The sequence below is a fragment of the Schistocerca americana genome, chromosome 4 (genome assembly GCF_021461395.2).
Source record: "Schistocerca americana isolate TAMUIC-IGC-003095 chromosome 4, iqSchAmer2.1, whole genome shotgun sequence".
NCBI classification, from domain to species: Eukaryota; Metazoa; Arthropoda; class Insecta; order Orthoptera; family Acrididae; genus Schistocerca; species Schistocerca americana.
Window position 1 is genome coordinate 827,828,114 of NC_060122.1, and position 276,597 is coordinate 828,104,710.

The following is a 276,597-nucleotide window of genomic DNA, read 5'->3' on the forward strand; positions in this document are numbered from 1 at the left end:
AGATGTTCCCATTTCCACCGAGTAGTCAAAACATGGTCCTCTCACATTAGCTCAGCACACCCTGTTTCTGCACGGGACGCAGAAGGTGGAAAAAACGCTCGGTGACTTCGGCTCGTTTCCGCCAGGAACAGTTCAAGACGTGGAGAAACTGTCTATGACCACGGTGGAGTTTTGTTGTATTGGGCCCCTAGCAGATAGGTTCAAAAAAGCTGACTCATTTCGAGGTATGAGAGTGCCAAGAATATGTTTCACAGTGGCTGTAATCTTCAAAAGACTTCTCCATAGGATCCGACGTAAGTGTGTGGTTGAATGGAGAGACACCATTCCTAATCGCATACAGCATTGCTACCAAAAATCATAACACTATAGATCTGAAAAGCCAGTGTACTGGTCATAGGATTTTCTACGTTTGATAGTCGATATGGTCATCCTCCAGTACAGGCAACAACATTTTACACATTGGACCAATACACATATATTTCATGGGATCACCACATATGGTTGATGCCAACACACAGTTGGTATTTGTTTCCCAATATACTGAAAGAGAGAAATGCAGTAAAATCTAATAGAGTTCTCTAACAGGGGATGTTAGTGGAGTTTTTATAGTTTGTAGTTTTATTCAGTTGTGTGTTACAAAAATAGCAAGGAGAGAGACACTGTGCTGTCAATGAAGACTCGGACACCGTTACTCTGTCGTATTTCTAGTGTAATAATCATAGGAATACGATAAAGGAAATTAGGTCTTTACAGGAGGTATATTTATAGTCATTGCTTCGATATCGACTAACTGGAGGTGTTAAGCTTCTGAACTTCTTTGTGCAATACATTTTTGCTCTGCATGGCTGTGAATTTCCTCCTGTACATTAGCATGCTCTTCTCTTTGTGGTATCTCTCTACCATTCAGCCGTCTAACTAATGGAACAGTGCTGTCAGAACGTGATGGGTTTCGAGAGAATTAGTGGGGCCTGTAACTAGGCTGGGAGGCATTTCTCACTCGTCGAAATCAGGTGGATTCAAATGCTGCATATCGAAGACTGGAAGATTCGTGAGAATACGGCAGGTAAGCGATATTGTGACGATTGGGGGATTTAAGAGGTGAGCTCTACACCGTTTCTTCTAAATATTGTGGGCAAACATATTACAACTTGTCATATACATCTCACGAAGTGACTGCAATTCGAAAATTAGGGGCTAATACAAAGGCGAGACAACCAGCAGCAGAAGTTCTGCCTTTTGTTTCTTGCTAAATAAGAGACTACATTCTTCCGTGAGTTTTGTGTATAAATGGATGGACTGATATCTTAATAGGTAGACTACATTTACATCTACGTGCTTACTTCACAAGCCATTGTACAGTGTGTGGCGAAGGGTACCCTGTAACACTTGTAGTAATTCCGTTTCCTATTCCACTCGCAAATAGAGCAAGGGAAAAAGACTACCTATATGTATCCCTAAGAGCGCTAATTTCCCATACCTTATCTTTGTGGTTATTATGCAAAATGTACGTTGGCAGCAATAGAATCCTTCTGTGGTCAGCTTCAAATGCCAGTTCTCATTAGTGTTCCTCGAAAAGAACATTGCCTTACCTCCAGGAATTCCCATTTAAGTTCTGGAATCATCTGTCCACTAATTTGGTGGGAGGCAATAGGAACGCTTCTATAGGACTGTTTTCTGACGAAACTCTAGATCTGCAGATTCGTACACGTTTGGGATGTAGCAGTCTGTGTACTGGTATTTTGTCATTGCTCACTGTGTCAGCGATTCTGGGACATTTCGAAAACACGTCTCAGAACGTTTCGGTTTACAGGTGGAATGAGGGGAAGCATATTGTTCAACATCCCGGTATTCACCCCAGCGGCATTTAAGTACCCAGTCCATTTGGGAAGGATAGAACTACTTTTGGGAGTGTGGAATCATTAATAGCTACCTGGCATGACTAGACAACTGAGACACAGCACGCAAATAGAGACAGATGTCTTTAGCTATTTGAGGACGGTTACCACACCTTTTGGAATCAGAGGAAGTGTTTGCCTAGCCTGTGGGGAGCCTCCACAGACATCACGAAAACATCTGTAATGGTTACCTGGTGAATGTAATCTGACTGTAGGGAAAAAATTGCTCACCATACAAAGGGGCTCTCATGATCAAATTAATTAATTAGCCTATCAGTTTGATATCAATGATGTGCTGCTGGCGGGTGGATGCGAGAGTGAAAGTATCACGGATATGATTCGAGAGATGGGGCATCAATCAGTCGTTTTAACAAAACCTAAACAGGGTGATATGATCATCATGACAAAATCAGCTGTTTTTGCGGTTGTGACCTTCAGTCCAGAGACTGGTTTGATGCAGCTCTCCTTGCTACTCTACCTGTACAAGCTTCTTCATCTCCTGTTAACTATTAGAACCTACATCCTCCTGAATCTGCTTAGAGTATTCGTCCCTTGGTCTCTCTCTCTCTACGATTTTTACTCTCCACGCTGCCCTCCAGTACTAAATCTGTGATCACTTGATGCCTCAGAACATGTCCTACTAATTGATCCCTTCTTCTAGTCAAGCTGTGCCACAAATCCCTCTTCTCCCGAGTTCTGTTTAGTAGCTCCTCATTAGTTAAGTGATCTACCCATCTAATCTTAATTTCGAAAGCGTCTATTCTCTTCTTGTCTAAAATATATAAAATCTGTTATATTATCTAATTTATAAAGTGATTTGTAATATAAACCTGATATTTACAATTTGTCTGTGTTGTTGTCTTGAGAGACTTCGAATGTGGCGAAGCATTTGGTTACTTTGAGAAAGAGTTCGAAAGTGAGGAGCCACCCTGTGGCAGAGGTGGAATATGTTCTCAGCACTCCATCATGAGCCAAAAATGAGTTTAAAATTCTAGTCCTGTATAATTCGTACAAACAGGAGGTATCTATATTTCACGTGAGAAATTCTAGGGGTATCGAGAAAACAGCACTCCTATTTTGGTTGGATTTTTTAAACTGAGGAGTCTATTTCTGAGATGGAACTACTGTATATATCCCAGCCACTGGAGCAATTTTCCGGTGCTTGACCAAGAGCGAAAATACCAACGCCATATCTAGCAGTTATTGATAAAACTGCCTAGTGCTTTATTGTTTAAATAAACAATACACTGCACTGTGTACAAAATAATGAAGACTTACATCCATCCTGTCTGGCAGCCCAGTACTGACTGAGTCCAGTTCCTGCCAATTTCCAGATGGGGGATTGGGGAAAGGAGGGGAGTGGAGGGGAGGGGAGGGGAGGAGAGTGGACATGAGGGGACAGGTGGGAAAGGAAGGGGTGGAAGAGGATAGGAGAGGAGAGAAGCTGGGTGAGAGGAGGTGAGAGGAGAGGAGGGGAGTGGAGCAGATGGTGGGTTTTGGAGGGGAAGGCCAATAGCGTCATCTGGTGGTGGTGTTGTGAACTAGGTCAGTTGGTCTCCATACCTCAAGGTGATCATACAGAACTTGATATTCCTGCCAATAAATTTGAATTTCCCGCCATTTTTTCGTGGGTGACTATCTTGGATTATATCTTGGGAGGGGAGGTGGCCTGGAGTTCCCTGGTGTCTTATGGGGTGTGGTAATTAATTGATCAATTGATTAATTTGCATTATTAATTTGATATCAAAAGTGGACCAGACCTTTGTCCCGCTACTGTGATTGTTAATGTTATTTACTGAACTGGTTGAAGAGGCTGTACCAGGTCCTTCTAGCGACTTAACGTCTATTCTTGTGTTACTTCTGTGATGCATTAATCCATTACATGTTCATTTGTTTCATAGACTATAAGCTGGCTGCTCTGGGAGAAGGAGGCGGTGCTTGTCTCAGCACTCAGCAACCAATGCGCTACAAACTGACCGTGAGCTTCTGCTCCCAGCATCCTGCGGTCGGAGGCCAAGTAGAAGTGTGCGACAGTATCAATGACCCGGTATACATACATAAAGTTTTGACAGAACTCTGAAATCGAAATACAGTGCTTTGACCTCTGAAGTGCCGCAGGATCACGCTGTGACTTACATACTGGTAAAGAAAAAACAAACAGAACGAACTGCTATCTCTCCTTGTAGTTTTAATTCAATTCATCGTGAAAGATAAACTTTTTTCAAAATTGCTTTCGGAACTCACCTCATATGATGGGTCCTATTGGAGGACAGAACGATGCTCTACGAGATGGTTCTTTGAAAAGAAAATTTGCAGGTAACTCAGAAACTATCAGTATAATCCTCTTGTGTATCTTATGGATACAAGGTAGATACGAGAGGTCTTTTTCCAATAAGTTTCCAATCAAAGCACATGCACTTCTAAAAAGTGGTCGCATTTCATGCTGTTGAGACAGAAACTAATGTTTTAACCGGAAAGCCATTCATCACGAGTTTCATGGGTACCTTTGTCCCGAACTTTTCCGTATGACCGAAATACGTGTAAAAGTATTAATGCCGGCATTGAACTTTTATTTTCAAATACATCTGTGTGTAAAATTTATGTTGTAAGTACCGATACCGTATATTAACACGTATATACTGAATTCTTGAATTTCATATTCATTTCGCTCTTGTCTGTTAATGGCTGTCTCAGCTCCTGTCCTTCGCTCAAAAGTTCTCTCTCTCAAGTAACTGATGACTGATTCCATTCATGCACATTTTCAGTTTTTTTTAAATTTTCGAAGCAATGATGTATTCTGTGTCGTCAAGGTTCTGAAAAAATGGCTTTTTTCCTTTCACTTATGAAGGTATTATGTATGTAGAGCACATAAAATTCTGTGTGTTGTGTTATTCTTTGATTTTCAACTAGTTTAGTATTCCACGCATCTTGTACCAGGGCATCTGATTTACCTATGTATGCGAATATTAATGTAATATGTGAAAATAAATCTTTAACTGTGTAAAGTTAACCACATATTTCGGTGACGCAGACGTGATACAACGTCAGCACAACAGTGCCAGCTCCGTTGCGTCGTATCCCATCGCATCACAAGGGCTCGTTTCTTCCGTGCCAGCCGCGTTTATTTTCACGCTCAAAATGACAGACATGTAGAACCAGCTGCAATCAGCGGGATGAGCAGAATCGCGGTCAAACCCCCACCGTTCTGGCAGCATAAGCCTATATTATGGTTCGCGCAACTGGAAAGCCAGTTCGTGTTAGCACAGATATCGTCAGATGAAACCGAATACAGCTATGTCGACGTAGCGCTAAATGAAGATCTGTCTGAGGAAGTGCATGCCATACTCTCTGCGCCGCTGAACACCGAACGCTTCGCGTCTATCAAAAACGCTTTAGTGACACGCCTATCCCAATCAGGGGCAAAGCGATTGGAAAGGCTCCTACAAACGGGAGAACTCGGCTATCGTACCGCATCGCAGGTTCTACGTCGTATGCGGAAGCTGGCGAGTAATACAGGGTGATTCAAAAAGAATACCACAACTTTAAAAATGTGTATGTAATGAAAGAAACATAATATAACCTTCTGTTATACATCATTACAAAGAGTATTTAAAAAGGTTTTTTTTTCACTCAAAAACAAGTTCAGAGATGTTCAATATGGCCCCCTCCAGACACTCGAGCCATATCAACCCGATACTCCAACTCGTTCCACACTCTCTGTAGCATATCAGGCGTAACAGTTTGGATAGCTGCTGTTATTTCTCGTTTCAAATCATCAATGGTGGCTGGGAGAGGTGGCCGAAACACCATATCCTTAACATACCCCCATAAGAAAAAATCGGAGGGGGTAAGATCAGGGCTTCTTGGAGGCCAGTGATGAAGTGCTCTGTCACGGGCTGCCTGGCGGCCGATCCATCGCCTCGGGTAGTTGATGTTCAGGTAGTTACGGACATATAAGTGCCAATGTGGTGGCGCTCCATCCTGCTGAAATATGAATTGTTGTGCTTCTTGTTCGAGCTGAGGGAACAGCCAATTCTCTAACATCTCCAGATACTGTAGTCCAGTTACAGTAGCACCTTCGAAGAAAAAGGGACCAAAAACTTTATTGGCTGAAATGGCACAGAAAACGTTCACCTTAGGCGAGTCACGTTCATACTGAGTTGTTTCCCGCGGATTCTCAGTGCCCCATATACAGACATTGTGACAGTTGACTTTCCCATTAGTGTGGAAAGTTGCTTCATCACTAAACACAATCTTTGAAACGAAAGATTCATCTGTTTCCATTTGAGCAAGGATAAAATCACAGAAATCGATTCTTTTAATCTTATCAGCTGCAGACAGTGCTTGAACCAATTTCAGACGATAAGGTTTAATAACTAACCTTTTTCTTAGGACTCTCCATACAGTTGATTGTGGAATTTGCAACTCTCTGCTAGCTCTGCGAGTCGATTTTCCTGGGCTGCGAACAAATGCTTGCTGGATGCGTGCTACATTTTCATCACTCGTTCTCGGACGTCTAGAACTTTTCCCTTTGCACAAACTGTAAACTGTTTATACCAACGTTTAATACACCACCTATCAGGAGGTTTAACACCATACTTCGTTCGAAATGCACGCTGAACAACTGTCGTCGATTCACTTCTGCCGTACTCAATAACACAAAAAGCTTTCTGTTGAGCGGTCGCCATCTTAGCATCAACTGACGCTGACGCCTAGTCAACAGCGCCTCAAGCGAACAAATGTACAACTAAATGAAACTTTATAGCTCCCTTAATTCGCCGACAGATAGTGCTTAGCTCTGCCTTTTGTCGTTGCAGAGTTTTAAATTCCTAAAGTTGTGGTATTCTTTTTGAATCACCCTGTACAGTCAGTAATGACGTACTACAGAACATCTGGCTGTCACACCTACCTTCGTATACACACAAAATTTTGACGGTTTGCGACGGTGATTTGAACGCGCTAGCACAGGCAGCAGACAGATTAGTGGAAATGTATCCGTCTGCGAGTGTGTCGACAGTTTCACAACAAGATAGGGTGTCCACAGTGAATCTTTCATCCCTGCAGTCGTAGTTAGCTGAACTTACGGCAAGCTGAAAATCAGAAGGGAGACAGAGAGGGGATGTATACATGTGAGAGATAAACCCCTTCCCTCGAAAATTTCTCTACTTCATACCTCCTCTGTGTTACCACGGATGACGTGTCACTGATCTCATTTGCACTAAGACTGAAGTACATGAGAGGTAGGTGCCTATATGCTTCCACAGCCCTGACTGGAATGTATAAGTTCTAATTGTAAGTAGGCTGTTTATGTTTTCTTATTGGCAACGTTACGTAGCGCTCTGCATGAAAATCACTGGCTGTGCTGTGTGCAGTCTGTGGCTAGTTTGCATTGTTGTCTGCCATTGTAGTGTTGGGCAGCTGGATGCGAACAGCGCGTAGCGTTGTGCAGTTGGAGGTGAGCCGCCAGCAGTGGTGGATGTGGGGAGAGAAATGGCGGAGTTTTGAAATTTGTAAGACTGGATATCATGAACTGCTATATATATTATGACTTTTGATGACTATTAAGGTAAATACATTGTTTGTTCTCTATTAAAATCTTTCATTTGCTAACTAAGCCTATCAGTAGTTAGTGCCTTCCGTAGTTTGAATCTTTTATTTAGCTGGCAGTAGTGGCGCTCGCTGTATTGCAGTAGGTCGAGTAACCAAGATTTTTGTGAGGTAAGTAATTTGTGAAACGTATAGGTTAATGTTAGTCAGGGCCATTCTTTTGTAGGGATTTTTGAAAGTCAGATTGCGTTGCGCTAAAAATATTGTATGTCAGTTTAAGCACAGTCATGTACAATTTTTCTACGGGGACGTTTCATAATTAATGTTCATCAGCCTGCAGTCTTCTGCAGTTGTCCCCTGCGCAGAAAACAACACGTAGGTTGTGAGTCCATTACCTTGAGGCTGTAAGAAACTCTTAGCGAGGAACTGATATTTTGGAAAGATTTAAATCTTCAATTAGTCTGCTTATACGGGATGCCACTCACTTTTTACTAGTGGAATACGAGAAACTTCAGTTATATCCCACATTATGAATCACAAATAAACTCAAGTCTTCACACTTTTCAGAAACACAAAACACTAAACTGTGTATCTACGTAATTACTATCAAATTGTTCTCAATTACACGTTCACATAACCATAAATAGCTAATAAAGTCTTAACTGACACCAACCACGGCAGACAATATGTCTGTCCTCCTAGAACGCCGTACCAGCCGTTATCTTGCAGCCGAAACACATCGCCCGCCATTCAAGTTAGGCACGACCCGAGATCATCGAAGTGAACCGTCTCCCTTTTCTTTTAGCAGCTGCTTGTTACTCTGATGTTTATTAATACTTGTGGAATAATGGAATGACAGCACGTTGTTGAGAGATGCTTTAATATCGAATCCAAGTAAAAAGGCTGTTTACCTTTTCTGATACACGAAAGAGCCAAAGAAAGTGGTACACTTGCCTAATATCGTGCAGGGCTCCTGCGAGCACGCAGCAGTGCCACAACACGACGTGGCATGGACTCGACTAATGTCTGAAGTAGTGCTGGAGGGAATTGACTCGATGAATCCTGCAGGGCTGTCCACAAATCCGTAAGAGTACGAGGGGGTGGAGATGTCTTCTGAACAGCACGTTGCAAGGCGTCCTAGATATGCTCAACAATGTTCATGTCTAGGGAGTTTGGTGGCCACCGGAAGTGTTTGAACTCAGACGAGTGTTCCAGGAACCACTCTGTAGCGATTCTGGACGTGTGGCGTGTCGCATTGTGCTGCTGGAATTGCCCAAGTCCGTCGGAATGCCGATGGACATAAAAGGATGCAGGTGATGAGCAGGATGCTTACGTTCGTGTCACCTGTCAGAGTCGTATCTAAACGTATCAGGGGTCCCGTATAACTCCAACTTCACACGCCTCACACCATTACAGAGCCTCCACCAGCTTGAACATTCCCCTGCTGACATGCCAGATCCATAGATTCATGAGGTTATCTCCATACCTGTACACATCCAACCGCTCGATACAATTTGAAACGAGACTCGTCCCACCACACAACATGTTTCCAGTCATCAACAGTCCACTGTCGGTGTTGATGGGCCCAGGCGAGGCGTAAAGCTTTGTGTCATGCAGTCATCAAGCGTACACGAGTGGCCCCATACCGATGATGTTTCAAATGGTTCAAATGGCTCTAAGCACTATCGGACTTAACATCAGAGGTCATCAGTCCCCGCCGGCCGTGGTGGCCGAGCGGTTCTAGGCGCTACAGTCTGGAACCGCGCGACCGCTACGGTCGCAGGTTCGAATCCTGCCCCGGGCATGGATCTGTGTGATGTCCTTAGGTTAGTTAGGTTTAAGTATTTCTAAGTTCTAGGGGACTGATGACCTCAGAAGTTAAGTCCCATAGTGCTCAGAGCCATTCATCAGTCCCCTAGACTTAGAACTACTTAAACCTAACTAACCTAAGGACATCACACACATCCATGCCCGAGGCAGGATTCGAGCCTGCGACCGTAGCAGCAGCGCCGTTCCAAACTGAAGCGCCTAGGACCGCTCGGTCACAGCGGCCGTCGATGATGTTTCGTTGAATGGTTCGCACGCTGATACTTGTTGATGGCTCAGCATTGAAATCTGCAGCAATTTGCCGAAGGGCTACACTTCTGTCACGTTGAACGATTCTCTTCAGTCGTCGTTGGTCCCGTGCTTGAGGGATTTTTTTTTCTCCGGCCGCAGCGATGTCGGAGATTTGATGTTTTACCGGATTCCTGATATTCACGGTACACTCGTGAAATGGTCGTACTGGAAAATCTTCACTTCATCGCTACCTCGCAGATGCCGTGTCCCGTCGCTCGTGAGCCGACTATAAAACCATGTTCAAACTCACTTGATAACCTGCCATTGTAGCAGCAGTAACCGATCCAACAACTGCGCCAGATATTTGTTTTATATAGGCGTTGCCGACCGCAGCGCTGTAATATGCCTTTTTACATATCTCTGTATTTGAACATGCATGCCTTTACCAGTTTCTTTGCCGCTTCAGTGTAATTACAGCACAATGTTAGCTAAGATCCAGAGCATGTTACGTTTTCCGTGCGGTCACCTAAGAAGCGCATCTTCTGAGTTTTACCAATATTCCCTTTGCTTAAATATTAAATTACATTCAAAACCATATTGTTCTCTGCCTGTCTCTTTTTGCGTCTTTCCTGCCACAGTTCACATCACTGCAAGTTAGTTGGATGACTTGCCTGGCCACTGCTGTCCAAGTTAAAAGCGACGGTAAAGCTGAGTCGACGTAACGCGCAGCATTAAACGTATCCTTATTAACGTACTTGACTGTACTCGAGACGGCTTGGCTTCCGCTCCAAGTGAAACGAAATCCAAAGGGGTTCCCGCAAACGCGGAAGAATACATAGTGTAATGTTTACATTAGGTTCATTCTTACGACGAACGCAGTATAGTAATTGCTCTCAGTTTACGTCGCAGATTCAAATGGCAGTTCCATATGTGTCGCAGCCTACTCTGGGAGCTGATTTCTTATCTTTTTACGCCCATGTCTCCGATCTACGACATCAGCGGCTGATGGATTCCAGTACTAATCTAGATAGCCGAGGAAAGGAATGCTGTGTCACTCAGAAGACAGTCTGCACGATTTCAGGGGATACTCCATACGTAAACCTGTTACGAAAGTTCCCCGAGATCACAAAACAATCGCTTACCACAGAACACCGTATCCTTACCACACCAGGCCCACCAGTCTACGCACGTTCTCGGCGTCTAACGCCGGAAAAATCGAAATCGTGAAGCAGGAATTCTGTAGCATGCTGACACAAGGCATCTTTCGAACTTCTACATCTACATCTACATCTACATTTATACTCCGCAAGCCACCCAACGGTGTGTGGCGGAGGGCACTTTACGTGCCACTGTCATTACCTCCCTTCCCTGTTCCAGTCGCGTATGGTTCGCGGGAAGAACGACTGTCTGAAAGCCTCCGTGCGCGCTCTAATCTCTCTAATTTTACATTCGTGATCTCCTCGGGAGGTATAAGTAGGGGGAAGCAATATATTCGATACCTCATCCAGAAACGCACCCTCTCGAAACCTGGCGTGCAATCTACACCGCGATGCAGAGCGCCTCTCTTGCAGAGTCTGCCACTTGAGTTTATTAAACATCTCCGTAACGCTATCACGGTTACCAAATAACCCGCCGCCGCTCTTCTTTGGATCTTCTCTATCTCCCCTGTCAAACCGATCTGGCACGGATCCCACACTGATGAGCAATACTCAAGTATAGGTCGAACGAGTGTTTTGTAAGCCAGCTCCTTTGTTGATGGACTGCATTTTCTAAGCACTCTCTCAATGAATCTCAACCTGGTACCCGCCTTGCCAACAATTAATTTTATATGATCATTCCACTTCAAATCGTTCCGCACGCATACTCCCAGATATTTTACAGAAGTAACTGCTACCAGTGTTTGTTCCGCTATCATATAATCATACAATAAAGGATCCTTCTTTCTATGTATTCGCAATACATTACATTTGTCTATGTTAAGGGATAGTTGCCACTCCCTGCACCAAGTGCCTATCCGCTGCAGATCTTCCTGCATTTCGCTACAATTTTCTAATGCTGCAACTTCTCTGTATACTACAGCATCATCCGCGAAAAGCCGCATGGAACTTCCGACACTATCTACTAGGGCATTTATATATATTGTGAAAAGCAATGGTCCCATAACACTCCCCTGTGGCACGCCAGAGGTTACTTTAACGTCTGTAGACGTCTCTCCATTTCATAAATTCACTGTAGCTCCATTCATTGACATATGGTCACGACACACTACAGATACGTAGAAAAACTCATAAAGTTTTGTTCGGCTGAAGCCGCACTTCAGGTTTCTGCTGCCAGAGCGCTCGAGAGTGCAGTGAGACAAAATGGCGACAGGAGCCGAGAAAGCGTATGTCGTGCTTGAAATGCACATCAGTCAGTCATAACGATGCACCGACACTTCAGGACGAAGTTCAACAAAGGTCCACCAACTTCTAGTAGCAGTTGGGCAGCCCTGTTATACTTGGTGCGAAAGAACAATAAGGGATGGCGCCCTTGTGGCGATTGCAGTCAACTCAACGCAAGGACCACTCCTGACCGGTATCCGGTGCCACACACACACATCGCCTTCAACACACACGGTAAGACAATATTCTCTACTACTGACTTAGTGCGAACATACTATCAGATTCATATTGCGCCAGAAGACACACACAAGATGGCTGTTAACAGCGCCCTTCGGTCTCTTTGAGTTCGTAAGGATGCATTTCGGACTGTATAACGTGGCGCAGACATTTCAGCGCTTTACAGACCAAATGGCAAGAGATCTGGATTTCTGTTATGCCTACATAGACGACATTTTAGTGATGTCTACGTCAGAAGCAAAACATCTAAAACATATAAATAAGATATTTGATCGTTTACGTATGCGAGGTCTGATTATTAACCATGCAAAGTGTACCTTTGGGGCAACAGAGGTTCAGTTTCTGGTATATACAGGGCTATTACAAATGATTGAAGTGATTTCATAAATTCACTGTAGCTCCATTCATTGACATATGGTCACGACACACTACAGATACGTGGAAAAACTCATAAAGTTTTGTTCGGCTGAAGCCGCACTTCAGGTTTCTGCCGCCAGAGCGCTCGAGAGCGCAGTGAGACAAAATGGCGACAGGAGCCGAGAAAGCGAATGTCGTGCTTGAAATGCACTCACATCAGTCAGTCATAACAATGCAACGACACTTCATGACGAAGTTCAACAAAGGTCCACCAACTGCTAACTCCATTCGGCGATGGTATGCGCAGTTTAAAGCTTCTGGATGCCTCTGTAAGGGGAAATCAACGGGTCGGCCTGCAGTGAGCGAAGAAACGGTTGAACGCGTGCGGGCAAGTTTCACGCGTAGCCCGCGGAAGTCGACGAATAAAGCAAGCAGGGAGCTAAACGTACCACAGCCGACGGTTTGGAAAATCTTACGGAAAAGGCTAAAGCAGAAGCCTTACCGTTTACAATTGCTACAAGTCCTGACACCCGATGCCAAAGTCAAACGCTTTGAATTTTCGGCGCGGTTGCAACAGCTCATGGAAGAGGATGTGTTCCGTGCGAAACTTGTTTTCAGTGATGAAGCAACATTTTTTCTTAATGGTGAAGTGAACAGACACAATGTGCGAATCTGGGCGGTAGAGAATCCTCACGCATTCGTGCAGCAAATTCGCAATTCACCAAAAGTTAACGTGTTTTGTGCAATCTCACAGTTTAAAGTTTTCTTCTGCGAAAAAAAAAAAACGTTACAGGACACGTGTATCTGGACATGCTGGAAAATTGGCTCATGCTACAACTGGAGACCGACAGCGCCGACTTCGTCTTTCAACAGGATGGTGCTCCACCGCACTTCCATCATGATGTTCAGCATTTCTTAAACAGGAGATTGGAAAACCGATGGATCGGTCGTGGTGGAGATCATGATCAGCAATTCATGACATGGCCTCCACGCTCTCCCGACTTAACCCCATGTGATTTCTTTCTGTGGGGTTATGTGAAAGATTCAGTGTTTAAACCGATGGATCGGTCGTGGTGGAGATCATGATCAGCAATTCATGTCATGGCCTCCACGCTCTCCCGACTTAACCTCATGCGATTTCTTTCTGTGGGGTTATGTGAAAGATTCAGTGTTTAAACCTCCTCTACCAAGAAACGTGCCAGAACTGCGAGCTCGCATCAACGATGCTTTCGAACTCATTGATGGGGACATGCTGCGCCGAGTGTGGGAGGAACTTGATTATCGGCTTGATGTCTGCCGAATCACTAAAGGGGCGCATATCGAACATTTGTGAATGCCTAAAAAAACCTTTTGAGTTTTTGTATGTGTGTGCAAAGCATTGTGAAAATATCTCAAATAATAAAGTTATTGTAGAGCTGTGAAATCGCTTCAGTCATTTGTAATAACCCTGTACAATCGGCGCCCATTGCATCCGACCTCCTAAAGATAAAGTGGAAGCCGTAGTCAAGTATTCCTATACTGTTACAATTAGGGAGCTACGTCGTTTTCTTGGCATTAGTCATGTCTATCATCGACTTATACATAATCGTGCACTAATAACAGCCGAGTTGAATGAAATTCTGAAAGGTATACCCAAGTCAAATAATAATGTGCAATGGACAGACGAAACGGATACTGCATTCCAAGCAATAACAGAGGCGACAGGATTAGATCATCCAGTATTCACACGCTCCACTTGCGCTCATGGCAGATGGTTGGTTGGATTTGGAGGAGGGGACCAAACAGCGAGGTCATCTGTCCCATCGGATTAGGGAAGGATCGGGAACGAAGTCGGCCGTGCTCTTTCAGAGGAATCATCCCGGCATTTGGCTGAAGCGATTTAGGGAAATCAAGGAAAACCTAAATCTGGATGGCCGGACGCCGGTTTGAACCGTCGTCTTGCCGAATGCGACTCCAGCGTGCATGGTAGATACATCAGTAACAAGTGGAACATAGTTGGCAGGTACTACCATTCTTCAGTTGCAAGCTGTCATCGTCACAGCAACGCTGGGCAACTTACGATCGAGAACTGTGCGCTGCATATGCCGCGATTAGGAAGTTCCGGCTCTCGTTAGAAGGCCAACGCTTTACCATGTACACGGACCATAAACCACTGACATATGCATCCGATATGAAACCAGAGAAAGCATCACCGAGATGACATCGACATTTGGACTATATTAGCCAGTTTACCATCCACGTACTCTACGTGCTAGGACAGTCAAATGTGCCAGCAGACGCTCTCTCATGCATTGAAGCTGTAACCACTGCAACTGATTACTAGGTCCTGGCTGAATCCCAGCTGCATGATGATGACCTGAGCACGTTATTGGGTAACCCAGCGGGACTGAAGTTACAACTCATGACTGAACCAGAAACGAATGGAGTGCTGTACAGTGACGTGTCTGGCACAAAAGTACGACCGTTCATAACTCACCAATTTTGATCACAAGCAACTGCGTCAGTGCACAATCTGGCTCATCCCCGGGTCCGGAGCACAGCGAAATTAGACAGACAGAGTTTTTTTCTGGCCAGGAATGGATGCAGACTGTAAGGCATTTGTCAGAAACTGCACTGACAAGGGGAGGCCGCCAATTGTGAAATTCAGATTCGATTCATACTGCGCATAATAAAAGCTCATGGCCAGAGGTGTAATGTGGCAAAGCACCAAGATGCACTTCTCAGCCGTTGTCGAGAAAATCGACAGTTAAAAGAAACCGTTGCGATGAAATACTCCCTACGATTAATAATTTTCTACAGCGTTGTGGTGCAGCGGTAAGCGCTCGGGTTCGTAATCCGAAGGTCGCCGGTACGAGTCTCGCGCCATGCAAACTTTTTTTTAGTATTTGTTTTTTGTAATTCATATATATATATATATATATATATATATATATATATATATATATATATATATATATAATTCCAGGCAATCAGTTGCAACAATTATGCATATAATAAGTTGTCGAAAGTTGTTTATCGTGGAAAAACTGGCGACTTCGAACGTCATTATGTTTTCCGCAAACAAAGTTGTATTTCACAAAAGTTATTAATTGTCTTCATAATGTTAACCACGTATAGTTAACGGAAGACGTAGAAACGATATTCCGAAACGAATACGTATAGCGTAAATCAAACGTTCGAATTAGAATAGAAACCCCACGAACACAAATTTGCTGTGGCAGGTATGAAATACACTCCTGGAAATTGAAATAAGAACACCGTGAATTCATTGTCCCAGGAAGGGGAAACTTTATTGACACATTCCTGGGGTCAGATACATCACATGATCACACTGACAGAACCACAGGCACATAGACACAGGCAACAGAGCATGCACAATGTCGGCACTAGTACAGTGTATATCCACCTTTCGCAGCAATGCAGGCTGCTATTCTCCCATGGAGACGATCGTAGAGATGCTGGATGTAGTCCTGTGGAACGGCTTGCCATGCCATTTCCACCTGGCGCCTCAGTTGGACCAGCGTTCGTGCTGGACGTGCAGACCGCGTGAGACGACGCTTCATCCAGTCCCAAACATGCTCAATGGGGGACAGATCCGGAGATCTTGCTGGCCAGGGTAGTTGACTTACACCTTCTAGAGCACGTTGGGTGGCACGGGATACATGCGGACGTGCATTGGCCTGTTGGAACAGCAAGTTCCCTTGCCGGTCTAGGAATGGTAGAACGATGGGTTCGATGACGGTTTGGATGTACCGTGCACTATTCAGTGTCCCCTCGACGATCACCAGTGGTGTACGGCCAGTGTAGGAGATCGCTCCCCACACCATGATGCCGGGTGTTGGCCCTGTGTGCCTCAGTCGTATGCAGTCCTGATTGTGGCGCTCACCTGCACGGCGCCAAACACGCATACGACCATCATTGGCACCAAGGCAGAAGCGACTCTCATCGCTGAAGACGACACGTCTCCATTCGTCCCTCCATTCACGCCTGTCGCGACACCACTGGAGGCGGGCTGCACGATGTTGGGGCGTGAGCGGAAGACGGCCTAACGGTGTGCGGGACCGTAGCCCAGCTTCATGGAGACTGTTGCTCCTGGGGTATCGGCGAGGACCATTCGCAACCGTGTCCCTAATTTGCTGGGAAGTGGCGGTGCGGTCCCCTACGGCACTGCGTAGGATCCTACGGTCTTGGCGTGCATCCGTGCGTCGCTGCGGTCCGGTCCCAGGTCGACGGGCACGTGCACCTTCCGCCGACCACTGGCGACAACATCGATGTACTGTGGAGACCTCACGCCCCACGTGTTGAGCAATTCGGCGGTACGTCCACCCGGCCTCCCGCATGCCCACTATACGCCCTCGCTCAAAGTCCGTCAACTGCACATACGGTTCACGTCCACGCTGTCGCGGCATGCTACCAGTGTTAAAGACTGCGATGGAGCTCCGTATGCCACGGCAAACTGGCTGACACTGACGGCGGCGGTGCACAAATGCTGCGCAGCTAGCGCCATTCGACGGCCAACACCGCGGTTCCTGGTGTGTCCGCTGTGCCGTGCGTGTGATCATTGCTTGTACAGCCCTCTCGCAGTGTCTGGAGCAAGTATGGTGGGTCTGACACACCGGTGTCAATGTGTTCTTTTTTCCATTTCCAGGAGTGTATACACTCCGTTACTCGCTCGTTACACTTGAAGGACAGATGCTGAATGGGCCGAAACGAGCCGCCGCATAACAGCGTAGTTGCCTGCTAACTTCGAAAGAAGGTAGATGCGGTCCCTAGCGCAACTTATAACATCGTCGAAAATCAGTGCGGACAGGAGAGCTTTGGTACACCCTGTTAAACAAACGGAAAAATGGAGGCGGTACAATTGGAGAGCGATCCGCCTTCACCAACATGCATAAGCAAATCATATATATATATATATATATATATATATATATATATATATATATATATATATATATATACGAATTACAAAAAAGTAATAATAAAAAAAAAGTTGCATGGCGCGTGATTCGATCCGGCGACCTTCAGATTACGAATCCGAGCGCTTACCGCTGCGCCAGGACGCTCTGGAAAATTATTAATCGTAGAGTATTTCACCGCAACGGTTTCTTTTAACTGTCGATTTTCTCGACAACGGCTGAGAAGTGCATCTTGGTGCTTTGCCACATTACTCCTCTGGCCATGAGCTTTTATTATGCGCAGTATGAATCGAATCTGAACTTCACAATTGGCGGCCTCCCCTTGTGAGTGCTAGAAAAAATAAGATCACTCGGCATGTCAAGGTACCATTAGGCACATTTCTGCCTACAAGTCAACGCTTTGACCATCTTCATACAGATACTGTGGGCCCCCTTCCAGTATCAGAAGGCTACAGCTACTGCCTCATGGTCGTAGACTGATTTTCAAGATGGCCTGAAGCTTTCCCCTATGAAAGACATTACAGCCGAGACGGTAGCACAAACGTTTTTCCGTAGACAGATCGCCCGGTCTAGTGTACCGGTACACACTACAGTAGATCACGGACGCCAGTTTGAGGTGTACCTGTTCAAAGCATTGGTCATTTTGTTGGGCACTAACCGCATCTGGCAGCGAATGGAATAGTGTAATGCCCGCATCACCAACTGAATTCACCCCTTTGGTGTCACGCTACATAAAATTGGATGAAGACCTTACCCACTACCCATTGATCTCATTGGTCTCTGTACATCATTTAAGAGCGACCTGAAAGCTACAGCAGCTGAATTAGTGTACAGGCAAATACTACCAGGGGAGATGATGCATAACGTGATGGATGACACAGCTGATGCGTCAGAGTTTGTCATCTGACAACTCCAGCCAGTGGCTCCTAGAGAGCGAGGTGGACGACACCTGTTCATATTTAAAAACGTCTCCAGCTGCAACCACGTATTTGTACATAATGACACAGTGCGCAAGCTACTGCAGCCACCGTACAAAGGGCCATACAAAGTGCTTGGTAGAAGGAACAACGCTTTGAAGAAAGACATCAGATGTGTGCCTAATGGCTCTAAGCACTATGGGAGTCAACATCTGCGGTCGTCAGTCCCCTAGACTTAGAACTACTTAAACCTAACTAACCTAAGGACATCACACAAATCTATGCCCGAGGCAGGATTCGAACCTGCGACCGTAGCAGCAGCGCGGTTCTGGACTGAAGCGCCTAGAATCGCTCGGTCACAGCGGACGGCCTTGTGTGCCTACCACAACACCCATTGAAAGACACAAACCTGCCTTCTACGGTATACAAGATGCACCGAAGACGGCTGGCCCCGCAAATGTCAAAGATAATGAGGCAGAACCTGAAATTACACATGTCCAACAGGATGCCGAACCGAGCGAGGTGGCGCAGTGGTTACACACTGGACTCGCATTCGGAAGGACGACGGTTCAATCCCGCGTCCGGCCATCCTGCTTTAGGTTTTCCGTGATTTCCCTAAATCACTCCAGGCAAATGCCGGGATGGTTCCTCTGAAAGGGCACGGCCGAATTCCTTCCCCATCCTTCCCTAATCCGATGATACCGATGACCACGCTGTCTGGTCTCCTTCCCCAAACCAACCAACCAACCAACCAGGATGCCGACAAGACACAACAACCAATGGGCGCTGTAACAAGGAAAGTGGCGCCGAGTGAGGTTCCCTCACGAAAACTGATGCCACCAAATTCAATAATAAAATACCTGGTTTCCAGAAAACAGTGACGACGCGTGCTGGACGTCATGTCCGATTTAACCTCAGATACCGTTGGCACTGGGTGTGAAGAGTCATGTAGAGCACCGCACCACGACGACAAGCACAGTGGCAGTGTGCATAAACATTCCGTGACATGTACAATACTATGTGTTGTGTTATTCTTTGATTTTCAACTAGATTAGTATTCCATGCTTCATGTAGTAGCGAATCTGGTTTACATATAAATCTACATCTACACCTACATAGACACTCCGCAAGCTGCCGTAAGATGCGTGGTGAAGGGTACCCTGTACCACTACTTGCCATTTCCCCTCCTGCTCCATTCGAAAATAGAGCGAGGGAAAAAGAGCGTCTGTACCCCTCCGCATGTTTCCTAATTTCTGGTAGCTTATCTTCGTGGTCCGTGCGCACGATGTACGTTGGCGGGAGTAAAATAGTTCGGCAGTCGGTTTCAAATGCCGGTTCTCTAAATCATGAGGCACAGATACTGTGTATAGAAATGCCAACAAGTAGTAGCAGTTCCGGAAAAGTAGTTCAAAATAGAACCTTTTCTGAAGATAACAATAGAATTTTTAATCTCTTACTGGCGAAGGAAAACTGGGAAAGCATCGCCACTCAGAACAATGTTGATAGCATGTACATGAGTTTTCAGAGCATCTTTCTTCACTATTTTAATGTAGCATTTCCAAAAGTAGTAAAAACAGTAAAACTTAACAATAATAGCCGGCCGGAGTGGCCGAGCGGTTAAAGGCGCTACAGTCTGGAACCGCTACGGTCGCCGGTTCGAATCCTGCCTCGGGCATGGATGTGTGTGATGTCCTTAGGTTAGTTAGGTTTAAGTAGTTCTAAGTTCTAGGGGACTTATGACCACAGCAGTTGAGTCCCATAGTGCTCAGAGCCCATTTAACAATAATAAGCAATGGGTAACGAAAGGCATAAAAATTTCCAATGAGAGAAACAGATTTCTGCAGTACTGTTGTAAGAAATATAGAGTAGCCCAAAGAATTCGCAGATTATTCAAAAGTCTACGAAAGAATCTATGGTAGAGTAGTCATAGAGACAAAAATTATGCGGAATGGCGATTTGATAAGAAACTCATGTAACGAAATGAGATCCACGTGGAGAGTTATAGAGAAAGAAACTTGTAGTTCAGTGTTAAAGAGAAAGAATGTATCATTAACACTAAAAGGCTCAAAAGTCATAGACCTAAATTAAGTTGTGGAAAAATTCAATGAATACTTCACCTCGTAGTACAGCATTAGCCGAGCAGTCTAAGGCACTGCAGTCGTGGACTGTGAGGCTGATCCCAGTGGAGGTTCGAGTCCTCCCTCATGCATGGATGTGTGTGTATTCGTCCTTAGGATAATTTAGTTTAAGTAGTGTGTAAGCTTAGGGACTGATACCCGTAGCAGTTAAGTCACATAAGATTTCACACACATTTTTAACTTCACTTCACTAGCTGAAGACGTCATTCAAGTACACTGTCAAAGACCAGTCCCAAGTTTCACCAAAAAATCAGTGATCTCGACTGCTTCTATGTATGAGTGTGATACAAACCCCAATGAAATTATAAGTAAAATTAAATCATTAAGCAATAAAATTCAAGTGGTCTTGATGAAGTACCTGATTTCATAGTAAAAGCATGTGCTCACCACATAGCAAACCCCTTGGCAAAAATTTTCAACCTCTCTTTAAAAACTGGTGTATTTCCAGATATTTTTAAAATAGTAAAAGTTTCACCACTACTAAAAAAAGGTTCTTTTGAAAAATATCGAACTGCCGACCTGTGTCACAGTTAAGTTCCTTCTCAAAAATTCTAGAAAAACTCTTCTGTGACAGACTTTTAAGTTTCATAAATAAGTATGCGCCTCTTACAGTACAACAACATGGTTTTAGAAAGTCTAAATCTACGCAGACAGCAATTTTCGAATTCTTAGACTGCATTTTAAAATCCCTTGATCAACATAAATTAGCTGCAGATATTTTTCTAGATCTATCAAAAGCCTTAGACGTCCTGGACCATAACATTCTGCTCGAAAAATTAGAAAGACGAGGAGTAAGAAGTGTAGCACATAGCTGGTTGTGTTCATACCTAAAAAATCGCAGGCAGAAAGTATCACTTCAGTATGAAATCAACAAAATGAATAAAACAAGAACCAACTCCTTTCTTTCTATGGAATTACCAATAAAATATGGTGTACCACAGGGCACAATCTTAGGTCCCCTACTCTTCTTGATTTATGTGGACGACTTAGTTGAATATATGAGCCCACAAAAACTATCCTGTTTGCCGATGACACCAGCGTATTGCTCACTGGATCCAGTCCAGAAACTTTGCAGTCCACAGCAGAAAGTTCTATGAAAAGACTTTCTGAATGGTTCACAAAAAACAAACTCATTATAAATACTGAAAAAACTGTGTGTGTCGATTTTCATTTTATTCCTCTAATTAATCAAATGTCTATTCAAGACCAATTAAAAAATGATCCCCTAGAAAATGTAAGTGTCACAAAACTCTTGGGTCTATGGGTTCAGCAAGACTTGTGTAGAAAACTATCATCTGTGTGCTATGGCCTAAGAATTTTAAAGGCTACAACAAGCAAAACAACAGCACTGCAGGTGTACAATGCACAGTTCCACTCACTAATCCGATATGGGATCATTTTCTGGGGATACTCAACTCACAGTGTAAAGGTTTTTAGAATGCAAAAAAAGAGCTTTAAGAATAATTTGTGGCCTTAAAAAGATGGAGTCCTGTAAATCCCATTATACTGAGCTTGGTGTTCTTAATGTTCCAAGTTTATTCGTTTATGAAACTATCTTGTTCACTAGGGACTACCTCCCGAGAACAGGGAAACTGCTACAGAACAAAAATATACACAACTGCAGTACCAGAGGGGAATCAAATACACATCAAAAATATCCCAGAACAACCACCTATCAGAGGAGCATAATTAACATTGGAGTAATACCACACAATAAGATACCAAGGAAATAAAAAATACTACTCATCCAATATTTAAAGCTAAACTAAAGGCATATCTAATAAAGCACCATTCTGTTCTGTTAGAGAATTTCTGAATAAGTAACAAAATTAATTGTAATAGGTACCTAATTTTAATTTGCCTACTATTTTGCTAATACTATGTATTATTGTAACTTATCTTTGACCTGTCCAATATCAATTGTACAATTTGTGCTATATGACAAAACTGGACCAATAAAAAATCAGTCACTGAGTCAATCAAAATAATGCACGTAAAAGGCTCTCAAAACACACATGCTAAACATCAACTGTCTAAATCAGGCATTGCACAGCGTGCAGACCTGTTCACAAGATAATGCAACAGACACAAAAACAACTCGTAAATTGTCAAACAATAATGCATGTGTAACGCTATTCAGACATGATCACAATGCTTAAACACCCGAAAATAATGTAGCGCACAAACACGCGGTGCACGTAAAAAACTCAATGAATCAGCAAACTTTTCCAACACGCACATGCACTTTGCAGGGCTAGCCAGACGCAAGCCAACGCAGGAGCGAGAGCCATTGCTATCGCGCCGCTGCCGACGGCAGGTGGAGGTCGCCTCTATTTTCGGTTATACGGATAGAGTTCTTCAAATGTTACACTGACGTCACATGTCTATGTAAATAAGTGCCAAGTCACCCTCTGGACTGCGTGCACGTGTTCACTGTTGCTGGCGCGATCCCTCTCTCTATCTGTGGTCCAGCGAAGACCTAATTGCTGACTGACTCACCCTCACAGACGCTGCAGAAATCCGTTCCATTGCTTCCCAGAATAGCACAGGTTGCATTGTTCCTAGCAGACGTACACGCATTTACCAGTCAAGCATGGCTCACACGTCGCTGCGAAATGGTCGCGTTAGTACACACCATCGCAAGTGCACCTAAAAGGGTCTCAATGTTATACTGATGTCACATGGCTATGGAAAATAAGAGCCAAGTCGACCTCTCCGAAACTGTACGCAGTCCCAGAAATAGTTAACGGTCGCTTTTGTAGGAGCTTTTGTGATGTCTCAGCTTGTCTGCATGGAAATTCTTGCAATAACAGAAAATGTTTCCGAAAATAGCGCATAATAACGCCAAATGCATTCCTCTTGATGGTCCTAAAGTTGCACCCCCTCCATTACGTGCCACCCTTCCTGGAAATCGTTAAGTCCTACTTTCAACAAACATCTCTGAAACACAAATGTTCTCATCGCTATGTAGAGGCTCCTGTGTCCCGACACAAAGGATATCTTGTGAATGAATGGAGCATTATGATTAGCTTTTATTAAATATCCCCACTGAATTACTGATGCTTCCGGTGTGGGAGCACTGTCCACCTTTTATTGTTCTTTCTGCAGATGAGACTTTCAGTGGCAAAAAATTATTTTGTACAGATCATCATATTGCATTGACAATTAAAAACCCACAAAGTAGCCTACATATCGTCAAATATGGAAAGACTCATACTCAATTAAGTGCTCTGCTGCTGTGGGTGGGAACTTGAATATTAGAGTGTGAAACCGATCTCCAACTTGGCAATATATCACCATGTACCATGTCGATGTATTAAACATACAATTCGTATCTTGCACCATATAAAATCGCCTCTTTTACATCATTAGTATAGCTATCGACTGCCAGACACTTGTACATATACCGCGAAGACAGACAGCATAAGCATATGCACTGTAGGTATACCCCTCACTGCACTAGGTATTTCCATTGAGATTGGGCAGTCATCCACCCCAGATGCATGACCAAAGCCCCCTCAGTGGACCGAAGTCACTCTCAGAACTGTTCTACAAATTTGGGGTTGGCTCCCCTCGGCACAAACGCGTTACTGTTTCCGGTTCCGACCTGCTTGCTTCCTTGCTTTTCTACACTCATCTCCAGACTCTTGGATTACAAGAACATACGTGGATTGCCAGAATATCATACCATTTTCGCAATACTTCTCGATATCAAGCACATAGCAATATCGCTTGCATAGCAATACCACTTGTGCAACATAATTCCGAAAATATAGTCTGGAAATTATTTGTCTAGCAACCTGACACCTTAGTGAGATGGAGCGTGCTGTAAACCACTGAGTAACTAAGAACTTACCATATCTGTGAGGGCCTTTGCATCAAAATTCGAAAAAAAATAGAGGAAACTGATATTTCCAATCATGAATACCAATGTCGGTGATGTAACAGATCCCAAATCATCCCTACAATTTACAAAGACATCTAAGGTGTTTCTCATGTCTAGAGAACCATGAAACTTGTCTTCCACCTGTCTTTCACCTGCTAGATGCACACACCACAATCGATGGTTCCTCAACTAAATAAACGTGCGAAATGTGCAGAAGCAGTCAACCAAGGGAGGGAATAATGGTCCAACACAAACACACATCCATATTGAATCTTCTAAAATTTCCACGCAATCGCGAAAGTTGTCCAACACATACTAAGTATTAGTTCGCCATTCAGCCGTCCAGAGGACGCCATGGTTAAGTCAGCTATATTCCTGCACTCCAACAGATCTCTTCATTCGGACAGCTCCTGCCATTAGCTGGAAACATGAATAATTCCCACCACAGGTCAATGGTGCTGCACGCCAAGCATGCATAGGCAGAATCATCATCCTAGGAAGCCGGCCACATATATATATATTTTATCACTCGCATCCCATGCAAGTGGGCCTGGGTTCGAGTGCCGGCTGTTGGAGAATTTTCTCTGCTCAGGGACTGGTTGTTGTGTTGTCCTCATCATCATTTCATCCTCATCACTGATGCGCATCTCATCCAATGTGGTGTCAACTGAAATAAGACTTGCACTTGGCGGCCGAACTTACCCGGATGGAGCCTCCCGGTAAACAATGCCATACGCTCATTTCATTTTTTTTTCATTTTTATCAGTTTACTTACAATTAAATATTATGACCATGCTCTCAACTGGATGACATTCGACAACGAGTGAAGTATCGGAAATACACCCTGCTGACGGCTGTGGATCAGGAAATAGAAATATCTGTACCATTCTTATGACTTGACAGACTTTCCCCCTCGCTATCACAGTATTCCACGTCAAATCCGCACCTTCCTTACGATTGGACATAGTAATGTCCTTTGCACATGTCAGAACACACACACACACACACACACACACACACACACACACACACACACATACACACACACCCACACACTTTTATAAGCCTGTTGCTCAAGGCGAACCTATCACCCACCCACTGATTGCTGGCGATACAAAATAATACTGAGAGAAAATCAGCGATGGGTGCACATGTCTCATACGTTTTTCTTGCGAGTGCTGTCATTGTGTCTTAGACAAAGGTGTAATCGGCTTACAAACCACCAGATGTTAAAAAAACACGATCGCTACAACTATTGCGTGTTACTGTCACAAGCGGTCTTGGTTCTACAGGTGTACACAAGTATCCATGTTAAAACTATACTGGCTTTGTAAATCGAGGTATGGCATTACCTCCAAATGATGTGGTTTTTCCAGACAAATACCATGACACTGAATATAGACGGTGATCATGGGAGTGTATATTATCAGACCAGCAGTGTGGTTACACATCGCAGAATTTTGAAAGTGATTCAGCTAAGGAGCATGGTATGAAACCGGTATTTGCAACTCCCTCATGCTGCCACTAGATATTTCTCCAGTATTTCTAACACATTCTGTCTTGATGCCATGTTAGAAGTTTTGTGATATATCTGCCATTTTCTAGGTTATTGAAGGTTGTGGTGGTTTGTTGCATTGTCCTGCTGGAATTTGAACTTCCCGACATTTTCTGCGGGGGTGGGGAGGGGGAGGAGATTAGATTAGTGGAAGTAGCCCAATTGATCTATTTTCGCGCCAAAATTTGAACTTCCCATCATGACATCATTGCGACATTGCCATATCTATGCCGCCATCTTGGATCTTCCATCATGAATAAATTTGGCAACAATGGAGAGTGAGGTGGCGCCGCCCTTCTTCTACTACTGCCAGGATCCTTTAAATGACAACAATGTATATAATTTTTACTCTTATAGCAATGTAATGCCCAATCATGTGTAGTATAATATTATGTAATACTTTTTCAAGATTTACCTTTGGAATTTCAACCTTTTTCTAGCTGAATTTGTACTATTTCAGACTTAATTGAATAACTTGAACATAGTGAAATTTTTGATTAAATGAGGTGTACCTTTAGATACACATCTAAATAATGCACGTGCAGATAACTGGCAGGAATTCACTGACAGTCTTTCATAATAAAGTTTCAATAAATGAGATGTCCTTTACATGCCTATCTAAATAGTGCTCGTGCAGGTAACTGGCAGGAATTCGCTGAGGTCTTTGCGGAAAAAGTTGAAATACGGCGATTTTCAACTAGCCATAGAGCCTAATGGTTCGCAGGAGCAAAAAACATAATAGTGGAATTTATATGAAATACCTTGTTCTTTCATTTCAAATGGAGAGGTTATTAACGAAAAGATTTTTAATTTTTTTCAATGTTGTGACACGAAATTTTGTTGGCAAATTTGAGTTTCGGAATCAGAATCTCAAATACATATGGTATACAACAGAAGAAATGAAAACTACCGCAAAAAGTTTCCAGTAGAAACATAATTTTACTAGAATAATCTGATATTTTAGTAAATAAATACGATTATTTAATTTAAAATATATGTTCCACACATATAGAAATAGTAGTGCTGTTACATCCTTTTTCTTTCATTACGGGTTAATGAGAAAATAAACCAGCTGAAACTGACAGGAGCAGAAAATGGAAAAGAAATCCACGTAAATGCCTCGTAATGGGGAAATGCATTTACAGCTAAAAGCAATTGCAATGTTGCAGAAAAATCTTATTGATCTTCCAGTCATAAGTACAGGAATAACTGTACTTGTAATGTGGCTGCTAAGATGTAAAGGATTCACATACGAGGTGTGTTCAAAAAGAAACCGAACTTTTGACACAGCGCGCCAACCAGCAGAGAGAGCACACTGCGGCTACTGAGCGCCCCTAGCGGCAGGTTTAAACAACGAACTGCCATTTGACTCGCATCGCTCGGACAATAAGCAGGGGAACCACAGCCGCTGAAGTAAGCGCATGTACAGCCTACTCGTCGGATTAGCGCAATGAAGCAGCCTGAAGAACAATGTATGTGTGAAATTCTGCCGCAAACTTGGCAAAATTTTCACAGAAACATTTCAGATGCTTAGCCAAGCACACAAGGAGTGCGTACTACGGGTGGTTTAAACGTTTTCAACAGGGCAGAATATCGGACTGTGACGATTCCAAGTCTGGACGTCCTTCCATATCAACAGATGATGGCCTTGCGGATAGCTTTTATGCTGTGATTCACGGAAATCGTCGTTTAACTGTTCGGGAAGAAAATGGGGAGGGGGCATCAGCGTTGGATCATGCCATCAAATTTTGAGCGGAAAACATTAGATGCAACATTAGAGCAAAATTCGTACGGCGTTTGTTAACTGAAGATCAGAAACAGACCCGTGTTGAAATGTGCGGGAACTGCTTGCCGCTGTTAGTGACAATGAAAACTTTCTTAAGAACATCATAACAGGCGATGAGACGTGGGTGTACGTCAGTGACACGAAGATGCAGTCGTCCCAGTGGATGGGCAAAGAGTCACGTCGTCCGAGAAAAGCACGAATGAGTCGGTTAAATTTCAAAATAATGTTGGTTGTGTTTTCTGACAACAAAGGCATTATCCATCATGAATTTGTACCACGTGGACAGATTGCAAACAAGGAAGTCTACCAGGGAATCCTAGAGCGCATGAGGGTTGCTGTGCGCAGGGAGAGGCCTTAGTTGTGGGAAAACCAGAGTTGGATGTTTCATCATGACAGTGCGCCAGCCCACGCATCACTCCCTGTCTCCAGCTATCTAGCAAAACAACGCATTCCCGTTGTGCCCCATTCACCCAGCAGACTTTTTCCTGTTTCCCAAACTGAAAAACACGTTGAAAGGGCGTCGTTTCCAAACCATAGAGGAATACAGGACAATGCGACGAGAAACCTGCACGCCGTCCCACAAAATGTGTTCCAGGAGGCGTTCCAAAACTGGAAGAAAGGACGGGGACGATGTATTGCCAGTAGAGAGGACTATTTTGAAGGAGACAGTGCTTAAAATGTTGTACAATAGGCAATAAATCTGATACAGCAAAAGTTCAATTTCTTTTTTAACACAACTCGTATCATTTTGCACTTTGAAAAATATGAATGCACAAAATAGTTTCCTGGCACTTTCTGTTCAGAGGAAGGAAATAGCGTGCCATAGGCAGGGTGTCCAGTGAACCTTGAAAACCAGGAAAACGTCAGGAATTTTCAGAATCGAAAAAAACTTTAAATTTTATTTAAAAACCTTGATATTTTTAATTTTTTGGTACCGTACCCATATTGCTATACTATCAGTATAAACCGTCTGTGATATTTCATATGGTATTCGAATATTCAAAGGGGAATCTACATGTTATACACATAATACCCGTTAGTGATCCAGTGTTTACACGATTCGAAACTGTTTTATATTCATCGAGCTGTCGCATGAGACACAGATCCGAGGAAACTGATTAGTGCTACCCTGTGAGAGGTGGGGAGAGGGGGTAGAATTCATTGCTTCTAAGTCTGGCATTAAGAACAGATCTACTGGTATGGCAGAAATACCCGGAAGTAATAAGTTTTGTAAAATCATTTTATAGAGATGTTTATACTCAGCTTAGTACAGTATCTGAGATTACGTTAAATCTGTCGTAACACTTAATATGTCCACTTTTAGATTACTGAAAATGTACGCTGTCGAAAACAAGATGTCATAGTCACGAAGAGCAGCGACTTTTACCGATATGTTTTGAACAGATCAACGGAACTAAACGACGGCGACGAAATTTTATGAACGAAGAAGTTAAAGCTGGCCGTCGGTTTTACCGCGGGATAATCCGGATTCTTGTGTCAATAAATCTGTAGCTTGTGAACGTTTGCTTGGCAATTTCGTCCAGCGGAGCGGCAATAACCTTCAGAATAATGAAAGTAAATCAAGGCTGTTGTAACACAGTTATTCAAACAGGAGGAGACGAATGACATTTAAAGATTTGTAATTGTGACTCATTTTGGAGCATTTATACAATTATTGGTATTAAGTAATTATTCACTCTTTTTTTTAACGTACTCTCCTGTTGGCGTTTTCTTCCGTTCGCAACACTGCGAGACGTTTATAATAATTACTCTCGCTTCACCGTGTTTTGATGGCATCTTAGATATACACTCCTGGAAATGGAAAAAAGAACACATTGACACCGGTGTGTCAGACCCACCATACTTGCTCCGGACACTGCGAGAGGGCTGTACAAGCAATGATCACACGCACGGCACAGCGGACACACCAGGAACCGCGGTGTTGGCCGTCGAATGGCGCTAGCTGCGCAGCATTTGTGCACCGCCGCCGTCAGTGTCAGCCAGTTTGCCGTGGCATACGGAGCTCCATCGCAGTCTTTAACACTGGTAGCATGCCGCGACAGCGTGGACGTGAACCGTATGTGCAGTTGACGGACTTTGAGCGAGGGCGTATAGTGGGCATGCGGGAGGCCGGGTGGACGTACCGCCGAATTGCTCAACACGTGGGGCGTGAGGTCTCCACAGTACATCGATGTTGTCGCCAGTGGTCGGCGGAAGGTGCACGTGCCCGTCGACCTGGGACCGGACCGCAGCGACGCACGGATGCACGCCAAGACCGTAGGATCCTACGCAGTGCCATAGGGGACCGCACCGCCACTTCCCAGCAAATTAGGGACACTGTTGCTCCTGGGGTATCGGCGAGGACCATTCGCAACCGTCTCCATGAAGCTGGGCTACGGTCCCGCACACCGTTAGGCCGTCTTCCGCTCACGCCCCAACATCGTGCAGCCCGCCTCCAGTGGTGTCGCGACAGGCGTGAATGGAGGGACGAATGGAGACGTGTCGTCTTCAGCGATGAGAGTCGCTTCTGCCTTGGTGCCAATGATGGTCGTATGCGTGTTTGGCGCCGTGCAGGTGAGCGCCACAATCAGGACTGCATACGACCGAGGCACACAGGGCCAACACCCGGCATCATGGTGTGGGGAGCGATCTCCTACACTGGCCGTACACCCCTGGTGATCGTCGAGGGGACGCTGAATAGTGCACGGTACATCCAAACCGTCACCGAACCCATCGTTCTACCATTCCTAGACCGGCAAGGGAACTTGCTGTTCCAACAGGACAATGCACGTCCGCATGTATCCCGTGCCACCCAACGTGCTCTAGAAGATGTAAGTCAACTATCCTGGCCAGCAAGATCTCCGGATCTGTCCCCCATTGAGCATGTTTGGGACTGGATGAAGCGTCGTCTCACGCGGTCTGCACGTCCAGCACGAACGCTGGTCCAACTGAGGCGCCAGGTGGAAATGGCATGGCAAGCCGTTCCACAGGACTACATCCAGTATCTCTACGATCGTCTCCATGGGAGAATAGCAGCCTGCATTGCTGCGAAAGGTGGATATACACTGTACTAGTGCCGACATTGTGCATGCTCTGTTGCCTGTGTCTATGTGCCTGTGGTTCTGTCAGTGTGATCATGTGATGTATCTGACCCCAGGAATGTGTCAATAAAGTTTCCCCTTCCTGGGACAATGAATTCACGGTGTTCTTATTTCAATTTCCAGGAGTGTAGATGGGCCAAAAGCAGCTTCTCTGTTCATCACTTTTCCGCTCATGCATCCGCACGGATCTAGTTGAAACAAGTGACTGATCACTGCATAATGGCTACTTACTACAATCCCACACACTGTTGGATCGCGTTGCTGGGCGGTAGTTCCAAGCAGCACGAGGTACAGAGGCTACAAAATAAAATAAACACATTCCTTCAAAAGCGTTCGTGTATTCTGTAGTACTTTTATGTTTTAGTAGTTGAATAAAGGTAGAAAATCCCTTAAGACACAAATAAAGAAAATCTCCGCAGACTATGAAAAAACAGAACGCACACTTGGCAATCACAGTTGGTAACACTGTATAACCAGCAATAATTGGAATAAGAGAACGAACGGGACGACATTAGAGAGCGACTTTGGACAGGTTCGCACCAGCAATTTATTTAAAATAAAGCACTGGAGTTTCACTGTAAATTTGTAAAAAATCGCTTTAACTAGGTGCATTCATGCAACGTTCCGAGCCTTCAACAACAAAATTTCGACACAGTCAATCGTACATCATTCCAAGGTATTTTTCGAATAACTTTTACACAACATTTTTGAAATCATCTATTTTTTAGTATCGGTATGTCTAAGTTCGTAAATGAAATATCACAAATTAATTTAGTATTAAATATAAAACCTGTGAAAATACATTGTTTAAAGAGGAATATTATATTATAAAACATAAGCAACTCATCTTTCGTTATTTACTCGTTCTTCTGGAGAGGAACAATATTCTTTAGAGGTTTAGTTTAGGGATGAACCAGTAACATCCCCCCCCCCCCCTCCCCTGCCCAAGGTTCCAAAGGCGCAACAAAGTAAAACGTCATGCTTGAAGCGAAAACGGCAAACATTCGCTAAGCTATAAATTGCTTCCCCCTCATTATTTTATGGAGCTATCAGCGAGAAAAGTTTTTAAACAAATTGTAAAGTTCGTTGGAAGTCGCTATGTGCTCTTATTCTCAAACTACTGGATGAACATTGAGTAATTTGCTCGCTCCGAGTCGCAATGTCAACGTGTGTGACAGTTCTTAAACATAATACTTCACCTAATGCGTTAAACCTTAAACGTAATATTACTTCTAGCGCGCTGTGGGTTCCGATGTCAACGTGTGTGACAGTTCTTAACCATAATACTTCACCTACTGCGTTACATCTTAAACGTAAGATTACTTATTTAGATATTCGACAGCATTTTAAATTTCTAAATTCGGTCAATAATTCTATGAGATACTCCGTCTTCAGGCTACGAGTGGCCTGCCGGGACCATCCGATCGCCGTGTCATCCTCGGTTTAGGATGCGGATAGGAGGGGCGTGGGGTCAGCACACCGCTCTCCCGGTCGGTAATATGGTATTCTATTCGGTCGAGTAGCTCCTCAATTGGCATCACGAGGCTGAGTGCACCCCGAAAAATGGCAACAGCGCATGGCGGCCTGGATGGTCACCCATCCAAGTGCCGACCACGCCCGACAGTGCTTAACTTCGATGATCTGACGGGAACCGGTGTATCCACTGCGGCAAGGCCGTATGAAATACAGGAAATAAAATTTTTGTTACCTCTAGATGCTGTTAGGCAGCCGGGTTTGACCGTTGGCTGTCCAGTAAATATAAGGTTGGCTGTACGAGCCGAAAGCGGTTTCGAATATCATACGGGTTGAGGCTTGAGAATCACATTTTCCGCGTTATGCACGCAAGATTCTTCACAGTAGTAGATGTGAAAAAAATGCTGCGTTCTTAAAATTAACGACGAAAAAGGTTAGATCCAGACTAGGGAAGAAAGTGGGAACGGATCCTGTTGCACAGTGTTTTTTCTTTAGAAGGGAGGTGGGAATTTCATCCCAATTTTGGGAAATATTGTAAGCAATTTTAATTTATATATAAATGTGTATTTTTTACTAGCTAATATTGATTGAGCCAGTATAAAACAAACCGATATGTTCAAAGCCACAGAATGACCCAGGGAATCAGTCTACAGTGCAGTCATATTTACTATCAAATGACGTTATACTAAATGAAATTTTTTGGTAGTTGCGCACCATCAGGAGTCATTCGTCATTTCGGAGCTCAGCAGACTGTCTAGCATTATGTCCTTCATTATTTCCTGACATTCAAGTCGCAAAGAAAATGCAATTGCAAAAATCAAAACTTTGTTACAGCATTGTACACGGATTGGCACAATATATGAGGCGTAGAACAGTTTGGATTCCGCAGAAATGTTGGAACACGTGAGGCAATACTGACCCTACGACTTATCTTAGAAAATAGATTAAGGAAAGGCAAACCTACATTTCTAGCATTTGCAGACTTAGAGAAAGCTTCTGACAATGTTCACTGGAATACTCTCTTTCAAATTCTAAAGTTGGTAGGACATGTTCTGAGGCATCAAGGAATCACAAATTTAGCACTGGAGGGCAGCGTGGAGGGTAAAAATCGTAGAGGGAGACCAAGAGATGAATACACTAAGCAGATTCAGAAGGATGTAGGTTGCAGTAAGTACTGGGAGATGAAGAAGCTTGCACAGGATAGAGTAGCATGGAGAGCTGCATCAAACCAGCCTCAGGACTGAAGACGACAACAACAACATGAGGCGTAAACTTGCTGACCTCACTGATAAATGTGAAATGATCGTACATCTACATCTACATTTATACTCCGCAAGCCACCCAACGGTGTGTGGCGGAGTGCACTGTCATTACCTCCCTTTCCTGTTCCAGCCGCGTATGGTTCGCAGGAAAAACGACTGCCGGAAAGTCTCCGCGCTCGAATCTCTCTAATTTTACATTCGTGATCTCCTCGGGAGGTATAAGTAGGGAGAAGCAATATATTCAATACCTCATCCAGAAACGCACCCTCTCGAAACCTGCACAGCAAGCTACACCGCGATGCAGAGCGCCTCTCTTACAGAGTCTGCCACTTGAGTTTGCTAAATATCTCCGTAACACCAAATAACCCTATGACGAAACGCGCCGCTCTTCTTTGGATCTTCTCTATCTCCTCTGTCAACCCGACCTGGTACGGTTCCCACACTGACGAGCAATATTCAAGTATAGATCGAACGAGTGTTTTCTAAGCCACCTCCTTTGTTGATGGACTACATTTTGTAAAGACTCTCCCAATGAATCTCAACCTGGTACCCGCCTTACCAACAATTAATTTTATATTACCATTCCACTTCAAATCGTTCTGTACGCATACTCCCAGATATTTTACAGAAGTAACTGCTACCAGTGTTTGTTCCGCTATCATATAATCATACAATAAAGGATCCTTCTTTCTATGTATTCGCAATACATTACATTTGTCTATGTTAAGGGTCAGTTGCCACTCCACTGCAGATCTTCCTGCATTTCGCTGCAATTTTCTAATGGTGCAACTTCTTTGTATACTACAGCATCATCCGCGAAAAGCCACATGGAACATCCGACACTATCTACTAGGTCATTTATATATATTGTGAAAAGCAATGGTCCCATAACACTCCCCTGTGGAACGCCAGAGGTTACTTTAACGTCTGCAGACGTCTCTCCGTTGATAACAACATGCTGTGTTCTGTTTGCTAAAAACTCTTCAATACAGCCACACAGCTGGTCTGATATTCCGTAGGCTCTTACTTTGTTTATCAGGCGACAGTGCGGAACTGTATCGAACGCCTTCCGGAAGTCAAGAAAAATAGCATCTACCTGGGAGCCTGTATCTAATATTTTCTGGTTCTCATGAACAAATAAAGCAAGTTGGGTCTCACATGATCGCTGTTTCCGGAATCCATGTTGATTGCTACAGAGTAGATTCTGGGTTTCCAGAAACGACATGATACGCTAGCAAAAAACATGTTCTGAACTTCTACAACAGATCAGCGTCAGAGATATAGGTCTATAGTTTTGCGCATCTGCTCTACGACCCTTCTTGAAGACTGAGACTACCTGTGCTCTTTTCTAATCATTTGGAACCTTCCGTTCCTCTAGAGACTTGTGGTACACGGCTGTCAGAAGGGGGCAAGTTCTTTCGTGTACTCTGTGTAGAATCGAATTGGTATCCTGTCAGGTCCAGTGGACTTTCCTCTGTTGAGTGACTTCAGTTGCTTTTCTATTCCTTGGACACTTATTTCGATGTCAGCCATTTTTTCGTTTGTGCGAGGATTTAGAGAAGGAACTGCAGTGCGGTCTTCCTCTGTGAAACAGTTTTGGAAAAAGGCCTTTAGTATTTCAGCTTTACGCCTGTCATCCTATGTTTCAATGCCATCATCATCCTGGAGTGTCTGTATATGATGTTTCGAGCCACTTACTGATTTAACGTAAGACCAGAACTTCCTAGGATTTTCTGTCAAGTCGGTACATAGCATTTTACTTTCGAATTCACTGAACGCTTCACGCATAGCCCTCCTTACGCTAACTTTGACATCATTTAGCTTTTGTTTGTCTGAGAGGTTTTGGCTGCGTTCCAACTTGCAGTGAAGCTCTCTTTGCTTTCGCAGTAGTTTCCTAACTTTGTTGTTGTACCACGGTGGGTTTTTCCCGTCCCTCACAGTTTTACTCGGCACGTATGTGTCAAAAACGCATTTTACGATTGCCTTGAACTTTTTCCATAAGCACTCAACATTGTCAGTGTCGGAACAGAAATTTTCGTTTTGATCTGTTAGTTAGTCCGAAATCTGCCTTCTATTACTCTTTCTAAGCAGATAAACCTTCCTCCCTTTTTTTATATTCCTAATTACTTCGATATTCAGGGATGCTGCAACGGCCTTATGATCACTGATTCCCTGTTCTGCAGTTACAAGTCGAAAAGTTCGGGTCTGTTTGTTATCAGTAGGTCCAATATGTTATCTCCACGAGTCGGTTCTCTGTTTAATTGCTCGAGGTAATTTTCGGATAGTGCACTCAGTATAATGTCACTCGATGCTCTGTCCCTACCACCCGTCCTAAACATCTGAGTGTCCCAGTCTATATCTGGTAAATTGAAATCTCCACCCAAGACTATAACATGCTGAGGAAATTTATATGAAATGTGTTCCAGATTTTCTCTCAGTTGTTCTGCCACTAATGCTGCTGAGTCGGGAGGTCAGTAAAAGGAGCCAATTATTAACATAGCTCAGTTGTTGAGTGTAACCTCCACCCATAATAATCACAAGAACTATCCACTTCTACTTCACTACAGGATAAACTACTACTAACAGCGACAAACACGCCACCACCGGTTGCATGCAATCTATCCTTTCTAAACACCATCTGTGTCTTTGTAAAAATTTCGGCAGAATTTATCTCTGGCTTCAGCCAGCTTTCCGTACCTATAACGATTTCAGCTTCGGTGCTTTCTATCAGCGCTTGAAGTTCCGGTACTTTACCAATGCAGCTTCGACAGTTTACAATTACAATACCGATTGCTGCTTGGTCCCCGCATGTCCTGACTTTGCCCCACACCCTTTGAGGCTGTTGCCCTTTCTGTACTTGCCCAAGGCCATCTAACCTAAAAAACCGCCCAGTCCACGCCACACAACCCCTGGTACCCGTGTAGCCGCCTGCTGTGTGTAGTGGACTCCTGACCTATCCAGCAAAACCCGAAACCCCACCACCCTATGGCGCAAGTTGAGGAATCTGCAGCCCACACGGTCGCAGAACCATCTCGGCCTCTGATTCAGACCCTCCACTCGGCTCTGTACTGAAGGTCTGCAGTCAGTCCTGTCGACAATGCTGCAGATGGTGAGCTCTGCTTTCATCCCGCTAGCGAGACTGGTAGTCTTCACCAAGTCAGATAGCCGCCAGAAGCCAGAGAGGATTTCCTCTGAACCATAGCGACACACATCATTGGTGCTGACATGAGAGACCACTTGCAGATGGGTGCACCCTGTACCCTTCATGGCATCCGGAAGGACCCTTCCCACATCTGGAATGACTCCCCCTGGTATGCACACGGAGTGCACATCGGTTTTCTTCCCCTCTCTTGCTGCCATATCCCTAAGGGGCCCCTTTACGCACCTGACGTTGGAGCTCCCAACTACCAGTAAGCCCACCCTCTGCGACTGCCCGGATCTTGCAGATTGAGAGGCAACCTCTGGAACAGAACAAGCAGCCATGTCCGGCTGAAGATCAGTATCTGCCGGAGATGGAGCCTGAAATCGGTTCGTCAGACAAACTGGAGAGGCCTTCTGTTCAGCCCTCCAGAATGTCTTTCGCCCCCTGCCACACCTCAAGACGACCTCCCACTCTACCACGTGTGTGGGGTCAGCCTCAATGCGGGCAGTATCCCAGGCAGCCACAGCCGTAGTCCGATCGGGGGATGCGTGGGACGAGCTGGCTGTCCCCGACAAATCCCCATCCGGACCCCCACAGTGATGCCCATTGGCAACAGCCTCAAGCTGCGTGACCGAAGCCAACACTGCCTGAAGCTGGGAGCGAAGGGATGCCAACTCAGCCTGCATTCGAACACAGCTGTCGCAGTCCCTATCCATGCTAAAAACTGTTGTGCAAAGAACATCTGAACTAATCTACAGAGAGTACAAACAATTCGATCGTACTGGTATTTGATGAAAGTAATAATACTGTTACTCAAAAAATCCAGATGGATGTATATGTACGCTTTTGGGACCACAATAAATCATTAATAATATGTTATTTTGATTATGTTTTTCTGAAACGTACAACGGCAAATGATTTGCTTGAAGGTGTGAAAAGATCGTTGGGTTTGGAAAACCAAAAAAAGGAAAAGGAAGTTATCAATGGATGGACCAAATGCAAATTTAAACCTTTTGTATAACTTTAACAAGTAACTAAAAGGATCCTTCGATTATCTACAACTGCTACAAATTGGTACCTGGAGTTTGCACGTATTTTGTGGAGCTTTCACAACACATATATCCAAAACTAATTGGGAAATTGTGTCATTTTTGAGAGCGCTTTATTGTTTATTTCATAATTCACCTGCACAATGGTCACAATACACTGAGGTAACCGGATCTTCATCTCTTTCTAAGTCATTTTGTGGAACAAAGCGGGTCGAAATCGCCAATGCAGCACAAAAAAGCTGTGGAAACTCTTGAAGATATTCGTACTTTTACGTTACTGACATAAAGTAACTGAGAACTATTCCTCAGCTGTTAAATTTTAGAGTTGTTTCTGAACCTGCCAAGCACAAATTGCTAGCTCAAAATCCGAAATTCTTCTGTTCAACAGCATTTTTGTAATCATTTTCAGTCGATTTTTAGAGTGATGTCCCGATGGCTCCAGTATCTTATGGACGTTTTGATGCAGCGAGTTGTGAAACTAGACGTCTCAATAAACAAAAATTCATGTTTAATGAAAATCGAATTAAAGGAAGTAAAAGCTCTTATTACGTCAAGACAGTTCAATCTGGATTTTACTACAAGAAGTGCGCTGACAAATATTAGAAATGTACCTGAAGAGGAAATGTTGTTGCAACGGAAAATATGCGAACATGCATTACTGGTATACTAAAGGAGTTGCGAGGAAGCTCACTGCTCAAATACAACTTAACACATGCGATTTCCTTCTTGAATCCAGAAATCCCATTAAAGCAGGAAGTAGCTCAAAAAAGATGGGCAGATTGTCTTGAAATTTTGGTATCAAAGGGAAGAAAGGGGTCAAAGGCAGACCGCGTCAAATTTGAATTTGTGGAGATCTAAAGAGAAAAAAGAATTGAAGATAAGATGAAATGTTACAAGAGAAGAGAAAACAATCTCGATGAATTCTGGTTTAATGTTATCGTAAAGACATGCTCAAAATTCCGAGATTTTGTGCAAATTATTTTAATAATCTCACGTGGAAATGATTCGTGTGACCGAGGCCTTTCTGTAAACTCCGAAATTATAGTTGAAAATCAAACGGAAAAAAGCCTTATTACTCAAATACATATATGATGCAGTCCAGGACGCAAATGAAGTTAACAATTTCAACATCGACAAAAGTCTTACATACTGTTTTCGCACTGCACATTCTTTGTACGAAGACGATATGAAACATATGGCCAAGGAAGGTGAACGAGAAAAGAAGGAACAATTGTTGAACAAACGAAAGCAAGTTGAAATCAAGGAATTAGAAACAAAATGAGCACGTACGTATGTTATTGTGAAGCCTCAAACATTTCGGCAGAGATAGAAAATGTCGGCAGAGATCGAAAATTTAAAGAAATGATTTAGTCGTTTTTATTACCGATATATTTCTGCGGTTTGTTCCCTTTATCGGCAAGTTACAATGTATATATATTTTTGTAAAAACAGAAGGCAATACGGAAGCGTACGATCCCACCCGTCTGCTTTGACCCATGACGTCACAAATATGGCTGAAACAAAAACAAACACACACACACTTTCCACAAGAAGCCTAATGACATTAACGGGACAAGCGCGGGAAATGGGGTGTTTTGGGTGGCTGGCAAACTAAATATAAACAAATTTAGACGCCTTGCGTAGCTACAACGTGTAAGTGAAGACAGCCATGCATGAATACCCACCCACCTCCCCAGGGGTCGTAACCCCTGCGACCCGTAGAAGATAAAGATGCTTCAGTAGCTGATTAGTGTTTTTTGTCTTTTTAAAAAAAAATCTCACGGGATAGAACGAACAGATCAGAAAGATAAATATAATAAACTAAAACAGAAATTCGAGGAAACAGATAATTAAAATAAGTAATAAGTGTTTTTAAATTAAAAAAAAAATCTCACGAGATAGAACGAACAGATCAGAAAAGTAAATAAAATAAGATAAAACGGAACTGGAGACAGCCACACTCAAACCAAACTCCGCGCCGTCATGACGTCACACACGACAACACCCTTAGGTCACGGGTCAAAGCCGACGCGTTGGATCGGACGCTTCTGTCGACCCAAACAGAATTTGTAATTTTTTATTGTCTGTAAATCAATATTTTAATTTGTATCTGCGATTTATACTACTAAAGAAGTAACCTGAAATTAATTATGCATATTCAAATAGTTATTTTTATAGAAAACCCTGAGGAACTACTGAATAAACTTAAACATAATGTAATTGTTCTTGGTGATTTTAATGTTAACTTTAAGAATGATTGAAGTAAACAACAGCAACTGTGCGATCTGTTTTTGTGCCATAATATGATGGCAACTGTAAATGAAGTTACCAGATGCGGAAATACGTCTGAAACTATAATAGATCAAGTATTTATAAACAAGGACAAGTGTGAATATAACACTGAAGTAATTGACACTGGTTTCTCGGATCACAAGGATATCAAATTGAGTTTAAATATCACATCTTACAAGGACCCTGTTATCAATAACAATTACAGAGAAAGGAGATTTATAAATGATGACAGCATAAGAATTTTTAATTACATTCTAGAAAATAACAACTGGGGTAGTGAATCAAGTGGTGATGTCAACACAAAGTTTGACTCATTCCTTGAAAGCTACAAACACTGCTTCGATGTTGCTTTTCCTATAAAAGGAGTCAAAACTAAACATAAAAACCATAACATGGGTTACAGAGGGGATTAGAAAGTCATCAGACACTCTCAGAAAGTTAAATAAATCAGCCAGGAAGAATGTAGCACTGAAAGCACATGTGAAATGTTATAGAAGCCTGTACAAGAAAGTAATAATTGCGGCTAAGAAGCTTGATAATGATTCATATATTGAGGAAGGTAACAACAAAATGAAGTCAACTTGGGAGGAAATAAATAAAAATATAGGTAGACACAAAAGAAAAGATAACAGCTTTGTCATTAATAGCGGGGGTAAAACTGTTAAGGACCCACTTCAGATTGCCAACATGTTTAACAAACATTTCACAAATATAGCCATAAATTTAATTAAAACTAAGTGCAGTTCCAATAGCAAGGTAAAAATCTCCATGAATGACATGACAATGTTCCTTTATCCAGTAACTGAATCAGAGGTTCTAAATGCTATAAACAAGTTAAAAAATCAAATGTCATGTGGGTGTGATGAGATTCCTGACAAAGTCATTAAGCAAAGTGTAAGAAACATTTCAATGAAATTATAAATGAATCTTTTAAGACAGGGGTGTTTCCATCAAAACTTAAAATGTCAACTATAAAGCCACTTTGCAGGAACGGTGATAAATATGATGTTACTAACTTCAGGCCTTTATCAATGTTGCCAGGTTTCTCAAAACTAATAGAAAGGATAATGTGTCATAGACTATACAAATTTCTTATTAAGAATAGAATATTGGTTAATGTGCAAAATGGTTTCCGTAAAAATAAATCAACTGAAACAGCTATCTTCAATTTTTTGCAACTTGTTCTAAATTCCATAAATAGAAAGGAATTAAACTGTGGATTGTTTTTAGACTTATCAAAGGCCTTTGATGTCACTGACCATAAGTTACTGATCAGGAAGTTATATGCCTATGGGATACGTGGAGTTGCCCACAAATGGTTTGAATTATATCTGTCGGACAGGTATCAGAAGGTGGAGATAAGCCATGCAGATAGGACATATTCATCAAGATTTGAGAGAGTTTTGTACAGAGTACACCAGGGATCTGTATTAGGACCATTACTATTTTTAATATTTATCAATGACCTACCAAGTGAACTATCTGAAGCAGAGGCAGTACTGTTTGCTGACGATACAAGTTTGTTTGTTAAAGCAAATAGTGATACTGACTTACAGGATAAAGTCACATTAGCAACAGACGAAGCAGACAGATGGTTTAATGAAAACAGACTCATTGTGAATGCCAAAAAAACAACGTGGATCAACTTCAGACATATTACAAATAAAATAAAAACTAACCTTACAGTAGAACTGGGTAAGTGTAAGATTGAACAAGCATCATACAACAAATTCTTGGGAGTACGGTTTGATGAACACTTAAGACGGGAAAAGCACATAATATCATTGAACAAAAAATTAAGTCAAACATGTTATATACTTAGAATGCTTAAAAGGTCATGTAATATTAAAACAGTGTTATATGTTTATTTCTCATTCATGCACAGTTTATGAAGATAAGGTGTACAGTTTTGGGGGAACAACAGTCTAACAAAACATTCATTTAGACTACAAAAGAAGGCAGTCGGAATAATAAAAGGTATAGGATATAGAGACTCTTGTAGACATGCTTTCAAAGAATTAAAAATCATGACACTAGCATCCTTATACATATATGAAAGCATATGTTTCTTAAAAGAACACGAGGAATTATCTACATTAAATAGAGAATTTCACAACTACGAAACAAGGAATAGGAATAATTTCCACAGAGAAATTCATAAAACAGCTATGTATCACAAAAGTGTACTATACCAACCCAAAATCCTCTACAGTGCTCTCCTCAAAGAACTAAAAATAATACCAAAACTGCACATATTTAAAAGAGAATTAAAAAACATATTATTGAGCAATAGTTTTTATAGTATTGAAGAGTTTATGAATCAGTGACAATAAAAGCGCAATTAATATTTCCCTGACATAATAAATATATGTACTTGCTCACATTTAAATACTTGCTGTTTCTATGAAAGTGTGAAACAGTGTTAATGTAAGAATGGAAATAATCTTTGTTGTGAGAATCGCTAGCTCTTTTTTTTTTTGTGTGTTGTTATCCTACTTGTATATTTTTATGTTAATGTTCTTATAGTTCTATTAAAATTGTAATGTCTAAGTGACAAGTAAATTCAATTATAAATTTTCATGTACATGTATTTTAAATTGTAATGTTTATTGACAAGTCCTATGTCATTTTGATGATGTACCACAAGGACGCTAATAAATTGAATTGAATTGAATTATGAATATAAAGTTTTGCAGAAATGATGTTTTAGTCTCACTTTAATAAAAAAGCAACATGGAATAATATTTGCCTCGAAAAACCTGGAAAAAATCTTGAATTTGAAAATGATCAATTGCAGGACACCTTGCATAGGGTATCAAACAGATCTACTAAAACAATTCAGGAAAAAAGCTAAATGCAACTGCACATACCTCCAAAATGCATTCAAAAGATGGTTGCAAGTATTTCTTTTTGCAAAGTGCTATAAATCAGTAGTGCTTGGTAGTACAGTTCTCAGTACTTCGACTGGTGTAGTAGCAAAATTTGGTGGAAGGGGGCCATCACATTTTTAAAAGGAAATTGACACGTCTACTGAAAAAGAACGTACACTTTGATCCCCACATACAGAAAGTCATTACTGTAGATACCAGCATACTTCTGAGGAGGAAAGAAAATGCCTTTGTTTCAAATTAAACATAAAAATTAGGTATGTGTTATCTGTATTTAGGGTTTTACAAAGGAACAGAATCACAGCCCATCATTGTCCTACAGACAATATTTTAATGAAGATTTTAACCTGCATTCCCCTTTTTCTAAGGAACCTGTCAATGAGAGATTTAAAATTGCAACCAGATTGTAAATGTAGGACAAAGGGTAATACTGGAAAATTTATCACAACTTGCAACTTTGGAATGACAAAGCAATGAGAGAGAGCCTCAGATGTGCATAAAATAAGCTTCTTCAGAAATACTTCTCAATTTATATTTGGAAAAAGACATTAACTTGCCCTGACATTTTAGTACATTTGGCCTGCTATTACAGACAATTACATGTGTACAAGCTTGGAATTCATGACCTTTGGAGTGAAGAAGCTATAACCTTTCCTCAGGAAGAACAGATGAAACTGGAATTCAGTACTAAACTTAGAAACTGAATAACAGCATGAAGGATATTGGAACATATTTAGATACATGTTATGGACAAAACAGTAATTTCGAAATCCTATGGTAGCATGTTATCTTGTTAACAAAGAGGCAAGGAGTTGCACACTATAAATTACCCTATGATGTGAATTGAAAAGTGTGCTTCAAACATGATATTTATTTGCCTGAACACTGAAAGGGACCAACTTAGTAAGCAAAGAACAAATGACTGTGTCAGTTGTCCACCTGCTTAGCTGGGTGGTAATGTGCTCGCCTCCCGTGCAAGCAGGCCTGGGTTCGATTCCCGGCTGGATTGGAGATTTTCTCCACTTGGGGACTGGGTGTTGTGTCGTCCTCATCAATATTTCATACTCACCTTCAGCACGCAAGTCGCCCAATGTTGACTCGCACTTAGTGGCCGAACTTCCCCGGATGCGGTCTCCTGGCCAACAGTGCCATACACTCATCTCCATTGTCAGTTGCTGACTGGGATTGGCCATTCACAGAAAGCAGTCTGCTGATGTGCAGCAAGCAAAATGGCTGCATAGTCATTGTTTTTATAGAAAAACCTGTTCAGTGGTAATTTAATCAAAATACTCGGTAAATGACACTGAAGACTGGAAAAGTGTGAGTTTATGGTGTTATATTCTGAAAGGGGCAGAAAATCACAGATAGAAGACCAAAGGATCTCAAGAAATTCCCTCCTTGCATAACCCCCCCTCCATTTGCCCATATCTTTTACCTAAATCTAGCATCGGAGGATTGAGTTAATGAAGCAGATGAGATATAGGTTGTCGAGGGTGAGTAAATCAAACGTTTCAGTGCTGGTGACACAGGATATGTTACAGTTTTGTGAATGTTTGGGTATTTGTTATTTTAAGGTATTTGCTTCAAAACACGTCACAAGAGAATATATGTAATCATAGTCCTGTTTTTCTCAAAATCACGGCTGCTCTAAAATAACAAAACATTTTCTGCCACAGCAGCCACTAGAAGAGAAATTTCATAATAACTGTAATTTTCTACTGTTAATGATACTCTAACAGCATAATAAAATACTTTCACGTGTACTATCTGTATTTTTTTCAACAAACAAATATAAGGTCAAGGGCATTTTTTCATCAGCCAAAATATGTGCATGGCTTGGAAAAATCTCTAGTATCAAAATATAGTGAACGAGCATTGCTGTTCATAAAGAAGTACAAAGTGACAGGCAAATTTATTTCAGAGGCTTGTTTCCACTGTCAGTTGTGCAATGCCATGGTCACACTGCTAAGCTTTTTTTCCCAGTTGCATTCAGTCAACATCTAGCAGATTTGAACAATGACTAGGTTCACTTCTTTGAAGTAACTTTTTTTTATTATTTTTAAAACATGTAATATGACTTCCACTCTTGAGGTGTATATTTAAATTAATATTTTTCTCAATTTCCATATCCATGTACTGAACCAATGTTGTTGCCACTGCTTTTACCAGTAACATAATCAAAGGTATGAGTATCTCCTTCATCAAATTCTTGTGCGCATAGACTCCCTTTCAACCCAAGTCTTACAATTGGCATTACACTGCTTGAACAGGACAATGTGGCCCATGTAGCACAGATCAGTCTGGCAACAAGCATCAAATCATTATTTTGAGCTCTGAAATGGCACGTACTGTTGTTTTTGTGGCAAGAAGGATTAAGTGCACAGGAAATTGTCCAATGAATCGGCATACACCGTGCCAATGTCAGAACATTTAAACAGTGTAGTGAGACACAAAACACTGAAGACCTGTGTGAAATTGGTTGCTTGTAGGCACCACCACCACCACCACCACCACTTGACAATTACTACCCACAAATTACGGCTTGCAAATGCCCCGAGGTGAGGAGGCAGCTGGGAGGGCCGTGTTAAGCTATACGATAAGCAACTGTCTCCACACTGTCAATTTGGTCTTTAGGCACTTATTACAAACAACAATATAAACCTTCTAGCATTGTGGTGCATGAACGACATCTAGAACAGAACCTGAATCAATGGCATCATGTTCTCTTCACTGGTAAGTGTAGAATTGGTCTGGTGCTCAGTTATCATTTAAGTGTACAGGTGTACCAGGACATGTTCCTCTGACCTACTGTCTGGCCCCATAATCAACAATTTGGCACAAGAATACTTAGCGCTCCTTGTGAATACCTTCCTCCAGCAGACATGGATCAACTAAATGGAATGTCCTGAAGTTTCTGCAAGCACAGCCCAGATGGAGCATACTTGGGATCAGTTGAAACTTGCAGTGTGTAATCGCAGGAACTCATTTGAACAATCTTTAACCACCAAGCAGGGACTGCTGTTGAACAATGGGACAAGCTCGAGTGACAATTTCTCAATCACATTGTGGAGAGCGTGCTGGGGAGCATCCAACGTTACATCACATGGGGCTGAGCAGCATGGAAATCGATTATTCGGGTACACATTTTGACCCCACTGGGGTGTAGAGAGGAAGTAGTGTGTGTGTGTGTGTGTGTGTGTGTGTGTGTGTGTGTGTGAGTGTAAAATACCTGAAGCTGTTTCAACCAGACTTGGTACACTTGTGGCTTCATAACAAGAGAAAACTGCACCAAGCAACCATGAAAATATAAACTGCATGGCGCTAGCTAATTCTTATGAATTCCATTGTGCCAATAATTGATATCACAAGAAAACTGGAACTTGGATCTGGTTTTACTTTTACAAAGGTTTTAATCCATAAAAGAAAGTAGAAGAAATGTATTGCCAACTAATGTATAACTGTTACATGTGAAATAATGAGACAATATAATAAAAACATGATTCAGCACTCAGATCATAGCAGTTCAGTACGCTACTCCAGTTAGTACTGTAGGTGTCAGTGATTGAAATTTGTCCTTATGTTTTGTTCAAAAGTGATGTTTATATAATTCATGGAAAATTGTGCAAACAAAGTGAACCACAGAAAGAAAGTCAATAAGCACTTGGAGGTGTACCGATTGAGTGAAGCAAACATCAAAGAGGATATTTTCAGTAACCCACAGATTCGAGAGTTTTCCAGAGACAAGCAAACTGCTGAAATATTGCATGACAAGTGAGAAGGCTGCCTGGGAAAACTTTAGAAATTTGTTTCAGTTTCTTAAAAATTAAGAGAGTACAAAAAACAAGGAGTCTACTGATGAACTGTGCTATGTTATGAAAAGCTCGGCTGTTTTATACCCCTAAAATACAAATATACTTCCTTCATGCGCACATTGACTTCTTCCCTGAAAACTGTGGAACAGTTTCCCTCAAACCTGGTGAGTGATTTCATAAGTACGTTGCTGTCAAGGAAAATCTTCCTTGAAGAACCTTTTACAGACAAGGAAATCAAACTAGCAGCTTTCAAAGCACAAAAGGAAAATCACTGGGTTCAGACAGGCTTACCATTTTACCAAGATTTTTGGTGCATAATCAGAGCATCACTATTGGAATTGGCAAATTACATTTGACTGATTACTCAATGAACTGAAAGAGCGAATTTAATTATAATACCCAAAAACAAAAATGTTGGATGGGGTAAATGAGGCCTATCGCACTCCTCAATGCTGACTTCAAAACAACAATTAGAGTGGTCAAACTAAAGATGGAATCTGTTTTGGGCGAAAGTCTTGGGATGTATCGGTGTTGCACCATACCTGATACTACTCACTGACTTTGAAAAATCTTCCAATTACATCAACCACTAGTCCCTACTACAGACAATCGAGAAAATGGGTTACGGAGATTGTTTGATGAACTTCAGAAGAAAGCTTATCACGAATGCTCCAATATCTTACTCAGTGGACACTTGAGAACCCATGTTTCTGCTGGTCAATCAGTGAGGCACGGATGTCTACTGTCAATGGGGATCTTTGAACCATTATGGGTTAACACAGCATCACAGGTACAAGGTATAATACTCCATAGCATCAAAATGTATTGCGCAATATACACAGATAACATCTGTGTAACTGTCTCATTACCTGAAGACCTCACAATGTTGGCACATATTCTCCAAGACTTCACAACAGCAACAGGTGCCAAACTTGATCAAAACATATGTTTGACATCAGACCAGCCATCAACATTACTGACAGCATGGACCAGTGCAAAGCAGGCACATCACTTGAATCACTTGGCCTCTACCTAAATGCATTTCCAGCTTGGATGATAATCTATTATTGGAAACAAATGCTAAATAAAATAAGGGCCATTTTGAAAATTCATTGGCACAGGGAACTAGACTTGCTCCAAAAACTGAAGACAGTAGACATATCAATAGCACCTAACTGTGGTATATCAACAGCAACTAAACTGTAGTACATGGCACAGATGTTGCATACCCCAAACCCACTGGCCAACACCACACAACAAGCCTTTTGCTGCTAGTCACACGACATTTACGTTTATTTATCAATAGGCAATGTGTTTAAAATAAAAAGTTACACACACACACACTATCATCTGCATAAGGAGGCCTCAGTCTCGTTAGCTTGAGAAATAAGGACAGAACACCTTTAATCAATCACACAAAGAAAAAAGTAAGAAACCAAAATCCAAGTTTAATCATAAATGTAGTACTCAAACATAAGCCAGAAAGTATCTTGCCACTGATAATCATAGCTGAAATTAACATTATCTATCAGCACAGCAGGCAATACCGGTATTACCATGAGTTTAGCTACATAAATGGCAAAGTGGACAAACCAAATTTATTTACCAACATAGACATCTAAAAATAAAACAGCTCACTATAATGAAACTGAAGAAAAATATCATCAATCAAAATTGATCATGCAGAGAAATGTACACACTGTTCACATCATATTGGTCATGAAATCTAAAAGGTACATCACAATCAATGACAAATTCCTGACCACTGCTGAACTCCACAAAACCCACCTTAGACTAAGCATTTAGCATGTGGATACATTGGTCCACAAATTTATTTACAGACATGCAGGTGATATTTGGAATAATACATTACTGGGCAGCAACATGTGGAGACTATTTATAACATATTGAAAACGAACACTGAAAATCTTGACTTATGTTAAATATGCAGAAAGTTTCGGCAACATGCTAAAACAATGACCACATCATATATACAAGAAGAAGAAGTAGAAGACAAAAACAACCATCAGCTGCTGCTGTACCTTTAGCCTATGAAAGAAATGCCAATTCCTGTGGAAGGAAAAAAACCTAAATTTTTTGTATATTGTGCCAAATAACAGACATCTTTTGTATGTTACTTGGTGTGAATATGTCTGTAGTATGTAGAAAAATTACACAGTTACTAACAATAAATTATTTTTGACAAAAAAGGAGAAAACGAACCGCTGCACTATTGCTGAATATGCTCTGGATGCTACTTGTAAGCAACAAGGCAAGTGAAAATTCACAGTTTATAGTTTGATCAAAAATTCTTAAAAAATGTCAGGTCAGAGTGTTGACAGTGGTAAAAGTGGTTATAGTACTCAAGAGGTGCTTCCTGTCATTTTGTTTATTTATTATAAATTAAGGGATTGTATGTGCATATTGGATAATGTCTATAAGAAACTGTAAGAAAAAATGGAAATATCTTCATTTCTTGGTTTAATTTACCAATTTTATTAGATAGTGTTCACTGAATTTTATTAGTGCAAATGTTTGGCACTGAGTGAGTGATTGTTACAATTATTAACAATATTCCCATATATTAAACATTTCTGGGGTATGTTGCTACTCAAGTAAATACATATATTGACGGTATGAAACAGGACGTGTACAGTAAAACGTCATTTTTACCTTTCCATATTTTATGTTTACCCACTTTTTACATAAATTTTTGTCAGCTACAACTCAAGTCCTATTCTCTCAATACAATACTTCCTCATCATTGATGATTCAGTGAAACATCATTTCCCATACTTTTTCTTTGAAATTACTGCAAGCTTCAAAATTGATTTTCATACAGATTTCTGCAGAAAATTCATCGTGTTCCTCCTCAAAATCAGTCTTGGAGCAAAACAGAAAATGTATACATGTAACGTTATTTATCATGTAATGTAGCATTAGTGTGGTAGGCAAGATTTTCATTGTGGCATGATGGCTCATGGTTGCCTGTGTAATGGATTCACAGTGTCTGGAAATCACTGTCTTAATGATAATCACGATCTGATAATGACTAGTAGCAACCTCCCTCATGTTCATTGCATTGTATTACAACAGCTTTAATATAATTTCATAGTAACTTTCACAAATAAACACCGCTTTTGAAGAAGGCCGTCTCTATAATGCACTTTCACAAATTATTGTTACTTCCGTGTGAAATATGCTAGTATGTACTAGGCGCACAGGCTTAGGTTGGTACAGTCTGATGCCAGACAAACATTCCTCCTCAGTATGTTCCATAACATGACAATATCCACCCCCCCTCCTCACCCAGGATGTCCCTGTACAGTGCAACCTCGTCTGTAACAAGCTGCAGATTTTGTGTCTATTGTTATCTGTTTATGAAGACTGGTAACTTTAATTACTTCAGATTTTTTAATTAGACCAAACTCAAATTTTTTTAATTTAATATTTTGAACAATATAAAGGTAATTACAGTAAGTGTAATTTATTCATTTTCACTTGTGCCTCTTATTCTTCCCTGTAATTTACACTTTTGGGTTCAGGCCACTGAAGAGTGCAATAAGGGGGCTTTACAGTATTTCTGAAGCTAAAGCTAGGTGTTTCTTTTAATCCATTATAGAAATTTCTGTCACAGCTGTGTGTACTTTATACTGATGACCAGCAACATAATATTTCAAATGCAACCGTTCATTTTCAAACCAGACCTGTATGCTTATCAAAGCAAAATTATCCCGAAATACTTGCATGACGTCTGCACAACACACAGCAACACAACAGATATAGTGTGTTATTATTACATGTATCTCACATTCAAACAGATAAAACTGCACTGCACTAGTGCAGTTTCATGCACCGCTGAATGTGCCACTCTTGTAATAAGAACACTCCATATCTGTTATCCCAATAAAATGTTGGAACTACATAAATTTCTTATGATGGCTATTTTTCTCATCATATTATGTCTAAATAAATGTGTAAATGTTGAACACAAGTAATCTACAGATTTTCAATGTAAATTTGTTGCACAGTCCAAACTGACACACTGTGTGAGTGTCTATAAATGGCAAAATCCTTTCCTGTCACTGACATCAGCATCAGCCATCTGGCTAGTAGTCAGCTTGTAGTCCACAAATAGTTCTGTATGTGGGGTGTGGGGAGGGGGGTAAGACATCTCTAGCACTCCGATTTGGGTACTGGAAAGTGATGTAAGCATTACTCTGGAATACCGGCATTTTCAGTCAAATTTAGTACACATATGACTATCTGGAAGGAGGGGAGGAGTGGGGGAAGCTGTTGTGGTAAGACACTCCTATATGCCCTTAGGAGCAGGGTGAAGTTGTAGCATGTAAAAATGAAATATATTAGTGTTGAACACACAGTTGTTTGGGTTGCTTAGGTTTCGGTGAGCGTCTTGCTGATGTTAATCCCTTGGACTGTAGGTGATGGTGGAAAAGGCGATATGTAAAGTATAAATGTGGAAAACCTGGAGAAATTTCAACAAATTTAGCGGACCCATGGCTTCATATCTAGGAAGAAATACTGCAGAGGCCAGACACCTGCAGAACTGGGAATGGGGTTGGGGCTGGGAAAGAAGTGACACATAAAAATAATGAAAAGTGACCAATGCTAGTGCTGTCTCAATTGTTTTCAATATTGTTAGACCAATTCATGATCACTTCATCCATAACTGCATGGAAATCAATAGAAATCTGCATTGCATAGCTCATCCCTGTGAGCAGGATTTTGGGTGAAAACGTAGTGTCACATTCAAATACTCAAAAGTAACTGACATTAATGTCAAATCACAATTTTCAGGTTTTCAGGGCAGCTTGGTGACAGTTATGATGACACCACATCTGTATAATATTGAGATAGATAGTAACAGGACAATGCTAAGTAGTCAGCTAGTACATTAGGACATTTCATTTTCTCTCTTTCGTTCTTTTGTCTGGTACTTTACTCCCATCCTTCTTTGGTTTCATGCTTATGAATTTGAGAGCAACAATGTGAAGCGTGATAGCAAAAACTAATATTATTATGCAAGAATTTCTGCTTCCTCTGAGAAACACAGCAGGCAAAAATGTATACTAATATCTTTTTCGCTATATTTATGTTGTGCATTCTTGAGTAGCACATGAACTGAATAGTCTGGAACATATTTATGAACCATAGAGATATAGAAATCTATTAGAACAGCTCTAGATTCTATTGTCATTTTTTCGAGTTCCAGTTTACCTTATATTTTTGCTGTGTAGGTGATTTACCATTAATTTTATTAACATTTTGCCTCTTATCAATGTCGTGACAAATTATGGCAAACACAGGTAACAGATGTTTGCATCTAATTATGATGCACAATTTGACACACAGCAACCCAGATTAACGGAATATCAAGCTTCAGAAATGAACATACCTGTTTTGGGCATTAAAAAGAGAAGACTTGGTGCTATGAGATTAGTTACTTAAAGTAGAATATTCAATTCAGACAAGCTTTGAGTATTCTGAATGTGGGATAACTTTCCAATAGAAAGCTGAATTGTTGAAAGATATTACGGAAAACTGGGCTGCTACTGATACAGTCCAGTTTGTACTGGTGTGCGGATAATTCAGTTATACACAAAAGTGCAAGTTCTTAATGTGAGTGAACTACATTTTTGAATTGGGCACAGATCATGTTTCACTCGCTTAAGATCATCCACTGATATTGGAGTACTACATTACAGAATCATTCTCTGTGTCAGTCTATGCAACTGAATATGCAATAAGAAACAAATCAAGCAGTCAGCCTTCTTGCTATGCCATCGGGACACACTTCATCCATAACTGCATGAAAATCAATAGGAATCTGCATTGCATAGCTCATTTTTGCACACCATGACAGTTTTACCTTTAGCACTTAACAGAGAGAGAGAGAGAGAGAGAGAGAGAGAGAGAGAGAGAGAGAGAGAGAGAGAGAAACTGTCTTTTCATTCAAAAGCACAAATCCCCTTGGATACACTCACAGACAAAGCAGTGAAAATTCAATAAAATGAGCAAGTGTGCATCATAGTCAGTTCAGCAGCTGACATATATGTATGAACCTTAAATTACATCAATTGATTCTCTTTAAACATACACAAATCCAACCAAAAAACACAAAAATGACCAAGTTACATGCTACAGATTAAGGAATGCTAGGTTTCTTACCAAAAAGTATTTATTTTCATTTTTACTTTAAGGTCATTAGTATTATGCAATTTATGCATAACCTTTATTAGGTAATTCAAATATCCTGGAGCTAAGCTGTATCAGAATCCTTAAATTTTTATTTCTAGCCTCACTATATCTTCTATACATATTTATTGTATAACTATTGTAAAGCAAATCTCAATAATGAAAGGGGGCTGAAAGGAAACTGAACAGAGTTACAATCATATTTTGGAATAGTGCAGAGGGTTATTATGTATTTCACTGGTTAAGTTCAACATCAGTAGCTCCAGAAATATTGATCTGGGCACAAATTTTCTTTACGCAACTGCTATATGAGCTGCATCAAACAGTATATAATGGAGACTGTCTGGTACAGACAATTACATGCATGATTTTGGTAAAAATGCTCTCCGATATTCATGCTTAATAAGCAATTTGCTGTGACAAATTAATAGTGCAGTACTTTAGATAAGAAAACCAGCTGTGTGCTGCATTTATATTTTATCACAGTGATATCTTCCAATATACCAAAAGAAATTTTACATACTACCTGATCCAATAGTTCTAATAATGCTACTCATCTTATGAAGTGAAAACTTTTCATCAAGTTTTGACACATTTTAATAAAAAAAGAAGCATATAACATATATTCCACATTATTCTAAAGAAGTCTGGCATCTGTTTACAACATTAAACCTAATAGATAATAAATATTGTATTTATAATGATATATGATGCATTACAAATCCGAGTTGTTCCACCATCATTATGCTGATATTACTTGGGTATACTCTTAACCAAGTATTAATGTAACAAAGATAACACTTTTGGGTAGTAACTGCACAAAATAAATTACAGAACAAAACCAAACGGCAGTTGTGCATAATGTCTTTACAAGTTATTCAGGATGGTTGCACAGAAGTGTGATGATAATATTACTAAAACAAACACTCCCAATTGTATGACAGCTTTATTAACCAGTGAGATGTCAAAACAAAAAGACAAAATTACTCTGAACTGTTATCTGTCCTCCCAAACAATAAAGTTTAAGCACATTTTTTATAGGGCTTAATTGATTTAATTACAGCAAATACAAATAAAATGTGGCAATAAAGACTACTACTGCAGCAGCACATGCCCATATTAATCGAAAAAAGTCTATAAAATCTGATGCACGGTGCTCACCTAAATAGATTTCATGAGATTGTTACAGAAAATCATTTGTTAGACCTGTTAATAGTTACACATCTGCATTTAACAGAGAGCAAAGTTTAATCCCTCACATGAATAATTAACAGTCTATGAGTGTGCCAGAACTGTAAAGCACTCTGTGCAATAAATCACAGAAGAGATTACAAAATAATAAAGGTAGGGGGGGAAAAAAAGGAAATAAAATGGATAGGACTTCTCTCTTTGCCTGAACAAAGACTATGTCTTAAAAAAAAAAAAAAAGATATTTTACATTTGTATTTATGGAAAACAAGATCAGTTCATTCTCAACAGTCTACCATGCACATCCACATCTTGCAGATTCAAGTACACACACACAGTGCACACACAAGCTATTTTACAACAGTCTGCAAAAGCTGGTCAGACTGACATGCCCGAGGTGTTTATTACCAAGTATATTAACATATATATCAAGGTTTAGTTACGACTTACTTATATAGTCATATACATATATATAACAATATACAACAGAACCCTACCCCAAATGTAAGAATGTCACAATAATTCAAATCTTTAATACAAAGATCTGAGACTGCTGAATATATATTTGCTTTTAAAATTTAGCAAAAACTGTGACAGACTAACGAGTGACCACGGTCACAGTCAACAAATAGATATCCTGACTCCCACGAAGAACAAGAGGATGTCTCTTTATGTCAGACTCACCAACTTTCACACAGTTTGTACACAGATGGCAAAATATAATTACAAATAAATGAAGGATCCAATGAATTAACAGTGGAATTTAATTCTAAGCAGCTGGACTAGATACAGGACCAATAGCCATTTGTTAACGAGGTGGCGGGGGTTCGGCAGAACGATTCCTAGTGCCTGCACTAGCTTCTGTGGCTCCTGTGCTACTGCCAGTTCCCGGTCGAACAGGCTTCCTACGAGAAGGAGCAGGGGAAGAGGCGCCGCCTCGAGCACCTGGTACGGGAAGAGCTGCAGCCACTGAAAGGAGAGGGGATGGGGCAACTTCCCTGACTGTGCCAGTGCCTGTCACAACCCGTACTGTTGGGACCACTTGCACTCGCTGCGGAGGTGGCGGCACCGACTGTCGAGTCAGCACTGGAGCAGGGCCTCTAGCAACAGTTGGTGCAGCACGCCTTACTGTTCCTGGGACAGGCTGCGGTTGTTGCTGGGCCTGTGGGAGAAGATGCTGATGCTGCTTAACAACTTGCTGCTGTAGTAGGTGCTCTCGATGGCGCACTGTGTGGGGCATACAGGTATAGACCTGTGCAGCTGCCACAGGTGCAGGCTGATGACCCTGTCCAATGGGCTGCTGAGGTGCAGTTATCCCTTGGGAGTCCGTGCTTCTCCCCTCTCCTTCCGAGAAATTTTTTGTATTATCTAATGGGGCACCAGCTGATGTTTTCAAAGTTACACACTCTTCCTCAGCAGCAGCTTTTTCTTCACTTTCTTTCCGTACTCCTATCACTTCGGCACCTTTTCCCGTCAAGGACAGCTTCGACGCTTCTTCGACAATTGATGATAAAACAACTTCCTGCACAAAGAGGCTACGATTTGCCCTTTCTCGTTCCAAAACTTGGAGCTCCGCATCTGTCAGATGTGGATTGAAGCATCTGTAATCAAGAAATATTCTATGTATTTCTAATATCCAATATTATCACATAGCTTTAAAAAAATATCTATAGTTATTGAAACATGCGTTAAAACAAGATTCTGCATTTTCTAAATTTGACAGCAGAAGACAAATAAAACAAAGTACATTTAAAGCAAGAGTTATGTTTCTTTGATGCATGTAACTCACCAATAACAGTAACAATGGGGGGGGGGGGGGGGGAAGAGACATTTAATGTCCCTCACTCCCATCCAAAACAGATGTTAAATTTTCTCAGAGAGGGTTCAGAGTTGGTTAGAGACAGCCTTTATCTGTAGCTGAACTGTAGTTCTGAATGGCATTTCTCCACTGTCTATACACTTTTTTTCGTGAATGCCGATAAATGGGGGAGTCGTTTATAGGATTAAGTGAGTTTTCTTTGCTAAGAATAAAGAAGTAGCGGCATTGTCATGATTGATCCACTGGCAGTAATGGGTTGAGGGATTGGTGATCTGCTGGTCAAATGTTACAGCATCACGGATCACTCCTTGTCCTGCCTTGTAGGCAGCAGTCGGCCAGTTACAACAGACCCAAAGCCCTTTCCTTGACTGATGCTTATGTTTTCTTCACTAAGACCATACAAGGAGAGAAGCAGTATAGAGGGAGCATGCTTGACCTCGTTCACACAGTCCAGTAACTATAACTGTCCTTTTGCTTCATACAAAACAGCTCAAAAAGAAGCAGTAGCACACGGAGATAATGAAAGCTTAAATGTTTCATGTAACAAATTGAAAGTGGTGGTTGTTGTTGTTGTGGTCTTCAGTCCTGAGACTGGTTTGATGCAGCTCTCCATGCTACTCTATACTGTGCAAGCTTCTTCATCTCCCAGTACCTACTGCAGCCTACATCCTTCTGAATCTGCTTAGTGTATTCATCTCTTGGTCTCCCTCTACTATTTTTACCTTCCACACTGCCTTCCAGTACTAAATTGGTGATCACTTGATGCCTCAGAACATGTCCTACCAACCGATCCCTTCTTCTGGTCAAGTCGTGCCACAAACTCCTCTTCTCCCCACTTCTATTCAATGCCTCCTCATTAGTTATGTGATCTACCCATCTAATCTTCAGCATTCTTCTGTAGCACCACATTTCGAAACTGAAGGTTATCTTACTGAAATGTTATATAATAGTATTTATCGTTACTCATTACATGTCAGTTCTCAAAAATATGTCGGTCACTTGCAGGCTACTACATTGTTACTGCACACAGTATTGTTTGATTGCTAACAATGACATCAGCCAAAGGCCAAAATACTTGCCACATCAATATTTTCTTATCTTTAATAATTTAACTAGGATGCTGAGTATTCAAGAAAATGTTTTCTACTTTCCACACAAATCCATGTTAGAATGTAAAAGAAGCGAAAGTGACCACTGAATATGTCTACAGTAATCATATAGAACATATGGCTGTTAATAAAAGTGGAGGGGGGGGGGGGACTATTGTTAAAAATTATTGTTTATTGTGAATACAACAATAAACATGAAAACCCCTACAATTTACTTTGCTTTCTATCCATTACCTTTCTTATCTTGCATATTGAGCTTAGGTTAACTAACACACTGAAGCCGATCGACGTACTAGATACGTTCACTATGTTTTAACCATAAAATCAGGCAGATATATGTCATACATTCTTCACTTCTGACTTATTTATTTGTGATTTAAATGTGTGTTTTACATTTGTATGCGGCGAGAATAACTGTTTGGCTTGTTGTAAGTGCATTGTTGATGGCTAGTGCATGCCAGTCTCTCGTGAATGGTACCAGTGTTACGAGAACTGCGCAAGCGCGTTCGGAATATTGTTGAAGGTTGTTTTGTTCTATGTCAGCTGCCATGTTGTGCTATTGCGTGCATCCTTCCCATGTGTAAAAACAGAAATAGTGAATATGGCTAACAGGCATCGCTTGTCAAACTTAGAGATTGAAGAACTCAAACAATCGCTCAGAACTTTATGATCTTTCAAATGACATTAGTGATTTTTCAGAAGACGATGATGACTCACGTGGGCTGGAGAGCGAAACCTGTGCTGCTGATAGAAACAATGGTAGTAGGTATGAAGAAGCTAATGCACAAGTTTCTATTAGTCAGGTTTGTCATTCAGTTCAACAGCCTGCCCTTCATAATGAATGGTGTCATTTTGATGCATTCCCTGAATTACCTCTGTTTGAAGAAACGAGTGGAATTCAGGTTCCTGTCGATACATTATCGTCAGAACTAGACTGTTTGTTGCAATTTTTTGATCAGGGCATGTATCTAAAAGTAAAGTCAGAGACAAATATATATGCTACTGATACTGTTTCTAAACTTCGCCGTCAGAACAGAATCAAACCAAAATCTTTATGGAAGAAATGGAGAGCAGTCAGGATACATGAAGTACATCAAGTTTTTGCAATCGCTTTGCATGAGTGTGTTGTAAAGAAACCTAAACTTAGGTATTATGGTTCTGAAGACCCTGTGCTTGCTTCATCATTTGCTTCTCAGCTAATGTCATGAGATTTTTTGCCAGATTCAAGATGCTGTATGTGAACAACAATGTGCTATGGATACCTCAACGAGAACCAGGCCATGACCCTCTGTATAAAGTAAGATCTGTTTGGGACTTTTTCACAGAAAAATGCAGAAAAGTCTTTTATCCATCACCAAATTGGTCTGTGGATGAAGCAATACATCCTTTTTGAAGAAGAATTGGATTGTGTGTTTATATGAAAGACAAACCAGAGAAATATGGGATAAAACAGTATGTCGTAAAAGATGCTCGAACAGGTTACATTGCAATGCTGAAGTTTATACTGGAGGAAAAGGAATGTTGACAATTCTGTCAAATTACTGTTGCTGAGGCTGTGTTCCTTTTACCTGAGAAAAGGACACGGGGAATACATGGACAATTTTATACAAGTCCAGCAGTCCTTGAAGAACTATGGGAAATAAATACATTGGGAGTTGGTATTGTGATGAAGAACAGGATAGGTTTGCCTAGAGACCTAATGAATCAAAAACCAAAGAAACGAGAAATGACATTTCATTGCAAAGGACACCTTTTCTGCTTGAGATGGAAAGACAAACTTGATGTACACATGTTGTCAACACAGCATAAGGTGACTGCTTCGCATGTCCATGTAAAATCCAGGAGTGGATATGTTGAGGTAGTAAAGCCGGATGTTGTACTAGACAACAACTTGCGTAAAACATGTTGACAGAGGAGACCAGCTGATGAGTTACCATCCCTTTCAGAGAAAGATGGTGAAATGGTGGGAAAAGATTTTCTTCAATATTTTTACGAGGGCAATTGCGAATGCCAACTTTATTCCCAATACCAAAATATCAAAAAAGTATGCATTAGCAGATTTTATCTGTAAATTAGGAAAGCAATTAGTACAAAAATGAGGAGTGAAACTAAATAAAAACATACATTCAGCATCTGGAGTTGCAAGTGCAAACAGACTCACAGCACGTCATTTTCCTGAGAAACTGCCACCAACACAAAAGAAAACAAATCCAGCTAGAAGATGTAATGTCTGTTGGGCACAAGGGAATATTGCAGGAAAGGCAGTGAGCAAAGAGACCAGATACTACTGTAGGCCACGTAACATAGGCTTTTGTGTTACCGAGTGTTTTGAAAGATTTCATACCCGAGTGAGGTTCTCTAAATTGTAAAAATGAGAGAGGGGGAAAAAACACATTTCACAATAGAACACTTTACCTGTAAACAAAGCATTTAGTATTTCCTGCTGACAAGTGATTTTAAATCAACAGGCTACCATTCCCTACGACTTACAAAAATTTTGCCCACTTCAGAGAAAAATAAAAATGCTGAAAAACAGTATCTTTAGAGTAATATCTACAAATCCTTGTATAATTTATTTGTGCTAAATGTAGACATATTCACAAAAAGGAAGGATGGGAGGTTAAGCTGATATACTGCCTAAAGAGATAAGTGGATTAGTAAATTTACTAAAAAATTGTAAATTGTAGCAAATTTCCTCAGGATCTGGGTATTAACTGGATAGCTGGCCCATTAGACTCTAATGTGTTAGCAGAACACATTCAACAAAGCAAGCCACTTACTGTGGAACATTCATCTCCAGATTTTGAAAAAACGCACGAAAACATGCACACAGCCTGCCCCCATGAGGAACACCCTTCTCCTGATTGTAATTGTTTTACTAGATTCACCCAACTTCATATCTCAAGTAGAGATGTAAAATAACCAGCAAACCCACAGAGGGACAATTCCCGATGCAGCACAGAGAATAGCAAATTAGTATCTTTGGCAAAATGAAAGTTCCAATTACCCCTTGTTCTGTGGTCACTGGAAAATGTGGAGATTACTTGCACAAAATGTTCTATCAACTTTTGTGTTGAGTCTTTCCAGTGGGTTCAGGAACTTTCAGAACACATTGCACCTCCAACCAATTGCCTCCCAAACAACTGTGGCCTTACTGAAAAAGTTTATAATATTTAGAAACTTATACCCAAACTGATCTTGCACTCCTTAGCAATGTATATTTCAAACTTTTGCTGAGCTGCATACTTGTTCGTGATTTCTGAAAGCCATAACAGTCTAAATAGTCGTGTCCCACAGTTAGTACTCTGTATCCATGTACTCAGTTTATTACCATCTACCACCTATGTAAACCACCAGATTCTTCTCTTTTAGGAAGCATGCACCCTTTCCACCATTTTATGATTCAATAAGAGGACTACTATTACAGAGAGTTTACAAGCTTTTTGTGTTCCATTTAGTTCTTCCTGATATTTTTGTATATTTTATAGTTTCGTGTGTGTGTGTGTGTGTGTGTGTGTGTGTGTGTGTGTGTGTGTGTGTGTGTGTGTGTGTGAGAGAGAGAGAGAGAGAGAGAGAGAGAGAGAGAGAGAGAGAGAGAGGGGGGGGCGAAGAGGAAGAGGAGAGATTTTCATTACAACCATTCTGTTCCAACTTAGAACAGAATACACCCTATAACAATTATTAGCTGAAACTGCATCACGGGAACATGCCTTCTGAACACCTATTCATTTTTGCTGATACCTACCAGCAGTATATGCATCCCATGAAGTGTTTCCAAGTTGAATCTTCTCAGCAGTCAGTCATACACTGCACTGGCATGCACCTCACGTAAGTCATTTTGTTTTTATATATGCACAGGCTTATAACACCTTCATGATCTGGCACTTAAGCAACTTCACTCCAAAACGTACAATTTTCCACTGTCATGCCCAATAGTGGCGTTATGTCCTGACTTTATGATAGTGCTGACAAGCAGCCCGCTTAGCAAAAATTGTAATCCAGCCATGGCAGGACTGTTCAGCCAAGTTACATGATGTGCTACCCATTTGTGACTAGCCATGAGGAGGGAGCTGCAGCCAATCTGAAGAAATGAGTTATTTGAAAATGTTGCAGTTGGTATCAATTTGATTGTAAGCATATTTACAATACTGTTTGGTAATTGTTTCTCTCAAGATACTGCTGCAGAATTAATAAGTTATTACCATCAGTCAATGTCTGGCATCACAGTGGAAGAGTGATTTTAACTACACTGAAAATCTAATATAAAGAATGTAAAAAAGTGCTAAACACTGATACTACAGCAAGACAAACCAACTATTAGGACTGGCCCCGCTGACTAGGAAAGCTAAAATAAAGTTATATAATACAGTCATCAGACCACTTCTGATCTATGGGGCAGAAACATGGAGCCTAACAAAAACAGAACGCCACCATTTACAAGTGTTTGAGAATAAAGTTTACAGAAAAATCTTTGGTCCATATTATGACAATGAATCACAATGCTGGAAGAGAAGACAACATAGAAATCCACGAGATATCACAACAACCAACGATAGTAAACATAATAAATGCTAGAAGACTGCAATGGACTGGACATCTGATGAGAATGAAATAAGACCAAATTGTGTTAAGAATATTCATGGAGAAGCCATATGGCAAAAGACCAAGGGGGAGACACAGGAGTACTTGGCACAATGAAATTGACTGCATATGTAAACGATTGGGGATAAATAACTGCGAAGAGGCAGCACAGGACAGGAGAAGCTAGATGAATTATGTGAGATTGGCATGGGAGCTTCAAGTCCCTTAGCAGCCTACTGCTACTGCTACTGCTACTGCTACTACTACTACTACTACTACTACTAATGATCAATATCCTTTCCGTGGCCAAGTAAAAAAGAATCAATTTCTGGCACAAGCAGAGGAAAAGCCAATTAGTAAAATTAATCAACAATGTGAACTTGTTTGCAAATGAAATTCACTACCAGGTCACTCCTGAAAGGCATTCCAGTTCTATAAGAATTAATGTCTTCTACGAGAAGCCTGATTAGCTCTTCTCTTGTCACGTTATTGTCAACTCAAAATATGCTGTAGCTGAAATTCTAATTCAGTTTTGAAAAGATAAAATGATTCTGGAAAAGGAAGGACATATAAGATGAAAACAATAGCAAGATGATGTGGGCTACGAGATAAAACACATTAACATAGCATAACAGGACAGGATCACGCAACCAGGTAGTACTGAGAGACAAATGCATGCATCTTCATTACCTCAGCAATATTTCACATTTTGTAATTTCATACTGATTGCCCTAGAATCACTGCTCACATTTTTACTACAGTAAGTATTCAACAAAGTATTTTTTTATGATATTATGTTTGGCTGTTGCATTATTTTTATATTACTACTGAACAAGACCATTTCAGAAAATCTGGAAAACTGAGATCAGGGTGTTGTGACAAATTACTATTTCAATTATGTATGAATATATGCATTACTATTGCATTATTACGTGTGTGTGTGTGTGTGTGTGTGTGTGTGTGTGTGTGTGTGGGCACGCGCGTCACACATCAGATTAGCAAACTTGAAAGAAATGGCAAATGTACTAGTGCAATCTTGAGCGCGCGCACCGCACATCAGATTAGCAAACTTGAAATAAATGGCAAATGCACTAGTGCAATCTTGTCTAAAAGAAAATTATAAAGCTTCCATATGGTCTGAACCAAAAGGTCACACTATTATAACATTTTTCGTCACATTAATCCTGTCTATAATGGTGCTGCTGTGTTCCAAGATTTGGCCAATTTATTTTATTTAACTTTGCAACCAGATGCTATTCCTGTTACTGCTGTCACCAGTTACTTGAGGGAGGGAAGTCACGTGCACCAACTGTCTGTGAATCACGTAAATTTTGCTCCGCAAATTTTAACTATTTGTTTATCATGATTTCTGAGATGTTAATTGGGGACAAGCCTAAAAGAGCATGGGAAACCAACTATAATCCACAGTTGGCCAGTACACCAGCCACGATTGTTAATCTGACTTGCAGATTCAATCCAGGTGTGGTTTACCTTCCTGTCTCAATTGCCACCACGCAACATGTCACATATATGAAAAAGCCTATCCAATAGATCATACTACTGAAGTTATCTAGAAAGCTAGATTCCCTAGAACTGTAAATAGAAAGAAAACATTGTTTATTGGAAAATATTTATTGGATCACTGTAGCAAACACGAGCTGCTACTCAACATTCACCAAAAAAATTAATTCAGTTATCATCCCATGGGAATAAATTTCTATATTCTTGTGTCACATAAATCTGCTGTCCAGTGTTGAAAACTGCGTGTAGCAGCCAATTACACATTTTCACCGGCAGTACGAATGCCAACTAAAGAGCGATTTCTTCCATCAGAAACAGACCATGGGACATGAGCAGGCTCTGTACTACATGACAGACAGCAAATCCTCAGCTAATTTTTGCAGAAAATCTGCTGCATAATGAGCCATATATGGATCAGAATTATCACAAATCATTGTATAATTTTTTTTAAACTTTCCTACTTTTGTTGCCCAAAATACTCGGAGCAACTATTTTTCAGTTGCTGCAACTGTGGCACTAAAGAGTGATTAAGTAGATGTCAACATGTGCAGTTTGTGGCACTTCCCTGCAACTCTCTCACATGGACACTTGCTGTTTGCAGTGTACAATTTGTCTGTATGGAAAATTTCATTTCTGGATAATGCTCATTTATCTGTCTCCAAGCAGTGCAGGCTATGAACATGGCACATAAACCTAGGGCACAGGTGGGCAGGGGTAAGGGGGACAAACAACTGACAAGCAAGCGGTACGACAGATGAGTCGTGCAGACATCACATGCAGGGGTGCCAATGTGGCTTGTGCATGCACAGAATGCATGCAGCAGGGCACCTGGCATGTAGCCTCTCTAGTTATGCCTGCCTAAGGGTGAGCTGAGGGATCCCCTTGCCCTTTGTGCAAGTGTTGGTATTGTCTAATTTAGGTTTTAGGGTGACAAACCACTAGGAGATTTCCCATGCAGCAATATTGTATGACAGAAATACAACAATATTTCCTTATTCCATACAGCCAGATCTCACAAATTAAAATTTGGACTATAGACTAATCAATGTAACTCATAAATATGATAGTTTCATCTTGACTAGGTCCTTTCACATAAAGTTTTCCAGATAAGTTTTAACTGCAACTTTAGATACCTTAAAAGAAATTCACTGCTTAACACCTTTCTCCAGTTCTCTCTCCACCAAATAACAACAGAAAGTCATTATAACAATGAACATCAGCATTACACTCCACAACAAAACAAGAAACTAAATAGTTCAGTCTAGTAAAGTACTGCTAACACGCTTTTAAAACAGAATTAATATACCTAGAAAGCAGGAACTGAGAACTGTTATGAGAATTCTGAGCTTTTGACTCTGATGGCGCAGCAGGATTTCCAGTTGCCGTGGTTCCAGCTGACCCTGAACCCGAAGATCCCGCTCCACCAGTATTTGCTGATGAAGCCGTTTGTGTTTGCCTCCGAGGTAACCGCTCCAGTTGTTGTCGTGCAGCCTGAAACAAGTACACTGAGCCACTGAATATGTTCTTTGAACAAATGGTAATTAATCAAATATCTGTTTTCATTCCTCCACAGAGTGGATAGCACATAAATTATATAAATTATCAAGGAATAATTTTCCTCCCACAGTCCATACATCAATCCAAAAATCTGGCAAAGCAATTTCAAAGGAACAGGTAGTCACCTAAGACCTTATATCCAGGAAACTTAGATACTTGGCTTGAATTTTAGTATCAACTAGAAGTGTTCCATTACGAAGTTGTTTGACACTTTTTAGGGGTCCAGCAACACCCTCCAGTGCCTTGTAGATACAGAAATGGGAGACTTTCTCAAAGGTTTCCTTTGTTCTCTTGATTACAATGAAAGTTTTATGGCACACTAGTGCCCTGTTACTAGAATTCTGAGAGTTCTTCTCGGGAGGATTAACCAACTGAGCTCTCTTTGATGAGTGGATGTGGCTACTACCTGATTGTACACCCGTCCCGCCAGGAGTAGTAGTTTGAAGAGACCGTTCCACAGGAATACCACAGGACACCAGGGAATCAAACGTCAACCCAGGAGGCAGAGCCCTGCATGCCTGAGTAATCCTTATACAACTGGAGGGTGGCAGGTGCCCCAGAGGTTGCCTGCTAGAGACTGTTTTACCTCAACAGCTATTCACCTCATCAGCATATTACACATTTTGAGGTTGAGGATTTTTTTTTTGAGGTGTGTGCCTTCCTCGTGTGACGCCAAGGCCCCCGTCCGGCGTTCTCCAAAACACACAACATTCCACTGCTGCCCTGCACAGGAACCTGGGGTCGCCAAGACTGTACCCAGCAAACGAATGCTAAGCCCCTCGGGGTGGAGGTTTACAATACCTGCTATTATGACATTTGTCAAGACAAAAACATTAGATCTCCATTACCAACAAGCTGCATCCCAGATCCTACGCTTTGCTTTTGCCTTATTAAATAAATTCTTCCATGCCCTGCTGTCAGTACTCTTCAAATATGCAAGTGGCAAAAAATTAATCCAGCTAGCTGCAACGGAAATGTATACATTATCGACTGTATTATGAAAACTTCAAAGACCAAATCATATAACTTTCTAACACCCCAAAAAATAACAGAAAAGCAGTGTGCGCACACACACACACACACACACACACACACACACACACACACACACACACACACACGCACACGCACGCTCTCTCTCTCTCTCTCTCCCCCCCCCCCCCCCCCCCCCCCACACACACACACACACAAAATTAAAAAATCAATTATTTCCAGTAGAGTCATGTGTAATTATGAGATGTCCACATACCCTCACCTGCTGCCTCTCCAACTGCAGCTGCATCTGCAGCTGCTGGAGCTGTGAAGGTGTGGAACCAGGCCAGCTGCTGAACGGCGCACTCCAGACAGCTGGGACAGGAGTTCTGCTATTGGGTCGACACTTTCTCGGCTTGAAGGTGAAAGTGAAGATAATCCACCAGATGAGCTGCAAAAACAGGCATAAAAATCAATACTGATTGGTTAGAAACAGGTGGTCAATTCTGTGATTTAAAAAAGAATGAATGCTATGTTACACTATGCCAGACTAGCACTTCCCCACAAAATATTAGCTTTACACTGAAATATTTCTAACAATGTTTTGTCCCTCATTGTCTGAAAGGCTCATAGCATTTAAGCTGAAGATGGACACATGGAACAATATGTTGATCAAGTACATATGGATTGAAGTAAAAACATGCTGGAATTCACACTACTCAATAATTTTTGAGGCAACATGATGAAATACCAGTTGAAAATATTTGGTGCAGCTTTTTAAGAGTGCGGAAAAAATTTATTTATTGGATGTTTTAATTTTTATCCTGTTGCATGGGACCATGTGCACCAAAACTAGTTGGCAATGGAACAAATCCCTACATAATTCTGATAAAAAAATTAAAAATTAAGAAAACCAAATAATTAAAAAACACAAGGAAAAAGTTTAGATTATATAGAGAATAAAAGGACTTGCTCACAAGGAAGCCTTTCAGTTTAATTTGTAATTCTGAGGTTTATCATTTAAATTATTAGGTTCTTTTGCAGTTTTTCGGTATAGCGGCTAAGGAAGTATTAGCCAAATGCATCCAATAGTTTTACAAATTCCCTCATCTAGAAGTAATTAGATGGTACAGGGACAAACATTCGCTTGCATTGTGTTTTTGAAATACATTACAGTCAGTTGTGATAACCCTTTTCTAGGTTCAAAGTAGTCTTTATAAATGTTCAGTTACCCAAAAACATGACCTTAAGGCATAACAGAGTGAAAATATGCAAGCAAGCACAGTTTCACATTTATATAAATGACAGCAAGGCTTTTTCTATAATAGTAGCACTTAGTTTCTGCAGAAAATTATGAATGCACAACTTTCACTAATTTTTTTCATACACATCTGCCTTCCTAAGAATTTAAAATGTACAACTACACTGACCATTTGCTCCCCTTGTGATACTACCATCTGGTTTGTATGAGAGTCAGGAATTACATGCACTAGTTTTTGTTGTAATTAGGTGGCAATATATTCCCCTTAAGGCCCAAGCTGACATAAACCATTGCCCTACTTGCTAAGTCATTTAAATCATATTTCAGATCTTTCACAACAACTTTTTTCATCTACAAAAAAGAAATTTTTATATGTTAGTGGCAGGTCATGGATATACCATATTAGCCATACGTAAGCCATACATTTCCCCCCAAAATCCGCGCATGTAAATTTAGGGTGCTGTTTATCTGCATCACAGGAAACTCAACTGAAGCGATCCTTCTTAGTTCAAAATTTGCTACAGTTTGGAAATCAATTGTTGTATGTTAGGTTACAATGTCACCAGCTTCAACTGTTGAAGTTTCATTTAGTTGGTTGATTGGGGTTGAAGGGACCAAACAGCAAGGTCATCAGTCCCTTGTTTCAAATGTGGTCCATTCAGACAGATTGACATCTCAGAAAAGTCAAAACGATGAAAAGTAAAAGGCTAAAAAACGTAAAAGTGAAGTTGTTTTGTCAATGGTGAAAAGAAAATGAGGGAAGTCAGCAAGTGAGCAGCCCTAAGGCTATGCTACAGGCGGGAAATATCCCACCTCTGATGCAGTGCAGGCAAGACCATGCCCAGATTTTGGGGGGAAATGTATGGCTTACGTATGGCTAATATGGTATATCAGTGACCTGCCACTTTCATATAAAAATTTCTTTTTTGCAGATGAAAAAAGTAATTGTGAAAGATCTGAAATATAATTTAAATGACTTAGCAAGTAGGGCAGTGGTTCAACCACTAGATTGTGAAAGTGTGTATTGTAAAAGGAGACTAACCAAATGTGAAAAGTGATAAAAACAGAGTAAAAGGGAAAGAAAAGAGGTTCTTGGCCAGGAAGGGGAGACAGGAATCTCCAAACACAGCTTACAGTGGGAGACACCCCCAACCCTCACTGCCCTGCCCCTACTCCAGAGTGAGATGAAAAACCTTAAAACTGAGAGAAAAACAAACTTTCACAGAGGAAACTGAGAACCAGTTCAACTACCTGGGAATAGTCTGCCAATATTAAAGGTAAAGTGCAGGGAAGTCTGTACTTAGTACGCAGAGCCAAAAGAAGGGGGCATTCCACCAAAATGTGTGCTACTGACTGGAAGGCTCCACACCCCAAATTGGGGGTGGCTCATTAGGCAAAAGAAAACCATGGGCCAGCCTGGTATGACTGACGCGGAGACAACACGGGGTGGTTGAGTCCTTTTGGGAGAGGCGGAAGGAAGAATGCCATGCGACATGCGTCACCTTCATTGCACGAAGTCTATTAGACAAGGAGGTAGCCTCCCAATTGTTGGCCCAGGATTGTGCGAAGTGGGATTTGATGTGAAGCCGTAAATCAGCTACAGGAGGGTTTATAGAGAAGGCCAAACGATCACCAAGCTCATTACCTGGGATAGCCACATGGCCAGGGACCCAAAGGAAGTCAACGGAAAAAACAGCTTGGTGAAAATCAGTGAAACTGTCATGGATGGCCGAGACCAAGGGATGGTGGGAAAAACACCGGTAAATAGCCCGAAGGCCACTCATTGAGTCCATACATAGCAAAACGCTGTTGAGTTGGGACCGTGTAATAAAGGTAAGGGCCCTGGGAAATTGCCGTCAATTCTGCAGTAAACACCCCACATGTAGTTGGCAGGAGATGATTTTCTGTGCCAACAGAGGACGTGAAGGCATATCCCACACGATTGGCAGATTTAGACTTCAGTGTAAAAAAACAACAGCATCCCAAAACTCCCATAAAATTCGGCAGGGGGGGAAAAAAAAAAAGGCACACCATCGGGGAAACGGAATCTTTCGGACCTCAGCACAGATCCATCCGAATCCGGGGCAGAGGAACTAACCAAGGGAGGGGGGGGGGGGGGTTGGGACGGAACATGGGAGAAAGGACAAAGAAGGAAGGTAAAAATCACGGCAAAGAGACGCAAGGCGGAGTCCAACCGGTAAACCCGCCCTCGGGCGACGTCCTTGGTCTGAGAACAGGAGGGATGAGTGGGAGAGGAACAGACAGTGATTGCATAAGAAACCAGAAGCTAGGACCGCCAAACAGAAAGGAGGGGGGGATCCCAGCTTCAACCAGGGGACTATCAACAGGGCTAGTAGGGAAGGCAGTGTTGACCGGATACCACGATGGTGGACCGGATCCAGGAGGCGCAGTGTGGAAGGAGCAGCCAAACCATACTTGACAACCATAGTCCAAGCGAGACAGCACTAAAGCCCAATAAAGGCAGAGGAGCGTGGACTGGTTGGCACCCCAAGAGGTGTGGGCAAGGAAGGGAAGGACACTGAGTTTACAGAAACAACCTACCTCCAGAAGTCTGATATGAGGCAGGCAAGTGAGCTTGTTGTCGAAAAGAAGACCCAGGAAACAAAACTGTGGGACCACAGGCAACCGTTGTGCATCGAGATAGAGCTCCGGATCGGGGTGGACCATAGTACGGCGACAGAAGTGGACCACTCGTGATTTTAAAGGAGAGAATTGAAACCCGTATGAGAGGGTCCATGCAGAGGCATGCCGTATAGCTCCCTGGAGCTGCCACTCTGCAGAGGCCATCGAAGAGGAACCAACCCAAATGCAGAAATCATCCGCATACAGAGCAGGGGTGACCAAAGGACCGACGGATGCGACAAGTCCATCTACAGCAATGAGGAAAAGAAGTACACTCAATACGGAACCTGTAGGATGCCATTCTCCAGGGTCCATGGAGAACTAAAAACAGTACCAACCCGAACCCTGAACGACCGATGGAACAGGAACTGGCAGATAAAAATTGGGAGTGGGCCCCGAAGACCCCACTCATGAAGTGTAAGTAAGATGTGATGGCGCCAAGCCGTGTCATAGGCCTTGTGAGGGTTGAAAAATACTGCAACCAAATGGCGGTGCTGGGAAAAAGCCTGCCGAACTGCGGATTCCAAGCGAAGTAAATGATCAAGCAAAGTAAATGATCAAGCAAAGTAAATGATCAAGCAAAGTAAATGATCAAGCAAAGTAAATGATCAAGCAAAGTAAATGATCAAGCAAAGTAAATGATCAAGCAAAGTAAATGATCAAGCAAAGTAAATGATCAAGCAAAGTAAATGATCAAGCAAAGTAAATGATCAAGCAAAGTAAATGATCAAGCAAAGTAAATGATCAAGCAAAGTAAATGATCAAGCAAAGTAAATGATCAAGCAAAGTAAATGATCAAGCAAAGTAAATGATCAAGCAAAGTAAATGATCAAGCAAAGTAAATGATCAAGCAAAGTAAATGATCAAGCAAAGTAAATGATCAAGCAAAGTAAATGATCAAGCAAAGTAAATGATCAAGCAAAGTAAATGATCAAGCAAAGTAAATGATCAAGCAAAGTAAATGATCAAGCAAAGTAAATGATCAAGCAAAGTAAATGATCAAGCAAAGTAAATGATCAAGCAAAGTAAATGATCAAGCAAAGTAAATGATCAAGCAAAGTAAATGATCAAGCAAAGTAAATGATCAAGCAAAGTAAATGATCAAGCAAAGTAAATGATCAAGCAAAGTAAATGATCAAGCAAAGTAAATGATCAAGCAAAGTAAATGATCAAGCAAAGTAAATGATCAAGCAAAGTAAATGATCAAGCAAAGTAAATGATCAAGCAAAGTAAATGATCAAGCAAAGTAAATGATCAAGCAAAGTAAATGATCAAGCAAAGTAAATGATCAAGCAAAGTAAATGATCAAGCAAAGTAAATGATCAAGCAAAGTAAATGATCAAGCAAAGTAAATGATCAAGCAAAGTAAATGATCAAGCAAAGTAAATGATCAAGCAAAGTAAATGATCAAGCAAAGTAAATGATCAAGCAAAGTAAATGATCAAGCAAAGTAAATGATCAAGCAAAGTAAATGATCAAGCAAAGTAAATGATCAAGCAAAGTAAATGATCAAGCAAAGTAAATGATCAAGCAAAGTAAATGATCAAGCAAAGTAAATGATCAAGCAAAGTAAATGATCAAGCAAAGTAAATGATCAAGCAAAGTAAATGATCAAGCAAAGTAAATGATCAAGCAAAGTAAATGATCAAGCAAAGTAAATGATCAAGCAAAGTAAATGATCAAGCAAAGTAAATGATCAAGCAAAGTAAATGATCAAGCAAAGTAAATGATCAAGCAAAGTAAATGATCAAGCAAAGTAAATGATCAAGCAAAGTAAATGATCAAGCAAAGTAAATGATCAAGCAAAGTAAATGATCAAGCAAAGTAAATGATCAAGCAAAGTAAATGATCAAGCAAAGTAAATGATCAAGCAAAGTAAATGATCAAGCAAAGTAAATGATCAAGCAAAGTAAATGATCAAGCAAAGTAAATGATCAAGCAAAGTAAATGATCAAGCAAAGTAAATGATCAAGCAAAGTAAATGATCAAGCAAAGTAAATGATCAAGCAAAGTAAATGATCAAGCAAAGTAAATGATCAAGCAAAGTAAATGATCAAGCAAAGTAAATGATCAAGCAAAGTAAATGATCAAGCAAAGTAAATGATCAAGCAAAGTAAATGATCAAGCAAAGTAAATGATCAAGCAAAGTAAATGATCAAGCAAAGTAAATGATCAAGCAAAGTAAATGATCAAGCAAAGTAAATGATCAAGCAAAGTAAATGATCAAGCAAAGTAAATGATCAAGCAAAGTAAATGATCAAGCAAAGTAAATGATCAAGCAAAGTAAATGATCAAGCAAAGTAAATGATCAAGCAAAGTAAATGATCAAGCAAAGTAAATGATCAAGCAAAGTAAATGATCAAGCAAAGTAAATGATCAAGCAAAGTAAATGATCAAGCAAAGTAAATGATCAAGCAAAGTAAATGATCAAGCAAAGTAAATGATCAAGCAAAGTAAATGATCAAGCAAAGTAAATGATCAAGCAAAGTAAATGATCAAGCAAAGTAAATGATCAAGCAAAGTAAATGATCAAGCAAAGTAAATGATCAAGCAAAGTAAATGATCAAGCAAAGTAAATGATCAAGCAAAGTAAATGATCAAGCAAAGTAAATGATCAAGCAAAGTAAATGATCAAGCAAAGTAAATGATCAAGCAAAGTAAATGATCAAGCAAAGTAAATGATCAAGCAAAGTAAATGATCAAGCAAAGTAAATGATCAAGCAAAGTAAATGATCAAGCAAAGTAAATGATCAAGCAAAGTAAATGATCAAGCAAAGTAAATGATCAAGCAAAGTAAATGATCAAGCAAAGTAAATCATCAAGCAAAGTAAATCATCAAGCAAAGTAAATCATCAAGCAAAGTAAATGATCAAGCAAAGTAAATGATCAAGCAAAGTAAATGATCAAGCAAAGTAAATGATCAAGCAAAGTAAATGATCAAGCAAAGTAAATGATCAAGCAAAGTAAATGATCAAGCAAAGTAAATGATCAAGCAAAGTAAATGATCAAGCAAAGTAAATGATCAAGCAAAGTAAATGATCAAGCAAAGTAAATGATCAAGCAAAGTAAATGATCAAGCAAAGTAAATGATCAAGCAAAGTAAATGATCAAGCAAAGTAAATGATCAAGCAAAGTAAATGATCAAGCAAAGTAAATGATCAAGCAAAGTAAATGATCAAGCAAAGTAAATGATCAAGCAAAGTAAATGATCAAGCAAAGTAAATGATCAAGCAAAGTAAATGATCAAGCAAAGTAAATGATCAAGCAAAGTAAATGATCAAGCAAAGTAAATGATCAAGCAAAGTAAATGATCAAGCAAAGTAAATGATCAAGCAAAGTAAATGATCAAGCAAAGTAAATGATCAAGCAAAGTAAATGATCAAGCAAAGTAAATGATCAAGCAAAGTAAATGATCAAGCAAAGTAAATGATCAAGCAAAGTAAATGATCAAGCAAAGTAAATGATCAAGCAAAGTAAATGATCAAGCAAAGTAAATGATCAAGCAAAGTAAATGATCAAGCAAAGTAAATGATCAAGCAAAGTAAATGATCAAGCAAAGTAAATGATCAAGCAAAGTAAATGATCAAGCAAAGTAAATGATCAAGCAAAGTAAATGATCAAGCAAAGTAAATGATCAAGCAAAGTAAATGATCAAGCAAAGTAAATGATCAAGCAAAGTAAATGATCAAGCAAAGTAAATGATCAAGCAAAGTAAATGATCAAGCAAAGTAAATGATCAAGCAAAGTAAATGATCAAGCAAAGTAAATGATCAAGCAAAGTAAATGATCAAGCAAAGTAAATGATCAAGCAAAGTAAATGATCAAGCAAAGTAAATGATCAAGCAAAGTAAATGATCAAGCAAAGTAAATGATCAAGCAAAGTAAATGATCAAGCAAAGTAAATGATCAAGCAAAGTAAATGATCAAGCAAAGTAAATGATCAAGCAAAGTAAATGATCAAGCAAAGTAAATGATCAAGCAAAGTAAATGATCAAGCAAAGTAAATGATCAAGCAAAGTAAATGATCAAGCAAAGTAAATGATCAAGCAAAGTAAATGATCAAGCAAAGTAAATGATCAAGCAAAGTAAATGATCAAGCAAAGTAAATGATCAAGCAAAGTAAATGATCAAGCAAAGTAAATGATCAAGCAAAGTAAATGATCAAGCAAAGTAAATGATCAAGCAAAGTAAATGATCAAGCAAAGTAAATGATCAAGCAAAGTAAATGATCAAGCAAAGTAAATGATCAATCGCAGACGGTCCCTCTCGGAAGCCACATTGGTAAGTGGACAATAGATCCCGAGATTCGAGGACCCAATTGAGCCGACAGGCTACCATCCGTTCAACTAACTTTCAAACAACATTTGTCAGACTGATTGGCCGATAGCTTTCGACAAACAGGGGGTTCAGGGGGTTCTTACCAGGCTTAAGGATGGGAACCACAATGCTATCCCTCCATTGAGAAGGGAAGTTGCCCTGGAGCCAAATTCGGTTAAACACCCGGAGAAGATGTCATTGTGGAGCACTGAGATGTTGAAGCAATTGGTTATGAATGGAGTCTGTGCCGGGGACCTTATCATGAGAAGAAGAAAGTGTGGAAAGAAGTTCCCATTCAGTAAAAGGTTCGTTGTAAGATTCTGACTGACAAGGGGTAAAACATAAGGCGGAAGCTTTGGTTCGCTATTTCTGGTGAAGGAAAGCAGCCGGATAGGAAGTTGATGCTGTTGCAAAATGGGTCGCACGATGTTCCACGAGAATCAATGGGTCTGTGCTAAGGCCATCCGGGAGGGCAAGGCCCGGGAGGGTAGAGTGCCGATGGCAACCTTGGATAGAGCGAAGTGTGGTCCGTACCCGTGACATGGGGACAGTAGAACCGAGGGAAGAAACAAAGAGTTCCCAACATACTCGTTTGCTCCGTTTGATTATGTAACGGGCTTTGCATGAAGGCGTTTGCAGGTAATAAGATTGACAGCGGATGGGTGCCTCTTAAGGTGTTGCACAGCTCGATGGCCATCACGGATGGCAGCAGCAATGGCCGGGCTCCAGCATGGGACTTGTCGGCGGCGAAATGGTCTGGATGAGCTTGGGATAGCAAGGCTAGCGGCGCGAACAATCGCATCAGACATGTAACGGAGGACGTCATCAATACAACCCGACATAGGGAGAAAGAACGACCTGTGCGGTGTATAGAGGTCAATCGGCGTGTTGGAAAGACCAACGAGGTAACTTGTCCATCGGGGAGAGGGAAATGAGCGAGAGAATCAACGGGAAGCGGTCACTATCGCATAGGTCATCGTGTAGCGACCAGTGGAATGAAAGGAAGGAAGGGGGGGGGGAGGGAGGGAGAAGAAAGAAAGATCAATGGCAGAAAAGGTACCATGACTGGCACTGAAATGAGTAGGGGAGACATCATTAAGAATGCAGAAGTCGTGGTCTTCAAGAAACTGGTCTATGAGAAGATCCCGACTAGATGGAAATGAACTGCCCCACAAGGGATCATGAGCATCAAAATCCCCGAGACGGAGGAGGAAGTTACTGAAGAAGGGCAGTTACGGCAGCAGGTGTAAGAGTCCTGTCAGGAGGGAGATAAAGATTGCAAACCGTGACCTCAGAGTCCAGGTGGACCCTAACAGCAACTGCTTCCAATGCAGTTTGAAGAGGAATCCATGTGCTAGCAACGTCCGTACAGACCAACGCACAAATGCCACCAGAGGCCTGCAGGGGTCCGACCCGGTTTCGGCAGGAAGCATGGAACCCAAGGAGGGTCGGTGAGATCATCAGTAAAATGAGATTCCTGTAGAATCACACAAGCTGCAGAGTAAAACAAAATAAGGGATTTCAACTCTGGAAGATGACAGTAATATCCATTACAATTCCATTGGATAACCACAGAATGACGATTCAAATGGGTGGTGAACAGGCTAAAGCCAGTCATGCTGCCAGGTCACCATCTGTTGCCGACAAGAAGGGGGCCAACATCCATGAACAACAGGTCAGAGTCAGGTTGCGAAGGTGGGGACGGGACCTTTGGCGACACCAGGGGCTCCTTGTCCTGGGACTTATGTTTCTTGTTCTTTTCTGTTTGAGATTGAGGAGGGCTGTGTGGCAAAAATGAGCCAACTACAGCAAGATCTGGAACAGAAAGAGATCGGGCGACCTGGGGGCCCACAGACAGTGGTTCTCGTGGTGGTCGTATGGCACAAGACCTTTGGCCTGGAAGGTGCTGGGAAGAGGGATCCCGAGAGGGATGCCCTTGACCGGCAGACACCGAAGAAGTGGGACTTTTTCTCCAGCTGGGGAGGGGGGGAGCGGCACCCGGAGGGGAAGGTGTGGGAGCCGCAGGAGGGGGGGGGGGGGCAGGGGAGGGGTTTGGGACTGGGGTAAGGAAGGGGTGAAGATGTAACTAAAGCATAGCTAGATGTCATGGACACAGGATGAAGACGTGCATACTTCTTACGAGCCTCAGTGTAGGTTAGACAATCAAGGGACTTATACTCCTGTCTTATTTTCCTTCCTATAAACTGGGCAATCCGGTGAACGTGGAGAATGATTCCCATGAAAATTAACACACAGAGGAGGGCAAAGACAGGAACTCCCCTCATGGAGTCGATGTCCACAGTCACCACAAAGAGGGGCCTGCGAATGGCGGGAAGACATGTGGCCACAACGCAAGCACTTAAAACATGTCAATGTGGTAGGATGTACTGCTTCACGTCACATCGATAAACCATAATCTTGACCTTCTCAGGGAAGGTATCCCCTTCAAAGGCCAGGATAAAGGCACCAGTATCAATGCGATTGTCCTTTGGACCCTTCTGAACACGCTGAATGAAGTGAACATCCCGCCGTCCGAGATTGTCCCCAAGTTCCTCACCAGTTTGAAGGATGAGGTTCCTGTGAAAAATTGCATCTTGTACCATATTCAAAGACTGGTGGAGGGGGGCGGGGGGGGGGGGGGGGTAACGGAAACAGGAATTGTGCCAAGATGGTTACAGGCATGAAGGGCCGCAGACTGGGCAGCTGAAGCAGTTTTGATCAATAACGAACCCGACCACATCTTGCTCAGAGAGTCCACTTTGCCAAACTTGTCTTCAATGTGTTCCACAAAAAACAAGAGTTTGTTATTGGTGAAAGTATCTCCATCAGTCCTGGTGCAAACCAGATAGTGGGGGAAAGGTTTCACCCCTAGTCGACGAGCCTGACCCTCCTCCCAGGGGTAGCCATGGAAGGGAAGACCAAAGGGGCAGAAGAAGAAGCACTAAAAGAATCATTTCCAGGCAGAGAGATGGTCGTAGAAGAACGACCAGAGTTCTGGATCCATATGCATTTCATTTGCATAGCATCTGCCCTGATACCACCCGCTCCAGTCAGGGACTCTCCCAAGGGTGCCACCCAGCCACAGCAAGGGCCGTCTGGCACGGCAGCCATTGGCAGGAATTCCGATGCTCCAGGAGGACAAGCAACCACTCCATGAGGAGGTCACAGCTCAGGTATCAGAAGAGTGATCCCCGTGTTTTCAGTGGGCTTAACCAAAAGAGTACATAGCGACCCCACCACACGGGTTGGCTACCGTGCTGGCTCTGTACCCTAGCATCAGATAATGACGTGAAAGAAAAGGTGGAATGTACTAGGAGGGCGCACGTCGGAGATACTAGGTAAGGTGCTCTTCCCCAAATGGCTCACACTGTTGTTTTTGTAGTCGTCAGTCCTGAGACTGGTTTGATGCAGCTCTCCATGCTACTCTATCCTGTGCAAGCTTCTTCATCTCCCTGTACCTACTGCAACCTACATCCTTCTGAATCTGCTTAGTGTATTCATCTCTTGGTCTCCCTCTACGATTTTTACCCTCCACGCTGCCCTCCAATGCTAAATTTGTTATCCCTTGATGCCTCAGAACATGTCCTACCAACCGGTCCCTTCTTCTAGTCACGTTGTGCCACGAACTCCTCTTCTCCCCAATTCCGTTCAATACCTCCTCGTTAGTTATGTCATCTACCCATCAAATCTTCAGCATTCTTCTGTAGCACCACATTTCGAAAGCTTCTATTCTCTTCTTGTCCAAACTATTTATCATACATGTTTCACTTCCATACATGGCTACACTCCATACAAATACTTTCAGAAACGACCTCCTGACACAAATCTATGCTCGATGTTAACAAATTTCTCTTCTTCAGAAACGCTGTCCTTGCCATTGCCAGTCTACATTTTATATCCTCTCTACTTCAACCGTCATTAGTTATTTTTCTCCCCAAATAGCAAAATTCCTTTACCATTTTAAGTGTCTCATTTCCTAATCTAATTCCCTCAGCATCACCCGACTTAATTCGACTACATTCACACTACGGAACAGAAATTTGGCAATGGAGGTCAAACCCCAGAGAAGAGAGGGACCAGACAATGTCAAAAGGATGAGGTAATTACGCAACAAAACCAAATTGTAAAGCCAACATAACCAGGAGGATAGCGGGGCCAACATAAACAAGGACACCAAGAGAGGGAGAGGAGAGGGTAAAGGGGAAGGAGCAAGGACAGGAAAGGAGGGGAAGGGTAAGGAAATGCAGCCCAGGAAAGAAGGAAGGCTGCAATAGCTCGGGGCCCCGTGCTCACCAAGCATGTACTCACAAAAGGACCATGAGCCCCCTGGGGGTGGGGAGTTTCATTTAGGTTAGGTAGTGACTATTACTGCGCTCACAGTTCCCTTATTTTACAGTACAGGGCAGGGCAGGCACAGCTTTCCTCTAAGGAGTAAATCTGAATCTTCGGCAATGAGTAGTGAACTGAAAGAAAACCATAATCTAACAACTTTGGAATTTGACACAGTTACAATTCAAATTTTAAACTTGCTTTTATTTGCTATCCAAAGAAGAAATCTAACAGAGAAGCTTGCAAAATGTAGCGTTTCGATGAATCTAATTTGTGGCATTGCAGAGCACTGGAGAACAACCTGCAAACTGTTGTCTGATTAAGAAAATACTTCAGAGCTCTTTAACTTGAAACTGGGGTCTTTTCCAAAGTACCATATGAAAGTAAAGATGGGGTTCCTACCTCTCAACAAATAATCTATTTAAAAGCCTTGGAAATTGTGAGTACGGTACACCACAGACAAAATTCTGTGGCAGTATTTGTTAGTGCCACATGTTTATGTGTACAAGTGGCTTTTCTACCTGACACTATACTTCACTACCACATAGATTGCAAGGTAATTTTATAGAGAAACTCAAATCTTACCCTATATACTAGATAGCCCCCCCCCCCCCCACTCTTTTCCTTTCCATGTTATTGTGAATAGTTAAAATCTGCTCAGGGAAAAATTTCTGCAAGAGGAAAATGGTTTGTTGCCAAGAATGATGCTGCATGACAACATAAATAATTTTGATCTGCCTATGCATTTTGAAATCACAAACCCAGTGTGCTACTCAGTATGAGAACAGTGTCAGTGCTAGATGCCTGTACAGGTCCTCTCCCACCAAAAGTTAAGTTGCTGCTTTGAAGACAGACCAAGTTGTTATACCTGGAGGCATGACTTTGAAAGTGAGATGGTTGATATAATAATACAAAAAAAACACTTAATCACTGCCTCTGAAAACAATATTGTGACTGGATTTTACAAGAGTATCATCCACATACTCCATCTCACAATGTACTCTGGGAGGAGATTGATGAAAATACTGACAGCGATAAAACAAATACTGGTAGTGAATTTAAGAGTGACAACAGTGAAAACTGTGATTAAGAAGCTGAGTAACAAAAAATAAAATGTCATTAAGAGTGGATATCGTGAATAGCTGTAAATTAATAATGTGACAAATTTTTTTCTGCCCGCCCCACTCCCCCCCATTATTAATAGTGTGGCTTATATTTGAACACTGTACCTAGAACAGAACTGTAGAACATCCCTTCCCTCCTCTCACTTTACACTAATCCTCTCTGACTCAAATACATTTCCTGTTTGTTCACAATGGTGATTTGCTCTTACTACTATAAATATTGATAGTTTGGTAATGCGGTATTTCTTTCACAATATTTTAGGCAAATGCTATTTTAATCATATCCTATCAAAACATTCAAGATCATTCCAAAACACAAACACTGCAAAATTCAGGAGGAGGTCACGTAGTATATACCTGAAGTGCATGTTCGATCTTCTAGCTCTAGGTCCTCCAACGCCACGTGATGAGTGTGGTATCCTCCGTACTCCATGCCTTGATCCTGTCGGTTCATCGTAAATGAAGTTAAGGAAAAATTCCTGTAATTGCTAAAATTATAAGTAACTGTGGACTTGAGTGGCACTGTTGAACGATGCAAATCTGTTAAAACACTGCTGCAAAGATCTAAATAAAAAAAAAAAATAAGACAAAGCAATTTCAATTAAAACTACTGGCAATATCATTTTGAACTTCCATATTATATCTCGCAATATGTCCACAGTACACATTAACACATTGTTAACACTGACTTCACTAAATCTTTATTTTGTTTACTCATTCAATATAGTGAAGTTGTAACTTGGGCAGGGGGGGGAAAAAAAAAAGACAAGGAAAAAACTCAAATGCGAATGTCACACTTCTGTTACTTAAATGCATGAGAAAGTGCACCCTTATGCTCCTACTTTTCTTAAAGCTAACATTACAGATTCAATCACTACAACATGGGGTAGTTACTTTACACATTTGATGTTGCAAAAAATTTATGATTAATGGTTTACAGACTTAATGTAAGGAAGATAAGGACCAGCTAACTGCTGAACAACTGGGGTACGACTAATAGTAAAAACGAAGTGAGACTAGGCACTGCTTGAAACACAATTTGATTGCATGTCACATATATGGATCAATGATGACTTGGTAGATTTTTTTAAAGGAAGGATACATCACCTTGAATGTCACAATAACTTAGATTCAGTGATGTACGCGGTACAGCGTATTGTGTGCGAGACAAATTTGTTGGTCCTACAATACTATTTTAAAAATATAACTCTTCCTTCAAATACCACCTTTGGCCAAAAAAGTGCTTCACAAGGTGAGACCTTCAACTGACAATCAGAATGATTTTATGCTATATATTCTGTCGTCTCCTTTAAGGGTGTCAAAATCACAACTCAGACCTAAGTATTGAAAAATGTACTGAGGCCTTTGAAATGTATTTGTATCATTGCCTCCAATGTATACCCTGGATACTGACATAATCAAATGCCATGGATCTTCACATGATGAAAAAGCAAAAAGAACTGCTACATATTATAAAACAAAAAAAGGCAATTCTTGAGGCATGTGCAAAGATACCGCAAAAACACTCTACACCTTTTTGGAAATTTTCATTACTTGTGTATGTCAAAATGTTCAAAACAAATTTCTCACAGTGTTAACAAGAATAGATTGCAACAATGATAAGATGCTACTTGGAGAAGATGGTGAGCCTAGTGGGAAACTAATACTTTGGAAATCAGTTATAGTGACAAGCCAACACATGGCTGAAATCAGTTGCTAATATGAAACACACATGAACAGAAGATGCGAGGCAATTACTCTCTGTGGCAGGAAATTTCAACTCCAAACAAAAAAAAATAAATACTTGAGCTGACAAAAATAAATACTTGAGCTGACAAAAATAAATACTTGAGCTGACAAAAATAAATACTTGAGCTGAGCAAATTATATGTATGCAACCCACTTTCATGTTCAAGTTGTCTTTATTGCTCTAATGATCAGTGCTTTTCTCATCACCGGAATGATCTAACAGCAACTGACACATGTCTCCAAAACTGTGCACTGGAGACCACTTCATCACATACCATGTGCTGACCCTAAAACTCTTAAAAAGATAGCAATGCAGTAGACTTGATCATAACAAATAGAAAAAGTTACATAATTTATGTTTACACTGCATTCCTACAACAAAAGTACAAGATGACAATTATAGAACTATACGAAATAAAATTGTCATAACTTCTGAACATTTCACATTAGGACGTTCAAGCTGCATGGCTGGGTGGGCACGTGAAAATGTCACAGTACAGCGTGCCTGAGGATATAGTGCCTGTGAAGACCTACTATGGGAGCAGTAACAGCCTGACTGTGGCTCAAAGGAAGTTTGCGAATGAGTTCAAGTTGAAGACAACCTGTCCAAGTGTGCTAACAATCAAGAACATGATTCACAAGTTTGAGATAACGGATAGTGTTCATGATGACAGAGTTGGCAATGTCAGTCACCCAAAAAGGGTGAACATGCTTGAAAACATTGAGAAGACATGTGCTGTGTTTCAAACCAGCCCCAGGAAATCAATCACTCGAGCTCCACAACAGGTGGGAATCAACTGTGAGGCACTGTGACAAATTGTTTTTGAAGACCTACATCTCTTCCCATACAAAATTCAAACCCATCAATCACTAAGCCCCAGGACCATGGAGCAGCAGTTGTGTTCCGCCAATACTACTGTCCACAGAATTGGCAAAGAGGACTTTGACATGAATATGGTTTGGTTTAGTGAGGAAGCCCACTTTCATTTTGATGGGTTCCTCAATCAACAAAATTGGCGCATACGGGGGACTGAGAATCAGCATGCCACAATCGAGTAGTCTCTTCACCCTCAATGAGTGACTTTGTGGCGTGCAATGTCCAGTCATGGAACAACCGGTGCGATATCCCTTGATGGTGCAGTGACTACCAAACAGTACGTGAAGGTTTTGGTAGACGATTTCATTCCCATTATCTGAAGTGACCCTGATTTTGACAAGATGTGGTTCACGCAAGACGGAGCTTGACCCATCAAAGCGGGAGACTGTTTGATGTCCTGGAGGACACTTTGGGATCTTCACCAAAGATGGCAGGCATATTGAATATGTCATAACCTAAATCCAAATAACTGTAGTGACATTTACATGTTGACTAAAATGTGTGCATGCCATAGTTTGTAACTAATTTATGTTTTTTTTTTTTTTTTTCCACACAGTTCAGTAATTGTCACCCTGTATAAAAATCATGAAAAATTGGTCGTCTGCAGACCTTTCAATCATTTTCTCAAATTCTATTTCCTAAAATTCAAAGGAATTTATTTTTTGCGGATGCCAGAAATGATGACTTCCTTGATACAAGACCAGTTTGAGACCCAAGCAACAAAAGCCGCAAGCAGGTTGGGAGCACTAGGCTGAGAGGGACATCAGAGGTGCTTCAGTGGTAAGACTTCTATACGGTATGGATTGCAATTAGTAGCAGCCACTTGGGTCACACTGAAAGGAGCACCAGGGATGTCCAATTACTGGTGAAAGTTTATGAGGGACAGGGGCGGAGGGGGGCAAACGGTAAGCTGCTTGTGTGGAAAAATGTTTTCAAACCGGCCCTGCCTGATGACAATGGAAACAAATTGTTCATATCAAAGCAAGCTCAGATTTAATTATGCCATTACTAGAAGTGATGCTACTTACAACAGATTCTTAATGTGAGAAGAACTTGTATTACCATCCACCAAAATGGGAATCTGTTGGTCTGTACATGGTTTTTAGACAACTGGAAGTTAGTGCAAAACACACACACACACACACACACACACACACACACACACACACACACACACACACGTGCCCCTACATTGTGCCACCTGGACAGGCACTGCCACAACTGCATTTCGGTGGGTAGGGTAGGTTAGGGGAGGGTAGGGTGAGAGCTTGGTGTCGATAGCTAGTGGCTCAGGGAGAGGCACCAGGTTTGCTGGCTACGAATGCAGGAGGGAAGGATGGTGTCACAGATGTACAGGTACTGGAGGCAGTGGAGTGCAGCACAGGAGACGATGTGGAGACATGGACTGAGAGAGGGTGACAGGACACAGGAGGGGAAAACTGTTGGGAAGTGTGGGCACAGTAGGATAGAGGAGATTGTTAAGGTAGAGTACAAATACACAAAGAATTTATTCTGGAATATAGCAAGTTTTATTACTTTTTTTGTGTGTGTGTCAATGAATCAATGCTTCTGCTATGCAGAGAGTGGTCTCCTTTACTCCTAAATTATTTACACTAGTGTATGTCTTGCAGTCTTCAAATTAATTGTGTGCTGAATCCTTGACTGACTGCAGAAAACCAAGACACAAATGGCACATACTGTTACACGTACTGCACCATCATTAAGTTAAAAGAGTATCACTTAGTATCTACTGAACAGTCACTATAAAATAATTGTTGCTCGAAAGTGAGTAGAGTAAACTCTCAATTACCACTTTGTGGATTATCTGCAGCCTCGAGTGATTGCCAGTGAACAATAATGTCACGTTACAACACCAGTGCATTAAACAATGTGCTGCTCAAACCCCTCAAGTGCTCGACTATATTTTTATGATGGCTGCTGTAGTCATTTGGTTTCTGTTAGTGCCAAACAATGTCTGAAAAACGAAAACGTGTTGTGCTGACAATTTAGAACTATGATCCATGATATTCAGAAAAACAAAGACAAAGTAATTGAGTTTGTTGGCATTTCTCACTCATCTCAAGCTTTGTCAAAGCATAAGGCTGCAAAAAATATTTGCATATGCAGAACTGGATAAATCCACGTTGGAATGGTTTCAGTAGAAAAGAGCAGACGGCACACAAGTATCTGGCCCAATATGCACCAAACAGGCACAGTTTTTCTTCAAAACCTTGGTGATTGAAAGATTTTAATGCATTTTCCAGCTGACTAATAACATTTAAACAGCGTCAGTCACAGTACCCAGGAGACCGCCATCCGAGAACAAAAGTGGAGATAATAAGGTTGCTTCTGAATTTTGTAATGATTTTCAGGGCACTATTGCACGACAAAAATTTAAAGCTGGAGCAAAAATATACAATCCAGATAAACCGATAAAACCAGACTGTTTTGGAAGAGTCTACCAACAAAGACTTTAGCTTTAGTGACAGTGTAGTGCGCCTGGTTATAAATCAAATAAGGGAAGGATAACTGTGCGGTTGTACAGAATCACAAAGTTAAGATTGATATAATAGATAAAGATAAAAAAACCACACTGTTTCAAAGGATAAGAAATTCACAATTCCATTATTTTCACCAAAAGGGGCTTGGATGGACTTCACAATATTTCAAACATGGTTCCAAAACTGCTTAGTGCCACAGGTGCAAGAACATTTAGCATTCAAGGGTCTACCAGCAAGGGTTTTAATGTTACTGCATTGCATTCAAATGAACTTTTTCTGAAAACGGATGATGGGATGATATTTGTAAAATCCTTACCTCTTACTGTGAAACCTTAATTCAGCCAATTGATCAGGACATCATTGCTGTCATGAAGAAAATTTATAGAGTAAATCTTCTATAGAAACTTATTGATGAAGGCAGTCATCTTCAAACATTTTGGAAACAATTGACTGTGCTAAACGGAATTTATGAGGTGTCTAAGGCCTCAACCTTAACCAAGTCATAGAAAAGCATTAATCCTAAAATTGATGAAATCAGTGATTACAATGACTGCTCATTAGCAGTATTAGCTGCTGTTTTGAAAAGTAGTCCACTGTATGAAGCGGTTGACAAAGAAAATGTTTCTGAAAGGTCTGATGTGGACCGCACAGAGCAAGGTCACGGGATGTTCAGTGAAAGTGCTATTGTTCAGCAAGTACAGTAGAAATCTGAGGAGGTGAATGCAATGAAGACGGTAACATTCCTCTAATTCCAAAAATAGCAATCGGGCATGCATCGCCACTGCAATGGGCCAAAGACTACCTGGAACAGCAAGATGATGCTCCGCTTTCTGACAATTTGGGGTTGTGTAAAAGAAATTTTTAGTTTGATATGTGAAAGACAAGCTTCCTCACTGAGACAGAAATCAATTCAGAATTATGTTGTTTCAAAGTAGTGTAGTGTAACGTGAAACTGGCTTGGACACTATTTTTGTAAGTAACTTATTCTCGCACACTATACAATGAATAAAGTAGAATGTATTGTAAAAATCATTTAAGTGATTTTAATTATGACACTGTAATTTTTGTTTTTGAACTGATTATCCATTGTTTTCATGTCCCCAATTACCACAGATAATGGAGAGTACACTGTAATCCACATTATAGAGGAGGCCATTCAAAACATTCATGCAGAAATTCCTTCCAAAATCTGCAGATACTCATAATGACATCACAGTACATCTTACCAGTTTTGTGCTTTTTCAGTAAGCTGCTCCCTCTACAAGACAAATCATGACCACAACACGAGCAAACTATGATAAATAAAAGAAAAAGACTTGTGCAGAAAAATTACACTACTCAAGTACAAAAAGTTCAACACACTTTCAATGGTCAATAAAAATGTTAACTCCAAAATTTAAAAGACAAATGTTGGAATATTTCTTTGAAAAATCTTTCCACTCACTCGGATTTTTAAAGTAAGAAATTGAGTGAAGGCTGTTCATTTTATTACAAGAATGTCATATAAGCACACACTAAACCAGGTGTGAGCAAATAGTGGTCCGTGGGCCACATGCACAACACTGCAGGTTTTTGTGCAGCCCATCATCACTGTCAGAGAAATCTTCATTGAACTGACATTTCCTTCCTGTGGATGACCGAAGGTCTTCACTAGGACAGCCACTTGAATATGCATGCGAATTGTAGATACTATTCACGCAAACCACACTGACACTTTGTGCAGCAGCTAGTGGGAGTAATCGTAGAGGCATTTCCGATTTACACTCTCTCCCATCAGCCACAGCACCGAGTTTCGAAGCGTATCAACATTATTTGCACATACAGCACAATGTGCGGCTTTATTCCACCGATCTGGTCTATTTCCATATTATCTGTGGAAATTTAAGTATATAAATGATAGTGAAACCATGAAACTGAAAAAAATGTACAATTGGTGGTGAATGTCCAGTGTATAATGAAGAATTGACCCTTTCTGAGACACAAAGTTAACTAGTGAATGCAAACATTTTAATACATGCAGTCCTCCCATAACCCCAGCTACCACAAAGTGGCCCCTGAGCTACAACAATTACCCACCCCAGCATAATGTGTAGCTTACATGCTGATAGTTACACAAACCAGAATTGCACTTGAAACTGTTTTCAGATCTATGCCACTGGCTGACTACTGATTTTTTTAAAAAAAATTTGAAAGAGTTTTCTTAACAACATTGATATATCAATACCATAAGAATCTCCTTGGCAGCTTGTTACTTTTATTCACTTCCCACTCCTCCAATCTACCAAAATCATTCTTGTTCTTGCGAATTAAAATCCTGTTTGGTACACAAACAAAAGACATGCATCCTTGAAGCAGCCATTCTGAGCAGCAGTAATGTTTTAACGTCAATATGTCTACTGATTTCCATGTATCACATGCTTCCAGTAGAGTAAGTGAAGCAAAGATTATATAAAAAAATTATTTCATTAAAAGGGGAGCCCAATGAAACATGCATCAGACTAAGAGCTGACAAACACTAATAGGCAATAGCAATCTACATTCACAAACACGAACTTAAGTACATGTAACAAGAGACAATATGCCCAACACAAGCTACAGAATCTCAGGCAAAACAGCTGTCAGAAACTAATGAAAACAAGAGAGAGAGATGCGCGCAATCGCATGCGCACATGTGCCTGCGCAACTCCTGAAAAACAAGAACGTAAGGATAATTATACTTCTGACATCCAAATATTGTTTTTTGCACAATTTCATCACTACAGGAGCTGTCATTTTTAATTCAAACTATATTGCTCAACAACTTTTGTGAATTCTTCTTTAAACAATGAACAAATGTTTGATGATATAACAATACAAGTTAGGACAGATTGCTACCCTCCACAAAGAGGTGGTGTTGAGCAGCAGACAGCATATAAAAATTCTGGTGGATATTATAAAGCTATTGGACTAAGGCCTTCATCGGTTGCAATACGCGCACACACAATTTCCGGGCACTGTGAGTGGTCATATGTGCATGGGGGGGGGGGGGGGGGGGGGTGTTTACATGTGCATCTGATGGAGGATGACTTAGTACAACAGTTTAATGATATCCAACTTATATGTACCAGTCTGCCATTTAACACCACCTCTATGTGGCAAACTCTCCTTTTGTTTACAGGCAATCAACAAAATCATTCATATAAATATATTTTATAAAAGAACGAACTAGATACAAACCTGATGTGGCATGAACAATCAAAACAAACCGCAACCAAATATTTATTTTGAATCAATGACAAAAATATGTATGTCCGATATCTTAACAGAAATTTCAAGTAAGAAGCAATACAGCAAAAGACAACATTACATTCACACATGCCAGCAATGCGAACTAATAAATAAAATACTGCACTCTGCGACAGTCAACCGTCATTCCACAGCACTTACATCTTTCCTCAGAAAGATGATACATATATTAGCTTCTTGTTCTTGTCCCATGAAGAGTATACAGATGTAAGCTAGAATTTTCAGATCAATAACAAAGTAATAAGTTATCTTTAAGAATAAGCCGTGAAGTACTGGTAAAAACACACATATATTAACTTCTTACTTCATCCTCCCACTATTTCAATAGTATGGTGGTTGTGAGATGGTATGGCTGGAGAAAAATATGGAAGAACATGGTGTGAAAATAACTGTGGAAAGTAATTTGCTATGCATTGACAGAAAGCATAACAGATATTTCAGGCGAAAATGGGACCCTAAAACCTGCAATTCACTCTTACAACAAACAGAAATACAACAATGCAAAAAGAGAAACATGCTCAAATATGACAAAGGCGTTTATGTGCGAATAACGATGACAAATGTTAAGGCTGCCACAAAGGCACAAACCAACAGACCAAATGGTTCTGCACTGAGCGAAACCTTGCCTTGTGTGGAGAAATTCACACGGACCGGTGTGGCTCAGCTGGCCTGGCTGCTACAAAATCGGTCATGCCAAGCCACCGAATCGACGTTTGGCTTTTTGTGTGTGGATGAACTCACCTTACAGTTCATCCAAGTTTCCCCATCTACAATACGGTTTGACTCAGCACAGAGTCATTTAGCAAATTCAGTTACCCGTGTGTGGTGGACTAGAGTAGTGATGTCCAGTGGAAATGTAAATTTTAATTTTATTTTGATAATTTCATTCTTAGGCCATTGATACTTCCATAGGAGATTTCTCGAATGAAGAGACTGACATAATTTATTCATTTTTTGTTTCTGTTCCTAGTGTAATGAACGAATCATGGAAGTTTACAAAAAACATCTGAGTATGAATATTCGTTTAAGCCTTTTAACTTAGGTAGGGGTGTACAGTGCGAGCCACTTCGGTCAGTGCATTAAGAGGTCACACACACTGGGAAATACCTGATTTCATGCTCACTGACTGTAAACTGGAGGTAAAAACAGATTCAGTCACATGTCACCTGTAAGCAAACAGACCCTAACACCTTACATAGAAGCCCTCAATTGCGAAGCAAGACAGAGTTCAAATATTAAGAGTTTTCCAGTGATAGCAACTTCAGATGAACAAGCCTACAACAGATAATTTGTCTAAATGTATCTACATTTCTGAATGTCACTCTCACTGTAACAAGTACTTGAGCATAAGGGTTCAATTAGAACAGTAGACTCTGGCACTTTCATAGCTGATGGCTAGTATTACCACATCTTACTGCATCTTTAAGTTATAGGCTGGGGTGGCCATTCGTTCTAGTTAGCCTCATCTACGTTTCTGAAAACCAGAGTCTGCACTCTTCTGCACATCCATTGCTAACATGGGAAGAAGCATTAAAAAGCAGACCTGTAAGTCAACCCTACGTGTCATTTCCCCTATCACCACCATGTCTACCTCCAAAGCCTAACATCCAAGTCTTTCTGCACTGTCTTTCACCTTGACCCCGTCACCATGTCGCTCCTATACACAGTACACTTGCGTTCCAACAAATGGATGACCAAAAAACCTGCTTCACTTCTGATCTGAGCACGAGCTCTGAAGTTCGTTGTACCCCACACTGGATTATGGCATTACTGAGGGTGTAATTTTATTTTTTGCTACCTCTTATTTGTGCTAAGGTGCACAGTCAATTGTGGATGACAAATATATGTTGTGGCTATCCATTTCATTAATTTACTTTCACCTTTAAGGTATTTCTGGGCCTTGGTTGTGTTACATTTATCATGCTTCTGTATGCTATTAATTATTGTATTTTGTCATGGAAGGAGCAGCTATGTAACTGACAATCATTCACATGAAATGTTTTAAAACTGTCTTGATTTAAAAAGTGTCCTTTTTTAAGACACGACATAAAAATGAATTCTTAAAAAATAGGCTAGTTTTGCCTCACAGTAGCAACAAACTGGATAGGTGTAAGCAAACAGGTGTCTACAAGATCATATGTTCAGTTTTTCTCAAGTTGTACATAGAGAGAAGAGGTAAATCACTTGATATACACCACCAACACATGGCAGCTCTGCAATTTAACACACAACAAATCTCAATCAACAAATATGCCTGTGGTTAAGCCAAGTCTCCACGTTATCCTTCCTTCCAGAAGTGCTAGCCCTGCAAGTTTCGTAGGAGAACTCCTGCGAAGTCTGGAAGGTAGGAGACGAGGTATGGCAGAAGTTTAGCTGTGAGGAAAGGTCACGAGTCATGTTCGGGTAGCTTAGTCGGTAGAGCACTTGCCCGTGAAAGCCGAAGGTCCTGAGTCTGAGTCTTGATCCAGCACACAGTTTTAATATGCCAGGCAGTTTTAATATTTGACAGCAAACACAACTTGCTACACATTACTAAACAGCTAACATCCAATGTGCCGCCACAAAACAGCTTATTTTTACAGAACCCAGATATACAACTAAGAGATTCTACAACCACAGACATGGATACTGAAAAAACATCAGGAAATGCAACAGACTACTTTCTATATTTAGCAATGATGCCTCTTCAAACAACAACCTCTTGGGAATAAATGACAAAAATAATTGTGAAAAGTGTGGGTAAAATCAGAACCAAATTTTAACTTTTCTCTGCAGAATTGTTAACTGTCCAGTCAGACAAAAAATTAACAATTTCTTTCATTTTGATCACTGCCTGGTATATAAAAAACTGTGACTGGAGAAGGTATTTAACTGTTGTTATATGTTTATTTAAAGTAACAGTCACTGCTGTCTAACCAAGATGTCCATCTATTAATAACAGCAGCATGTACGATGTTATGGGTTCTATTCTACTTATATTGTTTTCAGAATGTTGACCCATTCATGATCATCAGGCAAACACAGTAACCATTCCTCATAGTATAAAAGGTATACATCCTAAGAGCGCAGTTCTGTGTCTGCCATTCGACCTATACTTCTATCAACAGGTAAAAATCATAATTAAGAAAATTCAATGTGCTTCTCAACTGTTACAGTGCCAGGGTGTATAAGACCCGGGACAACCAGGAGATCCGGGAAAAACCCAGGAATTTTTTCATTCAGTGGAAAACCGGAAAAACCCGGGAATTTTTTAGAATTCCGGGAATTTTTCATTGTTTTAGTTTTCTGTTAAATTTTTATAATTTTAACTGGTAAGAACCGATACTCTAACAAAGGATATTACTGTATCCCGCTATTGCAGAATAATACTTCAACAATAAAACATAAATGAGAAAAAAAAAAAAGAAAATAACTTAAATTGCAAAGGAAATGCACCATATACAACAACGACACACAGTGCTCATGCAAAACATCTGCCAACAGCAAAATGTCTCAAAGGCTTTAGAAAGACTATGCAATGCTTCATAACAACAAATTGCCTCTGATGAGTGTGAAGTCACACATTAGATTCGTTTTAGCAGTTACGAGAGGGCTCGTGCGCATGCGCAGTTGAGTCACGTTTGAGTAGTAGATTCTCCCGCTTCTGACTACAGAAATGTGGCTTTGGCTGTGGAAGCAGTCTCAACAAGCAACTAGATGCTACCGGGAAAAGGGGGCACCAAATTCATATACTTGAGAAAAAAGAAACTTCTTTCACAAAGCACCTAGCATCCAGTGCATGTTGGTCTATCGATTATTCATATGATTTTAAAATGCATCCCTGTTGGCTTTTGAACATTTCTGAACACATTTTAAGTTAATTTCAGACTGAATCATAAGCTGATTTTTGAATGCGTGCATAGTGTACGTGATGTGTCTGTCAGGAGAATCTTCGTCGCATCTAGAAATAAACTTTCCGCAGACAAAAGGGGACAGAGCCATACGAGCTGAGCGGAGTAAAGCCAAACGGATGAACGTCAACCGCTGTCTGATTATGTGGTTGACTGGGTTTGCAAATGATCAGCGTTGTTATAATTACTAGCGAAATCCATAGACTCAGACTACCAGAATGGAAATAAACGACTAACAGCAATAACAGGTGAGAAAGATTATGTATTATCTTCTCGGTGTATCCAAGAAAATGAAATTTTGACAGAAAATTTTTGGCCAGATCGCTACACTAGTAAGGACCAATTGTACAGTCCCTGGCTAGCAGCTCTTCAGTTCTATTCTGGAAGTAACGCGGAAAACGTGTTGTATGAACATGTAACAATGCCTAACAAGAGAATAATCACGAGGTAACTAAACCTGTGATTCCGACAAGGTTCGTTAAGTTAATTGGCGAACAAAGTTTGACAACGGCAGGAATAGCTACAGAATTGGTGATGACAAGATTGTTTGTTAGAACGAGGAAGGAGAAGAATTGGGGACGTCACACAAATTATAGAAGAATAAGATGATTCCAAATTTATATACAAAATTCGTAATACTACTATTCGATCTCATGCTTGAGAAACTGGTGCGTATGAATGAAATGTGAAAATATTTCCTAACATAAAGCTTTTTGCTTGTAGCAGGCCTAATAGGCATTTGATATTGGTACTTTGTGAATTATATCCTGGTGTGTTATAAAAATGACAATTTGTGCCAAAACAGTCTCGTTTATTTCGTGTGTGTTACAAAATTGCTGCAATATTAGAAAGGCCTATTTTGTTTTATCTAGCAGATAGTGACAAAATAGACATAATCAGATAGAGAAACCACACCAGTCTTGGGTATTATTTGTATTAACAGCTTTTTCAGTATTAGATAACGACATTTTGATTTTTCATGTAGCAAAACGTTTGATGAACTTTAATCAGGTAATAGATTCTTTCGCAGAAAGGAAAGCACACCATGTAAAGCAGTAGCAAGTTTAGAGAGAAAAAAATGCTAGGAGCTAAGGATTGAAGAAATGTGTATTTTCTTGCTTGTCTCTTGTCTTTTTTGGTTTTATGTATCCTATATTTAATTATATGTCACACGAAACAGCAAGTTATTAGCTAATAGGCAATAAAGAGGGCAAATTTTCTGAAGAGTTCTTGTTCTCCCGATTACAAATAATCCCATCCGCTATTAATTGAGAGATTTTTTTTTTTTTTTAAGAGGGGCAAGCTGTCAAACCGGCCAAGTGGGAGCAGGAGAGGCACCACAGGACATTCCAATTTCCACTGCCCTGAATATAGTTTGATGGCGTCCATTACAAAATACACACATTTCAATTCCACAGAGCGAAATACAGTGACATGCGATAGAAGAATGCTGTACAAAGAGGCGTGGCACTGCACTTTGGCACACACAAGACCAAATAACATGTCTTACATTTCCTCGAACACACGTTTTCAGAAAGATGTGGGCTACAAGATGAACATATTTTTGAAAATTTGATTTTTTTTTAAATATCGACCCGGTTAGCAAATATCGTAGATCTGGGGCTGATGTGCAGAGCAGTCTGAGTTACAGTGGGTAGTCTCCAAGTGACCCGTGTTTACATTTAGTGATTTTGCTGTTTATCCTTCGTTTACTCTAACGTCAAATGAAAACAAAACGGATATCTGTGGCCGGGAGCTACCAAGTGAATTAAAATACATTCACCTAACTACGGAAGGCTAACACATGTTTTTAGTTTCAGATTTTATTTTATTTCCACCTTTCTGACAGTCAAACGTTAATCGCCTTGCAGAACAATGAAGTTATTTGTGTATGTCTGCTAAAGAAATTTGACTTTTATTAACTTTTTCCACAGAGGCAGTCAATGTATTTGAAACAAAATGTATAAGTCCACAGTACTGGCTAGTTTCAAATGTTTGCTGCATTTCAATTGCACATTTTCATTTTCTAGCACGTATGGCATTATGCCATAATAAAGAACCAAACATGATATAATACAGTACTGATGCTCCAAGAAAATTTACATCCTGAAAACCACACTGAAAAGCTTAATATCAGGTCGAGGTCCGCTTAATTGAGAATCTGGACATACGAATGCGCACTTTAAATGTGTACGTTTCAGTATGGTTCACGAAATCTGATGCTCTTGGAGTATCCTCTGATGTCTTGTTTCTTTTATGACAAAATGTATGATCTTTCAATGTTTTACATGTACATACATACAGGATTCCTACGTCACGGTAGCTGTGCAAGTGCGGTGTCGCCTGTTATCTGCGCTCTCTGGCAACTGCTGAAACGAACCGATTTCTAATAGATCACGGGAAAATATTGTGAATGGGGGTTTGAAAAGCGTTACTTTCGAAGTAAATATCCTTTTACGTAAGTTGAACTATGTGCGAGAATGTACCATGAATTTCTTAAATCACAGAGCGTTTGACTCTAATAGCCCGCATCTCGTGGTCGTGCGGTAGCGTTCTCGCTTCCCACGCCCGGGTTCCCGGGTTCGATTCCCGGCGGGGTCAGGGATTTTCTCTGCCTCGTGATGGCTGGGTGTTGTGTGCTGTCCTTAGGTTAGTTAGGTTTAAGTAGTTCTAAGTTCTAGGGGACTTATGACCACAGCAGTTGAGTCCCATAGTGCTCAGAGCCATTTGAACCATTTGACTCTAATTAAAAAATCAACTCTTTCATGACAAGCCATTTAGAAGAATTTCGAACCTTGAGGATCAGACATTTATGTCATTATTAAAAATTTTACTGGCATATTTGTGTGATATATCTTAAAGTGTAACACGTGCAAAAAGTTCAACATTATATGCGAAAGCTTAGCTTCTCTTGCAGCTTATTTACCTTAGAGACCAAGCTTTGCTTTTCTTGTATCAACACTATGTATATTAATTTAAACTATTAACTTTCCCTTTTTGAGTGTTCGTGCTACTTAACAGTGATGTTGCAGTTGGCTGACTACATCACGTGTCCTCGTTCTGAATATCCGCTGCCATCGGCTGGCGAGATCATGTGACATGAGCTATGACTGGGTTACAAAAGTGCATCGCAATCTCGATTTCAATGATTCTGAAAGTAAAATGTGGCATTTGATGGAATTCCAATGTATACTTTCGTAATACGAAAATATGCAGAGTACATGTTGCTGCACATCAAAGATATTCCCAAAATGTGTCTTTTCCCTGAGTTTCGTTTTCTAAAGTGCCGGGAAATTCTGCGCCCGTGTGTAAAAACCATAACCATTCAAAGGACTGATAAGTTTTGCAGTTCCGAGGGAAAATATACTGTCACTGAACAGAGAAAAAGTGTGTTTTCTCCCGGGAGAAAGTGTATTTTTAACTGGGAAATCCGGAAAAAATCCAGGATTTTTTTTTTCCTTGCCCGCGTACACACCCAGAGTGCACAATTTCTAAACACAGGTTGCAATTGAAATCCCATCATTTGTTCTCTGGATTTTGAGCTCACTTGACTTATCTAATATAATAAAGTATGCATGGCATGGATAAGAATTAATAGGTGAAAAACGAATATTTCAGAATGTTAATGAACTAAGTATGCCTTAAATTTATTGAAAACTAAATGCCACTACAATAATGTGTCCATACAATGGCTATCATATAAGAATAAATTATATAAGAATTCTTTTCTGTGACAACGAAACCTTAAAAATTGTGCATCATATCACAATAAATAAATTTTGTGCAACTACAGCACACTGAATATGAAATCAACTACATTTTAATTTTGTCATCTAATTTGTAATCAAGATACTCCTAATACAGCAGTTGTCACCTGATACCAAAGGTGAATGTAAAGCAAGAATAAAGGTAAAGAGAGAATGATGGTAAATGTATTTTGTCTGCTCTCCAAAGATTATATCTCTTGAATGAAGGCCTACCAGGATGAGATATCTTCCATCTTAAAGTAAATCACCAAGCACTCCGTTCTTCAATAGAACATGCAAGCTGCCCTTGTCAGCTGTCTTCTGTCTGGAAGTTATCTTTCCTGCCACGTCTTTATCGGTTTCCTGTATTTAAATGCAAACAGCAGCAGCAGCTAAATTAATGAATTCCTCTTTGTTGATAGCCATGGCCGTTTAACGAAAATGCTTCACATTTTACGAGCGCAGACCACTGAGAAATGGTGGTTGAGATTGCCATGACCTGATGAGGCTCATTCATGTAAGTGTAACTCTAGAGAGAGAGAGAGAGAGAGAGAGAGAGAGAGAGAGAGAGAGAGAGAGTAAATAAAAAAAAACAAGAAAATATCAATACATAGAGGAACAGAATTAAGTTGTGCTAAACAGAACTGTACTATCCTCTCCAGAAAGTTTAAGAATATAAGTCCCTCACTCAAGAACTTTATGATGGGAAGATGGTCAAGGGGCTCACAGGGTTGGATGTGGGGGCAAATGTAAATGTCATGTGACTAGGGCCTCCCTTCAGGTAGACCGTTCGCTGGGTGAAAGTCTTTCGATTTGAAACCACTTTGGCGACTTGCGTGTCGATGGGGATGAAATGATCATGATTAGGACAACATAACACCCAGTCCCTCAGTGGAGAAAATCTCTGACCCAGCCGGGAATCGAATCCAGGCCCTTAGGACTGATATTCTGTCGTGCTGACCACTCAGCTACCAGGGGTGGAGAAATGGGAAGATGTGAATGACTTTCTTCTTTTTCCTGGCTTTTATCCCATTTCTTCACAGGTTTGGCTGGTTATTTAATGGATTTGGTAATTAGAGAGATTAGAGCCCACACACAGGCATACCGACAATCTTTCTTTCCACGAACAATACGAGACTGGAATAGAAGGGAGAACCAATAGAGGTACTCAAAGTACCCTCCACCACACACCGTCAGTTGGCTTCCGGGGTATGGATGTAGATGTAGATGTAGATATTAGTTGTACAGCATGGCTGGATGCCCTTCGTGTCACTATGTGTCATCACCTCCTAGCGGATGGAAATTGTGTACCCCTAAATAGGCTGTGGCCAGTGTTATCCCACGTGAAAGTGTGCGAACATTTCCTAAATGTTTTCAAATCATATAACTGAGGTGGGACATTGGTACCAGCCTGGAATTCACCTAGGCAGATGTGGGAAACTACAAAAATGGACAAAATTATAGTGATACACAGTGTAACTGCCACACACATATGATGGCTTATAAAAAAAATTATGTACATAAAGCTTCCCAGAAAGGATATGCCCACTGACTGACTTGACCCTGTAAACCTGCCTTTACTGCATACCCTCTTATCAACTAAAGTAGCCAGGCATGACTTGCAACTCGCCCTCAGTTTCTAACAAAGGAGTGGTTTTGAATTTGAGTCCTGGTCTGGTACACAGTTCCAAAGTTACATACATTCCACTTCACAGTGAAAGATCAATTCTGAAAGCAAGTAATTCCATATTAACATAAATAACAGTTTCTTATTTTGGAAGGACGCATGCAGAAAATCCACCCCTCCTTCTCCCACTGCCCTACTACAATATGTGATATACATTTTACACCTGACTTCCTCTTATCAGTACCTTTATTTCTGAACTTTAAAACTTTAAATTACATAGACTATGTAGTATCAGAGATTTACGGAAGGAAATAATTAAGATGATGTTTATTACTGACACTGTAAAAATCCATTTAATACAATTATACTAAAACAATCTGTTTTACTTCAAATTCTTCATGCAATCTAGAAATATCCACAGATTAGCAAGGGTCTTCTTTGAAACTTTTAGCACTGTTATCTACTGGGAAAATAAAAAGACGTGTAATTCCTTTTACATACACTAGCCTTTAAAACAGTAAAATAGGTACACTGATTCACAACATTACACAAACACTTGAAAGGTTGGTAAATAATGTTGACTTTTACAGCTGTAACAGGTGATCAAACTTTCATTTAGCTATATAAAGAAACTAACTCACCTGCCATTTACAGGCAGAAATCAAATATACTTGCCAAGATACAAACATTGACTATAGTGCCAGCAAACTCTAAGCTTTTAATTCCAGTTTTGGGAACCTTTTAATTCCAGTTTTGGGAACTCTGAGGACAAAATGCTATGGAGAGAAGCAGAATGTTTAAAACATCAGTAAATGCAACTAGAAAAACATTTAAAATATATGTAAAGATGCAAATATAAGGAACTAATAAAATTTAGTATAAATAATTTAATGCAATAGACTGTGTACCTGCACTGCATCTTTAGCTTTAAATCCAAGGGCTTTTAGTAATTTAAACTATCCATAATTGACTTCAAGTACTACTGGAATCTTCATTTTCACTTTATGTGAGCATAGAGAAAGAACATTTTCCTCAGAAGAAGAAACAATAAATGAACATGTAGACTGATTTTGAGCTAAAGGATTTCTGAGAGAGATAGGAAGGGAAGAAAGGATATAAAATCAAAAATAACTGAAGTAATTTTAAGGCCCACAGATGTAAGAAATAACTTGTACATGAAGAAAGTTGTACACTGTAAAATAATATACTTTTTGTTTGTTTTGTCATACAAGCCACAGTTTATGGCAAAAACATAACAAGAATGGAGACATGATCATTGAGTTAAATGATTAATAAATAACAAAATGGAGAAAAACTGAACATTGAGAGACGCGGCAGAAATGGAAATTGACTAAAGAAACTTGTTTTATTGTAATCTGTCCAATTCATATTAATTCACAAATAATTGTGGAATTAATAACATGACAGAAGCAAGACCCTACTGATATCTAACAAAACTAATGCAAGAAGTTACATTATGTAATGTAAGGAAGCTAGACAGCATATACTACTTCTCATTAGAGTATAGAAATAACAGTAAATACCTCAAAGAACACAGTCTTGAGGTTTCTGGCAATCTTAGCAAACAGTAACTCAAAACTTGAATATAAAACACTAACTATAATGTAAGGTAATTGGATGGATAAGAAAGTCTACTTACCAAGCAGCATCAGAACACACACATAAAAGATTATAATTACACTACTGGCCATTAAAATTGCTACACCAAGAAGAAATGCAGATGATAAACAGGTATTCATTGGAAAAATATATTATACTAGAACTGACATGTGATTACATTTTCACACAATTTGGGTGTATAGATCCTGAGAAATCAGTACCCAGAACAACCATCTCTGGCTGTAATAACGGCCTTGATACACCTGGGCATTGAGTCAAACAGAGCTTAGATAGTGTGTACAGGTACAGCTGCCAGTGCAGCTTCAACACGATACCACAGTTCATCAAGAGTAGTGACTCGCGTATTGTGACGAGCCAGTTGCTCGGCCACCATTGACCAGACGTTTTCAGTTGGTGAGAGATCTGGAGAATGTGCTGGCCAGTGCAGCAGTCGAACATTTTGTGTATCCAGAAAGGCCCATACAGGACCTGCAACATGCAGTCGTGCATTATCCTGCTGAAATGTAGGGTTTCGCAGGGATCGAATGAAGGGTAGAGCCACATGTCGTAACACATCTGAAATGTAACATCCACTGTTCAAAGTGCCGTCAATGCGAACAAGAGGTGACCGAGACGTGTAACCAATGGCACCCCATACCATCACGCCGGGTGATACGCCAGTATGGCGATGACGAATACACGCTTCCAATGTGCATTCACCGCGACGCCGCCAAACACGGACGCAAGCATCATGATGCTGTAAACAGAACCTGGATTCATCCGAAGAAATGACATTTTGCCATTTGTGCACCCAGGTTCGTCATTGAGTACACCATTGCAGGCACTCCTGTCTGTGATGCAGCGTCAAGGATAACCACAGCTCTCCGAGCTGAGAGTCCATGCTGCTGCAAACGTCGTCGAACTGTTCGTGCAGATGGTTGTTGTCTTGCAAACGTCACCATCTGTTGACTCAGGGATTGAGACATGGCTGCAGGATCCGTTACAGCCATGCGGGTAAGTTGCCTGTCATCTTGACTGCTAGTGATACGAGGCCATTGGGATCAAGGACGGCGTTGCGTATTACCCTCCTGAACCCACCGAGTCCATATTCTGCTAATAGTGATTGAATCTCGACCAACGCGAGCAGCAATGTAGCGATACGATAAACCGCAATCGCGATAGGCTACAATCCGACCTTTATCAAAGTCGGAAATGTGATGGTACTCATTTCTCCTCCTTACATGAGGCATCACAACAACGTTTCACCAGGCAACGCCGGTCAACTGCTGTTTGTGTATGAGAAATCGCTTGGAAACTTTCCTCATGCCAGCACGTTGTAGGTGTCGCCACCGGTGCCAACCTTGTGTGATTGCTCTGAAAAGCTAATCATTTGCATATCACAGCATCTTCTTCCTGTCGGTTAAATTTTGCGTCTGTAGCACGTCATCTTCATGGTGTAGCAATTTTAATGGCCAGTAGTGTAGGTAAGTTTTCGGATCTAGTGGCTTCTTCTTCAGGCAGATGGGTTGAAGGAAGAGGGGTAAAAGAAAAGGACTAGAAAGGACTAGGCTAGGAAAAGGGGTAGATTGTACAGTAAGTCTCCTCTGACCCACAGTTCTGGGTGACTTCCCTGAAATCTATCCCTTTCCCTAGCCCTCTTCAGTCCTTTTCCTTCACCCTCCTTCCCTTCCCTTCAACCCTTCTGCCTGAAGGAGGAGCCACTGGCTCCGAACGCTTACCTAAATACAATCTTTCGTGTGTTTTCTGCCACCTCTTGGTGGGTAGATTTTTTATCTATCCAATTATCTTATTTTGTCAAAAATTGATAGTTTTCATTTTTATATTAATTGTAATGTCCTATTGACAATCACATATGTCTATTGCGGGCATAAGCAAAATGAAACTGGGTCTTTCCTCGTGTTTGACCTAAAGTTATCCACATACTCAATTTTCAATGTATTTGGGGACACTAACAATGTCTTTCAAACTTCGGTGGAATAAGTCACACCAGTTATGGGACACTGGAAGCCTAAGCACCAACTTTCTCAATTTTGAAAGGTCATTTGTAATTTACAGTCAACTCTCTCAAATATTTTGTTGCAGACAGATAGGTTTTCTGCATGTATGAGATCATATAAAAAGAAATTAGACAGTTCACATTACTAAGGGACTATTTGTTCTGGACACAAGATTATGTCCTTACAGAAACATCATTTAGACTATGGTTATGGACAGTTTTTAACACTGTGACTACAGGTACTTGTGATGTGTCAACACAGTTTCATATATAGTACCAGGTACCTGTCTCTCTTATGGTATCTTGCCAGTGACTGTCAATTAATTGGGTGACTGTGCTTGTAGAGCTGCCATATAGTGCACCATGGTAAGCACTCCAACAGTAAGGAGAGGCTCAAGGTGTCACTTCACACATGAAAACTAAGAGGTAGGAACCCAGTAGTAGATTTGCAGCCACAGTGTTCCATATGGAGGCTGCCTGTAACAGCAGCTAAAATAATGATTCATTGTGCATCATGATGTGGTCTTACAGCCAGAAGAATTTCACTAAACACAACACTTGTAACTTATACAGTTCATTTTTTATAATATATCTGGATTCATAAGCTGACTTTCTTACCAAAGTCACATTCTGTTCCCAGTTGAACAGCTAACTCTGAATCTTTCTGTGTGACAGGACTTTCCCTGCATGGACTAAATGTGAAATTATTAACGTAGCAAACCACTATTATTGCTAGCCCTAATAGAAATCACTTCAAACAAAATATTGAAATTAAGCACTTTTCATAAAATGAGAAAGCTTCATAATGAAAACTATAGTAAATTTGGTGGTAGTCTCAAGTGGAAAATTAACGGTTACAGAAAGTTGAAACAATTGTTCCCCTTTAATATGAAACATTCAGTGACAGAAAGAGTGGAAATCAGAATCTGATAAACAATTGTTGAACACTTCTACAGATAATGGCTGTTTAAAGACAGACACACATGCATATAACTACTGCTTTTAGAGTCATATAGGGAATGTTCTTATAGAATGAAATGAGACCTCTTATGTTTGTCAATCTCTCACACAGGAGTATGATACACAAGCATACCAGCAGATTGTGTTACATTTAGACCACCTACAGCTTCTTGCTGGAAACTTCACATCTGGCACAAAAATATGCCACATAGTTCTCACAATCAGTGTGAAGAGTGGGTCCATGAACATATTCCCAATCTAAGAGTACTTGTCTGGCCATCAAACAACCACAGTTTTGTCCTTTAAAGCAAGTTAGCATTCAGTAAGGCATATCTGTGCATCTTGGATGTGTTTCAACAAATTTTCAATGGTTGTTGAATGGTCTGGCTCCCCCACACTAAGTCTCAGAGTACATTACATAACAACAGATGGCCACTACAACTGAGACAAAAGAATGTACTACTAGGTGCGTGTGTAATCAAATAAAACTTGTGCCTGTCACTGGAGACATATTATTGGTCATCTGTAAATCACCAGTATGTAACTGTTTTCATATGAACTACATAACAAGCACCTTCTTTGAAAGACTTATTGATCACTGAGCTAACTGAAAAAGAATACTGCCAGAGGGTGTGACCATCTGACTAACTGGCATGACTGCAGTCAAAATAAGTGAAAGGCAAGTATTCACCCTACAGTAAAGGTACATAGAACACAGATCACGCCGAAAAAGGGAATATTCATGCTTACAATCTATTGTCAAAGCAAATGGTGTCCTCAAATAGCTCTCGTATGCACCTTTATTCTTTCTTCTGCCAAACTATGTTTTTCTACATCACTTCTTATGTTAAGTTTACCTGGGTATCATTAATCCTCACAGTTACACACTAAACACAACAAACAAACTTTCTCCTGTATCTCCTTCTTTCACACAATTTTTGAATAAAGCAGAAATTGGAAAATAACTGCTGGTTTTGACAAGTGATGTAATGAAAATGTGCCAGATAATGAACATGGTGACTGCAACATCATTTCTTGGCTGTATTTTGAAACACAAATAAAACAGTTTTGATTGCAAGAAGTTATTGCATCAAGCAAAGAAATATTTCAAGTTATGACTAAAATGCTCAATCACAGAGTGCTGAGAGAAACATTTATCAGAAAGAATACAAATCAAGTACCAGTACTGTAAAAGGCACCTCTACAGCAATAATGGATGCTGCAAAAATGGTACATACTTTTGTTAAGAGAATACTGTAAATACTTGAAGCTATTATCACAACTTAGTCTCTAGCTATACAGCTCAAAAAGAGACTGATACAGTGTCATATATATCTTGAGCAAATCAATATGGTTATTGCAAGGAGACCTTCAACTACACACTGGAAATAAAACAAGTATTGTGAAGGTGCAGTGGACACCACAATACACAGAATGAATTTTTTGTAAAAAAAAAATTTTTTTGTACAGAAAAAATACCTGTAGATCTACTAACTGTCATTCCTGTTGAAACCAAACAAAATTTTTTCCTCTTACACAGCTGAAATTAAGTACGTAATTTGTTTTAAAGTCAACAAAAGTGCGGCAACAAACAGTGACAATAATTCAGTTCAAAATGCACACCAAGTGATACCATGCAGCCATTACTATTAGACCACTGGCCAAAGCTGATGCCTAGTATTACAAATGCCTCTTGACCCCAATTTTCTTATTTCTTATTTCTCTTTGCCTTTTTTTCCTTTTTACATATTATTCAAGCAGTTTATTTCTAAACACACCACGACACTGCATTTCTTACACGCTTGCACTTTTCACTTGATCATGTGACAGTGCGCACACCATATATATCTGGTGACAAACTTACAGCTGATATAGTGGATCCGTTACAAATGTAACGTTACATATGTTCCATGTCTTTGCTACTGACAGACAAAGAGATTTATTCAACTGGAATAATTTCACATTTGTTCAAACAATCGCTCTTCCTATTAGTATCCAATCTCTCATTGCATTTGCATAGCACATAATTATTTGCTCTTATTTCTCTATTTATGAACCATCTTGGTATGATATTAAATTATGTTTGTAATGCAGCCTTTAGAAGATAACAACAAAGGAAGACCTACATAACTCACCTCAAAATAAGCAAGAAATTTTTATATATCTTTTTTTTTTTAAACTTTCGTAGTTTGTGTCTCACATTATGTCTTACATTGATAAATTTTAACTTGTTTATAGGACAAATGACGGTGAGTATCCAAAGAACAATAAGGAGGAGCAATGGAATAAATGAAGTGTCAGTTGGTCACAGGATATATTTGACAAAGGCTGTTTACTCACATAAATTCAGAGTGAAATTGCAACACTGACCACTCCAAAATGGACTGCAGCAGAAAAAAACAGAGATTCGAACTAGTAACTGAATAAGTTAGCTCCAGTATTTATGTAAATTTGTGTTTTTTTATAGTCAAAAAAGTGAGACGGATTACAGCTAATTACGTCAGTAAATTATATGTTATTCAAAAAGAGGACATCTGCATTGTAAAAGACAAATTATGTAAATTGCTAGAAAGAGGAACCAACCAGGTTGTATGCAATCAATATGCCTCACAACCAACATCACAACGAATAAGCTCTTTTCCAGACAGTTATTCAATAGACCAACATGGAATATTGGCATTTATTCAGTTAAGGACAATGGAGCAACACATGTGTCAAAAGTCTGAAAATGAGGACAATGGAGGGACACGTGTCAAAGTCTGAAAACTAAACACTTTGAATAATCCTAAAATTGAGGAAACATTCTTACATCCAGAATGAATATTCACTCTGCAACAGAATATTTATTGATCTGAAACTGGATGGCTGAACTGTGTGCAGAGCAGGACTTGACCCCATTCTTGTAACTTTGCATTCTGTCCAAACAATCACTCTTCCCATTTGTATCTAATCTCTCATTGCACTTACACAGCACATTATTATTTGCTCTTATTTCTCTATTTATGAACCATCAGAATTTTCTTGCAAAGTTATTCTGGTGTAGTTCTGTGAAAAATGTATGTGAGATCATCATCTGCAGAACTAAATTTTTTGTATTGGCATCCAGCAGTTTTAACAGAGGATCAAGTAGATAAAAAGATGAGGGCTAGTAGAAATCCTTGGGTAACAGAAGAGATACTGAATTGATGAAAGGAGAAAATACAAAAACACAGTAAATGAAGCAGACAAAAAAGGATACAAATGCCTCAAAAATGAGATCGACAGGAAGTGCAAAATAACTAAGCAGGGATGGCTAGAGGACAAATGTAAGGATGTAGAGGCATATATCAGTAAGGGTAATATAGATACTGCCTACAGGAAAATTAAAGAGATCTTTGGAGACAAGAGAACCACCTGAATGAATAACAAGAGGTCAGATGAAAAGCAAATTCTAGGCAAAGAAGTGAAAGCAGAAAGGTTGAAGGAGTACAAAGAGGGTCTATACAAGGGTGATGTACTTTAGGACAATATTATAGAAATGGAAGATAATGTAGATGAAAATGAAATAAGAGATATGATACTGAGTGAAGAATTTTATAGAGCACTGAAAAACCTAAGTTAAAACAAGGCCTCAGGAGTAAACATTCCTTTAGAACTACTGATAGCCTTGGGAGAGCCAGCCCTGACAGAACTCTACCATCTGGTGAGCAAGATGTATGAGACAAGCGAAATACCCCCAGACTTCAAGAAGAATATAATAATTCCAATACCAAAGAAAGCAGGTGTTTACAGATGTGAAAAATAATAAACTGTAGGTTTAATAAATCATGGCTGCAAAATATTAACAAAAATTCTTTACTGGAAAAACTGGTAGAAGCCACCTGGTTGGATTCTGTAGAAATGTTGGAACACGTGGGACAATACTGATGCTATGACTTCTCTTGGAAGAGAGAGTAAGGGAAGACAAACCTGCATTTCTAGCATTATTAGATTTAAAGAATGCTTTTGACAATGTTAACTGGAATACTCTCTTTCAAATTCTGAAGGTGGCAGGGGTCAAATACAGGGAGCGAAAGGCTGTTTACAATTTATACAAAAGAGTCGAGGGACACAAGAGGGAAGCAGTGGTTGAGAAGGGAGTGAGACAGGGTTGTAGCCTATCCCCGGTGTTATTCAATCTGTATATTGAGTAAACATGAAAGGTAACAAAAGAAAAATTTGGAGTAGCAATTAAAATCTATGGAGAAGAAATAAAAATTTGGAATGGACAGTGTCTTGAAAGGAGGATATAAGATGAACATCAATGAAAGCAAAATGAGGATAATGGAAAGTAGTCGAATTAAATCAGGTGATGCTGAGGGAATTAGATTAGGAAATGAGACATTTAAAGTAGTAGATCAGTTCTGCTATTCTGGGAGCGAAATAACTGATAATGGTCGAAGTAGAGAGGATATAAAATGTAGACTGGCAATGGCAAGGAAAGCGTTCCTCAAGAAGAGAAATCTGTTAACATCGAGTACAGATTTAATTGTCAGGCAGTCTTTTCTGAATGTATTTGTATTGTGTGTAGCCATGTATGGAAGTGAAACATTGATGATAAATATTTTAGACAAGAAGAGAATTGAAGCTTTCAAAATGTGGTGCTACAGAAGAATGCTGAAGATTAGATGAGTAGATCACATAACTAATGAGGAGGTACTGAATAAACTTGGGGAGAAAAGGAATTTGTGGCACACCCTGACTAGAAGAAGAGATCAGTTCGCAGGACACGTTCTGAGGCATCAAGGGATCACCAATTTAGTATTGGAGGTAAGCATGGATGCTAAAAATCAGAGAGTTGTGACTTGTATGGACTCGTCTGGACACCTTTTTTAACATAACATCACAGTATATTCTACTTTGAATGTACCCCACGTACAAAATGCCAACAACATCTTTCTGCACCTGAGAACTATCAAAATTTTTCCATTTGCCTATGAAGGTAGATAATGGGAATTTTTAAAGGCAATGATAAAATTAATTATGAAGTCTTTCCATTTACTAAAATGACAGCAGAATTTTTGTCACATTTTTCGCAGGCTTTAAGCAGACCTACGCTTGAAATTTAGTTTTTACCAATTTTCTTGGAATAGAATACAATCTACTTCTTTCTTTAATGGATCTATTTTTAATAGTTATCCATAGATGCACATTACAATTTCTCTCTAACAACATAAAGTAAAAGAAACAGTGATACAGGCTTTGAATGCGTGTAGAACTAATGTGCAGCCAGCACACAACTTCTGAAAATTTGCTAAAAATGTGAACTATGCTATAATGTTTTACAATAGTTTGCTTAAGAAAGGTCAGGTGGACAATTCTGTAATCTCTATTGAAGGGGCAAGCAATGCTGTCAGAGGTAGAAAGGAAGAAGAAGAAGAAGAAGAAGAAGAAGAAGTAATGAATTTAGGAATGACTGACATTTTAACTGCAGAGTTGAATATTTGCTACTGTAAATAAAAAGCAAAATACTACAAACAAAGTACTATAAAGTCTATTTTTATCTTCCAGTTTAAATTGAGAGAGAAATAAAATGGCATAAAAGAGAAAAACAGCAAAGTTATCTAATCTACAGAAAGGAAAAAATGACGCAAAAAAATTACCTTCTGCTGCTCTAAGTTTTGAAGTGACAGTGACTGAAGAAAACATTTTGCTTTAATGAGCCTCATAATTAAGAACATTCAAACTTTGCATGACTTCAATTTATGAAAGATAGTGTTATTCGCACCACACTGATAATTCTCATTTAATTATCTACTTCATAGGGGTCATTCTCCAAGGTTTCTGCACAGATCACTTTGAATTATTTTTGTTAGCTTTGTTACTTTCCCAAATTCCATTCCATTCTCCCAGAAGAACTGTTCCCAATGTTGTATTACTTTTTCTTGTGCATGGTGCCTTTATCAGTCTTCCGATTAATTTGATGTGCACCCTCAGACTCACCTCGCTTGTATGCACATCATATGAAAACAGCCAGCCAGTATACAACCATGGGAGTAATGCTGTCAGTCAATCTAAAATATGGTATACAATTTCCTCCACTGCATTTTATGTGACTGTTTCACAAGGCAATTATGTTTGACTTTTGTTCAACAGCTCAACATGCTGTACTTGCACTGCTCATGATAACGACACATGTTGTGCTACATCCAAGTTCAGGACTAAACCTGCCAAAAGCACAAACATAGTAAGTACACTCTTTCACATGCAAACAAGCGTCCAAATATGCAGCAGATTCTCTGTTGACTGTATCAATACCTAAAAATATCACTGCACATATTCAGCAGCAGATAACTACGAGTGAAAAACTGAATGATCCCTAATCATTTATATCAATACTTTCATACTCTCCAAACCAATTTCTTCACCCACACCTGTGGACACCAACTCTATAGTAGGACGGAAGACCACTGGATCAGATGTTGCTCACGACCTTAAAAAAGGACACTGGTCACTTTGGAGCACTGTTTGCCAGTGAATCAACTTGGACTGCCCAATGTGTCTACAAGGAATGGTGCAAAACTTGCAGCAATGTAAGACGGTGCACGCACAGTGGTCAAGAAAAGGTACTATCTAATAAGAATCAGACATAAGTGTCAAGGCTTGTCAATGACAGTCAGTTTCAAAACCAACAAAAATTTCAGCTGTCAATGAATATAGTTCAGTCTCTAGTAGTTTCTGTTCAAACAATGCGAAAGTAACTGATCCAATGAGTTGCAATTCTGCCTCTTTTCAAAGGATGTGATACAATGGATGAGTGCATTGATGGACCGACAAGGTTCATAGCCTGCAGTGTGTGGAGGTTGTTTTTGTGCTGTGACTTGGATCCATTCCTTCAGGTTACTGTGAATGTGAACATGAACCAGGATGTTTATTTCAACATTGTTGGTGACCAAGTGTTGCCTGCATTTTCTTGATAGCACGATGTGGACAAACCTATCCTCCAAGATGACAACTGCTGCATTCATATGGCTGCATGCAGACGTTTCCAGTTTGGCAAATACTCGGCCTGCTAAATTATTCAAATTTAATACCACAGAAAATACTTCGAACTTTTTGAACAGCCAGTGAAATGTAGCAATCTACAGCCCCACAATCTGGTAGCTCTATGGAAACTAATAATCCGTTAGTGGTTTCAGCTGGATATGGCATAACTGAAGGAACTTGCGGACGGACTCTCACACAAAACTGAGTTAACTATCTAGGCTAGGATTGGTACTAATGTGGTACTAATGTGGCGTGTCCTCGTGGGAACTAGTTTTTTGGGCAGTGTGCTTGCCAGGCTTGGTGTTAAAGACTTGTTTACATCAGTTACCTGAACCGATGCTGAAAGGTGTAACACATCATTTTATAGCGGGAAGTTAGATCAACTGAATGGAATACATAGTGTCTCATTCACTAACAAAAAACACATTTTTCAGTTTGTGCTGTCTCTGAAACGTGGTTAAAGCCTGCTAAGGACTTTCACTTCCTGGAAACGACACACTCAGAAGTGACAAGAACAACAGTTTAGGGAAAGTAGCTACACTAATCTTTCTAACGGTATTCTTGAACTGGCAAAATCCAGATATACAAATTGAAGCATTATCTAGCAGGTCATAAGCATTATCTACCGGTAGCACAAAATCTAACCTGAACAGAATGCATGCCTATGGGCTACTCTGCCAAGAGCAGATACAACACCCATAATATGAAAACTGAAAAGAAGAGGTTGTAGTGGATGATTTTAACACTCAACACACAGTATCAGCAACTGCCCTCAGCTTCGTACCATTAGAAATTTTACTAGTAACCAATTGAGAGGTAAAAGTAAGTCATCTGGGCTCTAGCTACCTATTAATTGTTTTGAAGCTAGGAAGATTAGGGTTTCGAATCCTGTTAACGGAAAGGTCATTAGGTATAAAGAACAAAGACAGAAGAGAAGGGGGTGAAACTGGCTCTGTCCTTTAAAAAAATGAATTTATAATCCGGGCATTTGTCTTTATTGATTTACAGAAGCCACAGAAAAAAATTTATCATAATAATCAAGTAAGGATTCGGAAGCCATTCAGCATCAGAAATAAAACTAGTCGAACATGGGTGTTTGAATGGCAGGGAGCCACCAATGAACATAAGGAAGCACTGAGGAAATATGAAGCACAGCTCTCAGCAAAACTATGTCAATTTACATAAAATAGAAGAGGATACCATGAGAATGGTGTAAAGTTAAGAGAATTTCAACAATTTTGTTAATATCTGAAGCCATTCTTCCACAGTTGCTACTTCAGTTATGTTTATCACGTAGCTACGAAAAATTTCAGATGCAATTTTTCCTTTTCTATGTCACAAACATAACAGAACTTTTACAATTCCTTAATCTAGCCAAATGTGGAACAGGTGCTAGTGAAAAAGACATACCAATAGCCAAATATTCTCCAAGCAAAGATGGTCCAAGTCTTGACAAGTCACCTATTTCTAAAGTCATTCTCTATTGCCGATCAATAAACACCTCTAATTTTTTGTACAAATAGTGCTTTTGATACAAACAAAGTCCACAAAAACAATCTTCCATTTCTGCAAATGAAGGGAAACAATATTTACCATCTGTTTATAACAGAAAATGGAATGAACACTTTAATAATAAGTTTATAAAACGTGACATAATATTACCTGAGCTAAACTGTAGAAGAATCTGATTCAGTGACATACTGCCCATTAATATAATTACAAGACGCTTTTAGGGAGCTGGAGCGGATGACAAATCTGGTCAGAATGGTGGTGGTTGTTTGCATATCATGTGTGACATACACAGTAACCAAATGGGTTTTTCAGTAAGGGTTGGAACTTAAGAAATTCTCATTCATTTGATCAGTGAGACAACTCTTTCTCCAGAGATATCTGCCTTCTAAGAGTGTTTTTCAAACCAAGCACTCTCAGTGAAAGCTACGAAAATAAAGGAATGGAACATATCTCATGTCTTTGTGAAACATTTGCTATCATTTCTCTGATCCTGCTTAGCCGGGTGGTAACTTGTTTGCCTACGATGCTCCTGGCTGGGAGGTTTTCTCTGCTCGTGGACTGGGTGCTGCTTTGTCCTCATCATCATTTCACCAGCACCGACATGCAAGTTGCCCAATGTGGTGTCACCTGAAATAAGATTTGCAGCTCGGCAGCCGAACTTCCCCGGATGGGGCCTCCCGGCCATCAATGTCACACAATCATTTCATTTATCATTTCTCTATGGTGGACTGCTCCTTATCACACACAAGGAATGAATAATAGGATCAAGAGCTGCACTACATGTATGGGGTTGCAACAGCGTTCAGTTTTGGCATATCCCTCACCTCCCCCACTCACTATTTAAAATTTCCAGTACTGACAAACATTTATAATCTGAAGAAGGTGAAACTCTGCAACATGCAGATGGCATGGAGAATAAATCTCTAGAAGGCTGCAGATTGTAACTGGCAGCTGCAATGTTTGTGCACAGATAAGAGTTAAAAAACAAGCAAGATGAAATACCCACACTCACAGCAAAACCATCTGCATTAACAATTTCTAGATACAGAATGTCTCACAGAGCTTGTTGTGCTAGCTCCTTACCAGCCTCCTGAGAAGGGGATATAGGCTGCAAGTGAATATATGTCGCACCTAAACTTCTGACACGAGATTATTGTAAAAAATAAATCTTGCACCACTGAATTTACAAGAACATTCAAGCCTTTGAATTGCACTTCCTCCCACTCTTTCTTCAACACCCGCACAACTGCTACTACATACGTGATGGAGGCACTAAATTATGTTAGCAATCTACATAATAACCGGGCAGTGTAGAGCAACGATATTACCGTACGCTTGCGACAGATTTTCATACATATAATGGGGACTAACAGTATAGACAAAGCTGGTTCACTATGAGACCCATATGCCAGGTGCATGCATACATGCTACAGTCTAAAAACGGAAGTCAAAACAGAAGACAGTGTGCTTCAGGCCCTTTTGGTAATCAGCACCTCAGCCATCTCCTCCATCTCTTCACAACACAGTAAAACAGAGTGACTCTTCAACAGGACGGGATTTGTGTATTGAGAGGTCTGGTGATGTGACTAATTTAAGAGGTGAAAATGGGAAAGATGGGAAAGATGGGAAAGATAGGAAAGAAGTGCATTAGTTACACAATGAAATTTAGACTTCAAGTTATAAACAATGCAAAGGAACGTGGAAAGCTAGATGCAGATCTCATGTTAAAGAACACAACATTTGCGGATGGTGTGAAAGTGGAGAGAAACTTTTAAATAGTTAAAAAAGTAGTGTTCACTTTCAGGCGAAAAGTGCAAACATCCAGATGTGGACAGAGACTCGATTTTATGGTTCAAGACAGGAAATATGAAGATGCTGTTACAATGTAAATGATTCAAATTGAAGGCTGAACATAAGTGAAACATTTCTCCAATGCTATTTAAAAGTTTCGTATCGGTGGGTTTGGCGATTATGCAACAACATAACCTATCTGTTCTTCGCAGAACTACAAATGCGCAAAAAAATGTTTCAAGTGCATGAAAAGTCTAGTATCTCTTTGGTATTACATGAGCAAACTTCGAGGTAAAATTTTTTATTTACCTTCCCAAATATGGAATCCTGACCAAATGCCAGCCCATTTTGAGATGCCAAACAGCACTACAGGAAATAATGTATGGGAAGCCAGTGTGAAAATACATACGTGTGGTGCTGCAAAGCAAAAGGACACAGTGATGTAGAAAATTATTGTCGATGGACGAAAATTGTCAGTGTATGTGGCTTTCAATCGGAAAACCATCCCCACCAAGGGAGAAAGCTTCCCAGTTGTAATTATTGTAAAAATTATTATTTTATTCAGAGTCGTTATTCTTCAGCAAATGTAATGTATATTTCAGAACAAAAGTACGCTGTCACTTGCAGAGAGAGTTATTTCACTTTACCAGATTTGACAAATTAATTTGTCTTCTTCATAGGCCTACAAAATTACAGATATTATGAATCGATAGACCTCGGCCATACATTTGTGCAAATTACAAGGCACATTCAATAAATAATGGAACACATTTTCTTCTCTCTGTCAATTTCGCATGAAAAAATGCAGAATTTGTTGTGTTATGATAAGTGGTGACGCTATACGTAGCGTTCAAAATGGCACCTGTAACACAGGTGCGTTCGAAGCAGAGAGCCGACACAGTTTCTTTTGGTGGACAACCAGAGCACTGCAGATAATCATCGGCACTTGCAGAATATCTACACAGACACACGGCAGTGAACAAAAGCACAGCGAGTCATTGCGTGAAGCATCCGTCATCGTCACAACAAGGTCGCACAAAACTGTCTGTTCTCCTGTGTGTTGACTGGCCACACAAAGCTGTGACTCCTGCAGTGTTAGAATGAGCCAGACACTCTCATTTGAGGTGATCAACGGATCACTAGATATCTCTGTTAACAGTGATGACACATTCATCCACTCATCGTCGTGTTCCCACTGCCTAACTGAAGACCAGAAAGGGCAGTGAAGGACCACCGGCACACAACTGCTTGCACATTATGAGGCTGTTCGTGACAATTTTTTGTTGAACATTGTCACAGGTGATGAAACGTGGGTTTGTCACCTCAAACTGGAAACAAAACAGCAATCCACAAAGTGGCGCCACACCACGTCTCGTCCGAAAAAAAAGTTCAAAACCGGAACTTCAGCCGGTGAAGTCGTGGCAATGGTCTTCTGGGACTGAAGGGTATACTCTGATGTCCTCCCTCCTTGTGCAACGATCGACTCTGAAATGTATTGAGATACCTCAGTAAAATGAAGAAACAACTGCAGTGCACTCATTGCCACAAAAATGCAAATGAATTTCTCCTTCTCCGTGACAATGTAAGGCCTCACACAAGTCTGCACATCCAAGAGGAGCTTCGTGGAACTTTTCTTCTTCATCCACCCTACAGCCCAGAGATCTTTTATCTTCTGACTTCATCTGTTTGGCCCAATGAGGGATGCACTCCACGGGAAGCAGTGCACAGATGACGGGCAGGTTACTGGTGCAGCAAGAAGTTGGCTCCAATGTCGACCGGTAATATGGTACTGCACAGGTATACAAGCCCTCCCAGTAAGGTGGTGTAAATCTGTCTCACTGAACTGAGATTATGTTGAAAAATAGAGAGTGGAGAATACCAAGGTGTAACGGAATCCTTAATAAAACCAATTTGTTTTCAGAAAAAAAGAAAAATGAATTGCATTACTTATTGAATGCCTCACATATAACATACTTACTTACTACTGGTTTAGCTGATGTATCTTCTTCACAGAAGCATAATGCTATGATATGTCCAAGCATGCACAAATTGTATGTTATTATTATAAACAAAAATCTTATAAAAATAAAACCAACAAGAATGTAAATTCCCCTAAACTCAATAAAAATGGCTTTATTGTTAAGAAAAGAACTACAATCTGATATCTAAGTGATATTTCATAGTCTATAGCTAATTTGTTTAAAAAATATGGTACCAGTGTGTCCTTTACCACCAATAATGTCACCGGGTTACTCTTTATATGTAATGACAATCCTCCAACTGACAAATTTCTCAAATCTGGGGTATATAAAATACAATGTAGTATGTCTGAGTTTTTTTTTATACAACAGACTGGCAGGGCCTTTAAGACCTGCTTTCATTAGAACTTGCTCAACGAAGATGTAGATAATTCATGTAATTCAACTTTTGTAGAACATCTCAAAATTGAGAAACACATTCTTCTTCTTCCTTCCTAACTAAACATGGAAGTTTTTCGTATAGTTGATAATGGCTACAAAATGAACCTTTTAGAAGAATTTGAAATATATAAACATTCCCACCTACATTGAAAAAATGAATGATCATCTTGCTTTAAAAACTGACACTATTTTGACAGTACATCATCTCTTACAATTTTTTCAAATATATTGTATATAACTTCCTTATATACCTTAGTTATACTCTTTATAGCCTTTTATATATTTTCCTTGCTGCTGGCACAACGGCTTGGCATGTACACAGAAGTGATTTATTTATTACAAATTACCAATCTGTCACTCTTGTATGTACAATAATCACATTGATTCAGTACATTTTTGGACATAGTATGGCATTATGCTTCTGTGAAGAAGATATTGACTTCTGTAAGTAAGTTTCCACAATACATTTCTTATACTTTACACATACATATGCGCAAGGCCTAATGATTTATAATATCCATAATTTTGTAGGATTTCGAAGATGACCAATTTCTCAAAACCAGCAGAGCGAAATAAATTATGTCTGCAACCGATGACTGAATTTTATTCTTAATTATTGTAAGACCTTGTGGTGATGGCTGGATGAAAGAGGAAGTGGTCCTAGACTGGATTTCGGCAGCCAGGACTTCTCTTCACTCAAAAGCTATGCTTTTATTGGATAGTTTTCATACGCAAACTGGCGATCGGGTGAAACAGAAACTGAAAGAAGGAAGCTGTGATGTAGTGATTACTCCTGGTGGTATGACAGGTGTGTTGTCGCCTTTGGATGTATGTATCAAGCATCCCCTCGAAGCTAGTATAACACAGTTCTATAGAAATTACATTGTAAACACAACAACTTCAACATCAGGAGGCCATTTGCAACGTGCGTCTGTGACAGAAATGTGCCACTGGAGTATGGCTGCTTGGAAATCAATATTGGAAGAACGTATCATGAAAAGATTAAAAAAACAACTGGCATTTCCAATATACCTGATGCAACTGAAGATGACCTCCCTTATGATAGTGACTCTGTGCAGAATTACAGATCATCTAATGGGGATGATTGAGTTCGATTTGGGTAAGTAAAAAAGCAGGTTGATTTAGTTTTGTGAAACAAAGTTGTTTTTCTTTTTTCAAGAACAGGTACTGCATTTGCAAAAAAGGTATAAGTTTTTCGGATTTTTCTTCCTATGTCTTTGATGGTTTACAACAGCAACTGCAGTAAGTTGTAATGGTAGTAATTTCAACTCACAAGATATGGGTGCAAGTCATTTTGAAATCGGCAATTTGTGATCTGAGAGGGAAAAATCTCAATTATAGGCTGCACCACAATTTTTCAAGCCAAAATTCAGGAAAAAAAGTGCAGACTACGTTCATTATTACCAATCAGCCATGCATAACTGTGATGATGAAATTAACAAATGCCAGTATAGAGCACTGAAGAACATGTGTGCATGTGAAATGTTCCCATCCATCAATACACTAGCGATTGCAGGACATGAGTCCCCCCCCCCCCCCCACGTATGCCAGTGGCCATACCTTTGTGTTAAATTTGTTTTGAAAAGAGGTCAAAAATCAAACAATCTTCAACTGTGATATAACTGACATACTGAGAGACCTTCTTCTTCTTTTTCCTATAGTAGATCATCTTCACTCCCATCTAATGCGTTTGTTACACAGCACTTTCTAAAACCATTCACAAATGATCCACTGAATGTGTGTGTCCAAGCAGCAGACAGCTCAGCACCACTTCTGAAACTTGTACTTGCAAAGTAACGCCTCCTGCAATGATGACAAGATCCGTGTTCAGGGTGAATATGGACAAGGAAAAAAAAATCCTCAGATTTTTCCCGAGTTTCTCCAATTAAAAACACCATTTTCCTTGATGAAAATACACATTTTTCCTGGATGAAAATACACTTTCTCCATATTAAGTGACAGTATACTTTCCCTTGGAGCTGTAAAACTTATCAATCCTTTGAATGTTAAGGGTTTTATAACCCGGTGTAGAACTTCCTGGCACTTTATGAAACAAAAAAATAATGTGTTTTTGAAAGATCTTTGATGTACAGCAACATGTTCACAGCATATTTTTGTGTTACAAAAGTATAGATATGGATTCCACCAAACACAGCATGCTAGTTTCCGAAGCACTGAAATTGAGATTCCGATATGCTTTTGTTAGCCAGTAATAGCTCGGGTGACATTATCCTGCCAGTAAATGACAACAGATATTCAGAACATAGGACATCATACTCAGCCAACAGCAACATCACTAAGTAGTGTGAACACACAAATAGGAAAAGTTAATGGTTTCAATTAATATACATGTAGTATAGCAACAAGAAAAGCTAAGCTCCCACATATAATCTTCACCTTTTTTTAGCATGTGGCACCCTTAAGATAAACCAAAGACAAATGTGACAGTTAAATTTTAAATGATGACAAATGTCTGGTCTTCTGGGTCTTAAATTTTTCTGGTCTTCTGGTTCAAATGGTTCTGAGCACTATGGGACTTAACATCTGAGGTCATCAGTCCCCTAGAACTTAGAACTACTTAAACCTAACTAACCTAAGGACATCACACACATCCATGCCCGAGGCAGGATTCGAACCTGCAACCGTAGCGGTCGCGCGGTTCCAGACTGAAGCGCCTAGAACCGCTCTGCCACACCGGCGGGCTCTGGTCTTCTGGGTCTGAAATTTTTCTAGGTGGTTGGTCCTCAAAGTGTAAAACTTTGAAAAAGTCAAACACTCCGCGATTTAAGAAATTTATCGCACATTCTAACACACAAAGTAATTCATCTTGCGTAGAAGGAAATTTGCTTTCAAAGTAACACTCCTCAAACCACCACTCACAACATCTTCCCGTGATCTGTTACAAATTTAAACAGTTGTGATGCCACACTCACTGAAAGCAGAATGTTGTTACAAAGTATTGCATAGTCTTTGTATTGAAGCCTTTGACATGTCGGCAGACAATTGTGTTTGCACTGTGTTGATGTACATGGCAAATTTTCTTTGCAACTTAAGTTGTATATTGGTGTTTTTCTCTCATTTACATTTTATTGCTGCAGTATTATTCTGCAGGAGTGGGCTAAAGTGAAATTCTTACCAGTCAAAATTACAAAAATTTCACTCAAAACTAAAACAATGAAAAATTTCCAGAATTCAAAAAATGCTCACGTTATTCCCAGTTTTCTCCTAGATGAAAAAATTCCTTGATTTTTCTCGGATTTCCCACAGTGTATACGCCCCGTGTGTTTAATTTCAGGATTTATGCCTTCGCTGCTGGTGTCACATGCCCCTTGAAAGCACAAAGGATCCCACAATCTATAAAAGAACACCTGGCCTCCTGCTTGAGACTATAATTAGTCAAACTACAATCAACTCATTAGTCGTCCGACCTTTTCAGTTGAAATGAAATATTATGACACCAGGAGGCAGCTTTTCCTTTGGTATAGTTTTACAACTGAGGACGACTTGGGTCACATCTTTGTCACATCGGCAAAAGCACACATCATAATGGTGATTGTGATCTCCTACCACCGATTGTGATTTCCTACTGCCCATAGTGCGAACCAGTACATTTTTGGTGTCTTTCTCTTCAACTGTAAACTGACTCTTTCCACATCCATTTCGATAAAAGAATTGTTCAAATGATCTATTGAACATTGACTAACGGTTGTACTGAATGTCATACCAAAGTAAACAGGAGATTCCTTTCTGTTTAACCCTAAAAGGCACGCATGTTCCTTTCTCAGCCTTATAATGTGTTGCTGACACACTACCAACTTCTCCTCATAACATACCAGAAGACACTGGGCAAGGAGTGTTTGATGTCGCAGCCCGAGTCCACTGCACGACATCACCCTTGTACGCCACCTACAACTGGCTGTGCCAATGCACAATGTTTATTTCATATGACATCGTGGGGAAACTACCACTCCATTTCAATATTTTCAAAAAGTTCAGTCTGGAAGCTTTCCTAGTTGAATTTGCATTTTTTAGATGTCCTTTGTACTTTTGCCAACTCCGAACATTGGCTTTTGTGACTCCGCACTTGCTCAAAGCTGCACAGTTGTTTATAGCTTCTGCATACTGAATAACCATTTGATATTTGAATCAAAGTAATGCCTGGATCCTATGGAAAAATTCCATGTTGAACCAGAATGCTCCACACCTATCCATTATACACTTCACACTGAAGTTTAGAAGAGGGATTTCCAAAGTAGAAAATAAATAAATAAATAAAATGCCGCAACAAGCATTTCCTGCTATTATATAACAATGCTTAAAGTGTGAGTGTACATTCTAGGTTAAAAAGCTACACATGGCAGAGAGTAGAGTTACTGCTTAATGGAAGTTCAAGGTTATATTCGGTAAAGAAAAGAAAAACTCCACATTATATGCTGCAAATGCACGATGACCCCGTATTTCTGGGCACAAAGTTCTGGGGAAAAACCTCCCCTCGAAATTAAGAGCTGTATGGCAGTCCTGTATGGTTCAGGGTAGGCAAGCATCACTACACACAGGTGCTTGCTGACAGATATCCAAAGATGTATAACATCAATTGTTAAATCAATTCCAAAAGCGAAACAAATCGACAGTTTTCCCACAACATTATAACCACTGCTAAAACATGGAAGCTAAATAAAAGTATTTTACTCGAATCTTATTAGATGCATCTGGTTTGTATATATGTAACAGCCCCCAGCTCAAAAATAGCCTGTTCAAATTCTGATGGAGTAAGAATTTTTTGTAACCAGTACACAAGGAGAGACAGTGGCATGCAATTTATCATCATTCACTGGAGCCTACTAATAGCACAAAATTCTCCACTGTGTCAAATGGGTAGCTGGCATGCAACACTGCCGATGGTGAGCTACCTGCTGGACAGAAACGTTGTGCTTGGTTGCCCTTACTACTTTTCACGAAGAGTAGATTACATACCATCTCAAATTATAACACCCTTCCTTTCTTTTCCATAATAATTTAGTCACAAAGACAGCTTTGCCTTATACATACATTCCACACAGTCATAAAGAAGAAGCTGGATTTACGTGGCTGCATGCCCGAAATTTTATGTAACAGTCTTTACGTTGCGAAAACACGAAGGTGCACAACAGTTTCTTTGTTTACTTTATATATTTAATACATAAACAATCAGAGAAACTTTCCAGTTTAAAAGGCTGCTCAACCTAAAGGCTGAAAGTACCTTTGTTCATTGTGATTCAACTTGTGGTTTGTGGCTTCCAATGTATGACAATTTTTGAACTGCTCCTTTTAGACCTGCATATTCCAACCTATAATTAATTTTGTAGAATTTATATGCTGTGAAATAAAATTATTATAAAAAAGAACAATAATCAATAGTCTAGACAAAAACATAATGAAAAAAAGAGCCATACTGTAGTTTGTGTTGGGCAAAATTGTATAGCAAAGGATATGAGAAAGGATATCAGGTCCCGAGGTCCACTGCGATGCTCTAAGGTTAGGTGACCCGCGAAGTCATCAGTAACCAAATTTGGGTCACCCCCAGGTAGGGATGCGCATATTGGGCAAACCTGTGTGAGAACAGCAAAGATTATATTTTGTAACCTAAAACATAATAAAAATGCACAAAGTGGATGCAAACTACTTGAGATAAATACCTGACAGGAAAATAAATTTAAAAAACCTACTGTCAGTCCAGCCAACAGACACTCAAATCAAAAGGTAAAGGGCAAGGTACCTTAAAAAGTTATCAATTTCTTAAACTTTTACTGTTGTATGTAAGTGGTCTGCAATGTACAGTATGATCCACGAGGTGTCAAAAGTAAAACACTATAAACAATAAACTATGCAAATTTATTGCTTGTTAACAGTACATAAATGTGTAGGAGAGTCTGGACTTTGTACCTGAATTTTGTGTCACAGCACATTAGCAACCACATGTCCGCCACTGTGAATGTAGCACATTTAATGCCTGACAAGCACATTGCACAATGTGATATGCAGCATTTCTTGAGTGTTTTGTTGAAAGGTCACTATAATCTGCCTCCATAGGCCAGACAGATTCTGTGGTCTTTAAGCTTACACTGTTGAACTGATGTAGCACCACACAAAGAACTCCTTAGGGCAATTAAGAAGCCATGAGATAGGTCCACCATTCAAGCACAGCGATCATTTAATATCAGGTTTAATTGTTCCCACATTATGAGAGACCAATGTGGTGGAGTGCCAACCTGCTGATAGATATTGGTGTTCGGTGCCCCATCTTGCTGTAGCTGAGGGCCACATACAGCTCAATCATTCCAATATAACGGACAGTACAAACGGTCACCTCTGCAAAATGGGCTGAAGGCTCTCTCTTGGGTCACTCAGCACCACACATTCACTTTGGTACTGGCTCTTTCAAGCTTTTACGAGACTCGTGAATTCTCGGTTCCCAAAATGATACAGTTAGTGTTGACTCAGCCACTTGCATGAAATGTGGTTTCATCCACGAACATCCATCAATTTAACCACTGATAATTTGCTTCCTGCCTCTCACACATCAAAACAACAAATTGGAGTTGAGCTCCATAATTCAGCTGTGTTGGTGCCTGTGAGTGCCGAATATGATATGGATACATGTTAAGATATTATCTAACGATCCTTGGACATGTTGTGTATGGTGTCTTCAGCTCTGTTGATAAATGGCAGAGTGACTTGTGTGAACTCGGAATTGTGGCTTATCAAATATCTTCTTCCATGTTTCTATCACACTGCCTTCCACCTGTGTGAGGCATCTACAATGCATTTTCCAAGGACATGTTGCACCATTTAACAATGTCTCCATGTGATGGGACTTACCTAATGTACTGACATCTGAAGGTTCGCTGGGTCTATATGACACTCAAACATTTTGCGTACTGTATGAGACACTGAGTGCATCATTGTTGCCTAATTACCATTTTCACTTAATCGAGACGCATGGAGTGTGTTAACTTGTGCCACATTCGTACAACATTTTTCTGATGCCTGGTGTTTGTGCTGTGAACTATGTGCTATTGGCTTGCCTTACAGAGCACTGTCAGTCATTGTAAACTCACATCATATTATACTTTTCTGAGATCTCAAACAGATTCCCTTTATAACACAAGTTTTCAGCACCAAGAACCCCCTGCTAACACAGAAGGATCCGAAAAATTGCAGAAATTTGGCACTTTTCTCAGCACAATTTGCACTGGCTAACAGTCTTTCACACCAAATACTTATCAAGATACAGAACTTCAAAGCAATGGCAAATTTCTCAAATCATCAATAAACTGCAAGACATGCACCTTTTAACATAATAACTGTATTTTACAACATTTTTTTAGAAGTAAAACAGTATCAGCCTAAAACTGTCAATGTTTGTCAAGTAGACAAAGCCCGAAACCCCCCTTTTTCCCCTATCAATGAGGTGATCATAACTGCCTGGTTTGGAGAGGTGTGTGAACAGGTGGGCCAGTGTCCTTGGGACCATGGCACCAGCATAATGAACACTGTGCTGTCTCAATGGACTTTGAGTATACTATACACCCAACATGTCTGTGAACAAATAGAGGTGTTGATTGAGATATGTTCAATACCTTCTGAACAAGATGTAGTATCAGTCAGTTTTCTGTGAACATCCACCATTCTCCGAGACAAGAAGGTGGTGTGATTAAGCATAAGAACAATTGGTCATGAAGAGGTGAACTGTTATTTAGATCAAGTAATTCTCATCAACTGCTTGAAGAAAGCGCTGGAAGAAAATACGGAAGTCCTGAACCTAGCCTCTTTACACATGTTCTGAAAATGGTAGACAAAAAAGGTGCAGTCAATTCTATTACTCCCCTCAAATGAATTCATATTGCCAAGTAATCTGATGATGACCTGAGAAAATTGTTCAGATTTGAGCTTGCAACCTTTTTTATGAAATTCTTCACTGAAGATGATATAGGCAATGGCGCAAAGTTAGCGTTGTATGCAGTGTTCACTCCCGTACAAGAAGAAGTGGATCTCAGTATGTCAAATGTGCAGCTTTTGATGGTGGGTATCTTCTACAGAGAGTTGTTTGAAGCATGGCTACATTAGCAATGTTCAAGGCTGTGGGCAAGATCCATGTGCACTATGTGCATTAAGCACTTATAATGTCATAGCCTTCTTTCATGGGATTATGAAATGTTGACAATTAGAAGCACCTACCACGAAAAACCTGTGTTTCTGCCTTTTTACACAGCCGTAACAAAAATAAGCATCCCATTGAAAGTCAGGGGAAAGAGTCTTTCAAGTGAAGCATTGATCAGTAGAGGCACCCACCATTGTCCTTTTAAAGAAGTTGCACAATTAAATTGTAAGGCTAAACACGCCCCTTTTTATTTTTATGTATTTGAGAGTTTTGCCATTGAAACTCCGTACCTTGACAGGTACTTGGTGTAAAAATACAATTAACCAGTGCAAACTGTAAAAGCTTCCACTCTTCAAGGAAGATAGGGGGGAAAAGAGAGGTGGGGAGGAAGAGAGAGAGAGAGAGAGAGAGAGAGAGAGAGAGAGAGAGAGAGAGAGAGAGAGGGGGGGGGAAGAGAGAGAGAGGGGGGGAAGAGAGAGAGGGGGGGAAGAGAGAGAGGGGGGGAAGAGAGAGAGGGGGGGAAGAGAGAGAGAGGGGGGGAAGAGAGAGAGGGGGGGGGAAGAGAGAGAGAGGGGGGAAGAGAGAGAGAGGGGGGAAGAGAGAGAGGGGGGGGGAAGAGAGAGAGGGGGGGGGAAGAGAGAGAGGGGGGGGGAAGAGAGAGAGGGGGGGAAGAGAGAGAGGGGGGGAAGAGAGAGAGGGGGGAAGAGAGAGAGGGGGGGGAAGAGAGAGAGGGGGGGGGAAGAGAGAGAGAGGGGGGAAGAGAGAGAGAGAGGAAGAGAGAGGGGGGGAAGAGAGAGGGGGGAATATTTTGGCTCCCTCCAGTCAGCAAAGGGTTCTCAAGTTCAAAAACTTGGATTCTACAGTCATACGGCCTACATGCAACATACTAAAAGTTCATAAAATTCAAACCTTTTTCTAAGGTCCAGTGTGCTTGCTGACTGGACCGAATGAGCAACTCCTTGCCCTAGTACTTGCCAAAATTGTGCTAACTTTTAGTTTTAATTCTAGTAACAACTAATTTTAATTTTGTTACTTATGTTCTCATCATACTCATCTTAATCAAACTCTTCCTTAATAATGTAGGAAACAACTACTTTATTACTCTTCTGTTAATTTAAAAATCCATCTGCAATTTCAAAATTCCTATCAACAAAAATTCTCTCTCTAATGAAGACCTGCTATTTCACATGATGTATGGAAAGCATACTCTGTGCAACTATTAACTTTCCAAGTCGTTATGAACCAGCATTCCGGCAACAGGTTTTCTTACAAAGTATTAGCTGGAATAAAGAACTTCAAACAGGTATTTCAAGACTTTAAAATTCTGCTCTCAGAAAATAGTGGTACTAATTTAGAAATTTACAAAAAGAATAATGTTGACAAAGCAAAAATATTGATTATATAATCTTACCACTTCGAAAGACGTTTCTGAATGTTCTGAGGCAACATGCTCTTGCAATGTTGTTTCAGTAAAGCCCATTTTCCCACAATATGGGCACGTGAAAGCCTGCGGCTGCTCTACACTAAGCGCTTCACCACCATAATACAAATCTGAAATTCAAATAATATACCGCTGTAGCAGATACAAGTATCAAACACAACACTATCATTAAACTTGGCACAAATATCCTAAAATTTCCAAGATGTTGGATGACAGTTTGCACCTGTTTGAAAGTTAATTACATCTAAATTTTTAAGAAAAATCTGCTAAACATGTATTACTGTATACAAACTTGTCTTTTTGTATTAAAAAAGAAATTATAACTGACAATGGTATAAATCAACATTATAGCAATAGACAGACTGCTACTTACCGTAAAGAAGACACGTCAAGTTGCAGACAGGCACAATTAAAAGACACTCGTATTGTTTCTGACTGCAACTTGACATGTCTTCTTTACAGTAAGTAGCAACCTGTCTTTTCCTACATTGTTGACATTCCCACCTGGAGTTCCCAATGGTATAAATCAGATCTAGTAAGATGAGGCAGAGAGACAACCCCATTTATCAACAGCCAAAGGCCTATACGATACTTAACATTAAACAATAACTTGTACAGTTGCAACAATATTTGCTGAAAAATGAAATGCTGTCCTTAAAAACTGAAAATCACACTGAGAGCCTGTTTAAATTTTCATGTACATTTTACCATAGAAGACAACAACCAAAGGAATAATATTATTGTCCAAGGTGAACAAGTGAAATAAATATTACACTACACTGATTTGGTGCCTCCTACTTTCATACACGAGGAGACTGGAGGAATTAATGATAAGATAAAAGAAATTATTTAGATTGTTAAGTGATGTGAAAACTTACTTGTGATTGTGTACCAAAACTAAAAAGAAAAGAAAAAGAAAAAGAAGAAAAAACAGGAGGTGAACATGGACTGAAGGAAATGTATGAAAGAGGTAGCTGCTTGGTAGAGTGGTAGCACAATATAGGGATCATCCTATTTCAGGGTCAGTGACAGTCATGGTGGTGTTTTTCTACTGCTGATAGACTGACGATGCATCTGTTTCACATAGCCAACGGGATGACACTTTTGTGTAGCCAATGAGAGGTGAGATACCAGGCAATGAATTTCTAGTGCCGAAACAGAAATCATTCTCTTCTTCACTTTTGTCACAAATATTTGACTGCTTTTACCCAAATATGTTACAAATTGAGAGGTTGTGGTTGGGGTGGGACATATTAGCACAGCTAAAACTAAATTAATAATACCGGTTGTCAAAAATTTATCTGTTACTTTCAAATTTTTTACAATTTCAGAAGTTGCGATACACTGACATGAGAAGTGACATTATTCCTTCAAAATACAACCTCCACTGCTGCTCTCTCATTGGCAGCATAGACCCAGAAGCTGACACACATTCTTCCTTCCTGTTATACACTGCACTCAGCACTAACACACTGCTGCACAAAACACAGAGGCAAGTCACTGGCCCTGAGCTATACTTTTACCAGAACTGTACGATTTCAAATTGCTTATTATGGTGATATGATTGAGATATTGAAACCAGATTTTAAAGTAGACAACACATTTGAAAGTGCAGCTGCCTTTGACCATAATTATTTTTCTGTTGCTTCAGATGAAATTGCATTCTAAAACTGAAGAAACTGCAGAAAGGTAAAAAATGCAAGAGCCTGAACCTGGATAAATTCAAGAAATCAATGGTTGTTGAGAGCTTCAAAGAGGACATTAAGCAACAACTGATTGAAACGGGTGAAAATTCTATTCCTACATAAAAATCTCTAAATGGGTCAACAACTTCTATCCAGTCACATATTGACCAATCCGGTGTGGCAATGGAGGAAGGTTGCAAAAGGAAAGTGTTAGTCCTAAATTTTGCCTTTAAGAAATTGTTCACACAAGAGGATCGTACAAACATACCATCATCTGACCATTGTACAGACTCCTGTGTGGAGAATATAGTAAAAGGTATCCCTGGCATAGAGAAGCAACTGAAAGAATTGAAAACGAATAAGTCGCCAGGTCAGGATAATATCCCAATTCAGTTTTACAAAGAGTATTTTGTCATGAATCTTTCACACAGCGCTCATTACTAAGTAACTGGAGGAAAAAAGTGCAGGTGACACCCGCATATAAGACGGGGAAAAAATAGACCTGTAAAATTACAGACCATTATCCATACCATCAGTTTTCTGCAGAATTGTTGTATATATTCTCAGTTCATATGTAATAAATTTCCTACAGACCAAAAAGCTAATGTCCACGAGTCAGCAGTTTCAGAAAGCATCACTAGTGGAACTTGTGCAAAACTCAGCTTGCTGTTTTCTCACACGATATCCATAGCATCCACACAACCTGGATAAACTAAAAAAATCAGAGGTTGTAGAGTGTTTCAGAGAGAGCATTGGAGAACGATTGACAAGAACGGGGGAAAGAAATAACATAGAAGAAGAATAGCTAGCTTTGAGAGATGAAATAATAAAGGCAGCAGAGGATCAAGTAGGTTAAAAGACGAGGGCTAGTAGAAATCCTTGGGTAACAGAAGAAATATTGAATTTAATTGATGAAAGGAGAAAATATAAAAAGGCAGTAAATGAAGCAGGCAAAAAGGAATACAAACGTCTCAAAAATGAGATCAAGAGGGAGTGCAGAATGGCTAAGCAGGGGTGGCTAGAGGACAAATGTAAGGATGTAGAGATGTATATCACTAGGGGTAAGATAGATACTGACTACAGGAAAATTAAAGAGACCTTTGGAGAAAAGAGAACCACTTGTACGGATGTCAAAGAGCTCAGATGGAACACCAGTGCCAAGCAAAGAAGGGAAGGCTGAAATGTGGAAGGAGTATATAGAGCGTCTAAACAAGGGTGATTTAGTTGAGGGCAACATATTATGGAAAGACAAGAGGACATAGATGAAGATGAAATGGGAGATATGGTACTGTGTGAAGAGTTTGATAGAGCACTGAAAGACCTAAGTCGAAACAAGGCCCTGGGAGTAGTCAACATTCCATTAGAACTACTGATAGCCTTGGGAGAGCCAACCCTGACAGAACTCTACCATCTGGTGAGCAAGATGTACGAGACAAGCGAAATACCCCCAGACTTCAAGGAGGATATAATAATTCCAATACCAAAGAAAGTAGGTGTTGACAGGTGTGAAAAGTACCAAACTATCAGTTTAATAAAGTCACAGCTGCAAAATACTAACACAAATTGTTTACAGATGAATGGAAAAACTGGTAGAAGCTGACCTGGTTGGATTCTGTAGAAATGTTGGAACACGTGGGGGCAATACTAACCCTACGACTTATCTTCGAAGAGAGATGAAAGAAAGACAAACCTACGTTTCTAGCATTTGTAGACTTAGAGAATGCTTCTGACAATGTTAACTGGAATAACCTCTTTCAAATTCCGATGGTGGCAGGGGTCAAATACAGGGAGCGAAAGGCTATTTTCAATTTATACAAAAGAGTCAAGGGACATGAAAGGGAAGCACTGGTTGAGAAGGGAGTGAGACAGGGTTGTAGCCTATCTCCAATGTTATTCATCTGTATACTGAGCAAGCAGTAAAGGAAACAAAAGAAAAATTTGGAGTAGGAATTAAAATCCATGGAGAAAAAATAACAATTTTTATGTTTGCCAACATTGCAACCTGTCAAAGACAGCAAAGGACCTGGAAAAGCAGTTGAATGGAATGAACAGTGTCTTGAAAGGAGGATATAAGATAACATCAACAAAAGCAATCAAGCAGTTGATGCTGAGGGAATTAGATTAGGAAATGAGACACTTAAAGTAGCAGATGAGTTTTGCTATTTATGGGAGCAAATAACTGATGGTTGAATCAGAGAGGATATGAAATGTAGACTGGCAATGGCAAGGAAAGTGTTCTGAAGAAGAGAAATCTGCTAACATCGAGTATAGATTTAAGTGTCAGGAAGTCTTTTTTGAAAGTTTTTGTATGGAGTGTAGCCATGCATGGAAGTGAAACATGGACGATAAATATTTTTGAGAAGAAGAGAATAGAAACTTTCGAAATGTGGTGCTACAGAAGAATGCTGAAGATTAGATGGATATATCATGAACTAATGAGGAGATACTGAACAGAATTGGGGAGAAGAGGAATTTGTGGTACAACTTGACTAGAAGAAGGGATCAGCTGGTAGGACACGTTCTGAGGCATCAAGGGATATTCAATTTAGTGTTGGAGGGAAGTGCAGAGGGTAAAATTCATAGAGGGAGACCAAGGCATGAATGCACTAAACAGATTCAGAAGGGTGTAGGTTGCAGTAGTTACTTGGAGATGAAGAAACTTGCACAGTATCTGCATCAAACCAGTCTCTGGCTTGAAGACCACAATAACAACATCCTGTGAACCATGGATGAAGGGCAGCAGGCAGATTCTATATTCCTAGATTTCTGAAAAGCGTTTGACAGAATGCATCACTGCAGACTGTTAACGAAGATACAAACATACAGTGCAAGTTCCCTGATAGACAAGTTGTTCAAATACTTCTTAAAATACACTATGTAACAAAAGAAAACTTTTTGTTTAAGTGAATTTTATGCTTGTTTTGGATGAATCAGGTCATGAGATGAATAAATGGTTCAACCATATGTTATGTGTTTCAGGTGCACATTATTGATGAATAATGGCATCTTCCCGTTGTTGTAAGCATCATCCAGAATGTTTTTGTTGTGTGTGTAACATCTTCCCGGGATCAAAAGCACAGAACAAAGAATGCTAACAACTTCTGTTCAGCATACAGGTGATATTTAGGTATCCCTGTGTGAGACTAATGCAAGAACTGGTGACACATGTCACATGTTGTTGTTGCAGATCCACTCTCAAGGCCTGGTATAGAGGAGAAAACAAAGAAATGAAATTTGGTGTGTGTAGAATTTGGTGAGAACCAACAGGTCACCTCTACAACTGCTATTTCTGTGTTGCTGACTCATCATATGAGAGGCAAGAAAGCCAATGTTTTTGCATATCCAGACTAGCCATCATCTCTTAGGCCCATTGCACACATTGAGGAGTTTCCTATTCTTCTTCCTCCTCCTCCTCCTCCTCTAGTACTGTGAAGATAGCAGTTGTGAGTCAAATACCGAATTCGACCATTGAGAAGACTTCTCAGAGGATGATGGTGCTATACTTCACTACTTCACACAAAATGAGTTAAATAACTTTATCAGGGATCTGCGACTTACAAAATCCAATGCAGAAATTCTAACATTGGGATTAAAGAAGTGGAACCTACTGGATAAGAGCTACAAGATATCCAATAAGAGGAAACACCATGAAACTTTCTCACAACACATTAAGCTGACAGACAAACTGCAGTTGCCACAATGTGCTATGTCTCTTCAAAGAAATTGTGTTTAACTATGATCCAAAGGGCCAACAACTCAATGAATGATAACTCCTGCAAGAAGCTGAAAGCTCTTCTCCTGCATAATGGAAACAAATATCCCTGAATTCCAATCACTCATTCGACTTGCCTAAAGGAAGATAACCCAAGTGTTCAATATCATCTTCAGGTAGTAAAATATGCCAAACATCAGTGGGATGCAGCTGCTGATCTCAGAATGACTGCATTTTTGATGGGATAGCAGGGACACAGGCATACATTTTCAGATTGTTAAATGGCCATTGAGGATGGAGTTTGTTGATGGCCAAAAAAACATGGAGGTAACTCCTTGTCAAGCAGGAAAATATGCTAATACCTCCCCTCCATATTAATCTTGGACTCGTCAAACAGTTTGTAAAGGCATTAGATACAACATCAGATGCAATGAAGTACCTTCACAATGTGTTCCCCAATCTATCAGAGGCTAAGATAATGGATGGAATATTTGTGGGAGCCCCAAGTGAAAACATTACTTTGTGATGACACATGCATCAGCAAACTTCTACTAGTTCATAGAAAGGTCGGGAAGAGCTTCCAGCATGTAGTGTATGGTTTCCTAGGGAATCACAGGGTGGACAATTATGAAGACGTGGTAGAGGATCTTTTGAAGAACTACAAAGCAATGGGGTTCAGCTTGTCTTTGAAGCTGCATGTACCCCATTCATATCTAGATGTTTTCAAGTCTCATACGGGTGCATATTCAGAGGAACAAGGTGGAACGTTCCATCAGGTCTTAAAATTCTTTAAAAGAATGTACCAGGGACAGTATACTGAGAGAATGCTTGGTGATTACATATGCGGACTGATGTAACTTACAAGAGGAAACGCAGGTAGGCAACACATTTTTAAGCATTCTGTACATGAAATATAAACATTTTCATGTACCTTAACACTTTTGTCATTACGAAATCAATAGATGCGTCATTTTGTAGCAAACAACCTAACGTTTCATAAAAGTGTCATTTTGATTTGATGTGACTCGCATTTGTGATGTGGCAAATATCCCACCAGTAATCAATTTCTTCCTACACTGATTGAAGCAAATCAGGCGTAACTTGTGCAACGGCAGCATATATTCGATTTTTCAGGTCAGCTAAATTGTTTGTCAGGGGAAGAACATATACACAGTCTTTAATGAAACCACGAGAAATGGTGTCACATCTGGGGATCAAGATGACCATGCAATTGGCCCTTCACAGCCAATTCACTGACCTGGGAAGCCATTATCAAGGAAGCTTGGAATGCCTGTGGGGAAATGTGGTGCACTTTATTGTCGATAGTAAACCATCCCATATCAGTCATCTTCATCTTGTTTTTCCATTTTTGTGAGCTGTGGGCTAAGCTCTCCCTAATCTGTTTGACATATCATCAAAATGTGGGAGACCTGGTGATTTATCATGTCGCAGTGAATTACCTGCCTCAGCAAATTTACTGTGCCAAGGGTAAATTGTAGGCCTACTTGGAGGTTCTTCAGCATATTCGGTGCAAAATTTACACCAAACAGTTGTTACAGAGTTTGTTTCATGAAAGCAAAACACATAGCAAACATATTCCACACTAGTGAAAGTAGCCATTTTAATTGTGCACTATGCTGGCACTACTGGTGGCGAAATGGAGTACTGATGCACTATGTGTTTCAAATTTGAGGTGGTTATGTACTGAATAGGATTGGGGAGAAGAGAAGTTTGTGGCACAACTTGACTAGAAGAAGGGATCAGTTGGCAGGACAATGTTCTGAGGCATCAAGGGATCACCAATTTGGTATTGGAGGGCAGCGTGGAGGGTAAAAATCGTAGAGGGAGACCAAGAGATGAATACACCAAACAGATACAGAAGGATGTAGGTTGCAGTAGGTACTGGGAGATGAAGAAGCTTGCACAGGATAGAGTAGCACGGAGAGCTGCATCAAATCAGACTCAGGACTGAGGACCACAACAACAACAACAACAACAACAACAACATGTACAAAATGACACATCTACCAATTCTGTAAGTTATCTCAAGTCCTCTTTGATTCATCCTGTGTATTTACTGCATTTACATTTTTCTCAAACATTGTAGTTAAGAATTTCGTTTTGTTTCATGGGTTTTAATTGTTCCAAATAAATGCATTTTCCTGAAATTAATAAAAATCAATGCCATTTCCCTAAAAGTAATTTCCCACATTCAAAACAGAGTTTACATAGTGTTTTGAAACACACTGCATCAGTAACAACAAAAAATTAACTTAAAATAAAATCTTATTACATGGTGTAACAGAACCCAATATGTTTCTCTAGATAGCCAGTGTCCATCAGTATTGTCAGGACTGTCCCAGGGAAGTGTGATAGGATAACTTATTTTCTAAATAAATGATCTGGCAGACAGGTTGCACAGCACTCTGTGGTTGTTTGCTGGTGATGCTGTGGAGTACAAGAAGGTGTCAAAGTTGACTGACTGTAGAAGGATGACTTAAGACATAATTTCTAGTTTGTATTATGAATGGCAGCTGCATCTAAAAGTAGAAAAATGTAAGCTAATGCTGATGAGTAGGGAAGATAATCCTGCAATGCTCACATACAGCATCAGTAGTATACTGCTTGACAGTCATGTCGATTGAATATCTAGCTGTGACGTTGCAGAGCGATATGAAATGGAAACAGCATGTAAGGATTGTAGTGGGGAAGGTGAATGATTGATTTTATAGGGAGAATTTTAGGAAAATGTGGTTCATCTGTAAAGGTGACTGCATATAGAATACTACTGCAACCCATTCTTGAGTACTGCTCAAGTGTTTCGCATAACCGCCAGGTCAGATTAAAGGAAGACATTGAAACAATTCAGAGGTGGGATGCTAGTTCTGTTACTTGCAAGTTCAATCAACATGCAAGTATTATGCAGATGCTTCAGGAACTCAAATGAGGATTGTTGGAGGGAAAGTGACATTCTTTTCGAGGAACAATATCAAAGAAATTTGAAGAACCAACATTTCAGGCTGACAGCAGAACTATACTACTGCTGTGAAATCCATTTCACATAGTGGACACAAATATAAGAGAAATTACAGCTTGTACAGAGGCATAAGACAACTGTTTTCCCTCACTCTATTTGCAAGTGGATAAGGAAATGAAATTACTAGTGCCCGCATCTCGTGGTAGTGCGGTAGCGTTCTCGCTTCCCACGCCCGGGTTCCCAGGTTCGATTCCCGGCGGGGTCAGGGATTTTCTCTGCCTCGTGATGGCTGGGTGTTGTGTGATGTCCTTAGGTTAGTTAGGTTTAAGTAGTTCTAAGTTCTAGGGGACTGATGACCATAGATGTTAAGTCCCATAGTGCTCAGAGCCATTTGAACCATTTTTTGAAATTACTAGTAGTGGTACAAGGTACCCTCCACCATGACCAATAAGGTGGCTCATAGAGAATGAATGTGGATGTGGATGAAAGGAATATGACACAAAATGAATGAGTAGCTTTGGAACATGAAATTTTGAATGAAACAATGATAGGGGATTAGCAATCATGATGTCATTATAGCCACTAAGATTATGAAAGTTAATAAATTAGTCAAGAAGTTTAGGAGAGTGTTTCTGCTAGATAGATCAGATAAGCAGTTATTAGTATCTCTCTCTCACACAGTGAATTGGCATCACTCAGTTTCAGCAAGATGGATGTAGAGGAATTATGGGCAAAGTTTAAGCAGATTGTAAATCATGGTCTGGAAAGTTATGTGCCTAGTACTCGGTTCAAAAGGGAGCGCACAAATGACGATAAGCAAAGGTTATTAGAGATTTGGGTGTCTGTGAAAAGATATATGTGCAAAGCATACAACAGCTACCACCATCACAGCTCAGAAAAAGACCTTGCAGAAAACCCGAGGAAATTCTGGTGTTATGTAAAATCGTAAAGTGGGTCTAAGGCTTCTATTCAATCCATCGTTGACCAATCTGGTGTGGCAGTTGAAGATAGCAAAACGAAAGCCAAAGTTTTAAATTTCACATTAAAGAAACCATTCACACAGAATAATCAGACGATCATACTGTCATTTGACCATATAGTAATCATCCCTGGTGTAGAGAAACAGCTGAAAGATTTGAAAGTAAATAAATCACCAGGTCCAGATGGAATCCCAATTTGATTTTACAAAGAGTATTCTATGGCTTTGGCCCTTGCCTAGCTTGCATTTCTCATGAATCTCTCACCCAGCATGAAGTCCCAAGCAACTGGAAAAATGCACAGGCGTCTCCAGTATCTTCTGTTTGCTGCAGAATCCTTGAACATATTCTTAGTTTGAATATAATAAACTTTCTTGACACTGAGAAGCTTATGTCCATGAATCAGCATGACTTTAGAAGACATCGTTCAAGCGAAACTCAGGTTGTCCTTTTCTCATGATATGCTGCGAACTATAGGTGAAGGGCATCAGGCAGATCCCATATTTCTATATTTCCAAAATGCATTTGACACGGTGCCCCATTGCTGGCTGTTAATGAAGGTACGAACATATGGAATAAGTTCACAGACATGCAAGTGGCTCGAAGACTTCTTAAATAATAGAACCCAGTCTGTTCTCCTCGACAGCGAATGTTCATCACGGTCCAGGGTATCATCGGAGTGCCCTAGGGAACTGTGATAGGACCACTGTTGTTGTCTATATACATAAATTACTTAGCGGACAGGGTGGGCAAGAATCTGCGGCTGTTTGCTGATGATGCTGTGGTGCATGGTAAGGTGGCAAAGTTGAGTGCCTGTAGGAAAACACAAGATGACTTCAACAAAATTTCCAGTTGGTGTGATTAATGGCAGCTAGCCCTAAATGTAGAAAAAATGTAACTTAATGTGGATGAGTAGGAAGATCAAACCTACAATGTTTGGATACAGTATTACTACTGTCCTGCTTGACACAGTCAAGTTGTTTAAATATCTGGGCATAATGTTGCAAAAGGATGTGAAATGGAACAAGCATGTGAGAAGTGTGGTAGGGCCAACAAGTGGTTGACTTCAGTTTATTAGGAGGATTTTAGGAAAGAGTGGTTCCCTTGTAAAGGAGACAGCAAATAGGATGCTGGTGTGACCTATTCCCAAGTACTACTCGAGTGTTTGAAATCCGTACCACGTCAGATTGAAGGAAGACATCAAAGCAATTCAGAGGCGGGCTCCAAGATTTGTTACTGGGAGGTGCTTCAGGAAATCCCTGAAGGGGAGGCTTTTTTTTTTTTTTTTAGAAACCAACATACATTGTGTGTAGGGACTACGAAAATAAGATAAGAAATTAGGGCCCATAGAGAGGTATTTAGACAGTTGTTTTCCCTTGCTCTATTTGTGAGTGGAACAGGAAAGGAAATGACTAGTAGTGGTACAGGGTACTCTCTGCCACACACTGTATGGAGGCTTGTGGAGTACCAAAGTAGATGTAGATTGTAGATGTAGATGCACAAAGACAGACTACGAGAGTACAGTACGAGGAGGATACATTTCAGCACACAACTGCACCATTGCTCTAACAGTTACATGGTACCTGCTTTATATGAACACTGTATCGAATTCTTCAGTTGTTGCATACATTGTAAAAGTCCAAATAACTTCAATAACTTCAGCAGCAATTTGGCCACTACAACAATGGTGCACAATTGATGGGCTTCCAGGGTAAAGGTAAACACACAAACCATACCAGGGTAACGTGTTTTTCTATATAGCAGGGCAGTCAACTGTAGGGTCTTCTTTTCCTGACAGCAAGACCGTGGTTCGTGGCATGCATCTGCCTTCATTTGTATAAGCTCACTGTGTTCATTAACCTTTTTTTACTCCATCATGTACCTGTGAGCAATTTATTGGGATGTTACCACTATCTCAGAGTTTCACATATTTTGACAACAGTCTGAGGTGCAAAGACTTCTTGCTTTTCTCAACTAGTTTTTCTCTCTCAATTTATTTTAATTCATAATACATCAACTTACTTATATCACCCAAAACCTGGTGAAAATCTTACTCTGGTGGCATGTATGTCAGATGTATTAACTACAGCTATCTGTCGTCGTCATTTGTGGTGGTAACAAAAGGAGGAGAACAGGGAAACTCCGTACAATCACATAGCCTCCAGTAATACACCTAGCCGAATTTCATCATCTAATGGGCAGCCCATCACCAACAGTGCTACACGCTGACACCCCCCCCCCCCTTCCCAATTAGAAAGTGTTGAAGAAGGGAGGCAGTTGAGTTTGGAATTTAAACCATTACATTGGAATAAAGTGACAAGGATTTTCAAGCACCCCCCCCCCCCCCCCCCCGATCCCTCCACCAAACAAGACACCAGGAATTTTATATCCCATGTCTACTCCCTGTGCTGCCTTAATTATGGATTTCCCCCACCATCAGGGCATTAACTATCTTTAAGTCAAGTGCCACTGCACATTACTGATGCCTGCTACGTAGGTGAGAAACAATATGAATCATTAATACTTTTTCAGTAATCAACTTTTGCAACAGAGCAAATCATCACAAAACTGAACTATACATGGTGATGAGATAAGACTAAATACAAATTAGCTGTGTTGTTTTTGTGGTCTTTAGTCTGGAGACTACTTTGATATAGCTCTCCATGCAAGTGTCTCCATAACTACCAAAACCTACACCCACTTGAACCTGTTTACTGTACTCACATCTTTGTCTCCTTCCACAATTTGTAACCCACACATCCAGCCTCTATGGCCAAACTGAGAATTTTTTTGATGCCACTGACCATGTTCTATCAACTTATGCCTGGTTTTGTCAAGTTCTGCCATAAAACTCTTTTCTCTCCAGTTCAATTCATTGCCTTGTTTACCAACTAAGATTAAAAATTCCATCCAACTATTTTAACATTATGTGACAACACAAAAAACAATCCACAGGCATCTACAACTGTTCATCACATTTTATATGATTTACTGTAACCAAGAATCCACCACATCTTGCAGTAAAAGTGGTCTTATGGTGTACCATGGTTTTTTGTTGTGTACTGCATTTGGTAACTGTTTGCGAGGTCAATGATGAGAAGTAAACAAGACGAATTAATAGCTTACACTAGAACACAGTACCACCAAGAAAATAGCATTTGAAAAACATTGTCATGATGTTAAGTGCATGAAATTACGTGACAGCATAATGGAATATATTGTGCAGAATACTGTCATATAAAACAGAATATTCCATAAAATTTAAATTGTACTCTTAGGTACCTGTTTGACCATCACCTCAAAAATCGAGACATCACAAAAATGCTCCTCAAAGCTTTTGAAACAACCATTGTCTTATGCTACAGATCAGTACATCACCACAGTCAGTTTTTCTACAGTCACATTCATTGGCTTCAATAACTCAAAACCAAACTACAACATTGGACTCCCAAGAAATCCTGTCATATTCCAAGAAACAGAGAGTACAAGAAATAAATACAAGAACCAGTCACCAACACAATAATCCACAATAGTTACATCAATAATCATCAGTCTCATGCTCTCCATGTGGAAAGCAAAGCACTCAATTTTGTCTCTATCTTCCACCAAAATAAAGTCATTAGAATTAGTGATTCTTACTGGCACTCAAAAGTGCCAACACGAATTTGAGGGCAATACAGGAAATGTAAAACATGCACACAAATATTTCACAGCTCAGATGTTCTTTGAAAGTTACTGGTTCTTTCACAAGCTGTAATCACAAATGTTTCTCTCTACCAGCCTCAGTTAAGCTATAAGGAAGTTATACCTCTATGCAGATAAACGAATCACAGGGTAAATTAAATAACTTTAACACCATTAAACAGACTCCTTTTGCTAAACTAATTACAGAAGGTGGCAGTGTTAAAGGATGAAAAAGTGCTATAGCAAGAGCTGGATATATTTATAATTTCAGTAAACAGGGACAGTACTCACCAAAATCTGACCTAGTTAGAATACACTGCATAGGGTGCTCAGTCGTGTGTCTTGTGGTGGTTGCTCCTACTTCATAGCATGCAGCACACAAATCATAATCATAGCATATTAAACACTTGTAACGTCGTCCACGAAAATTTCCTCTCAAGCACGCATCACAGCTAACGCCTGGAAAATACACGGGTTCATTATGCAAGCAGCAAATGTAGCACTCGTCCAGTCAACAGTCTAAAACTAAATTGTATGAAGTAACTAAATTTTTACTATGTGCAGCTCTTTCAACGCGTTCATTTTTTCCCATTAAACATCACAGAAAAAGAACTATACCCACATCCATGATAAAAGGCATCAATTGCAGCGATGCGGTGCTCAATAAAGGAAGCAGCTGAGCAAATACCAGTGCTAGCAGAAAATGTGGCCAACAGGAAAAGGAGAGGCAACAACAGACAGTTCCTGAGTCTCAAACTGTGCTTGCATACAAGTGTCTCTGCTGTCATGAAAGCTAACCCTTAAAGCACATTTTTTGCTACTGTGCTTCTTAAGAGCAATGGACCACACAGCAAAATAAAGTTTTGCTGTTTCTCATCCCTTCCACATTCAACAGTAACACCACAAACACAGCGTAATATATAGGTAACCAACTGCAGTAGAGTGCCACAACAATCAAAAGTGAGATGAACTCCAGGTGTATCTGACTGGCAAAGCTGCTGCACTCCAATATCTGTGGTGCACTCAGATGCTGCAGATGTTTTGAGATCCATGCTTGTTTATCACCTAACTGAGGTCAGCTTCTGTTTGTTTTGAAAACAGTATTTTTGGCACAATAACACAAAATTTCAATATGAAATAGTTAGTTTCAGTTGACACCAGCCACCTTCAGATTTTAAGACACATGCTACTGTTCACTCCAACCCCTAAGGAACTGACATTGTCAACATCAACATGAAAATGGCTGCCGATGCCCAAAACTGGTAATTTCGTATTGAAATTTTGTATGACTATGCCAGAAAGTAAGCTATTTTCAAAAAAAGCATTCAAACAAATACTGGAATCTCCAGTATGACTGAAATGTTGTTCTTTGTGAATAGTAGACTTTTATGTCAGTTTGATTGCAGCACTACTGGTAAACTATCATTATACTGTAACTGGTTTGACAGTATGCAGATGGCATTTGAAACAATACAGTATTGTAAATAACGAGATGAAACACTCTTTTTCTGTGTTTTGAAATGTACTCCAAAATATGAGTCTGCAATAAATAATCATGTTTCACCCTTTATTATGAGTTTGACATGTCTATGTGGCTGATTTATGCACCACAGTAATTATGTGAAACTATAATTACTGAAACAATCTTACTGCATAAATGCTGCATTTATGCAACGCTAAAAATTGTTCCAAAAGGATGGAGCCAGTGGTATAAATGAGGGAATGCCAACAGTACTCAGGTAAGATATATTAATTGGCCACTCAAGATCAAGATGATGATGATGAAGGTAAAGGGCGCTCAACATCGTGGTCAACAGTGTCCTGATGAAAAGTCAGCATGCCAATCTCATGGGTGGGGATGAAGGCTGTCCTCACATCTGGAGCAGTTGATAATGCATTAAGTCTGCCTCCATTCCCTACCAATTTAGGGATGAGGTCTAACAGTTCACAAAAGTTCACCACTCTTAACACTGGAATCTGTATCAGCGAGGATGGTGGGCAGACCTCCATCGAGACTGAGGGCTGCTCTAATTTCAGTACACAGGACATGTGTTGCCAAAATATGCTGAACTGAAAGTGGTATACCACAAACCTCACAGAGTGGTGGATCCTCCAGCTGGAGGAGAAAGCCACGTGTAAAAGAACTGTGTCCGATGCGCAGCCTGGTAAGCAGAACCTCCTTCCAGCTTTGTGACTGACATGAAATCAGTCATGCCTGTGTGGTCGATTTGAGCGACCACAGTTTGTTTTCTGTCACCTGCAACTGTTCAGTCTCCCACTGACGTATGATGCATCTATGAGAAAACGAGATGATGGCATGCAATGGGATGGGACACTGAAGGACAACACCATCCCAACATGCTTCTTTGGCTCCTTTGTTGGCCACGATCTTTCCCTGTATTCCGATGTGGCCAGGTACCCAGAAAAGGATCACCTCTTTACCAAAGCATTGGAGCTTCTGTAAGGAGTCATGGATGAGCTGAATCAACTGGTTTACTGGACACATTCAGTGTAATTCTTGTAGTGCACTAAGCGAGTTGGAACAGACGAGAAACGTCAAATAGTGATCTCTGAATCCTCTCCAGTGCTTTAATAATGCCATATAATTCCACTTCGAGGATTGAGTGAGATGGTACTGGGAATGTTGCAGATCAAAATGACATGAGTGGTGGAAAAGTGCTCTGGGACCAGGCAGTTATGTTCCTAGACGTGTTCAGTATATGATACAGGCTGTCTAAACAGAAAGTTTATCTCTGGTTACGCAGACTTATCCCAGCAAACATTACATTCAGTTTAAAACTGTTTCAAATGTTATATTAGTCCCAAAAAACTACATATGCAAATATTTTTGTTCTAGTTTCCCAGCTTGGTATGTGCCATTTACTTCCACATCAAACACGGCAGCATGCCTAGACAGACTTATGGATTCAGTCACTCATCTAAAATGTAACAGTGAAATAGTTTTGTTACTTAAAACCATATAATTTTAGGACTAAAATAAAATTACTACAGTATTTTCACAGAAAAGCAGATAGATGAATTATTGAAAAAATATTTAGCAGATACTGACTTGAAATAAACAGCTATAATTAGTGAGACTACATTGACATATCCTGTAGACTTACTGGAAAAACACAAACGAAGAAACAACTTTGCTTCGATGGTCTCACTGGAATTATTTAACACTGAATGCAATATAAGAGGAAGGTTTCTGTTTAGCCTGAATATAAATCAAATTGAATATAAGAAAAACAACAAACTTAGATAGACTGCATTAACAGAACAAAATGTGCACATGAGTTAAACAGATAACATTTACTAGAATTTCATCAAGTCACATTTGAAACAGTTATAAATATCTAACTATGTGCAGGTACTGGTATGTTACGACATATGAGTAAACCGTTCAACTTTTAGATAGTATCAAGTTAAGAACACTGTATAGTCTATCAGACAAAGGAGTCCATTTCAGGAATTAAGTACACAATTTTCTGCAGCTTATTTACTGCAACCCTGGAAAAACTTGAACGTACCACATATAAAAAATGTTTATTGAGAGTCTCCCAGGACAACACAAAATGTCTAAATACCAAGTGCTGACTTCTAACTGAAATGTGGGAAAATGACAATATGCAATCTTTAGTATAGAACCTCCCTCTTCCTTCCAGTATCTTCTTTTACAATTGGTTCTCTTTAAGCTCGCCAAATACAAAGAACAAAAACAACAGCTAACAAGACTGTCATTAATAAACAATTACTGTTGGGTGAAGAAATAGGACAACAATGTACTAAAAACAGAAACACCAAACAAAAGTTATTCTGGGTCAAAAGGAATATTCAGTACTTAACTGGCTTAAACCAATGACATAATGGTAATGTGATGTCACTTTCTGGTGTGTACTGTCACTGTTTGGTTGTCAGTTGGCTAAGCCAACACGTGTGAAAGCAAAAAACCTGGTTGTGGTGACAGATTGATTTCTAACACAGCCATTGGGGGGGGGATAATCGTTGCCGATATCACATTATAGTCGCCATGTTTATGACATTTGTTGCACATCATTGATCAAAGCCGTAAACTAATACTGAAAATTCCTCTTTATCTGTCATACGTTGAAACCAATGCAAAACAGGCCTACAGTAGATGCAAATAACAGAACACCACAAGGAGAATCTATAAGTTAAGTTACTTTCATGTTCCATTTTGCACAATAAATAATCACGATGTGGAACGAGTCATTTTAAATTCATATTGAAAATCAATCTATTTGTACTCTAAACGTCACTATATAATTCCCCCCCACTCCTGAAATGAAAACAAGATAACAGATTAAGTTAGCAATTCTTACCCACCACCTTTTACATGTTACAAACATAGATTTAATTCTTCTACAGAATAAAAGGAGTTGTCAAGGAGAAACTTTTTTTCAATTTATTTTCAAATTTTATCTCGCTGTCAGACATTTTATATCACTGGGTAAGTGGTCAAAAATTTTTGTTGCAGCATTGTGTACCCGTTTCTGTGCTAAAGACAACCGTAATGTTGAGTAATGAACATCATTTTTTCTTCTAGTATTGTAAGCTTCCAAACTACACCAAGCCCACACAAAACAGGAACAGAATCCTTCAGGCTTTCTCAGCTAGGTGTTGTCATGTTGAACAATTGGGTTTCTACCAGTTATTTAGATGCGAATAACAAGCAGGATCCTGACTGTTCAACTTGACAGGGACTGAATGACTGACTGCTGAGGATTAGGTGTCATGGGTCTTTAAACTCCAACAAAATTTACTCTGTATGACAAAGACCAAGTTCTTTAAGAAATTATGTGAACCTTGACTAAGGGTTCTGAGAATATTTCCTTTTCTGCATCTTTTGTACCATTTATCCAAATCGCTTTTACTTCAGAGTGTTTCAAAAGTAACTAGGCCTATTCAGTTTTATACATGGGTCGTATACAGTTTTTGTTTTGGTAGAAAGTAGGCACAGAATTATTACAAAACACATTTCCTTTGCAATGTTATGCTGTTAAAGCCACCACAGCCTTGAAAAAGAAAATTATGGCAAAGAACATACTGCATGAGAGAGTACATCAAGGCAACAAAAATTATAATATTATATACTACATATTTTAGTTGGGTTTAAAATCACAAGTATACTAGTTCATTATGTTTGGAAAGGGCTGAAATAATGTGACCTTTTCTTCACCTTTACCATACAAACTACATTTTCAGGGTGGTGTGGTGTTACAGAAGCAAGTTTCTGAACATACATTTTAATTTACTTTTGTGTAATAAGTCTGCCAGGTGCAAATAGTGTTAAGCATAACAGTCTTAGTGCACCTTTATTTACATGTAGTAACTTTTTTTTTAAGTGAAAATTCTTTGTGGAAAAAAGACTACGCCGAAGACATCCTGTGAATGCAGAACTGTCACCCTAGTATGAGAGCATTTTCATTACCAGCAGGTAACAACAGGAAGGGAAGCTATCATTTCCAGCCACAATATCAATATCTAGCATCAATTGGAGGATTTTGATGTAAACAGTACAGCTGTCAATAGCTGGACAATATTTTTTTTCAATTCTGGAAAAATAACTTTGTACAGAAAATAGCACTGAGCAAGTTATATCTTCCAAGTTTCTCCGCATATCTGCCACCTTCCAATTACATAATGTAAAAATAAGAAAATATACTATCATTTTACGAACATCAAAATATTTACACAAAAACTGTTTTACCAATTAAAGAGACTGCATGATATACAATATTATACTTTATTAACTTAGTAAACAAACATTTTCCATAGTACAACAAACTTTTAAGAGCGCAAAGACATTAGTAAACCATATTCAAACAGCTCTTACTCGTAATAACAACTTGACAACAGACAGTAATGAAGTGGAATGAACGTCATGTAAACGTAAATATGGGCAAAAAATTACAAAGAAAATGAATGCAGTCCGAGGTGGATCTGTGTAAACTACTGGTTGCGCTATCGAGTTCGGGGAACAGCCACTGAGTGCTCACACTTTGTACAGATCATATAAAACATCATTTATGACATTAACATTTAAATGCACTAGACAGCAGACTGGCATACTGTAGCAGCAATTCGCACGCAATGCAGCTCATATATTCTCACAATCTCGCTCGCAACCAGGATAAACGTTGTCTCCATTATGACGTGTTCAAATTACTAGTGAAAGGGAGGTCATCACATTTTATCTCAACAAAGAAATTTTCAGATGGGCTGTAACATTTTCAAGATTATTTCTAATAAGTGCCTACGGCAGTTCACACTTCACTACAAATTTACACATCATTCTGCGTGTCAATACGAAAACCTGCAAAGTTACTGTTCGAAGTACGAAACGCCTTAAGAAAGAGACTTTATTCTGGCGAAAAAAACCCCGCAATGTTTATTCGATGTTAAAATACAGTAGCAGGTCACGCCGTTATTATAATAAGTCCACAGGAGGAATAAACCCTGTTCTCTGACCTGTGATACAGTATCACTCACCTTCATGTCGGGACATTTCAGAGAGTGCTCGAAGCCCTCCTAATTTTACCTGCCCTTAGTGAATTCCTTGGATTCTACGCTATCGATAATATCTACGTATACAAATATATATTCATCAGCACAGTCCCATCGACGAAAATTTCTCAATATAGCCCCATCTCTAAACCTAACCCTCAACTAGGCCATAATGACGTCACACGAATTTGTGTCCCATCATTCCATACGGAATCACAGAGGAGAAATGGCTGAAAGGATTGGACGTGTTTTCGTTTACGGAGGAAAAGGCGCTCTTGGCGCGGCTTGTGTTCAACATTTTAAAGCTCAAAAATGGGTAAACACTCACTTTCTTAATTATATAACTGTGTTTAGAATATGAAGATCATATAGATTCGTGAAGATACTTACAAGAGATATTTTCTGTGAGGAGCCACTCTTGCTGGATGTAGAAAGCGTATCCACATTGCATTCGATGGCTCAAAAAAAAAAAAAAAATAATAATAATAATTAAAAAAATTACTAGGTACATCCAGTTGTTTTCCAAATTAGCGATAGAAGACCATGAATAGCCAAGAGCTCTATGGTATGTCGCCGTGAAAACGTCTCTGATCTTCCTGAGCAGGTGTTGCAGCCTCGCATACGGATAGAATTGTGGTTGCTAAATTTATACCATGTAAGACTTCCTGAATTGGAAGCAAAATTTTAGAAATGTATCAAATATCTGCCCATAATGAGCGGAAGGTGCCCTATTAATGCTGTCCCATTGATATGCGTGTATATTAGAAAATTGTATGCCAATTTAGGCAATTCGAATTAATCCGCTGAATGTGTTAGTCTGCCAAATTCGTGAACTTGGAATTTTACATGTTTCGCGTAATGGTTACGTTAAATTATACGAACGTTTAGTTCAATCACACGATTGCTGAAAACTGACGAGTGTCATTTCATGCGTGCTTATCTGTAGCCTACCCATCATTTCACGTCAAATCAGCCAATTTTAGAAATAGTTTCCGTCTGGCTATCTCAGATTTTGTTAAAACTTTTACCATATGCTGTATGCTGGCACCAGCGCCATTAGCTTGAAGACAGACGATGAGAGTATTATCGTGAATAATTAATCACGTTTGACAGCCCTTTTAACACTTAACTTTTGCAGTGCGAAATCTGTAACTTGCTGTTTCTACCCAACTATTGGTGCCATGTTCAAATATAACAAGGATGAGGTCAGTGAGGTGACAAATGTTCCACAACTGTTGCTCAAAGTTCGAGAAAAACAAATACGTGACCACCCCAGTTTCAACCATTGATATTCCAGCCTAAAACTTTTTTGTGTCACGATATTCGGTTATCTATCAAGACAGCTGATATTAGACCACATGATGAATATTAATTTCAAGATTGTTCACTTAGCTTCAAAGGCAAGTGACTTCGTCGAATTATAAACACATGTTTGATACAGATGGATCCATAAGAATCATTTAATTTTCAGTGCCATGTAAATGGGAAAATGGAGTTGGTCCATGATAGCTTTGCTACTATCAATTTAGAAAAATTGTTAGTAGCTCTGTAGCTATACAGGAATAGTCGTAGGTATGTCTCTTCTTACGGGTTCCTTAGCCTGAATTGGGTCACTTTATCAGGTTCCCAAGTCTGTTACAGTGTTTCTGATCAGGTTTTCAAGCCCACTGCTGGGTTGATCAGGTTTTGAAGCCTGAGCTACTCTGTAGTATTGATTTGATTTTAAGTTTTGTTCGATTTTGAGACAGTTTGCACAGGGAACTTGTACTGGCATCCCATCATTGTTGTGGATGGAGCAGGAGTGTTGGCAATAATGTGTTGCTCTGAAACCCAGCAATAGTCTTTTCTATCTGGCCAACAGAACAAACATGCAGGGCCCTCGGGATGCATGAAGTCTCTTAGCACATTATTCTATTAAAGTGATAAGTCATAGATGTTCCTAATTCACCATTTATTCTCATAAATACAGGCTACCTATTGTCCAGGTTGGAGATTAAAAATGTTTTCTACAAAGCAGCTTCTGATAGACTGATCAAAGTTAGCTATAAAAGATGCTGTATCGTTTGAAACTTTGCCGATAAAAATTGGTTTTTTTAAAATCTGTTGGTACAGATTGGTGATAACCTCTTGTTCCAAAAAAGGTTTAGCCATTTTCAAACCTTTCCTTTTGAGCCAATTTTACAGTATCAACTTCAGCCCCTTCAACAAACAGCAACTTGTTTCCATGCATGTTCTCATCACAAAATATGAACAAATGACATATATATCACTGAAGGCTTTTGCTGTTGCACCAATTCCATCACATGGTAATTTACCATGGTATGTCCCAAAGAATTTCTATTCAGTGTTGCTCACAAAATCATTTGCATGATTACATAAGATATTGTTCATTAGATTTTTGTGTTGGACGACAGAACCCACACTAAAAATAATTGCTGACCCTGAACATAATTACTTTTGCATTCTAGGAGACCACTCATTGAAAAGCAGAAGCATTGAGTTGTATGTAGGCGTACACAGAGAGGAAGAAAACTTGCTAGCTTTCGGAGTAATCCTTTCATGAGCTGGAGTAAAAGTAAATACACACACTCATGAACCTATGCCCTTACATGGTGCTGGCTGGATTGACAGTACCTGTAACGCATTTTGGCAGATGGACTGGTTGTGTAGGGTGGTGGGTTACGTTGGGTGGGGCTGATAGGAGGAGGAGGCAGGAAGAGGGATTGGGGGTGGGTGGCTATCAGCTCAGAGGGAGGCAGACCGGCTAGGCAGTTTTCCAGTTAGAATGTGGCAGGGAGGGATGGCAGGTATGTGGGCTAGGCATGTGATGCACAATTGTCAGAGATGTTTGGGAGCAGCACACACAAATAGCAATGTGGGATATGAATTGGGAGGGGTTGACTGGATGGAGGCAGGGGAGACTGTTGGGTGGAGGGTGCAGGAACAATGAGTTGCCATTGATCGAGGCCAGGAAAATTATGGGAGTGGAGGATCTGTTGTAAGCATAACTCCATCTGTGTAGTGCAGAGAAGCTGCTGCTGGAGGGAAGGATCCAGATGGCCTGGGTTGTGAAGCAGCCATTGAAATTGAACATGTTATGTTCAGCAGGTGCGTGTTGTGCCATAGAGTGGTCCACTATGCTCTTGGCCTTGACTACTCATTCAGGTTGACAGCTGGTCCAATGATTGCAGCAGAGCTTGTGTATGACATGGCTGCTTTCACAGGTGGTTCGGCTACTGATGGGGTAAGATAAGCCTGTGACAGGACCCTCAACCCCTGGTCTGATTCAGGTTCATTGATGATAGATTTTGACTTCACCACTTATTTCCCATTCACTTCGAGTGGTCCTCTTCTATACAGCATGCCATGTTCTTGGACATAGACCTCCGTCTCGCTGATGACTCCATCCGCAACTCTGTCCACATTAAACCTAATAACCACCAACAGTTCCTGCATTTTGATAGCTGCCATCATTTCTGCACCAACATCATGACTCTCCTCCAGTGGAATGTTCACGGCCTTCGGTCCCACAAAGAGGATTTACGACTGCTTTTAGCATCACAGCGTCCCCTTGTACTCTGCCTCCAGGAAATGAAATTGCGCCCTCATGACCGCTTTGAGCTTTCACATTTCTTGCTGGTTCGTTTTGACCTTCCCCTGAGGTTGGCATTCCATCTCATGGGGGCGTCGTGCTGCTCATATAGGATGACATTCATAGTCAACCCATCTTCCTGATTACCCATCTGCAAGCTGTTGCAGTTCACCTTTTCTTCCCCACCTGACCTTTTCCCTCTGTACCATTTATGTCCCTCCATCATTTGATGTCACCAGGGCAGACATCCTTCAGCTTATTGGGCAGCTATCTCCCCCATTTCTGCTACTCAGCGACTTTAATGCGCATCTTCCCATTTGGGGGTCTCCCAGAAACTGTCAGAGAGGTGCCACCTTGGCTGATCTTAACCAGCTCAACCTCTTCTGCTTTAATACTGGAGCACCCACTGTCCTTTCCAACTTCCAGCTCACCTATTCCCATTTGGATCTATCTTTCTGCAGTGCCCAGCTTGCCCATCATCTTGAGTGGTCCATTCTTTCTGATGCCCACTCGAGTGACCATTTCCCATGTGCTATCCCACTGCTGACTCCTACCCCACCTGTTTGTACACCGAAATGGCAGCTTACTAAGGCTGACTGGCGGCTTTACTCTTCCCTGGCGACCTTCGAAGAAAAGATTTCCCCAGTTGTGATTACCACATGGAATCTCTCACAAACATTATCCTTACTGCTGTGGAATGTTCCATTCCTCACACTTCCTCTTTACCAAGCCGTGTCCCAGTCCCTTGGTGGACTGATGCGTGCCGCAACGCAATTCGCGCACGGAGATGTGCTCCCCGCATATTTAACCATCATCCTATGATGGCGAAATGCAGTCATTACAAACGGATGCGTGTAAAGTGTCATTACATTCTTTGGGATACCAAAAAACCTAGCTGGATTTCATTCTCTAGTTCTTTTATCTGTTTCACCCCTTCCGGAACCAAGATCCATTCACCAAATTCCGGCCTGACAGTAGCAGACGATGTTATCGTGGACACCTGCTGGAGAACTGGTATCCTCCGTACTCTTTTCACATGGGGCTTCCGTGGCCACCTGCCCTGTTTCCTTCAGGAATTTTTAAAAGTCAGAGTTTTTAAGGTGCATGTGGGTTCTGCCTTGTCGGACACCTTTATCCAGGAAAATGGTGTGCCTCAGGGTTCCGTCCTGAGCATTGTCCTCTTTGCTATCGCCACTAACCCTATAATGGCCTGTCTCCCGCCGGGCATCTTGGGCTCCCTTTTTGTTGATGATTTTTCCATCTATTGCAGTTGTCTTTGGACCTGTCTCACTGAGCAGTATCTGGAACAATGTTGTGATCGTCTTTACTCCTGGAGCATCAACAGTGGCTTCCGTTTTTCTACTGACAAAACCATCTGTATGAATTTCAGGTGGCGCAGTTGGTTTCGCCCACCGTCTTTACATCTTTGGCCTGTTGCCCTTCCGTTCATTGAAACTACAAAATGCCTGGGGTTCATAGTAGATAGGAAACTCTCTTGGTCCTCCCATGTGTCTTATCTGGCAGCCCACTCTTCGTGGCTGCTCAGTGTCCTATATGTCCTCAATGGTGCTTTGTTTATGCATCTGCATGTCCATCCCTCTTACGCGATCTCAGCACTATCCACCATTGTGGCATCCGTTTGGCGACTGGTACCTTTTACACTAGCCCGGTTGACGGTCTGTATGCAGAAGCTGCTGAACTACCACTGTCCTACCGCTGTGACTTTCTTCTCAGCAGGTATGCATACCGTTTGTCTGCCATGTGTGGCCACCCATCCTATGCCTCCTTCGATGATTCCTTTGATCGCCAGTATGGGGCGCATCCCTCTTCTCTGTTACCTTCTGGAGTCCGCTTTCGGCACTTGCTACGGTGACTTAACTTCATACTACCTGCAACTTTCCCAGTGGGTGTGAACCCTTCACCACGTTGGCTTTGTGAAGCAGCCCATGTTAACCTTGGCCTTCATTCTCTTACTTAGGACAGTATTCCAGCCTCGCTCTATCGCCTTCAGTTTCACGACCTTCTCATGGAACTTCATGATAGTATCTTTGTATGCACTGATGGCTCTCGGACTGACCATGGGGTCGGGTGTGCCTTCGTCATTGGCACCTATGTCTTTAGATATCGGCTTCCGGCACACTGCTCAGTATTTACAGCCAAGCTCTTCACCCTGTATCTGGCTACGAGTACATCCGGTGACACAGACTTTTCAATTGTGTCCTCTACTCAGACCCTCTCAGTGCCCTTCAAAGGCTATGTGCACTGTACACCATCCGTCTCTTAGTGTAGTGGGTCCAGGAAAACTGTCACTTACTCACTCTTGTTGGAGCCACTGTGATGTTTATGTAGGTCCCTGGTCATGTCGGTGTGCCAGGAAATGAGGCTGCTGCCAAGGCTACAGTCCTCGTACCTGAGCCCGCTAGTTCCTATATTCCCTCTGATGATCTCTGTGTTGCAGTGTCAGGAGGTGTTGTCCCTTTGGGATCGCCAATGGTCCACCCACCACGGGAATAAGCTCCAGCTTATTAAGCCTCTCCCAGCAGCTTGGGCAACCTCCTCTCGGCCCTCCTGCCGGGAGGAGGCCATTTCAACTGGGCTGTGTATTGGGTACTGCCTTTTTAGCCATCGTCATTTGATAAGTGGCGCTACCACGCCACTTTGTACACATTGCGCCCAAATTTTAAATGGCCACCACTTCCTGACGGAATGCCCATTTTTTAACCGTTAATGTTCCCGCTTGTGTTTGCCGACTGAGTTATCGGTTGTTTTAGCAAATGACGCGTGGGCTGTCGACCGTGTTTTACGTTTTATCTGCTAAAGCAATATGGTGGAGGCCATTTAATTTTTAGTTTTGGGCCTCCGTTTCTGTGTGGTTGCTTTCTTAGCCCTGTCTCCATGTCCCTGTTTTTAGCTGACTTCTCTTATGTCCATTGGGACTGAAGTATAGTCGTTTTTTAACTCCTCTCTGTCTTCGTGTTCTATAGTTTTGATTTGGGCGCGTATAACCCCAGTTGTTTTTTTGTGCCCTAAAGCAAAACAAAACCATACCAAAATTTCCCGACCAAAAAATGCCTCCCATACAGCCTAGCCACCCATGGATGATATATCTGCAGTGATGCAAACTCCCTTGCCCATTATACTGAAGACATTATGAAGACCTTCACAGACAGGCAGTACCCCCGTCCCCAAAACCTAGTGCACAAGCAAATTTCTCCACACACACACACACACACACACACACACACACACACACACGTGCGCACACACACACACACACACACACAAGAATCAGCTACAAAATAATGGGGACCTCGACACTCAATGTCACCCTGGACTGTAGTAACTGGACCATATCCTTCGCCAGGGCCTTCTCTCTTTATGCACTGAAATGGGGGACATCCACCCCGATATCCTTTCCACACTTCCTAAAGTGGTGTTCTGTCACCCACAAAACCTTCACAACATCGTAGTCCATCCCTGTGCCACTGCCACTGCCACTTCCAACCCCTTGCCACAGGGATGATATCCCTATGGCAGACCAAAGCGCAAGACCTGCTCCATCCATCTACTCAGCTTCTCCTACTCCAACTGCCACAGGCTTATGCTACCCTATCAGAGGCCATTGCCACCTGTGAAAGCAGCCCTGCCGTATACCAACTGTGGTACAAACACTGCACAGCTTTCTATGTTGGTATGACTACCAACCAGCATGGCCACTGCCAAACTGCTGCCAAGAACAAAGTTGAACACCTGATAGCACAACATGCTCAATTTCAATGGCTGGTTTACAACCCAGGCCATCTTGATCCTTCCCCCCAGCACCCACTCCTCTGAACTACACAGATGGGAGTTATCCTCTCAACACATCCTCTGCTCCTGTAATGATATTGTCCTGGCCTCTGTCTCAGGTAACCCAATGTCCCTGCACTCTCCACCCAACAGTTTCCCCATCCTCCATCCTGCCACCCCATCCCAATTCATGTTCCCACGTCAACTACAGTGTGTACTCCTACCCACTCACTGCCTCCTACAGTCATGCAGCACATGCATATCATGTATACCTGTTACCTCTCCCTCCCCACATTCCTTCCTGGCAAACCAGCAGCCTCTCCCCGAACCCCTAGCCGCCCTCCATTAATCCTCCTCTGCCTGCCTCTCCTTCTATCCACCGCATCTGATACTATCCCCATCACACCACCAGTCCACCTGCCAAAATGCAGGCACTGTGTAATGTCGTGTGTGTGTGTGTGTGTGTGTGTGTGTGTGTGTGTGTGAGAGAGAGAGAGAGAGAGAGAGAGAGAGAGAGAGAGAGAGAGAGAGAGCGAGAGCGCACGAGCGCATGTGCATTTTACAGCAGCACGTAATAGGATTTTTTCTTTTTGTGTATGCCTATCGACAACTCGGTGTTTTTTGGTGAATGAATTCTGCTAATCCAGTAGTATTTAAGTTTTACCAAAACTTTCTTACAACAAATAATATAAAGAGTGAATTTCCCTAATTGTAGTGTGTATGTGCTCAATCGGCCACACACACTGCCACAGTTTCATGCCTGAGGGAATCCCTGAATGTGCAAATGTTCATATTTTGGATATCTTCTGCACCTCTGTAATAAAGTACGAGTGGGTGTAAACTCGCCTGGCAAATTTCTCAGTGGAAGGAATGCGAAGCATCTTGCAACACAAATTAATAGTTTTCTGTGAAATCCATTAAAAACAATTTCTGCCATTTTCAAATTGTCTTTGATCAACTTCAGATGATGGCTTTGTTGCTTCACAGTGTAGTGATGGGCCTCAGTTTATTTTTAATGATTTTATTTAAATTCCAGTTTATATGGCCGTAAAAGTAAGTAGACTCTCATACATCCATTTACATCTAGTATGCACTTACCACAATAAACTTGCTTATCTTTGAAGCAAAATATTATCCATTACACAAAAGAAACAAACTAGTGAAAATGAGTCGTCAAGAGACAAAAATCTGGTCTTTCTAATTGAACCAGTTAGAAAAAAAAATTTGACTGCCATTCCAAGATATTTGACCCTGACCATTATCAAATGTGACTATTAAATTGAAGATAATCAGTTTAGGCCCAAATATTTTAATAACTAAAAAAGCTTAATAGTTAATATTTATCATGTGGTCTAACATGAACTTTCTTGATCAGAGAAACTTATCTTAATATAAAAATGTTTCAGACTGAAGATATCAATCGTTGAAACTGTGGTGGCATGAGTATGGTAAGTTTTTGCCACTTTGAGCAGCAACTGGCAAAAATATGCTATCTCTTTGATCTTGTCCATGCTTTATTTGAATATGGCAACAAAACTGAAGTAGAAACACCAATTTGCATGTTTCTCATTACAATAGTCAACTTGTAAACAGTTGTCGAACATGATGATTTAATCGTAATAATACACTCATTGGCCAAGTGACCTCCAAATTGATGGCCTTAATGCCAAAAGTACAGCAAATCCTGTGCTAAAACTTTACAGAACTGCCTTTGAGATATGTGTGCAGCTACAGTAAAAGTTTTAACAAAATTGGAGATTGCCAACCTCTGGTTGACATGACATGACATGGAATGCCCCATGAGTCTTAAAAATTGTTTGTAGCAGACTTCCCCAATTAACGTTAGTTGCTCCAGAAGAAAATAGTTTGATTTCTCCTCGTGCGGGGGGGGGGGGGGGGGGGGGGGGGGGGGGGGGGATTCAATGGCCCAAAGGAAAATTTCCTTCGATTTTAAATACAACTTTTTTACTATTATGTTTTAGCTTATGCCCAGCTGAACAGTTGCAGACCTGCAGTCTGTATCAGGCGGCTTAGATGTTTTTCTGATGTGTTAAGAGAAAACGCCGTCATTCAAATAGCAAAGATAAGTTGTCCATTTAAAGTGCTGAAGCAGATAGTCCATCATATGCTCGAAGGTGACTAGAGCATTACATAGTCTAAACAGCATAACTTGGAACTCCCATACAGACTGTGTCTGTATATGTGCAGATGGAAATGTGTGTGTGTGCGCGCGCACGCGAGTGTATACCTGTCCCTTTTTTCCCCCTAAGGTAAGTCTTTCCACTCCCGGGATTGGAATGACTCCTTACCCTCTCCCTTAAAACCCACATCCTTTCGTCTTTCCCTCTCCTTCCCTCTTTCCTGATAAAGCAACTGTGGGTTGCGAAAGCTTGAAATTTGTATGTGTGTTTGTGTGTTTTTTATTGTGTCTATCTACCAGCGCTTTCTCATTTGGTAAGTCACAGCATCTTTGTTTTTTAATATATAATCTCATTTTTTGATATGTCTAGAATCTGGGCTCATCTTTTAGGCTGGAACTTAGTGTTTTGCAAAGTGGATGGTGCTCCCCTTTTATTCCAGTAGTCAGCCACTGCGGGTATCTGCCATCTTTTAATTATTTCCACTGCTTTTGTCCCTTTTATCGAATGATAGATCTGACAACGATATTTTTGTTGTTTCTCTCTCTCTCTCTCTCTCTCTCTCTCTCTCTCTCTCTCTCTGCGCGTGCGTGTGTGTGCGCGCGTTTGTTTGTTTGTTTGTTTACATTTTAATTCTTCAGCTTTTTCTACCCTGGCTATCCCACAGGAAGAGGGACAAGCCAGACGTCTAGGAGTGAAACAGTTTGTTCAATACTTAATATGTACTCAAACTAATGGGGTTACTTTTACTGCGACAAAGGCAGTATGTTTTGTGGAGCATATTGAAGATAAATTTGGAGAAGTTGAGGTGATTAGGAAAAATTCACAATGGATTGCTGTCAATTAAAACTACTTCAGCTGTACCATGTACAAGTCATCAGGCATGTAAACATCTGGGTAACATACTAGTGATTGTTGCCCCACACAAGACTTTGAATATGATCCACAGAATCATCTTCCACCAAAACCAACTGCTCCAAGCAGACGAGGAACTATGAGATAATCTTGAGGGACAAGAGACACATTTTCATGTGTCCAAAACAGTCCAAGGATAACAGAATAGGTACAGGTGCCTTTATGTTAGCCTCTGAAGAGAATTCCTCATGGAAATAGTTAGCCGCAGTGTGCAGGTGTGATGTGAAACCTTATGTCCCACTGCCCATGAGGTGCTTTAGATGCTTGTGCTTTTGTCACGTATCGTCCCACTGCACGGTGGATCCAAAATGAGGCGACTGCAGACAATCACTCCACAAAGGTAGTCCTTGTGAACAACCACTGCTGTGTGTCAGTTGCACAGAACAGTATTCTTCTCATTCACCAGTTTGCTCAGTCTTCAAGAAAGAAAGAAAAATAACAATATACACCTATTGACAACCTGTCATATACTGATGCATGTAAAAGAATATGAATGCCTACATCCCGTTGGTATGACGCCCAGTTATACAAAAGTCACAGCAATCATTCCCACTACCTGGAACAGGTTTCTCCTGCGGCATCTACCAGTGACAGGCTTTCTCTCAGTATCCCTCACCCCAAAAACCCACAGATCAGAGACCTGACACCAGCTAATGGGTGTGGGTTCTAGTCCTGCCCACTCTTCATCCATCACCACAATCGTCGCGGATAGCCCTTTGGAAGAATACAGGCCACCAAAGGTTGCGGCGGAGGAGGAGGAGGAGAATTGGGTCAAGGCTGTTCTGGTGATCCCAGAGGTGTGAGAACCCCCCACACTCTCGGATTCAGTGGTGTGACCAGTCCTCTTGAACCCTTCACACCAAATCTGGACAACCATAATGTGATGATTCACTGTAACTGTCATGGTTGTCACCATCTGCCGGAACACCTTCACGTTATTCATTCTCTTCTGTGTTTTGTGTTGCTCTACAAGAAATGCACTTCACTGATGACCATTCCCCAATGCTCCATGGCCATTGTGCATTCTTTGGAAACATGTTGGCCCAGGGAGGGCATCTGGAGGAATCTGTACATTGGTTTACACAGCAAGTGGATTCCCCATCATACCACCTTGGAAACAGTAGCAGCGCAAGTTCAAACAACCTCAGCGATCAGTTCTTTCAGTTTTTACATACCCCAGGGAGGCCACCTTTTTGTGATGACCACCTTAATCCAACATCTTTCCCCACTTTTCTCCCACTTGAGGATCTCTGTGTCCATCGCTCCCTGTGAGGGGAGTATCACATTCTATAGTAGGCACCTTCTATTTGACCAGCTTCTGACTGACCATGATCTATCTCCCCTCAGTGATAGTACTCCTACCCACTTCAGTGCTGCCCATGGTACTGGTTCAGTTATCGATCTAACAATCTCCCTCTCGGCCTTGTGGCTTCGCTGCTTTGGTCATCATTAAGGGAAGACCTTTGTAACAGTGACCACTTTCAGAAACGCCAACTGGCAGTTGCATACATCTGCTGTTACCTTCGCCTCCTCTCATATCAAACTTCTCAACAATGTTGTACAAGATGTCTCCAGTGTGACCACACACTGCTAATCCCCTTTCTGCAGATCCCCTCCACCACTGACTCATGCCATGATGGACCAAGACATTGCAACAGCTATTCAGGTTCACCGAAGACCGCTGTAACATTTTAAGTGACATACTTTACAGACAAAACTTAATACTTACATGTTTAAGTGACTTCATGATAAGGCTCAGTATTTAATTAAACACAGTAAGAACGAATGCTGCTACATCTCCTCCCTCAGTACGTACATCTCTTCATCCCAGGTGTGGGCCAAACTGTGTAGTCTTCTGGGCTGCCAACAACTGTTCCAGGTCTTGTCCTTCAGGGTGGTCTTTGTACTCAAGTGTCAGTTCATGCTGAACACCATGCAACATGCACATGCATTGCATTATCATCGGAATCCTCTTCTTGTTCAGCTACCTGCGTACTACAGAAACGACAAGTTGAAGATGTGCCCATATGTTCTAACCCCCCCCCCCCCCCTTAAGCCAAATCGTATAATGAACATTTCATTGACTGTGAACTACTTCAGGCTCTTGCTTCATTTCATGATGTGGCTTCAGGCCCTGATTCGTTTCATAATCACATGATTCGACACATGAATGTTACTCAGTGGCTACAACTACATAGTGTCTCTTGATGGTTACTGACAGATTAGTCTTGTCAATATGCTCTGCAAACTGCTTGAAAGGATGGATAATTATACTGAGTTCTCGAGTCTTGGGCATTTTGTCCTCCTATCAGTTTGTTCTCTGGGAGGGATGATCCACAACTTACCATCTGGTCCAGTTGGAAGCAGCAATCCAATAGGCTTTTTCGAAATGCCAACACCTCATTGCAGTGTTTTTTACCTGCATAAGGCATACGACACTGCTTGGCCCCATGACATTGTACTTAATCTCCATGAGTGGGGCTTTTGAGGTTCATTCAAATTTTGATCTGTTAGTTTTTATTTTAGCAGCTGTTCAGGGTTCGAGTTGATAAGTCACTCAGCTCTCCACAACTCAAAGAGAATGGCATCACACAGGGCTCTGTTGTAATGGCTCGATCTTCCTCATTGCCATCAATGGGCTGGTGATCTCTGTTGGGTCGCTGGTCACCCCCTGCACTGTATGTTGACAACTTTTGAATTTGGTACAGCTTCCACTCAGTTGTTTCAGCTGAATGCCAGTTTCAAGGCACCATCAGATGGGTCTCTGTGTATACTCTTTTCCATGGTTTCCAATTCTCTCCTGCAAAAATGAAGGTATTGCATTTCTGTTGTCATACCACAATCCGTCCTGACCCAGAACTCGACTTGGGTATCCAGCACTTTAAAGTTGTTGCACATTTCTGTGTAATGGACTTTACTTTTGTTAAAGAGCTGACTCGGCAACCCAATATTCATCAATTAAAAACTAGTTGCATGCAGAACTCGTACTCTTATCAGCCGAAACATTATGACCATTGCCCATTGTGACATTGGATGCTGCCTTCTGGCATTGTGGGCACGTGACGCAGTAACAAAAGTGTGTAAGCAAAGCAGACACTAACAGGGGATCACCCTTGTGAAGATACGGGCTGCAGATAAGAAATCCATTGAGATAAGACTTTGACAATGGGCAGATTATTATTACACAGTGTCTGTGAATACGTATATCAAAAACGGCAAAGCTGGTCAAATGTTGATGATGTGCTGCTGTTGTGAGCATATGCAGAAAGAGAGGTAGGAGGACAGTGAAGCTACCACTAGGTGCTAAATGCTTGTACATCCACAACTCTTCACAGAATGTGGGGTTTGGAGGCTTGTCTGCTTTGTAAAGTAGTATAGATGGTGATCTGTGGCATGTCTGCTGAAAGAGCACAATGCTGGTGCACACACAAATGTTTTGGAGCACACCGATCATTGTGCATTGTTGAACAGGGAGCTCCGCGGCAGACAATGCGTATGTGTTCACATGTTGACCCAACAATGTCATCAGTTACGATTGCCGTGGGCACAGGGTCCATCAGGATTCAACTGTCAATCAATGGAAACCTGTCAGCTCTTCAGATGAATCACATTTTAACACTGAGTTGATGGTCGTCTCCACAAATGCTCTCATCAAGGTGAATGCCGGCTCAAAGCGTGCAGCACACCACAGATGCAGGCTGGTAGGAGCAGTATTATGCTATAAGAGACATTCTCCTGCGCTTGCATGGGACTTGTGATAGTACTCAAAGACAATCTGACAGCTGTGAACCACCTGCACCCCTTCATGCTTGATGTCTTCCCTGAAAGCGAGATGTCATCTTTCAGCAGCATAATTGTCCGTGTCTCGAAAGCAGAACTGTGCTACAGTAGTGTGAGGAGCATAATAGTGAACTTACATTGCTGTCTCGGCAACCAAATTCGCCTGCTGTAAACCTTGTGGAACCCATCTGGGTTGCTATCGGGCACCGTCACTCTGTACACAAATCAGCGTCCCGTTATTTATGCAGATTACATGACATGTGCATAGACATCTAATGCCATGTACCTCCGCAAACCTGCCAGCAAAGTGCCGGACTTCTGATACGCAAAATCAGTGATGTATTCTGTTCCAAAGACAGGCAAACAAGCTACTAAGCAGGTGGTCATAATGTTTTGGCTCATCAGTATATATCAATTAATGAGACATTAGCATCCTTTGATGTAAAAAACGTCTACAGTAATGTCCTGCTAAAGGAAACTATTGAAATTATTAGACATAATCTGCTATCCATAACAAGGTCAGCACTGCGGAGTGTACTGAACTAATTGAATTTCTAGATTTTGTTTTAACTTAAAATTTTTCCCTTCAGTGACACAATATATTATCAACAAGGTGGACTTGGGATGGGTAATAGTCTAGCTGGTACTTTAGTGTATGTTTTTTTGAACAATTTATAAAGTAAATTTTTTTGCCAAGTTTCCACAGCTAAAAAGAAGAAACAATTTGTTATAAACGGTGTGTTGATGACATTTTATTACTGATAGAGAGTGACACCAGTGAGCTTAGCACATTTGCTCAAGCAGTAGGCAGAATGCACCCAAAAATAACTTTTACTACAGAAGCTGGAAAAGATAATGCCATTAACTACTGTGATCTTACTATTAAGAAAGTTGACAACAAATATAAGGTTTCAGTTTTCAGAAAAGCTACATGTACATGTAGTATCATCAATGCCAGTTCAGGCCATCCTCCATGACATAAATAATTCTTCTTCACCTCAAATGATTCACCATCTCCTTCACCTGTCTTTGGCCGAGAACAAAATATGTAAAGAAGTAAATGATGTCATGCACCCGCACAGTAACCTAAAGAAACATGTAATAAACAGCAGGCAGACGCACTCTCGCCTAGAAAATAGAACCAATAAAGAACAAACGAAAACCATTCCTATAAAATTTCGAGGCAAGAGTCCCAGCACATAGAAAAATGTTTCAGAAAATTTAATGTTAGATGTTTGCTTTCCCAAGTTAACAACGCCCTAAACCAGCAAGTAAAACATAAGCCGAAAAGGGTGTATGACAAATTTGAAGGCTCTGGAGTAGGCAGGATTAATTGTAATAACAGTGATAAATATTATATCTACCAAACTGGCTGCTCTTTTAACATGAGCTTAAGGAGAATTTACAGCCATGTAATGAAACTGCTTTGGGATTGCATTAATCAAACACTGGTCGTTCTATAGGGAGCAATGAGAATAGTATACCTATTCTGCACATGGTGTAAAAAGAGCATATGCAACTTGTTAGAAGAACATGAAATTAATAAAGTGAAAAACAAGAGCCAACAAAAGTAATAAATGAGCAGAGCAATTTTGTACACAATGCCTACTTTGCTTTGTTTGACAAATGTTCTACTTTAATGACTGAACACCTTCTCTTCTATGTGTCTTGTCTGTTTCACTTAGTATAGAGTGTCTTACCTATTTACTTTGTTTTCTTACATTGAGCATATAACTCTGGTATTTTCTTATCTCCTTCTCTGTTTATGTAATATATTTTATTAACTAGATAATCTTGTTAATGGTTTGGGATGGTGTTGTATCTATTTTCTTGAAATGGTGTGTCGCAGGTTATGAGAGGCCGTCTGGTGGTTATGTTCCTCTAACCTCTTGTCGCCTGTGCGGCATTCTGGCGGTAACACCAGCAGAGGGTGCTGATTGTTTACTGCAGTCTGTTTCCACTCATTTGGCTTCTTTTGCTGTGTGTTTTATCATTTTTATATTATTCTGTGTACTCTGTAAGCTTGCTCTTACAAATGTCATTATATTTTCATCTAAAATTCTCCACGAGAGCATATCAGAATTACTGTCACTTAACTATTTCCTTTTTAACAATCTAACTTTTGTCATGTTTTAATTTATTTACACTTTGGTACTGTAATCACGTGTATTACTGATTGTATTCTTATTTTTATTTTATATCGTACAATTATATCATTGAAGAATATGTGTATGCCTATATCAGTGACAGCATGGAGAAGGTCCGCTGGGCTATGAGAGTTAGTAGAAGTCATCCAGTATCCAGTCAGAAAAAACTTCAGTGCCTCTTCGGCCGGGAAGTCGTGCAGATGTTTTTCATCTGGGTCTTAAAAGATGTGAATCGTGAGCTTGGCCTCCCATTAGATTGTGAGTGAAATGGAGGGTAGCGAACATGGCAAATGCCTGACTGCACACAGCAATTGTGCAAATCCTGAGACTGGAACCAGGGTTCACTGTCATAAACAAGGATCACTGGAAGACCTTCCACAAAAAAAATTGGAAAGAGCAAGAATAGAGACCTTGGTACTGGCTGCGTGGAATCTGACCATGACGGAAAACACGTCAATGGCAATGGACCTGTAAAATCAATGTGGATAAGTTCCCAGTACTGGGTTGCTGGAGGCTGCAGAGAGAATAATGACCTGGAAGCTGCCTGTTGACTAGCGCACTGGGGTCACACAGTGTTCCAGCTCTCTGTCAATGGTGGGACAGTAAACGTGTGCACTAGCCAAGACTTTAATGCAGGAAGCACCTCAGTGACCTTTGTGTAAGAGCTGTAAAACCTCCTGCCGCAGACTCCTGGAAATGACCATCCAGGTAGCTGTATCATCTGTGGAGATGAGGAGGACCCCCTCTAAGACTGAGAGACGGTGGCGCAAGATAGATAAGTTGTGAAGAGGATCGGACAAGTAGCCCCGAGGATAAGATGGCAAACCTTGTTGTAAGAGGCAAACTGCCTGCTTGCGAATGGGGTTGCACTGTTGCCTTGACATTCCTGGCACTAGAGAACGGAAAACTGTCTACTGCTTGATGGGAGGGGACATCAAAATGAAAACATATGAGCTCATCCCGATCAGGCTCAGGGTCCGGCCAATGGGCAGCTGGGATAAGGTGCCTGCACCCCATGGGCACATGGACTAGTAATGAAATTAAGGGCTTGTGATTCATAATTAGTTGGAATTTAGTGCAATACAAGAAAATGTGAAATTTGCTGACCCTCATACACAATAGACAAGTGTGTCCTCCTCGACCTGAGAGTACTGGACCTAAGCTGGAATAGGAGTTTTGGATGCAAGCGCCAGTGGCTGCACTGAGCCGTCTGCATTCCAATAGGTGAAGATAACCTCTATTCTGTGCTGCAAGGTGTGCATAGCCAAAACCAATGGTTTGTTGGTATCTAAGATGGGTAGACACAGTGGAAACTGGAGGAGTTCCTTCAATATGGTGAAGGCCTTATTGCGTACTGGAGACTAGACAAAGGGTGTGCGATGGTGAACGCCCCAGGAATGAGCCAGTGGTAATAGGCAATTTTACCTTAAAAAATTTTTTTTTAAAAAAGGCCTGTAGTTCACGCAACAATGAGGGATGTGGTAGGTCCGTAATGACCTTGACAAGACTCTCCATGGATAGGATGCCCTACCTCAAGCTGACATGGCTCAGATATTCAAGAGATGGTTGGAAAAATTTGAACTTTTGCAGATTTGCAACATGGACCCACAGTCCAGAGTTTTTGAAAGAGGGCCCCTGAAGTTTTGCAGGCAGTTGCTCATAGTATGTCCTGTAAAGACAGTGTCATCTAGGTAGTTAAAACAGTGGAGAATATTGGACATGACCTGTTCCAGGTAGCATTTAAAAATTGCGGGAGAATTTGTCAACCCGAATATCAGTTGTAGGTATTGATAAAGACCAAATGGCATGTTAAAGATCACGACATGCTTGGATTCATCATCCAGGGGAAGTGGTGATGTGCTTTGGAAAGATCAAGTTTGGAGGAGAATTGACAGCCTGCTAAGTGTGTGAACAATTTGTCAGGAATGGGCAGAGAGTGAGTGAGTGAGTGAGTGTGTGTGTGTGTGTGTGTGTGTGTGTGTGTGTGTGTGTGTGTGTGTGTGTGTGGGCGCCATGGACTATGAATTTACGATAGCTTCAAGGTCACCACCTTGGATTTTTTTAACGATGACAATGGTAATGGTCATTCCCATGAGGAAATTGGAACCCCAGCCACAAGAGGCGAGCTGGTCCAGCCCCACCATGACTTGGGATCAGAGGACCAGGGGAATTTGCCCAGCACAAAAGATTCAAGATGAGCTGACTATTTCAAGGTTATGTGAACTTGAAAGTCTGTGGCATACTGTAGGTCTTTTGCAAAGATACCTAAAATTCTGAGCAGAGTTTCCCAAGACTGATAGTGGACCTCAGCAAATACTATCTGTATGGAGTCCGTGACCGAAAACCAAAGGCCTGAAAGCCGTAAAACCCAAAAAGGTTAGCTGGACTAACATTGTGGATGACAGTAAATAGGTAAAGTCAGTGATTTGTGTGTAACCTCTACCATGAACTGGCCAAGCAAGAGGATTTGCTGTTTACCATATCCCGTGAGACGAGTGTTTACCAGTGACAGCTGCGGTGAGCCGAGGTCTGAATATGTTTGAGTGTTAAGCCAGAAAACTGTTAGGCCAGTGTCCATCTGCAGGCCAAGTAGTGAAAAAAAGTAATTGAAAAGTAAGTCTTTAATAATTGTTTTTAAACAGCTTTGCACTACTCACATTTTTGTATTTTTAATTTCCACAATGTAAGAGTGTGAGTACTATTTTGTGGTGGATCATATGTATATATCCTCAAGACTATCTATCCCTGCCTCACCATCCTGATAAGTTATATTTATTTGGTTATTTATATCCAAGATAATGATCCCACATATTAGTGTTGTGAAATGTGTATAGTTTGTAAATATGTCAATGTTTTAATTATTCTGTTTCAGTGGGTTGGATCAATTGACCTGAAAGAAAATGAACAAGCTGATGCCAACATTCTTGTGAAACCTGAAGAATCTTGGATTGAGCAGGTATCAACACAGAGTAACCCAAAGAACTCAGAAATTGTTGGTTTTTTACTTTGTCTGAAGACCTCTTGCTGCACATAATGTGGATGTATTTCTCATTTGAGCAGTTATTTGGCTATGTACCTTTATCATTAAATTTGGATTTTAAGTAGGTGTGATCACAGATGAAGAAAAATACTACTTTGGTGAGGCCTCGCAGAAACTAAAGTGAACAGTTACTGTTTCTGATTGTAGCATTGAACATCACAAATTATAAAAATGTAGGTTACAAACATACAGTAAATAACATATCTTAAATATAGTTCACTATGTGTGCCAGGAAAGAGCAACAGCAGTTTCCCTTGAGTGATTAGAGTCATATATTGAAGTTTGCAAGAGGCAGTGCACTGATACAAGAAGTGACCTGTTGACTAGTGTCGAGCTGTTTTAGTATGATAAAGTCCAATCTGAAGTAACACCTAAGTATATATATAAGTAAATCATTGCTCCAATTACCCACTCTTCCATATCATATGTAAATTTACCTTTAGCTTCTCAGTTTTCAATATGAAATGTGCACATGTGGCTCTTTACAGGGTTCGTACTGGCCGGTTCTGACATACATGAAGCGCAGTTGTCAGTACTTTTAGGGTTTTACTTAATATGCTTAGTTTCTTCAAAGCGTCTCTTTGAAGTGCTTTGTAAATAAATGAACTAAAAAACATTTTATTTTGCAGGAAGTGTATGTTATCAAACAGATTGGTTCTCTCTTAAATGGTGAGAAAATTGATGCTGTAATTTGTGTTGCTGGAGGATGGGCTGGTGGAAATGCAGCCTCGGCAGGTAATTCATTTATTTCCATCAAAACAAATACTACAAAATATATAATATACCTAGAGGAAATTTCTACACGAAATATTGGCAAATGGAAACGCACAGGAAAATGTAAATTACTGCCTTTCACGATCAGGAGCAGCTCCTCATGGCAGAAGAGAGGAAAGATTGGACACCACTTGTCACTTTTCCTACACCTTTATGCATTATAAGTCTCTTTCTCCAACCATTTCTTTTAGTATGGCAGTAGAAGGAACCCAGTTCCAATAGAAGCAATTTTACATCTTCCGGCACGTTTCCAAATGTTCTGTTTGACAATTATGTTTTCTCTATCAGATGTAAATATTTTCAGGATAATGACCTCTTTCGTCTATGTAGTGTGTGTGAATTTTTAACGATATTGTGACTATGCTGTACAACCATCATTCTGAGAGTCTTCATTCTGAAATCTTTGAAGAGCTGCCCATCTCCATCTCTGCCTAGACTGTGATTTTTTTTTTTTCCTCCTACTTATTTCTTACTGCCACCTAACTCTCCATTTTTTCGTATGACAAATGAAGAAACACACACTGCTTTTCCATGATCTTTTTCACTGTTTCAGTGCACTCTTGTGATACTCAGCCTTATAGTTGTTCATCAATAATGCCTGAACAGAAAATGTGAAGGCATGAAAAGTTCGATAAAGTGGAGGTGGGCTATGCTATTTTGTTTTGGCTCATCTGACAGCATGTTACAGCACTGTGGTGCAGGGACTGCAAGCAGGCACCTGTAAACAAACAAAAATTAATTATGTAACCTTTTTTGTTATAATTTAAACATTGACTACCTTTCATACACTATTATGTTGTAAATACATATTTTGTCATATGCATTATTAATCAACTATAGATTGAATATTATGGGTGTCCACTTTGTGGGATATCCTGAACAATGCAACAGACGATGCAGAATGTATTGGTTTTTATGAATCGGGGGGGGGGGGGGGGGGGGGCAGCAAAAGTATGTATCTCAAAAATCTCACTGTCAAATATGATGAAAAGTAGTTACAGTGTAAATCATAATTGGTGTAATAAATGAAATGAAACTTTACTGCTAATCGAATAGTTTATCTTCAAACTTTAACACATTTCAAATGCTCGTTCCCATGAGCTATATTTGAAGTGAATGCGTTTCTTCTTGGTAGTGTGTGACAAAGACATAGGACAAGAAGTGCAACCAGCTACAGCCTTCTTTTGTCATTTTTCCAGGTTACTGTGCTCTTTGCATTCAGTTCAGAACCTTGAGGTCAACACTTCATGTGCTGAATTGCACACTGTTGAAGATACAAGTTCACAACAGTTTCACTGTTTGGTTTAGAGTTTTTATAGTACAAAATGACCTATGGTGGCAATATAAAACATACAGAACCACTAAAGGTGTCATATTTGTTGACTTAGAAAACCCCAGTGTCTTATAGTAAGACATGTGTCCTGCATCCATATAAATATGGGCCAACCCTGATCTGCTAAGTAGCTGATTAATTATTGATTCAAACCTTTCCTTGACAACAGAAAAATTCCAGTGTCTGATGATGATGATGATGATACACCTTGGTGCGATATGCTCTTTAATGTATAGACAGTATCAGTTCTGAATGCTTGTTTTTGCTAGAACTATTTTAAATAAACATAAGAGTCAAAATAAAAACATCGAACTTTATACAATGAAATAGTTTTGCCTTACAAAATTATTAAAGTTTTTGGTGAGAAATCAGTTTTAAAGAGACCGTCTGAAGCATTTGGTCTGGCTGCAAACTTATAATACTGCATAGGTTCTGTCTTAAGGAACTATGTCAAAATATCCAAAATAACACCTACTTTGTGGTAGAAAGCCTCTTTGGCCGAAAGCTTACTTGTTGACAGTCTTTTTGTTGTACCTATCTGCTGTATAGTGAGTAGCAATTTATTCTTCCCAAAATAGTGCCGTTAATCCATCCTGGATTTTCCTTTTTAATTAGTAATTTATACTAATAATAAAACTAAAACCTTGTCTGTTTATCTTTGAACACCATTGTTTCCAGAACTGCTTGACAAATTTGCATGATGTTTTCAACTTGAGTATACCATTGGGCAACATATAGGCTTTATTTCATCAAATCAGGTCATATGTATTGTAAAAATGTCTACGCAAGTATGTTCTAGATCTCCTCAAAAAACATTGGCTTGGTTTCAACCAAACTTAGTGCACGTATCACTCACAGTATGGAAAGAATTGCTGTGGGGTTAAGAATCACCCACATGTCAAAGGGGTGGGAGTGAAAAACAAGTGTAGACTATGATGCATGAATATGGAGATTTCATACATCCAGTGTTTGAGAGCAAGAGCACTTAGTGCCTTGCAACAAACTTTACACAAATTTCAAACTTTTACCAAACTTTTTCTCATTGACATCTTCATCAAAATGATGAAAGGCAAGAAGTTTGCCGATTTCTACATTCCTACAAAAGGCATGACATTTTAGTTTATTACTTCTTTACTGTTAGTTGTATTTGTGACACTTTCTGCAGACATTGTTCACATATACTGCTGAATATATGAGCAAAAATATATCATTGTATGACATATAGTTGAGGATATATGACGTCATGAACACTGAGATGTGTGAAAAACTGCTGTGCTATGCATAACATTTAAATTTATTGTTACTAGCCCACTGAACTGTTTTCAGTAAAATTAGGTAACAAGATAGCTTGAACCATAAGGAAAACATAGTTTACTTTAGAAAGTGTGCAGTACAAGATAATTTTTGATGTGATGAATATTACACAGATTAGGGAAAAATATTTACTCTTGGAAAAAGCTGTTTACTCTTTAACTTTGAACTTTATTCTGTTTGTGATAAAGCTTTTATTGGTTGATGTGTACTACGTGATATGACTCAAACTAATGAATACAATTTTTTTTTTAATAATTTTCAGTGTGTTTAATCCGTACTTCCACACTGTTTGTTGCACAATGTATAGCTACTACGCACACTGTCGAATATTTGAGAACAAGAATTTTACACACAATTATGAAACTTTTCTTGCTTATAACCCCTACAAAATGATTAGAAGAAAAAAGTTTATTGCTCAGTACACTTTCACTGTTCATGCAGTAAAACCGTCACATCAGATGTGAGGTAATGACTTTTAAATTTCTTACGTCTTTGCTACTAACTCTATTCACAACACAATTAGTAGATTGCGTCTACCATATGCTGCTGAATGTACCTACAAAATAATGTCATTCTACGACACAGAAAGAGGGGGAGGAGGACATGGACAGAGAGACGAGGGAGTAGCAGATGGACAGAGGGAGGTGGAAGGAGGAGATGGACTACTAAAATTGAAAAAAATGCATACCTGAGCAACACCAGGTACTCATATAGGGTACTAATAGTTATTTCATGTGGCTCGTAAATTGCACTCACATGATTTACTGTTATTAAAATGTCTGCCTCAGAAGAGCACCCTTAACAAAACAACATCTGTGTAGTTGAGGGGGTTTGTATGTTCCTATGATGTGGGGGCGGGTGGTGGTGGGGGGCGGCTATACTGGTGGTAATGTAACTATTGGCAGGGTCTCCCAAGAGTCCACAGGGGATCCAGGCAGTGTATACCACAGCATCCTCTCTTGTATACTGTCCCTTCTGTTTCCTTTGTCTGATTGTGTGGCAGCAGGCACAGTCCCCTGATATGGGAGTGCAGGCACAGTCCCCTGATATGGGAGTGCAGGCACAGTCCCCTGATATGGGAGTGCAGGCACAGTCCCCTGATATGGCAGTGGAAGATGCATGTTCTTCTTCTTCTTCTTGGTGCCATATACTTGTAGTGTGTTGGCTGCTCACAGGCAGTGTTGCCTTGCTTCTTGAACCAGCTCTTCAAAATTGTTGATGCCAGTCCATGTCTTGATATTCTGTGACCGTGATTGCTTCCTTCTACCTGGTGGGCGCTATCCTTCTATTCTGCCTTCTAGAATTAATTGCAGAAGTTCATATTTCTTTCTCCTCATAATGTGCCCCAGGTACCATGTCTTTCTTCTTTTAATTGTCCCCATTAGTTCTCTGTCCTCCCCGATAGATCCATGGTAACCAGGAAAATGGTGATGCACACACTACAGAGGTATGGGTAGTGTTCTGTAGTGAAAGTGAAGACAAACTATCTAAGATGTAAGGTCCTGAAATAAAACCGTGGCAGGTGTCCAGGCCATGAGGTGGCAGCCCCACCAGGACACTCGAGGGTTGCAGGATGGTTGGTGACCCGCACCATCAAAAACTTCAGATCACAGAAATGCTGAACTGCTGATAGATTTGTGCATTTAGCATGACCTAGTCATTGGAAGTATACTGTTTCCATACTGTAATTGCCATGAGATAATGTGGGTCTCTTCATGTTATTGCAAATCAAATAGGTCACATAACCATAAGTTTTGACATGCTCCGTTAAATGTAAGAAATGAGAGGTGCTGACACTGGAAGTGATTACTGCCTAGTTATGAAGTAGTTCAGATTGAAAATAGTGGAAAATAGAGCCAAGCTCAAGCACAGGAGCAAAAAATGGATGTGGGAAGGTTACAACACCAACAACTCCAAGAAAGATCAGCACTAGAACTAAAGAATAGTTTTCAGGTCCTCTCTGAAGAAAATTTTATGTAGGCAGCAATTGAAGCAAGTGGGCAAAATTTTGGAGACAGTTATCTAGATATTGGAACCATCTTATGATTTAAGGCACATCAAAGGAAAGAATGGCTCTTGGATGACACATGGGATGAAATTGACTATAGGAAAAAGTAAAACAAAAGATAAATCTTTGCAACGAGGTCACAGAAAATTGAATCACATAAAGAATACACTGGGGCAGACAAGAGTCAAAATACAGCCAGGAAATGGACCAATGATCAGGCACAGTTAGCAGAATATGCTGCAAGATGAGGGAATATACAGGAGCAATATATTATTGTCAAATGGCTGTCAGTGGAGAACTTCAAATTTGAAGCACCAATTAAGAGCAAGGATAGTGTGATTTTTACGACAGAGGAATGGCTGTAAAGATGAGAGAAGCATTTCAGTAAGCAATCCAAGACGAACAGCTGAGATATGTTTCAGAGGAAATGAAAGTGGATGAAGTTACAAATCTGCAGTTGCTCACAGTGGGTGAAATTAGACTTGTTTTGAGAATCCTAAAAAATAAAAAGGCTCCAGGCCTAGCAGTGGAACTGTTAAAATCTGGCGTTGAAAATATGGTTGTTCTTAAGAGTGGACTGGCACCATCAATGCAGACATGAACACAATCTCTGGCAGCACGACATATTGACGATTACGGTGTTCAGTTACAAGCTATCTATGGGCTGTAAATAGTAAGCACTATTGTAGTTGTTCTCGACAAAGATGACGACGATCAGTCTTGTTGAAAGCTAAAGTTTTTATGCAGATTCGACATGACAAGCACTCCAAGAGTATTTTATACAATAATGTCAGAAACTTCAATCACATATAGCCTGTCAGTTCAAGAAAATATATCCCAGGCCCAAGTGAGTGTCGTGTTTCGGCAAAATGCCCAGACCCATGACTCAGCCTCCACGTGTTTTTAAATTAACATTGTATCAACTGAAACTTCCTGGCAGATTAAAACTGAGTGCGGGACTGAGATTCGAACTCTGGACCTTTGCCTTTCGCAGGCAAGTGCTCTACCAACTGAGCTACCCAAGCACGACTCACACCCCCTCCTCACAGCTTTACGTCTGCCAGTACCTCATCTCCCACCTTCCAAACTTTAAAGAAGCTCACCTGCGAACCTTGCAGAACTAGCACTCCTGAAAGAAAGGATATTGCCGAGACATGGCTTAGCCACAGCCTAGGGGATGTTTCCAGAAAGAGATTTTCACTCTGCAGCGGAGTGTGCGGTGATATGGAACTTCCTGGCACATTAAAACTGTGTGCCGGACCAAGACTCGAACTTGGGACCTTTGCCTTCGGGCAAGTGATCTACATCTGAGCTACCCAAGCACGACTCAAGACCCGTCATTACAACTTTAATTCTGCCAGTACCTCGTCTCCATGGCTAAGCCAAGTCTCCGCAATATCCTTTCTTCTAGGAGTGCTAGTTCTGCAAGGTTCACAGGAGAGCTTCTGTAAAGTTTGGAAGGTAGGAGACGAGGTACTGGCAGAAGTTAGGCTGTGAGGACAGGTCGTGAGTCGTGCTTGGGTAGCTCAGTTGGTAGAGCAGTTTCCCGCGAAAGGCAAAGGTCCCGAGTTCGAGTCTCGGTCCAGCACACAGTTTAATCTGCCAGGAAGTTTCATATCATCGCACACTCCACTGCAGTGTGAAAATCTCAGTCTGGAATCGTATCAATTATTTTCAGCTGGAATCAGTGAGTTACATGTATCTTGTGTGTTACATGTATCTTCCTCCCCCCATGAACCATGGACCTTGCCGTTGGTGGGGAGGCTTGCGTGCCTCAGCGATACAGATAGCCGTACCGTAGGTGCAACCACAATGGAGGGGTGTCTGTTGAGAGGCCAGACAAACGTGTGGTTCCTGAAGAGGGACAGCAGCCTTTTCAGTAGTTGCAAGGGCAACAGTCTGGATGATTGACTGATCTGGCCTTGTAACAATAACCAAAACGGCCTTGCTGTGCTGGTACTGCGAACGGCTGAAAGCAAGGGGAAACTGCGGCCGTAATTTTTCCCGAGGGCATGCAGCTTTACTGTATGATTAAATGATGATGGCGTCCTCTTGGGTAAAATATTCCGGAGGTAAAATAGTCCCCCATTAGGATCTCCGGGCGGGGACTACTCAGGAGGACGTCGTTATCAGGAGAAAGAAAACTGGCGTTCTACGGATCGGATTGTGGAATGTCAGATCCCTTAATCGAGCAGGTAGGTTAGAAAATTTACAAAAGGAAATGGATAGGTTAAAGTTAGATATAGTGGGAATTAGTGAAGTTCCGTGGCAGGAGGAACAAGACTTCTGGTCAGGTGACTACAGGGTTATAAACACAAAATCAAATAGGGGTAATGCAGGAGTAGGTTTAATAATAAATAGGAAAATAGGAATGCGGGTAAGCTACTACAAACAGCATAGTGAACGCATTATTGTGGCCAAGATAGATACAAAGCCCACTACAGTAGTACAAGTTTATATGCCAACTAGCTCTGCAGAAGACGAAGAAATTGAAGAAATGTATGATGAGATAAAAGAAATTATTCAGGTAATGAAGGGAGACGAAAATTTAATAGTCATGGGTGACTGGAATTCGACAGTAGGAAAAGGGAGAGAAGGAAACATAGTAGGTGAATATGGATTGGGGCTAAGAAACAAAAGAGGAAGCCGCCTGGTAGAATTTTGCACAGAGCACAACTTAATCATAGCTAACACTTGGTTCAAGAATCATAAAAGAAGGCTGTATACATGGAAGAAGCCTGGAGATACTGACAGGTTTCAGATAGATTATATAATGGTAAGACAGAGATTTAGGAACCAGGTTTTAAATTGGAAGACATTTCCAGGGCAGATGTGGACTCTGACCTGTAGATTAAAACTGAATAAACTGCACAAAGGTGGCAATTTAAGGAGATGGGACCTGGATAAACTGAAAGAACCAGAGGTTGTACAGAGTTTCAGGGAGAGCATAAGGGAACAATTGACAGGAATGGGGGAAAGAAATACAGTAGAAGAAGAATGGGTAGCTTTGAGGGATGAAGTAGTGAAGGCAGCAGAGGATCAAGTAGGTAAAAAGACGAGGGCTAGTAGAAATCCTTGGGTAACAGAAGAAATTTTGAATTTAATTGATGAAAGGAGAAAATATAAAAATGCAGTAAATGAAGCAGGCAAAAAGGAATACAAATGTCTCAAAAATGAGATCGACGGGAAGTGCAAAATGGCTAAGCAGGGATGGCTAGAGGACAACTGTAAGGATGTAGAGGCTTATCTCACTAGGGGTAAGATAGATACTGCCTACAGGAAAATTAGAGAGACCTTTGGAGATAAGAGAACCACTTGTATGAACATCAAGAGCTCAGATGGAAACCCAGTTATAAGCAAAGAAGGGAAAGCAGAAAGGTGGAAGGAGTATATAGAGGGTCTATACAAGGGCGATGTACTTGATCACAATATTATGGAAATGGAAGAGGATGTAGATGAAGATGAAATGGGAGATACGATACTGCGTGAAGATTTTGACAGAGCACTGAAAGACCTGAGTCGAAACAAGGCCCCCAGAGTAGACAACGTTCCATTGGGACTACTGACGGCCTTGGGAGAGCCAGTCCTGACAAAACTCTACCATCTGGTGAGCAAGATGTATGAAACAGGCGAAATACCCTCAGACTTCAAGAGGAATATAATAATTCCAATCCCAAAGAAAGCAGGTGTTGACAGATGTGAAAATTACCAAACTATCAGTTTAATAAGTCACAGCTGCAAAATACTAACGCGAATTCTTTACAGACGAATGGAAAAACTAGTAGAAGCCGACCTCGGGGAAGATCAGTTTGGATTCCGTAGAAATGTTGGAGCACGTCAGGCAATACTGACCCTACGACTTATCTTAGAAGCTAGATTAAGGAAGGGCAAAACTACATTTCTAGCATTTGTAGACTTAGAGAAAGCTTTTGACAACGTTGACTGGAATACTCTCTTTCAAATTCTGAAGGTGGCAGGGGCAAAATACAGGGAGTAAAAGGCTATTTACAATTTATACTGAAACCAGATGGCAGTTAGAAGAGTCGAGGGGCATGAAAGGGAAGCAGTGACTGGGAAGGGAGGGAGACAGGGTTGTAGTCTCTCCCCGATGTTATTCAATCTGTATATTGAGCAAGCAGTGAAGGAAACAAAAGAAAAATTCGGAGTAGGTATTAAAATCCATGGAGAAGAAATAAAAACTTTGAGGTTCGCCAATGACATCCTAATTCTGTCAGACAGCAAAGGACTTGGAAGAGCAGTTTAACGGAATGGATAGTGTCTTGAAAGGAGGATATAAGATGAACATCAACAATAGCAAAATGAGGATAATGGAATGTAGTCGAATGAACTCGGGTGATGCTGAGGGAATTAGATTAGGAAATGAAACACTTAAAGTAGTAAAGGAGTTTTGCTATTTGGGGAGCAAAATAACTGATGATGGTCGAAGTAGAGAGGATATAAAATGGAGACTGGCAATGGCAAGGAAAGCGTTTCTGAAGAAGTGAAACATGGACGATAAATAGTTTGGACAAGAACAGAATAGAAGCTTTCGAAATGTGGTGCTACAGAAGAATGCTGAAGATTAGATGGGTAGATCACATAACTAATGAGGAAGTATTGAATAGGATTGGGGAGAAGAGAAGTTTGTGGCACAACTTGACCAGAAGAAGGGATCGGTTGGTAGGACATGTTCTGAGGCATCAAGGAATCACCAGTTTAGTGTTGGAGGGCAGCGTGGAGGGTAAAAATTGTAGAGGGAGACCAAGAGATGAATACACTAAGCAGATTCAGAAGGATGTAGGTTGCAGTAGGTACTGGGAGATGAAGAAGCTTGCGCAGGATGGAGTAGCATGGAGAGCTGCATCAAACCAGTCTCAGGACTGAAGACAACAACAACAACAACATGTATCTTACGATCTGCAAAGAGTTTGTGAAATACTCAACTTCTGGGTCATCAGCAGTATTGTCTGAATATAATTTGAGAGAGCTGCCATTTCTAAGATGGGTTTAAAATAAGTTTGTGTCTTTGGTTTTTTAAAAGTAAGTTACACAGAATAAGAAACTCACTTCAGTTTTCCTCTGTCATTAAAACCCTCCATTCAATCCCACAGCAAGTGTCCTTTTCAGCTAGAGATGCTCTTCAGTTATATGGAGAAAAGTTTATAGAATACTGCTTTGAAGGAAGCTTACTGTTTCCACTATTCTCTCTGTTTCTTGGCTACTGAAATTGCGTCTGAATGGCATCATACCAAATTTGAAACCCATTTGAATGTCTGGTCTTCCAATCTAATAGAAACTTGAACTTCTATATTTAAGTGATTCTCAAAATGTTAAATGTCTCAGCATTTGGAGGCCAGAGTAGACTGATTCTGTTTCTTGCATCCTTACAATTTCACATTGATTCCACCCGGGAAAAAAGACTACAGAATGCAGCAAGTTTATCAGGCATCTGTTTTTATCATTAATCCTCTCCTTCTAGAACAGTTTGACATGAATTACTTGCAGTTAGTGAGATCATTTGAGATTAAAGAAATAGCACTCTGTGTGGGATCTTAAGATTTGAGTGTGTGAAAAATAGGCGATTTTTATTTTCAAGTAAAATATAAAGTCGTCCAAAGTGTTTGTGATGTAGTTTTATACCTTACACTTTTGTCTTTAAGGAATGATTTTGTCTGCTCTGGACACTGCCTATAACTCTGCACCAGGTAGAAAGACCCCTTGCAGCCAGAACATTGGTCATCGGTGGGAATTCCTGAAGCCCTCCCTTTGGACCTGTAACAAAAAAACTGTGTACAACTCATTTTCGATACATTTCCTGTCAGCATCCATAGGATGTTAAAAAATATAAGTTCTAACAAAATGGTGACTTTTGGAGCAAGTATCATTTTCTTCCCCCAAAAAATCGAAAGAAAAGCATGTACCAAAATTAAACTTTTGAAGATATCACAAAATAGAATTTAGAATGGTGTCATCAAATTCTGATCAAAATCGTATGTACATTCTTGAGTCATGGTTCCCACCAATTTGAAACATACAGTTCTGAGAAAAACTCATTTCGGGTTATATTTTTTGTAGTTAAGTTAAACATACTTCCAGTCATTGATTCCTGCTCCATAAAGCAGTTCGACCTGATCCAAAAGGAGGCCCTCCTCCATCTTCTTCATGGTCATGGTGGTCCTGTGGGCCTCTTTGACAGCTGCTGTCATCTGATGCTCTGCTAGTTCAATGTGCTTTTCGCCTGATTTTGTGCAGAAGTTGTAACAGGCTGGTCCAATCTCAAGTTGGAGCATGTTCATAGCTTCCATAATGCCTGTTATGCTGTAGTTGAAATTACATGTTGGACTATTTTTCACACTGTGGATGGTATTCAGAGACAGTTTTCCACAAATTGCGCTAGAACTCGATAAGATTTTCTGATGAAATAGGGATGGACACTACAGTAAAGTTGACACCCCCGTAATAAATGTTCTCTTTACTCCATACCGTTGCACAGATGTCATTGGTGGGTGTTGAATTCTCTCATTTGCTGAAATATCCTGAGTGCAGTTCAGGCTGTTAGGGTTGTGTTCACAAGATCCAGAACTTACGACAGTTTTTGAGTACTCACTTATGTGAGCATCAAAGAAATTATTTGCTGATAATCATTAATGCCATAGTGAAAATACACCATGTATTTCAGTTGCAGCCCATTACAGCTTTATTTCTGTTAAGATGTATTTGTGCTGTTCAATAATGTGATATTGTGTAACATATTCACATAACAATTTTTTTTTGAAGAACAAAAGAAAGATGATGATACAGCCACTACTTTTCAGAGTTTATAAAGAATGCGGATTTGATGTGGCGGCAAAGTGTGTGGAGTTCTACAATTGCAGCATCTGTAGCTGCTAAATACTTGAAAGAAGGTGGTATGATAACTCTGCCTGGAGCTAAGCCAGCTTTAGGCGCAACAGCAGGTATGTGTTAGCGCTCAACAGACGTATGTTTCCTCTGTACAGAAACAAATCCCAGTATGTGTCAGAAGACTCACATAGGCTTAGTAGCATAATTGTTCCTTTATTTTAAGCTACGGACTGTGATTTTTAAATATGTTTTCTATTTAAGAAATGGTAAGATCACAGGTCTTCATTACAGTTTAGAGGGGGGCAAGTTCTGTGATCTTTTCTGAAATTTCTATTCTACTTAACCGTAAATATAAGTAATTTGCTTTCATAACTACCAATATTTCTAATTCTTTTTATCAGAAAACTGTGGACAATGCTTACATCCAACAAGCATGTCTTATATTGTATGTTTCCTTATTACAATGGTATACGAAGTTCGTGCCTTTTGTCAGTTCATACAAATGATGGTCATTGTTCCAATAAGAGAATTGCTACTGCAATTAATTATTTAAAGTCATATGAACATTGACAGCTGGAAATTACTTGCCAGCTTTTAAATTAGTGGAAACATCTAGATGTCATAGAATTTTAATGTAAGGATGACTGTAACATGTTGAACAACATCTATGTTTTGATCACCTCAAACAACCTGAAATCATCTTTGGTATTCTGAGACTTGCCACAGCATGAAAGTACTTTCATAAAGTGCTGTTTCAATCATCCAACTTTACTGCTATATACGTTCTGTGCATTTGTATCAGCGAGTGTTTTTCCTGTTTAATATGAATTAATCAAATTACTATGTAAATTTCTAGGGATGATTGGATATGGGATGGCTAAAGCTGCTGTTCATCAACTGACAAAATCATTAGCTGCTGAAAACAGTGGACTTCCTGCAAATTCTTTGGCAGTTGCAATACTTCCAGTTACCCTTGATACTCCAATGAATCGGAAGTGGATGCCCAAAGCTGATTTCTCAACATGGACTCCCTTAGAATTTGTTGCAGGGTAAGTTCGTGCTTCAAAGCAAAACATTCAACATGGCAATTAAATTTGCTTCTGTGGCAAGCAATGGGTTCTTTGAGATCATTTGCCTGTAAAGCAGATAAAATTGTTATTGAAACTCAAGACCAAGCAAGTGATGCGACATTTGACATATTTTTAGAAGAAAAAAAAGGCTGCAAGTCACTATAATATTTCCAGTCATGTTTCAGAGAGCTATTTCTTCTGTGATGAAATACTGATATTTTACGTTTCGTTCTGTTTGCACTAAAGAGTAAAATGGACCACCATTGCCACCATTGTGTGGTTCTGAGAAGTAATAACTAACCACAAATTTAACAAAAAGTATAAAATTTATTTACATTGTAGTCACAACATACACTCAAAGACAAAAAGACAATTCACCACGAAGGAATTGTCCAAATGGGATGGAAATCTATAGGTGTGATGTACATTTACAGACATACAAATTATTGCAATTTCAAAAGTATTGGATGATTTACTAAAGAGAGCGAGCTTCGCAAATTGAGCAAGTCAGTAACACATCGTTCCACCTCTGACAGAGGTGCAAGCACTTATTTGGCTTGGTACTGCTTGATAGAGTTGTCGGATGTCCTCCTGACGAATATTATGCCAAATTCTGCCCAATTTGCTTGTTAACTCGTCGAAATCCAAAGCTGGTTTGAGGGCCCTGCCCATAATGCTCCAAAAAAAAAAAAAAAAATGCCCTCAGTTGGAGAAAGATCCAGTTCCCTTGCTGGCCAAGATAGGATTCAGCGAGCACATTGACAAGCAGTAGAAACTCCTGCTGTGTGCAGGCGGGCATTAACTCACTGAAATGTAGCCAAGGGTGGGTTACCATGAAGGGTAACAAAATGGAGGGTAGAATATTACTGACAAAATGCTATTCTGTAAGGATATAGAGCAAAGGGGTACTGCTACGAAAAGAAATGGCACCCCACACCATCACTCCTGGTTATCGAGCCATGTGGCAGACAACAGTATCCCACCGCTGTGTGTCTTAAGACACGTCTTTGCTGGTCGTTGGAGCTCAGTTGAAAGTGGCACTCATCACTGAAGTCAATGAGATACCAGCCAAAGATTTGTCTGGAGTTGCCCTAGGCAGCCAACTTAGTCCTGCAAAACCATATAAATCAGTCCTGAAAATTGGCTATTGACCCTAAATAACAAAAAGTGTGAGGTCATCCACATGAGTGCTAAAAGGAATCCATTAAACTTCAGTTACACAATAAATCAGTCAAATCTAAAGGCTGTAAATTCAACTAAATACCTAAGAATTAAAATTACAAACAACTTAAATTGGAAAGAACACACAGAAAATGTTGTGGGGAAGGCTGACTAAAGACTCAGTTTTATTGGCAGGACTCTTAGGAAATGTAACGGACCTACTAAAGGGACTGCCTACACTATACTTGTCCATCCTTACCACTTAGGATCGATGGAGTACATCGAAAAAATTCAAAGAAGGGGAGCACGTTTTGTATTATTGCGAAATAAGAGTGAGTGTGTCACTGAAATGTTACAGGATTTGGCATGGACATCATTACAACAAAGCCTTTTTTCGTTGTGGCGGAATCTTCTCACATAATTTCAATCACCAACTTTCTCCTCTGAATGTGAAAATATTTTGTTGACATGATGTACATAGGGAGAAATGATCACCATGATAAAATAAGGGAAATCAGAGAATTATATAGGTGTTTGTTTTTTTCTGTGTACCATACGAAATTGGAATAATAGATAATTGTGAAGACAGTTCAATGAAACCTCTGCCAGGCACTTAAATGTGATTTGCAGAGTATTCGCATAGATGCAGATGTAGAAACCACCTTGCAGTACCTTACCCCCATCTGCAGGTTTATCATGTTCTGCAGTCCCAAATTCATGCATACCATCTCCCACATTGAAACACTTGCCCTCCAGGGTCTAGGGCAACGTGCACAATGCCACATAAAAAAAACTCTCCAACAAATTCATTTCCTTGGACTACCAGTATCCATCACCTGTACAAGAGCCTTCAAACATCGCCCGCAGGCAATGAACCCTGCCTCACAGACCTCCTACATTCATCATAGCTCAGAAACTTTCTCTCAGCACCATACAGAACCCAGAGCCTAAATAAACCTCAAACACAGTCATGAACCTCGTCCCCAAAAAGCCTTAGTCTCACAGAAGTATTGGTCCTTTCCAAAGACTTACCATTTGCACAACTTTCACTTCTCTCCTTCTCCCAGTTCATGCAGTGGAAACACTTTTCCACGACCAACCCTACCAATCAGACAGAATTCAAAACAATTGTTGAAATCTGCCTGACTTAGTTCCTCTAACCAACCATGATCCATTTCCACTGCCACTTAAATCACCACCTATTAACATTCCAGAATTTTTTAACTCAAATCTTGCATCACCATCATTGCCCAAATTCATCAACATGGAAAACAACCTTACATCTACAGAAAGAACTGCAGTCCACCACCTAGAAACTGATCCTGGCCTTACAATCCTACTGTGCACCTGCAAAGTCTCTCCGTTGTCGCGAGCCCTGTCTCACCTTATGGGGTGCGTAAGGTTGGCAGGACCTGTACGTCTGTATGAGTTTTGTAGACCTGCAGTGGTAGGGTGGGGTTAGTAGTGTAGTGTGTGTGTGTGTGTGTGTGTGTGTGCGCTTTGCAGGTGATTGTCTTAATGTCTAGTTCTTGTGTAAGCTGAATGTAGTAAGAATGCTTACTATTGAAAGAGCATTGTTAGTGGATGAGATTTTCAGTACAGGAGGAGACTTTACGGAGCATTTGAGGCGGCAATTTAGATTGTGTTTTCTGCTTCAAGGTGTCCTCATCGTGACGCTGTATGTGATTTAATTCGCAAATTCCGACAACAGGTTCAGTCAATGATTTACCACGAACTGGTAGGTCCACAAATTTAACAATATGGAAGCTTGATGACGTTTTGGACATTATGTTACAGAGTCCAACAAAATCAGTGAGGAGATTATTGCAAGAAGCCAAATCTCTCGTACGGCAATACATAAGGCTGTAACCAAAGAACTGGGGAATTACCCATATAAAACAACTGCTGTGCAACAATTACATTGTACCAACAATGCAAAACGAATAGCAAACTGTGAATGAATGGTTTCAGTGATTTGTTAACAAATGTGCAGTTGGTGTTTCAGATCGAATCTTTTTCACAGATGAAGCTTGGTTTCACCTACCTGGCTACATTAATTCCCAAGATTCACGAATTTGGTCACCATTGCACACAGAGAAAATTGGAGTGTTGGTTGCCATAAAGCAAGCATGAATTATGGGTCCGATCTTTTTCGATTCTGTCATTTCCGATGCCTGGTGCTCCCGGATAATTTATCCATTTATTGCCTGCTGAATGTCAGTGAGGTCAGCCAACATTTTTCCAACAAGACAATGCTACTGTTCATATGGCACACCACTCCCTATGACTTGTAGATGAAATCTTTGTAGACAGAGTAGTTATGAAAGGTCTGTGGCCACCAACTCACTGGATCTGTCTCCGCCTGACTGATTCCTTTGGGGTGTGGCCAAAACATTTGTGTATCAAAAAACCCAAAAACAGTAGATGAACTGAAGACAATGATTACTGATTGTCTGCATCCAACTGCATGTGAAACACTGGTAAAGGGGTTCACAAATAAATGTAAACTTGTTGAATTATGCCTTCAAGAAAGAGGAAAACATTTCCAGCATCTACTGTGATATTTGTGAGTTCACTGTATTTATTTGTAATTAATATAATTAATTTCATTGTTTTAATTGTAATAATGTTGAATCACATCTCCCAACGTAACTGCAACCACTAGCAGCGAATCCCAGCCCTTGATTATACAGAGACATGAATGTGCTACCAGCCTTATGCACCACGCTGCAGAGAGACTTTGTAGACACACTGTACCTGCCAACAAAACTTCCACTACCCGTAATATTGAACTACAGGGTTTATCTGATGGAGGGACTCTGGCAGCTGTCAGATTCGTCCACCTACAAACCCTGCCACAGTTTCCCCACTCCAGAAATCCACCAGTTCTCCAGTCCTCCGTCAAACCCTTACACCCGTCCCATAATCCCCTGAGAGTCCCTCTCCCTCTCTCTATACCATTCCCAGTATTTCTACCTTTTATCTGCTTCACAAAGTACTTAAACCCAACCATCCAGGACATCCCATTCTGGCTGGTTAGTGTGCCTCCACTGAGTGTGTGTCTGCTCTTGTAGACCAACACCTTCAGCCTATTACCATTAACTTGGCCTTCTATATAAAAGACATCAACTATTTCCTCCACCAACTCTCCACAGTTCCTGTTTGTTTACCACACAGTGTGCTGCTCATTACTGTTGATGCTACCTTCCTCTATACTAGCATCCCCTGTGTCCATGGTCTTGTCAATTTTGAACACTGCCTTTTCCAACGACCCAATGAGTCCAAACCTAGAAACTCCTTCCTGATCACCATGATCAACTATATCCCCACCTATGATTACTTTTGCTTTGAAGGCATCACCTATAGACAAATCAAGAGTACAGCAATGGGCATTTGCATGGCAGATTCCTAACCACCAAGAATCCCAAACTGATCACCTGGTTCAGATTCATTGACGACATATTATTGATATGGACCCAGGATGCAGACACCTCATCCACGTTCCTGCAGATCTTCAGCAATTCCTTCTCCCCCATTCATTTCAGTTGGTCCTCTTCAACTCAACAAGCCACTTTTCTTGATCCCCACCTCAAGGATGGCTACATCAGTCGCTCTGTACATATCAAACTTACCAACCACCAGCAATACTTCCACTCCAACAGCAGCCACCCATTCCATACCAAGAAGTTTGTTTCATAGAGCCTAGTCACCCATGGTCATTGCATCTGCAGTGATGAGCATATATACCATAGGTCACACAGAGGCTTCACGGACCAAAATTACCTATCCAACTTTGTACAGAAACAGATCTCCCGTGCCTTCCACATATCCACTGTCCAGCCACAAATGAGCACACACTATGTGACTCAGTACTACTCAGGTCTGGAGCAACTGAATCACATTGTCTTCTGGAGTTTTGACTCCCTCTTGTCATGCCCTAAAATGAAAAATATCCTACACACTAGCCTTCCCACCCCTACAGTGATAATCCGCCAACCACCAAACCTATGCATTGTCCTTGTCCAACTCAGCACGATTCCTGCTTCCAACTTCTTACCTCATGGCTCCCTGCAATAAACTTAGATGCATGACTTGTCCCCGCCCACCACCACCACCACCACCACCACAGACATCTCCTATCCCACTGAAGTCAGGGCTACCTGAAAAAGCAGTCATGTGAACTTCTAGTTAAGCTTCAACCACTGTTCTGCTATCTGTTTGGACATGACAGCAAATAAGCTGTCTGTCCACGTGTGTGGCCACTTACAAACTGTGGCCAAGAGACTGCTGGATCACCCAGTTACTGGACATGGTGCCTAACACAATGTGCTTCACTGCAATGACCACATCACAACCTGCACCTTCTGTTTCCTTCATACCAATACCAGCTTTCCTGAATAGATGGGAGGGAACTCCCCCTGCAGTATATCCTACATCCCTATAACCCCTCGAGCCACGACATTTGCTAGTCCCCGTCCTCAATTTAACTGTCTCCTTCACTGCATCTACTCCACCAACACATCCCCCCTTTCCCCTTCTCTACTTCTCTGTCCCCAGCTTGTTCCTGCATGTCCCACAAGCAGCACTACATTTTTCCTCACCCCATCCTGCTATCCCATCTCATGCTCATGTCTCCTCCTCCTCACAAACCATTAATAAGTTATTTATAGAATAGAAACTGCATTGAGCCAAGAGAACAGGCAGTAGTACTAGAATTCTGTTCAAGCAGTAGACAAAAAAATATGAAGGCGTCCTTTGATATTCATTATTTAAAGTTATGAATAATAAATAATAATTATTCAAGTAATGGAAACTCCAGGTATGAATATCAACAATGTAGGAAAAGACAGATTGCTATTTACTGTAAAGAAGACACGTCAAATTGCATTGGCACTCCGACCCGAGATGCTGGAGTTGGTGGTTGTGTGTGCATGAAGTGTGCTTGCTTGTGTGTTTGTGTTAATGGTGCATGTTTGTTTTTCTTTTACTGACAAAGGCTGTGCCCCAAAGCTATATGTGAGTGTCTTTTAATTGTGCCTGTCTGCAACTTGATGCGTCTTATTTACAGTAAATGACAATGGGTTATATTCGCAAAGGAATAATCTCTTTAGTTGTGAATAATTTATTTGTGAATAAATTTGAGTGACTTATTTGAATAATTATCTAATCAGAAAGTCCAGGATGAACTAATAGTAATTCCAGCAGAAAAATGCCCCTATTGCAGAACAAAAAAGGTGGATATGCTCCTGTTTAAGAGTGTCTCGACTGAAAAGGACACGGAGTCGACCTGGGTTGGCGAGGTGCTGTGCTAACAGAATTGGGGCATACATCCTGCTTTCTTTTGCAAATGATTTTACAGAATCTGTTTGGTAAATAATTTGATGTTTGCATTACTTGTAGTTACACATGTCAGCTTCATGATAAAGTGCCCATAATTTTGTTAATAGCCGTAGTTATTGTGATATTACACATATAAGCAAGAAATTCGAAAATGTTACGAAGAAAAATAGGGTTCGCTATGAAATTATGTTTTGTGCATATTAGACGATATATTGCTTTGTTCAAAATGCAGCTAATATTTTGAATTTTTCATTGAACTTGGGAGGGGATCAGTATCTGCCTCCGCAATCAAGAAAATGGATTTTGTATAGGGTGTTCACTTCCTATCACATGTACACGAGAATGAAATATTCATAACATCCCCCACATCTTGTAAACTGTTTGAGATATTGAAAAAAGATTTTGGAAAATGATAGCATGCAGAGAGGGTGTATTTTGCCATGTGGTTAACATACAGAACTTCCTTACCTATGGCTATATAGAAAAAGCTATAGTTTTTTTTTGCCCCCCAACCAGTACTGTAATTTTCTTAACAGTCCTTGACAACTATCGAAAAGAGAATTTGCTGGTATGAAAAACATGAAATTTCTTCTTATGTTAGTTACTGTAAACTGACACAAACTCATCTGCAACTTTCTCTATTGTACGAAATTAACCATATCAGATATGGGTTTCTTGTTGATATAATAATGCAATTCGTGTACATTGGTTGTGTTACTGAAGTGAATGAACAAAGTAAGAACTTAGTGGTTACTAGTGACTAAAGTCAGGTAATATTAAAGTCTCCCAAAAAGATTGTGGAGTTGCTGGACTAACTTTAAGCTTTCTGTTACACATAAGAGTGCATAATATTCCAACATATTTGTAAAAAGACTTTTTTGCCTTTCTACAAAAACTGCAATTATTGTAGCAGTGCCTTACTCGTGATTTAAAACCAACTAGATCATGTGTATTGCTTCCTGTGACCAATGGAAGCTTACAATACACTGCCAAACGAATGTGGAAGACATAGTGTTTAGAGTAACAAATCATGTTAAAAATTATTTTGAACATGATTTAGGAGGTGAAGCTTATGTGGAATCACAACAAAGTTAATTGCCAAGAACTACAGAAGAATTGATAATTTTACATTTTTTGCTGAAGAAGATTGTGATTTGAAAGTATTGCATCATTATCTTGAAACAGACAATTTTAGGATATACAAAATGCTGATATCCTCTTTGCAAGTGTGGAATGTGTTTTCTTTAGTGTGGCACAGGGCCAAATATTAAAAAATGAAACTTTCTGATGGGATGTTTGACAAAAGTTGTTCTGTAAACAAAAAGTTATTTGTTTAATGATTGACAAAGAACGGGATTTCAAATTTTTCTATTATTCGTAACACTTTTTATTTACAGGTGATGAATAAAAGTTTTTATTTGTTATTAATAATAATTTTTATCTGTATTCACTTTTCCCATAAATTGTGCTAAGGAAAGATCTTTGCACATGTGCACTCTGCAAATTTAGAGCGTGCGTGCGAGTAAGTGCGAGCACGTGATAAATGCACGGACACAGACAAGCGCTAACTTGGTCTTGGCTTTAGGTGAGGCAGAACTGGTCATTTTCGACAATTTCTACCACTTTATGCTAAGTGTACTTGCATTGTCTCTCTCACACCACAGTCTCGTACACACTACTCTGATGGACTTTGCACATGCTTGCCTCTAGTGTTTGGTTCACAACAACTGAACACTTGTTATCATATGATTTAAGTAGTACCATACATTTTGTAGAACTCTGTTCAGTTTTCCCTGTGTACTCCACATTGCGTGAATTAGTCTGTTTCCGCTTATGTGCATATAACCTGTGTTTTTGTTCCCAGATTTAATGGTTTTCCAGTCTTGAAATTGATAAGTTGTAAACAAAGTCACTCACTGGTGTCGTTGACACTGGAAAGAGGCGCGGTTGAAAAGGCAGACACCGAGCTAGCTGTCCGTGTCATCCTGAATTTCACTAGCACAATGATATCCCAACTTAAGACATGGAATTAATAGTTTTTGGCAGAAGCCGCGGCTGAAAACACCATTACATGCCCAGATGTGGAGCTGTGGTAGAGATAGTGCAACACGGGTATGTCTCAAAAGACTGACAGTATGCATCAGCACATGGTGTGTCTGAAGCAGTGCAAGCAGGGAGCATAAACTGATGTTGGTTCTATGAGGAGGATGAGGATAAGGATAAGGATCAGGATCAGGATTAGGAGGAGGAAGAGACCGGGTGAGGCTAGGCTGGCAGAGGTCTTGCTGGAGACCGAGCCGTTGTTCTCGGCTGGTAGCCAGTGACCATAGTATGTAGGTATCCAGTCACAGAATCAACAGCTTGGGATGGAAATAACTCACAAATGGAGAAACGCTACCTTTCCAGGCGGCTTGAGCTAGGGGTGTACTGAACTGCTAAGACAGCTGTGCAGCAAAAGGCCAACACATGGTCCATACCTCCTGCGCGAGCAGAGCTCAGGTGGTGAACGAGGTAGTGACGTCAAAGGCTGGTACTGGTTGGTTGCACATCTTTTAACCGTGGTGAGGATGGAGGCTGCGGTGGAGACACCGCGGTTGTTGGTCACGCAACAAGGGATGGTGCCCAGTGTAAAGAGGGTGGACTTCGGGCTGTCAGTAGTGCTGTGCCACTGTGTGACAGCCAGTGGCTGCATGGTACCAGCAGCCAACGTGGGGTGGGGGCAGTTGAGCAGGGTCACCCTGAGCCTGTGTCCAGTGCTGCACTTCCAGGTGTGAGCAGGAACTGGGTGCTGTTGCCAACATGGAACTGTGGAGGCAAGGGTGCAGCAATGTTGCCGGTCGGGTGCAAGGAGAGTTTGCAACGTTTGAAAGCTGAAAACGCACGCACCGGGCACTGCGAGTGCGAACCTCCAGTGTGAGGACGGACAGTGGCAGCTCTGGGGTGTGCTGCCAGGAGCGTATGAAATAACACTATTGTGGAAGTGGCAAGGGCTGCGATGCATTGGTGGTGGTGGTGCAGTTGGCTATTGATTGCAATGGAGAGAAATTTTCCATGTCTGGCATAGACAGTACAGGGGCAGGATCGCCCCCCTGCGGGTCCGGGGATTAGAATAGGCCCGCGGTATTCCTGCCTGTCGTAAGAGGCGACTAAAAGGAGTCCATCCCCCTCACGGGGGTAGTTCGCGCCTGCGTCCGGAGACGGACGGTTCCACGACCTATCATCGTGGTCCTTTTGGTTTTTTCACTTCTCGTTTCTTCCTTCCTTTTGTTGGTTCCTTTCTTTGCTCTTCTCCACCTCACTGTCTTCCTTACTCTTTCCCTTGCCTTCTCCTTGCCTTCTCATTGCCTTTTTCTCCTTGCCTTCTCATTGCCTTTTTCTCCTTGCCTTCTCATTGCCTTCTTCTCCTTGCCTTCTTATTGCCTTCTTCCCCTTGCTTTCTCATTGCCTTCTTCTCCTTGCCTTCTCTGGTCTCCGCCTCGGCGTTTGAGACAGTCTGTCCTCTTTCTCCCTCTCTCTCTTCTTTTTCCTCTTCTTCCTTCCTCCCTGTGCGTGTCTGAAGGCCGACCCACGCGTTCGCACGCGTAGCCGGTGACGGGGTAACGCGTAAGTCCCCGCCCTGGGTAGACATGTAAGGCACGCGCGTACCCCCTGGTAAAGGCCAGGCCCGGGGAGGGGTGATTGCCTGAGCTGATACCTTCTGACCATGCCGATTGGTCCCTCCGTCTGTTTCTCGGGAGGTGTGACCTGAGGTGTAAACATTCACCTAAGGCGGGAGTGCCCTCTGAGAGGGTCCCCACAAGGAAGGAGCGCGCCATCGGAGACGCTGGCAATCATGGGGGATTCCTCCGCAATGGATTCTACTCCATCTCTTTCGACTTCGACCCAAAAACGGAAACGTGACCAGCCAACAGTGACAAAAGTACTACCGCCTGCCCCACAGTTCCTCGTAGTTTCTCGAACTGAGGACGGAAAGGATTTTTCCTCTGTCAACCCTTTCGTTATTCAGAAGGGCGTAGATGCCATAGCCGGATCTGTCAAATCCTGTACCAGGTTGCGTAACGGCACCTTATTACTGGAAACTGAGAATGCCTTTCAGGCACAAAAACTGCTTCGGGCCACCCTCCTGTACACGTTCCCTGTCCGGGTGGAGGCCCACCGAACTTTGAATTCGTCTCGTGGTGTGGTCTATACTGACTCCCTCGACGGATTGACTGACGAGGAGCTTCAATCATTCCTCGCTGAGCAGGGCGTGACGGCTGTCCATAGGGTCATGAAAAAGGTCAACAATGACCTTGTACCGACCCGGACAATTTTCTTGACCTTCGATAGTGTTAAGCTGCCATCGCGCATCAAGGCGGGCTACGAGGTTATTTCTGTTCGCCCCTATATCCCGACACCTACGCGCTGCTACCAGTGTCAGCGTTTCAATCACACTCGACAGTCTTGTTCCAATGCGGCTAAATGTGTCACCTGTGGCAGGGATGCCCATGAGGGTGACTGTCCACCTCCGTCTCCTCGTTGTGTGAACTGTCAGGGTGACCATGCAGCATCCTCCCGCGACTGTCCTGTCTATAAGGAAGAACGCTGTATCCAGGAAATTCGGGTCAAAGAGAAAGTGTCCACCTCGGCTGCTCGCAAGCTATTGGCTAGTAGGAAGCCCACGCTGCTCCCAGCGGGGAAATACAGTACTGTCCTCGCCTCTCCTCGGACTACCCGGGAGGTAGCAACCCAGACATGCGATCTGACCTTCAGCACCACGGTCGTCCGTTCGGCCAGTGCTAAGATCGCGCGGTCGACGTCTCCTCTTCCTCCCATCACCCCACAGACACGAGCACCTTCTTCAGCTTCTGCTAAAACGAAGACACCGAAGTCAGATGCACGGGCCTTCAAGAAGGAACCATCCCGTGCAGACTTCCTCCGTACCTCGACCTCACAGCCTTCGACCGGTACTTCCACTACACGTCCTTCCAAAAAGGCGCATAGGAAGCACAGTTCTCCTTCCCCGCCACGGCGCATTTCTTCTCTTGCGCCACCCAGCGGCTGCCGCCCCAGGCCGTCATCCGTTTCGCCTGGCCGCACCGCTGGTCGCCGTCCATCTGGCCGTTCACTGGCGGAGGAAGCTCCCCCTCCCGGCCATCCTCCCGAGATGGCCGATGACCCTATAGACCCAATGGACGATGACTGTCCGCCTACTGACAGCGGCGGCAGTGCTCGCTCGAAGCCAGGCCCTAAGCGGCCTTCGAGGTGACCACTTCTCTCATCTTTCTTTTCTTACGATGGCACTTATTCACTGGAATATTCGCAGCATTCGCTCCAACCGAGAGGACTTGAAGTTGCTGCTCCGCTTGCACCGTCCGCTTGTCGTAGCCCTCCAGGAAACGAAGCTACGCCCATGCGAACAAATTGCCTTGGCACACTACACCTCTGTGCGTTTTGACCTACCCCCTGTGGTAGGTATCCCAGCTCATGGAGGGGTTATGTTGCTGGTCCGGGATGATATTTACTACGATCCCATCACGTTGCACACCGGCCTGCAGGCAGTTGCCATCCGCATTACTCTCCCCACTTTTACGTCTTCCTTTTGTACCGTTTACACTCCATCGTCATCTGCCGTTACCAGGGCAGACGTGATGCAACTTATTGCTCAGCTACCTGCACCATTTTTGTTAACTGGAGACTTCAATGCCCACCATCCCCTTTGGGGCTCTCCAGCATCCTGCCCGAGGGGCTCCTTGTTAGCAGACCTTTTCAACCAGCTCGATCTTGTCTGCCTCAATACTGGCGCCCCTACTTTTCTTTCGGACACATCTCACACCTATTCCCATTTAGACCTCTCTATATGTACTCCCCAACTTGCACGCCGGTTTGAGTGGTATGCACTTTCTGATACATATTCGAGCGACCATTTCCCGTGTGTTATCCATCTCCTGCAGCATACTCCCTCTCCGTGCTCCTCTCGTTGGACCATCTCCAAGGCAGACTGGGAGCTCTTCTCTTCCAGGGCTACCTTTCAGGATCAAACCTTCACAAGCTGCGATCGTCAGGTCGCACACCTCACGGAAGTCATTCTCGCTGCTGCTGAATATTCCATCCCTCACCCTACTTCTTCTCCACGTCGCGTACCGGTCCCCTGGTGGACCGCAGCATGTAGAGATGCTTTACGTGCTCGTCGACGTGCTTTACGCACCTTTAAGCGCCACCCTACAGTGGCGAATTGTATTAATTATAAACGATTACGTGCTCAGCGTCGTCGTATTATTAAAGAAAGCAAGAAAGCCAGCTGGGCTGCTTTCACAAGCACCTTCAACAGTTCTACCCCTTCTTCTGTTGTCTGGGGTAGCCTGCGCCGGCTATCTGGCACTAAGGTCCACTCCCCAGTTTCTGGCTTGAAGGTCGCGAATGAAGTCCTTGTGGCCCCTGAGGCTGTCTCCAATGCCTTCGGCCGCTTTTTCGCCGAGGTTTCGAGCTCCGCTCATTACCACCCTGCCTTCCTCCCCCGCAAACAGGCAGAGGAGGCTAGGCCACCTGACTTCCGCTCCTCGAATTGTGAAAGTTATAATGCCCCTTTCACCATGCGGGAACTCGAAACCGCACTTGGCCGATCACGGTCCTCCGCTCCAGGGCCTGATTCTATTCATATTCAGATGCTGAAGAACCTTTCTCCTGCGGGTAAAGGTTTTCTTCTTGGTACATACAATCGCATCTGGATTGAGGGACATGTTCCCGCATGCTGGCGCGAGTCTATTGTTGTCCCGATTCCTAAGCCGGGGAAGGACAAGCACTTGCCTTCCAGTTATCGACCTATCTCGCTTACCAGCTGTGTCTGTAAAGTGATGGAGCGAATGGTTAACTCTCGATTGGTTTGGCTGCTCGAGTCTCGACGCCTACTTACCAATGTACAATGTGGATTTCGAAGGCGCCGCTCTGCTGTTGACCATCTGGTTACCTTGTCGACCTTCATTATGAATAACTTCTTGCGGAAGCGCCCGACCGCGGCTGTGTTCTTTGATTTGGAGAAGGCTTACGACACCTGTTGGAGGGCGGGCATTCTCCGCACCATGCATACATGGGGCTTTCGCGGTCGCCTCCCTCTTTTTATTCATTCCTTTTTAATGGATCGACAGTTTCGGGTACGTGTGGGTTCTGTCCTGTCCGACACCTTTCGCCAGGAGAATGGGGTGCCACAGGGCTCAGTTTTGAGCGTCGCTCTCTTCGCCATCGCGATCAATCCAATAATGGATTGCCTCCCAGCTGATGTATCAGGCTCCCTTTTCGTGGACGATTTTACCATCTATTGCAGTGCGCAGTGTGCACGTGTCCTGGAGCGCTGTCTTCAGCGTTCTCTTGACCGTCTTTACTCCTGGAGTGTCGCCAATGGCTTCCGTTTTTCTGCCGAGAAGACGGTCTGTATTAACTTCTGGCGCTACAAAGAGTTTCTCCCACCGTCCTTACGACTCGGTCCCATTGCTCTCCCACTCGTGGAGACAATCAAATTTTTAGGCCTTACCTTTGACAGGAAACTTAGCTGGTCTCCACATGTGTCATATTTGGCCGCCCGTTGTACCCGTTCTTTAAATGTCCTCCGTGTTCTCAGTGGTATGTCGTGGGGAGCGGATCGAACCGTCCTACTTCGTCTATATCGGTCGATCGTCCGCTCCAAGCTGGATTATGGGAGCTTCGTATACTCCTCTGCACGGCCATCCATCTTACGCCGCCTCAACTCCATACAACATCGGGGTTTACGACTTGCGATCGGAGCATTTTATACCAGTCCCGTAGAGAGTCTTCATGCTGACGCTGGCGAATTGCCACTCACCTACCGGCGCGATATACTGCTTTGTCGGTATGCCTGTCGGCTACTGTCAATGCCCGACCATCCGTCTTATCGTTCCTTTTTTGACGACTCTCTTGACCTTCAATACGGGTTGTATGTCTCTGCCTTGCTACCCCCTGGAGTTCGCTTTCGTCGCCTCCTTCAACACCTTCATTTTTCACTCCCTGCAACCTTTCGAGTGGGCGAGAGCCGCACGCCACCTTGGCTCCAGGCTCAGGTCCGCGTTCACCTCGACCTCAGCTCGCTCCCAAAAGAGGTCACCCCCGGTTCGGTCTACCACTCCCGTTTTTTGGAACTTCGTTCGAAGTTCAACAACATGACTTTCATTTATACAGATGGCTCTAAGACCAATGACGGGGTCGGGTGTTCCTTTATTGTCGGGGCACAAAGTTTCCAATACCGGCTCCATGGCCATTGTTCGGTCTTCACAGCTGAGCTCTTTGCCCTCTACCAGGCTGTTCTTTACATCTGCCGCCACCGACATTCTGCTTATGTCATCTGCTCAGATTCCCTGAGCGCCATCCAGAGCCTCAGTGATCCGTACCCGGTTCACCCTTTCGTACACCGGATCCAACGCTCTCTTCAGCAGCTGGTGGACGTCGGTACGCCGGTTAGCTTTATGTGGGTTCCTGGCCATGTCGGTATCCCTGGGAACGAAGCTGCAGATGCCGCGGCCAAGGCTGCGGTCCTCCAGCCTCGGACAGCTTCTTGTTGTGTCCCTTCGTCCGATTTTAGCAGGGTCATTTGTCGGCGCGTTGTGTCGCTGTGGCATGCCGATTGGGCTGCACTTACCGACAACAAGCTTCGGGCCTTAAAACCTCTTCCCGTGGCTTGGACGTCCTCCTCACGCCCTTCTCGGCGGGAGGAGGTCGTTTTAGCAAGGTTAAGAATTGGACACTGCCGGTTCAGCCATCGCCATCTGCTGACGGCTGCGCCGGCGCCGTTCTGCCCATGTGGGCACTTGCTGACGGTTAGACACATTTTAATGTCCTGTCCTGATCTTAACACACTGCGCCTCGATCTTAACCTGCCTAATACTTTCGATGCCATTTTAGCGGATGACCCACGAGCAGCTGCTCGTGTTCTTTGTTTTATCAATTTGACACACCTCGCTAAGGACATTTGATGATGTTTTTTAATCCTATGCCTGTCAGTCTGTCTTTTATTGTGTTTTCCCTTTTAGTTGTTGTTGTCAACTTGTGCCTCGCGGTGCATTCTTAGAGTAGTCAGGGCGCTAATGACCATTGAAGTTGTGCGCCCGAAAACCACAAAAAAAAAAAAAAAAAACGGGGGGGCAGGATCGTGAGCGTCCTCTACATCAGGGGGAGGGGGGGGCTGGTGCCTTTGTTGTCGATGCCAACGAGTCGGGGGCACGGTGGGTTTCCCACGGTGTCCTCAGTCATAATGTGGTAAGCCACTGTTGAGCGAGCTTCAGCAGCTGGAAAGCTTGACGACCTGTCGGTAGTGGGGGTGCCATTGGGGCGCTGGCAGAGTCGGTGGCAGCCGTGGCATGAGTCTCCAGTGTGGTGATGAGGTTGGTGGTTGGGCTTGGGCTGGGTGGTGTGGGAACGGGCAAAGTATAGTCGGGTGTGAGCCTGTTGATCGAAAAGCTGGTAGGGGTGCTGTGGAGCTGTAATGTAAATGTCTTGGAGTCCCACTTCAGAACCTGGAGGGGGCAAGAATAGTGGCTGCGAAGCAGGGTAGGTGGCTTTCAGTGCACAGTGTAATGTCTGCATGATGTGAGGTCGCTGTGAATGAATTCTCTGTGTTCGCCGAAACGCTAGGGTGGGTCAGGTCTCAAGACGGTGATGGACTTGGAGATGATGGGCAGGTGGTCAGGCTCCAGGAAGTGAACTGGGACACGGAGTGGCTGGCCTTATACAGGGTCGGCAGAAGACATCTCAAGTTTGGCCTTGTGAGGAACATAGAGGTTGAGGAATACCAGGGGCAAGGCAGCGGTCCACATGTTGTGGCAGGCGAGAGTGGCCTTCACGGTGCAGTGGAGCAGTTCAACCGTATTGTTGGCGGAAGATGGTTGTTTGATGTCAGGTGGAGGTCTGTGCCACAGAGGTCTGTTAGCATGCAGGAAAGGGCAGATGTAAACCAGCGTCTGCAGTCCATAGCGACTCGGTGCGGACAGCTGAAACAGGCGATCTACATCTATAAGGTGGCGGTGGCTACTGTGGAGGAGGTGGCTCAGATATTGGCGTTGTCTCAGGCCAGTGGGTGAGCGTCTACCACGTTGAGGAGGTTGCGGCAGTCATCAGAGGAAGGTGGAGAGCCCACAAGGTCCACTTGAAAGTGGGAAAAATTATATCTGACACCTGGGATGGTGGCGATTATATTATAATTCAGGATTTTTTCATAAAGAAGTATGAATTTTCAATGTGCTCCTGTAGTGTAAGACTTAGGTATGCGCTTAACAAGTAATTTCCCACTATTTACACTCTTTTTTTTCCAAAGTACCCTGAAGGAAACATTCCACGTGGGAAAAATTATATATAAAAACAAAGATGAGGTGACTTACCGAACAAAAGCGCTGGCAGGTCGATAGACACACAAACACAAACATACACACAAAATTCAAGCTTTCGCAACAGACTGTTGCCTCATCAGGAAAGAGGGAAGGAGAGGGGAAGACGAAAGGAAGTGGGTTTTAAGGGAGAGGGTAAGGAGTCATTCCAATCCCGGGAGCGGAAAGACTTACCTTAGGGGGAAAAAAGGACAGGTATACACACGCACATATCCATCCACACATACAGACACAAGCAGACATATTTAAAGACCATATATATATATATATATATATATAGGGAAACATTCCACGTGGGAAAAATATATCCAAAAAGAAAGATGATGAAACTTACCAAACAAAAGCGCTGGCAGGTCGATAGACACACAAACAAACACAAACATACACACAAAATTCTAGCTTTCGCAACCAATGGTTGCCTTGTCAGGAAAGAGGGAAGGAGAAGGAAAGACAAAAGGATATGGGTTTTAAGGGAGAGGGTAAGGAGTCATTCCAATCCCGGGAGCGGAAAGACTTACCTTAGGGGGAAAAAAGGACAGGTATACACTCGCGCACACACACACACATATCCATCCACACATACACAGACACAAGCAGACATTTGTAAAGGCAAAGAGTTTGGGCATTTTTTGGGCAGAGATGTCAGTCGGGGCGGATGTACAGAGGCAAAGATGAAGTTGAAAGACAGGTGAGGTATGAGCGGCGGCAAATTGAAATTAGAAATTAGCGGAGTTGAGGCCTGGCGGATAGCGAGAAGAAAGGTATGCTGAAGGGCAAGTTCCCATCTCCGGAGTTCTGACAGGTTGGTGTTAGTGGGAAGTATCCAGATAACCCGGACGGTGTAACACTGTGCCAAGATGTGCTGGCCGTGCACCAAGGCATGTTTAGCCACAGGGTGATCCTCATTACCAACAAACACTGTCTGCCTGTGTCCATTCATGCGAATGGACAGTTTGTTGCTGGTCATTCCCACATAGAACGCTTCACAGTGTAGGCAGGTCAGTTGGTAAATCACGTGGGTGCTTTCACACGTGGCTCTGCCTTTGATCGTGTACATCTTCCGGGTTACAGGACTGGAATAGGTGGTGGTGGGAGGGTGCATGGGACAGGTTTTACACCGGGGGCGGTTACAGGGGTAGGAGCCAGAGGGTAGGGAAGGTGGTTTGGGGATTTCATAGGGATGAACTAAGAGGTTGCGAAGGTAGTATACAATTTTATCCCGTCGATATACACTCAATAATACGTAATAATACGTAAATCACTTCCAAACCATAACCAAAAAAATTTTTTTTTTTCCGCTTTGCTGCTATAAAATCCACCGTTTCCAGTCCACAAACAGTTCCTTTCAGCTATTAAACAACCCTTTCGGCAGTTTTAATAACTTTTGCTTTATTTCCATTTCCGTTTTTCTCACATCACCGATCATTTTTAGCCGCTTCCCACAGGTTTTAACGTCATTATTTCTTCATCAAACAATTGTTAGCTTCATTTCCATAATCTGCCACCACCAAACCACTCCTTTTAATACATCCTCACGTAGTTTTTTCGAAATTTTCCCGAATTTCTCCACCCTTTAACGTGTTTTGGCGGCAACACAACCACCTAACCTTTATGCACATCATTATCTACCTACACAAGTTCACCACAGGATCAACATAGCCCAGCCCTAACCAACCCTTTTTCGCCTTTTTTCACACCAGATCTCCATCCCAAATCCCATGCCACTTTCCTTGACGTTGACCTCCACCTGTCCAATGGCCAGCTTCACACGTCCGTCCACATTAAACCCACCAACAAGCAACAGTACCTCCATTATGACAGCTGCCACCCATTCCACATCAAACGGTCCCTTCCCTACAGCCTAGGTCTTCGTGGCAAACGAATCTGCTCCAGTCCGGAATCCTTGAACCATTACACCAACAACCTGAAAACAGCTTTTGCATCCCGTAACTACCCTCCCGACCTGGTACAGAAGCAAATAACCAGAGCCACATCCTCATCTCCTCAAACCCGGAACCTTCCACAGAAGAACCCCAAAAGTGCCCCACTTGTGACAGGATACTTTCCGGGACTGGATCAGATTCTGAATGTGGCTCTCCAGCAGGGATACGACTTCCTCAAATCCTGCCCTGAAATGAGATCCATCCTTCATGAAATCCTCCCCACTCCGCCAAGAGTGTCTTTCCGCCGTCCACCAACCTTCGCAACCTCTTAGTTCATCCCTATGAAATCCCCAAACCACCTTCCCTACCCTCTGGCTCCTACCCCTAACCGCCCCCGGTGTAAAACCTGTCCCATGCACCCTCCCACCACCACATATTCCAGTCCTGTAACCCGGAAGGTGTACACGATCAAAGGCAGAGCCACGTGTGAAAGCACCCACGTGAAGCGTTCTATGTGGGAATGACCAGCAACAAACTGTCCATTCGCATGAATTGACACAGGCAGACAGTGTTTGTTGGTAATGAGGATCACCCTGTGGCTAAACATGCCTTGGTGCACGGCCAGCACATCTTGGCACAGTGTTACACCGTCCGGGTTATCTGGATACTTCCCACTAACACCAACCTGTCAGAACTCCGGAGATGGGAACTCGCCCTTCAGCATATCCTTTCTTCTCGCTATCCGCCAGGCCTCAATCTCCGCTAATTTCTAATTTCAATTTGCCGCCGCTCATACCTCACCTGTCTTTCAACTTCATCTTTGCCTCTGTACATCCGCCCCGACTGACATCTCTGCCCAAAAAATGCCCAAACTCTTTGCCTTTACAAATGTCTGCTTGTGTCTGTGTATGTGTGGATGGATATGTGTGTGTGTGCGAGTGTATACCTGTCCTTTTTTCCCCCTAAGGTAAGTCTTTCCGCTCCCGGGATTGGAATGACTCCTTACCCTCTCCCTTAAAACCCATATCCTTTTGTCTTTCCTTCTCCTTCCCTCTTTCCTGACGAGGCAACCATTGGTTGCGAAAGCTAGAATTTTGTGTGTATGTTTGTGTTTGTTTGTGTGTCTATCGACCTGCCAGCGCTTTTGTTTGGTAAGTTTCATCATCTTTCTTTTTGGATATATATATATATATAGTTATAATAGAGGGAAACATTCCACGTAGGAAATATATATCTAAAAACAAAGATGATGTGACTTACCAAATGAAAGTGCTGGCAGGTCGACAGACACACAAACAAACACAAACATACACACAAAATTCAAGCTTTCGCAACAAACTGTTGCCTCATCAGGAAAGAGGGAAGGAGAGGGAAAGACGAAAGGAAGTGGGTTTTAAGGGAGAGGGTAAGGAGTCATTCCAATCCCGGGAGCGGAAAGACTTACCTTAGGGGGAAAAAAGGACGGGTATACACTCGCGCACACACACACACACATATCCATCCACACATATACAGACACAAGCAGACATATTTAAAGACTATATATGTCTGCTTGTGTCTGTATATGTGTGGATGGATATGTGTGTGTGTGCGAGTGTATACCCGTCCTTTTTTCCCCCTAAGGTAAGTCTTTCCGCTCCCGGGATTGGAATGACTCCTTACCCTCTCCCTTAAAACCCACTTCCTTTCGTCTTTCCCTCTCCTTCCCTCTTTCCTGATGAGGCAACAGTTTGTTGCGAAAGCTTGAATTTTGTGTGTATGTTTGTGTTTGTTTGTGTGTCTGTCGACCTGCCAGCACTTTCATTTGGTAAGTCACATCATCTTTGTTTTTAGATATATATAGATTTTTTTTTTTTTTAAACAGGGTTTCACTGTGTTGCATCTTAGTTCCTGCTTGTAACTTCTTGTTGTTTCAAACTGCTAAATTTAAATTGTTTTTTTTCTTTTGTGCGGAATGTTCCTTATGTATTTTCTGGAAGCCACTGGGATGTTGGGTTTATCAACTGGGTGGGTTTATGTATCTAGGATTAAAAAGAAGTATTTAAGTTTGAGCTTACATTCCCACATAGTTAGCTGCAACAGGAAGAAGATATGCTTTGTTGATGTTGAATATTTAGCGATTTTGACTGAGATAAACTCACACTGCAGTGTTGTTCTTCAGCATGCAGACCAGAAGTGTACACAGAAACACCTAAACAAAAAATCTGTGCAATACGTACATGTATTTATATATAAAAACTGACTTCAGAATTTAATTATATATCAACGCAAATAAATGTGCATTTTTGGAGGCTACCAGTGTCCTTTGCATAATCCAAGAGCAATTTGTAGTAATCGGCATTTGTGATTTAGGTACTGTAGCAAATATTCTAACATATTGTGTTACATCTAGTTTTCCCTTAAAGAGGAGTAGCCCTGTGTATTTTCAGCATTTATCGTAAATTAACTCCGTTTTCTGATTTGTTGACAACTATAATTAACCTCATTTTGTTTTAGGGAGTAAGTAACTTTAATCACAGGTTTTTACATTGCCTTAATAGAAATCTCATTTCATGCATTTGTTTAAATTCTTAGAGGGACTCAGCAATTTAGTGCAATAGATTAAAAGATAATCAGTAGACTTAATTAAAAGTTATTTGTTCACTACACTGCATCAACCAAAATGCAGCTTCTTGGAGTGTGAATGCTGTTCATAAACGCAGGACAAATTGGTTGACATTCAGAAGCAGTTGGAAATCAGCCTGACTGCTTTCAAATGATTGGCAGCTGCTGCAGATCAGTGTGTTGGAAGAACTCCTGCAAATCAAGCATCTGTGGTACCAATACCAAAGGTACCTCAAATACTATGCTCTCTCGTGGATCCTGTCACCTCTGCAGAAAGTACAGGATCTGTCATTACTCACGCACTTGACTGCAAGTGGCATGCCAGTGGTAGATCTAGACATCCTGTACGGGGTGGTGAAGGACCAGAGAGAAGTCAGGTGTTGTACCGATCCCGATAACCAACAAATTTGAGGTGATGTCTTTCACTGAAACTGAAAATGAGCCAGTGGGACTCAATTCACCTGTTTTGGGGAAACCTGTTTTGTACAGTGTCAGGAGGCGGCAAACGCAAAAGGGTAGGGTCTATTAATCATATGTAGTTCACATGTTCGGCGAATGATGGTTCCCCCTGAGGAAGGTGGCAGCAAGGGACAGGAAAGGATACCAGGTGCACTCAGTGTGTATGCCAGGGGGCCTGATCCAACATATTGAAGAGGCTATTCGAGCAGCCATTCAGGGAACAGGGTGCAAACCAACTGCAGATTGTGGTGCACGTTGGAACAAATTACACCTGTCATCTGGGCTCAAAGGTCATTCTTGGTTAATTCCAGCAATTGATACAGAAGGTTGACAAGACCAACCTTGTGCATGGAATTTCAGTGAGGCACACAATTTGCACCATTGTCTCCAGAACTGATCGAGGCCTTTGGTTTTGAGTTGAGGGTAAGGACTGAACCAGAGACTTCAAAGGTTCTGTGACAAGCTAGACTGCAACTTCCTGGACTTGCACCATAGTGCTGAGTTGAGAAAGGGGGTCCCCCTAAATGGGTCAGGTGTGAACTACACATCAGAGGTAGCTGACTCTGTGTGCTGTGTGGGATTTACCCAAGGACTTTTTAGATTAGGCAACTCTTCATCCAATCCAGATTACGATAGCTGTAGGAAACTCTGAGGCATCAGACTTTAATCATCCAGTAGTTAATTGGGAAAATTATAGTTTTATTCATGGTGAGAATTATAAGACATCCTGTGAAACATTACTAAATGCCTTCTCTGAAAACAACCTAAAACGGATAGTTCGGAACACCACTCGCGATGGAAATACATTGGATGTAATGACTACAAAGAGACCTGACCTCTTTGAGGATGTTCACATCAAAACTGGTATCAGTGACCACGATGAAGTTGTGGCAACAATGATTACCAAAGTACAGAGGACGGCTAAAACAAGCAGAAAGATATATAGGCTCAGTGAACTACATAACAAATCAGTATTGTCATATCTCAATGAGGAACTTGAGACTTTCAGCACTGGACAGACGTGTACCCAGTAGAACAGTTCATCATGTGAGGGACCCTCCGTTGCATACAGTCACTGTAAAGAAAATTCTTAAGAAACGGGGACTACTGCATAATAGGCATAAAACAAAGCATTTGACTATAAATGGAGACATGCTGAATGAAATGTGTTTGGCTGGCAAGAGAGCAATGCATGATGCCTTCAATTACTACCATAAAAGAATATTTTCAAGTGATATTTAACAAAACCCGAAGCAATTTTGGTCGTATATAAAAGCTATTAATGGTACCAGGGTTAGTGTCCAGTCGCTAGCGAATGAGACAGGAACTGAAATTGAGGTTAGAAAACCAAAAGCTTAAATGTGTAACTCTGTTTTCAGATGTACCTTTACAAAGGAAAACTCAGGAGACTTGCCCAAATTTAATCCTAGCAACACTGAAAAGATAATGAAGCAAGTGTTAACATCAGTGATGTTGAGAAACAGCTAACATTGTTAAAACTGAAGAGAGCTCCGGGGCCTGATGGAATCCTTGTCAGATTCTATATTGAATTGTAACTATAATCTTATCATAGAACCCTGGAACAGAAGACCGTGCCCAGTTCTTAGAAAACAGCACAGGTCACCTCTGTCTATGAGAAGGGCAGTACAAGTGATCCACAAAACTACCGCCCAGTATTCTTGACGCTGATTTGTTGTAGAACTTTAGAACATATTCTGAGCTCAAACATAATGAGGTATCTTGAGCAGAATACCTCCTCCAAGCCAACCAGCATGGATTTCAAAAACTTCAATCATGTGAAACCCAACTCGCACTTTTCTCACATGACATAGTGAAAACTTTTGATCAAGGCAATGAGGTAGATGCAGGATTTCTTGATTTTCAAAAAGCATTTGACTCACTACCACAATTACACTTATTGTCAAAAGTACAATCATATGGGGTGTCAAGTGAAATTTGTGACTGGATTGAGGACTCTTTGTTAGGGAGGGCACAGCATGTTTTCTTGGGTGGAGAGTCATCGTCAGATGTCCAGGTGTGCCCTAGGGAAGTGTGTTGGGACCCTTGCTGTTCATATTGTATATTAATGACCTTACGGACAATATTAATAGTAAAATCAGGCTTTTTGCAGGTGATGCAGTTATCTATAATGAAGTATTATCTGAAAGAAGCTGCGTAAATATTCAGTCAGATCTTGATAAGATTTCAAAGTGGTGCAAAGATTGGCAACGTGCTTTAAATGTTCAGAAATGTAAAATTGTGAATTTCATAAAATACAAGAACATAGTATCCTATGACTATAATATCAATGAGTTATTGTTGGAATCGGCCAACTTGTAAAAATACTTGGGTGCAACGCTTTGAAGGGATATGAAGTGGAATGATCACATAGGCTCAATTGTGGGTAAAGCAGGTGGTAGACTTTGGTTTATTGGTAGAACACTGGGGAAGTGCAGTCAGCCTATGGAGGAGATTGCTTACAAATTACCTAGTGCAACCAGTTCTAGGATATTTCTCAAGTGTGTGGGACCCTGCCATATAGGATGAACATGGTATACTGAATGCATACAGAGAATTGCAGTATGAATGGTCACAGGTATGTTCATTCTGTGGGAGTGTGTCACAGAGATACTGAAGGAACTGAACTGGAAGTCTCTTGGAAACAGGTGTAAACTATCCCGACAAAGTCTGTTAGCAAAGTTTGAAGAACAGGCTTTAAATGATGACTCCAGGCATGTACTACAATCCTCTATATACCATTCAAATAGGGATTGTGAGGATAAGATTAGAATAATTACAGCACACACAGGGGGATTCAAACAATAATTCTTCCTGCACTCCATATGTGAATGGAGTGGGAAGAAACCCTAATACTGTATGTGGTACAATGGGATGTGCGCTCTGCCATGCATCTAATGTTGGTTTTTGTAGTCACAAAGTTTTGTACAGTGGTAGGAGAGAATGTAATGAGCAACATATTAAAAATCCTTACTGGTTGGGTGTGAGCGTGACGATGGACAGCATTTAAAGGCCAGTTTTTCTTTTATGTTTTTCTGGAATATCTCAAAAACTGCAGCTTCAGGCAAATTACTGTGTTGAAGGGAATGGAAAAATCAGAGACTATGTTTTAATGGTATAAAACTGATGTTCATTGTTAGCTGAAGTGGGTTAAGAACAAATATTAATCTCTGTACCTCATGTGCGTGCAATAGAACCATATTATGTGATAAATTGTGTATCTGGAGGGGTGGAAAGGTGGGGGAGGAGGTTCGAAGCGTGAGGTAAGGTAGGTCGCCGAGTTGTGATCATACACTTCCCTCTTTCGTAGGTCTGTAAAATGATGATCGAAGAGGCAATTCCCCATTCTCTTTATCCTACTAAGTCAGAAAAAGAAACCTCGGGCTATTTCACAAAGTTATAGTGGCCTTCTGTCAGCTCGCCTTGTGAATCACTTGCAACGTAGTGTACACACACTCCCAGTGTGGTAGTTATTTTCCATAAAGTGTCAACACTAAATTAAATACATTAAAGAGTTGTTAGGTGCAGTTAGTGTTATAATACAAGAAAAGCGTATGTACAAATTCTACATCAGTCACCGCACACTGTTCTACACTGTTAGAGGGTAAATTGATTCTCATTCATCCTTTACGGCAGCTGTAATGTTCTTCTGAGGAGGACAATGTCCTACACCAGTGGTTTCCAACAGGTGGTCCGCGGACCCCCAGGGGTCCGCAAGAGGCTATTAGAATAAAAAATATATTAAATATATTTCGTATGCTAACAGATTTTTTTGTTTTGGCCACTCAATATTTTTTCAATAATGAATATGTCAGTGTTTTTTCTAAGTACCAAAAATAGAAAAAGTATAAAAAGGCTTAATTTGGCTTTTTTAGGTACTTGATACTGTAATATGATATGACAAGGTACCAATCATGCTTGATGAGGGGGGTCCTCGAGAAAATTTTGTTGGGAACCCCTGTCCTACACCATGAACACCGCTTGCTTTTCAGTTTAGAGACCGACTGGATCTCCCCAGCATTTCCTGTCCAGTTCTCTCACATGAGTATACAAAATAATTTCAATGAACTCATGTTTACGTAGTGGAGTTATTTTCAGATTATTCGGTGAGTACTTATTTGCAGTTGTTCAGTGAGCTTTGTGCCTCTTCAGATGTTGGGAGAGGTGAGGTCGAGAGGCTTATGACATCCCTCATGCTGTGAAAAGTATTCCAGACATTAATAGCGGGGACAATGAAACGGACATAGTTCAATACATGTTGACAGCATGTTACACATGGGGCAGAATTTTCAGTGTGGTAGACAGTTGGTAGCTCTAGTAGCACAGGTAGAGTATCCCGTATGAAATCATGATAACGTGCTCCATTGAGTGTAGGTGGAAGAACATGGTGCTCAATCAATACATCACCAACAATGCCTGCCCAAACTTTCACAGAAAATCTGTGTTGATGACGTGAATGCACAATTGCGTGCGGATTCTCGTCAGCCCACACATGTTGATTGTGAAAATTTACAATTTGATCACGTTGGAATGAAGCTTCATCCGTACATACTGACGAAACTAAAATGAGCTCTAACATGGAAATTAAGCACTTCCAGACACATGTCCACATAACATCTTTTCTTTATTTGTGTGTGAGGAATGTTTCCTGAAAGTTTGGCCGTACCTTTTTGTAACATCCTGTGTGTGTGTGTGTGTGTGTGTGTGTGTGTGTGTGTGTGTGTGTGTGTGTCTAAAAACAAAGATGATGTGACTTACCAAATGAAAGTGCTGGCAGGTCGACAGACACACAAACATACACACAAAATTCAAGCTTTCGCAACAAACTGTTGCCTCATCAGGAAAGAGGGAAGGAGAGGGAAAGGCGAAAGGATGTGGGTTTTAACGGAGAGGGTAAGGAGTCATTCCAATCCCGGGAGCGGAAAGACTTACCTTAGGGGGAAAAAAGGACGGGTATACACTCGCACACACACACACACACACACACACACACACACACACACACATATCCATCCACACATATACAGACACAAGCAGACATATCAGCTTGCGTCTGTATATGTGTGGATGGATGTGTGTGTGTGTGTGTGTGTGTGTGTGTGTGTGTGTGTGTGTGGGCACGCGCGCCAGTGTATACCCGTCCTTTTTCCCCCCTAAGGCAAGTCTTTCCGCTCCCGGGATTGGAATGACTCCTTACCCTCTCCCTTAAAAGCCACTTCCTTTCGTCTTTCCCTCTCCTTCCCTCTTTCCTGATGAGGCAACAGTTTGTTGCGAAAGCTTGAATTTTGTGTGTATGTATGTGTCTGTTTGTGTTTCTATCGACCTGCCAGCGCTTTCGTAAGGTAAGTCACATCATCCTTATTTTTAAATATAATTTTCCCGCGTGGAATGTTTCCCTCTACCTGTCCCTTTTTCCCCCTAAGGTAAGTCTTTCCGCTCCCGGGATTGGAATGACTCCTTACCCTCTCCCTTAAAACCCACATCCTTTCGTCTTTCCCTCTCCTTCCCTCTTTCCTGATAAAGCAACTGTGGGTTGCGAAAGCTTGAAATTTGTGTGTGTGTGTGTGTGTGTGTGTGTGTGTGTGTGTGTGTGTGTGTGTGTGTCTCTATCTACCAGCGCTTTCTCATTTGGTAAGTCACAGCATCTTTTTTTAATATATATCACCGACCTGACACCAAAATATATACATATCTCAGTCTCTGAATTTTTAATATATGTGGTGATAAATCTACAGGAAAACTGTTTCTTATAGTTTCATTCTGTAACTGTTGCATTCCATCTACTCTATCTCAGATCCTGGGTCCACTCTTGGGACACAGTGTAACTTCTTTACTCTTTACAGTGTCATGTCACAAACACCAGACAGAATTATGCCTTCGGGGCATGGCTCTGCCTTTTACAAATTAAAATTCGGTGTTTAGCAAAATCTACAATTTACCAAGTTTGTCTGCCTTATTGCTATTTACAGAATGCGAAGGGGAAGAATGTTTTTACTCTGTGTATGCCTCCAGCTGATTTCTCAGTCAATATGTAATTTAAGAAAACTTTGCTAGTGAACTATTACATGTAAATGTCAGAAAAAAGTATACATTCATCTGCAGCATGGTTGCAAAGCCTGTGATACGCAGAACGTGTGTGTGTGTGTGTGTGTGTGTGTGTGTGTGTGTGTGTGTGTGTGTGTGTGTGTGTGTACAGCTGACAAAGGCCTTAATGCCTGAAAGCTATGATTGTGTGAATCTTTTTATTGTGCCTATCGCGGCTCAGCATCTCTTTCGACTTTGTATGATGATGCCACTTGTATTCGTAAATTCCGTATAAATGTGCGTACAGTTGGTGAAAATAATGTGGAGATTTTATGGGCTATATCCAGGTTAGTATGAAAATTAGAAAGTATGTAAAACAGTTCTCAATATAATTGTATTGCATGTTTGAATATATGAAAATACTTTCTAATTTCTGTATAGTGTCTCAGAAGTAAATGTAACGTGACACACCACTTTAGTAAATTATAGAAATAACATCTACATGAAGTACAATGCTGTCAGGAATGATTTTCCAGCCTTCTCATGCACACTGTAATAGAGAAACTGATATTACCTGCAATAAAAACTTAAAATCTGCTTTAATATATTCCAGGATGTTCTATCGCTGGGCATGTGGTGAAGAAAGACCAGAAAATGGAAGCCTCATTCAGCTTGTCACTAAGAATTTCAAAACTGATTTACAGACTGTCTGAATGATAACTACACATTTACAAATGGGTCCAACATAAGAAGAATCTCAGATACATTTTTCTGTCTTAGGGTTTATTGCTTCAAACATGCTTGGTATTTACTTTTGACAGTTGCTGTACGCGTTTGAGAAGTGTTTTATTTAAAAACCTCAATCCTGTTCTATTTATCCCATCAGGTGGCAATACAATTATAAAATCACAGTAAGGATGGTGAATAAGCTCGAGTAGATGCTGTTGTGGAAAAAAGTTTTGTACTTAGCTTCTTGTTATACTGTTCGATTACTATTTGTTGTGTGTATCACCCTTATAAACTGGAGTAAAATTGTAGGAAAGAAATTAAAATTCCAACTGTTGAAGATAAATTACATTAGTACGGGTGCTTTAGTCTTGCAATGTCTCAGATTTAAAAGTCACCACCTGAACTGTGGGTAAAGATATTATTTCTGCTTAGTAGTAACTTGTGAAATATGATAAATTTGTCACAGCAGATTCCAGTTGAAAAAAAAAAAATTAAAAGCAACAAGACAGATTTCTGTGATATGACCTACTATATTTGAAATATTTTTTGTTAGCTGTAAAATTGATTTCACTGCAATCGAGAAGCAAAGGAAAATAAAAGGTTTTTTTAACTTGTGCTTCCACATTCCTTAATTTGAACCTTGCAGTAATGGACAGGGTTAAGTGATGTGTTCCTACATATTATGTTGGTACTATTAATAGTTTATTATTGTGCAATATTTTAAAGAATAGCTCACATTTTGTATAATTTTGATAAAAAACTTTATTTTTGTATAAGCATTTACATAGTTTTTATGTACTCCATCTTGAAAGTACAGTTTATTTCTTCGTATATACAGTTAAAGATACCTGTACATCAGTCCAAATAAATATATTTGTGCTGTATCATTTATCACAGGTTACTGTACATGTTATTAGACTTGGAAAATAAAATATATTTTGGTGGCATTCAAAATGTGTTATGTAATGTTAATGTATAGATGACACAGCAGCTAAAGAAATGCACTTGAAGTGGTTAAACATATGGATTCCAATTACTTCCATCTTCTGGTTGAAGTTGATTAGTGACTAAAAGAATTATATCTACAATCCACCATATTCCAACACCTCCAAGTGTCAGCAACTTTCCAACTGCTGTTCCAGTCTGACCAAGACAAAACCTATCCATTCCCAAAAACCCCAAGAGGATGCTGTAGATCAAGGTTGTTGCAAAATAATGACCACTGTACCTGGAAAAAAAATGGACAATGTTTAATGTAGTCACAAAACCACTTTACACACATTACATGTTTGAGATAATTCTGTTGACTGTCAAATAGTTATCTGTAAAATCTAAGTTGAAATATGGAATCTGACAACCACATTTTGTAAACCCTCTCCTTAGAGGTTGCTTTTCCCCAGAATCTTTTTCAAAAAATTCTCATTTTACATAAGGCAGAGCCTCAATTAGTCAACTTGTGCACACATACTTTCCATTTTCTCATATTCTGCAAATCACCAAGTGCCATGACTCATTTCAGTCAAGATTTTCAATGAGAGTATACATTATGATAATCTAAACAGTACATGAAAAATATGGCCATAGGCCAATCCTATTACAGTGTGTACATGAAACCTACAAATTGGTTTATATCTTGAATACTGCACAATTCCTATGCTTAGAAACCTGGAAAAGACACATGATCTGTGGTGGAGTGCAAGTCAGGACAGTGGCCAATTAATGTTTCAATATCAGTGAAACCAATGTGTACTGAAGAGCCAAAGAAACTGGTAGACCTCCCTAACATGTTGGGGCCCCCGCGGGCATGCAGAAGTGCCGCAATATGATGTGGCATGGACTGTAGTAGTGCTGGAGGAAATTGGCACCATGAACCCCGCAGGGCTGTCCATAAATCATGAGGTGTGGATATCTCTTCTGAACAGCATGTTGCAAGGCATCCCAGATATGCTCAATAATGTTCATGTCTGGGGAGTTTGGTGGCCAGTAGAAGTGTTTAATCTCAGAAGAGTCTTCCTGGAGCCACTCTGTAGCAATTCTGGATGTGCGGGGTGTTGCATTGTCCTGCTGGAATTGCCCAAATCCGTTGGAATGCACAATGGACACAGACGATCAGAGAGGATGCTTACGTGTGTGTCACCTGTCAAGAGTTGTATCACGGGTCCCATACCACTAACTGCACATCATCACGGAGCCTCCGCCAGCATGAACAGTCCCTTGCTGACATGCAGGGTCCATGGATTCGTGAGGTTGTCTCTATACACTTGATACAATTTGAAACAAGATTTGTCCGACCAGGCAACATGTTTCCAATTATCAACAGCCCAATTTCAGTGTTGACAGGTCCAAGCGAGACATAAAGCTTTGTGTTAAGTAGTCATCAAGGGTACATGAATGGGCCTTTGGTTACAAAAGGCCATATCGATGACGTTTCATTGAGTCATTCGCGTGCTGACACTTGTTGATGGTCCAGCACTGAAATCTGCAACAATTTGCAGAAGGGTTGCACTTGAGTCATGTTGAATGATTCTCTTCAGTCATCGTTGGTCCTGTTCTTGCAGGATCTTTTTCAAGCCACAGCGACAAAGATTTGATGTTTTACCAAATTCCTGACATTCACAGTACGCTCGTAAAATGGTCGTATGGGAAAATCCCCACTTCATCACTACCTCGGAGATGCTGTGTCCCATAGCTCGTGTGCTGAATATAACACCATGTTCAAACTCACTTAAATCGCAATAACCTGCCATTGCAGCAGCAGCAACCAACCTAACAACTGTGCCAGACACTTCTTGTCTTATATGGGCGTTGTCTGCCACAGCACCATATTCTGCCTATTTACATATCTCTGTATCCGAATACGCATGCCTTTACCAGTTTCTTTGGTGCTTCAGTGTATATATTAGTAGCTTAGAAGGTTTGTCAAGAATGAACATGGCTGAGTGAGGTTTCATGTCCCAGTTGGGGCTTTTTTTATGCTTTGAATTAATATGGTGCTACTATAAATAAGACAAAATTAAAGGAGCACAGAGACATAACTTGGGTTCTCGAAAGGACACGAGCTGTGGCTCCATCAACACCTATCATATCTAAAGATCTTCAATAATACCTGCATCTGGTGAGGAATATATACACAAAACATTGCTTGTCGGCCATGACGTCACAGGCAAATGAAGGATACCTCAAGTCATCGTGGAAGGTCACACCATAGTCGTTCATGGTCTCTGACACGGGAACCTTGGTTAGAAACTTGATTGTTGCCAGAATTCAAAATCCAACATTTTGCACAAGCTGTCAGCACTGTACAAGAGACTAGAGAGTATACAGAATGGGAACTCAGCTGAAATCCATGTGGCAAAATTTAGGGTGAATGCACAAAGTCTGTCATATTGAAACTGAGTAAATATCTGTGTTTGAAGTGAAAGGCGAATGGATATGTTTTCTCTTTTATTAATTGTGCATTTTAGCTGCTGGGCTTATCTTACAAGGAAACAGCTGTTTAATGTACTGTAAAGGTTAGAAAGATGATGAGCAGTAGTAAAACAAAAGATGACACAGGAAAGCAAGTAGCGATTCGCATGAAGTGGCTGATAACAGTACATGTGAAAAACGAATTTTTCGATTTTCTTGCTGTAAACAATAAAAGCTCACTTAACAGAAAAAATACTGTAAATAAATGAAGCAAACTAACATCAACTACTAGAGTTAGTTTTTCAGCAGAGGCTCTTTTCCTTTAAAAACTTAAAAAGATTTGTTTCGTATTTGCACGTCTTCTTCACTACTGTGACTCTGATTCGATTCTGGGGAAAATAATTGGCATATAAAATTGTGTTCCCCCCCCCCCCTTATAGCTTCATATCACACCTTGATGATGAAGTGTGTATTTTTGTGATATGGGTCACAGTTGCTGTGACACTCAATTCCCAAATACTCTGCAGTATAAAATTTGAAGGGTTTGCTATTTGGTTCACTTTAGATGATACATTGGTATATACTAAATGTAGCTAATACACCTTAATTGTTTTTAAAGATGGAAGGAAAGCCACATGTCACTGCAGTGTGGAGAAAATAAAAGTTAAAGTATTTTGTTTGAGCATACCATGCACAAGTAGGTTGCAACTCACAAGGGGATCGCACCTACTTGTCATCGCCAACTTCAACCAAATTTATGGGATATGCAAGGCTTGGTCAGAAAACTTTAGAATTGCACATAATTTTTGAGGACGCAACTATAAGCTGCACACAAGACTTCGAACACAAAATTAGGTGCTTGCTTTATTTTATACTTGATGATTTACACTTTCAGGGATAATATCATAAAAACAGGGAAAGCAGTCATTTTCTTGGCATGTTATGCATATTATAAAATGCAGCATTTTTACAGTTACAAGGCTGTTTTAAAGTTTATGTAGAAAAACAAACTCAGCTCTTAAATTCATAAAAGGTTCTCCCTCACTGCACAGTTTGGCAGCAATCCATATGCAACACATCGTGTCAGCAAACATCGGCGAAGATAGTCCAGTGATGTGCAGCAGAATGTATTTTGATGAAGTCTACACAGGATGTGTTTTTAGAAGTTTTGAAGGTTCCTGGTCAAATTCTTTACCTGGCGACAAAAACAGACATCGCACATGTGCAACTAGCATTTTGCATTTGGGGGAATCACTTTAACACTGCATGATGACAATCCTCCTGTCTTCGAAAATCTCGCCATATAATTATGGATTTGTTTGTCCTCAGTCAGTTAACAGAAGAAATTTGTTCTCCTGTATGTATCTCTTGCACACACCAGTCAAAACTTCTTTGTGTAGGACTGTTATAACTTTCCCAGATTTTGATGAAGTAATGACAACATTCCTATATTTTGTGTTCATCTTTCCTTTCCATGCCTTTTATGAAAATACTGATGAATACAATATACTGAGCATTAGTTTCGTTTATTTTCAATGTAAGTAATGTAAAAAGCAGTGGTTGGGAAGGGAGTAAGACAGGGTTGTACCCTCTCCCCGATGTTGTTCAATCTGTATATTGAGCAAGCAGTAAAGGAAACAAAAGAAAAATTCGGAGTAGGTATTAAAATTCATGGAGAAGAAATAAAAACTTTGAGGTTCGCCGATGACATTGTAATTCTGTCAGAGACAGCAAAGGACTTGGAAGAGCAGTTGAATGGAATGGACAGTGTCTTGAAAGGAGGATATAAGATGAACAGCAACAAAAGCAAAACAAGGATAATGGAATGTAGTCGAATTAAGTCGGGTGATGCTGAGGGAATTAGATTAGGAAATGAGACACTTAAAGTAGTAAAGGAGTTTTGCTATTTGGGGAGCAAAATAACTGATGATGGTCGAAGTAGAGAGGATATAAAATGTAGACTGTCAATGGCAAGGAAAGCGTTTCTGAAGAAGAGAAATTTGTTAACATCGAGTATAGATTTAAGTGTCAGGAAGTCATTTCTGAAAGTATTTGTATGGAGTGTAGCCATGTACGGAAGTGAAACATGGACGATAAATAGTTTGGACAAGAAGAGAATAGAAGCTTTCGAAATGTGGTGCTACAGAAGAATGCTGAAGATTAGATGGGTAGATCACATAACTAATGAGGAAGTATTGAATAGGATTGGGGAGAAGAGAAGTTGTGGCACAACTTGACCAGAAGAAGAGATCGGTTGGTAGGACATGTTCTGAGGCCTCAAGGGATCACCAATTTAGTACTGGAGGGCAGCGTGGAGGGTAAAAATCGTAGAGGGAGGCCAAGAGATGAGTACACTAAGCAGATTCAGAAGGATGTAGGTTGCAGTAGGTACTGGGAGATGAAGAAGCTTGCACAGGATAGAGTAGCATGGAGAGCTGCATCAAACCAGTCTCAGGACTGAAGACCACAACAACAACAACAATGTAAAAATTGAAAACAAAAAAGTATAAAATAGTTTCCACATAGCACCTCGGCGCCGCGACCCTCCCCTCAGGTTACCATCCTGCACCCTTCCCACTGTGCCAACCACTACCTTGAAACGACGCTAACAAATATGGCTCATGCCTCACCCGGACTGCACAGCAAATGCTATTTTTTTTCTAAACGGTAGACCATCTGGAGCTCCCCCTTCTGTCACCTTCATTTCTGGCCAAGTCCTGTATATACTATAAATGTGGAGGAAATCGGCAAACATGAAAAGGTGCGGTCCCTTTGTCACTAGTGAACAGCTCGTGGAAGTAAATGCACATTTCTGAAATTAGTGATTGATTGTGATTTATTGTAGTACTTACTGCTGGGAAAAAATGATGACATTCTACACTAACAGTTACATAAGAGGTTTGGAAAGTAAATAGTGGCAACTATTTATTCACAACCGACACAAAAGAGTTACATGTTTGCACCTTTTCCTTCAAAGTAGTCACCAGCATTGTGTAAAACCCATTGCCAGAGATGTGGAAGGCATAGTGTACCATTAGCAGAGCCTATTCTGTTGATGATGTGAATGGAGCGGTCTAAAGTTATGGTGATTCTCGTGTACGACTGTGGTGGTGTTACCCTAATGGATTATGTTCCTCCATGGCAGACCATCAATGCACAGTATTACTGTTTGTTTTTGGAGCATCACCTGCAACCAGCTTTGCAAAAGAAGCGGCGACACTTTCTGCGCAACCCACCCATTATTTTGCACGACAATGCTGTGGCTGCTCTGTTCGGTCGATGGGACTGGGAAGTTCTGTAGCATCCGACATACTACCCACACTTAAGTCCTTGTGACTTTGATTTGATTCCAAAGATGAAGCAACCACTTCATGGCATTCGCTTCAGAACTGTTCCAGAGATTTGACAGGCAGTAGACCGTTCCATTTGCACCATTAACAGAACAGGCACTGGTAACGGTATACTATGCCTGCCACATTGCTGGCAACGGGTTCTACACAATGCTGGTGACTGCTTTCAAGGACAGTAGCAGGTGCAAACATGTAACTCTTTTGTATTGGTTGTGAATAAATAGTTGCCACTATTTAAGTTCCAACACTCATAGAAAAACTGAACACATCTGACATTTAGGAAAACGTTTGATTAAAGTCTCTTTACAACACTTATCAATCATTTAATAAATGAGTATGATTCATATGCTGTAATATACACTGGGGGAAAAAAAACTTAGTACACCTGGAAAGACAACGTTAATTTTGATCTGCCATATGCCACCTGTGGTATAGTAGATGTACCGATACGGTTTCAACGTCGTCTGTCAACAGGCGGCATAGTTACCAGAGTGCCATCTACGTCTACCCTTTAATACGGAATGCTCGCAGCCGGAAGGCTCAGTGTGGTGCAAATGCGCGAAGCAAGCAGGCAACCGTGCCACGGAGATATGCTCGTGATTCCTACAGCCAAATTAGCGAGTTTGAATGGGTTCAAATAATTTTGGCCTCCTGAGTGGCAGCACGGTCCTTTTAGAGAACTGCCACACCAGTGGGACGTGCCGTGCCAGTTATCCAAGATGCTGGTATCAGTGGTCATGTGAACATTTTCACAACCGTAGATGAGGATCTGGATGTCCACACAATGCAGACACCTGCCAAGATGATCATATTGTAAGGGCAGCAGTGGCAGATTGTACCACTACCACAGGTAGGAGGGTTTGTGAGCCCAGACGCGTCAGCAGTAGGACTACAGGCACACATACCTCTAGCCTGTCTTCCACTCTCGCCATAGCACTGACGTGCACGGCTAGATTGGTGCTTTCGGAGGCTCACTTAGAAGATGAAATGGCGTGCTGTGGTCTTCAGTGGTGAAAGTAGATTCTGCCTGCGTGCAATACGTATAACGCAGACCTGGTGTGCACTGCACTGCAGCACGCATTCATCCAAGACACACTGGCCCCAGCCCAGGCCTTATAATCTGGGGTGCGATAAGCTACGACTCTCGTTCGCCCTCGGTGTTTCTGAGGGGGACGCTAACCAGTGCTCGGTACATGCAGAATGTTGTTAGATCCATTCGCTTGTCATTACTGCAACAGGAAGGTGATGTATTGTTCCAACAGGATCATACTTGCCCACACACTACCCGTTAAACACAATGTGCTCTGCAAGACGTTCAGCAACTTTCCCGGCCAGCACGATCTCCGGACCTGTCTCCAATCGAGCAGGTGTGGGATATGCTGGGACGAGAAGTGACTTGTGAAATTCAATCGACAACTCTTACAGAACTACGTGAACAGGTCAAGCAGGTGTGGCGTAATGTTTCCCAGGAGAGTATTCGCCATCTGTGCCTGACTGGATGCTGAAGTCAGTGCTCGCATTGCCGCCCACGGGGGCTACACCGTGTACTAATATGGATGTATCAGCACGAGTTGATACCTGGTACCTCAGAACTGCATGTGTTATTGATCTGTAAATGTTACCACTTCCAACAGTCATTTTATTGTGCCCATCTGCGACTCAGCGTCTCCCGTATATGGTGAGTAGCAACTATCCTTTTCGTAATACAGTAATCATTTCATGTACGCCACTTGCACTGTTACAATACTGTGATCCAAAAACCTCTAAAAGGGGTTTTCTGACAGTGCATCTTACAACAGACTTATAGATTTGGGCCTAATTCAAAACATATGTGTAAATTAAATTTTAATCAGTCTGCTTGCATAGTTTAAAGTAATACCTATATGTTACTTTCAGGTTGAAAAATGAATGAAGATTCCTGCACTGATGGAAACAATGGAACTCCTGCAGAGTGTTCAATAAGAACTGTTTCTGTTGGAAGTGAAGTTGATTTATCAGTTCAGCCCCAGAAAAGAAAAATTAAGGAGTAAAACTCCCCAAATGTTTCGTATGATTCCAGATCAAAAGGTGATTTTAAATCATATATTCTTTTCTAGTGAATAGCATGGTGATCAGCACTACCTCTGTGCTAGACATTATGCAAACTGAAATGCCAATTTCTTACAAATGTCATCAATATCTCCACATCAGAAAAATACAGAAACTTGGAAAATAATCATGCATTTTGTATGAGATTGTAACCTATACATATAACTGCCAGCTCCTATACACACTAATGTAATAAGATGCTGGAAATGTGTTACATAGACCGAATTCCAATGAAATTAAATAAAAGAAAAAAAAAGTTGGTGAATATTAACAACAGAGTAAAGTAACATCTACGACAATCCTCAAAACAGAAATGGTTCAGTTTGGAATAGGGCAATTGCTAAACTTCAACTGCTATTGATCTAAGTAGAGTGTCACTGCAAAATGAACTTGCTCAAAGCAATAAAAGTTTGTTTTCACCCCAGACAGACTGTATCCATGTGTATCCTGCTATGAGTAGCATTTCAGGATTGCTATGAAAATATGGGCAAATGACAGTGGAAGCAGATATATACAACAAATTTGATTAATTATCTGATGATGCTTAGTAGCAGATCAAATTGCATAGTCACAAAAACAAACTGAAAATTATATTGATTGAGACAAAAACAAAATTGTGGATATGAATACAAATGTGTAATTTTGTATTTCAACATTTTTATTGACATATCTACCAGATAAAAACGATCTCAAGTCTGTCCATTCATTCTGGAATTATTAGCATGAGGGCATTCAATAAGTAATGCAACACATTTTTTTCTCTGCCAATTTCAGTTGAAAAAAATGTGGACTTTGTTGTGAGACATCATACGTAGAATATTTCTGCTTCAGCCTCTATAGTTTCATGAAATTCCGATACGTGGCATCTATACGTAGCCTTCAAAATGGCAATTGTAACAGATGCATTCCAAAAAGAGAGCTGTCACTGAGGTTAGTTTGGTGGATAACCAGAACATTACAGACATTCATAGGCACTTGCAGTATGTCTATGGAGACTTTGCAGTGAACAGAAGCATGGTGAGTCGTTGGGGGAAGTGTCTGCCATCATCCCAACAAGGTCACACAGACCTGTCCGATCTCCCGTGTGCCAACTGACCGCATACTGCCATTGTGCTACAATTATGAAACTGAACGGACAAATTCAGAATGTTCACTGCCACAAAAAAATGCAAAAACTTCTCCTTCCTTCTGACAACGCAAGGCCTCATACAAGTCTGCACACCTGACAGGGGCTCACCAAACATTGGACTGTTCTTCCTCATCCACCCTACAATTCGGATCTCGCACCTTGCAACTTCCATCTGTTTGTCTCAATGAAGGACGCACTCTGCAGGAAGCAGTAAATTGTTGATGAAGATGTTATTGATGCAGCAAGACATTGACCCCAACATCAACAAGTGAAGTGGTACCACTCAGTGAACAGGCCCTCCAAGTAAGGTGGTGTAAGGCCACCACACTGAATGGAGATTATGTTGAAAAATTGGATTTTGCAGCCAAAAGAGTGGAAAATAATATGGTGTACTGGAATCCTGAATAAAACCAACCTGATTTTGAAAAAAAAAATGTGCTGCATTACTTATTGAACACTCCTTGTACATTACCATTTCAGCAAAATTCAAGACGAACCAAAAACGGATGAACTAACAGCTCCCCATAGTGAATTTCCACATTGACATCAGTGTTGTACCTCCCACCGGAAGTGACCTCATTTGATTTACAACCAACATACAGCTGGTTCTAGTGTGGAAAATGAACTCCCATTTTTCATCTTTGAGGGGTGTGTACTACGTGGTCTTAATAGTGGGCATCATAGACATATGATTATCAACTTGGAATAATGTATCTCTCTAAGAGGTGAAAGGAGGAACTGAATTGAAATTGATAACTTTATAGCTAAACAGTCATTGTCCAACTTTCCAAACAGACCAGCAGCAAATGTTTCCCCTTCAATTACTATATAGTATGTCTTTTGATTATGACAGCCTATTATAACTGCAAGAAGTCAGTTTATCTTCTTGGTATATGCCTACAAAGGTACTGTATATCTACCTGGTTAGCCAAACTGTGTAATACATAATACCATAAGATTTCGCAGAGTCTGTATTCAAGTAGTCTAATACAAGTAGGTTTCTTGAAAAATTCTTACGTTATACAAGGAAAGCCATCTCTGTATATTTCTTTTGGTCCATAACACTCAATTGATGGAAGAACAGTACATTTCAACACTGTTTTTTCAACATCTTCATACCTATAACCACCAAACTGAAAATAGAATAAAAAGTCCACTATCAACATGACAGAACAATTCACATATGTTAAATTATAAGTTGTGCAATTCTGAGATTTGTCAACAACATTAATAAACAATATTCAGCCATTAATAAAGAAGGAACTGTTAAAGTGATCCTTCAAATTTTCCAGATAAAATTGATGGTTTAAAAACTTTTAGGTTTACTGCAGAGTAGTCATTTTCTTTTTACATGATATTTCAATAACATCTCGATTTGTTTTCATCATGTATCGAGTTCAGACTTCATTGCCTGCTGATGGATTCCAATCAAAATGAATGGTATACACTATGTGCCACTGTAGCAGTTGTTTCCCAACACCTGTCTAACATATGACATTCCGCATTGTTGGACAAAGATGTAAGGAATGCAACCGTTATGCCCACCTCATCCAACCATCTAATCAGGTGTGTCTGAAAAGTGTCTCACCTGTGAGCTAAAAATGTAAAATGCAAAGATACTAGCATCATGGTGCAGGCAACTAATTTCTGCAGATAATTTGATCAAAACAGGTAGACAGTTAGAAATGTGAAATACAAAGATACTAGCATCATGGTGCAGGCAACTAATTTCTGCAGATAATTTGATCAACACAGGCAGAGGGTTCAGCTTGGTATCCAGTGCTCAGTTTGCTTGAACCACGTTGGGAAAAATCTCGGTCCACTATATCTGCTCATAAGCGTCTATTAACATTTGTTCTGGAGAATGGTATTTTCAAAAGGCATTTCTGATACTTAAATTTTTTTCATTTTGACATAGGCTTTCTGTTGATTTTTCAATTTTGGCCAACTATTTTATTGTTAAATAGTGTCAGAAAAATTGCTAGGGTGGAAAAAAGTGTATACCACTGACAGTTCAGTTGGAATTTAAACTATCCATCTGTACTCAATATTTGACAAACACAGGTAGGGGAAGTCCTCATACAACTGTGTAAGGGAAAATGACAACTAGGCAGCAAAACCAAAAAGTTGATAAACAGCAGTTCACAGGTTTCACCATCAGTCTTATTAACATGATCTTGGACATGTTTCAATGCAGTACCATCACTTGCACAGATATGTTACTGCAGCAATGCGGCATGCTTCAAAACATAATTAACAACTAAACAGAGTACAAATCCATTTTTATAGCACTGCCTGAAAATTAAAAAAGAAGCTATGTAACAATCCTCTGCAACATCAGCAGTAAAAGAATACAAAAGTAATGCAGCATTAACTTAATTCGGACACCTTAAAATAGTTGCACTTAAGTTGGAGTAAGAAGCACAAACATTTTACAAGAATAAAACTGTCAGTACAGCAACTGAAAGAGTTCCAGGTGACTGAAACAAATTGTCACTATAAAATTTCACACAATTAAGGAGCAAAGTTTGAGACAAGTACGACTAAATTGTCACTGTGCGATGTGCACAGAATCATTTTGTTGCAGTCTTATAACTGGAGATGAAAAGGTGACTGAAAGCTATGCTCTTCTGGGGTACAACAGCAGTTAGCATTCAGCACTGACCAAATGGAAAGAATCCTCCTTTCAGATTGATTAGAAGCATGCATATATTACTCATGCTATTCAACTGTTCCTGCATTCATTATTTCATATGAATGCAAAAATATAAGGTCCATTTAATAAATAACCAGAAAAGCTATAAGAAGTACAAAACTTGGCCAAAGTTTGTGCTTCTTTGATATGTTTAGGTGTGACATAGAACTATTGTCAGATGGGCCTGGTACACATGCCTCATGAACAGAATGCTGGGAATCAGTGAAACAAGATGGTGGCACACTTACAGGTTTGCACCAACATGAAGCAGTGTAGTGTCATTACATTTCTATTAGTTAAAGGGTTGAAACCAACCCAAATTCACTATTGGATGGCAGTGCAATAGGGTGGAAGCAGTTTGAGTTGAACACTAGTGTACGAGTTGGCATATAAGTTCAAACGGGGCGTAACAAGTGTTGAAGATACATCACACCCAGGATGCACTATATGCACAGTCTGTAAGAACAACACTGTGAGAATTGACACGGGAAAACAGGCATTTTATGGTGAGTGACATTGCAACTATGGTGAAGATTAGTGTTTGATCAGCCCATCGTACTGTTCATGATGTACTGATGTTCAAGAAAGTTTGTGCAATGTAATATGAAGGAAAGGCATGTGCTAGAGTCACCTTAGAGACAACCAAATACCTGAAGTTCATCTGCTTCCTCCTCCCCCAACCCATATTCCCTGGACATGGCAGCTTCAGAGTATCACATTTTTAACCCACTGAAAGAAGCTCTTAAGTGGCTCAAGGTCCACTGATGATGAAGTCCAGGCAGCACTGCGTAACAGGTTAGGCACACATACACCCCAGAATTCTTTGCACAGGGTACTGAGAAACTTATCTATTGCTGGCGTAAGTTCATATCCTCATCTACATACATACTCTGGAAGGCACCATGTGGTGTGTGGTGGATGGTACCCTGCACCACTACTAATCATTTCCTTTCCTGTTCCACTCGTAAATAGAGTGAAGGAGATAAGACTGCCTATACTCATCCATACGAACTCTATCTCTTGGATCTCATCTTCGTGGTCCTTATGTGGAATGTATGTAGGTGGCAGAAGAATCATTCTGCAGTCAGCTTCATATGCAGGTTCTCTAATTTTCTCAATACTATTCATCGAAACGAATGTCTTCTTTCCTCCAGGGATTCCCATTTATGTTCCCAAAGCTTCTCCACACTACTTAGCATTGCTAAAACCTATAGCTAAAAAATCTAGCAATCCACTTTTGAATTTCTTTGATGTCTACCATTCCCAAAATTCCATACCAACCGAATAGCTATTTCCTTTGTATTGTGAACCCCTGATTTATCAAAGAGAGTCTGATAATTCCTCACCCAATAACGCAGATCTGGAAATCTGAAGCCAAGACCATTACAGAATCGACATAGCCTTTGGTGGAGACGCTCCACTTGGCTCCAAACTAAAGGACCCTGATCAACTCAGGGAACAACGTTACAAATTGAGAGCTCTGCCTGCACCCTGTGTGCGAGGCTAGCAGCCTTCATCACCTCCGCCAGTCGCCTGTATGAACTGAAGATGGCCTCAGAACCCATGCAACAGATGTCCTTGGTGTCAGTGTGGCCCACAACTTGCAAACAACTGCACCTTGGATGCTCGTCAGCCACGGGCAAGGCCACCTCCACATCCCGAATGTGGCTCCCCGGCAGACATACCGAGTGCATACTGGCTGAACACTATCTGCCTATGGGGCTCCATAATATTCCTAATGTTGGAGCTCCTGACAACCAGAAAACTCCTGCCCACATGTTCCTCCTCAGATACTGCTGAAGGAACAGTGGCCTGATCACTCATAGGGCAATAGGTGAGGCCAGAACTCAAGGGGGATTACACTGAAAAATAAATGTTATAGTACATAATATTAATAGAGTTTTTTTTAAAAAAGTCAATTTTTTTTAATGATCTTTGTAATTCCCGCACTCTAATAGATGGGTGTCTTTAAAGCAAAGCATTAACAGGCTTAAGATTTTGTGATTAACTACATGCATGATTAGTTTGTTAGGTACTACCTAGAAAAATTAAATATTTTATGTAAACTGATGGCAAATGCACGAGACTCAGAAATTACATGGGGCAATTTTCTAAAGAACAAGAGCAATTAATTTGACAATTGACCCCTTAGAAACCAATGTGGATGATTACAATTTTAAAGATACCAAACAGTGCATGTATCAAGCATTCCTTTCTTCCTAATTAAATACAGCTAAAATGGTAAAATAAAAGGATAAAATGTCACTATGGTTAAAGTCCAGATAATTCAAAACCATCGCAGTTTTACATTAGGCTAAAAGAGAGGAGGAGGGAAGGTACCAGTGGTGAAGAGGCCACAGCGAAGAGGTCACTCCCACCTCCTCACACCAAGTGCCTGTGCCGAGAGGTACACTCTGTATTTGTTCCTCACTGATATCGATGAAGGATACACTACAGATGGATTATAGTACCACTAACATTTATTCTGTCTAAAATTGGATGAGAAATGTAAGACTTTCTAGAACCTAAGTGATTATTAGTGTAAAAAGTCAAATATTTACACTGTGCACAGGGCCAATGTTGCAGAGAGAAGAACTTACTCTATGTGCCCAAACCAACATGAAACTGCTAAAGGTGTAAAATATTGCTGTAATATCTACTTTCCCTCATGAAACATATTACTTGTCCTGCTATTATTGTATCGTTTGCATGTAACAGGTGTAAGAAAATTCCAAGGCTTTAGTTTTAGTCTCAGATGTGTGCACTCAGTGGTTTGCCATCAAAGGGATCTTCTTGCCATAAGATGAACTCCTGTGTCAGTTTTGTGTGGGTGATGTATAGTTGGCAGTATGACGGCTTCTTCATGAGGGGTTTGAAGAGAAGTATGCCATACCTTGGTCGTTTCCTTAATCATCCTCAGTTTCTTGGGGATTCTGGCAGGTTGCAATTCCATACCCCTGGCTTTCCAAATCTGACACCTCAGACTGATGCTAAATCATTTCCCAATATGCTTGTGGCTGTGGCTGTGGCTCTCTCTCTCTCTCTCTCTCTCTCTCTCTCTCTCTCTCTCTCTCTCTCTCTCTCTCTCTGTGTGTGTGTGTGTGTGTGTGTGTGTGTGTGTGTGTGTGTGTGTGTGTGAGTGAGAGAGAGGTTGGGGCGGGGGGGGGGGGGGGGGGGGGGGGCAACTAGCATTTGACATGACAGTTTCTACCAATGGCTTGTTGGTTTTCTAAAAATCTTGTCCCTCATATAGGCACAGAGACAGCAAGGTAGGTAGCTATCAGTTTGTAAAGCTCAACATGGTGGTGATGGTGGCCATTTCAGTAATTTCAGGTATGGGAAAGAAGTGAAAGGAGGAAGGAGGTGGTACAGGTTATTTTGGAATAATTCACTGTTAACCTGAAATGTGGTGCTACATCAGTTTTCATAGGTTCAATTCCAGATGGGGTCAACATAATTAGATCTCTTTTTAAATTGTTTTCTTTTGTCCCTACAGAGTAATTTTCCTTCTTGTTTTCTGGAAATGAAGACAACAGCACTCCTCTGCAATCACTGTTCAGAGCCCTTTAGCCTTGTGGCTCTTTCAGCCATTGGGAAGTGAGGCCACTAGTCAGTTTAAATCTTGGCACACGCGAGCATCGCTCAGGGTGAGATATGATAAGCAAGGTGGATGTTCGAGACATTCCAATTCCATATTCTGTACTGCTCTTATGGATGAATGGGCAGTATGGAGACGAGTACATGTTGCAACAAAACACTAGCAGTCTTTTGTTGTGACACAGGAAATGGCTGCTTCTCCTGCTGCATCATTGAAGTAGCTACCATAGGAGCACTGTGTTTGTGGGCTCAGGAGGACTAGTAACAGAAACTATCACTATTAAATTGGAGGCAATTATCTGTTTTCTTAATGTTTTAGCACAGTTTTGATATTTTATTGATTTCATGTTGTCATTCATATTTCTTAAGGATTGTTGATAGAGAACACATTTAGCCACCAAGACCTTGAAACAGGTTTTTAAAGGTCTTTGTGCCTGGTTGCATTTTTCATCAAAATCCATAAATTAATAACAGCCACAGAGTTCAACAGAGACTAGTATGGTTAAAATAATGTTCCTATTTCTTTATAACACAATGTTCACAGTTCTGTCTTCAAGCTACCCCCTTCTGCATTATCCTGTATGCCGAAACATTATCAGTAAAACATTTCTTTTGAAGTGTAAAAAATACACCGGTATCCATCCCCTTACTTTTGATCTTCTCTGAACGTGGTGAACCAAAATGTCAACTCCATATCACTCCAGGTAAATGTACAGCAGTTCTTCACTTTACTGACAAGAGGACTCACTGGAAAAGAGATCCTACTGGTGATAGACTCTCTCACAAGAACAACAGCTACCTGGTCGGTTTGTTGGTTTAAAAGGGGGGAGGGGAGAAGGGACCAAACTGTGAGGTCATCGGACCCTTGTTCCCAGTAGAACAATTACCCATGGGAAAGAAGAAAACAAAGACAACGCATGGCACAATAACAGGAGAAAGGAAGAACCAGAAGAACGATAAGACAACACACACTACAATGGACAAAACAGGACAAGAAAACCACAGAGAGACGCAAGAAATAGGGAGAAGAGATCAAAAACAAGAAAGCAGATGACCATAGCTGATGTGTTGTCTTCATCATCATTTCATCCCCATCTGGCACACAGGTCACCCAATGCAGCATCGGATGTAATAAGAACTGCACCAAGGCGGCTGGACCTGCCCCACAGGGGACCTCCTGGCCAATGACGCCAAACGCTCATCTCATTTCCACTGGGTGCTGGACCCATTGCTGAAATAATGGATGTGGGAAATATGAGCAAACTGTATTTTTACACATTTAATCAGCTCCTTCAGAAAAAACATTAACAGTTATTGTGGCATGTCACAAACAGCTATTGACAATACAAAAACTCAGACTCCATGTTCTGATTTTGACGACAATACATGACAAACTGATGGATTGATGCTTGATTATTTTCCTCGTGGAAACCTTGCTCTGTATCCTGAACAACAAATCAATAATTTTCAGAACAATCCCTAGGATAATAAGCTCATCTACCTTTAGACAAAATTTTTGTACAGTGGTAGAAGGGAGTGCCAGAAACAACATACTAAAAGTCCTGATCAGTGGAGTGTGAGTGTGGGGAAGGGATGGGAGGAGCATGGAGCATGGGGGAGGGGAGATGGTTCTAGAGGTGAGTCTTAAGTTTACCTTGAATAACTCAAAAACCGAAAATCTTTTCCAGTACAAAATTAAACTATGTTAAATTTTCTACTAAAAAAACCCTATTCAGTTTCCATGTTGCAGAGAATGGAAAAATAACAGATTATTTTTAATAATGTTTAATGATATAAAATTAATGCTTGTTGTTAAATGAAATGGGCTAACAACCAATATTAAAATGAGTATACCACATCTAAGTGCAACAGAACAGTATTAATTGATAAATTGTGTGGTGAGGGTATGACAGGGTGGAGCAGGGAAGGTGAGCTGAGCTGACCTGACCTGACGTGACCCAAGCCAGGCTGGGCCACAGCATATTTCACTTGGGACAGGCTCTGCACTGTGGTGTACAGTTGACAGCTCACTTGTTGAGCTTGTTTTACATATCAGCTAACTTAACAAATGCAAATAAGTACTCAATAAATTAAAAATTACTTCACTATATAAACAGGAGCACTGTGATGTTATTTTGTCTAATCGTGTAAGAGAACTGGACAGGAAATGCTAGGTAAACTAAAAAGCAAGGAGCGTGCATGATGAGGGAAAGTTGTCTTTCCCGGATGAATGATACATCTGCCATACAAGATGACTAAGAATCAATTTCCTCTCTAGCAGTGTAACATTTTGAGGGCACGTCTGTGCACTGCATAAGATGTGGGAAACATCCTGTAGACGTATTTTTTGACACACAGAGGGCGGGAAATTGCCCGCTTGCTCTTCCATGTGCAGAGCTATGGAGGAGGGAGACAGAACCGCAACCCAGCGACATGTCTTCCCTATACTCACACTCCACCTCCCCCCCCCCCCTCCCCCCAACCCCTCGCCAGCCTGTCGCACAGCCAGAACACAATTTATCTCTTAATACAGTTCTAATCCACTAAGATGTGGTACACACATACTGGTGTCTGCCTAAGTGTTTAATGTGTGCACAAAAAGGCACAGCACAGGGCAAACAGGCACAGCGTGAAGAGTATATACAGCTGAGCCGTTTGTACTAAAATTACTTGTCAGTACCGCAGCTCAACCAGCATGGGGGCTCTGTCGCCTGCCACTATACAGGATGCGGATTGAGGATCGCAGTTCATACCTACACTGGAGCAGTCTGCCCTGAGGCTGTTCAGTCCTGGGCTACAGTGAGCCAGTTCCTGCCCAGGGTAGCAGCCGCAACCACCAGCACAGGGGCAGTGGGTGACTGCCCACTACGACACAGTATCAGCTGCCTTCCCACACCGTAGAGATGTGGGGCGAGGATTGTGCTACCACCGGCACAATGGGCCTTGCAGAGGCTGCCAAGTGTGAAGAAACATCACCAGTGGAGTAGGTAATGTCATGAAGGTCACAGTCAGCTAACACCATGCTCTATCAGCAATTCAGAGTGTCAACAATACATGAGGGAACAGGATTCCTTGGCCAAGTCACCACCATCTTGTATTGGGCTGTGGTAAGATGAATTAATAAAGAGAATTTAGTACTGCAGACTACTACTCTGCTGCTGCCTCCCATCCAACCAACATACCCAGCTACCAAAACTATTACAACTGGTTAATCTGTGCTTCAATTAACAATACACACTATTTTATATCATTTAAAAACTATATTTAATAATCTGGAATTTTTCCATGGAAATTATTGGTCCTAGAAGGGAAGACGAACTGGACCCTTTTTGTAGGAAATCTAATGTAGTTTAATTATGTATTGGAAAACTTTTTTGCTAGAAGCTGCAGTTTTCTAGTTATTCAAGAAAAACATAAAAAAGTGGCCTTTAGCCCCCACCCCCCCTCCACTCACCATTCCCCATCTTCACCACACATCACTTGTGATTTTTAGTATGTTGTTCATGGCACTCCCTTCTACCAATGGATCAAAATCTGCAACTACATGAATTTTTCCCCTAATTTTCTTAGTTTCCTTCACTGATTGGACTCTAACATTGCACTGTCATCCAGTTTTGAGCTATGCTGAAAGTGTCAAGTCCCTAGCTTATTAAAAAGTTAGTTTACAATCAAGTGCAAAAATTGCACCAAACAGACATGAAAAAGACTACTTTTTGCAGTTTTTACACTTTTATGATTGAGTCCACTTCCTAATCATTAGGATTTCTGATTTTAATTTCTCAAAATACCACTAAGCAACTGCTAAACATAATAAAGAATGTCAGATTTGAGTACTAGCAGAATATGAGTGTATTTTCACAATGCCTTTGCCTTGTCATTATTTTTGGGGGCCTTATATGCTTGAATTCCAAAAACTGAGTCTAGTTTTTTAAGTAGTTTAAAACATATTCTTTCTAATGAAAATGACTCACAAGGGAACCTCCCCATCGCACCCCCCTCAGATTTAGTTATAAGTTAGCACAGTGGATAGGCCCTGAAAAACTGAACACAGATCAATCGAGAAAACAGGAAGAAGTTGTGTGGAACTATGAAAAAAATAAGCAAAATATACAAACTGAGTAGTCCATGTGCAAGATAGGCAACATCAAGAAGAACATGAACTGAGGAGCGCCATGGTCCCGTGGTTTGTGTGAGCAGCTGCAGAACGAGAGGTCCTTGGTTCAAGTCTTCCCTCAAGTGATAATTTTAATTTTTTTCTTTTCGCAAAGTTATGATCTGTCTGTTCGTTCATTGACGTCTCTGTTCACTGTAATAAGTTTAGTGTCTGTTTTTTGTGACCGCACCGCAAAACCGTGCGATTAGTAGACGAAAGGACGTGCCTCTCCAATGGGAACCGAAAACATTTGATCGCAAGGTCATAGGTCAACCGATTCCTCCACAGGAAAATCCGTCTGGTATATTCTATACGACACTGGTGACAGCATGTGCGTCACATGACAGGAATATGTTGTCGACCCACCTGACTTGTACACTTGGCGAATGAGTAAAAATATTCTTCTATCTAGCCCGATTTAGGTTTTCTTGTGGATGTGATAATCACTCCCAAAAAAGTGATGAAAACAAGAGTTTGTCACATAAACTGCAACAAATGAATGCAACAGTTTCACAGTCGCACAGTTTTCCCTATGCTCTGTCAAAACATATGTTTTTAACGTTTTCATATTTTTCCGTGTGCAGACCGTCAAATCCTGTATATGTCCAAGCAAATCTGAACATGTCCTGGAATTTTGGAGAGCAAAGTTAATTATATATGATTGCCTGATCTTTGATAATTGTCGGAAAATAAAAAATTAAACTTTTTACTCGAGGGAAGACTTGAATCAAGGACCTCTCGTTCCGCAGATGCTCACGCTAACCACGGGACCACGGCGCTCTTGAGCTCACACTCTCCTTGATGTTGCCTATTTTACGCATGGACTACTCAGTTTGTATATTTTGCTTATTTTTTTCATAGTTCCACACAACTTCTTCCTGTTTTCTCGATTGATCTGTGTTCAGTTTTTCAGGGCCTATCCACTGTGCCAACTTACAACTAAATCTGAGGGGGGCGCGATGGGGAGGTACCCTTGTCAGAGGTTGCAGAACATACTTTTTTGTAAAGGATGGCTGAAAATACCTATTTTTGGTGTTTTTACAAATACTGAAAACTTTGCCCTCAATTTATAAAGTTTTGGAAAGCTGTTTATTTTATTTTATTTTTTATGTCATGGTTTGATGTCACGTGCCACAAATTGCTCTCCTGTGCCAATCTCTTCATTTCAAAGTTACACTTCCCTCCTACGTCCTCAATTATTTGTTGGATGTATTCTAATCTCTGTATTCCTTTACAGTTTTTGCCCTCTACAGCTCCCTCTAGTACCACACAAGTTATTCCCTAATGTCTGAACACATGTCCTGTCAGTCTGCCCCTTCTTCTTGCCAGTATTTTCCATATGATCCTTTCTTTGCCAATTCTGAGGAGATGAGGAGAACTTAATCATTCCTTATCTTGTCAGTCCACATAATTTTCAGTGTTCTTCTGTAGCATCACATCTCAGATGCTTTGAGTCTCTTCTTTCTGGTTTTCCCACAGTCCATGACTACTACCATGCAATGCTGTGCTCAAAATGTACATTGTCTGACATTTCTTCTTCAAATTAAGGCCAATGTTTGATAGTAGACTTGTCTTAAACACGAACACCCATTTTGCCTGTGGCAGTCTGCTTTTTATGTCCTCCTTGGTTCATACATGATAGGTTATTTGGCTTCCAAGGTAGCAGAATTCCTTAACTTCATATATGTCATGATCACCAATACTGATGTTGAGTTTCTCGCTATTCTCATTTTGCTACTTTTAATTACTTTCATTGGTTTACTGTCAAACCATATTCTGTACTCATTAGACTAGTTATTCCAATCAATAGCTCTTGTAAAAGAATGAGATTTTCACTCGGCAGCGGAGTGTGCACTGATAGGAAACTTCCTGGCAGATTAAAACTGTGTGCCGGACCGAGATTCAAACTCGGGACCTTTGCCTTTCACGGGCAAGTGCTCTACCATCTGAGCTACCCAAGCATGACTCATGCCCCGCCCTTACAGCTTTACTTCTGACAGTACCTCGTCTCCTACCTTCCAAACTTAACAGAAGCTCTTCTGCGAACCTTGTAGAACTAGCACTCCTGAAAGAAAGGATATTGGGGAGACATGGCTTAGCCACAGCCTGGGGGATGTTTCCAGAATGAGATTTTCACTCTGCAGTGGATTGTGTGCTGATATGAAACTTCCTGGCAGATTAAAACTGTGCGCCAGACCGAGACTCGAACTCGGGACCTTCGCCTTTTGCGGGCAAGTGCTCTACCACCTGAGCTACCCAAGCATGAGTCACACCCCATCCTCACAGCTTTATTTCTACTCTGAGAAGTCCAAGTGAAGTCCAAGGTGAAGCCAAGATGGTGAAGGGTTCACACCCATTGGGAAAGTTGTAAGTAGTGTGAAGAGAAGCTGCTGGAACAATAGCCAAAAGCAAACTCCAGGAGGTAAAAGAGAAGAGGGCTGTGCCCCATACTGGCAATCAAAGGAGTCATCAAAGAAGGAGGCATAGGATGGGTGGCCAGGCACGGCAGACAAACGGCATGGGTATCTGCTGGGGACAACATCAGTTGCAAGACTCGAGCCATCGTACCAGCCAGGCACGAATCATACAATCCATCACCTTGTACACATACCTAGTGAGAGAAATGGGGTGGTAGCTACAAGGAAGGTGTCTGTCTTTACCGGGCTTAGGTATGGATACGACAGTGACTTCACGCTAGCGTCTGGGAAACGTGCGCTCTGCCCAGGTGAGATTGTACGTAAGAAGGAGAAAGTGCTTGCCTGCAAGAGAAAGGTTCTGCAACATCTGGATGGGAACGTCATCTGGCCCTGGGGTGGAGGATCGGGATGAAGTGAGAGCATGACCTAGCTCCCTCACAGAAAAGGCAGCATTGTAGTACTCACAATTCTGAGAATAGAAGGGTATCACCCATGCCTCCTCCACTCGTCTCCAATGGAGGAAGGCAGGGTGATAGTGAGTGGAGCTCGAAATGTCTGCAAAATTGTGGCCCAAGGTGTTGGAGATAGCAATAGGGTCCCATACGACATCGTCTGTTATGGTCAGGCCAAAAATTGGGGAACAGACACTGGCCCCAGAGAGGTGTCAAAGATTAGCCAACACAATGGAAGAGGGAGAGAATCTTTTAAAAAAACTAGTAAATGAAATCCAGCTAGCTTTTTTGCTCTCCCAAAGAATACGATGACACAGCACACACAACTGTTTACAATGAATGCAGCTTGCCATTGTAGGACAACAGTTAAAAACATGCAGAACCCGTCTTCATGCGCGAATTGCACTGCAGCATACCTCAGTCCACCAAGGGACCATGACACAGTGAGGTAAAGATGAAGTGCAAGGAATGAAATAGTCTGCAGAGGCAAGAATAATGTTGCTAAGGTAGTCTATCTGGTCATCACAACTGCAGAAATAAAGTTGTTTGAAGGTCACCAGGAAGGAGTAAAGCCTTCAGTCGGTCTTAGAAAGCTGCTATTTAGGTGTGCACAGAGGCAGGGTGGGAGTCATCAAATGGATAGCATACAGGAAATGGTCACTTGAACACGTGTCAGAGAGAACGGACCACTGGAGACGATGGGCAGCTGGGCACTGCAGAAGGAAAGGTCGAAATGGGAACAGGTGTGCATGGAGTCTGAAAGGAACATGGGTGCTCCTGTGTTAAGGCAGACTAGGTTACGTTGATTGAGCAGAAGAGGGTGCATTAAAGTCAATGAGAAGCAGAAAGGGGTAATGGAATTCCCCTAAGCGGGAGGAAGTCTGTCCTAGTGACACCGAATGACAGAGGTACACAAATGGTACAAGGGGAAAAGATGAAATGAGGGAGGAAAATGAGGACTGCAACACCTTGAAGCAGGTTAGTCTCGGACATGGTTTGTCTGTGAATGTTATCCTGGATGAACAGCACGACTCTCCCACAAGGTGGAATGTCGTCCTCAGGGGGAAGGTCAAAGTGGAACAGAAAGAAATCCCAGAGATCAAAGCAGTCATGAGGACGCAGGGAAGAAGTGGATGCTGTGATTCCAAGAGCAGACGTAACTCCTCTTTTTTTTGGATCCAAGGCTGCAAATGTTCCATTGGAGGAAAGTCATGACAAGGAAAGGGGAGGACCGAAAAAATGAAAGGGTGTCACCTCGAAGGCTGCCAAGAGCCAGCCTTCGAAGACTCACTGCTTCCGGGGGCAGAGGATGGAGGATCCTGCTCAATGAGATCGACGGAGCCATCGGCATTCTCCTTCTGTCAGTCTGCAGATTCCAAGGCAGAAAAACGGTCAGTGGTGTACACAGTCGACACGGAGGTCGGCCAAGTGGGGGTACCGTGTGGCAACACTGTTGAAGAGGATCTTCACGTCAGCAAAGGAGAAGACAATTTGCCTCCGATTTCTTGGAGCCTTTACATGTGGCACATGATGATTCGGATGTCTTGACTGAAGGGATATAAGAAGTTGTTCCGGGAGTATTCCTTCCATTCTTTCTGGACAGCCAGTTATGTAGCATGTGATTTCACCCCGTGAGGCAGAAGTCTGGTGACTCGTTGCACAGCTGGAGGAGGAGGAGGAGGAAGAGGAGAAGATAGGGATGCTAACATGCCACAGGGCAATCTTACAACTGCAGTGTTGAATTTGAGATTGCATGTCTGTATGACTATATCCTTCGTGGAGTGAGATGTACCAAGAACAGTACTGTAAATGCCAGATGGTAAAATGCAGGGTTTCTGAGTAGCCAACAACTTGCGAGTAGCAGGGTGAGACACCTTTTCGCTTCACTCAGATCTCCTGGACGGCAGCTCATTGAGATATATGGGACAGTCTCGGGAAGAGGCTGCACAGTCACCACTATAACTGATGCAGTGAGGAGGAGGAGGCCATCACCCTAGTGAGCATCCCTACAACAGGTTACACACCTGGCCGGGTGTTGACAGGACATCTGGTTAAGATTGTAATGATGACACTGGTAGCAGCACATCGAATTTGGAATGGTCGGACTGTGATAACTTCATAGCCTGCTTTGATCTTGGACGGAAGTACTTCACTGTGAAACATCAGAAAGAGAGTGCGTGTGGGCACTACGGATGCATCTACCTTTTTCATCACCCGATGGACTGCAAGGACACACTGATCAGAGAGGTATGTTTGAATTTCTGCCTCTGTCAGACCATCGAGTAGCCTAGTGCAAATAATACCATGTGAAGAATTCAGTGTGTGATGGGCCTCAATACGGATAGAATAGGCGTGGAGCAGAGACACTGCAAGCAGTTGTTGTGCATGAGAGTCAGAAGTAGTCCCCAAAAGAAAAGTGCCATTCTGTAAATGAGAGCTGGATTTCACAAGGCCGGCAATAGCATAAACACTTTTCTGAATAATAAACAGATTTACCGTGGCGAAGGACTGACCGGCTTCAGTATGTGAGACCACGAGGAGCCGTGGTGCAGCGCGACGGGTCTTTGAATCATTAGCCTCATTATGTTTACATTTAGTAGACATAGAATGTGGAGAAGAGGACTGGCTCGTTGTGAGAGAATCCCCCACGACTGCACAAGTCTCCGATGGCGCACTCCTTCCAACTGGGGGTCCCCCTCAGAGGGTGGGCATACCCGCCTTAGATGACTGTTCACACCTCAGGTCACACCTCCTGAACACCTGGCAGGGGGACCAATTGGCAAAGTAACAGTTCAAGCAGTCACCCCTCCCTGGGCATGGCCTGTACCTTGGGGTACGTGGCGAACCCTACCTGTCGACCCAGGGCTGAGAATTAAGCGTTACCAAGTCTCCTGTTACACATCAGACACATGGGACAGCCTTCAGGAGTGCACAGGGTGGAAGAAGAAAAAGAGGAACCTCAAACGCTGAAGCAGAGGAAGAACTGGAGAAGGGGAATGAAGAAAGAAAAGAGGAACAAAAAACAGTGGAGAGACTGTTCTGAAGTCAGGTTACTGAAAATGCAGAAAACGTTCCAAGAAACACCTCAAACATGTTCCCCAATGGAGGGGAAAAAAGAATAGCAAGAGACTAGACACGCAGCACGGAAGGGAAATGAAACTGCAATGGCTGGGGCGCTGTGGTAGCCAACCACAAACTCGCCAAAGAGCAGTGAGACACTGGAGGGGGGGATCCTACACTTGAATGGCCTTCTTTAGTCCTCCCATTCTTTTCAGTAGTAAAGAATCATCTTTTAAGGCTTCTTTACCTGTCTCTCTTTTATTGTCAAATCTACAAATTTCTGGTATGTTGTGCATACTCCTTGATCCTTTTACAACTTTTCTTAAAATAGTACAGTACTGTTTTTCAGGATCCTTACTTGTTCTGGCTATTTACAGCCTTCCCTTTTTCTGAAGATACTTTCGGAATGCACTACAACTTTCTATATTGCTCCCATAGGGACTGTGAAAACAAGATTAGGCTAATTACAGGGTGCACAGAGCCATTTAAACAGCCATTCCTCCCGTGTTCCATACATGAGTGGAATACAGAGAAATCCTAATAACTGGTATAATCGGAAGCACCTCTGCCATGCACTTCACAATGGTCTGCAGAGTTTGGATGCAAATGAGACCTGGATGTGCCAGAAGTTTTCATATAGATTACTTAACTATAAAACAAAATCAACAATGGAAAATCCAGGATGGATTGCTACTCACCATACAGAGGGGATGTTGAGTCACTGACAGGCACAACAAAGAGACTGCTATACATGTGAACTTTCAGCCAAATGGCCATCATCTACTGTAGAAAACACACACACAGATATTCATGCGAGCACAGCTCACACACATGCCTACTTTATCTCTCCACTGAGACTGGACTGCGAAGAACTGCACCAGGTGGGAGAAACCATCTGGGCTGTGGGGGTAAGGAGGAGGCTGGAGCAGGGAAGGGGGCGGACAGTAGGGTAGGGATGGGGAGGTGTAGAGCAGCTTGTGGGAGCAAGCATGGTTGGTGTGGGGACAGGGTAGGGCTGCTAGGTGCAGTCAGGAGGTTTGAGAAAAGGGAGGGGGGGGGGGGGGGGGGGGGGAAGAGAGACTAGTGGTTGCTTCAGTGCAACAGAAGGCTGTGTAGTTCTGGGGTGGGAGCAGTGAAAGGGATAAGAAGGTATAGGACAGGGACCAGTGAAGGATGAGGCCATGGGGGTTAGAGGAATATAGAATATACTGCACGAGAGTTCCCACCTGTGCAATTCAGAAAGGCTGCTGTTGGTAGAAAGGATCCAGATGGCACAGGCTGTGAAGCAGTAATCTGGGTGAACCACACTGTCTTGGGCAGCATGTTCAGCAACTGGTTAGTCTGTCTTTTGGCCGTAGTTTGTTGGTAGCCATTCATGCAGGCAGACAGTCTGTTGGTTGTCGTGCCCACATAAAACACAGCTCAGCGGTTGCAGCTTAGCTTGTAGATCACATGACTGCTTTCACAGGTAGCCCCGCCTTTGATGGAATAGGTGATGCTTGTAACTGGGCTGGAGTAGCTGGTGGTAGTGAGGCAATATATGGGACAGGTCTCGTTCTAGATCTGTTACAGGGATATGAGCCATGAGGTTGCAAGCGGGGGTAGAGTAGGGATGACAAGGATATGGCGTAGTTTCAGTGGGTGGCAGACTACCACTGTGGGAGGGGTGGGGAGGATCAACCCAGATTTTACACTACAAAACATTGTAAGGAACAGCTGTAACTGACCACTAAAAACACAGAAAATACAAAAAGGTAAGATATCAAAGAGATGGGATTGGAAAAGTTGAAAGAACCTGTCATTATTATGAGTTTCAATTGTGCCAACATCAGGTGATGCTGGAGCAATAAAGATTACATAATGAGACACTGAAAGTACAGCAAAATAACTGATTATCACTGAAATAGAGATGATACAGAATGCAGACTTGCAATGGCAAGAAAAGTGTTCATGGGGAAAATTTTACATGCAATTTAAACTAAGTGCAACCTTGGAGAGAAATAAAGGATACTTTGGAAATGGTACAGAAAAGAAAACAAGCTTTTGAAAAGTGCAGTGCCACAGAAGAATGCTGACAATCACATGAGCAGACTGGATAACTATTGAAGAGGTACTGATTGAAACCAAGGAGAAAAGACAATGTGAATAAAACAAGGGATTGGGTTAATGGGACATATCCTGACACACCAACAACTAGTATAAGTTGTGGTTATGCAGAGAAGATGAGGCTTTCACAGGATAGACTACTGTGAAAAGCTGCATCAAACTATAGTAGAGCTGGTAAAATAAGATCCTTCATAGATGCAGTGCGTTGGTACAGCTGCTTCAAGTGTATTCCCGAACCGATCACACAAAATGATTTTGTATACATTTCTATGGCAACACCACTGTGTTGTTGCAGCTCTATAGTTGACTTGTTTTTGCCTGAGACCATTTGATCTTCACAGTTGAAAGCTGGCAACACCACTGCCAACTGTCTGGGATCTTCTCTCGCCAACTGTGCTATTGTATTCTGACTTAAGACAACAACATCTGACATTCTAAACTGTATAGAAATATAGGCTATGTATAAAGCAAACTTAGGGACACAATAAATGGTCCCATAAATCATCACTGTGCAATGATGATCAAACATGCCTCACACCTAAAATATTTTCAGTGTCACAAGCACTATTTACAATCATCCATGCAACACATTCATCACAATCTTGTGAGCAATAGAACAGCCACAACAATTATGGTGTATATTAATGTTATCAGGTAGATGATGCATACCAACCTTCAATATTTTTGCATGATTTTTATGGTAATCTCTTACAAGAAATTCCAGCAAGGTCAACAACTTGTATTTTACAACCGCTTCAGGTAAATACTATAAATATAATTAATTTGGGCCTATAACTAAATGTATATCTTATGATGTACACATCTATCAATTTACAGTGTTGCAGAAGTGGTTTTCTGCAGATTTTTTTACACAGCAACCAATTCTTATGGTGCTGGGTTATCCCATATAACTTGCTGGTAGAGATTTACTTACCTCCTCTAGTTCAGTTCACAAAGTACAACAAACTATGAAGTGAAGGCAAGACCTTCTAGATTATTATGCTGCATCAAGTTGTTCTTAAATTTCTTCTTACACATTCAATGTTGTTGACCCCTCTGCTGGGATATTCAAGATTTTTTGGTGCTCTTGATAAAGATTCCAGCAGAGGGTACAATTTAAGAAAAACATGATGAAGCCTAATAACTTAGAATAAATACTATAGCATGACAACAACCACAAAAGCGCTTGCACACTTACATAAAACTAAGTGCCTACAACTATTCTAGGCTACAACTTATTCAGGGGTGGAAAATGAATTTTTTCTTATAGGTAATCTAGTTATTGAGATAAATGAAGTGTCGAATGCAACAAATAATAAAGTTTGTGTTTAACAAACTGACACATGCCATAATCAAATAATAACTGCTCCCCAGTAGTGGGAGCCACACAGATTATTATTTTGAATCAGTCATCACATTAAACCATGGTTCAACTATGGTTCTCACCTACATCCACCACTATTGAGCTCAATTAAACATACAGTAGTGCAATCTGCCACATTGATGAACAGCAGGCAACTTGTTTCTGAGCATTTCATGACAGGTGACACTTTGACTTACCCAAAACCAATAAAATGTCATTACATGATTCTAATTGCTCAGTTGTTGGCTTGCAGCCATCTGCCAACACATTTAGTGCATGCTACAGTAGTCCACTGATATATCATGTCTTTGACAGTCTCCTTGGTTTTAGGGTTGCAGATTACAGTCAATTTTCTATGTGAAGTGGATTACAGTATCACAATTGTGTTCTACAGTGGAGACATACCTTAAGTATCTCATCACTAACCAAGTTCAAGCACATACATCACAGCAATGGCTGAGGAATATGTCTTTTTCCCACAGCTGATACTGAATACATTTTTATTTCTGACATTTTCACTAATATAATTATTATAACTCATTCAGAATAATCAAGTGACAGAGCTAGTTATTCATTAGACAGCATCTGTAGTAACAGCTGATACTGAATACATTTTTATTTCTGACATTTTCACTAATATAATTATTATAACTCATTCAGAATAATCAAGTGACAGAGCTAGTTATTCATTAGACAGCATCTGTAGTAACAGCTAATCAGAGCACAAGTTTGGTCACATCTATTATGTGCACTGTGCTACCTCATCTGCTGGTTACCAGTCAACTGTGGTCTGTACAGACAATTGTTGTGATTTATTCTTATATGCTTTTTCAGAGTGGTATGGCTCTTATTTTTCCCGAGGGCATGCAGCTTTACTGTATGGTTAAATGATGATGGTGTCCTTTTGGGTAAAATATTACGCAGGTAAAATAGTCCCCCATTCGGATCTCTGGGCGGGGACTACTTAGGAGGACGTCGTTATCAGGAGAAAGAAACTGGCGTTCTACGGATCGGAGCACGGAATGTCAGATCCCTTAATTGAGCAGGTAGGTTAGAAAATTTTAAAAGGGAAATGGATAGGTTAAAGTTAGATATAGTGGGAATTAGTGAAGTTCTGTGGCAGGAGGAACAAGACTTTTGGTCAGGCGAATACAGGGTTATAAATACAAAATCAAACAGGGGTAATGCAGAAGTCGGTTTAATAATGAATAAAAAAAAATAGGAATGCGAGTAAACTACTAAAAACGGCATCGTGAATGCATTATTGTAGCAAAGATAGACACGAAGCCCACGCCTACTACAGTAGTACAAGTTTATATGCCAACTAGCTCTGCAGATGATGAAGAAATTGATGAAATGTATGATGATATAAAAGAAATTATTCAGGTAGTGAAGGGAGACGAAAATTTAATAGTCATGGGTGACTGGAATTCAATAGTAGGAAAAGGGAGGGAAGGAAACGTAGTAGGTGAATATGGATTGGGGCTAAGAAATGAAAGAGGAAGCCGCCTGGTAGAATTTTGCACAGAGCACAACTTAATCATAGCTAACACTTGGTTCAAGAATAATAAAAGAAGGCTGTATACATGGAAGAAGCCTGGAGATACTGACATGTTTCAGATAGATTATATAATGGTAAGACAGAGATTTAGGAACCACGTTTTAAGACATTTCCAGGGGCAGATGTGGACTCCGACCACAATCTATTGGTTATGAACTGTAGATTAAAACTGAAGAAACTGCAAAAAGGTGGCAATTTAAAGAGATGGGACCTGGATAAACTGACTAAACCAGAGGTTGTACAGAGTTTTAGGGAGAGCATAAGGCAACAACTGACAGGAATGGGGGAAAGAAGTACAGTAGAAGAAGAATGGGTAGCTTTGAGGGATGAAGTAGTGAAATTAGCAGAGGATCAAGTAGGTAAAACGACGAGGGCTAGTAGAAACGCTTGGGTAACAGAAGAAATATTAAATTTAATTGATGAAAGGAGAAAATAATAATGCAGTAAACGAAGCAGGCAAAAAGGAATACATATGTCTCAAAAATGAGATCGACAGGAAGTGCAAAATGGCTAAGCAGGCATGGCTCGAGGACCAATGTAAGGATGTGGAGGCTTATCTCACTAGGGGTAAGATAGATACAGCCTACAGGAAAATTAAAGAGACCTTTGGAGAAAAGAGGACCACTTGTATAAATATCAAGAGCTCAGATGGAAACCCAGTTCTAAGCAAAGAATGGAAAGCAGAAAGATGGAAGGAGTATATAGAGGGTCTATACAAGGGCGACGTACTTGAGGACAATACAGGGTGATTCAAAAAGAATACCACAACTTTAAAAATGTGTATTTAATGAAAGAAACATAATATAACCTTCTGTTATACATAATTACAAAGAGTATTTAAAAAGGTTTTTTTCACTCAAAAACAAGTTCAGAGATGTTCAATATGGCCCCCTCCAGACACTCGAGCAATATCAACCCGATACTCCAACTCGTTCCACACTCTTTGTAGCATATCAGGCTTAACAGTTTGGATAGCTGCTGTTATTTCTCGTTTCAAATCATCAATGGTGGCTGGGAGAGGTGGCCGAAACACCATATCCTTAACATACCCCCATAAGAAAAAATCGCAGGGGGTAAGATCAGGGCTTCTTGGAGGCCAGTGATGAAGTGCTCTGTCACGGGCTGCCTGGCGGCCGATCCATCGCCTCGGGTAGTTGACGTTCAGGTAGTTACGGACAGATAACTGCCAACCTTTTTCGTAGGACTCTCCATACAGTTGATTGTGGAATTTGCAGCTCTCTGCTAGCTCTGCGAGTCGATTTTCCTGGGCTGCGAACAAATGCTTGCTGGATGCGTGCTACATTTTCATCACTCATTCTCGGCCGTCCAGAACTTTTCCCTTTGCACAAACACCCATTCTCTGTAAACTGTTTATACCAATGTTTAATACACCACCTATCAGGAGGTTTAACACCATACTTCGTTCGAAATGCACGCTGAACAAGTGTCGTCGATTCACTTCTGCCGTACTCAATAACACAAAAAGCTTTCTGTTGAGCGGTCGCCATCTTAGCATCAACTGACGCTGATGCCTAGTCAACAGCGCCTCAAGCGAACAAATGTACAACTAAATGAAACTTTATAGCTCCCTTAATTCGCTGACAGATAGTGCTTAGCTCTGCCTTTTGTCGTTGCAGAGTTTTAAATTCCTAAAGCTGTGGTATTCTTTTTGAATCACCCTGTATTATGGAAATGGAAGACGATGTAGATGAAGATGAAATGGGAGATACGATACTGCGTGAAGATTTTGACAGAGCACTGAAAGACCTGAGTCGAAACAAGAAATACTGACGGTCTTGGAAGAGCCAGTCCTGACAAATCTCTACCATCTGGTGAGCAAGATGTATGAGACACGTGAAATACCCTCAGACTTCAAGAAGAATATAATAATTCCAATCCCAAAGAAAGCAGATGCTGACAGATGTGAAAATTACCGAGCAATCAGTTTAATAAGTCACAGATGCAAAATACTAACGTGAATTCTTTACAGACGAATGGAAGAACTGTTAGAAGCCGACCTCAGGAAGATCAGTTTGGATTCCATAGAAATATTGGAACACGTGAGGCAATACTGACCCTACGACTTATCTTAGAAGCTAGATAAGGAAAGGCAAACCTAAGTTTCTAGCATTTGTAGACTTAGAGAAAGCTTTTGACAACGTTGACTGGAGTACTCTCTTTCAAATTCTGAAGGTGGCAGGGGTAAAATACAGGGAGCAAAAGGCTATTTACAATTTATACTGAAACCAGATGGCAGTTATAAGAGTCGAGGGGCATGAAAGGGAAGTGGTGATTGGGAAGGGAGGCAGACAGGGTTCTAGCCTCTCCCTGATGTTATTCAATCTGTATACTGAGCAAGCAGTAAAGGAAACAAAAGAAAAATTGAGAGTAGTTATTAAAATCCATGGAGAAGAAATAAAAACTTTGAGGTTCGCCAATGACATTGTAATTCTGTCAGAGACAGCAAAGAACTTAGAAGAGCAGTTGAACAGCATGGATAGTGTCTTGAAAGGAGGATATAAGATGAACATCAACAAAAGCAAAACGAGGATAATGAATGTAGTCGAATTAAGTCGGGTGATGCTGAGGGAATCAGATTAGGAAATGAGACACTTAAAGTAGTAACTAGGAGTTTTGCTATTTGGGGAGCAAAATAACTGATGATGGTCGAAGTAGAGATGATATAAAATGTAGACTGGCAATGGCAAGGAAAGCGTTTCTGAAGAAGAAAAATTTGTTAACATCGAGTATAGATTTAAGTGTCACGAAGTCGTTTCTGGAAGTATTTGTATGGAGTGTAGCCATGTATGGAAGTGAAACATGGACGATAAATAGTTTGGACAAGAAGAGAATAGAAGCTTTCAAAATGTGGTGCTACAGAAAAATGCTGAAGATTAGATGGGTAGATCATGTAACTAATGAGGAGGTATTAAATAGAATTGGGGAGAAGAGGAGCTTGTGGCACAACTTGACTATAAGAAGGGATCGGTTGGTAGGACATGTTCTGAGGCATCAAGGGATCACCAATTTAGTATTGGAGGGCAGCGTGGAGGGTAAAAATCGTAGATGGAGACCAAGAGATGAATACACTAAACAGATACAGAAGGATGTAGGTTGCAGTAGGTACTAGGAGATGAAGAAGCTTGCACAGGGTAGAGTAGCATTGAGAGCTGCATCAAACCAGTTTCAGGAATGAAGACCACAACAACAACAACAACAACGTTTCTTATATAGAATGTGTAGAGCTAACTGCATAATTGCTTGCAAAAGTGATAAGACTATAATGTCGTCATCTCCCCTCCTCCCCATAAATCATTTTCATTGTCAATTTGAAGCATACTGTGTGAATGAACAATAGCACCTAAGATCAACAATTGCAAAATTACATCATAAACAGGTTACAGTGGATTGATTGACACAAGCTATGAGCGCACAAAGCTGAAATACACACAAGCTTCTCTCACAATGTATTAAATATACTTGAGCAAGATACTATTATGTATAAGTTCCAACCATGTGTAGTCTATTTATGAGAAATGTCAACTTGTTCAAGGAAGCAGTGGGAAAAATTCTGTTTACAACAAAATAGTTACATAATCCCTATACATTTTCTATTTTCCTATTGATTCATGAAACTGCATCTGCAACAAATGCAAGGAAATCATGCTGCTGAGTGCTGAGAGAGAGAGGGAGGGAGAGGGAGAGGGAGAGAGAGAGAGAGAGAGAGAGAGAGAGAGAGAGAGAGAACCTTATCAGGTAATGAAAAGTGTGTAGGCAGACAACAGTAGTTCAAAAACCTGAACAAGTTTGTTATACAAATCCTCCTAGTCCAGTGCAAACATTCTCAAGAGATAATATTGAGATTAAATTGTATGGAAATTTATTAGTTAATGCGCACATTCTTGGTAAGAATTATGTGGTAGTTATCAGTGTTGCAATACTTGATAAATTCTGCATTAATTTTCTGAACAAGAACGTCTAGGAAACTGTAAAAGATGCTTCACACAAGCCTATCGTGATCAAGCACCTAAAAAGTATTTCTCTCCAGTGGAAATACGAAGAACCACAAACGTGTATATACTACATCAAAACTTGTAAAACACTTACAGCTTGTGTCATTCAAACTCTTGAGCTAGTATACAAATTCACAGGGTGTAGCTTAACAATTCAATGAAGGACATCACTTTAAAAGTAACAAAAGCTTTTGTTTCCTCATCTCAAAGTTTCTAAAGCTGGGGCCTACAGGAGTCCGAAAAATAAACGTATTCAGAGTTTGGAAACCGTGCAATTACCTGCAACATGTACAGACGCCTACATACAGAATCTAAATAGCATCTCAGCTAGTAGTGTGGGGACAAGTAGACCACTGTGTTTCGTAAAACAAAATATTTTTTATGAAATAAATTCGTGCCATTACTTCTGTGAATTATTACTTTTAATAAACAATCTACAACCACGGCTCAAAATCTACCAACACATAATTAAATTGGCAGGTTTCTGCTTTAATTCAAGATATAACTATCGCTACTAAACAGTGACTGCATTATACATCTTTTTTCAAAGTAACTTTTCAATGGATGCCTATACCTTAACACAACCCCGACCTAGCTCTGCTTTGGCGGTTTCATTGCCTTTATGATCTATTAGATCTTCGCAATCCAAGAACTCCAGGGGGCTGTGAAAAGAGAAAAATAAGAACGACTCAAAGTACAACCAACAGTCCAAAACAAGCAATTTAAGAACACGTCTTACAGAAAAGAGCAATTAACGTAGGGTCCGTATGGATTATATTCCACATTATTATTATTATTTTTCGTTTGGTTTGCAGCAATCGTTGTTAGCAAGCACAAGACTGAAGCAATACACAAAACATACTTCATACTTTAGAGCGACCTGCCATACACATCCTCCAACTATGACAAATCACAAGATAGGGAAAAAAAAAAAAAAAAAACTTTAACACCAAACCTAGTACACACTACCTCCCACCACACTGTTCAATATACACTAATCGCTACCCAAACACTCATCAGTCATCTGTCACGTTTACCTCAGCGACTATATAGAAGCATGTAAACATTTCAAGGATGTTAATACCTGTCGGAGAGTTTTTGCTTTCCTACATAAAAACTTTGCCCGCAGATTTTGAATTTTATTATAGGCGGGTAAAGAGAGGGGGATTCCCGCCGTCCCGAGTAAGCGGAACTCTGGCCATCAAAACATTCTATAGTGTTATGTTTCATTGGTAAAAATGAGCAACTAGACAAAACCAATGATTCGTACAATACTCACAATACCAGGAGGAAGAGGACCTCCATTATGAATTAAGAAACCTTAGTATTGTACAAAAAGGGATCCATTACACGAACTGCAAGGTGTCCAATGTTCTTCCACCGTTACTGAAATCACTTGTTGACAAGCTTCCCAAAGTTAAACAGCAGCTCAAACACTATCAATAGAGAATTCTATTTATTCGGATGAAGAATATTTCAGTTCTGTTAACTCTAACTGGTTTTTGCACTCTTGTGCGTTGCGATAGTTGGAATCATTGTTAACGTTTCTATGTTTTGTATGTAGCTACTAAGATCTACCTTTATTTTAACTATTTTAAGTGTGATTTTGTCTGTACCTATTAATGTGTATTAACTCTTATACCTATGTCTTCTCTTGCAAGATGTTTTTTTATGTGTTCCTTTTGTATAACCTGTAATAATCTGACGTACTACATCCATGCGAATGTCTCGTCGTATTGGATTTATGGGATCTAAATAAATAAATAAAATTTCAAATGGCGGCATCGACACTGGTAGTCCCGTCACTCACGTCATGACTCCGTTAAAGTTTTGACAGCTGACGTCATCCGGTCGCTATTGATCACGTAACCCCCAAGGTTATTCCCTTCCAACACATGGCCATGCACAGATACCCGTATTTCATTTGATCGTCGTATTGTTGGTTGATATCAATTGTTTGTTGCTCGTTAATTATTACGAACTGTTTCGTTTCGTTATTTCTTTTGCTGAAATTCATAATTTTATAACAAAAGACGAAAGATTAATAGAAGCAATGAGGCAGCAGTTTGAAATGTAGTACGGTACATGATCACATGAAATTACTAAATCCGCAAACTAAGTTGACACTGCCGGGAGCGACCATAAAGGAATTTCCCATATACAGTCGTTCCCATCAGATACCGCGCCAAGTGTTGGTTTCGTTAGCACGGATAATAGTCCTCCACTCCATTTACAGACTAAATTTTTATACATACGGGCACTGTATATTTCCCAATGAAATAGATTGCAATATGGCTGCATATTGAAGTGAAAAAAGTACTGTAGGTAGAACGCAATTGATTAGTAAATGGAATTTATTTATACATTGTCACATATTTTTGTTGTTTCTTAAAGAAATGGACTGAAACCTCTAGAGACTGCAACAGTGACAAAATTCTTTTTTGTGAAGTATAAATCAAGTGATGTCCCCCACCACCACCACCGCACTTGCATTCAAGTTAGCTCTTCCAAACACCTATGTTGAGAATGCTACTTCAACAGCTTTCAAGCTGGCGAAAAGTGAAATTATTCGTAAAGGAGTTGCACAGCATTTGGAGGACGTTAAGTTCACTCATTAACACTTGTGGGTGACATTACATTCACCTCAGTGACAATTTTCTGTGACGCCACTACGACGTATACATCCCCAGTTTCGACCATTTAGGATGTCTGACGACTTTCGTCTTAGTATCTAATCTGGGTGCAGTGTGCCTTCCAAAGCACGAAGCTCACATATTGTATACTTGCTTCCATAACTTAATGAGTTCGAAGTAATGTGACTGGTTAATGTAATCAGTACCTAATTACTTCCAAGCATGAAAGAATAACTAACCAGGATATATTCATTTCAGAAATGCCACCTGCAAATGCAGAATCATTGTGTATGTCTCATAAGTATTAATAAATGGAATTGTACTTACACATTGTGCACCAGTGGGTAAATCACATCTTGGCTCATCTTGTTCAAGTTCACCTGTTTATTGACTTTGCTGTAATTTACATGATGATTCATTTCACATCCATACACACAACATTATGTTGTCTAGTTACATATACAAAGTTAAACATGCTTTGCAAACCTGAATAATAAATATGTTATTCTCTAATACACTTCTAAAAAGATTGTAAACATGGAGCATAGCTGTGACTACAGTAACCTATTCTTGCTAACAAATTAAATCAGCAGCTTATTATCTTCAACTAGTACACGCACTGCAATTTTGTAAATTATTGCTACTTCTTCTTTCTTAGAAAGTGAGGACCTACTAACTTCATACTCATTATTTTCATATGCATTTTCATATACATTTCTTCTGTATATGCACTTTAATTGAAGATGTTTGGAAAAGAAGGATCCTAAAATATCCAGCTCGTAAATTCTCTTTTATACATTATAGACAGTAGAGACTAAGTTATCTTTTAACTCTTTTTCAAATGTATCAGTCTTTTCTATGGTCTTTAATCGAGTGGTAGCAAGTTTATTTTACCAGATGATCAACATGTTTCGAATATTTACTGGTATTTGTGTGTTTCGTCGTTATTGTGTAAATTACACTGGGCAACAATAAAAATGTATTGGGCTTAAAAATAGTAAATTTATATGTATTTCCATCTGCCGAATTCAACGATCACCATAAATATGACAGATTAGCTCTTGTTTTGAAGATAAAGTGACATTTCACTTTTTAGAGTGAAGATTTTAAATTTGGGGGAACTTTTTTTGGGAGTTGGCACACCTGTCAAATAACAAAATACAAATGCTCTTCAGCTGCTTGAAGTCATAAACATAGGTACTGTTGCTGTGACTATGAATTACATGTAGTTTCTACTCAAATTAATGCAACATTTCTGGTTCGCAAGTGCTTTTTTAGTATATAATTTGTAAAAATGCCACGAAAATGTGTAAATATGTAAAAAAATAACATTTGTGATATTTGTGGTGCAATAACATTATCCTCACAGAAACGCAATCTGACGCCTCTTGTAAAGACTTCCTATCAGTATTATTTCGGTATGAAAGTAGGGGACCAAGATAAGTCTTGGACTTCACGTATATGTTGCAAAGCATGTTCAGTTACACTGCGAGAATGGCTGAAAAAGAAGAAACGATCTATTTTGCTGTGCCTATGATTTGGTGGGAGCCTACAAACCATACATCTGACTGCTATTTCTGCCTGACTCCACCTATAAAGGCAGGATTGTCTATGAAGTAAAGAAGAACAGTTCAATACCCGAATCTTCCATCTGCTATTCGACCCATGCCACATTTGGATAGTTTACAAGTTCCTACTCCACCCGAAAATGTGTGTTTGAAGTAGAAAATGAAGACAGTGTGCCACAAGAAGAACCAAACAAGCCTTCCACATCCCATGACCCTGATTTTGAGGGAAAAGATGATAAACCGCACAGACTGAGTCAAGCGGAATTAAGTGATCTCATTACAGACCTTGGCCTGTCAAATGAGAATGCATAAATTCTTGGGTCTCGACTACACCAATGGAATCTTCTCAAAGCGATGTGAGAATCTCACAGTGCAGAAAGCGTCACATGGAACTGCTTCCCTTTTTGAAGAAGAAAAATAATCTTGTTGTTTGCTGCGACATTAATGGCTTGATGAAACCATTGAATTTGAACCACGATCCAACTGAATGGAGGCTATTCATAGACTCCTCCAAGCTTAGTTTGAAAGCTGTGGTACTTCACAATGGGAACCGTCTTTCATCTATTCCTGTTGGTCATGTTGTTTACACGAAGGAGACATAAGCAAATATGACAGCTCTCTTGGACTCAAATATCATGAACACAAATGGAAAATCTGTGGTGATCTAAAAGTCATTGCCATACTCTTAGGAATGCAACTGGGTTACACAAACCATTGCTGCTTCTTATGTACGTGGGACAGTAGAGATAGGAAATTGCACTATATTAAAGAAGACTGGCCTGCAAGAAATCTTCATCCTAGCGAGAAAAATGTCGTTGCCAAGCTTCTTGTGGACCCAAAAGGCGTTCTTCTTGCACCCCTGCATATTAAGCGGGGTTTGATGAAAAACTTTGTCAAAGCTACGAACCGAGAAGGACAGGCTTTTAAGTACATAAGAGAGAAATCTTCGAAATTAAGTGATGCAAAAGTTAAGGAAGGCATTTTTGTTGGACCACAAATAAGAGAACTTGTAAAGGATCCCGCATTTGACCAAGTTTTGGAGGGGAAAGAAAAGGAAGCTTGGGAAGCCTTCAAGGGTGTTGTTAATGGATTTTTAGGCAACAAAAGGGATGACAACTACAAGCATTTGGTGACAGTGCTCCTCCAAAAATACCATAACTTTGGATGCAACATGTCCCCTAAGATCCATTTTCTCCACTCCCACCTATACTTTTTCCCTCCTAGTTGTGGAGCTGTTAGTGATGAACATGGTGAGAGATTCCATCAGGACATTTCTGTTATGGAACAAAGATATCAGGGCCGTTGGAATGAAGTAACGCTTGCGGATTACTGTTGGTCTTTGTGTAGGGATTCCGCGGAACACCATTACAAGAGGCAAGCTAAAGGATGACGAAGTCAACAGGCCACCACATGATTCTCTTCAGACACGACCATCTGCGAAGTATTTTTCCAGCAATTTAGAACTCTTAGCATGTAATTACCAGAAAAAAAATCAAATGCACTTTCATTGTTATTAGCATGTATGTAATTAAAATGTATCCTTTTCTCTCAATCCATTAATATGTAATACTTCCACCTTGTGTATATAATAGAAACTAGAGCTAATAAAAGTTTTTCATTGTCATATTTGTTTTTCTCAATCCAAAATTAGTAGGAATTGCCTCATGAAAGCTCGAAACATTCAAAAATAATTTTTTTGTTGCCCAGTGTTATTGACAAGACAACTTACTCCTGTGAGAGACCAGTCTTATATATACAGAACATTAAATATTAAAGAACAAACTTTTCTTAAATTAATGAGAACGTCACACAGCCTTTTAGAAAGGTGAAGGTAAAAAAACGTAGCAATATTTCAACCAGTGGAGAAACTACAATCTACTTCTTAATGGGACAACTCTACCACTACCCCCATTGAGGATTCTAGAAATATGTACCTCTGTTTTTGTTTTAGACCTCCCGGAGGTTTTAACTGCAGATATGTTTTTACCATACATGTAATTATCTGAAACAGTATATATATATATATATATATATATATATATATATATATATATATATATATATATATATATATATATATACAGGACATACGTCGTAATTTAAAACCTATACATCGTAATTTAAAACCTATCAGCTGTGATATTCAACTAAGTGAAGAAATCCAATATAGCTTCTCTGAATTCTCGGAACTTTATGTGACCTCAAAAGTCGATAGACATTCACAATAGTTGAAACCATGGCGGTAAGAATAAAGTGGTCCCCACTCTGACACACCAGAAATCGCGCTGTAGCCATCGCAGAAGGCCTGATTTTTGTAACAGAAGATGTATAATGGGGCCACTCACACTGAGGCAGCTGACTGTTGTGCAGTGCTGCCATGGTTTCCCAATGGTGCAGCGTTTCCTGCTGTACCATGCACTTGTCCTTCATGCACACACAACTACATATTTCTCAAACGACTTTAAGGAAACCGTTTGCCTAAAAAATGTGACAGTTTCGCGTGTTAGTGTCTGACACCACTACTTGAATAGTTATGATGTTTCAAATTTAAGTAACCCATTCATCGAGTGTGTATTGAAAAATATAGCAGCTAGCTACTTTAAGTATCGTGCACTTTGAGCTATGTATTGTGAAAGATATGTAGCTAACGTATTGAAGTTAGTTTTAAGGCAGAAAGCAGTGACATCTGTTCCCAGTTCAGACTAAATACATTTTTAATAGTGGAGGTATGCTACACTGGACTACGATTGTGCTACAGACACTTATAGTATGGATACATTTTTCTATAGGACAGATAATTCATCTCATTGCCTGCAGTGTGAAAGCTTTATTCACAAATCAGTGTTTAGTGTTACTTGTACCGATATATTAATTGCAATTTTAAGAAAGACTTAAATAGTGTTCTACATATTTACATCTACATATCTACATATATACTCTGCTAGCTACCACGTGGTGTGCGGCGGAGAGCACTATTCGCGCCAAAATCACATTCCCCCCCTCTGTTCCAATTGCGGGAGGGAAAAGCGACTGTCTGAACGCCTCAGTATGAGCCCTAATTTCCCTTCTCTTTGAATGGTGATCATTGTGTGATTTGAAAGTTCGTGGTAATAATATATGCTCTACAACCTCAGCGAAGTTCTGATTTTGGAATTTAGTGAGCAGCCCCTTTCGTTGAACATGTCGTCTATCTGCAAGTGTGTCCCATTTCAAACTTTCTATGAGATTTGTAACGCTCTCGCGACAGCTTAATCTACCAGTCACGAATCTCGCCGCTCTTCTTTGGACCTTCTCAATCTCTTGAATCAGACCCAACTGGTAAGGGTCCCATACACACCAACAATACTCTAAAACTGGACAAACTAAAGTACCTTAACCAATTTCATTTGTTGAAGGACTGCATCGCTTCAGGATTCTACCAATAAACCGCAATCTAGTGTTCGTCTTACCCATTACTTTTGTAATCTGATCGTTCCATTTGAGATCATTTCGAATATTCACACCAAGATACTTGACGGATGTTATGGCTTCCAAAGACTGGGCATTTATTTTGTACCCGTACATTACTGGGCATTTTCGCTTCGTTATACGCAGTAGGTTACACTTACTAATGTTGAGGGATAACTGCCAGTCATTACACAACACATTTATTTTCTGCAAATCCTCATTGATTTGTTCACAATTTTCGTGTGACACTACTTTCCTGTAGACTACAGTATCATCGGCAAACAGTCTAATGCCATTGTCAATACCATCAATCAGATCGTTTATGTAAATCTTAAAAAGCAGCGGACCTATTACGCTGCCCTGGGGCACACCTCAAGTTACGCTTGTTTCTGTTGAAGTCACTCCATTGAGGACGACATACTGCTTTTGTCTGTTAGAAAACTTTCTATCCAACCCCATATGTCATCGGAGAGACTGTAAGCACACACTTTTTGGATTAAGCGACAGTGCAGAACTGAGTCGAATGCCTTTCGAAAGTTGAGAAATATGGCATCAACCAGGGAGCCGGAATCTACAGCCTGTTGTATATCATGCACTAAGATGGACAACTGTGTTTTGCATGACCACTGTTTTCTAAAACCGTGCTGGTTATTGCAGATGAGTTTCTCAGAGTCTAGAAAGGTCATTATGTCTGAACACAAAATATGTTCCATGATTCTACAACAAATTGATGTCAGTGAAATTGGCCAGTAATTATGTGCATCCGATTTTCTACCCTTTTCATAGAGTGCTATGACCTGGGCCTTCCAGTCCCATGGAACTTTCTGCTGTTCCAATGATCTCTGATAGATGATGGATTAGAATGGTGCTATATTTGTAGCATAGTCAACATAAAATCTTACTGGGATAACGTCTGGGCCAGATGCCTTCCTGGCGTCTAAGGATCTTAACCGTTTTACAATCCCAGATACACTAAACTTTATGTCAGCCATCCTTGTGTTTTTGGGGTTATTTTTAGAATCTCCAGATAAAATATTGCTTTCAAATTCGTTAAAAGAATCTCTCATTGACCTTTTGACAGCTGTTTACATGTTGCATAATACTTGTTTGTCAGTAGGGCAGTGACTACATTTAAAACGACTGTGCGAAATTCTCTGCTTTCTCAGCAACTTCCTAATATGTTTGTTGAACCAAGGTGGATCCTTTCCCTCCCCTACGTGTTTGCTAGGCACATATCTCTCTAGCAATTGGTGGACAATATCTTTAAATTCCGACCAAAGATGCTCAATAACTTTGTGTCCCACAGCGAATGCTTGGAGCTGACTATGAAGATAATCATTAATGACACTTTTATTTGCTTTCCCAAACAAGAAAACTCTACACTATTTCTTTGGTTTTTTTGCAACTTCCACAGACATAGAAGCCACATTGACATTATCGTCGCTAATACCTTCGCCTAGAATAACTGCCTCAAAAAGATCAGGTCTGTTTGTAGCCAAGATATCTAATATGTTCCGTTTGTCGCGAAGATATCTAATATGTTCCCATCCCGAGTTGGTCTTCTAACCGATAGCTCAAGGTTGGATGTTGAGAGCGCTCCTAGAACAACTTCACGAGTCTGTGCTTATGCCCCCTGTGATAAACGTGTAATTTTTCCAGTCAATGGACGCCAGATTAAAGTCTCCACCTATAGTTAATGGATAATTTGAATATTTATTTCCTATGTACTCAAGACCTTTCCTGAAACATTCTGCGACGTTTGTTATGGATACTGGTGGTCTATAAAAATATCTTAATACAATGGTCACTCCTTGTCTGATTGACAGCTTTATCCAGATTATTTCACAGACAGACCCAATATCGATCTCAACTGTGTTTAAACAGCTTTTAACTTCAATGAACCCACAACCTCTGATAGCATCAGTCCTACCCTTCCTAAACATTGTCCAATCCGAGTTCAAAATTTCACTACTATTTATGTCTGGTTTCAACCAGCTTTCGACACCTAACACAATATTGGCATTGCTACTGTTTATTTCTGAGAGTGACTTGGGAATCTTGCTACAGACACTTCGACAATTTACTAACTCGAGATTCAGCATATTTAAACCCTTTGGAATGACGTGTTTAGATGAACTAACGATTTTTATAGTTGGCACACCCACATCAGAGACATGAAATGTTAATTTTTCAGGTCAACGTTTTGCTTTCCGTGGGGAGGAACCTAATCTAAAGGACCCCCATGTGCACACCACAACTACTGTGCTACCCATGTAGCTGCTTCCTGTGTGTAGTGCACCCCTCATCTATCGAGGGGCGTCCCACAACCATCCACCCCATAGCATAGGTCGAGGAATCTACAACCAGTTTCATCATGGAGTCGACGTAGCCTTTGGTTTAGATTCTCCACTCGACTCCAACCCAGAGGATCCTGGTCCACCCTGAATACGATGCTGCAAATCATCAGCTTGGCTTTAACTCATCAAGAGATGCAGGCCGCCTTCGCGAACTTAGCCAGCCGTCAAAAGGACCCAAGGATTTCCTCGAAACCCTGACGACTGTCATTGTTGGTGCTGACATTTGCAGCAATCTGCAACTGGCTGCACCCAGCACGCTCAATAGCCGCTGGAAGAGCCTCTTCCACAGCCTGTACAAGGCCCCCGGCAAGCACACTAAGTGAACGCTGGACTTCTTCCCCAACCTAGCCGCTATGTCTCTGAGGGCTCACGTGACCCTGCATAACATTGGAGCTCCCAATAACTAACAAACACCTATCCCCACGTGCCTGTGCAGACCTTGCTGAAGGAGCAACCAGTATCCTGGCAGAAGGTGCATTCTGATCCGGCTCAGTCTCCCCCCCCCCCCCCTCCCCAAGCATCAGATAGCACCCTGAATCTGTTAGCAGAGTGCATGGGATTTGGCAGGAGCCAGCATCCCCCATGCAGCCTTTGGCTTGAGGCTTGGGACCTCGGCACAGTCCGCCACCCACACTGAGGTGAGAGTGGGTCGAACAGCTCAGTTGCACCTGACGTCGGCTCAGTGACAGAGATCTGTGACATCCACCCCTGCACATCTAGCACAGCAAAGGCTGCCCCAGGAGCCCCATCCCCACTGCACCTCAAGGTGGCACTCTGGAGCCTGTTGACAGTGGCCAAGAAGGCTTCCAGCTGCGTTTGGACTGTGGCCAACTCCACCTGTATCCGCACACTACAAACACATTCTCTTATCGTCTACTATAAGAAACTTAAGGAAACGTACTGCCACACAAGCTTAACAGCTACACTCTATTTGGCAGAAAGGATACTCAACAATGAAAAACAATAAAAATGTGTGGTAAAAGCTAGATCTGGTGCTTATTTTACTGCTAGGGGCTATCTAGTGAATGCTAAAGAAAAAAACAGTGACCTACAGTACACTGCTAGTAACTATCTAGTGAATATTATTAAAGAATTAAACGGTAACCTACGGTAAGCTGCACCTACTGATTATCCTTCGTATTTATAATGTCAACAAACGTTTTCGTACATGCGAAAGTGACCTAATAAAACTATAAAAACTGCTACCTTAGATGTATCGAGTCTAAATGAAACTAATAAACGTAAATACTGAGTATTGTACACTGACGGATGCAGGTACAAAACAAAACTTTAAGCTAACAAAAGGAGTTCAGAATGCAAAGCACTAGTGATGGGCTAAACTGCGATTTTCCGATATCAGTGATTTCTGTGAATGCTACTTTTCAGTATCTGCTATTCTTAACTGTAATTTGTCGCAGTTAAGAGTCGCAGTTAAGGAACCTAGGTCGTGTATCCCTCCGCCACTGCTATTTCTGCGATTTCTGCTACTTCCGCGATTTCTGCGACTTCTGTGACTTCTGCTACTCCTGCGATTTCTGTGACTTCTGCGATTTCTGCGACTTACCACCGTATGAAAAAGCTACATCTGTCCTCACAGAAAATTGCGTCTCAACAAACCTGTCATTGGTAAGTATGTTTTACGTTTGTTCTTCCATTGGCTTTAATTTTGTATTAAAGAAACAACTGTGAAAATATTAATAGTGTAATTAATATGTAAGTAGCCATACAGTACCGTAATAGTTCATGTTTAGAAAATGGATTCTAACATATTGTTATGTTCGCAGGTACCCGAACTACATTTCAGTCACTCAGTAAAGTGATAACTCAAAATATCATTGTCAACAGATCTGGAGAAATTGCCACTGCGTCTTTAGACCGTTTTCATCAGACGAGAGGTTAGTTTCTAAGTGTTTCGATGGACTTAATTACTTAAGTGAGATCGTTCTTGCAAATGTGAAATATACCCCATTGAGTGGCTTTCATTACAGCAGATTTTAGCAATCTCTTGTAATAAGTGACAGCAAAAATTGTTTAATAATCCTTGTGATTTTGCAGACACAGTTCTGGTTGCTGTACGTATCTATCCACATCAAGGCTGTTGTGAGAGACTCGTGAAGATTCAAGAGAGCTCTTAGAGGAGCTGCAGTTTAAAAGTGACATTATTGTGAAATAAGTGTGCAGATGAGTGATTAAACTGTGTTTTATTGAAGTTGTTGTGCGATTTTAAAGGAATAATAAATGTTAAATACAGTGAGTGGATAATGAAAATCTTATTTTCCACATGTTAAGCCATCCTATACCCGTAATTTTCCGCCACTTATTTATTGGTAAACACTTGTTGGAGAGTGACATGCCGCCGCCCCCCCCCCCCCCCTCTTTCTCCACAATCTTGGTGTGACACTGACCTGTAACATATCCCGAAGTCTACAATATGCATTTTGAGGCTGTTGATACGAAAGTGGGAAGTACAGATCTTACAGTTAAATCAGGAATAGCTTAAGTGCATTACTTGAAAGTAACACAGGAAAAGCTTACTTATGTAAGTGGTAGTAGTGTCGGCAAAAAGTTCTTGTGTGTGAAGTTGCCATGTAGAACACCAGGTGTAAAACTTTTCTCCCGAGTCTTGAACTGTGTCGGAACAAAAGTGAGGCATTCATATGACACAATGATACTGTTTTTATTTCACTACACTTATACAGGTGTCTGAGTTCTGCTGTGTTAACATTGCAAAGTCCTGTAAGCATGTGGAGTATTAACCAAAACTGTCATATTGGAAGCAGAATAAAACACATTTGTTACGTTAGTTTATATTTTCAGGAGAAAAAGGCAATGTTGCTTCTTATTAATATAATACATTCAGAGTCACAGCTGTGTTTGGCCAACCATAACTGATGCTGAATGTGCATCTCGTCATATAATATGAAGGGCTTATTTCAATAGTGGTACGAGTCCATTACCTCCACTTTTCTGTCTATAATGCTTCTGAAATTAATGATCCAAACAAACATAAATAAAGGTTCATCTCTAGCAAGAAGCCATATGCTTGAATATTTCTGGTATCTCAACTGCAGATTTTTCAGCACTCATTTAACTTTACGACTCTGTATCTCAAAATGAACAAAAGTGGACTTGTACCACTATTGAAATAAGCCCTTCATATGCAGTATTATGCACACAGTCACACACAGCACGTCGATTTCGTGAGACACAAGGCTCTCGTAACGAAGTACGTACGTCGGTCAACAGATGGCAGTAGGAAAAGAATGTTAACTGCGCTTTTTATTTGCTACTTGCGACTCTTAGTTGCGATTTGTCACAGAAATCGCAGTTTGACTCGGTAGCGAATAGCGTAGTATGAACTTTGCTCAACAGATGGCACTGCTAACTGCGCTTTTTAGTTGCTACTTGCGACTCTTTTAAGGCAACCTCCCCATCGCACCCCCCTCAGATTTAGTTATAAGTTGGCTCAGTGGATAGGCCTTGAAAAACTGAACACAGATCAGTCGAGAAAACAGGAAGAAGTTGTGTGGAACTATGAAAGAAATAAGCAAAATATACAAACTGAGTAGTCTATGCAAAAGATATGTAACATCAATGAGAGTGTGAGCTCAAAGGCGCATTGGTCCCGTGGTTAGCGTGAGCAGCTGCGGAATGAGAGGTACTTGGTTCAAGTCTTCCTTCCTGTGAAAAGTTTAATTTTTTTATTTTCAGTTTATGTGACAAACTCTTACGTTTTCATCACTTTTTTGGGAGTGATTATCATATCCACAAGAAAACCTAAATCGGGCAATGTAGAAGAATCTTTTTACCCATCCGCCAAGTGTATAAGTTAGGTGGGTCGACAACATATTCCTGTCATGTGACGCACATGCTGTCACCAGTGTCGTATAGAATATATCAGACGTGTTTTCCTGTGGAGGAATCGGTTGACCTATGACCTTGCGATCAAGTGTTTTCGGTTCCCATTGGAGAGACACGTCCTTTCGTCTACTAATCGCACGGTTTTGCGGTGCGGCCGCAAAACAGACACTAAACTTATTACAGTGAACAGTAAACTAAATACAGTGAACAGAGACGTCAATGAACGAACGGACAGATCATAACTATGCGAAAATAAAAAAAGTAAAATTTTCACTTGAGGAAGGACATTTTTTTGTTTTTTTAATTTTTTTTTTATTTTTATTTTTTTTTTATTTTTATTTTTATTTTTATTTTTTTCTTTAGTAGGTGGCCCTGACTTATTTCAGATCACATCTGTCGATTCGTAGTGGTTCGTTATTTTTAAGGAATTCCTAGCACGTTTAAAATGCTTAAGGAAGCACGTTTGTCACAAAAGAAAGGTAGTATGAAAAGAGGGCTGGCAGGGATAGCGGCGTAAAAAGGTGAACATGAAGGGGAGCCAACAGCACCCGGTGTTCCCAGGCGGTCACCCATCCAAGTACTAACCGGGTCCGATGTTGCTTAACTTCGGTGATCGGACGAGAACCGGTGTATTTTTTTTATTTTTTATTTCTTTTTTTTTCTTTTTTTTCTTATTTTATTTATTTTATTTTTATTTTTTTTACAGTTGAGTAAAACTGGAACCTCATCCTATTACTCAGTTACTCTCTTTCTGTAACTTTGTCCATTTTATTACTTTTTATCAAAAAAAAAAAAATTGGTCTTATGTATACTAGTTTACAGGCTGGCACATAACAAAGATAGACAAATGAATGGAGACTGGTTATATTTCACCAGCTAACACTAACTATATATCTAAATTTAATTCAAATAAAACTGCACGTAAGACGCAAGTAAGTTCAGTGTACGTATCATCAAAACTCAATGGCGAGACTGAAAGACAATTGATACAAATAAGAGGGGCTCGGAATTATCTTACAGTTGTTTCGCATACGCATGATGCAATGCAGATGATAAGAAATTAGCAAAATATTCTTTGTGTTTATTGCTATTTTTGATCTTACAATATTGGTCCCAAATATGAGTCAAAAAGGTGAGTCCATCGTGAATTTGCCGGTCAATGTGGGCGTAAACAGTGTGGCCCAACAACCACACAGCAGTATTGTGTTTTGCACACGGGAAATATTTAAAATCGGGTACAATGACACTATCAACTGAGACGTGCGCCGGAGTAGTTCGCGTGATGAGAGCTATCATTACCTGGCAAGTCCTCCACACATCGGAAACAGCTTGACATTGCAGGCGGTGTTCTCTGGTGTCAGGCACGCCACATCTGCTACAGTTGGGGGAGGCGAGAAGCTGAATATCGGCTAAACGCTGATTGGTGGGCAGTGTGTTGTTGACTAGTTTGTACCACAAGGCAGACACATCGGACTTCAGAATACTGCTATTAACATTTGACCACACTTGCTTCCAGTTTACGGTAGGTAAGCGGACTTCCAATTTATTAAGGGGAGGTTGTCCCATCAATTCAATATGAAGTTTCCGTACTGTCCTGTGTGGATCCGTGGCCGTGCGGAGGACGTAGCTTCTATTTAGGATGTACTCTCGTACAAAGGACATGCGGTAAGGGATGTTGGCCACCGATACTGGGGCGCTTTCAGATTCTGGCCGATAGATTTCCAGCAGGGATGCTGTCGATCCATCGGGAAAGCCGGCCTGCATTTCAGCGGTGTGGTTGACAAGCAACGCTTTGAACCAAGGACCTCCCCTTCCACAGCTACTGACGCTAACCACGAGACTACGGCGCTCCTGTAGTAATATTCTCCTTGATGCTGGATATCTTGAGCATGGACTACTCAGTTAGTATATTTTGCTTATTTTTTTCATAGTTTTACACAACTTCTTCCTGTTTTCTCGATTGATATGTGTTCAGTTTTTCAAGGCCTATCCACTGTGCCAACTTATAACTTAATCTGAGGGGGGTGCGATGGGGAGGTTCCCTTGTTAGTTACGACTTGTCACGAAAATCGCAGTTAGACTCGATAGCGTGTCGCAGAGGTGAGCGTAGTACGAACTTTGGCCAACAAATGGCACTGTTAACTGCGCTTTTTAGTTGCTACTTGCGACTCTTAGTTGCGACTTGTCACGGAAATCGCAGTTGGACTCGATAGCTTGTCACAGAGATGAGCGTAGTACGAACTTTGGGCAACAGATGGCACTGTTAACTGCGCTTTTTAGTTGCTACTTGCGACTTCTAGCCGCGATTTGTCACTTAAATCGCAGAAAGCAGTACGGAATTCGGCCAACAGATGGCTCACAGCGTTGAATTGAAATGCTACTTGCGACTGCTAACTGTGACTGAAATCGCAGTTAGATTTTGTAAAGTTGTTATTGTGATATCTGTGACTTCTCAATCACTGTGATTTCTAACAGATACGCGATTTCCTGCCCACCACTACAAAGCACAAATACGAACTCTGCTTTATAGGAACCGATGGGCTTACAGTACACGATCACAACAAGCTAAGGAATTTAAGCAGACGGCGAGGTGAGTTTTAGCTTTCTGCTAACTAAACCGTAAGTAAGAAGGGCTCAGAAGTTGTATTATAACACTGACTTACTCAGATATTGTAGTGTAACACTAATTTACCACCTATTTTACGTTAGCTTGCAGGCTGCGCTAGTCAAACGTATACAAGTGAGGTTAGAATCCACTGCCAGTCTCAGTTTTCTTAATAAAACGCATAAAAACTGCTACCTTCAATGTATCGAGACTAAATGACACTAATAAACGTGAATACTGAGTATTGTACACTAACTTAAACTGAGTAATCCTCCTATTTATAATTTAAACAAACGTTTACGTACAAGCGAAAAATGACCTAATAAAACGCATAAAAACTGCTACCGTCAATGCACCGAGTCTAAATGACACTAATAAACGCAAACACAGAGTACTATACACTGACGTAGCTGTTAATCCCCCGTATTTAATGTCAGTTAAGAATGTAAACAAACGTTTGCGTACACGCAAAACTGACCTAAACAGAATCTTCGTTTTTCCTATTCAGACGCAAATAAAAACTGAAAAACTTCAATTTATCTAGCCTACCTGACACTAATGTGCGTAAATACTATTGAATATACAGCAAAATCAATCAAGTGAAAAGCGCTCGTAGCCGGCGTCAGGGCTGCATGTTCAATACATGCAAGTCTAATCTGAAAGGGGAAAGTAATATTAAATGACAGGGAAGTGTAGAATGGTTTCTTCTTTTTATTTATTTTACTTACATAAGATTTACTTACAAAAGATTACAAAAGATGAACAAAAAAGTTAACAGAGTTTGACAGAGCACTGAAAGACCTGAGTCGAAACAAGACCCCGGGAGTAGACAACATTCCATTAGAACTACTGACGGCCTTGGGAGAGCCAGTCCTGACAAAACTCTACCATCTGGTGAGCAAGATGTATGAGACAGGCGAAATACCCTCAGACTTCAAGAAGAATATAATAATTCCAATCCCAAAGAAAGCAGGTGTTGACAGATGTGAAAATTACCGAACTATCAGTTTAATAAGTCACAATCGCAAAATACTAACGCGAATTCTTTACAGACGAATGGAAAAACTGGTAGAAGCGGACCTCGGGGTAGATCAGTTTGGATTCCGTAGAAATGTTGGAACACGTGAGGCAATACTAACCTTACGACTTATCTTAGAAGAAAGATTAAGAAAAGGCAGACCTACGTTTCTAGCATTTGTAGACTTAGAGAAAGCTTTTGACAATGTTGACTGGAATACTCTCATTCAAATTCTGAAGGTGGCAGGGGTAAAATACAGGGAGCGAAAGGCTATTTACAATTTGTACAGAAACCAGATGACAGTTATAAGAGTTGAGGGGCATGAAAGGGAAGCTGTGGTTGGGAAAGGAGTGAGACAGGGTTGTAGCCTCTCCCCGATGTTATTCAATCTGTATATTGAGCAAGCAGTAAAGGAAACAAAAGAAAAATTCCTAGTAGGTATTAAAATTCATGGAGAAGAAGTAAAAACTTTGAGGTTTGCCGATGACATTGTAATTCTATCAGAGACAGCAAAGGACTTGGAAGAGTAGTTGAACGGAATGGACAGTGTCTTGAAAGGAGGATATAAGATGAACATCAACAAAAGCAAAATGAGGATAATGGAATGTAGTCAAATTAAATCTGGTGATGCTGAGGGAATTAGATTAGGAAATGAGACACTTAAAGTAGTAAAGGAGTTTTGCTATTTAGGGAGTAAAATAACAGATGATGGTCGAAGTAGAGAGGATATAAAATGTAGACTGGCAATGGCAAGGAAATCGTTTCTGAAGAAGAGAAATTTGTTAACATCGAGTATAGATTTAAGTGTCAGGAAGTCGTTTCTGAAAGTATTTGTATGGAGTGTAGCCATGTATGGAAGTGAAACATGGACGATAACTAGTTTGGACAAGAAGAGAATAGAAGCTTTCGAAATGTGGTGCTACAGAAGAATGCTGAAGATAAGGTGGGTAGATCACGTAACTAATGAGGAGGTACTGAATAGGATTGGAGAGAAGAGAAGTTTGTGGCACAACTTGACTAGAAGAAGGGATCGGTTTGTAGGACATGTTTTGAGGCATCAAGGGATCACAAATTTAGCATTGGAGGGCAGTGTGGAGGGTAAAAATCGTAGAGGGAGACCAAGAGATGAATACACTAAGCAGATTCAGAAGGATGTAGGTTGCAGTAGGTACTGGGAGATGAAGAAGCTTGCACAGGATAGAGTAGCATGGAGAGCTGCATCAAACCAGTCTCAGGACTGAAGACCACAACAACAACAACAACAACAAAAGATCATTTCAATATTCGACTAAGTGATAGAATAGAAATTTAGGATGACATTATGTGATGACTGGTGATTTTTTTAAAGGCTATTGATTCACATCAACATGTATTCTGTTTAGTATGTTTCCAGCAAAATTCCAAGTAGAAGTAAAATAATCACAGGTCGTTCAGAGGCAAATTAAAAACAGTTTCACATTTTGATGTGGTATTCCTCACACTGAAAGGGCGGCACGCCTGAGATTTTTGTGACACATGGCATGCAGTGGGACTGCCCACACTTATGTGAACGTCCGCCAGGCAGCTCCACCACTGTGCTGCAGTGTTGCCTTGATGGCCTTTGTTTGCTGCAGACCGCATTTTCTGCTGCACCGCCTCAGAACTGCGACATGTAGTGCATCTACTCACGTCCTTATGACATGCACACAGAAAATTATGGGAGTAGTGAAGCGTTTTCCTACCCCGTTCGCTATGTAGTACAGTGACTACAAAATGCTAGGTAGACTGATGATATTTGCAATGTAGCGATGAATGAACAGGGAAGCAACAGCAGTAAATGCAAGGTATAAGTGCAAGTTTGGTTTGGAAAAATCTTCAGTAATTTGAGAAATAACTTGAAACGTCTGTGAGGTAGCAAAGCAAATATTATGGCCAAATAATAATCATTTCTTCTGTACAAGTCTTGTCAAGCACACAAATTTTGAATTTACAAAGCAGCCTCACTTGTAATAATTTTGTTTCTAATTTTAAAATGTTACATAAATGCCACATGTAACATGAAAAGAGAAAGATATTAACTTTCGTTGTATTAGAAATAGAATGAAAGTATAGATGACTAATGTTTTCTCTTTTGTTACAAAGATGCAGCCATGTGTCACTTGCCTGTAAACTGCCTCACTTGAAATCATCATGATATAGGTAGTACAAACTGTTAATATTAAGTAGAATCAACTAATTAACTGAGTTCGAAACAAAGCTTTTAGTGCTCGAAACCAGTGATTGGAATTGTAAAATATACTAAGCATTAAAAGTAATACAAATACCATATAACACAGAAATTCTTGAAAAACTAAGTCCATACAATTTTCAAGCAGTAAATACTTTCAACCGTAAGTACCTAATGGTTTAAATAATTCACAAAATTTCTCTAACTGCAAATGTTGCTGTGGTAGCACATCAACTGCTGTATTCTGAATTTCTGAAGGCTTGCTATTCTCGATCCTAGTTCCAACATTTCATTTATCTCCTGTTCCACCTGTGCCTAGTATGTCAGCAGGATGGGGCATGACTTCACAGAGGGTGTCTGCTGTTTCTGAAACGAAAATTGAAGAACAAAAACCTTTATTTCATCAAGCATGTCTGAAAATATGTGCATGTGATCCCTAAGAATATGGAATAATCTCATTCAATCAGCCTCTGAAGTTCCAACACCATTAATGCTCCAATTCGATATATCAGCAAAGATTGAATTTCTTCTGTGCTTGTGACATGGGATCACTAACACAGGTAACGAGGACCTCCATTCCAGATCACAGTTTGGATCGAATGTTAGGCTTCAAACTGCTCACTTCAGACTCATTATTCAAAACACATTCATCATATACAAACTTCACGGAGCCTCCCTCAAGTTTCAGAGTCATGATTCCTCCACCCAAGTCGATCACTGCATGGTGGAAAAACATAAAGTCAGTTCCCAAAATAACATCCACATTCATCAGGGAAACTATCAAAAAATTAAATTCAAACACACGTCCCTGGCATTCAAAAACAATTCGAACCTGCCTTCGAATTTCAACACTCCTCCCATGAATTGTTCCCCTCATCTTTGTCCCTCACGAAAGAAAAGTTGGCCAATCTCCTTCTTCCCTGCACTTCTGAACCATCGCCTCACTAACAATCATCAAGGGATTCCCAGTGTCCAGAACACTTGTAGAGTGACAACTCCCTAATCAAGATCATTGTCATTGTACTAAGAGCTGGAATATTCATATTTTTAGTCTGCCAGAACAATTTCTGTCTTACATCCGCCCTTGGAACATACCATACATTACACTTTCTCACTATGGTTCGCTCAGTAACAATGCACTCTTTATCTGACAACTGTCATTGTAGTGCCCATTGTCTCTCATCTGGTGGACTACTACGGGGTTCAGCTGGTCTAATTTAAATACCAGCTGATGGAGCAACATTCCTGTTGTTGCTACCATGCTCCTCACAAAAACGATCCTGGTTCCTGAAACTGGTTCCATATCAGTGTTGTCCATTACCACAGTCACACCTGTAGTTTCTTCTGTCGCCATATTGATCATTTCCATTATTTCAGATCGAATTATTTTGATACAGCTGGTGACAGTTGTTATACTGGTCATGCCACTGGATGCAATCCTGTCTCCTTTTGCTGCTGTATCCACAGTTGTTGTCATGTGTGCATGGCTGTAATAACCTTGGGCATCTTGTGTGCTGTTTTCTCACCCATATTGTATTCAAGTCCCTAAAGCAAAGTTCTAAAAACTTCGATATCATTTTTACCTCCACCACCTGGAAGAGTGTGGCGAGGACGTATCAACAGTTTCGTAATACAGATATGGACGAGTTCTGCTGGCCTAAACATATTGTACAGAAACTGGTTACACTGTAAGACTGCGTTCAAACACGTGTACAGAACTCGTGAAGTAGACTGGTTAAGGTTTGGTAGTATGATGTTACTACATTTCACTCGATCCTGTGCTACCTCCGACCAGTAGGCCATAAAAACGCATAATAAGATTCATGAGCGGTAGCACAGTCTCATGCAAACGATCTCATTGTAATGGCAGGTACACTTTCTAAATATCTGCAAATGAACTCCATTTTACATGCACTCAGCCAGACAATAGGACCTGAAATTGTTCCAGCCAAGCCCTGTGATGGATACTGTTGGAAATGTTTCTGAAAACCACGAAATTCCTCATTAAGAGAAAGGGGTTGTAGTCGAAGCCCAGCATATCCCTCCATGGAGAATGGAAGCGAAAATTTTGGCTTTTCTCGCTCCTATCTCCAATGTCATTCTATTGCCTATAGTCAAAATCGTCCTCATGCCCTGAGTCTTGATCATGTCTATTGCACTATCCTTTCTCGCTAATGCGACTCGTTCTATTTTACAATCACGGCGGCCCTCAAAATGAGATACCCACGCGTTCAACTCATTCGTGACGCCCCTGTGCCTCCTGTTTATTTCATACTGGCCCTGTTGAAATTTTAAAAGCGACCTCCACCTCTGGACTCTGTCTTGGTAAGATCCGTTATGCTCTCTGTGACCTTTGCAACCTCGTCTTTCACCTTTAAATTTTCCTCCTCGATGTTTAATTTCAAAACGCTCCTCCAGCACAAGGATGGCCACACTATTACTCTCTACTCTTCCCTTAACTGAGGTGGTGCCCACCATACCTGCACTAGCTACCAAGGTCAGCAACACTTTGCACTTTGCACTCTTGGCCGCACTTATCCCTTACGAGCCAGTCTCTATGCACCTTGACCTCCTTGCTCAAGAGTATCTGCTCCCTTTCTATGGTACCGAGATACTGCTCTACACTTTCCAACCTAGCCTTTAGATCGACTGTGATTTGCGTCCTAATATCTACTGCCAGACTGATAAATTTAGTTTGAACTTCTTTTATATTTTACTGGAATCTTGTGTTGTCTGCAGTCAAATCTTCGCTAACCTTAGTAATCTGGGCTCCCAAATCCTACATGATCTGGGCCAAATCCACCAAGCACAATTGCTGTCTGTGACTACACTTGGCTGTTGATTCTGCCATAACTTCGTTACCTCTCTGGTTCAAATGGCTCTGAGCACTATGAGACTCAACTGCTGTGGTCATAAGTCCCCTAGAACTTAGAACTACTTAAACCTAACTAACCTAAGGACAGCACACAACACCCAGCCATCACAAGGCAGAGAAAATCCCTGACCCCGCCGGGAATCGAACCCGGGAACCCGGGCGTGGGAAGCGAGAACGCTACCGCACGACCACGAGATGCGGGCTCGTTACCACTCTGAGAAGTTAGTATTCTATTTAGATAATCAGAAGCTATTTATGGGCCCTGCCACACACTTTCTAAGATTAGAATTTCCATGTTGTTGTTGTGGTCTTCAGTCCTGAGACTGGTTTGATGCAGCTCTCCATGCTACTCTATCCTGTGCAAGCTTCTTCATCTCCCAGTTCCTACTGCAACCTACATCCTTCTGAATCTGCTTAGTGTATTCATCTCTTGGTCTCCCTCTACGATTTTTACCCTCCATGCTGCCCTCCAATGCTAAATTTGTGAGCCCTTGATGCCTCAAAACATGTCCTACCAACCGATCCCTTCTTCTAGTCAAACTGTGCCAAAAACTTCTCTTCTCCCCAATCCTATTCAATACCTCCTTGCCCGCATCTCGTGGTCGTGCGGTAGCGTTCTCGCTTCCCACGCCCGGGTTCCCGGGTTCGATTCCCGGCGGGGTCAGGGATTTTCTCTGCCTCGTAATGGCTGGGTGTTGTGTGCTGTCCTTAGGATAGTTAGGTTTAAGTAGTTCTAAGTTCTAGGGGACTGATGACCATAGATGTTAAGTCCCATAGTGCTCAGAGCCAATACCTCCTCATTAGTTACGTGATCTACCCACCTTATCTTCAGCATTCTTCTGTAGCACCACATTTCGAAAGCTTCTATTCTCTTCTTGTCCAAACTAGTTATCGTCCATGTTTCACTTCCATACATGGCTACACTCCATACAAATACTTTCAGAAACGACTTCCTGACACTTAAATCTATATTCGACGTTAACAAATTTCTCTTCTTCTGAAACGATTTCCTTGCCATTGCCAGTCTACATTTTATATCCTCTCTACTTCGACCATCATCAGTTATTTTACTCCCTAAATAGCAAAACTCCTTTACTACTTTAAGTGTCTCATTTCCTAATCTAATTCCCTCAGCATCACCCGATTTAATTTGACTACATTCCATTATCCTCGTTTTGCTTTTGTTGATGTTCATCTTATATCCTCCTTTCAAGACACTGTCCATTCCGTTCAACTACTCTTCCAAGTCCTTTGCTGTCTCTGACAGAATTACAATGTCATCGGCGAACCTCAACATTTTTATTTCTTCTCCATGAATTTTAATACCTACTCCAAATTTTTCTTTTGTTTCCTTTACTGCTTGCTCAATATACAGATTGAATAACATCGGGGAGAGGCTACAACCCCGTCTTACTCCCTTCCCAACCACTGCTTCCCTTTCATGCCCCTCGACTCTTATAACTGCCATCTGATTTCTGTACAAATTGTAAATAGCCTTTCGCTCCCTGTATTTTATACCTGCCACCTTCAGAATTTGAAAGAGAGTATTCCAGTTAACATTGTCAAAAGCTTTCTCTAAGTCTACAAATGCTAGAAACGTAGGTTTGCCTTTTCTTAATCTTTCTTCTAAGATAAGTCGTAAGGTTAGTATTGCCTCACGTGTTCTAACATTTCTACGGAATCCAAACTGATCTTCCCCAAGGTCCGTTTCTACCAGTTTTTCCATTCGTCTGTAAAGAATTCGCGTTAGTATTTTGCAGCTGTGACTTATTAAACTGATAGTTCGGTAATTTTCACATCTGTCAACACCTGCTTTCTTTGGGTCATAGCGTCACTGAAATCCAGATCATAATTTGCTCCGACTGCCTTGTACGAGTTCCACATCTGAAACCTCTCGGTGAGCCATGTATTCTCGATCTTATTGCACGTAGAACTGCGTAAAACACACAGAATGAGACAAAAAAATCCCAAGCATAAAACTTTTTCCTGAAACTACAATTTAACAATGCGAGTAAATCTTCACATGCGACCTAGGGTATAAAAGGAAACGAAAAATATTCAAACACAATATAAAGTTCAAGAAAAATAGTCACACGTAATTTGCTCGAAAAAACTCACTCAACAAAAAGTGCAACAGAAAAACCCCCAATAAAACACACAAATGCACACACAGAAATAACTCAATGTTGAGTGTAACTGAAAGACAACACGCAAGTTGTGAGTTTGCTGAAGGGAATACATCCTACAGAAACTAACTACTCTTTACCAGAGTCTCTAGAAAGACCAAAAATCATAAAAGATTACTTGGTTAGATTCAAGATATTTGCCTGTACACTGAAGAGCCAAAAAACTGGTACAACTGCATAATACTGAGTAGCACCCCTGTGAGCACGCATAAGTGCCGCAACACGACGTGGAATTGACTAAACTAATGTCAAAGTAGTGCTGGAGGGAATTTAGACCAAGAATTCTACAGCGCAGTCCATAAATCCGTAAGAGTACGAGTGGGTAGAGATCTCTTCTGAACAGCTGATTGCAAGGCATCCCAGATATGCTCAATAATGTCCATTTCTGGGGAGTTCGGTGGCCATCAGAAGTGTTTAAACTCAGAAAAGTGTTCCTGCAGCCACTCTGTATTAATTCTGGACATGTGGGGTGTCGCATTGTCCTGCTGGAATTGTCCAGATCCGTCGGAATGCACAATGGACATGAATGGATGCAGGTGATCAGACAGGACACTTAAGAACATGCCACCTGTCAGAGTCGTATGTAGATGTATCAGCGGTCCTGTATCACTCCAACTGCACATGCCCCACACCTTTACAGAGCCTCCACCAGCATGAAATGTCCCTTGCTGACATGCAGGCCCCTTGGATTCATGAGGTTGTCTCCATACACATCTATTCGCTCGATACGATTTGAAACGAGACTTGTCTGACCAGGTAATATGTTTCCAGTCATCAACAGTTCAATGGCGGTGTTGATGGGCCCAGGCGAGGCATAAAGCTTTGTGTCATGCACTCGTCAAGGGTACACGAGTGAGCCTTCGGCTCTGAAAGGCCACATCGAAGATGTTTCGTTGATTGGTTCACATGTTGACACTTGTTGATGTCCCAGCATTGAAATCTGCTGCAATTTTCGGAAGGGTTGCACTTCTGTCACGTTGAACGATTCTCTTCAGTCGTCGTTGGTCCTGTTCTTGCAGGATCTTTTTCTGGCCACAGCGATGTCGGAGATTTGATGTTTTACCGGATTCATGTTACACTTGTGAAATGGATGTGTGGGAAAAACCCCTACTTCACTGCTACCTTGGAGATGCTGTGTCCCATTGCTCGTGTGCCGGCTATAACACCACGTTGAAAGTCACTTAAATCTTGAAACTTCCTGGCAGATTAAAACTGTGTGCCGGACGGAGACTCGAACTTGGGACCTTTGCCTTTTGCGGGCAAGCGCTCTACCAACTGAGCTAGCCAAGCACGACTCATGCCCTGTCCTCACAGCTTTACTTCCGCCAGTACCTCGTCTCGTACCTTCCAAACTTTACAGAAGCTCTCCTCGCAGGAACATCAGAGAAACTCGATTAAAGTTGGACTGAACATTTATTGTATCCAGAAATTTAGATAGAAAAACATGAAAGATTTACTTAAAGACATAATGGTTGCTAGTGTCTCGTTTTGTGAGCAACTGAACACAAAAATTAACCAACTACCTTCTCTCTTAGGCTCACGAATAATTCAAATTTCGTGAAATATGGGTTGTCTGAGAGGCAGGTGTCACACACAAAGTTCTACATTATACTAACATAACACAGAGGAAAGGAAAAGAAACTATGAATGTTAAAACAACAACACCACCACATATAGTCGGCAAAAAGACGTGTATACACCAGCCTAACACATCAATAATGGACATAGAATATTCATACCCTAGATTTCTCTGAAAAATTACGACATGAAATGTGATTTTGAATCGAATGAGTGACCCTTTAATTAAGATGAGTACAGATTCCCTAAATGGACCAGGGAAAACCGTATGTCCAAACAAGTTAACATGCAAAATGAACTGCCAGAACTCCACAATTCCGAAAACAATAAAAATACCAAACAAGAAATCGCAAGTATAGAAGAACACTGCAATACTGTAATAATCACAATTTCAAGTACACACTACCCACATCCTGTGGTACAGTCACAAAAAGCACTCACACAGAAAAATAAATCACGAAAAATTACGAATGGTCAGAAATGCTCATACAGATCAGAAACAGCTCACATGGAGATATAATTTAATTTAAATACCACTGATAAATGAAGGAACTGAAGAACGATGAGCTGAGGGGCTGTGATCCAAGTCACATAAAGCAAGACAAAAGATAATATTTATTCACACCAGAAAATTACTGCAAGGTAAATACAAAAAAAGAACAGGCTCAGAGAACTAAACCATACATGAGCACGTGGGATTGAACAGACAAAGGTATACATACAAAATGGGTAGAAGTTGCAGAATAAAATGAAAATAACGAAAAAGAAGAATTAAAAATGCAAGGGTACACGCACATTCACACTGAGAAAACAAGAATATTAGTTGAAACCACTCATAGTTCATCCACCACGTTTTCCACCTTCCTAAGATCTGGCTGAGTTAATTAACTGTCTATAAAAACCAAATAATTGCAAAATACTATTGCCAGCACTCCCTGTAATGAATATACTACACGATATGATTACCGAGGACTAAAGCTGTATAAGAAATCTGTTAATACTTCGGCCAGGTTGAAACTTATACAATCTTAGTCACTATACTAAAGCTAGTGGAGACTAGCTCCCACAAGGAGCCTCACTCACCAAAGTCCCAGGAATGAGAGAGGAAGACCCTAGCAAACTCAGGTTCTACACAGGTAGCAGAAAGGGTTTCTCTACACTTTCCACACAGTGTTAACTTGAGCACAATAGCGCTTCGACCACAAGAGACCAAATCTCTTTGTCTCAGTCTAAGTCTGCACAGTAGTTGGCTAAACTTCCACAGCAGAAGATGGAAATTTTTTCCACAACTAAACATCATGGTACGCAATACACAGGCACATCGATTCACTTTGTCGTTCGAGAAGGAGAGGAATTCGAAAGAAACATAGGAATACAGAACAAGGGTGTGAAAGTTAGATGAAACACAGATAGTTAATGAATTTACATGTATATGTCTAAGATAGATACAAAATAGACATGATTGTGGAAAATGTGTGAAACTGTGGGTGACAAGGACACACTCAGCTACTGACTCTTCATCCCAACATGACTTACAAAATGCAACAAAAGTGTGTGGTGCTGAAGATATGGAAAATGAAGTTAATTTGGATAGAAACTTATGAAACGGCTCATGTAGAGACCTTTCAACATACGGACTGGCAGGCAGGGCATGAAAATCAGCATATGCTGTGTACACCACGTGCAACAGGGCTACCTGTGCCTGACCACGGGCGTAATGAAGGATGGGAAAGGGCACTTATGCCTCATCGGCCAGTGTAGGAATATCTGACTTAGGAATGTAACATACTTTGCGTAACACTGTCACTCATGTAACGTTCCGGTATAGTTGAAGTGTATCTAATATTTGAAGAAGTTGATGGAAGAACTGTTTATAGCATTGTAATTCCTGAAGCTGAACTCAGTAAATTAAATATTACGCAGTTCTAAGTAAGAGAAGTAGAGTCTTTTAAACTTCTACCAAGTGTTTTGATGATAAACTTCATCTAATCCCAAAAGTAGAACTTTACAGCTACAATATTGTGTGCCTCTTAGAATTTTACAAAAATTGGATATTTGAAGCAACTAAGTACTGAGACATGTGCGACTTTAACCTGTCAAATATAGACTGGGATATCTATGGATTCATTGTGTATGGTACAGTCTCATGGGAAATACTTCTGAACACGTTTCCTGAAAATTGCCTTAAGCAGCTAGCACATAAACCCACACGTAATGGAAATATCTTAGATATTGTAGCTACAAATAGCCTGGGCCTTATCAACAATATCAGTATAGAAACTAGGATTAGCGATGATGATGTCATTATGGCAACAATGATTACGAAAGTTAACAAATCAGTCAAGAAAGCTATATAGAGCAGATAAGCTGTTATTAACATCTCACATAGACAATGAAGTTGCATCACTTAGTTCCAGTAAGATAGATGTAGAAGAATTAAGGACAAAGTTTAAGCCAACTTTTAATTGCAGTCAAGAGTTATGTGCTTAGTAAATGGCTGAAAGATGGAAAAGACCCACCATGGTTTAATAACGAAATTTGGAGGCTGTTGCACTCTCGGTTTAAAAGGCAACACATAAATGAGTACAAGCAAAGCTTGTCAGAGATTCGTGCGCCTGTGAAAAGATCTATGAGCGAAACATACTATAACTACCACCGCCACACCTTAGCAAATATCTGGAAGAGAACCCGCAAAACTTCCAGTCATATGTAAAATCGCTAAGCAGGTCTAAGGATTCCTTTCAGTACCAGTCTGGTATGGTCGTTGAAAATAGCAAAACGGAATCTGAAGTTTTAAATTCCACACTGAAGAAATCGTTCACACAGGAGAATCGTACAAATATACTGTCATTTGACCATGACATAGTATTAAGTACACGTGATGTAGAGAAACAACCGAAAGATCTGAAAGCAAATAAATCACCAGGTCCAGATGGAATCCCAGTTTGGTTTTCATAAAGAGTATTCTACAGCTTTGGCCCTTACCTAGCTTGAAATTATCAAGAATCTCTCGCCAAGCTCAAAGTCCCAAGTGACTGGAAAAAAGCGCTGTTGGCTCCAAGTATGTAGCAAGGTGAAGGAATGGACCTGCAAAATTACAAACCAATATCCCTAACGTCCGTATTCTGTGGAATTCTTGAACATATTATCAGTTCGAATACAATAAACCTTCTGCAGACTAAGAAGTTTATATCCATGAATCAGCATATGGTGTTAGTAAGCATTGATTGCTGCGAAACTCAGTGTTCCCCTTTCTCAGATGATATACTGAGGACTATGGGTGAAGGGCAACTAGCAGACTCCATGTTTCTAGATTCCCAGAAAACATTTGACATGGTGCCCCACTGCATACTGTTAACTAAGGTATGAGCATATGGAATAAGTTCACAGATATGTGAATGACTTGAAGACTTCTTAAATATTAAAACCCACTATGTTGTCCTCGACAAATGTTCATCAGAGACAAGACCGTTGTTGTTCTCTATGTACATAAATGCAGGGTGGGCAGCAATTTGCGGTTGTTTTCTGGTAATGCTGTCACATATGGTAATGTGTCGAAGATGAGTAAGTATAGGAAGATACAAGGTGATATAGACAAAATTTCCAGTTGCTGTGATGAATGGCAGCTAGCACTAAATGTGGAAACATGTAAGTTAATGTGGATGAGTAGGAAGATCAAACCCTTACTGTTTGGATACTGTACTACTAGTGTCATGCTTGACACAGTCAGATAGTTTTAATATCTGGGCATAACTTTGCAAAGCGATATGAGGTGGAACGAGCATGTGAGAACTGTGGTAGGAAAAGCGAATGGTCGACTGCAATTTACTAGGATAATTTTAGGAAAGAGTGGTTCACCTGTGTAGGAGACCGCATATAGGATGTTGGTGCTACCTATTCTTGAGTGCTGCTCTTGTGTTTGGAATATGTACCAGTTTGGACTGAAGGAAGACATCGAAGCAATTCGGAGGCGGGATGCTAGATTTGTTACCAAAAGGTTCAAACAACATGTAAGCGTTACAGAGATGCTTTGGGAGCTCATATGAGAGTCCCTGGAGGGAAGGCGGCCTTCTTTTCGAGACATACTATTCAGATAATTTAGAGAACCGGCATTTGAAGCTGATTGACCAATGTTTCTACTGCCGCCAACATGCATTGCACCTAAGGACCACAAAGGTAATATACGAGAAATTAGAACTCATACAGAGGCATCCGGACGATCGTTTTTCCCTTGTTCTATTTGCTATTGGAGCAATAAAAGACAAGCAGTGGTAGAGAGTACCCTCCACCACGCATCATATGGTAACTAGTGGAGTATCTATGTAGATGTAGCTGTAGATATTATTCACAGTAATTGTCTTTTTGTAGTTTTACATAACCTTTCCAAGTTTCGAAATAATATTTAAACATTTAATTTTATATAAATATATGGTGCAATCTTTTTGTTAGCGGCTCATGGTATACACCAGGCCCCCTGTTGGTGAAGTTAAAACGCTAAAAAGTCTCCCAACCCAATTGTGGCATTCACACAATGAAATGGCATAAAAATACAATGTGTCCTCATCTTACTTGAAAATCGATGACTTCTGTCTGTGGCCGTCCCATCTCACATCACACACTGCACCAGGCCACGTCCATATGATGTGTTATAGGCTTATGTGTAAGTGTCAGCTAGGCACTTGGAGGTTACTTCAGATCAGCAGTATGTGACCTACTGCTGTGTGCAAAGAGTATTTCTATAAAACCGGAAATTGATGTCTCTAATAATAAAATTAAAACCATGTGGGACATAATAAAAAGGGAAACAGGTAAAATCGCTGCTGCTGAAAACACCATAGAAATTAAAACAAATGATACCATTCATGAAAATGTTGAAATAATTATTGACATTTTTAAGAACCACTTTTTGGAATCAGCAGCCCAAACTGGAAAAACATGTTCTGTTAATGATATCAAGTTATCCTTTCAAAAAGCTATTAATAAAAAAACCAAGCAGATTAAAATGTCTCCTGTCACAGTACATGAAATTGAGAATTTAATTAGAGAGATGAAAAGCAAGAATTCGGTTGGCATTGATGGTATCTCTTCAAGATTACTGAAGGAATGCTACTGTATAGGCCAATATGCAAAATTCTGTGCCATATATTCAATGAATCCATCCAGCATGGGATTGTTCCTGAGAGATTAAAGTATGCTATTGTGAAACCTTGTAAGTAGCGTGAATAAAAGGACGCTATGTGCAAGAAGCATGAAGCGCCGTTTGAATGTATCCTGATAGCTAAAAGAGCCACGCGCACTTTGAATAAGAAAATGCTACTTGACACTGGAATCAATATAAAAGATAGGGTCGCCACCAACTCTGGCCACACGACAAAGAAGAAGTAGCACTGAGTCGGAAAATTACTTAATTTATTAATAAGAAAAACTCACAAAAGAACATTCATTGTAAAGTCATTGATAAAGAATGGGATGTAGTTATTAATATGATCCAGGCATTCTTCCCATGAATCAAATATTGAGTAAAGTAAATAGGTCGTGAACACCATGCGTAAGTGCAGCCTGCAGCAAGATTCGTGAAAACACGATCTATTCCAGAGCATTTGTTTCAGATAAAAAAAAGGGACACTAACCACTACACCTGTGCACATGGAAACGCTATAGGTGGTCCAACAAGGAAAACTACAAGGTAAATGGCGAAGGTAACGGCGACGTAACATCGGTACACAAGATAAGATTGAAGGCAAAATTATTTATTCCTTAAAACATTGATGTAGTGCATCTATAGACTGCTGTTGCATGCTAAGTATGTACAATTGCTTGTGAAATACTATACGTTTCATAACAGACTCGCGTGCCCACTCGGTCCGCGGAGACAATTTCTATGGACCGTGGCCAAATTTTAATCACATGAGACAAAGAAAATTCACAAATACACAAAAATTACCAAGATCCAGAAAAGATTAGAAGCATACACACACAGTTGTAGGCACATAAACACTCACACTGAACCGAGGGCACTTCAACATATGCAACTCCCTTGTGCTGCGTTCCTCTCACGGATCAAAGTCAAGACTGCATTGGGAATCAAACTGAAAGTCTACAAAAGCCTTGCATTCCCTGCTGCAACCCAGCAAGTAGATCTTTATAAGACGAAATTCGAGACCAAAAGCTAAAAGCTCCCCTCTCTATGTGAGAACGCGCCACGCGGTCAGTCCAACTCACCCTTCTTCAACTGGAGCACAGCTGTGTACGCTTCCCGTACCGGCGGCAGACTGCCTCCCGCTTCTCCAGCCTCTTCCACGCTCCGCGTGGAACGGAAAACCCCAGGACGCCATTTCCGCCACCAACCTAACGCAGGTGGATTTCTCACAAGTAGCGGAAACCTCTTTGCCGATTTGACCACTACGAGAGTTGGCAATGAAAGGTGGCTACAGGACCCTTTCATCACCCCAAACGTCCCGGAGAAGACTGTGCCGCGAATTTTCTCGCCATGCTTGGAGATTCGCCAACAGTCTTCGAAACAAACATACCCTAACGAGTAACAATTGCAACAGTAAACAGCAGCACAAAGGAGTTGATTAATCTCTTATATCCAAGTGAGCTTTATCTGACCTTAGTCAATAATTGTGACCTCATGCGGTCCGCAAAGCAAACAGAACAAATTAAATTAAGCGTGATATACTACGCTAACATCATGTCATCTGACCTACTACGACCACAACCATGAGATATTATTTTAAAATTGCTTTAACCAACTATCAAAAGTTAACATAGAGACATAGGTGAACAGGTACATAATATATATAAATATATAAACAAATACAATGATGCAAAATCATTATCACGAACCAAAGCAGTATCATCTGGTGCTGACATATATAAAAACATGCAAGTGAAAGTGCAAAATACAATATTCACAACAAATACAGTGATACAAAATCATTAATGAACCCAAAGGTATGACAGCTGGTAAATAATCACCTATGGAAAATAAGACATGAGTACAAAAACACATCCAGAAATCAACTCGTTGACACGCTGTCATTTTTCAGTTTCGCCACATGGTTGTTTCACTGGGTATTCTCTTTAGGTGCTGGGGTGGGCGTCTCTTCTAAAGGCGACTTGGAGGATAAGCTACTAGGGGACCACAACACTGAACTGGGGAGTTCGCAGCGGCGTTGATTGTAACGTCCGTTGTAACCCAGGTTGTTCATCCTAGACAGCACCCCGCGACGTTGCCTCGTGCCCGTTTCCACCCTCTGCGTCCATACTGTGGGATGGTTCGGCGTTGCAGATTTGCAGGACATCGCCACTTGTGGGCCCTGCCTCATCATCGAGAAGGCGGCTTGGCGGTCGTCGTCCGTGTGTTGTGGAGGAATGTGTTTTACCGACACACGCCCCCGTCTCCTGTCGTGTCAATGGGGAGACACGCGCTCTTCTGCGTCGCATCGAGGTCGACGTAAACTCGTGCGGGTGTCGGGCTTGAGACCCACTTATCACCTATTGCACCGTCTCAGCTGATGCGTCAGTGGTGGGACCCGTGTCCCTCCGGGCAGTGGGCGTTACCTCACCGCAGCAGCCGTCTGGACTAGCGGCGCTCAGGGATCGGCGGCCTCGCCTGGTGTGCGTCATACTTTCCCTTTCGCTTGTCAGATGACTAGCGCATGGGGTGGAACGCCGGCCATCAGCTGGCGCTGCCGTGGTGACACGCCTGCGGGCTCCGGTGTGAGCCTGCGCCTGGGGGAAGACCAGCATCCCCTCCCCTCTGATGGGGAAACAGCTGTGACCGCTCGCCGCACCACTGCTTCGCCGTTGATACCAGGGTTCTGCAACGCCTGCCGGGGGACCAAGCCCTGTGCTTTCTGATGCGGAGGCTCCCTAGGCGGCCTTGCACCCACTTAAGAACTGCGCTCACAGAGATCGTTACAAAATATCATGTGTGCAGATTACCACAAAATCTTCGGAGTTTCTCACTCCTGATCAATACATGGAATAGTGCCCAAAATTAACTTGACAAAAAGGGCCTTCTTAACATTACTAATAAAAAAAAACAATGAAGAAAATTAAATAACCAATATTCAAACAAACAAAAAATCCTTTTTATAAAATATAGTTCCAGCATTACATCTGCTGTCAATCATTCAGGGTAGATCTTGTACAAGGTTTGGTCAGGACTTGGATAGGATTTGGCGCCGCTGCTAGCTACAGACACAAAACTCCACCTGCTCTTAACTACGCTCTCACACACAATCTATACAGCTCGTACTAGTCACCATCACCATATAGCCCGACTACAATTCCCACATATAAACAAAATATTCCTTTCAACACCAATACCCATATTGTTGTTCATTGACTGCTCCTCCAAGGTTTGCAGAACATGTTTGCTGATCTGTGAAAAATTTCCGAGACTTCTTTTCTATGGACATTGCATAATAAAAGTTATGATTAATGAGACACAGAAGGTTCATTCAAGTCACATCTGGAATGGTAAATGTTTCAACATCTATTCATCAGACTAATGCAAAAGGTCAGTGGGCATAAAAATGAAAATAAAAATCATCCTATCCTATTAGCAACACATAAACACTTCGTCCTATAAGTACATAAAAAAATACTGTCAAAAGAAATCCATTGTCCAGGGCCATGAGTACCCAACTTACTGCTATCATAAGATACTCATAATGATTACACACTTACTCACCACATGTCCCCAGGGGTCCTCACCTACCGTCATGTTATTTTAGCTTGGAGGTAGTCGCATTGATTCTCTATTAAATATCAAGCTGCTTGAGGTTATAAGCTGTTTCCATATACATCTTCTGGGGTTTCACACCCTGGTGTCCTCAACCGTACCTAGTAGTATGTGACGGCAAATTACACTTTCCAAATATCTTATAAGATGGCAACTCTGAAAATCAAACACTATTAATCTCCCTTCGTACACAAATCCTTCACCTACAAGTCACCAAGTCGCTTCATCAACATCGCAGTACATTTGAAAAATCTCACTGAATCATGCTCACCTAAGGGGAATAAGAACACTACAACTGTAATTTATCATCAAGAATTACCTTACGACCATTGACTCGCCACGCCAACACACCCGATACCTTTTTAGTCATCAAAGAACGAAAGCCATCTTACTGTAATAGGAAACGCTTCATATGAGCCTCATAATCATTCACATTCAGATGTTTTGAAACTGCACAACACTACTCCTTTCTGCTGACAAGAAGAAATAACTACACACATATTGGGGGACCCTTTACAATTCATAGAAAATATACACGTTAATTTTAATCACACCAGAGTGAATCAAAACATTGGAAAATACGCACTGTAATTTTACGAAACAGAAGCGACTGGGTTTACCGCAGACACACCAATACTGTGGCCCTCCCTCAACAAATCTTCCCTAATATCGTCTTCCTTTATTCAAATGCACATCAATATCATCAATAGCAACGGTCCTCATTAAGTTTGACGCCAACCGAGCCAGCCAACAGTCATTGATCCCTTTGATTAGAGGCATTTGTCGGATTGTGCCGCGGGTTTGCGGGACGAATTTCAACACCCACTGGCGGACCACCCGTACTGTTTACAGCACCCCTGTTGTTGCTTGTTCGATAATTATTCTGTGGTCGGTCACGACAACCGTTCCTAGGTCCGCTATAATTACTCCAATATCTCTGCTAATTACCATATCTTCTAAACTCCCAGGGGTGTCTTTGATTTCCTCTAGGCGAATGATGACCATTGGCATAGTTCGTTCTGCCCGCGCTCCGTGAGGAGTCGCGACGCTGCCAACGCTCGCGCGCCCTGTAACTCTGAGGCGACCCGTTACGTCTGTATTGCCACCTGTCTCTACGGCTGCGGCTTCGCTCGCGCGGCCGCTGCTCGTAGGCGCTCTGACCGTAATTCTGCGTGGTGCCATTCGCATCGCACTCAAGCTCTAAAAGGAAATTGCGAAACCCCTCTACGTCATCCTTACATCGTCCTGCAAGGATAACGTGCCGCAACTGCATTGGAATCTTTCCCAG

General features: G+C 40.9%; 3 protein-coding genes across 3 annotated transcripts; 1 reads left to right on the top strand and 2 right to left on the bottom strand.

Annotated features, from left to right (window-relative positions):
* Positions 1-52,871: 52,871 nt before the first annotated feature.
* LOC124612483 (E3 ubiquitin-protein ligase KCMF1-like) lies at positions 52,872-143,692 on the bottom strand. The gene is given in 9 exon segments (XM_047140717.1): positions 52,872-55,700; positions 64,436-64,620; positions 65,936-66,015; positions 66,018-66,109; positions 79,690-79,787; positions 119,837-119,941; positions 123,905-124,044; positions 137,261-137,428; positions 143,486-143,692. Coding segments are annotated over 9 exon segments (1,677 nt in total). The 5' UTR covers positions 143,502-143,692; the 3' UTR covers positions 52,872-54,907.
* Positions 143,664-205,782, top strand: LOC124612484 (dihydropteridine reductase). Its single transcript, XM_047140718.1, has 6 exons — positions 143,664-143,816; positions 162,734-162,817; positions 163,531-163,636; positions 175,146-175,286; positions 176,030-176,222; positions 204,713-205,782. Exons 1-6 carry the CDS (start codon positions 143,673-143,675, stop codon positions 204,810-204,812), a joined length of 768 nt encoding a protein of 255 aa, XP_046996674.1. The 5' UTR covers positions 143,664-143,672; the 3' UTR covers positions 204,813-205,782.
* LOC124612485 (TM2 domain-containing protein CG11103) lies at positions 205,573-241,164 on the bottom strand. Its single transcript, XM_047140719.1, has 4 exons — positions 240,960-241,164; positions 240,795-240,882; positions 215,821-215,936; positions 205,573-206,056 (listed from the first exon to the last, which is right to left on the bottom strand). Exons 1-4 carry the CDS (start codon positions 241,085-241,087, stop codon positions 205,843-205,845), a joined length of 546 nt encoding a protein of 181 aa, XP_046996675.1. The 5' UTR covers positions 241,088-241,164; the 3' UTR covers positions 205,573-205,842.
* Positions 241,165-276,597: the final 35,433 nt, after the last annotated feature.

Excerpts from the sequence above, each read along its gene's own strand:
- LOC124612484 (XM_047140718.1), top strand. The coding sequence starts at position 143,673 with ATGACGTCACACGAATTTGTGTCCCATCATTCCATACGGAATCACAGA. Across the intron at positions 162,818-163,530 it reads AAGAATCTTGGATTGAGCAG|GAAGTGTATGTTATCAAACA; the intron begins GTATCAACACAG and ends TTTATTTTGCAG. Across the intron at positions 175,287-176,029 it reads AGCTTTAGGCGCAACAGCAG|GGATGATTGGATATGGGATG; the intron begins GTATGTGTTAGC and ends GTAAATTTCTAG.
- LOC124612485 (XM_047140719.1), bottom strand. The coding sequence starts at position 241,087 with ATGAAGTATGTTTTGTGTATTGCTTCAGTCTTGTGCTTGCTAACAACG. Across the intron at positions 240,883-240,959 it reads TACGTTAATTGCTCTTTTCT|CCCCCTGGAGTTCTTGGATT; the intron begins GTAAGACGTGTT and ends CTCTTTTCACAG. Across the intron at positions 215,937-240,794 it reads TAGGTCGGGGTTGTGTTAAG|TTTGGTGGTTATAGGTATGA; the intron begins GTATAGGCATCC and ends TTCTATTTTCAG.